Genomic DNA, 288,358 nt, shown 5'->3' with positions numbered 1-288,358 from the left:
TCTCAGCCTCCTGGGAGCTTATGACAAGATTTTGGGCAGAGTCTGGAATGGGATGGAGAATGTTCCTCTTGGATGAGAGCCTCCCTCCCATACAACCTCAGACAGAAGCAGCTAGGCAAACTGACACCTGGATCATCAGGAGTCCCAGTAGATGCCTCTCAGTCAAGGCAGCAAGCTAAGTTGACACAGAAAGCATACCCCCACCTCACAGCCATTTCAAACACATAGGAATGCTGGATAAAACCAAATAACATGTTTTTTTTTTTTAATCTTTAGCCAAAATAGAGCATGGAAATTAAGAAAGAACTCACAAGTGCTAGAAATGAACAAAGAACTCAAAGCCAACTCCCAAAATGGGTGAGAGTTGATGCTACATGACTCAAAGGGGATTTTCACTAGATATGCATCATGTTGTTTGTATTTTAACCTCCTGTGGGAAGCATCAGATGCCATACCTATAGATATTTGAACTGAGCTCACTACATAAAAGAAATAGAAATACTGCCTTTGCTAGCCCACAAACACCAAACAGAATGTGCCACTGATTGTGCACCAAGGATGGAAAAGAAATCACCTTTCTAAGTTATACTAGAAGCTGAGCTCCCCTAGAATAGCTTTGGTAATAAGTTCTGTACCATGCAATACCCCCAAGCCAGGAAAAACTGGGAGAAGCACAGATCATACATGGGTCTACAATCACCTTCTAGTATGACTTAGAAAGTTCCCGCCAGCCTAACCCTCCTATACATAACAAATATAAGCTCTGTTTAAAAAACTAAATGCAAAAAACAACCACCCAAAGCCACCAAAGAGCAAACAAAGACAGGCATATTCAGGAGGAGAGATGACAATTGGAAGAAAGAAAAGGCATAAGACAAGTTTCCCATTTTGGTGGCTTCTGGCCCAAATGAAGGCCAAAGTCAGGCAGCATGGAGCATCTAAAGCTCTGTTAGAAAACCTGCATTCTTTATAGCCTGAGGAATCAAAGAACAGGGTTCATAAAAATCAGAGCCATCATAAAATGAGAAGAGACTCTTGTAATAGACCCAGAGAGGTAATGTACAAATTTTGTATGTAAACTTTCCCCTAAATCTCTGATTAAATCCTGAACTATACAAGTACAGGGCTAACTTACAAATAGCCACTTTAGTATAAAAAACTACATGGAGATTTGGGATGCTCCCAAGACACAGAGTTTGTAGTAGGAGTATAAGCAAGTCAACTGTTTACACAAACAAATTCAACACTCTTTGGAAGAACATAATGGAATCCAGAGTCTCTAAAATATAACATTCACAACATATGGAATAGAATAAAAATTATTTGACTTGCACATGACATGACCCATTTTTCATAAAAAATGCAATCAGGGAGATGGACTTCAAAATAACTCCAGTGTTGGAATTAGCAGATAAGGATTTTAAAGCAACTATTGTAACTATGCTCAAACACACAAAAGAAAATGTGCTCATAATGAATTTTCATTATGATAGGAAATCTCAGCAGAGAAGTAGAAATTATTTTTTAAACAGGAACTCTAGAACTGAAAATACAAAATCTGAAACTTTCTAAAAATATAATATGCAAACTTAAAATGGAGATGACGGGAAATCATCAGTTAACTTGAAGACAGATAAATAGAAATTATCCAAGAACAAATATAAAGAAGTTTAAACAAAAACAAAACCTTGGGGACTTATAGGATAATATCAAAAAGAAACAAGGAAGACGAGAAGACAGTGCCATGATACTATTAAGGTACTGAAAGAAAAACTGTTAACCTAAAACTCCATACCCAGCTCAAATATCTTTCAAGGCTGAAAGCAAACTATAGTTTTCTGATAAAAGGAAACCATGACAATTTATTACCAGCAGATCCACACTACAAAATAATTGCTAAAGAAAGTTCTTCAAACTGAAGGGAAATGATGCCAGATGGAAACTAGGATCTTCAGGAAGAAATGAAGAGCAACAGAAACAGACCTTATTAAGTAAGACTTTGTATATTACTAATTATAAAGCAAGGTTCAAAGCCTGAAAATTTGAGCAGTCAGTGCACTGCTTCTAGGCTTCCACTGTAGCCACCACAGCAGTTCTGGGCAGCTGTCAGTGTTCCACATTCCCCCACATAACTGAGAGTATCAGTCCATCCACATTAAAGAAGTAAATATCTGCTTATGTATAATAGTAATGGGCAAATCTTGGCAGTCTCTAAACCCAATACTAAACCAGGAAATTCTTTTTGTTTATTTAAAGAGTTATTTACTTATTTGAAAAAGAGAGAGAGCATGAGTGCAGGGAGGGGGAAGAGGGAGAGGAAGAGAGAATCCTCAAGCAGACAGCTAAGCACAGAGCCCAACACAGGACTTGATCCCAGAACCCTGAGATCATGACCTGAAGTGAAATCAAGAGTCCAATACTTAAATGACTGAGCCACCCAGATGTCCCTAAACCAGGAAATTCTTAACTTTGGAAATCAATTGAAAGAACAATTGTGAAAATGTTATTCTGCAGACATTTGATATAGAAGTAGAAGCTTCCAGGATGCAAATGTCCTCATGATCCCCTTATCTCAACAGCACCTCCTAATAAGTCCCTAGATGATCAGCAAAATCAATACAAAAGACAAAGGAACAATCAATGGCCATTCTCTGCATGTCTTGTCCCATATTAGGAGGTAATGTCAGCTTTAAAAAAAAATCCTTTTTCATTTCGTATTTCCCACCAAGCTATCAGCTTGTTAGATATCTCTTCTTACATGTTAACCTCCCCTTTATTGTGTGTTAACATTAACTATTTTGTGTGACACATGTCTTTCTTTGTTCTATGTTTATGGTTGAAGTAGGTATTAGGGAAAAGGTCAATTCCATAGTTTTTGGTTCTGAACCAGAATGTGCTAGGGAATGAGAGACTTCTCAACTTCTGGAAGAATAACAGAAGAAAATGAAAGAAAGAAAAAAACAGAAGAAAAAATGAAAGAAAGAAAGAAAGAAAGAAAGAAAGAAAGAAAGAAAGAAAGAAAGAAAGAAAGGAAAGAAAGAAGAAAAGAAAAGAAAAGAAAAGAAAATGTAATTTTATGCCTAGCACATTGAATTGACTGAAAACACCTGCTAAAATAACTTCTCCACACTAGGGTAATAGGGAGAATCATGTGTATATATGAAAGCTGCAGGGAGATAAGATTTTAAAAGAAATGAAACTAATTTCACTCTGCTTTTAATCACCTAGAAACTATTTCACAAAAGGATTACAGAGTATCAATTAGTCATCATCATTAATGGCAAATGGTTCAACTCTCCCCTCCCTTTAAGTATATTTCCCTCCTGGATGTGGAAGAAAAGCCTTTCTGAAGCAACAGTCCCCAGTCCCTTCAAGGAAATTGCTGGGCTCCTATAATGGAAAGTTTAGCTTCAGAGAGCTGCTGAGGAGTGTGGCTTGCAGAAGAGGGCAGGACAGACAAGGAGTAAAGATACTACCGTGAGCCCTACAGCTGACGGTATCCAGTCCCCTGCTCTGATTCATGTTGCCATGGAATGGAAACTAAAAAGAAACTGAACATGAGACTCCTCCACAGAGGAACAAACCTTTAACATCCTCTTTCCAAATAGGAAGGTAGCTCCCCTTTATCTGAACCTAAGGATTGGCATTGAATTTATTGTCTTCCAAAGTGAGTTTTGTGCACATAATATATTTTCAAGGTTCACTTGAATCTCACTCACTGAATAAATATGTATTTAATGTCTATTTTACACCAACATAAAGAAAATATACTGTTAAAATACATTTATGAATCATGTAGCAAAATATTGTTTTAATTGTCAAAGAGAAAAAGAAAAAAATTGTCTGAAATAAGTGAAACTGTAGAGCTTCACAGTAAGTACTCCATACATATGCACCCACATTCCAGGACATATGCGAGCTTCCCACACAAAAATTTCTGTCACTAAACATAAGCTCACTAACAATGGTTGAATAAAGCCTATTAGATCTTCAGATTTACACAGTTGAATGTCTGTTCTTCAACAGTGCTAACTTATGTTCCTCACCTGCAGACATCTCATCCCTAAACTCTTTGTAATGTCTGATAATTACCTTCTTTATTGCTTAACCTAACTAATTTCAGTTGGGATTTACTATTACTTAAAGCCAATGCATCCTAATCAAAACAAACATGGACACCCAAGCCAAGCTTTCATCAGAGACCATGGGTGGATACAGCTTCTGCAGAAATATCCACTGTGCCCCATGGGTTTGGTGAACATGAGGAGAGTGAAAACCGAAGCATGTCCTAGCACATCCCATCTCGAGGGAAGAAAAGTGGGAAAGAACAAGTTTACTTCAAGGGTGAGTAGGGTTGATTCTGGGTGCAATATGATGGCTCCATTCTAATTGTCTTCTAACCTACTGTGCACAGAGTTGTATCTGAATTCTAGGGTAAGTGCACTACAAAAAGAAGCAAAATATTGACAACTACTTCACTAAAATCTCCGTGACATACTTTGAGAGGTACTAGTAGCTTTAGTACCATGACCTGGCTGTATCAGGAGATGGAACTAAAGTTTGCCCAGAAGGAAGAGCGGTCTTTAAAACTTGGGAGCTAAGCTGGCATTGAATCTTCTTGTTTAGAGCCAGGGACAACAAATGGTTGGATCTTAAGCCAACTCAGACTGATTCCAATTAACTGTGGTTAGAAGGACTCAGGCATGAGAGAATGCCATGATCAATGGGCAATGTCTGTCATAGAACTGGCTGGGGAATGGCAGCACATATGCCACACACTTACTCTCCTGAATCCCTCTGAGATGGAACTCAGACAACCATTCCCTGCATCACAGTGAGGATATGCTTCTTTCAACACCCTGTGTTATACATTCAAAAATCTTGTATTTATTTTTTTATCTCCTCTTAAGCAAGGATATACTTGTAAAAGTGCACTGTCTTCAGCCAATCCAGTCCTTGTTGAACAATTCACCAAACCCAAGAGCCATTCTCATCACATTTATTGTCCCTTATGCTTCAGAGCACTTAACAATCCTCAACTATTGCTATTTCTTGAAAAGCAACAGCACTCCACCTAGTGAATTTCACTTCAGAATCTTAGTACTATTGTTGTTTTTAGGATTATTCTTGTCTTCTTGCTTCGTGCTAAAGATTTTAACCATGCGTAGATTTGACATGCTTCAAAACTTCTTTTGTTCTTTCAGGGAGCTTTTGGAGAGGGTCCAACTTCATAAAGTCCCTGTGAAGCAAGGCCATGCAGAATCCTTTGAATTTACTTCCACAAATATTTCTTGAGTACCTACTTTGTACCAGGGGCCATGGCAGGTACAGAGATGAATAAAAAAGAAAGTATCATTTGTTGAGATCCTGCTGTGCTATGTAATGTGCCAATACCATGTTGCGGACATTGAAGTGTTTCAGCTCATTTCATTTCCATAACAACCTCCCAAAGCATCATTATCACAAACACAGCAGAGGAAACTGAGGCTCAGGGAGGTTACGTGACTTGCAGATTCATTCATCTAGTGCTTATCAAAGCTGGAATTCGAATCCTATCCGTCTGATTCAAGGCCAGTGATGTTTCAATGGACCATGACATAAGGCCAAATTAGAAGCATGGTTCATAGGAAAGTGGGAGGAGGGGTCTTGGGAAATTTGGAATCAGAGCACTTCCTAGCAAGGTATGTGAAAGTGGGCCAGTTATTAACCATTCTTAGCCTCAGCAGCCCAGTCAACACAGGCTAATATCTACCTCGCAGGGTTGTTGCAAGGATTAAGGTGATATGTGTAAAGCACCTAGCACATGGCAACCTATAAAAGAATAGCTATTCACATCCATGTTAATTACCTTTTCTCAAAGAAGTGGGAGTCATTTTCCTATACACTGAATTTTCAGAGCTTGCATTGGGTACAAATTATGAAATCTGGAATCAAAATTAACAAGCTTTTGTTATATGGCTTTGAGAAAGCATATGGTTGTCTCAAGAATCTCAGGAGGGTCTGCAAGAAGAGAAAATCCCAAATCAGAGGCAAGTTTGAAGGCTTGTTTTCCTACTTCCGAGTCCTCCTTCAGCAGAACTGCTGACCAGGAATGACAAAAGGACTCCCATTGTTGAGCATGCTCGTGATTTTGCATGAAAAGTGATAAGCAACAGAACCACCAGGTCTGGCCCCCTGGAATAGCCACGGCATCTGCAGTGAGAGGAAGGCCATTATCTAAACTGCCCGGAATCCCACGGCAGATCTTTACAGAAAGGCACAAATGCACACCGGATCAGGCTTTTGATGGTCTCCGCGGGGCGAGGAGGGAGGGGGGAGCTGACTTTGTTTGTTAATGCCACAACAAATGTGTCCTTGAATGAGGGACTTGACAGGACACCTGTCTCTACATTGAAACTTGATCGAAAGCAAGTCCAACCCCTTCTATTCTCTCAGGAGTCCCCACAGTTTCTAAGCTGCTTAGTCCTTTGTGATTCAGTAATTTCTATGGCAGGAAGACTCCATCCTTGTTTCTTCTAGAGATAATCCTCCCGTGGTGCAGCATGAACCCTCAAGGAACGGGCTGCCTCCCAAATAGAGAAGGATCGTTGCCTGAGTGGAAGGACTTGAGAGAAACAGTAGACGCATCCCCTCATGACACCCAAGTACCCCTCACCACCACCAAATAAAATTGTTTTCCTATCTCCTGTCACTGATGCTAAAAATTCTACTTTGGAGGCAGTGGCATGGGCAGGCAGTACTTCCTAAACTTTTTCAGCCCAGAACCCCTTGAAAATAGAGTAATGGTGGGGGTAGGCGCACAGCACTGTGGATTTACTATAAATTACTGCATTGTGCATTTTAAAGTGGTGATGTTTGTGTCATATAAATTAAACCTCCATAAAAATTAAAAAAAAAAAAAAACCACATGAAAACAAAACAAAAGTGAGGGAAACAGCCTTGGGAAATTTGTCCTTGTGAGTCCTGAAGGGCCCGGACTCAAGTGCACAGCTCTACGTAGGGACTCTCTCGTGCTTGCTGCATTCCACTCCAGAGAATACCTCCACTTGCCATAGCTTTTGAAGGGTGTTAAAAAAACAAAATTCAACCAAGTAAGTATGTAAATCTAATTGGTTTTGTTAAACAATTCATGAACCGGGCAGCATCCCATCTAGCAAGTAGAGATGCTCCTAGGAGCTGTACAAAACGGAAGGTTTTTATAAGAAGGAGGGTGGGGCAAGAAATTATTAGCAAAAGAAAAGTAAAGCTTGTTCCAGGCCAGAATTTTCTCTTTTTTCGGATTTGGGGCAGAGGGGCTGGGCGGGGGTAGACCTGCTCGGGTTTTTATCATATAGATTATCTCACTAGTGCTGATCAGGACAATTCAGATTGACTTTTAACAGGTCACATTCTTTGGGGCACCTGGGTGGCTCAGTCAGTTAAACATCCGACTCTTGATTTCAACTCAGGTCACGATCTCAAGGTCATGAGATCCAGCCTAGTGTCAGGCTCTGCACTAGGTGTAGAGCCTGCTTAAGATTCTCTCCTTCTCCATCTCCCCCTGTCCCTCCCCCACACCCCCATCTCACTCTCTCATGCGCTCTCTAAATAGCTAGATAGATAGAGGATAGATAGATGATAGATAGATATAAGGGTCACATTCCTAGGATAGGTTAAAACTATAATTAAGTCTTGGTTTGCTGTTGTGGAGGGCAAATGACTTCAATTTTGGCTTGTCTTTCTTTTTAACAAGGGTTAAAGTTATTTACCAATTAAAATGTTTAACTTTTATCCCCTCATTTTTCAAATAAATTGAAACCCTGGGAAGATGTACCTTAGCTTCCTCAGGGTTTCAGAACCTTGTGGCAGCACTACTCATTTGTGGGCTGGAAAAGCAAGTGAAGAGAATCAGGCTTACCAAGATGTGATCTCAATGTGTGGAACCAGGGTGTGATCCTAGGGTATGGATTTTAGAATCCGATCCTTGCTGTGGGACCCTGGTATGTTCAGGTCACTAAGAGCATCCATTTCCTCCTCTATGAAATCAGGAATCTAACAGAAACACACCCAAACAAAAATACACTTTATATCACAGAAATAATTGGCAAAAAACAAAGCAACAGCAATGGCAGCCCCCAAAACACCACATATACACACATTCATACTCACTAGAGGATATCTCCAGATTTGAAAGAGCTTATCCAAGGCAGGAGACCTAGGTAAGCAAAGAACAAACAAACAAACAAACAAGAATAATATTTAATGAAAAGTTTCCAGGTGAAGGAAAGAAAAGTTCCTCCCCCCAGTCACAGAGACCCGTTTAGGCCAAGGTTAGGACAGACTTCTGCAGATGGAAGAAATGTCTTTTCTTCATTATGAGTTCAGACCACATGGTCAAGAACAAAATATCTTCAGGGCAGTACTTACTTTAATAGGTCAACTGGTAAAAGAGGGGATTATATCAAACAGGAGACTGAACTTGGAGGACTCATGTCCATCATCACCCATCAAGCCTGAGCCCATGGCAGCCTCACTTCCTGGGCCTAGTGTGCAGGGGCCTGGGGCTCTCATCAGCCTCTACTAATGGTGGTATGGTCATCTTAACGAGGAGAATGGCAGGAGCAGTACATCACTTTGATACAGGTAGGCAAGGAGCCCAGGCCCTGCTCTTCTACATGCCCTCTTTGGAGCTTCTAGCTCCTTCCAGGGCCTGGACAGGCTGAGGCAGCACTGCCATCTGAGAGGGCTCCTCAAGCCCAGATGAGGATGCAGAGAACTTAGTCCCTGTTTCTCCCCTCCTCAGGGTTCTCTGACCCTCTGCCCTGAATGAGGGGTCAATCGGATGCCCAAAGGGGCATCACAGTCTAGAAATGCAGTGATTAAGGTCTAACAATTTCAAGAGAAGACATAGTGGGGAGTATTATTCTACATTTGTGCTAATATAATTCTAAATGGTAAATTTAACAAGACCAGAAAACCACCATTCTCATTTTCCTGTACACACTGGGCAAGATTTATATTTGCACTCATCAACGAAGCACTGCAAGGACATTTGAGAGAGTCACCGGAAGGCAGTATTCACAGGTGGCATGATGCAAATGTGGCATTGCAAGTAATGATGGATCCAGCATTAAGTAACAGGTATCAGGGAATCGCAGAGACCAATGGGTCTATATTGTTTCAATACACACCGCTACAGCTCTGGGAGTCATAACAGTGCTGCTACCTTTCCCTCATGATGAGGGATAAGAGAATAGCCTAGAATAGTGCATTTGACAAGAAAGAACAGAAAGAGATGGAGCCAGGACACTCCCAAGCATCCTCACACACACTGACTGGACAAGAAACAAATCTGTAGGACCACTTCTCCGCCGATTCATCTATGTTGCCCTCGCTAAATCACCATCTCATACATGAGCCCATGAGTTTTGTCATTCTTTGTTTTGATCAAATTGTTTATACAGATAGCCCCATGAAAAATATTTGCCCAAGGCCCTGCACACCCTGGAGATTCCTTGGGCATGGGGGAGTCATTCTTAGGCAGAGGAATGGGGTTTGTGGGGAAGAGCTGGGCAGAAGCCTGTTTAGGAAAGTGTGTTCAGGGATCCCTGGGTGGCGTAGTGGTTTAGCGCCTGCCTTTGGCCCAGGGCGCGATCCTGGAGACCCAGGATCGAATCCCACGTCGGGCTCCTGGTGCATGGATCCTGCTTCTCCCTCTGCCTGTGTCTCTGCCTCTCTCTCTCTCACTGTGTGCCTATCATAAGTAAATAAAAATTAAAAAATAAAAATAAAAAAATAAAAAAAAAAAGGAAAGTGTGTTCAAAACTGAGGACAGGAGAACCTGGTTATGAGTGGAGGCTTTTGTTCCCTTCAAATAATTGTCAAAGCCTCTCCAAGTATGATAAAAATAAATCATAAAAAAAGAAAACTGAACAAAATTAAAGGTTTGAACACTTTAGGTTAATGTCAAAGAGGAAATATAGCAGAGTAGTTAAGAAGAGTAGCTTCCAAAGCCAGTTACCCTGAGCTCAAAGCCCACCTCTGTCATTTATAGTCGTGTGACCTTGAACCTATCTGAGCCTCAGTATACTCTGCTCTGTAAAAATGGGGCAATAACAGGACCTCTCATTGACATGCTATCTGTATAATAAGCAACTCTCATTGACGGACTATCTGTATAATAAATGCTTGCTCAATCAGTGTAAACAACTATTATTTGTCTGTAGAGGGAATAGGCCAACCATATTCAGAAAAAAAAAAAAATCCCAGACCTGCTTCTATAAAATTCAGTTAATTATCCCATTTATCTTTAAATTTAGCATACTTCAATTCTTTTAAAGTGTTTGTAAAAGGATATGAATCTTCCAATATAAAATCACACTGTATCCTAGTAAGGATAGACAAAAACAAATCAATTCATACCTACAAACACTGTGATCTTTATAGAATTGCAGAGATTAAAAGAATAACTTAAATTTAAATCAAGAAAAAAGGTTGGGGATCCCTGGGTGGCTCAGCGGTTTAGCGCCGCCTGCAGCCCGGGGTGTGATCCTGGAGTCCAGGGATTGAGTCCCACATCAGGCTTCCTGCAGGGAGCCTGCTTCTCCCTCTGCCTGTGTCTCTGCCTCTTTCTGTGTGTGTGTGTGTGTCTCTCATGAATAAATAAATAAACCCTTTAAAAAAAAAAGACAGGTTGACTACAAAGTAACAGCATTTGGAGAGATGATGGACGTTTCCAGAACACAGTGGAATCGTGTCTTTAATGTAATGAGGGAAAGCAATTATCACCCTAGTATTCTATACCTAAATGGTCTTTTAAGAATGAGAGTGAGATCTTTATATCTTCTATTTTTACTTACTCTAATACACACAGCATAAAAGCATAGGGCATCCCTAAATCCATGCAAGTTCAAGTCTTCTCATGCCTTCTGTCCCTCCACCAGTAAGACTGTCACCCCTAAACCCCCTCAGTATGAAAACTGGCAGCCACCTATGTGACTAAAGAATGTATTGAGAATGCCTGAATCCACACTCTGGACTGAGAAAAGCATACAAGTTTATGGGGTATTAAACCCAAGTATATTTGCTCCCTATGCTGCAGCAGCTGATAAGCAAAAATTCTATGACCATTTATATAGAACCACATTCCAACTATTGGGGCTCCAAGCCCCTATACCGTTGGCTAATAGGAAGTTCCATCTTTTGTAGCAGTATCCTCCCTAACCTTTAAAGATCTCTCAGAATTTACATGTGAAATGCAAATGTACCTCCATCTGCCCCCCTACTGGTCCTAAGAAGGGTCATGCTCCTTCCTAGAGTGCCCAGGAGGCCCCACATAAAAACAGAACCTCCACCTGCACCCTCCCTCAGCTCTCACCCTCCCAGTGCCCTGCCACCCTGCCTGCCTCACAGATGCTCCTCATCCCCTCCCCTGTGGAGTCCAGATTACCATTTTCTGGCTTCCTCCAGGCCACCCTGATACGACTGCCCCACCAGAGCAGAACTCCCTCTGACCTCGGTGGCCCCTCTCTCCCCAGAATGGGCTGCCTTCCCTTCCTGAGACCCAGTTCCCTCCCAGAGCCGCGTGGGCCCCTACTGATACAGCCCTGAACCCGTAATTCCTAAAGGGCTTTTTCAAAAGTCATTTTGTTTCTGCTATACATTAACCACAAAAGAACTAATTCTAAAGTTAAAAAAAAAAAAAAGACAATTATGTGAAAAACGGCTCAGAACCATGAAATAGATGCTGATTATAAATATAGGCTTGAGGCATTATGAAATGAGGCAGCTCTAAATTTTCAAAGAACAAAGAGAAAGCAAGAGGACTTTTTAAATATCAAAAGGACTTTCAGGTTATAATTAGTAAATTGACTAACCTTTTTAAAGGTAAAAATGAATTTCTAAAGCCTAAGGTATTCATGGGATTCTAGAATACTGTAAGCCTAGGAGATGGCCTCTGTCCACCTCCTCATTTTGCCAATGAGAAGACAAAAGGTTACATGACTTTCCCAAGGCCACCAAACATGTTTGTGGCTGTCAGAGTTTGAATCAGCGCTCCTGACCGGCTTCTTCAGGTCCTTTCCACTCAGTCTACAATAGAAGCTACGTTCCCAAATGCACAAGGATCCCCAGAATTACATGAACAAATGCATGGATGGAAGTGGTTGCTGTCGACGTGGTGGTGGTGGAGGAGCTAGCGGGGCTGGTGGTATATACATGTGCTGAGGGGTGAGGACAGTTCAAGGGCAACTCGAGGGCATGTCAGCCAAAGCTGAGATTCAGTTACAACAGGGTCCATCTAAGAAATTGATGGACTGAGGAACAGGATGCAGCGGGTATAGGCAAATCAATTAAACGTATCGATTAACAAAATGAATACAGCAACCGAGTAAGCAACAGGGTCATAAGGATATCTCAGTGTGGGATTGCCATGCATTTGTGGCTATTCCCAGGACGGGGAACACCTCCTAACAGTGAGACTCCTTGACAGCACACATTGTAGAAACCCAGCGATATCTGGAGATTGCTCTTTCCGTGCAAGGCTCTCAGGTAGGCCTTGCTGACACAGGGGTAAGCAGGAAAGCAAGACAAGTTTCTGCTCTATACCCTATCTTTAAAGGTTTTGCTTTTTGGTTTTTGATTTTTTAATCACAGGGGGCAGGGGGTCGCTTGGCTGAACCAGACGGGTTGCCAAGACCCGCCCATCTGTCCCGGAGAGGCCCTACAGGCTGGAAGAACCCTGGTTGTCTCTTGGAGAGAAGTCACATATCCTTGAAGTCTGCGTGTAGCCATCTGCTTTGTGGCCCACAGTGCCACCGTGTGGTAGGCACCAGTTGGCTGATCCTGCACAAAATCTAACTGAAGCAGTAGCAGGCTTTAAGCCAACAACAGATCATTTTGGGGCACAGGCCCCGAAGCATTTTCTCTGTGTGGCTACCGCGCTGAACCAATGCAAAGAGGCACTGGAGCCTTAGGTTGCAAGAGACCTTATGACCAGCTCTAGGCCCCAGTTCTCACCGATCTCCCCTCGTAAGGTGGGCCCGTGGTCAGAACTGAGGAATCAGTGAGCAGCAGGTGGTTCTCTGCTGCTTGAGACCACCCATTTGACCCAGGCCGCTGATGGGTTCTGTGGAGTAGGAAATGCAGCTTCAGCTTCTACAGGAGCCTAGCAATGACCAGCTGGGGGCAGCAGCAGGACAATTCGGATCCTCATCCTGCCCTGGATCAGGTTCTTCAACTCACCACCCTCTCGCCTTTATTTTAAGTCCCCTCTTACCCCCCTTGGAAATAGTTTTCTCTTTGGTACTTTGCATAGGTTAGTTCCACTGTCTTGTCTTGTCATTAGGTAGAACAATGTATGAAGTGGCCCAGCTCAGCATATCAGATGGCAAGTGTCTGTTCTGTGAACATTGGAGCCATCCAGGGGTCAGACACGCCTCCTCCTCCCTACAGAACTCAGCAAGTGGTAGGGCCAGCAGCTCCATTTTCTGCCCTTTATTCTAAAGATGGAGCCTGCAGCAGCATCTCCAGGAGGAAGACAGGCTTGTGGCCATTTGTAATAGCACAGGCATGAAAACAGACATAGAGCAAGCCATGAAGGATGATTCAGTCCAGTCCTTTCTTCCTAAATCTAGAAAAGACTTGATGGATCTTTGTAACTCCCCTCAGAAACTGGCAGCAGAGGAGGAGGGCAGAGGCAAGCAAAAGAAGTACAAGATTCCACTTGAGGTTCTGTTGACTTTAGAGGTTGCTTGATTTGAATTCCCTATAAACTTAGAGTTTGATTATAGTATGTAAATCAGCTTATCTTTTTTCACGTTAGACTTTCCAAAGCTGAAAATGGTCTTAGTCTTCATCTCAGTTATATACTACTACCAAGTTCCAGCCATGAGACCAAAGCATCTTCTACTCCTAAATTGTGGGTTTATATTTTTAGATGATTTCAGGTTGTAACCTTGAACTTCTTACTAACTTCCAATCAATGTCATCCCTATGTGTCTAGGTTAAACTTTTTTTTTTAAGATTTTATTTATTTATTCATGATAGACATAGAGAGAGAGAGGTAGAGATACAGGCAGAGGGAGAAGCAGGCTCCATGCAAGGAGCCTGACGTGGGACTCGATCCCGGGACTCCAGGATTGCACCCTGGGCCAAAGGCAGGCGCTAAACCACTGAGCCACCCAGGGATCCCCAAACTTTTTCTTTAAGTAAGCTCTATGGACTCAAACTCACAACCCTGAGGTCAAGAGTCACATGCCCTTCCAAGAGAGCCAGCCAAGCACCCCTAAGTTAAACATACTTTTGAAGTTACTTCAGAAGATACAACTAATTATGGGGCACCTGGGTGACTCAGTCAGTTAGATGTCCAATTCTTGATTTGGGCTAAGGTCTTGATCTCAGGGTTGTGAGATCAAGCCCCACATGAAGCCCCACATAGAACCCCACCTTGAGCACCCTCCCACCCTCGAGCCCCACCTCTGGCTATCAAGCTCTGCATAGAACCCCGTACTCAGCAGAGAATCTGCTTCTCTTCCTCCCCCTCTCCAGTGCCCCTTTCCCCTGCACACATTGTGTGCTCTCATGTGCACACTCTCTAAAATAAATAAATCTTTTTTAAAAAAGATATAACTAATTAAACTATTTTTTCTCATATGGAATCATGCAATCATAGAATGTAAGAGCTTGTGGGGTCCACAGATAAAACTCAGTGCAGTGATTCCCAAGTGCCAGGCTATGGACCAGTCTACAATCAGGTGTTGTGCTATGTGAAATGAAGAAAATGAAGGGTTGGTGTAATTGTGAGGGGCCAACGATCTACTCTTGGGAAGTTCTGTCTTTAAGACTAACTCAAATCTTACTCTTCTTGTACTAAAATGTTCTTCATTAAAAAATAAATAAATAAATAAAATAAAATGTTCTTCATAAAATAATAGCTCGGGACACCTGAGTGGCTCAGTCAGTTGAGCATCTGACTTTTGATTTCGGCTCAGGTCATGATCTCAGGGTGGGGAGATCAAGCCCAGAGCCGGGCACTGTGCTCAGCGTGGAGCCTGCTTAGGATTTTTCGTCTTCATCTGCCCCTTCCCTCACTCCCATGCACACTCTCTCTCATTCTCTCTCAAATAAATAAATAAAATCTTTTTTAAAAACAGAAATAAAAATGATAGTACTAGCATGTGGTGACTATTGTATACTTTTTTTTCTTTCACGTTCTTACTTGGCAAAATAAAAGTTGGGAATGTTGGATCACCAGCAAAACGTTCTGTTAAGTGAACTGACCACACACTGCCACCACATACTACCAGGGATTTACGCTCCCTTTTTAAAAAACAAGCCTTATGAGAATTCAGAAAAGGAAGAATTGTGAAGAATGGGACACTGTACTTGGAAGTATTTAAAAGATACCCCTAGGGCAGCCTGGGTGGCTCAGTGGTTTAGCACCGCTTTCAGCCCAGGGCCTGATCCTGGAGACTTGGGATCGAGTCCCACGTCGGGCTCCCTGCATGGAGCCTGCTTCTCCCTCTGCCACTCTTGCTCTCTCTCTCTCTCTCTCTCTCATGAATAAATAAATAAAATCTTAAAAAAATAAAAATAAAAATAAAAAATAAATAAAAGATACCCCTATTAAGGCCCAAATAATTTCTGTGGTATGCAACAAAAAGGAAAAGTTAGTCACATCAACTGAGGGGGAGAAAAGGATATGATCAGGCAATTTGTACAAGGAGAAATAGAAATTCTTGATATGAAAATGAAAAATAACAAAACAGGGGAGCCCGGTGGCTCAGCGGTTTAGCGCTGCCTTTCAGCCCAGGGCATGATCCTGGAGACCAGGGATCAAGTCTCACGTAGGCTCCCTGCATGGAGCCTGCTTCTCCCTCTCCTGTGTCTCTGCCTCTCTCTTCTGTGTCTCTCATGAATAAATAAAATCTTTTAAAAATAGAAAAATAACAAAATACTAAACAACATCACTTTTTTAAAAGTGAACTTTCATTTTTCACTCATCACATTGTCACAACATTTAAAGATGAAGGATACCCCCTGGTGGCAAGGGAATGTGAAAATGTGTAAGCACCGCAAACATTAAGATAAACTAGCTCAGGTTTTCTGGAGAGCATTTGGCCATTGGTAACAAAAATTCCCAAAAGGACATGGTTAGGAAGCAGGGCCCAGAGCCTGGGCTCAGCCCAGGTTGTATCTGGGATGTACTACTTGCTGGGAAGAGGACTTCAAGCGAGTTTTGTTGAGGACTGCTCTACGTGTCAACAGTGACTTGTTGTGTAATGATTGTAATACTTGCACCACTTCCCTGACAGCTGTGAGGTTCAACCACTGAATATTCATGAGCGACTTGGACCAGGGCCTGGCATATAACATGGTTTTCATTATTACGTTGGTCCAGCAGCCTCACTTCTAGGTATTTATCCTAAGGAAATCTTAATGAAGTACACAAAGATGTATATATGCATTTGTTTATCACTTCATGATTTATCAAAGGCCAAAAGTGGAAATAGCTGGTTAGATAAATTTTTGCAATCTTTACCTTGTAATACTATGGGCCCATTAAATATACTTATATTGATACATATCGTATTTATAATCTGTTTCCAAGAAAGGAAATAAAGCTAGAGAAGAATAAATATAGTGGAACCCTGGGAAGGAGACATATCTGTTTTTTTAATCAGTGCATATGTACCTAGATATTAACAGTGGTTGAATTTGGGGGTTGCTCAAATTTATTTCTTTTTTTGATATCTGTGTCTTCCAGTTTTTTTCTGCATCAATCTTCTTGTTTGCATAGTTTTAAAATAATTTAATATGTTACGTATCGTAATGGTTAGTCTCAGTCAATTTGACTAAGCTAAGCAATGCTCCAATAGCTGGTAAAACATTCTTTATGGATATGTCTCTCAGGATGTTTCTGGAAGAGATTAGCACTTAAATCAGTAGACTGAGTGAAGAAGATCCATCCTCCCCAATGTGGGTGGGCATCATCCAATCTTTTGGGGACCAGAATAAAACAAAAAGGCAGAGGAAGGATGAGTTAGCTCTCTCTTCTTGAGCTGGGACATCTATCTTCTCTCGCCCTTGGACATCGTAGCTTCTGGGTTTGGGACCTTTGGACACCAGCAGGTTTCCTTGTTCTCCAACCTATAGATGGCAGATCATGGGACTCCTCCGCCTCTATAACCATATCAGCCAATTCCGACCGCAAATCCCCTCTTTATATCTCTACCTATATCCTCTTGTTTTTGTTTCTCTGGAGAACCCTGATTAATACACTTATGTCCCAAAGTTCTTATAAATCTTGCCAAAAATTCTAAAATATATTTGAAAGTGGGGAGGGATGAGCAGCATAGAAATACAAAACTAGGGATGGCTGGGTGGCTCAGCAGTTGAGCGTCTGCCTTTGGCTCAGGGTGTGATCCTGGAGTCCTGGGATCAAGTCCCACGTTGGGCTCCCTGCATGGAGCCTGCTTCTCTCTCTATGTCTCTACCTTTCTGTGTGTGTCTCTCATGAATAAAAAATAAAATCTTAAAAAAAAAAATACAAAACTAATATGTTAGTCTCCAAGTAGATAGAAAAACACATTTGGAAACATATAACTTCATAGCAAATACTCAGGAAGAGAGTCCTTCTCATTGATAATTATCACAAGCGTGTGTACACACATGTAAGCACATGTGTGCACACACACATCTCTTTCACTTAGGTTCCACACCCCCCCCCCCGAAAAGCAGAGCCTGAGGCAAGGACTTGGGAACAGGTTCATTTATTTCAGAGGTGCTCCCAAAAAGTGGACGTGAGAGTGAAAAAAAAAATGGAACCCTGGGGAGAAAGGCCAATCAAAGGCATAGTTAATAGGGAGTACCTGCCACAAGCAACTGGGATTCACTCCCACTTGGGACTCTCTGAGAAACTGTGGGATAGACCCTGGCATTGTCATGCAAACGCACTGGCAGGCTGGGACAATTACTCCACAGCTGCCCTGACTCCTGGGTGGCAGGCTGCCCTGGTAGGGTCAGCTCTCCCAAGCTTTGGGGTCACACCTGCAAATACACTGCACAGCCTCTCCCAGCGTCAGAGATAAGCCTGGGGCCAAAAAGCAGAGTGCCCAGGGAGCAGGTGTGATGGGAGGGGCTGGCATCCCATGCTGCTCTGTGTGCTCAGGCCTGCAGGGGTCAGGATGCAGAGAGCGGGGACCCCAGGATGTGGCACCACAGTCTTTTATAGCTCCCTTGCCCAAACCCAGCGAATAGGAAATCGTGACTTTGTCGGGAGACTCCTGGGAGGGGGATGAACCCACCACGCTTCCCACTCACTGCCCCTTCCCCTCCTCACACACTCACCGGGATCACCGGGCACAGGTCCTCAGCTATTGAAAAGTGTGAGATATACAAAGGGAATTTACCCCACACATACCCCCGGCCAGGGCTGCACTCACCCCCAGTCCCACATCGGGTGCTTCATAAGCTGGGCTCTGGCCTCACCCAGCAGCCTGGTGCCACGGCATCCCCCAAGCCTACCCACGGCCTGCCCTCCTGCCCTCTGCAATGCCCTTCCCTGCTGCCTTCCCCTCGTTCCTTCCACCGAAACGTCTGGGCCTGGCCAGTGTCAGGAGGTCAAAAGAAGCCAGGATGGAGGGCTGGGGAGGGCAAGAGACCCCAGGTCGGGGTAGAGACAGAGGAGAGAGAGACAGAGCGAGCAAGACGGGTGGCCAGCTGGGTTCCTAACGGCTGAGGCTGGGTGTCAGGATGAGCACCTGTCGGGGACAAGCACTTGTCACAGTATTTCTGAAATCTGTAACCAAAGGGGACCCATCAAGTGGCAGACGAGTAAGTTCAGCTGCACCTCTGTACCCAGCCCTCTTTTACTTTGCCTTTACATTTCTCCGGCCCCCCTGAGCCGAGAGGTCTGAGGCTCGCCCTCCCGTCCCTTCAGCGGCCTCACTAAACCTTTCCTTGCGGCCTATTCCAAGTCTCAGTCATTGTCTCTGCTGCACAACGAACATGCAGACAGACTGAGGCTCCTCTCTGTGAGGCTTGGAGTCACTAGGCTGGGTCTCCCTTTAGGCAAAAAAAAACTTCTGAGGGATGAAGTGGGCTGACAGGTGGGGGCACTGGGGCCTGGCCCTTTCTGCCCAGTGGGGACTCCCCGCTCTGCAGCTCCCACCAGGTTGGCAGAGATGTCAGCCCTGCAAGGCAATCTGGGGGCTCCTTCTCCTCTCACGGGGTAGGACCTGCACTGCTCTCTGAGGGCTCCCCCTGCCCATCCTGCTTCCTCCGCCTTCAGCCCAACAAACCCCTGGCCCACCTAACTCCATCTTGGCAACTGCATCCCACGGACCTCACCTGATACCACAGAGGTGCAGCTTGCTTCGCCTCATTGTGCCCCCGCTGGAGCCCCCAAAATAATGAATACACACAAGTTAAAACCTTTGTGCTATATTTCAATGATCACATATAATAAATAAGTGCTTTTCACATTAAAAAAATACATATGGTTGCATATATAATCTAATTTTGGAAATAATATCAAACATTAAATGTGTGGTCCCTTAAGCAGGAGGCCCCAGCTAGGTGGCTCTCCTTCCCTCCTGCCCATGCGGAAGCATAGCCAGACATCAGGTCTTAGAGTCTGTGTAAGATCATCCCTGGCTGCACTGGGTAGTCCATGCTACGCTCCCATAACACCCTAATCTCTGTGACTAGACGATTACCAAGTACTTCCATTCCAGTCAGAGTCACCTCTGACAGCCCCCCAATTTGGCAGGGAGAGGCTGAAGGTCCTGGCACAGAGCAAGCATTCAGTAAATGACTGAGGCATGTGTCCCCAAAAGGACACCATATACTGTAAGACTCATCTATACAGTGTTCCCACAGATTTACAAAATGCCAGGGACTAAAGATCAAGTGGGTCCTTCAGTCTGGAGTGCACATGGAGGTCGGGAAAGGAAACTGCTCATTATAAACTTTCCTCAAGCCAAGGGACCCAGGGGCACCCAGCCAGGCACCCCTGGGGCTCTGGAACAGGATCCCTCATAGGCAGGAGGGAAGAAATTCTATCTACCTTCTGCTGTGCTTCTCTGCAAAGGAGAAGACTTCTTGGTTACTGGTGAAGACAAGAGGCCCAGCAGCCTCTTCTCTTGGGGGAGCCCTAAGCTAGCCTCAGCGAGGCTCTGAGGCAGGATCACCAGCCAGGGACCCTGGGTCACATAGGGCTCCAAGGGCTGGTGCTAAACATCTCCAGTGGCTTCATTTCTTCTTTCTGGCCCCGGGTCTTGAAGAATTCTATCAAGGAAGACAAGTCACTCTCATCATCAGAAAGCTGCGGAGAGATAAGGAAAAAAAGAAAATGCATTTTGACAAGAGGATGAAAATGCTCGATAGACATGACGGCAAGATACAGGTCTAGAAGAAGCAGAAGGGAGATACATCTTCTCCTGCTTTCTCACCTCTCCCTGTCTTTGAAGACCTGATTCAGAGGCCTGGAGTCAGAGTGATTTCAAACCCTCCTGAAATGTCACTGGCCAAACCAAAGCAGGCTCTTTGGAAAGGCTTAGGGCAAATCAGGTTGTTCTTATAATGTAAACGTTGTACAGATTTTTAAATTCTCCACATTGATGGAGCTAAAATCCCAGAGCCCTGACTTTTCTGAATTACTGAGCTGAGTGCAGCAGGGGCTACAGTGCCCCCCAACCCAACCTCCTCTCAGACAGCTTCTCCGGGGCCAGTAAACACCCTGACTAGAGGATGAGCAAGGCAGCTCCAGAGCACCAACAAGCCTCGTCTGGAAAGGGTATGGCCTGCAGCCAACAGGAGAGCCCAGAGTGGGCCAAGGGCCCAGGCTACCCCGGACTACAGTTCCCTGGGCACTGAAGCCACCTGGGCTTTGATGGGAACATCCTATGCTTTTTCTCCCGAATGTAAGAGACAGTGAGGTCACCTGCAATGGCTCATTAGGGCCAAGGCTGACACTCACTAGACCCCAGCCCCAGGACCCCTAAACTTGGAGTTGGCTCTGTTGGAAATGGCATGGCAACCTCCGAGAGCCCTACACCGTACCTGAAGCTTCGTTTCTGGCACAGCAGCGCTCTGGGGCCCACGTTTGGACTTCAAGAACAGCTTGATCCCTCCATCAGGCTTCTTCACTGGAACCTCTAGCTCTTGCTCAAAGTTTTTGGCTATTGACTGCACGAGTGTTTCTGGAAAGCACCGGAGGGGGGGATCCCTGGGTGGGGCAGCGGTTTGGCGCCTGCCTTTGGCCCAGGGCGCGATCCTGAAGACTCGGGATCGAATCCCACGTCGGGCTCCCGGTACATGGAGCCTGCTTCTCCCTCTGCCTATGTCTCTGCCCCCCCCCTCTCTCTCTATGACTATCATAAATAAATAAAAAATTAAAAAAAAAAAAGAAAAGAAAAGAAAGCAACCGGAGGGACTATATCAGAGAATGAATGCCTCATCTTCATACATCATGACTAGGCTCTGGTGTGGATAGAGGGAGTGTGGAGAAAGGTCAAAGGAAGAAGGAAAGGCAGCCACAAAGAATGAAAAGAAGAGCAAGGACAGAGAGATTTTTTTTTTCTTTTTCTTTTTTTTTTTTTTTTTTGCACTCAGCCAGCTTGTTTATTTGAATTTGTTGAGTGGAAGTAGGAGTGAGATCAAGGCTGTAGCTTTAACCAAGTCACAGAAGTGGTACTGAGCCTATCGGGCTTCTGCCGAGGCCTACATGCCACCACACAGGTGTTCTCACAACCATGGCCACGTGTTCACCTTCCCCAGCCCCGAGAGCCAGCCCCCCACGAGGGCTCTCTCCACCTGACCACCCTAAAGTTCTTGCCTTGTCCTGCTCCTCACCCAGACCTGGCACCAGCAGGTCGGGGCTCTGCCTTCTTGCTGCCCAGCCCTGGGCAGAGAACAAGGCCACCAGGGAGGAGGTGGGTGACAGGAACTGCCTAGGAAGTGGCTGCACCCTTCTAACAGGCCTCCCCTCCCAGCACCCGCCCCAGGCCAGACGTGGATCCAAGCAGCAGCCACCGCTGCCCTGGTCCTCTGGTCAGACGTGTGGGGAAGGAGGCCAGCTCTGCAGTCCCCACTTCCCATCAACATGGGCGACAGTGGGCACAGGGCTACTTCAGGCACCAGGTTCCCTGGCCCTAGTGAAAAACAGAGCCGTGTACAACGTGTACCAATGAAAAGAGGCTGCGACCATCCTACACATATAGCTGCACCTAACAACGTGGCTCGCACAGAGGCTTAGGAAGCCGTGCTTCCCTCTCGCTGGGTGGCGGAGGCAGGACCTCCACTCAGCTGGTATGTGAAAAGCAAGACTAACGAGCAAATACAGCCTCCTTCAACATCTTCACTGAGAAGAAGAGAAATGTTGTAAATAGAAATCATCACAGAGGGACCGAGGGCCAGAGGGGTTTCTGCAAACTCTATGCGGGAAAGGGGGCGGGCAGCCGGGGTGGCTCAGCCGTTTAGCGCCGCCTTCAGCCCAGGGCCTGATCCTGGACACCCGTGATCGAGTCCCGAGTCGGGCTCCCTGCATGGAGCCTGCTCCTCTCTCTGCCTGTGTCTCTGCCTCTCTCTCTCTCTCTCTCTCACTCTCTCTGTGTGTCTCTCATGAATAAATAAATCAATCTTACAAAAAAAGAAAAAAGGAAGGGGGGGCTAAGCAGGGACATAGATTATCAATAGACTCCTGGCAACCTGCTAAACCACGGTGATAGCCAGACCTCAGGAACGCCCAGGAAGCAGGGCGCCAACCACCACCTCATAAGATTCAAATGTCAGAGGGTCTGAGCAGACGTCTGGTGCTACAACAGCCCTAGGTTCATTGATTCGTTCAAGAATTGCTTGTTAAAGGACACCTGGGAGGCTCGGTTAGTTCAGCATCCGACTCTTGATTTTGGCTCAGGTCATGAACTCAGGATTGTGAGATCGAGTCCCGAGTCGGACTCTGGGCTCAGCAAGGAGTCTGCTTGAGATTCTCTCTTCCTCTTCCCCTGCCCCTTTCTCTGCTCACTCATTCACACACCCATGCCCCCTCTCTCAAATAAATAAGTAAAATCTTTTCAAGAAAGAAAGAATTGTTCATTAAGGGCTACTTTGTGTCAGGCGCTGTGTTCCTCACCCCTGATTAATTGTCTTGTCCTGACACCTCATTTTACAGCAAAGGAACCAAAACCCCTCACTCAAGCACAAGCAGGTAGCAAACGACAGAGCTCAGACTGTATCAGAGGACTCCTGACTCCTGCTTCCAACACCCGGCCACCCTATCGTCCCACCTGGTTGCTATCACTACTTCTCCAAAGCTCTGGTTCTGGTGGATTCCATGTGACAAAACAAGGGGCAAAATAAACCTCACTCAGATTCTTTCTCCTGATATCTCCGCAATCCCAGGAAAATGTCTACTGGGACAAAAGGTCATTCTCTCCAAGTCACAATGGTTCCCAAATCAGAAAACCCAATAAAGATTATAGGGTATTTCCAGAACTAGAGAAATCTGAGCTGGAGAGCTCAGCTCACTCACCTGAGGAAGCCAGCCCACCTGAGCTCTTGTCAGGGGGTTGGGGACTCTCCTTCAAACTCTCAATGTCAGAGCATTCCCAGCCAGCCCGTGACTGGGGCCTCTTCCTGTAAGTATCTTGTAGGGGCTGGAGAAATGTCCGCTCCTCAGAATTTCCTTCTGAGTCCTCTTCCAAACTGAATGGGGACGTACTGTCACAGAGGGGAAGAAATGAAGGCTATATGGACCAGAAAAACTTTAAAAGCCATACCTTGCCACTTGCAAGTGGGTTTGCTTTGCCCCTTCAGCCAGCCCTGCTCCTTCTTTGGGCACAGGTGACAGCCAAGAGTCACCCTGGAGTACAGCAGCCACACCAGCAACGCTGCTAGAAGATGAGGACCGAACCCTTCCCGACCAGTAACTAAGGCTCAAGGAAGAGATGGGGAAGGAAAGGGTAGGTTTGTCCTGGCTGAGAGCCAAGGACTCGGTCTTCATGAGAGCTTGGGATGGACCCCACCTGAGCCCCTCATGTTCACTTCTGTCTCGGTCCCTCACCTGTCTCTGGAGCAGGGCTGCCTGAGGCTGCGAGTGCACAGTGTGGGACTCACCTTAGCCCAGGCCTCTGGGACGCAGGGGAGCCGAAGTGTCCGTGTGCTCTCTGATGTAGAATTGGGGCAGGTACCTGAGCCAGGCCAGGGCTCTGAAGAGTTTCCATGGGTACCTCTGTTACCATGGATGGCAATTCCACAGGACGGGTCTTGGGCTTTGGCTTTGGCTGGGCCTCTTTGATGACCTTGGGGCCCCGCTGCCTTTTTACTAGAAACACAGACAGGAATGAGTTCCAGGGCATGACCATGTGGGCCCTCGAGCCTGAAGGGAGGTTCCAGAATGCTAGAAATGGACAAGTCACTCTACCACTCTGTACCGTAATAACCACAGCCAATATAATCATTGCCCCCACCCCCAGGCATCCTGCCGCCTGCCAGACTCGGGCCTTGGGACCCACCCGCGGTCCTCCAAGAGAGACCAGGAGAGAAGCTGGTGTTCCAGGGTCATGTCATCACTCCAGGAGTCCCACAGGAGTCGGCAGGTCTGAAGAGGGGCCCAGCTGGTCCGCAGCTGAGCCCTCCCAGAGCCGACGACCAAGGGGCTGGCCTCACCAACAGCACCTACCCTCTCTACCCACTGGGCCTGCAGCCAGCAGTGCAGGCCACCTGCAGGAAGGCCATGCTGCCACCAGAGGGCGACACACGACCACATGGGCATCCAGAGCCACCAAGTCCCCCCAAACTTGTGGGTGGCAGGAGTGCTAAAGGCAGGCCCGCAGACCCTCCTTTTTCTGAATGGCATCAAGTCCCATTAGGGCAGGATGGGAGGCAGGGGGATCCGGGATAAGCTTTTTCTTTTTTCTTTATTCTTTTTTTTTTTTTTATGGAAAGGGACCTGCGTTGCAGGGGTCAGGGTAAGTAAGTACTGTTCCACTGTCCCCGTGAAACGCACGTGCTGGGCTGTCACTGGGTAAAACCTGTTTCTGACTGTGGTTCAAGATAGAAAGCATCTGGAATACACTGCTCTCAGATAATGCACTGACACAGAAGTGGATCTCCTAGGACGGGCAGGCCGGAGGGAAGGGGAAAGCAGACCAACTGGCTGAGCAAAGTAAGGACAGCTAACTACTGCACACGGACGACAGCACCCACCGAGCCCAGAGCCCTTAGGAGAGTGTCCTTCTCCTTCCTCTCCCGAGGCTGCGAGAGATCCAGGCACTCAATCGACACCCACAGTTCCACGGAAGGAAGGGGTAGGTGCAAACCCAGGTCATGGGCCTCCCCAAACCTAGGACTCTTGCCACTCATGGGCCGGTCTCATTCCACAGCTTTGGCCCAGAACAAAAGCAACACTATCTAAGCAAGATCAGAGGTGCCCGTTCACACAACACTTACGGGACCTAGGAAAGGAGCATGTGGGCATAGGCTGGAAAGAGAGATCTAGAAAATGTTCTTGCCTTGTCCTGCTGCCGAGGCCACCCATGCCACCACACACAGGTGTTCTCTCACAACCATGGCCACGTGTTCACCTTCCCCAGCCCCGAGAGCCAGCCCCCCGCGAGGGCTCTCTCCACCTGACCACCCTAAAGTTCTTGCCTTGTCCTGCTCCTCACCCAGACCTGGCACCAGCAGGTCGGGGCTCTGCCTTCTTGCTGCCCAGCCCTGGGCAGAGAACAAGGCCACCAGGGAGGAGGTGGGTGACAGGAACTGCCTAGGAAGTGGCTGCACCCTTCTAACAGGCCTCCCCTCCCAGCACCCGCCCCAGGCCAGACGTGGATCCAAGCAGCAGCCACCGCTGCCCTGGTCCTCTGGTCAGACGTGTGGGGAAGGAGGCCAGCTCTGCAGTCCCCACTTCCCATCAACATGGGCGACAGTGGGCACAGGGCTACTTCAGGCACCAGGTTCCCTGGCCCTAGTGAAACACAGAGCCGTGTACAACGTGTACCAATGAAAAGAGGCTGCGACCATCCTACACATATAGCTGCACCTAACAACGTGGCTCGCACAGAGGCTTAGGAAGCCGTGCTTCCCTCTCGCTGGGTGGCGGAGGCAGGACCTCACCTCAGCTGGTATGTGAAAAGCAAGACTAACGAGCAAATACAGCCTCCTTCAACATCTTCACTGAGAAGAAGAGAAATGTTGTAAATAGAAATCATCACAGAGGGACCGAGGGCCAGAGGGGTTTCTGCAAACTCTATGCGGGAAAGGGGCGGGCAGCCGGGGTGGCTCAGCCGTTTAGCGCCGCCTTCAGCCCAGGGCCTGATCCTGGACACCCGTGATCGAGTCCCGAGTCGGGCTCCCTGCATGGAGCCTGCTCCTCTCTCTGCCTGTGTCTCTGCCTCTCTCTCTCTCTCTCTCTCACTCTCTGTGTGTGTCTCTCATGAATAAATAAATCAATCTTAAAAAAAAAGAAAAAAGGAAGGGGGGGCTAAGCAGGGACATAGATTATCAATAGACTCCTGGCAACCTGCTAAACCACGGTGATAGCCAGACCTCAGGAACGCCCAGGAAGCAGGGCGCCAACCACCACCTCATAAGATTCAAATGTCAGAGGGTCTGAGCAGACGTCTGGTGCTACAACAGCCCTAGGTTCATTGATTCGTTCAAGAATTGCTTGTTAAAGGACACCTGGGAGGCTCAGTTAGTTCAGCATCCGACTCTTGATTTTGGCTCAGGTCATGAACTCAGGATTGTGAGATCGAGTCCCGAGTCGGACTCTGGGCTCAGCAAGGAGTCTGCTTGAGATTCTCTCTTCCTCTTCCCCTGCCCCTTTCTCTGCTCACTCATTCACACACCCATGCCCCCTCTCTCAAATAAATAAGTAAAATCTTTTCAAGAAAGAAAGAATGGTTCGTTAAGGGCTACTTTGTGTCAGGCGCTGTGTTCCTCACCCCTGATTAATTGTCTTGTCCTGACACCTCATTTTACAGCAAAGGAACCAAAACCCCTCACTCAAGCACAAGCAGGTAGCAAACGACAGAGCTCAGACTGTATCAGAGGACTCCTGACTCCTGCTTCCAACACCCTGCCACCCTATCGTCCCACCTGGTTGCTATCACTACTTCTCCAAAGCTCTGGTTCTGGTGGATTCCATGTGACAAAACAAGGGGCAAAATAAACCTCACTCAGATTCTTTCTCCTGATATCTCCGCAATCCCAGGAAAATGTCTACTGGGACAAAAGGTCATTCTCTCCAAGTCCCAATGGTTGCCAATCAGAAAACCCAAAGAAGATTATAGGGTATTTCCAGAACTAGAGAAATCAGTGGAGAGCTCAGCTCACTCACCTGAGGAAGCCAGCCCACCTGAGCTCTTGTCAGGGGGTTGGGGACTCTCCTTCAAACTCTCAATGTCAGAGCATTCCCAGCCAGCCCGTGACTGGGGCCTCTTCCTGTAAGTATCTTGTTGGGGCTGGAGAAATGTCCGCTCCTCAGAATTTCCTTCTGAGTCCTCTTCCAAACTGAATGGGGACGTACTGTCACAGAGGGGAAGAAATGAAGGCTATATGGACCAGAAAAACTTTAGAAGCCATACCTTGCCACTTGCAAGTGGGTTTGCTTTGCCCCTTCAGCCAGCCCTGCTCCTTCTTTGGGCACAGGTGACAGCCAAGAGTCACCCTGGAGTACAGCAGCCACACCAGCAACGCTGCTAGAAGATGAAGACCGAACCCTTCCCGACCAGTAACTAAGGCTCAAGGAAGAGATGGGGAAGGAAAGGGTAGGTTTGTCCTGGCTGAGAGCCAAGGACTCGGTCTTCATGAGAGCTTGGGATGGACCCCACCTGAGCCCCTCATGTTCACTTCTGTCTCGGTCCCTCACCTGTCTCTGGAGCAGGGCTGCCTGAGGCTGCGAGTGCACAGTGTGGGACTCACCTTAGCCCAGGCCTCTGGGACGCAGGGGAGCCGAAGTGTCCGTGTGCTCTCTGATGTAGAATTGGGGCAGGTACCTGAGCCAGGCCAGGGCTCTGAAGAGTTTCCATGGGTACCTCTGTTACCATGGATGGCAATTCCACAGGACGGGTCTTGGGCTTTGGCTTTGGCTGGGCCTCTTTGATGACCTTGGGGCCCCGCTGCCTTTTTACTAGAAACAGAGATAGGAATAAGTTCCAGGGCATGACCATGTGGGCCCTCGAGCCTGAAGGGAGGTTCCAGAATGCTAGAAATGGACAAGTCACTCTATCACTCTGTACCATAATAACCACAGCCAATATAATCATTGCCCCTACCCCCAGGCATCCTGCCGCCTGCCAGACTCGGGCCTTGGGACCCACCCGCGGTCCTCCAAGAGAGACCAGGAGAGAAGCTGGTGTTCCAGGGTCATGTCATCACTCCAGGAGTCCCACAGGAGTCGGCAGGTCTGAAGAGGGGCCCAGCTGGTCCGCAGCTGAGCCCTCCCAGAGCCGACGACCAAGGGGCTGGCCTCACCAACAGCACCTACCCTCTCTACCCACTGGGCCTGCAGCCAGCAGTGCAGGCCACCTGCAGGAAGGCCATGCTGCCACCAGAGGGCGACACACGACCACATGGGCATCCAGAGCCACCAAGTCCCTCCAAACTTGTGGGTGGCAGGAGTGCTAAAGGCAGGCCCGCAGACCCTCCTTTTTCTGAATGGCATCAAGTCCCATTAGGGCAGGATGGGAGTCAGGGGGATCCGGGATCAGCTTTTTTCTTTTTTCTTTTTTTTTTTTTATGGAAAGAGACCTGCGTTGCAGGGGTCAGGGTAAGTAAGTACTGTTCCACTGTCCCCGTGAAACGCACATGCTGGGCTGTCACTCGGTAAAACCTGTTTCTGACTGTGGTTCAAGATAGAAAGCATCTGGAATACACTGCTCTCAGATAATGCACTGCCACAGAAGTGGATCTCCTAGGACGGGCAGGCCGGAGGGAAGGGGAAAGCAGACCAACTGGCTGAGCAAAGTAAGGACAGCTAACTACTGCACACGGACGACAGCACCCACCGAGCCCAGAGCCCTTAGGAGAGTGTCCTTCTCCTTCCTCTCCCGAGGCTACAAGAGATCCAGGCACTCAATCGACACCCACAGTTCCACGGAAGGAAGGGGTAGGTGCAAACCCAGGTCATGGGCCTCCCCAAACCTAGGACTCTTGCCACTCATGGGCCGGTCTCATTCCACAGCTTTGGCCCAGAACAAAAGCAACACTATCTAAGCAAGATCAGAGGTGCCCGTTCACACAACACTTACGGGACCTAGGAAAGGAGCATGTGGGCATAGGCTGGAAAGAGAGATCTAGAAAATGTTCTTGCCTTGTCCTGCTGCCGAGGCCACCCATGCCACCACACACAGGTGTTCTCTCACAACCATGGCCACGTGTTCACCTTCCCCAGCCCCGAGAGCCAGCCCCCCGCGAGGGCTCTCTCCACCTGACCACCCTAAAATTCTTGCCTTGTCCTGCTCCTCACCCAGACCTGGCACCAGCAGGTCGGGGCTCTGCCTTCTTGCTGCCCAGCCCTGGGCAGAGAACAAGGCCACCAGGGAGGAGGTGGGTGACAGGAACTGCCTAGGAAGTGGCTGCACCCTTCTAACAGGCCTCCCCTCCCAGCACCCGCCCCAGGCCAGACGTGGATCCAAGCAGCAGCCACCGCTGCCCTGGTCCTCTGGTCAGACGTGTGGGGAAGGAGGCCAGCTCTGCAGTCCCCACTTCCCATCAACATGGGCGACAGTGGGCACAGGGCTACTTCAGGCACCAGGTTCCCTGGCCCTAGTGAAACACAGAGCCGTGTACAACGTGTACCAATGAAAAGAGGCTGCGACCATCCTACACATATAGCTGCACCTAACAACGTGGCTCGCACAGAGGCTTAGGAAGCCGTGCTTCCCTCTCGCTGGGTGGCGGAGGCAGGACCTCCACTCAGCTGGTATGTGAAAAGCAAGACTAACGAGCAAATACAGCCTCCTTCAACATCTTCACTGAGAAGAAGAGAAATGTTGTAAATAGAAATCATCACAGAGGGACCGAGGGCCAGAGGGGTTTCTGCAAACTCTATGCGGGAAAGGGGCGGGCAGCCGGGGTGGCTCAGCCGTTTAGCGCCGCCTTCAGCCCAGGGCCTGATCCTGGACACCCGTGATCGAGTCCCAAGTCGGGCTCCCTGCATGGAGCCTGCTCCTCTCTCTGCCTGTGTCTCTGCCTCTCTCTCTCTCTCTCTCTCACTCTCTCTGTGTGTCTCTCATGAATAAATAAATCAATCTTAAAAAAAAAGAAAAAAGGAAGGGGGGGCTAAGCAGGGACATAGATTATCAATAGACTCCTGGCAACCTGCTAAACCACGGTGATAGCCAGACCTCAGGAACGCCCAGGAAGCGGGGCGCCAACCACCACCTCATAAGATTCAAATGTCAGAGGGTCTGAGCAGACGTCTGGTGCTACAACAGCCCTAGGTTCATTGATTCGTTCAAGAATTGCTTGTTAAAGGACACCTGGGAGGCTCAGTTAGTTCAGCATCCGACTCTTGATTTTGGCTCAGGTCATGAACTCAGGATTGTGAGATCGAGTCCCGAGTCGGACTCTGGGCTCAGCAAGGAGTCTGCTTGAGATTCTCTCTTCCTCTTCCCCTGCCCCTTTCTCTGCTCACTCATTCACACACCCATGCCCCCTCTCTCAAATAAATAAGTAAAATCTTTTCAAGAAAGAAAGAATGGCTCGTTAAGGGCTACTTTGTGTCAGGCGCTGTGTTCCTCACCCCTGATTAATTGTCTTGTCCTGACACCTCATTTTACAGCAAAGGAACCAAAACCCCTCACTCAAGCACAAGCAGGTAGCAAACGACAGAGCTCAGACTGTATCAGAGGACTCCTGACTCCTGCTTCCAACACCCTGCCACCCTATCGTCCCACCTGGTTGCTATCACTACTTCTCCAAAGCTCTGGTTCTGGTGGATTCCATGTGACAAAACAAGGGGCAAAATAAACCTCACTCAGATTCTTTCTTCTGATATCTCCGCAATCCCAGGAAAATGTCTACTGGGACAAAAGGTCATTCTCTCCAAGTCACAATGAGTTGCCAAATCAGAAAACCCAAAGAAGATTATCGGGTATTTTGAGAACTAGAGAAATCTGAGCTGGAGAGCTCAGCTCACTCACCTGAGGAAGCCAGCCCACCTGAGCTCTTGTCAGGGGGTTGGGGACTCTCCTTCAAACTCTCAATGTCAGAGCATTCCCAGCCAGCCCGTGACTGGGGCCTCTTCCTGTAAGTATCTTGTAGGGGCTGGAGAAATGTCCGCTCCTCAGAATTTCCTTCTGAGTCCTCTTCCAAACTGAATGGGGACGTACTGTCACAGAGGGGAAGAAATGAAGGCTATATGGACCAGAAAAACTTTAAAAGCCATACCTTGCCACTTGCAAGTGGGTTTGCTTTGCCCCTTCAGCCAGCCCTGCTCCTTCTTTGGGCACAGGTGACAGCCAAGAGTCACCCTGGAGTACAGCAGCCACACCAGCAACGCTGCTAGAAGATGAGGACCGAACCCTTCCCGACCAGTAACTAAGGCTCAAGGAAGAGATGGGGAAGGAAAGGGTAGGTTTGTCCTGGCTGAGAGCCAAGGACTCGGTCTTCATGAGAGCTTCGGATGGACCCCACCTGAGCCCCTCATGTTCACTTCTGTCTCGGTCCCTCACCTGTCTCTGGAGCAGGGCTGCCTGAGGCTGCGAGTGCACAGTGTGGGACTCACCTTAGCCCAGGCCTCTGGGACGCAGGGGAGCCGAAGTGTCCGTGTGCTCTCTGATGTAGAATTGGGGCAGGTACCTGAGCCAGGCCAGGGCTCTGAAGAGTTTCCATGGGTACCTCTGTTACCATGGATGGCAATTCCAAAGGACGGGTCTTGGGCTTTGGCTTTGGCTGGGCCTCTTTGATGACCTTGGGGCCCCGCTGCCTTTTTACTAGAAACACAGATAGGAATAAGTTCCAGGGCATGACCATGTGGGCCCTCGAGCCTGAAGGGAGGTTCCAGAATGCTAGAAATGGACAAGTCACTCTATCACTCTGTACCATAATAACCACAGCCAATATAATCATTGCCCCCACCCCCAGGCATCCTGCCGCCTGCCAGACTCGGGCCTTGGGACCCACCCGCGGTCCTCCAAGAGAGACCAGGAGAGAAGCTGGTGTTCCAGGGTCATGTCATCACTCCAGGAGTCCCACAGGAGTCGGCAGGTCTGAAGAGGGGCCCAGCTGGTCCGCAGCTGAGCCCTCCCAGAGCCGACGACCAAGGGGCTGGCCTCACCAACAGCACCTACCCTCTCTACCCACTGGGCCTGCAGCCAGCAGTGCAGGCCACCTGCAGGAAGGCCATGCTGCCACCAGAGGGCGACACACGACCACATGGGCATCCAGAGCCACCAAGTCCCCCCAAACTTGTGGGTGGCAGGAGTGCTAAAGGCAGGCCCGCAGACCCTCCTTTTTCTGAATGGCATCAAGTCCCCTTAGGGCAGGATGGGAGGCAGGGGGATCCGGGATCAGCTTTTTTCTTTTTTCTTTTTTTTTTTTTATGGAAAGAGACCTGCGTTGCAGGGGTCAGGGTAAGTAAGTACTGTTCCACTGTCCCCGTGAAACGCACGTGCTGGGCTGGGTAAAACCTGTTTCTGACTGTGGTTCAAGATAGAAAGCATCTGGAATACACTGCTCTCAGATAATGCACTGACACAGAAGTGGATCTCCTAGGACGGGCAGGCCGGAGGGAAGGGGAAAGCAGACCAACTGGCTGAGCAAAGTAAGGACAGCTAACTACTGCACACGGACGACAGCACCCACCGAGCCCAGAGCCCTTAGGAGAGTGTCCTTCTCCTTCCTCTCCCGAGGCTGCGAGAGATCCAGGCACTCAATCGACACCCACAGTTCCACGGAAGGAAGGGGTAGGTGCAAACCCAGGTCATGGGCCACCCCAAATCTAGGACTCATGCCACTCATGGGCCGGTCTCATTCCACAGCTTTGGCCCAGAACAAAAGCAACACTATCTAAGCAAGATCAGAGGTGCCCGTTCACACAACACTTACGGGACCTAGGAAAGGAGCATGTGGGCATAGGCTGGAAAGAGAGATCTAGAAAATGTTCTTGCCTTGTCCTGCTGCCGAGGACACCCATGCCACCACACACAGGTGTTCTCTCACAACCATGGCCACGTGTTCACCTTCCCCAGCCCCGAGAGCCAGCCCCCCGCGAGGGCTCTCTCCACCTGACCACCCTAAAGTTCTTGCCTTGTCCTGCTCCTCACCCAGACCTGGCACCAGCAGGTCGGGGCTCTGCCTTCTTGCTGCCCAGCCCTGGGCAGAGAACAAGGCCACCAGGGAGGAGGTGGGTGACAGGAACTGCCTAGGAAGTGGCTGCACCCTTCTAACAGGCCTCCCCTCCCAGCACCCGCCCCAGGCCAGACGTGGATCCAAGCAGCAGCCACCGCTGCCCTGGTCCTCTGGTCAGACGTGTGGGGAAGGAGGCCAGCTCTGCAGTCCCCACTTCCCATCAACATGGGCGACAGTGGGCACAGGGCTACTTCAGGCACCAGGTTCCCTGGCCCTAGTGAAAAACAGAGCCGTGTACAACGTGTACCAATGAAAAGAGGCTGCGACCATCCTACACATATAGCTGCACCTAACAACGTGGCTCGCACAGAGGCTTAGGAAGCCGTGCTTCCCTCTCGCTGGGTGGCGGAGGCAGGACCTCCACTCAGCTGGTATGTGAAAAGCAAGACTAACGAGCAAATACAGCCTCCTTCAACATCTTCACTGAGAAGAAGAGAAATGTTGTAAATAGAAATCATCACAGAGGGACCGAGGGCCAGAGGGGTTTCTGCAAACTCTATGCGGGAAAGGGGCGGGCAGCCGGGGTGGCTCAGCCGTTTAGCGCCGCCTTCAGCCCAGGGCCTGATCCTGGACACCCGTGATCGAGTCCCGAGTCGGGCTCCCTGCATGGAGCCTGCTCCTCTCTCTGCCTGTGTCTCTGCCTCTCTCTCTCTCTCTCTCTCTCACTCTCTCTGTGTGTCTCTCATGAATAAATAAATCAATCTTAAAAAAAAAAGAAAAAAGGAAGGGGGGGCTAAGCAGGGACATAGATTATCAATAGACTCCTGGCAACCTGCTAAACCACGGTGATAGCCAGACCTCAGGAACGCCCAGGAAGCGGGGCGCCAACCACCACCTCATAAGATTCAAATGTCAGAGGGTCTGAGCAGACGTCTGGTGCTACAACAGCCCTAGGTTCATTGATTCGTTCAAGAATTGCTTGTTAAAGGACACCTGGGAGGCTCAGTTAGTTCAGCATCCGACTCTTGATTTTGGCTCAGGTCATGAACTCAGGATTGTGAGATCGAGTCCCGAGTCGGACTCTGGGCTCAGCAAGGAGTCTGCTTGAGATTCTCTCTTCCTCTTCCCCTGCCCCTTTCTCTGCTCACTCATTCACACACCCATGCCCCCTCTCTCAAATAAATAAGTAAAATCTTTTCAAGAAAGAAAGAATGGTTCGTTAAGGGCTACTTTGTGTCAGGCGCTGTGTTCCTCACCCCTGATTAATTGTCTTGTCCTGACACCTCATTTTACAGCAAAGGAACCAAAACCCCTCACTCAAGCACAAGCAGGTAGCAAACGACAGAGCTCAGACTGTATCAGAGGACTCCTGACTCCTGCTTCCAACACCCTGCCACCCTATCGTCCCACCTGGTTGCTATCAGTACTTCTCCAAAGCTCTGGTTCTGGTGGATTCCATGTGACAAAACAAGGGGCAAAATAAACCTCACTCAGATTCTTTCTCCTGATATCTCCACAATCCCAGGAAAATGTCTACTGGGACAAAAGGTCATTCTCTCCAAGTCCCAATGGTTGCCAATCAGAAAACCCAAAGAAGATTATAGGGTATTTCCAGAACTAGAGAAATCAGTGGAGAGCTCAGCTCACTCACCTGAGGAAGCCAGCCCACCTGAGCTCTTGTCAGGGGGTTGGGGACTCTCCTTCAAACTCTCAATGTCAGAGCATTCCCAGCCAGCCCGTGACTGGGGCCTCTTCCTGTAAGTATCTTGTTGGGGCTGGAGAAATGTCCGCTCCTCAGAATTTCCTTCTGAGTCCTCTTCCAAACTGAATGGGGACGTACTGTCACAGAGGGGAAGAAATGAAGGCTATATGGACCAGAAAAACTTTAGAAGCCATACCTTGCCACTTGCAAGTGGGTTTGCTTTGCCCCTTCAGCCAGCCCTGCTCCTTCTTTGGGCACAGGTGACAGCCAAGAGTCACCCTGGAGTACAGCAGCCACACCAGCAACGCTGCTAGAAGATGAGGACCGAACCCTACCCGACTAGTAGCTAAGACTCAAGGAAGAGATGGGGAAGGAAAGGGTAGGTTTGTCCTGGCTGAGAGCCAAGGACTCGGTCTCTTCATGAGAGCTTGGGATGGACCCCACCTGAGCCCCTCATGTTCACTTCTGTCTCGGTCCCTCACCTGTCTCTGGAGCAGGGCTGCCTGAGGCTGCGAGTGCACAGTGTGGGACTCACCTTAGCCCAGGCCTCTGGGACGCAGGGGAGCCGAAGTGTCCATGTGCTCTCTGATGTAGAATTGGGGCAGGTACCTGAGCCAAGCCGGGGCCATGGCCTTTGAGGCTCTGACGAGTTTTCACGGGTACCTCTGCCCGCCTGGATGCCAATGCCACAGGACGGGTCTTGGGCTTTGGCTTTGGCTGGGCCTCTTTGATGACCTTTGGGCTCTGCTGCCTTTTTACTAGAAACAGAGATAGGAATAAGTTCCAGGGCATGACCATGTGGGCCCTCGAGCCTGAAGGGAGGTTCCAGAATGCTAGAAATGGACAAGTCACTCTACCACTCTGTACCGTAATAACCACAGCCAATATAATCATTGCCCCCACCCCCAGGCATCCTGCCGCCTGCCAGACTCGGGCCTTGGGACCCACCCGCGGTCCTCCAAGAGAGACCAGGAGAGAAGCTGGTGTTCCAGGGTCATGTCATCACTCCAGGAGTCCCACAGGAGTCGGCAGGTCTGAAGAGGGGCCCAGCTGGTCCGCAGCTGAGCCCTCCCAGAGCCGACGACCAAGGGGCTGGCCTCACCAACAGCACCTACCCTCTCTACCCACTGGGCCTGCAGCCAGCAGTGCAGGCCACCTGCAGGAAGGCCATGCTGCCACCAGAGGGCGACACACGACCACATGGGCATCCAGAGCCACCAAGTCCCCCCAAACTTGTGGGTGGCAGGAGTGCTAAAGGCAGGCCCGCAGACCCTCCTTTTTCTGAATGGCATCAAGTCCCATTAGGGCAGGATGGGAGGCAGGGGGATCCGGGATCAGCTTTTTCTTTTTTCTTTATTCTTTTTTTTTTTTTTTATGGAAAGGGACCTGCGTTGCAGGGGTCAGGGTAAGTAAGTACTGTTCCACTGTCCCCGTGAAACGCACGTGCTGGGCTGTCACTGGGTAAAACCTGTTTCTGACTGTGGTTCAAGATAGAAAGCATCTGGAATACACTGCTCTCAGATAATGCACTGACACAGAAGTGGATCTCCTAGGACGGGCAGGCCGGAGGGAAGGGGAAAGCAGACCAACTGGCTGAGCAAAGTAAGGACAGCTAACTACTGCACACGGACGACAGCACCCACCGAGCCCAGAGCCCTTAGGAGAGTGTCCTTCTCCTTCCTCTCCCGAGGCTGCGAGAGATCCAGGCACTCAATCGACACCCACAGTTCCACGGAAGGAAGGGGTAGGTGCAAACCCAGGTCATGGGCCTCCCCAAACCTAGGACTCTTGCCACTCATGGGCCGGTCTCATTCCACAGCTTTGGCCCAGAACAAAAGCAACACTATCTAAGCAAGATCAGAGGTGCCCGTTCACACAACACTTACGGGACCTAGGAAAGGAGCATGTGGGCATAGGCTGGAAAGAGAGATCTAGAAAATGTTCTTGCCTTGTCCTGCTGCCGAGGCCACCCATGCCACCACACACAGGTGTTCTCTCACAACCATGGCCACGTGTTCACCTTCCCCAGCCCCGAGAGCCAGCCCCCCGCGAGGGCTCTCTCCACCTGACCACCCTAAAGTTCTTGCCTTGTCCTGCTCCTCACCCAGACCTGGCACCAGCAGGTCGGGGCTCTGCCTTCTTGCTGCCCAGCCCTGGGCAGAGAACAAGGCCACCAGGGAGGAGGTGGGTGACAGGAACTGCCTAGGAAGTGGCTGCACCCTTCTAACAGGCCTCCCCTCCCAGCACCCGCCCCAGGCCAGACGTGGATCCAAGCAGCAGCCACCGCTGCCCTGGTCCTCTGGTCAGACGTGTGGGGAAGGAGGCCAGCTCTGCAGTCCCCACTTCCCATCAACATGGGCGACAGTGGGCACAGGGCTACTTCAGGCACCAGGTTCCCTGGCCCTAGTGAAACACAGAGCCGTGTACAACGTGTACCAATGAAAAGAGGCTGCGACCATCCTACACATATAGCTGCACCTAACAACGTGGCTCGCACAGAGGCTTAGGAAGCCGTGCTTCCCTCTCGCTGGGTGGCGGAGGCAGGACCTCCACTCAGCTGGTATGTGAAAAGCAAGACTAACGAGCAAATACAGCCTCCTTCAACATCTTCACTGAGAAGAAGAGAAATGTTGTAAATAGAAATCATCACAGAGGGACCGAGGGCCAGAGGGGTTTCTGCAAACTCTATGCGGGAAAGGGGCGGGCAGCCGGGGTGGCTCAGCCGTTTAGCGCCGCCTTCAGCCCAGGGCCTGATCCTGGACACCCGTGATCGAGTCCCGAGTCGGGCTCCCTGCATGGAGCCTGCTCCTCTCTCTGCCTGTGTCTCTGCCTCTCTCTCTCTCTCTCTCTCACTCTCTCTGTGTGTCTCTCATGAATAAATAAATCAATCTTAAAAAAAAAAGAAAAAAGGAAGGGGGGGCTAAGCAGGGACATAGATTATCAATAGACTCCTGGCAACCTGCTAAACCACGGTGATAGCCAGACCTCAGGAACGCCCAGGAAGCAGGGCGCCAACCACCACCTCATAAGATTCAAATGTCAGAGGGTCTGAGCAGACGTCTGGTGCTACAACAGCCCTAGGTTCATTGATTCGTTCAAGAATTGCTTGTTAAAGGACACCTGGGAGGCTCAGTTAGTTCAGCATCCGACTCTTGATTTTGGCTCAGGTCATGAACTCAGGATTGTGAGATCGAGTCCCGAGTCGGACTCTGGGCTCAGCAAGGAGTCTGCTTGAGATTCTCTCTTCCTCTTCCCCTGCCCCTTTCTCTGCTCACTCATTCACACACCCATGCCCCCTCTCTCAAATAAATAAGTAAAATCTTTTCAAGAAAGAAAGAATGGCTCGTTAAGGGCTACTTTGTGTCAGGCGCTGTGTTCCTCACCCCTGATTAATTGTCTTGTCCTGACACCTCATTTTACAGCAAAGGAACCAAAACCCCTCACTCAAGCACAAGCAGGTAGCAAACGACAGAGCTCAGACTGTATCAGAGGACTCCTGACTCCTGCTTCCAACACCCTGCCACCCTATCGTCCCACCTGGTTGCTATCACTACTTCTCCAAAGCTCTGGTTCTGGTGGATTCCATGTGACAAAACAAGGGGCAAAATAAACCTCACTCAGATTCTTTCTTCTGATAACTCCGCAATCCCAGGAAAATGTCTACTGGGACAAAAGGTCATTCTCTCCAAGTCACAATGAGTTGCCAAATCAGAAAACCCAAAGAAGATTATCGGGTATTTCCAGAACTAGAGAAATCTGAGCTGGAGAGCTCAGCTCACTCACCTGAGGAAGCCAGCCCACCTGAGCTCTTGTCAGGGGGTTGGGGACTCTCCTTCAAACTCTCAATGTCAGAGTAGCCCCAGCTAGCCCGTGACTGGGGCCTCTTCCTGTAAGTATCTTGTTGGGGCTGGAGAAATGTCCGCTCCTCAGAATTTCCTTCTGAGTCCTCTTCCAAACTGAATGGGGACGTACTGTCACAGAGGGGAAGAAATGAAGGCTATATGGACCAGAAAAACTTTAGAAGCCATACCTTGCCACTTGCAAGTGGGTTTGCTTTGCCCCTTCAGCCAGCCCTGCTCCTTCTTTGGGCACAGGTGACAGCCAAGAGTCACCCTGGAGTACAGCAGCCACACCAGCAACGCTGCTAGAAGATGAGGACCGAACCCTACCCGACTAGTAGCTAAGACTCAAGGAAGAGATGGGGAAGGAAAGGGTAGGTTTGTCCTGGCTGAGAGCCAAGGACTCGGTCTCTTCATGAGAGCTTGGGATGGACCCCACCTGAGCCCCTCATGTTCACTTCTGTCTCGGTCCCTCACCTGTCTCTGGAGCAGGGCTGCCTGAGGCTGCGAGTGCACAGTGTGGGACTCACCTTAGCCCAGGCCTCTGGGACGCAGGGGAGCCGAAGTGTCCGTGTGCTCTCTGATGTAGAATTGGGGCAGGTACCTGAGCCAAGCCGGGGCCATGGCCTTTGAGGCTCTGACGAGTTTTCACGGGTACCTCTGCCCGCCTGGATGCCAATGCCACAGGACGGGTCTTGGGCTTTGGCTTTGGCTGGGCCTCTTTGATGACCTTTGGGCTCTGCTGCCTTTTTACTAGAAACAGAGATAGGAATAAGTTCCAGGGCATGACCATGTGGGCCCTCGAGCCTGAAGGGAGGTTCCAGAATGCTAGAAATGGACAAGTCACTCTACCACTCTGTACCGTAATAACCACAGCCAATATAATCATTGCCCCCACCCCCAGGCATCCTGCCGCCTGCCAGACTCGGGCCTTGGGACCCACCCGCGGTCCTCCAAGAGAGACCAGGAGAGAAGCTGGTGTTCCAGGGTCATGTCATCACTCCAGGAGTCCCACAGGAGTCGGCAGGTCTGAAGAGGGGCCCAGCTGGTCCGCAGCTGAGCCCTCCCAGAGCCGACGACCAAGGGGCTGGCCTCACCAACAGCACCTACCCTTCTCTACCCACTGGGCCTGCAGCCAGCAGTGCAGGCCACCTGCAGGAAGGCCATGCTGCCACCAGAGGGCGACACACGACCACATGGGCATCCAGAGCCACCAAGTCCCCCCAAACTTGTGGGTGGCAGGAGTGCTAAAGGCAGGCCCGCAGACCCTCCTTTTTCTGAATGGCATCAAGTCCCATTAGGGCAGGATGGGAGGCAGGGGGATCCGGGATCAGCTTTTTTCTTCTTTCTTTTTTCTTTTTTTTTTTTTATGGAAAGGGATGTGCGTTGCAGGGGTCAGGGTGAGTAAGTACTGTTCCACTGTCCCCGTGAAACGCACGTGCTGGGCTGTCACTGGGTAAAACCTGTTTCTGACTGTGGTTCAAGATAGAAAGCATCTGGAATACACTGCTCTCAGATAATGCACTGACACAGAAGTGGATCTCCTAGGACGGGCAGGCCGGAGGGAAGGGGAAAGCAGACCAACTGGCTGAGCAAAGTAAGGACAGCTAACTACTGCACACGGACGACAGCACCCACCGAGCCCAGAGCCCTTAGGAGAGTGTCCTTCTCCTTCCTCTCCCGAGGCTGCGAGAGATCCAGGCACTCAATCGACACCCACAGTTCCACGGAAGGAAGGGGTAGGTGCAAACCCAGGTCATGGGCCACCCCAAATCTAGGACTCATGCCACTCATGGGCCGGTCTCATTCCACAGCTTTTGCCCAGAACAAAAGCAACACTATCTAAGCAAGATCAGAGGTGCCCGTTCACACAACACTTACGGGACCTAGGAAAGGAGCATGTGGGCATAGGCTGGAAAGAGAAATCTAGAAAATGCTGTGAACACACGGCACTCATCTCACACTTCCAGGACCCACCCTGTAGAAGGTAGGGCTCCAGGACCCGGGAAGTGGAGACAGCCCAGTGGGTGGCTCTCACTCCAGGCTTTCTGACCACAGGAGCAAGGGCTGCATGGGAGGGGCCCCTGGTGGAACAAGGTACCCTTCCTCTTTGGGAAGCCTATCCTCAGAGGATGCCTTTGTTCCTCCTCCTTGTCTCCCACCTCCTCTCTCCCCTAAGCCTACACCCCGCCCCACCCTGCCCCTGTGCTTGGCCTCATCACGCCTCCTTGTCCCCTCTGGTTTCCCAGCTGAGGTGACAAGGCTTGGCACAGATCAGCCTCAGTAGATTTTAAAATGAGTGGTCTCTGTACCAACTAAAATCATCTCTCATATCCCCAGAGAACGTGGTCTACACTCTCGAAAATTCCTTAGCATGGAGAGTTCAGTTTGGGTCTCCCTGGATATGAGGAGATCAGAGAATCAGTGTGTCCCTCTGGCCACATAGGAGGGGAAGGAGCTAGAGCATCGTCCTGCATGAAGAGCTTCAGACCCCCTGAAGCCCTCCCTAAAGCCCCCAATTTCAGCAGCCTGGTAGATCTGGGAATCCGCTAGAAATGGGGGGAGGACTCTCGTCCTAGGAACACAAGCTCCCTTGCTTTCTCAGTTCCTTGAGGAAAGAGACTAGAGGATCCTCAGCCACACCCTGAATCCTCCCCAAGAACCAACTGGGCCTTTCCTTGTCACAATGCCCAGGGACAAAGCAGTTGCTGTGATCTGGCCTAGGAAACCAGGCCCAAGCTCTGAGGATGTTTCGGTGGGCAGAACTCACCCAGCCTCTCACACCTAGCACACTTTTCATCTGATCCGCATCTGCCTCTACCTGCAGCCCCAGCTCTCTCAGGCCTTGGGGCTCCTCCCAGCACTGCCAATGCCCCGCTTCAGAGCCACAAACTAAGTGGGCTATTCTCTGTTGGAGGGAAATTTAACTTGTGGTCAAAGCAAGAAAGCAGCACAGAGCTAAGCTGCTAAATGGGGCAGCAAGCTCAGGACTGACCACAGGCTCTACCTCTGGCTCTCCTCCACCTTCCCCGGGTGACCCTTACAGCAATGCCCTGCTGGGGCAGGGAGTCCACCCTCCTTGTGTGCAAACAAGCCTGGGTCCTCCTGGTCACAGCCCCCAAGCAAGCCCTTTCACCAGCTCACCTGGAGCCTTGGTGTCCAGCTGGAATCTCAGGGTCCTTTCTTTTTTCTGTTTCTTCTTCGCTTTGCTTGTGACTTCTTTGTCAAACTGTACCCTCAGACTCAGAAATTCAGAATATTTCTGTGTGTTCTGCACCTGCTGGAATCTCAGGAAGGGCTTGAGTTGCTGGAGAGTTTTAGTGGAGATTCTCTTTTTATTCTAAAAAAGACAGAAGTTCCCTTTTGGAGACAGAAGCCCCTGTTTTCTAAGGGGGAGCCTAAGCCTCTCATATCTGCTGTTGGCCTAGGAGGCACTGTGATCAGCACCGGGGGCTTTCTGGGAGAGGACAGGGTGAGCATCAGAGCAGGGTGGACTGTAGTAAGTGTGGTGCTTTAGGGTCTGGGAGCCTCATCAAAACATGCATGGCAGGATGATGCAAAGGGACTACATGCAACTCCAGTGACATCATGGCTCACAGAGCTTAGATGGGGCCGCCTTTCCACCACCCGACTGCATATGAGCAAGGAGACCACAGCTTGCTCCTTTTTGTACCTCAGACACTATCGCTGTGCTATGCATGTTATTCTCCATGGCTGAGAACATTTGAAAAATCAACTGCAAGAAACAAAAGCCGAGTAACTTTCTGAGACCTAGTGGAAGTTGTCTGGCTTTTGGCATCCACCCAGAGCCCAAGAGGATTCATTCAAGGTTAGAAAGAAATGTTTTAATCCAATCTGATCACAGGGATCACAGGGCCAAAGTTGGATGGAATGGTAGTTGAAAGCAGTCAAATATTGACGTTTCCATTTAATAATATATTTCATCAGTGTGTTTAATGATAAAATGCACGCTCTGGTTAAACCCTAGCATGGGGAAACAATGGCATCCAAATACCAATTTGTACCAGATGTAACTTTCAGTGTCTGCCTCACCCACAGGCACTTGCTGAGTGGCCACGTGTGCCACTGATGACGGACACCTCATCCAGGGGACCCTTCCAGGGGGTAGACTGAGCCAATTAAATCCCCTCTGTCAGAAACAGGCACAGAAGAAAGCAGCCAATGAGTGGAGAGCACAGAGAGGTCAGGGCGCAGGGTGACAACCCAAGAAACCACCGGAAACAGAGAAGAGAGGCCACAGCACTGCCATGAGATGAGGAAAAGCTGTGTGGCTTATATTCCCGGACAAGAAAGGTGCCCCAAATGAAACAAATATGATGAATGAGCCTACACTGTTAAGAGCAATCAAGCATTTGTCAGGTTAAGAACACTGTATCTAAACGGTAGGTAGCAGCCCTTACAAACAGTGCCCCGGGGGCTTACTTTCGCTATCCCCATGATTTCCAGCTTCTTTTCCAGGGTTTTCTCCAGGATTGACCTGACCTTCAGCAGGGTGGGGTCTGGCCTCAGAGATGCCAGCATCTTCTGCTGGTCACCTCGGGAGTTCTTCAGATCTGCAGCACACAACAATCACCAAGGTCAGCCTGGATGCCCAAAATCTCCATTCCCAAAGCCCCGCTGCACCTGCCTGTCCCTCACTAGCCCATGACCCCGGTCTCTGGCCAGCGAGCCCAGGGCCACTGACCCCACCTGAGTGTCCATCTCAGAAGCTGGGGTGTTTCTGCGGCTGGATACCACTACTTCTGACTGCCTACACACCTGCAGGATTCCCAGCCCCTGCCAGTCTGGACCTCCAAGATCTGGGCTCAGTTCTGCCCCAGTTAACTCAGAACTTTTGGGCTTCTGACTTGATCTTGAGTCCTGGCAGCAGGTCATTCTCAAGCTCCATCCCTCCCACTGCCCAGTTTTATTGAGACATAATTGACATACAGCAGTGTGTAGGTTTCAGGTGTACAACGTAATGACTTAAATATATTCTGAGATTATTATCACAGTAAGTTTAGTTAGCATCCACCCTCTCACATAGATACAAAAGAAAAAAGGAAAAACAATTTTCCCCTTGTGACGGAAACTCTTGGGGTCTACTCTCTTGACAGCTTTCCTGTACACCTCACAGTGGCCTGTCAGCACCGTCATCACGTCCCTGGTATCCCTAGTACTCATTTCACCTCCCACTGGAAGTTTATACCTTTTGACCACCTTCCTCCAATCCTTTCCCTCTACTCCCCACCTCTAGTAACCACAAATTATGATTCTTTTTTTCTATGAGTTTGGTTTTTGGTTTGTTTGTTTAGGTTCTCATATAAGGAAGATTAAACAGCATTTGCCTTTCTCTTTCTGACTTATTTCATTTAACATAATGACCTCCAGGTCCATCCATGTTGTCATAAATGGCAGGATTTCCCTCCTTTTATGGCAAATATTCCACTGTATATATATCTACCTCAACCTCATTATCCATTCATCCATCAATGAATGCTTAGGCTATCTCCATATCTTGGCTAAATAGATTCCTAGCCCTGGTTGCTTCCCGCTCCAGTGTAATCCTGACCCCAGCCAATGCCCTCATCCTACTGCTATACCAGGTTCTGTTCCCATCCAGGGGATAAAATGCTGGACGGGATAGACACCATAAACTCCCTTCAAGTTTACTGCCTATAGAGATCAGAGATTCACCCTCCAACTGTAGTATATCAGAACCACATGAGTAAAAAAATGCACATTCCCTGGCCCCACCCTCCAGAATGTCTGATTCCATAGGTCTAGGGAAGGGCTCTGGAATCTGCCTTTTAGCTTGCCTAAATGATTATAGTTGAAGGTGAACCACAGGCCATTCTGCAAGAAATACTGACCCAGAGGATAACAACATAAGCAATTACAATAAAATACGGTAACTGCTACAAAGGGGCCTTCCAAGGTGAGTCACAGAAGTCCTCCCAGAAGTGCTTTTCAGGGCCAGTGTGAGGCAGGGGGTGGGAGGGAAGATGAGCACACTGCCCTTAGAGCTGAACCAGCCCTTTGATTCACTCAATAGACATTTTCTGACAAGTAATATGGAGTATGAACAGGCCAGTACTGGGTAATGGGGACATAGAAGAAAACCCTCAAGGAGCTCACATTCCAGGGTGGTACCCTGGCAGCATATTCGAATCTCTAGGCTCCAACCCAAACTAATTATACCAGAATCTGAAAGTGGGCCCTAGGCTTCAATATTTATTTTTAAAACTCTCCAGATCTTCTAACAAACAGCCAAGCCTGAGAACCAATTGTATTAGAGCAATGGTTCTCAAAGTGTGAGCTTCAGCATCACCACATATTAGAGATGAGGATTTTCAAGGGCACCTAAGTGGCTCAGTTGGTTAAGTATCTGCCTTCGACTCAAGTCATGATCTCAACGTCCTGGGATCAAGCCCCATGGCGGGCTCCCTGCTCAGTAGAGAGCCTGCTTCTTCCCCTCCCTTTGCCCCTCCCCCCACTCGTGTTCTCTCTCTCTCAAATAAATAATTAAAGTCTCTAAGAAATGCAGATATTCAGCTCCCACTCCAACCCAACTGAAACAACATGGATGTGGAGCCCAGAAATCTGTGTTTTCACAAGCCTCCCTCTACCAGGTTGATTCTCCTCCATCAAGTCTACACTGGGGCATGAGCCCCAACCTTGACTACACATTGGAATCACCAGGAGCTTTAAAAAGAAAACAAAAAAAAAAAACATATATATATATATATATATATATATATATATATATATATTTTATATATTTTTACTTATTTTAGAAAGAGAAAGTACAAGCGGGGAGAGGGGCAGAGGGAGACAGAGAACCTCTAGTAGGCTCTCCACAAAGCCCAAAGGGGGGCTCCATCTCATGGAGAGAATGAGATCATGACCTGAGCAGAAATCAAGAGTCGGCACTTAACCAACTGAGCCACCCAGGCACCCCACCAGGAGTTTTAAATACTACTGAACCTGGAACCTACCCCCTATATGTTCTGATTCGGGCGGGGGGGGGGGGGGGCGCTGGTGTGGTTCTCGAAGAGTAACAAGTGACCTTCATGATTCTTAATGTGCAGCCAGATGCAGAGAGCCACTAATCTGATGGTGGTTCTCCAACTTGAGCATAAATCAGAATGCCCTGGAGGGTGGGCAAATCAGAATGCCCTGAAGGCTGCTGGATCCCACCCCAGAACTTCTGATTCTGTTTATGTGGGATAGGGCTGAGAATTCAAAATTTTTCATTTCTAACAAGTTCCCAAGTGACACGGCTTCTGCTGATCTGGGACTAGAAGAGGCAGGCAGGCACATAAAGAGGCCAAGCACAGTGTGACCAGTATGGGAGACCTCCACTGTGTGTGACAAGATGGGACAGGGAGGGGTCAGCCGAAGCATCCTCCTCAGCCTCCCTTTCTCTAGAACTCGGCACTCCCTGTTGGAGGATTTGGCTCATCCCCTCTATGGACCACAACAGGTTCAGTAACAGGTTGTGTTACTCAATGGATACCTTCCCCAAAAGTTATGTGCGACTCTAATTTTTACTAATTAATTTCAAGGTTGATGCACAGGGTGGGGGTAAGGGTAGTAGCGGACAGGTAAATAAATTTTGGTTCATCCACCCAATACTGTAAAGCCCTGAAAAAAATAATGAAGCAACTCTGTATAAAGGAATATGAAATGATTTCCAAATAAGTTGTTTCGAAAATAAATAACCAAATACAGATCAGTATATATAGTTTGATCCCATTTTGGGAAAAAAGGAGGAAAAAAGCATACATATATGTGCTTATATTTGCACCAAATATCTCTGGAAAGATATGCTATGCTATGCTATGAGAAGCCATAGCAGTACAATCTCAGGGTGGAAACTGGATAGCCCAGTAGGAGGGAGACCAAATGCTTACCACATACACCCTTTTGCTTGCTTCCTTGCTTTTTTGCTTTTTTCCTAAGAGCAGAGGTTACTATCTCTAAGTAAAGAAAAAATATTACATAAAAAAAAAATGCCCTATGGTGAATGAACTCTTTGGTGACACAAGTAAAACCCCTTCCTGGGTGAATCTGTTGGGTCACTTTGGAAGTGTATACCATAGGCTGGCTCAAGAGGGCAGGCCCTGGTCAGTGGGTCAGCTGTGAGTACTCCCTCATCTTTCTTGGGAGCTCCTTCTCCCCATCTATCCCAGGAACTCCCTGCAGTCTTTTTTTTTTTTTTTTCCAGTTCTCCTTTGCATCCCCTTGAAACATCTGGTTGAAATCTCTCTGCATATCAGATCATCATGGAATGGAATGACTAGAAACAGCAGGTGCCCAGTGCCGTGAAGAGGGAGCCGAGGCAGATTCCTGTGTGAGCAAATCCCTGCATGGTAGCTCGGCCCTGCGTGCTCTGTTCAACATGCAGAATAAAACCCCGCAGGCCGTGTTAAGCCAGCACAGAGAGCCCTCATCCTCTGTCCTGACAGTACAAAGGGGATAGGCGGTGGGACTGGCACAGGGGACAGGCTATGCATCCGACACCTTCCAAATCCTGCCTCCTCCCACCTGCTGGCTCTGTGACTCTGGGCAAGTCATGGACCCCTCTGGTTTGCACATGGCATGTTAGTGCCTGCATGTAACACGCCCCACTCACACAAGCTGCTTGAGAAATATTTATCTCATGTCCCTACTTCCCTTCCCTGAAGCTTCAGGTCACCACAGACACAGTGAAGTAGACACAAGGTAAACAATGAGGACAAATCTGCGTCCTGCATTAGACACCGGGAAGAGTCAGGCCTCACCCTCACTGGAAGAGTCTTCTGGTTCCACAGCCTTTGGGCCCTTACAGGTCCCTGAGGAGAGCAACAACAGTTAGTGGTCCCCATGCCCTGGACCCCATCACTGACTTAGAGGAAAGGATGGGACATCATGTGAGTCCCAACCACAAAGAGTAAGCCCTCCTGTGCTTTCTTCACTAGGGAGAGGCAGGCTGGAACGGTGGTCACAAGCTCAGACACCGGGAGCCAGAGAGACCAGAGTCCATGGTCCAGCTCTGCCCATCACTAGCCGCGCACAACATGGGGAGTCCTGGAACCTCACCAAGCCCCAGCCTCCTCATCTAGAAAGTGAGGATGATAATGCCCATCCCCACATTAAATTTTAGGGATGATGTAATTAGACAATGAATCTAAAGTGCTTGGCAAAGCGCATGGCACACATCCTAGCCCCAGCCCTCAGGATGTTCGGGGCCACAGGGATAGTGCCTCTCTGAACTGGTTGCAAAGCTGGGAAAGACACGTCTGACCTAGAGGCAGGAAATGGTGAGAGACGTGTGGGTTTGCAAGAAAAGGCAGGAGAGTGGCTAAAAAGAAGACAGAAGAAGTGGGATGGAGTAGGAAGGGCCAGGTTTCATAAGCGGCTGGCCAAGGTCTTCCAAGCAGGGACAGTCCCCTGTAGGTTACCGGCTCCCTTTAGACACCAGCACTACATCCGTTAGACACACACACACACACACCACAGTAACACACCAGGGTGCCCCAGAGGAAGACAGCACATACTCTAAATAGGTCACAATCACATCGATTTGGGGTCAACTTGTTACACACTGGGACCAAGGTGAAAGTGAGTATCTCGAACCACAGGCACGAGGAATTAGAGAAAACCTCTTCATGAACCCCACTCCATCAATCACTTCCTCCAGGGTCCTCACCCTTCCCGATGTCTCCACCACCCCACAGAGAAGAGCAGCCACCACCCCCACCCTCATTCTATAGCCTGACTGGTGGGGAAAAGAGAGAGAAGAGGCCAAGACAACAGCCAAGACTGTGACAAAATACCCCATGTGGACTTACCCTCCTTCTTCCTGAGAGACATGGTCCAAATCTACAAAGATGCAAACAGAGCAGGTTACAGCCAGCAGGAAACTCTGCTCTGAGCAGTGGGGCTGCCTGGCACCATAAAGAAGGGACACCCACTGTTTCTGTGCCACCCACTGGGAACTAGAAGGAGCTCTGAGTACACTGCCCCAACCCCCCAGCACATCCCCCCACCATCCATACGTGAGAGGGGATGGCACCAAGGCTGAATGGCAGCAAGCAGGATGCCATCAGGCTTCATTTCCCCACAGTGGGGAAGCAAGAATGCCCCCTCTTCAGAAAGGGAGTGTGACTTGAAGGTCAGGAGTCCCACGCAAGCAGAGTGAGACAGGCACATAGCAATACTAACGGTACAACCAGAGTGAGGGGCTCCCTCCCCTGAGGTGGGCATCTGAGCTGAGTGCCCCCTGGGAGGACAGAGGCATGATATGGACAGTCACTAAATTGTCTGCCCAGCCCCCCTTTCCCAGAAGGTGCCTCCTTTCACACAACTGCACACGGGACAGCCACTTGTGATATGACCCCATGCCACAGCCACAGCTGACTGTCTAGGTTGGGCCAGAGAACTGAACTGGTGAAGTCGAGAGCCAGTGGCAGCCAACTGGTTTTGGTTTTCTTTGTTTACATGTTTGCTTTTTTGTTTTGCCACATGGGACAAATATGATGTGAAAGCCGATCTTTAAAATAAAAGAAAAAGTTGAAACAGATCTAGAGAAAAGAACAGAGACACACAGCAAAAGAAAACTTCTGATGACATTCATGTCTCTGGTTCCAGTTAATCCCAGATTCAGCTGCTCTCCTGCCTTGAACTCTCTAAGACATCCTGTCTATCTTTATGACAAACCCCCTCTTCTGCTTAAGCTTGAGTTGTTTTTTTATTATCTGCTGATGAATGACACATCCAATGTCGGTTTCCAACTATTTCCTCCTTTGCCTGCCTCTATTCTAGAGACTCTAAACTATTTGCTTTCCAACCTTCCTTGCAGCTATGGTTATCCATGTAATATGGCTTTGACCAATAAAATATAAGCAAAAGTGTTAGGAAGGGGCCTTTTCCTCAAATTTTTCTATTGAAATATTGTTGTGATGGTTGGGGCTATGGCAACCATCTTGCAATTATGAGAGTCAAGCTTAAGAACAGAGTCACCATGCTGAAGATGGTAAAAAGAAAAACTGAGTCTGGATTTCCAATGGCATAATTTTACTGTCAAACCAAGGCCGCCAACTGTCACCTCTTTTGCTGTTACGATAAAAATAAACTATTAACCTATTCTAAGTACATGGTTAACCAATGGGTTCCTTAGTGAAATATTTGCAAACAAGAATCCTGGGTAACAGAAGAAGAAATCTCCAGACTGGACCCGAGGTGGCCAAAGCAATGAAGAGCCAAGTGAGGGGACAACAGTAAAAAGAAAAGCAGCAGGGGAGGAAGTTAGATATGTTACCTGGGTGAAGTAAGGCTGAGAGAACAGAAAAGCAAAAATAGCTGGGATGCAGGATTAAGAAAACTGAACTAGTGACAGCAGGTGCTCTGCTCAGAGAATCTGTGTGAATGGTGGCATCAGAACCATGGCAAGGACCCCAGGCCACAGAGGGGCCCCTCTGATGGCAGCTACCCCTCTCTGCTGACCTGCACCTCAGAAAGGGGAGCTGAGCCTGGAGTAGGCAGAGAGGTGGAGAGTCCTAGGGGCCAGTCCTAGGAGAGAGGTGCTTCGTGATAGGTGTCTTATAGATCATATTAGTTTATCCGACAGTCTCATCAGAGGCAGTTAATTTAGGGAAAGGGTACTAATACCCTCAGGAAAGTATGCGTGAGAACACAGTGAAAAGAGCACAAGCTTTGCATTCCACTGCCTGGCCAGGGCTGGATCCTCCCTGGCTCTTACAGGGTGTGCTATGTGAACCCAAGGGAGGCACCTGACTTCACCAGCCTGCCCCGTCATCTGTCAGGTGAAGATGGGGGAAAGCCAACATCTGCCTTAAAGGGCAGTCGTGAGGTTTAAATGAGGAAATAAGCAAGTATCAACCAACTGCTGGACCTTACATAGTCTCTGGTGTTAGCGTAAACCTAGTAACACCGCCCTTAAGGACAAGGTGCATCTTCAGCTTCGAAAGAGAGAGGCTGCATCCTCATAATCCTGTATCCCCTGAAGCCTAAGGACTATTCTCTCTCCTTAAAGAGCCTCACTGGGCACCTGGGTGGCTCAACGGTTGAGCATCTACCTTTGGCTCAGGGCATGATCCCAGTGTCCTGGGATCGAGTCCCACATCAGGCTCCCCACAGGGAGCCTGCTTCTCCCTCTCTCTCGGTGTCTCTAATGAATTAATTTAATTTAATTTAATTTAATTTAATTTAAAAAGCCTCACACTAATGAGACCACTACTGAGTTCTAGAAATTGAAGGAGATCCTCACAGAAACAAGATCTAAGGGCCTGGGGGCCTTGCTGGGAGAAGGGACAGACTTACCGTCTGCTTCTGGGAGGCAATGCAACTAGCATATTTCTGGAGCTGGTCGTGGAGAGCACTGATTTGCTGCTGGGACTGGGCAGCTGCTTTCTGCTGATCCTCAAACATGTAGGCCTGGAGCCTTTCCTTTTGCTCCTGCAGCTGGGGGGCACAGGACACTCAGTCATTATCACAGGGATCCCTGAGTGCCCAGTATCTGCAGACCTGCATCTTTAGGCAAATGCTGGCTGCGGTTTCACCTGAAGCAGTGGTAGAGGGTCTCCAGACCTGGGCAGGTGACTTTCTAACAAGACAGACTACTTTCTAGTTTGGGGACATTTTCAAGCTATGCTCGAGGTTAGCAAGAATTGGATACAAGCCTCTAAGACCAAGGCAGAAAGGCTCTCTGTCCAGTGTGGCAACCCACAAAAGGACAGTCCAATAACTTGAGGCCATTCAGAAGTCATCAAATGATGTTTTTAGGTAAAAAGAAAAGGTGAAGAAAATATGGTCACATGCTGTTGCACGAGGAGAGAGAAAATGAGAACTGTTTCTAATTGCAAAAAGAAACTCTAGAAAAATACACAAGAGAGCAGTGAAAGTGATCAGCTGTGGGGTGGGTGCTGGGCAGGTATGGATGATGGAGATGGGCTGGAAATGAACCTTAATATATTTCAGTGCATTGTACTGAGTGTATCTTAATATATCTCTTCCACTTTGGAAATAAATTGAAATGTATTTCCCATTTTAAGACGTTTCAAATAAAATCAAACCATCAGATGGGAATTACTGGAAATGGAGGTGTCTATCTCGCTCTAGCCTCTGATCTGAGGACTTTTCATCTTCTGAGCTTCCCGCAGGCAGCTCCTGGGGCTCTGGTTAATCGGCTGCCTCCTCAACTTGCTTTCTCCTTGGGGGCATTTTCATAGAAGCTGTTTTCTCATCCTGAGGCCTGCTGCTCTCTGTTCCCTGGTCTCCATATCTGAGCCCTTCCATTTGACTCCCCCTGAATATAGCTGAAGTCCACAGCCACCCAGTTCTCTCCTGGTGGGGTCAAAGGGCCCAAACATGAAATGACCAGGCAATTCTTCTGAAGTTTCCAGGACAGCTCTCCTTGGAGGGCCTGAAGGGGTCCTTGCATAGGGGACCACAGAGAAGAGCAGATGTGGGGTTCAGAAGAGAAGCCTCGGCAGCCCCAATTCCTGGTCAGATAGGCTGCTGTCCAGGCAGCTGACTCCTTCCGAGTATTGACGGGGGCCAGCTGCCAGGAAAGCTATCAGCAACAAAACACCAACCAACCAGCTTGAGGAGGGTACTGCTGGAGAATGGGGGTGCCATAGGATGAGACAAGGTCTCAGGAAACCAAGCTCCCCCCAGACCACCCAAGCCAAGCTACCTCTCGCTTCTGAGCTGCATGCTCTTTCTGTAGTTCCTTCATTTTTCTCTTCCATTCTGTTTTCTGAAAAAGATAACTGTTTGACAACTGGGCCTCTAGATATTAAAATATACTCTAAAGCTAAAGGAATTAAAAAGTATTGGCTCGTGATTCAGCAGAGCAGTGAAAAGAATAGAAAGCCCAAAGATGGGGGGTGGGGGGAATGAAATCTTAGTCTGAAGGAAGATAGATTATTGACAAATGGAGTTCAAACAGGTGATTAACTGCCTGGGGAAAAAAAATATATGATCTTGAATCTTATTTCGTATCTTAAGCCAAATAAGTTGTAGGGGTGTCAAAGATTTAAACTTAAAAAACCGAAGTGACATCAGCAAGGTGGGGCAATGGAAGGTTCCAGCTCTCAAACCGCCCACAGGTGAGGATTCCTTTATGGGAGCCCAGGAATCCAGCAGAGAGTTTCTAGCACCTCAATGGAGCAAAAATAACCTGAGAATAGATTCATTCCAGAGAAGTTTCACTGGCCTACATTTGCTCTGCTCTCCCCAAGGTGGCACAGCTCAGTGCCAAGAGAGAACCTCTCAGCCCGCAATTTTCCCCACAGGGGTAAGTGAGAGTGAGGGAGCACCACTGCCCCAGCCTCCCAGGATGCTGCCCAGGAGGCCCAATTCTGTCCCTCTCAGAACTGAGGGAAAAAGGGCAGAGCTGAATCAGCCTGTGGTGCTGGCATAGCAGATCCAACTGGCTTGTCTGTGGACACGGGGAGGTGTAAGATGAGAAGTTCTTATATGCAACTGATATTAAGTTGTTATCAGCTTAAAATAGACCACTGTACTAGAAGATATTTTATGTAAGCCTCATACTAATCACAAAAAAAAAACCTATAGCAGATATGCAGAAGATAAAGGAATCAAAGCATACCACTCTAAAATAAAATCATCCAATCAAAAAGGAAGGCAGCAAGAGAGGAGGAAAGGACAAAGCAACCACAAAACAATCTGAAAACAATTAAAAAAATGGCAATAGGAAGTCCTTACCTACCAATAATTACTTTAAATTTAAATGGATTAAGTTCCCTAAGCCAAAGACAGAGTGAGTGAATGAATTAAAAAAAAAAAAAAAAAAAACACAAGATCTGGCTATGTGCTGCCTGTTAAGAGACTCACTTTAAGAACACGCATAGTCTGAAACCAAAGGGATGGAAAAAGATATTCCATGCAAACAGTAACCAAGAGAACAGGGGTAGCTATACTTCCATTAGGTGCTTTAAGTAAAAAACTGTTACAAGAGACAAAGAAGGTCACTATATAATGATAAAGGGGTCAATTCATCAACGGAATACAATTATTAATACATATGCATCCAACATCAGAGCACCTATATACATAAAGCAAATATTAATACAACTAAAGGGAGAAGTTGCAATACAGTAAGAGCATGGGGCTTCCATGGCCCCCTTTCAACAATATAGATCATCCAGACAGAAAACCAATAAGGGAACACTAGACTTGAATAGCACTATAGACCAAATGGACCAGACAGACATATATAGAACACTCTATCCAAAAGGAAAACCATCTATGGAATGGAGAAAATATTCTGCAAACCACATATCTGACAGGGGGTTCATATGCAAAATATAAGGAACTTATACAACTCCGTTAGAAAAAAAAAAAATTAAGGACCCAAATAGGCATTTCCCCAAAGTTGGCCTACAACATCATTAATCAGCACAGAAATATAAATCAAACCACAATGAGAGATCACCTCACACCTGTCAAGACGGCTATTATTTTTTAAAAAACAAAATATAACAAGTGTTGGTCAGGATGTGAAGAAAAGGGAACCTTCATACCATGTTAGTGGCAATGTAAATTGGTATAGTTACTATAGAAAATAGCTATAGAGTGGAAGTGCCTCAAAAAATTCAGAACTGACTTACTCATTTTCCCCAAGTATCTCCCACATATAAATGAGTTATACTTGCTAATAAACCTGTTTACCTGCTGTTAAAAAAAAAGTAAGGGGTACCTGGTGGCTTAGTCAGTTAAGCATCTGACTCTTGATTTTGGCTCAGGTCACGATCTTGGAGTCATGGGATTAGCCCCATATTGGGCTCCATGCTCAGCAGGAAGCCTGCTTCTCCTTCTCCCTCTGCTCCAACCCCTGCTCACATACTCTCTCTCTCTCTCTCTCTCTCTCTCTCTGTCTATCTCAAATAAATAAGATCTTTTAAAAGAATTAAAAATGAAACTACCATAAATTTTGACAATCCCACTTCTTAATATTGATCCAAAAAAACTGAAATCAGGATCTCAAAGAGATACTCACCCCCCCCATGTTCCCTGCAGCATTATTCACAATAGCCAAAATATGGAAACCTAATAATCCATTGACAGATGAATGGATAAAGCAAACATGGTACATACATACACTGGAATGCTATTCAGCCTTAAAAAAGAAGGAAATCCTACATCAACATGAATGAACCACAAGGACATTACACTAAGTGAATTAAGTCAGACAAGAAAAACACTGCATGATCTCACTTATGTGTGGAATCTAAAATAATCAAACTCATAGAAACAGAGAATGGTGGTTGCCAGGGGTTAAGACGGGGAGAAAATGAAGAGGTTATGGTCAAAGGGAACAAGGTCTGTTATGCAAGATATATTGCTTACTTAAAACTTGCTAAGAAGATAGATCTTATGTTGTGTTATTACCACATACACAATGAAAATAATAATAATAATAATAATAATAATAATAATAATAATAATAATAAGGATGGGAGGAAACTTTAGGAGGTGATGGCTATATATGACTGTGACTCTGATGGTGGTGATGGTTTCAAGGGTAAATACTTACCTCAAACTCAGAGTTGTGTAAATCAAGTATGTACAACTTTTTACATGCCAATCATACCTCAGTAAAGAGGTATATATGAATGAAGGAATAAATAAGTAAATAAATAAGGCCATAAAGGCAGTAAAAGAAAACACAAAAACATTTTCTTCTTAAACCTCAGGGTGGCCATAAACAAAAGATTGATAATTTGATCATTTGGACCACACAAACATGATTAATTTCATATGGCCTAACCACCATAAACAAAATTAAAGGAACAATGTGGGGAAATAACCCCGAGAATGAGAAAGGGTTGGGTTTAAGTTCCATATATTATACAAACTCTCTCTTTGGTAAGGAAATCAATAGAAAATGAGGCAAAGGATGTAAACAGAGATCACAGGGGAAAAAAATTAGCTTTTCTTACTGGGAAACTTGTAAAGTAATTAGACCTTAAGCTCTTTCTTAGCAAATCTTAGCAGAAACAGAAGCACCGATGTAGTGACGGTGCCCATGGCCAGCCCTTCCTTGCCATGGAGTGATCAGCGTTGCAGACCATGTCTAGCTGGACTGTTGTAAGATTCATCCAGCAGTGACCAGAGCAGAAGAGCAGACTGTGCACAGCCTCTCCAACTCCATATCCAGCCTCAGAATGGGGCAGCATGAAATCGGCCAGGAGAAAAGTTACACCATGGAAAATGGCAATGGCTACAAATTAAATCTTTTTAGGTCCCAAGAGTGGTTTTTAAATATTTACCATCACCCACTTAGACCCACCCCAAAGTCCTTCAAACCCAGGAGACTGTCACACTTCCTAACAGTTGTTTTCAACTGGGTTGGACTCAAAATGAGGGTAAAGGTACCCAATAAGGGGCATAACCGTATGTATTTTGAGAAGATCCCCGGTAAACCTGCTATTGCACCCCTGTATATCACCAGCCTCACCTGAGAACCCTAGGAATCCTACCCAGTGCTTTCACGTACTGGCAGAGGTCTGTAAATATAAAACCTGATACCTCTCAACTTCTGTAAAACCATAGAGCGAAACCGAGAAACTTTGTTAAGAACAACATGATTCGGATCCCTGGGTGGCTCAGCAGTTTAGCGCCGGCCTTTGGCCCAGGGCGCGATCTTAGAGTCCCAGGATCGAGTCCCTTGTCGGGCTCCTGGCACAGAGCCTGCTTCTCCCTCCTCCTGTGTCTCTGCCTCTCCCTCTCTCTCTCTCTATGTCTATCATAAATAAACAAACAAGCAAACAAATAAATAAATAATAAAATGAATGAATGAATGAATGAATCTTTAAAAAAAAAGAACAACATGATTGGCTATGAGAGAAAAGGCAAAAGTTACCAGCTCACCTGAATGATCATCTTCTCCTTTAGGGCCTGGAGCTCCTGACTCTGCTTGACTTGCACCTGAGACTCATCCAGAAGCAACCTGAGATTAGCCTCCACCATACTGTGGGACTGGGACTGCAGCATCTGCAGTTTCTGAAAAGCCAGGACACAGTTTTATTTAGATGAAGATCTAATCCTGATGTTGCCTTTTATACCTTGAGCAACGTCAGAAGGGCACACCTTAGCCCACCACAAACTCCAGCTTGTCCTCACTAGACATCTACGTGGCTGCGCATACCCACACAAGTCTCATTCTCCCCCACGAGGCTTCCCCTGAGAGCTCGCGCTTACACGGGAGAAGCAGGTTCCCGTGGACCAACAGAATTCAAGAGCAGAATTTCAACTATACTGAAATTCAGCTGTACCTGAAACCTGGAGCTCAGCAGACAGCTGCCCCATTTCCTCCTCAGTCTCAAATAGGCTGAAGAGAATCAGACTCTTAGAGCCTCTGGGAGGGTCTCAGGCACTCTGGACCATTCCCTGAGGACTCCTGTCCGTCCTCCCACCAGAAAATGCTGGCTGTCACCAAGAAGGCCTGGCTTTGCATGGCTTGGAGTGGTGTCACCAATACCTAATGATTCCCGAGCTACTAGTATGTAATCTGAAAGAAAAGGCACAGAAAAGTGGATCCAAGAGAAGAGGCCTTTCCACCTATGGTTTTTTTTTTTTTTTTTTTTTTTTTTTTTAGGATAGTCACACAGAGAGAGAGAGAGAGGCAGAGACACAGGCAGAGGGAGAAGCAGGCTCCATGCACCGGGAACCTGACGTGGGATTCGATCCCAGGTCTCCAGGATCGCGCCCTGGGCCAAAGGCAGGTGCCAAACCGCTGTGCCACCCAGGGATCCCACCTATGGTTATTTTTTTAAACATATCACTGCTGTAGTCACAAAAGGAAATTAGCTCCATCTCTATCATCAAACAAAACTCATAAGCCCTGTTAAAGCTTTAAAGAACTGCAAGTCCCTGAGTTTAACTTGTTCTCATTCTGGCTAATCGTTAACTCCTCTCTACTGCTAGAGCAATATCAGGTACAAATGTTAACCATTTCTAATGGAGTGTTTTTGTAGCGTCAAATGCTTTATCAAGTGTATGCACAACCCTCAGCTTCTGATGTGCCATTTCTGTCTTCACACCGATGCTCACAACAACCAGAGAGCTGGCTCTCTCGGCATAACAAACCTTCATGGCAATTTCCACTCAGCTAGGGACTCCTTTGGCAGCTGGATTTAGTGTACGTCTTATCTAAAGTTCTCTCTGCAGTCAGGTAAAGTAGTGAAAGTAAGCTCACGGGCTTTTGCATCAAGAGGAAATTTTTGAGGAGAAACATCTTCGAAAAGTATTTCCCTCTCCTTGGCCCTCCTGACAGCAAGGGGAATCTTTTTTGTGTAATGAGACGGATGGTCTTACAGTGTTATTCACACTCATTGTCAATGAAATCTTATCTTTTTCTCCCCCAAATTAGGGGGAAAATAACAAAATAATTATCCAAGTACACTGAGAATTGTGTATCCAGTTTGGTTCCTATAATAAAAGTAAAATAATAAAATGTCACATGAGAGGAGATGGGGGAGACATACAAACACAAAAACAATATAAGCAATCCTATAGAGGAAAGACCAAAAAAAAAAAATTGATGTTCTAATTGAGGAAAATGGGATCTAAGTTAAAAAGAAACCATGGATGGTAAGAATTAGGTCCTCATTCACCAAAAGTTAGAATTTCTGAACCAAAGTAACCTTCTGACCTTTGATGAGGTAGTTTTCCAACAACAACTCCAAATGCACATCAAAACCTACCTCTCAAATGTCTAGTCAGCTACCACCACGTCAGGGGAGGAGTGGTAGTTGGCAGGGGTGTAGGCAAGCTCAAGAATGATGAGCATGGAGCTGGGGCGGTAGGAGCATGAGCTCCATATGGTGGAGCAGCATCTTGTATCCACCATATCATCCCTGACCACACTGCAGGAACATTTAACCCCCACAGATGGGAGGGCTTGGGTCACTATAGATACATAGACACACACACACACACACACACACACACACATACACACACACACTCATACTCCTCATCTCAACTCCGCAGCCTTCCCCGTCCTTGGCTTCTCATCTCAGATTGAGATGACAAGTCACCCAAGATTCCTAGCATATCCGATGATGATCTCCTCCTGCCAAATAGTCCAAGTATTTCTATAACAAAATGCAGAATGATTGTGAGAAATGCTATTAGATGGTTCATTTACAAAAACAAGAAAAGATTCTCTTTGATGTTAGAAGGACCAATAAGAGCAACAAACATACACCTGTAGGCAAATTATGGCTGGGGTTTCACCTGAAGCAGAGGTAGAGGGTCTCCAGACCTGGGCAAGTGACTTTCTAACAAGACAGACTACTTTCCAGTTTGGGGACATTTTCAAGCTATGCTCGAGGTTAGCAAGAATTGGATACAAGCCTCTAAGACCAAGGCAGAAAGGCTCTCTGTCCAGTGTGGCAACCCACAAAAGGACAGTCCAATAACTTGAGGCCATTCAGAAGTCATCAAATGATGTTTTTAGGTAAAAAGAAAAGGTGAAGAAAATATGGTCACATGCTGTTGCACGAGGAGAGAGAAAATGAAAACTGTTTCTAATTGCAAAAAGAAACTCTAGAAAAATACACAAGAGAGCAGTGAAAGTGATCAGCTGTGGGGTGGGTGCTGGGCAGGTATGGATGATGGAGATGGGCTGGAAATGAACCTTAATATATTTCAGTGCATTGTACTGAGTGTATCTTAATATATCTCTACCACTTTGGGAATAAATTGAAATGTATTTCCCATTTTAAGACGTTTCAAATAAAATCAAACCATCAGATGGGAATTACTGGAAATGGAGGTGTCTATCTCGCTCTAGCCTCTGATCTGAGGACTTTTCATCTTCTGAGCTTCCCGCAGGCAGCTCCTGGGGCTCTGGTTAATCGGCTTCCTCCTCAACTTGCTTTCTCCTTGGGGGCATTTTCATAGAAGCTGTTTTCTCATCCTGAGGCCTGCTGCTCTCTGTTCCCTGGTCTCCATATCTGAGCCCTTCCATTTGACTCCCCCTGAATATAGCTGAAGTCCACAGCCACCCGGTTCTCTCCTGGTGGGGTCAAAGGGCCCAAACATGAAATGACCAGGCAATTCTTCTGAAGTTTCCAGGACAGCTCTCCTTGGAGGGCCTGAAGGGGTCCTTGCATAGGGGACCACAGAGAAGAGCAGATGTGGGGTTCAGAAGAGAAGCCTCGGCAGCCCCAATTCCTGGTCAGATAGGCTGCTGTCCAGGCAGCTGACTCCTTCCGAGTATTGACGGGGGCCAGCTGCCAGGAAAGCTATCAGCAACAAAACACCAACCAACCAGCTTGAGGAGGGTACTGCTGGAGAATGGGGGTGCCATAGGATGAGACAAGGTCTCAGGAAACCAAGCTCCCCCCAGACCACCCAAGCCAAGCTACCTCTCGCTTCTGAGCTGCATGCTCTTTCTGTAGTTCCTTCATTTTTCTCTTCCATTCTGTTTTCTGAAAAAGATAACTGTTTGACAACTGGGCCTCTAGATATTAAAATATACTCTAAAGCTAAAGGAATTAAAAAGTATTGGCTCGTGATTCAGCAGAGCAGTGAAAAGAATAGAAAGCCCAAAGATGGGGGGGTGGGGGGAATGAAATCTTAGTCTGAAGGAAGATAGATTATTGACAAATGGAGTTCAAACAGGTGATTAACTGCCTGGGGAAAAAAAATATATGATCTTGAATCTTATTTCGTATCTTAAGCCAAATAAGTTGTAGGGGTGTCAAAGATTTAAACTTAAAAAACCGAAGTGACATCAGCAAGGTGGGGCAATGGAAGGTTCCAGCTCTCAAACCGCCCACAGGTGAGGATTCCTTTATGGGAGCCCAGGAATCCAGCAGAGAGTTTCTAGCACCTCAATGGAGCAAAAATAACCTGAGAATAGATTCATTCCAGAGAAGTTTCACTGGCCTACATCTGCTCTGCTCTCCCCAAGGTGGCACAGCTCAGTGCCAAGAGAGACTCTCTCAGCCCGCAATTTTCCCCACAGGGGTAAGTGAGAGTGAGGGAGCACCACTGCCCCAGCCTCCCAGGATGCTGCCCAGGAGGCCCAATTCTGTCCCTCTCAGAACTGAGGGAAAAAGGGCAGAGCTGAATCAGCCTGTGGTGCTGGCATAGCAGATCCAACTGGCTTGTCTGTGGACACGGGGAGGTGTAAGATGAGAAGTTCTTATATGCAACTGATATTAAGTTGTTATCAGCTTAAAATAGACCACTGTACTAGAAGATATTTTATGTAAGCCTCATACTAATCACAAAAAAAAAACCTATAGCAGATATGCAGAAGATAAAGGAATCAAAGCATACCACTCTAAAATAAAATCATCCAATCAAAAAGGAAGGCAGCAAGAGAGGAGGAAAGGACAAAGCAACCACAAAACAATCTGAAAACAATTAAAAAAATGGCAATAGGAAGTCCTTACCTACCAATAATTACTTTAAATTTAAGTGGATTAAGTTCCCTAAGCCAAAGACAGAGTGAGTGAATGAATTAAAAAAAAAAAAAAAAAAAAAAAAACACAAGATCTGGCTATGTGCTGCCTGTTAAGAGACTCACTTTAAGAACACGCATAGTCTGAAACCAAAGGGATGGAAAAAGATATTCCATGCAAACAGTAACCAAGAGAACAGGGGTAGCTATACTTCCATTAGGTGCTTTAAGTAAAAAACTGTTACAAGAGACAAAGAAGGTCACTATATAATGATAAAGGGGTCAATTCATCAACGGAATACAATTATTAATACATATGCATCCAACATCAGAGCACCTATATACATAAAGCAAATATTAATACAACTAAAGGGAGAAGTTGCAATACAGTAAGAGCATGGGGCTTCCATGGCCCCCTTTCAACAATATAGATCATCCAGACAGAAAACCAATAAGGGAACACTAGACTTGAATAGCACTATAGACCAAATGGACCAGACAGACATATATAGAACACTCTATCCAAAAGGAAAACCATCTATGGAATGGAGAAAATATTCTGCAAACCACATATCTGACAGGGGGTTCATATGCAAAATATAAGGAACTTATACAACTCCGTTAGAAAAAAAAAAAATTAAGGACCCAAATAGGCATTTCCCCAAAGTTGGCCTACAACATCATTAATCAGCACAGAAATATAAATCAAACCACAATGAGAGATCACCTCACACCTGTCAAGACGGCTATTATTTTTTAAAAAACAAAATATAACAAGTGTTGGTCAGGATGTGAAGAAAAGGGAACCTTCATACCATGTTAGTGGCAATGTAAATTGGTATAGTTACTATAGAAAATAGCTATAGAGTGGAAGTGCCTCAAAAAATTCAGAACTGACTTACTCATTTTCCCCAAGTATCTCCCACATATAAATGAGTTATACTTGCTAATAAACCTGTTTACCTGCTGTTAAAAAAAAAGTAAGGGGTACCTGGTGGCTTAGTCAGTTAAGCATCTGACTCTTGATTTTGGCTCAGGTCACGATCTTGGAGTCATGGGATTAGCCCCATATTGGGCTCCATGCTCAGCAGGAAGCCTGCTTCTCCTTCTCCCTCTGCTCCAACCCCTGCTCACATACTCTCTCTCTCTCTCTCTCTCTCTCTCTCTCTCTGTCTATCTCAAATAAATAAGATCTTTTAAAAGAATTAAAAATGAAACTACCATAAATTTTGACAATCCCACTTCTTAATATTGATCCAAAAAAACTGAAATCAGGATCTCAAAGAGATACTCACCCCCCCCATGTTCCCTGCAGCATTATTCACAATAGCCAAAATATGGAAACCTAATAATCCATTGACAGATGAATGGATAAAGCAAACATGGTACATACATACACTGGAATGCTATTCAGCCTTAAAAAAGAAGGAAATCCTACATCAACATGAATGAACCACAAGGACATTACACTAAGTGAATTAAGTCAGACAAGAAAAACACTGCATGATCTCACTTATGTGTGGAATCTAAAATAATCAAACTCATAGAAACAGAGAATGGTGGTTGCCAGGGGTTAAGACGGGGAGAAAATGAAGAGGTTATGGTCAAAGGGAACAAGGTCTGTTATGCAAGATATATTGCTTACTTAAAACTTGCTAAGAAGATAGATCTTATGTTGTGTTATTACCACATACACAATGAAAATAATAATAATAATAATAAGGATGGGAGGAAACTTTAGGAGGTGATGGCTATATATGACTGTGACTCTGATGGTGGTGATGGTTTCAAGGGTAAATACTTACCTCAAACTCAGAGTTGTGTAAATCAAGTATGTACAACTTTTTACATGCCAATCATACCTCAGTAAAGAGGTATATATGAATGAAGGAATAAATAAGTAAATAAATAAATAAGGCCATAAAGGCAGTAAAAGAAAACACAAAAACATTTTCTTCTTAAACCTCAGGGTGGCCATAAACAAAAGATTGATAATTTGATCATTTGGACCACACAAACATGATTAATTTCATATGGCCTAACCACCATAAACAAAATTAAAGGAACAATGTGGGGAAATAACCCCAAGAATGAGAAAGGGTTGGGTTTAAGTTCCATATATTATACAAACTCTCTCTTTGGTAAGGAAATCAATAGAAAATGAGGCAAAGGATGTAAACAGAGATCACAGGGGAAAAAAAATTAGCTTTTCTTACTGGGAAACTTGTAGAGTAATTAGACCTTAAGCTCTTTCTTAGCAAATCTTAGCAGAAACAGAAGCACCGATGTAGTGACGGTGCCCATGGCCAGCCCTTCCTTGCCATGGAGTGATCAGCGTTGCAGACCATGTCTAGCTGGACTGTTGTAAGATTCATCCAGCAGTGACCAGAGCAGAAGAGCAGACTGTGCACAGCCTCTCCAACTCCATATCCAGCCTCAGAATGGGGCAGCATGAAATCGGCCAGGAGAAAAGTTACACCATGGAAAATGGCAATGGCTACAAATTAAATCTTTTTAGGTCCCAAGAGTGGTTTTTAAATATTTACCATCACCCACTTAGACCCACCCCAAAGTCCTTCAAACCCAGGAGACTGTCACACTTCCTAACAGTTGTTTTCAACTGGGTTGGACTCAAAATGAGGGTAAAGGTACCCAATAAGGGGCATAACCGTATGTATTTTGAGAAGATCCCCGGTAAACCTGCTATTGCACCCCTGTATATCACCAGCCTCACGTGAGAACCCTAGGAATCCTACCCAGTGCTTTCACGTACTGGCAGAGGTCTGTAAATATAAAACCTGATACCTCTCAACTTCTGTAAAACCATAGAGCAAAACCGAGAAACTTTGTTAAGAACAACATGATTCGGATCCCTGGGTGGCTCAGCAGTTTAGCGCCTGCCTTTGGCCCAGGGCGCGATCTTAGAGTCCCAGGATCGAGTCCCTTGTCGGGCTCCTGGCACAGAGCCTGCTTCTCCCTCCTCCTGTGTCTCTGCCTCTCCCTCTCTCTCTCTCTATGTCTATCATAAATAAACAAACAAGCAAACAAATAAATAAATAATAAAATAAATGAATGAATGAATGAATCTTTAAAAAAAAGAACAACACAATTGGCTATGAGAGAAAAGGCAAGAGTTATCAGCTCACCTCAATGTCCGTCTTCTCCCTCAGGACCTCGACCTCCTGAGTCTGCATGAGTTTCTCCTGAATGTCCACTTTTTCCTTCAGGGCCTGGATCTCCTGACTCTGCTTGAAATGCTCCCCAGACTTATCCAGCCGATACTTGATATTAGCCTCCACCATACTGTGGGACTGGGACTGCAGCATCTGCAGTTTCTGAAAAGCCAGGACACAGTTTTATTTAGATGAAGATCTAATCCTGATGTTGCCTTTTATACCTTGAGCAACGTCAGAAGGGCACACCTTAGCCCACCACAAACTCCAGCTTGTCCTCACTAGACATCTACGTGGCTGCGCATACCCACACAAGTCTCATTCTCCCCCACGAGGCTTCCCCTGAGAGCTCGCGCTTACACGGGAGAAGCAGGTTCCCGTGGACCAACAGAATTCAAGAGCAGAATTTCAACTATACTGAAATTCAGCTGTACCTGAAACCTGGAGCTCAGCAGACAGCTGCCCCATTTCCTCCTCAGTCTCAAATAGGCTGAAGAGAATCAGACTCTTAGAGCCTCTGGGAGGGTCTCAGGCACTCTGGACCATTCCCTGAGGACTCCTGTCCGTCCTCCCACCAGAAAATGCTGGCTGTCACCAAGAAGGCCTGGCTTTGCATGGCTTGGAGTGGTGTCACCAATACCTAATGATTCCCGAGCTACTAGTATGTAATCTGAAAGAAAAGGCACAGAAAAGTGGATCCAAGAGAAGAGGCCTTTCCACCTATGGTTTTTTTTTTTTTTTTTTTTTTTTTTTTTTTTAGGATAGTCACACAGAGAGAGAGAGAGAGGCAGAGACACAGGCAGAGGGAGAAGCAGGCTCCATGCACCGGGAACCTGACGTGGGATTCGATCCCAGGTCTCCAGGATCGCACCCTGGGCCAAAGGCAGGTGCCAAACCGCTGTGCCACCCAGGGATCCCACCTATGGTTATTTTTTTAAACATATCACTGCTGTAGTCACAAAAGGAAATTAGCTCCATCTCTATCATCAAACAAAACTCATAAGCCCTGTTAAAGCTTTAAAGAACTGCAAGTCCCTGAGTTTAACTTGTTCTCATTCTGGCTAATCGTTAACTCCTCTCTACTGCTAGAGCAATATCAGGTACAAATGTTAACCATTTCTAATGGAGTGTTTTTGTAGCGTCAAATGCTTTATCAAGTGTATGCACAACCCTCAGCTTCTGATGTGCCATTTCTGCCTTCACACCGATGCTCACAACAACCAGAGAGCTGGCTCTCTCGGCATAACAAACCTTCATGGCAATTTCCACTCAGCTAGGGACTCCTTTGGCAGCTGGATTTAGTGTACGTCTTATCTAAAGTTCTCTCTGCAGTCAGGTAAAGTAGTGAAAGTAAGCTCACGGGCTTTTGCATCAAGAGGAAATTTTTGAGGAGAAACATCTTCGAAAAGTATTTCCCTCTCCTTGGCCCTCCTGACAGCAAGGGGAATCTTTTTTGTGTAATGAGACGGATGGTCTTACAGTGTTATTCACACTCATTGTCAATGAAATCTTATCTTTTTCTCCCCCAAATTAGGGGGAAAATAACAAAATAATTATCCAAGTACACTGAGAATTGTGTATCCAGTTTGGTTCCTATAATAAAAGTAAAATAATAAAATGTCACATGAGAGGAGATGGGGGAGACATACAAACACAAAAACAATATAAGCAATCCTATAGAGGAAAGACCAAAAAAAAAAAAAATTGATGTTCTAATTGAGGAAAATGGGATCTAAGTTAAAAAGAAACCATGGATGGTAAGAATTAGGTCCTCATTCACCAAAAGTTAGACTTCTGAACCAAAGTAACCTTCTGACCTTTGATGAGGTAGTTTTCCAACAACAACTCCAAATGCACATCAAAACCTACCTCTCAAATGTCTAGTCAGCTACCACCACGTCAGGGGAGGAGTGGTAGTTGGCAGGGGTGTAGGCAAGCTCAAGAATGATGAGCATGGAGCTGGGGCGGTAGGAGCATGAGCTCCATATGGTGGAGCAGCATCTTGTATCCACCATATCATCCCTGACCACACTGCAGGAACATTTAGCCCCCACAGATGGGAGGGCTTGGGTCACTATAGATACATAGAGACACACACACACACACACACACACACACACATACACACACACACTCATACTCCTCATCTCAACTCCGCAGCCTTCCCCGTCCTTGGCTTCTCATCTCAGATTGAGATGACAGGTCACCCAAGATTGCAAGCATATCCTATGATGACCTCCTCCTGGCAAAGTGGTCCAAGTGTTTCTTTAACAAATTGCAGAATGATTGTGAGAAATGCTATTAGATGGTTCATTTTCAAAAACAAGATTGTCTTTGATGTTAGAAGGACCAGTAAGAGCTAAATATATTCTGAAAATATTTCTCCTCAGATCGTTTTCCCTGACGTGATTTTAGTCAAACAGGTTTATTTGGGAAGAGAGGGTCCAGAGATAATGACCTTTAATAAGGTTTTCTTGGGGGCATCTGGGTGGCTCAGCAGTTGAGCATCTGCCTTTGGCTCAGGGCATGATCCCGAGGTTCTGGGATCGAATCCTGCATCGGGCTCCCCACAGGGAGCCTGCTTCTCCCTCTGCCTATGTCTCCACCTCTCTCTGTCTCTCATGAATAAATAAAATATTTTTTAAAAAAATAAGGTTTTCCTAAACAAACTTGACAGTATGCCCAGTAGAAGAGCAGGAGCTCTTCATTTAAAAAGCTAAGCTCAAATCCCAGGTCTAGCTCTTAGTAGCCATGTGACCTTGAGCATGTTATGGGGCCTCAATGTCCTCTGCTGTAAAGGAGGCATGAGAATAGTTTTGTTTAAAGAACTTTAAAAAAGAAGTAAGTAAATGAAAAATGTACCTACTTTGAGGATGTTATGGTTGTTTTGTTGTTGTGAGAATTAAAAGTTAGTGTATATAAAGCACTCTGTACAGGGGAAAACAGTAAATACCTTTAGTAAATCTTACTATTACATGTGATCTCCACAGACCCCAACAGAGTGGCTGGCATGTAGGCAGTGTCAGCATATATTTGTTGAGAGAGAAGTGCTGCATCTATTTAAATTTTGCCTCATATCTTATCCAGTGATGAAAGAAACTCCTTTGCAAAAATAAAGTCTAGGGAGTTTTTACTATATACCAAACAATGTGAAGTGCTCTCTACGTGCTAATTTAACCCTTTCAGCAATCTATCTTACAGAAAAGAAACTGAGGCACAGGAGGGTTAAGTAACTCGCCTATGGTCACACAGCCAAAATGTGCTAGAGCAGGGATTCAGCCCCTGGCATCAGCCTCTGGTATCCAGCCTAACAGTATATCAGCCCCCAATGGCAGATGGAATAAAACTAGAACAAACTAAGAAATAAATTTTAAGAATAAACAGATTTTTCAGCAAAAGAACTTTGAACGCCTTTTGTGTAAGTTACCTCTTCTAGCATAGAGTTATGTTTGGCAACACTTTTAAATTCATCCCATAATGATCTTTTAAACTTGTCTATTTCTTCATATAGGCTGGCCCACTCCTTTTCTTTCCATTCATCAAATTTTTTCTTAGTTTCTATTTCCTTCTGATGGCTGACCTCTGCTTCCTGGAAAGAAAAGCAAGAACAATAGAATCATTAATTCCACATTACCGCAAATATTTACTGAGAAACTGCTAGGGCCTCTTGTATGGGCAAGTCATTATGGAGACCCAAAGCACAATCATCTCAGAGCTCCCACTGTTTGGGCATGGAGTGGGACAAGTCTTATCCAAACTGTAAAGTCCCTTGAGGGTAGGGACCATGTCTTTTCTCTCTCTTTGTATTCTTGGCATAGTTGGTGCTCAATAAATGGGTGCTGAGGAAATGATTACATGAAGGAAGGGGTGAGACAAATTTACATATCTTCATTCTACAACTATCTACTAAGTACATCCTTGAGAGTGGACTTTGGAGTTTATCCAGTCTTTGTTCTTCAAAGCGCAAACTAGCAGGGTAGTGTAAGAAGTTAACATTCTGGCTTAAATGCCCTCACAGAGTGCTGAATAATGTAGGAAAATGCAATTCTCTGCTCTACTTGTGGCCAGACAGATCTGGAAAAATAACTGAATCTTCCTTCTCAGACAACCCAAGATCATTTGCCATATCCAGAAAGATGCTATCCTGGTGCTGGCTGACTCCCTGCTGCAGGCTAGTTTCCTGCTGCAGAAAACCAGCCTGACTTCTGGTCCTGTGGAATACAGGTGCCTCTTGGGTCTCCTGGGTAGTCCACGAGCGGGTCTCCCCGGCGCTTCCTCTCCATGCCCACCTGCAGCTGTCGGCGCTTCTCTGCCTCCCTCTGGGCTTCCAGCTCCTCTTGAGTCCATTTTAGCTTGGCCCGCAGCTCTTCCAACACGTCCTCCTCCAACAGCCGCTCTGGCTTCTGCTTCGCTGTGGGGTCCATGCAAAGACAGAATAACCAGTTTAAGTTAAAAAGTGAGTGGAACAAGGTTCCTCATCTATGCGATGTGTCACACCTCTGGCTGAGACCAGCCATGCCACTTCCATTGGACATTGACTACAGGCAAGTGACATAACATCCCTGACCTTTAGTTTCCCCACATCAGAAAATGGAGATAACAACAGCACCTAACTCAGAGGGTTGTCGCGAGGGTGAAAGGTGATAGTGCAAAATGCTTAGCACAGTGCCTGGCATGACAACTCAATAAATGTGAACTATTATTATCACTTAAAATAACTATTTTGATGGTACCAACACACACAAATGTAAATGCGAGATTGGTAGGTAACAGAAGCATAATACCAAATAGCACGTACACAGTGATTATTAATACAAAGAACACATCTATGTACCTGGCAGCCATCAGAGAGGAGTTTAAAGGAGTGAAAATAATTGTAGTTTTAAGTTCACTTTGTTCAGAAACACAGTATAGTATTAAATTTCAAATGGAAAAAAAAAAGCAGCATGCATTACGAAGAAAATTTTAGCCAAGGTTGCTTTAAAAGTATATTTTAACATTTCTAAGATTTAAAAAAAAAAAGAATGAAGTATAAAAGAACATTCTAACTAAACCACATACTGATAAACCAAGAGTTACAGGTTAATTGAAAAGACGCCAATTGTACTTGAACATTTGTTACTTTTTAAAGTACCTGTAGTGCCTATTAGATAGATGGTACTGTTATTAAACCTCTAAACCTGTCTTTGAAAAAAAAGAAATGGTTTTCCTCAAACTGGATTTTTTGGAAACAGCAATTTTTAAATGCAGTAGAAATTAATTTGGGTTAACAAAGTGATTTGAGATGATATGAAATCGGACAGCAGAGGGATCTGAAAAGCCAGCTGCCTGAGAATAAAAAGGTCATTAATTTAGCAAAAATTGCCTTAAGAACATATTTTCCCTCTCCTTCAACACTTAACCTTAAGAAAATAATAAGAAATATGCACAAAGATTTACATGCAAGAATGTTGATCATTATGTGATTTATAATAGGAAAATTGACAAGTAACCCATATAAAGTATAAAGTAATTTAATTGTGAAATAAATTAGGATAGCCACAGGATGGGATACTATTCAGCCATTAAAAGCCATGTTTCCCAAGATGACTGGATGACAATAGAAATGTGATATATTCCTAACTGAAGATAAGCAACAGTCAAAACTGCATACTATATGATTATATACATACACAGAAAAATAAAACAGAGAAAAACATCAAAATATTAACTGTGATTTTGACCGTGGTTCTTACCTTTTCTACCTTTCTGTATTTAAATATTCCAGGTCAAAAGTATTTTTTTCCAATTTTTTTATTGTGGTAAAATACACATAACATAAAATTTAGCATCTTAACCATTTTTAAATGTATAGTTCGGTGGTATTAAATACATTAATAATTCATAATGTGCAATTGTCACCACCATCCTCTTCCATAACTCTTTTCTTCTTGTAAAACAAAAACTCTGTATGCTTTAAATAACTCCCCATGCACCCCCTCCCCTGGCCCTGACAACCATCATTCATCCTACTTTGTTTCTATGAATTTGACTTTTCTAGGTGCCGCATATTATGTGGAATTATACAGTATTTGTCTTCTTGTGACTGACTTACTTCACTTAGCATAATATCTTCAAAGTTCATTCATATTGTAACATATTACAGAATTTCCCTTCTTTTTAAGGCCAAATCATATTCCCTTGAATGTATATACCACAATTTGCTTATCTATTCATCTGTCTACAGACGTTCGGGTGCTTCCCAATCTTAGCTACTGTGAATAATGCTGTTATGAATATCAGTATACAAACACCTCTTCAAAGATATATCTTCTTAATCAGAAAAAAACATTTAAGAAGCAGAAAATGTTTTTGTTTAGCAGCCTCCAATACAGAACCAAGAAAAATCAGATATATAATAAATGCATAATAAGTAAGTAAACGGTCCTGTTTTAAAACTCTAAGTCTGCTCTTTGAAAAGGAAATTAAAATGAAAAAATAAGAAAAAAGTTTTATTTAATGGGATTTTTATATTTATAAGATTTATATTTTCATATCTATATTTATTTCACGTGTTAACACCTATTTCTTATGGAACCACAAAAATGGATATAAAGTTCGTAAATCTCTTTATGGGGAAATATACAGCCTCGCTACTTGTTTTGGAACTTGAAATAGTAAAATTAAAGTGATTAAGTCATAATTAGCTACACACAAAAAGTCAAAAGACTGGCCTAATTGCTCATTAACCCCATTTAAAAACACATTCATAGCTAGCATCAGAAAATAGCAGACTCATAGAAGGCTGGAAGGTAAGGACCCTTCAAAACCACTGCATCTGACGGTCCCATTCACAGCAAAGGCCACTGTGACTCAGAGGGGTGCACTGACAGTGGTCACATAATAAAAAGGGATAAAGCTAACACCAGAACTTATCTCTCTTTTTCTCTACACACATGGTCAGAAACCCTCCCATCTTCACATGGGACAGATTCCCCCATGGTAGATGGTGGGATCATCCCCTCCTCTACTGGATGATGAGGCCTGAGGGCAGCTGTGATGGTATGTGTGTCCCACACTCACTGAAGACCAGCCCAGACTATTCCCCACTATCCATGGTCCCACGAGGACCACCTGGACTCACCACCTTCTGCCATGTTCAAATGCTTGCGCTGCATGTGGCCCTGGAGAAAGGTGACATTCATGAATGCCTTGTCACACAGGTCGCACTGCACAGAAGGGAAACAGTGGTAAGTGCAGGATTAGATAACCTGGGTCAACCTGGGGTCCTCCCAATATAAAAATTCCTATTTCTGTGGGCCCCCTGGGCTGCTTCAGAAATGAAGAATTATATTTGAACACAACCAGTGCCCAAGGGAGCTGTAAGCTGACTACGAATTTGATGACACTAAGGAATTTTTGTTGGTTTTTCAAGGCATGATGATAATCTTGTGTTTATGTTTAAAAGTGGGAGTTCTAGGCAGCCCAGGTGGCTCAGTGGTTTAGCACTGCCTTCGGCCCAGGGTGTGATCCTGGAGACCCGGGATCGAGTCCCATATCAGGGTCCCTGCATGGAGCCTGCTTCTCCCTCTGCCTGTGTCTCTGTTTCTCTTTCTCTCTGTGTCTCTCATGAATAAATAAATATTTTTTAAAAAATAAAAAATAAAAAAATAATAAAAGTGGGAGTTCTTGCCTTTTAGGAATATGTACTGGAATAGTTGTAGATAACACCACATGCCTAATGCACTTCAAAGTGGTGCAGGGTTGAGGGTAAGTAGGGGAACATATGCAAGTGTGTAGGGGAACATATGCAAAAACACCGTCCATGAGTTGATAATGGGCTGAGTAGTGTATATATGAAGGTTCATTATACTACTCCCTCATACATATTTAGAATTTTTCACAATAAAAAGTAAATTTAAAAAAAAATAGCCAATGCCCAGGTCCCAACCCAGAGTTGAGAACCACCAAGTAGAGGATGACAAATAATAGTATCTCTAATTCCACTTCACTTTCCTCAAGCATCTTCAACACTGCCAATCTAACATATCATCTTTTCATGATAAAACTTCAAAATTTTTCCAACACTGCAGGCTGCCAATTCTACTCCATCAGACTAGGAGGGCAGATTATTTGCTATCTTTACACAAGTGTGACAGAAATTGCTAAATGTCCCCCAATTTCCTCAGTAATAAAAACCCTGATTTTAGGTGGTCATGAGGTTAATGAGAATAAACACTTTATGTTCCAGCCTCCCTTGCCAGGTGTGGCCATGTGGTTAAATTCTGGCCAATGACATTTAAGCAGAAGTAATAAGTGTACCTTCTGGAAAGTGTCATTAAAGCCATGACAGTCCAGTAGCCACTCCTTCTTCCTCCAACAACAGAACCCATTTTCTTCTGGAGAATCATCCTGTCCCTTACTCTCCATCCATGGGCTACGGTCCCTCCTCAGCTCCATGGTGGGAAATGTGATCTAGACCAAAGCCAGTCACAACCTCGAATTTCCAGGGACCTATGAGGGGTTCCCAGATGGGAAGGAGACCCAAACCGAGCCAAATACAGGAAATGGTGAAAAACTGGCCAGGTTTCTGGTACCAAAGTAGGCCCTCTATCATGCCAGCCTTGAACCTGGGAAAATCAGATACTTTGGGCACTGTGGCCCAACTGGTGGCCCAACCTGCTCCCACACAGAGCATTCTTTCTGAGAATGGAACCAACACTAAAGAAGCATTACTAAAAGCTACAGAGAGAGAAACTAAATTCTAGTGCCCATAATCTGATTCCAAGGACAAGCCACACCTGAGTCCCACCATAGCTCTGGATTTTTCAGTTAAAGTAACCAATAAAATCCTTAAGTCAAGTTAAACTGCTCTTCTGTTATTTACTACTGAAAGGGCTCTGGCCCTTTTTATCATAATTAACATTATATCAATTAATACAATTAACATTGTATCATATCATTCCTTCTGTCCCACCCACCCCCAAACTATGAATTTCTTGATAACCTGAGCCACCATGACTTGTGCCTGCATCCTCAGAGCCGGGCACAGGGCCTGACCACCATGACAATTCATTAATTGCAACAATCCCCAGGCCACACTTGCTATGCAGATGCAGATGTTCAAACGCCCCTCTGAGTAATGAACTGTCACTTGTTTAAATGATAGAGTTACTTTCCCAGAATGGGCCTGGCAGTACGAATCTGTGGCTACACACTAATTCTGCATACACACGCACCCTTACACATGCCTTTTTACATCACACTGCTACATGCACACACAAACCCTTCAAACATATACACTTAGGCCCTCCATAAACACACACACCCTTACACACATATATATCCTTCCTTCATTCACACACACACACGCATCATAAATATACCTTTATATGCACACTTCCACACAAGCACATTACACACCACACACTCTTGCATGCATACATAGGCATAGACCATACACAAATGTATGCTCCAAACAGCCACATGTTAGGCACACATCTTCACACTGTCTTTAAGCATGCACATCCTCCACACATTCATACATGCACACCCTAGACATACACCTCTCCATAAACACACACACACATACATCCTTCAGATATATACTTGCTACACACACACACACACACACACATACACACACTCTGTAGAACTTGATGGGACATCTCTAACATGCGTTCCTAACCCCAGCCAGCATGGCCCACAGCAACCCTGAGGCCCAGTGTGCTGGTGCTGCCCAGGGGGCCCAGTGATGAGGCCCCCAGCCCCCCTCCTCTCCCGCCCTGCAGAGGTTCCTCACCGGGTGATAGCTGTAGACCCCAGTCTGTAGGAGCAGCTGCTGCAGGGTGCTGATCAACTTGCGGCGCTGGCGGCTCTCCTCTTTCACGCTCTTGAACTCCTGGGCCTGGCGCTCCAGCTCCTGCCGGCCCTTCTCTTGCTGGCTAAGGCTAGCCTGCAGCCGGGACTCCAGCTGGGTGATGCTGGTACTCAAGCAATTCTGGCAGTGCAGCAGGTACTCAATGATGAGCTGGGCCAAGCGCACCAACTTGAGCAATGCCGGGTCCAAAGGCTGCCCGCAGCGGTGGCACACCTCCTGGTCCAAACTGCAGAAGGTGACATGAATGATGTTCTCCTGCAGGGTGGCCACATCCAGCTCTCGCACCACACGGTCCATATCCAGTGCACTGATGCGCCTCCAGTCCACATTCTCAGAGCGCAGCTGGAACTTGAAGGGAGGGAAAGGGTAGGCCCCAAAGAGGGGGCCATTGAGGCCCTTAGCTGTGGTGGCCGAGTACTGCATGGGCTGAGGAAGCCCTGAGCTGACCACCTAGAAAGGGTGGCACAAAGGCTACGGTAGCAGGAAAAGAAACTGAGAGAGGACCTAGAAAATGAGAAGAAAAACCAAGTTCAGCAAGACACATCTGGAGGCATGTACTATACACCTGGCCAGCAGAAGTATAAGTGGGCAGAGGTGAGGGACCCATGCAATGGCTGCAGTACACCTGGGATGCACTGATGTGGTGACAGCTATGGAAGGCAAGGGGGTGTGGATTCAGATTGTAGCCCTGGGCAAGTTCCCTCACATCCTGAAGCCTTCTGTGTATACTGGGGATCATGGAGCCTACTTTTCAGGCTTGTGATTAGGAATGAGACAAGTGAAGCACCCAGCCAAGTACCTGGCACAAAGCAGGTCCTCCTCCTAGGAATGAGGCGAGTGACTCCTCCCTCCACTGTGCCCCATGCCCAAGTCTGCTGCAAGAGTGCCTGCCAGAGGTCTTTGTCAAAAGGAGGGGTCAAATGTCTAAGTGCATCCTTCTGCAACCCTATATTGAGATCAGGAGAAAGTCCAATAACTTGCCATTGGAGGCAGAGCCTCCTAACAACCACCATACCCCATCTTCTCCTCCTGTCATTACAAGGTTATAGTGGAACAGGAGTGAGCTACCTTCCTCAGTTGCCCCAGCTGTAATGCATGATCACATGACTATGCTTCCCTCTGGTGGGATGTGAGTAACATAATGTCCACCACTGCCAGGGGATGCTTAATAGAGCAACTATGTCTCTGCACACAGACTGTGCTTAATCCATAATGGTCTTTTTTTCAAACCTATTGGTTTAGAGAAGAGATTCAAATTGTTCTCAACAGACTCAGAAGACTCAGATTCTCCTCTCCACGCACTTGGTAGACACAGAAATTGTTCTCTCTCTTTAAAGAGTATTTTGACAATAGCAATAGGATTTTAAGATAAGCATTCGACTACTAAAAAATTATAATTTTCCTGCAGATAAACTTATACAAGTGTGCAAAGGTGCTTGTGCAAAAACTGTCATGTAATATTGTTTATAACAGCAAAGTACAATAAAAAATACAAGAAAGTGAAGTACAAAGTACAACAGGAGATACAAATGGTATCTCTATACAATGAAATACTATGCAGCTATTGATAAGAATAAGGCAACTATTCATGCACTGATACAGAATAATGAGTGTGTTTGTGTGTGTATATACATATACATATATACAAATATATACACATAACACAAATATACATACATATACACACAGATATTTCCACAACTGTTTAAACATATAAAACTATTTAAACATATAATGATAATTTGCAAACATAAAAACATGTATATCTGACATATATATTTATAGATCACATATATATCACATAGATATAGATCTATAAATATATTTCACAATAGTATAGTTACCTACGAGGAAGGAGGGAAATGGGATGTGAAATGGGGATAAATAAATGAGGAATAGATGGTGCATGAGTAGGAGATGGATGGATAGCCATCCTTACACAGACCAATGATGATAATGATACATATGTATAATGTATATACATATATACACATATACGAATGATGCATATTTGTTACTCATATATAATAATATTAAAATAAAATACACTAATTTGTGATCCCTATATATTATTCATTGTCTATCATTTTATAAGCATTGACTATGGTATTTCTAGAAAAATAAATAAGCTGTTATAACGGATGCCTCTGGGAGTGGGAATGGACACTGGAAGTCTTTGATTTTCCACTTTCCACCTTTCTATACTACCCAAAGTTCTTTACATCATCATCTATTACTTTTCTTTTTTTTTAAGCTTTATCTATTTATTTATTTATGATAGACATAGAGAGAGAGAGAGAGAGAGAGAGAGAGAGAGAGAGGCAGAGACACAGGAGGAGGGAGAAGCAGGCTCCATGCCGGGACCTGACGTGGGACTCGAATCTGGGGCTCCAGGATCACGCCCTGGGCCAAAGGCAGTCGCTAAACCACTGAGCCACCCAGGGATCCCCTACTTTTCTAATTTTTACAGAAAAAATACAATTTCTACCCTTGAGGAACTTCGAGTCTGACCAGGGCAACAACAAGGGGACTCTATCTAATCAAGTTATTTCTAGATCATAGGATTCAAACTTTTAAGTACAAGAGAAAGTCAGAGGAGAGTGAGGTCCCTGATCTCATGAAGAGGAAACACCCTTGAAGAAATTCTGGGGCTGGGTTTGCAAAGAAGGGATGGGCCTCCAGGGGAGGTCCCTGATCTCTGTGAGCCTTCACCTGAGCAAGGTAGTGATAGGCCTGCCCTACTTGCCCATAGGGTTCTAGGATGCTTAAGGATTGCCAGGGCACAAGGCAAAGTCACTCGGTAATAATATCGGCTGCAGTGTGGCGAGTGCCAGCCTCTGTGTCAGACACAAACTCCACATGCAAACCTACAAGTAGTATCACTAGTCCCATTTTACAAACAAGGAAACCGATGTCTGGAGAAGAGTCTTGCCTCACTTGGGGAGGCCAGAGTCAAAGTACAGTTGGAAGTACATCTGGCTCTAAGGCTTGTGGCCTCTGATCATTGATTCTTGAGGCTATTTGTCCTAAAACTTTGCTTTGATCAGATCATGACCCCTTATCCCTCCAACTCATTCATTCATTCATCCATTGCCCCCTCATTTACAGCATGCCTACTTGGACCAGGGCTCATGCCAGGCATGGGGGCTACTGAAGCATGTTAACTACACACCTGCCCTCCACTCAGGAGCTCAGCGTGGCCTCTGGCTGCCACAGGGGCCAAACTGCTTAGCTTGGCCTTGAAGACTGCCCACGGGCTGCCACTGACCCACCTTTTCCATTTCGGCTCTCACACCTCCCTTTCTCAGATACTCTTCCCCCAAAGAGACTCCAAAACCAAAACCATCCAGCCACGTTCACCTCCATCATGGCCATAAGATCAGCCCATTTCTACTTAATGTGTTGTGTTATTTAAGCAAATTTTCAAAAGAGACAGGAGACATGATGTCATGCTCAGCTCCAAGCTGCAACTGTATCACTAGAGCCTCAGAGACAATTGCCACAACAAGCTATGCCTTGGAGCAACAGCAGGTTACTAGGCATGCTGTGGGCAAGGGTAACAGGACACCTGCTTCCTGTCCTCCTCCAGACGGAGAGCTCACCTACAACTCACTGTTTAACTATTTAAGCTTTGGCCTCAGATGTTGGCCTACAATCCTCTCTCTAATATTAAGGCTAAGAATGTTCCATCAGCAATTCTCTCAGCTTCTCCTACCTTGTTGAATGCTCCTTCCGGCCTCTTCCTTGAACTATCCTTTTATCCTTCTTTTAACATGAGGGGGATGATGAGGGTGGGCCGTGCCTCCATGATATTCTGTTCTTCATTCATGACTCATCACTCCCTGCACACTCTCCTTGAAGACAAGCTCACACATACCCACAGCTTCAGCAACCAAAGACCTGCTTTTGGCTGAGCCTCAGCCACTCCCAGAGCTCTTTCTCACTGGCCCATCTCTCCCTTGGGATCTTTAGGTCCAGCCTTCCAATACTGATTATACCAGAAATTGCAAATCCAAATTCCCTCAGGGACAAAAAGGTAGCATTAAATGCAGAAAATGTGCCAAGTATAAGAAAAACCAAAGTACAAGCTTGATGATAAATGGTAATTGATTCCCTGCCTTAGAAGCCATGATACAATTAGGCAGCAATTCTCAAAGTGTGGTCCCTGACCAGCAGCATCAGAGTATCAGCATCAGCTGGGAACTTGTTAGAAATGTAAGTCTCCAGATTTATTGTATTGATTCAGAACCACTGTAGTAGGGAGTCCTAGGGATTGTGCCAGAATGGGGAGTGCATGCCCTGTTTAAAAGGAGCAGTCTGGGGCAGCGCAGGTAGCTCAGCAGTTTAGCGCCGCCTTCAGCCCAGGGTGTGATCCTGGAGACCGGGGATCAAGTCCCATGTCGGGCTCCCTGCATGTAGCCTGCTTCTCCCTCTCTGCCTGTGTGTGTGTGTCCCTCACGAATAAATAAATAAAATCTTAAAAAAAATAAATAAAAGAAGCAGCCACCTAAGGGCGGGGGGCGTGCAGTTGGTTGAGCAACCTTCTCTTGGTTTTGGCTCAGGTCATGATCTCATGGGTCCTGGAATGGAACCCTGGTCATCTCCTCATTTAGTGGGGAGCCTGCTTGAGAGCCTCTCCCTCTGCCCTTCACCCAACTTGTGTGCAGGCACCCGCTCTTTCCCTGCCAAAATAAATAAATAAATATTTAAAAACAAAACAAAACAAAGGAAGGGCAGCCACCACTGAGCTTCAGCCATACAGGAATGGATTTTATGTGTTCCTCTTGGCTAAATCCAAATTCACTAAAAAGATATTCAAACACCTTTATGAACTGTTTTTCAAACTACCTTTCTAGTTGCATTTCCCACTACAATATCACTTGCTGCCCACACGTTCATAGCCCTGGGCTATTTATTTATGGGCACCCATTTTTAAGTGCTTCATAAAGAATAGCTCATGTAATCCTCAGAACAATCCCTTGAGGAGGCACTAATATTACTCAAACCACAAAGAAGTAAAGAAGTTTGCCCCAGATGCAGGAGGCAAGATCCCAACCCACACAGCCTAGTTACAGATCTGAGCTCTTAGCCACTATGCCGTGCTGCCTGTTGGTATAGATGGACCTCCACCACTTCCTCCTCCTTCTACTGCAGGTGAATGAATGCCTGCTTCAAGGCCTTGCTCACACTTGACAGCCACCACAAATCCTTCCCACAGTCAAAATGCCCTGCCCCTCCCTTGGGCCCCCAGAGCACAGAGTATACACTCGTTTCAGTGCCTCACCACACTCTGGTCTGTATCTGTGTGGCTTTCCAACATTCATCTATTCATCCCGTGAACAAATGACTCCTGAGCCCCTGCTAAGTGCCAGGCACCATGACTGACACTCAGAATTGATGGTGACCCAGGCAACAGTCCCTGCCATCATTAATAAAACTAATTAACAGTTCTGGAATTGTGTGCTTTGCATACAATTATAAGGCTTTCCATGCACTATTCCACTTTGTTCTCATTACAACCCAGTGTACAGATGAAGAAACTTACAAGTTACCTAAGAGGGCAGATGACTTTCCCACAATCATACAACTAGTAAATGATGGTGTCTAGCTCCACATGTCTCCAGAAAGACAGAAAAATAGACAGAAATTACCCTACAGATTGGTAAATGCCAGAGTAGGAACTAGGACAGGGTGCAGTGGGTGTGCCAAGGACAGGCCATACCAGGACACTCCTATCTCCATCCTCCTCCAGCACCCCCAGTTGTAAGTTCTGCAAGGGCTGACACCATGGCTTATTCATCTCCACTGTACTCTAGCCCCTAGCATATTACTGGGAACCCAGATTGCTATTAACCTGAGCAGAATTATCAAAATCTTAGAGTATCTGCCTCAAAAGTCTATATTCTTGGAGTCTTGGAGAAATGAGCCTATGAACCAGCAAGAATTAGGATAAAGAGTGAGAATGGAGTTTGGAATCCTTAATTTGGACCCACTGGAGAGAAATGCCACTCACACTTACTAAAATGTTGGATTTGTTACCATGTGTGTCCACAGCCCGATACCACTGGCCATTCCTGAAAGCCCTTGTGGATGGGGGCTCAGGCTCATCAGTGAGAAACCTCAGAGCCACACTGACTATCAAGATATAGCTGCAGCCCTGAAACACTTGCATTTACACTCTGGGCACACACCAAGGATGGCAGCCCCATTCCCAGTTATACAGAATCCTGAATTAAGGATCTGAGTTCATGTGGTCTTACTGAACCCCAAAAGTGTCACACCTGTCTTCCACTAGAATCCCCAGGTTTTCATAAGTTTTAGGGCTCTGACACCCAAAGGTGAGCAGAAGTGGGGAAATCCAAAGACTATGATAGCAGCCAGCACTGATTAAGTTTCTGTGTACCAGGCACTGTGCCAGCCTTTAAAAGTACTATGTCTAACCATCACACAATCCTGTACGTAGCTATCATTTGCCTCTTCTGACAAATGTAGAAACTGAGACTCAGAAAAGCTAAGGGACCTGCCCCAAGTTACTCAGCTACTAGGTAATGAAGTCAAGATCCAAATCAGGTTCTGTCTGACTCTAAAGCTTTTGAATTATGCCCAACTACCTCCCATTGATCACAATGATGGCACATAAATTACTTCCCACCATGGAAATGAGAGTACCTGAGATCACTTGACCAAACTGCAAGAACTGAAACGTTACAGCAAATCACAACAGGATCAGTGCCAGGGACCTGAAATTCTCTCCGTATCTCTGCAGAGCTTAGGTGAACAGGACCCAGCTCCACAGTTTGCATCCAAGTTAGGATGGCAGGTGACAAAGCCAAACGAGAGTGCTGCAGATCACCTGGAAACCACACACACCGATGGGCAGTCACGCTGTGCTTTCTCCAGACTGCAGCATCAGGAGACTGCTTTCCTCTCACATCTGGGAATAGAAACACAAGGCAGACATGACTCACTATCATTAGGAAATCCAAAGCTGTGTTAACCATCTCTACATGTTTTGATGGGGTCCCAGGAAACTTCCCAGTCCTAGACCAGTCTCATGAGTTAGTGGGACCCAAAAAAAATGTTATTTATGCTAGCATTCCAAACTCCATTCACTGTTATTTATGGGCACCAAGATGATGGTTTCTACCTGGGGCAATCCCACAGCCAAGAAAGAAAGCCCATCTATCACCATTGCTTTGCACACCCTTGCTTTGCACACCCTTGGGTTTACCACCTCACAAGGCAGCTATCCCATGGCAAAACAACTCCTGGAGAATTTGTGGTTCTTCCGAAAGCTGCCCACCTGTCATCTGTTGAAGATAACGTGCACAGAAGTCAACCAAACAACTGATCTTTTTAAATTCTGATTTTTAAATATAAATGGACAGCTAGAGTATACCACCGCTGCTCCCACCTTACCGTACCTTCTGCTTCCTCAAAAATGCAGCCAAGAGGAGCTGTTAGGGGAGCCAAGCTACCAAGGCAGCTGCCAGGCAATCACTGACAAGCCTGCCCTGGCTCCCAGAGCCAACCCAGTAGTACCTGCCCTGGGGAGCCCAGGCTTGTCATTAATGTTAATTGTTGTGGTTGCCAAGGAAACTCCCACACAGTTTGCAAATAGGTTATGTACAAGCCTTAGGCAAGGGAGCCCTACAAATCCCAAAGGAGAGTGACTCGGAAGTTCTCCTGGAACACTATCGTTACAGATTTTAGGCTTTATTCCCTAATTCTGTTGTTTTCTAAAAAAAAAAAAAAAAAAAAAAAGTGTGCCATTTCCACTCCTTGCCCTCCACAGGGGCTGCACCTGCTCCCAGAACTATCAAGGTTCTGGCTTCCATTCCCAGTAACTTTAAGGAGGTATTTTTATTTCTTTTTTTTTTTTTTTTTTTTTTTAGTATAGCTGACACACAATGTTACACATTAGTTTCAGGTGTGATTCGACAAGTTTAGACTTTAGGCTATGTTCACCGGGAGTGTAGCCACCATCTGTCCCGCTACATCACTACCACAATATCGCTAACCATATTCTTTACGCTCTGCTTTTTATCCCCGTGACATCCACTCCGTAACGGAAGACCTGTATCTCCTTCTAAGAAGATCTTTTTAAAAGACAACACCAACGGTTTTGTCAAAAACCTCTCTTAACTTTTTGCCACAAGAGAATCTTCTTTAAAAGAAAAATCAGGGCTAGGGCTTTGGCTGGCATCGCTCAGGAATATTATAGAGGGGAAGACTACAAACTGACATGACCTGTCTTCTCAGGTGCAGAATTGTCAAAAATCAGCCCTGCTTTTCACATCTAAAGGAACGGAGTTTAGAATATACTGGTGCTTTCTTTCCCTTGGAACAGTCATTGTTTCTTGGTAGACTTTCTCCAGCTTCAGCCATCAGACCCCCACAAGATCCTCCCTGGAGGTGCGCAGCCTAGCAACAGCTGGCACTGCAGGTAATTAACCCACCTAACCAGGACCCGCCCTCTCTGAAAAGGGCGCACAAGGTGGTTCAGAAGAGCCCACCATGTTGCCCCCATCCCTGCTCCTGTCAGAACAAGAGCCACAAGCCTTTGACCAAACTCCAGCTTTGTGGCAGAACCCAGTTATATTCCACAAAGGAATTCAGGTTTCTGTTCCCAACCTGAAGCATATGACTCCATGGGACCATTTTATCAAGTCGGATGGTATCCAAAACTATTTCCACATGAGGAAGATGTCTCTTGGTGCTGACAGAGCCAGAAAAAAGATGGCTTTTCAACCACTTGACTGGAGGGCCAGCTTTCTCTAAGAGGGATTGTTCTCACTGGTCAATCCTCAGCTCCAGGAGGCCAGGAGAAAGTGATGAGGGACCTCCCTGACACAGGAGGTGGACCACCCACCCTGGCTGCAGATGAAAGAGAGGCCATAGAGCACCTCACACTCACCAGGCCTCTCTTCGAAGTTCTTTTACAAATCAAATTCCCAGAGACAATGCCCCCCCCCCAGGTGCAGGGGAGGGAGGGGACGTCCTGGGCCCTAAGGAGTGCTGGGTGAAGGGGAGCCCCGGCCCAAGCCCTCCAGACCCCCTTCTAGACCCTCCTCCCGTACAAAGCAAGTCTCCCTGGACTTTTACCTGCGGCCACCTCAAAAGGAAAATACCGTCGCTGCCTCCTCCTAAACCCTAGCCCCAGAATGCAAGAGGAACAAACCAGAGATGCCAATTTTTGGTTTTTAAATCATCTCATTATCAAAAGATCCCCCTTTACCTGCAGAACTCAAAGCATCAAGCCCTCCAAATCATTTCACTTTTTTCAAAAAGTAAGCATCCGAGTCTGTCCACCCAGGGAAACAGTCCGGGGGGGTGGGGGGGGGGTGGGTGGGTGGCGAGGTGCAGTCACTCCTGCTTCTCTCCGGGGGTACCTCGGTCTGGAGTGAGCTGTGCGAGTGGAGGTGGGGGCGGAGCCGGCTAAGGGGCGTGGCCAGGGGCGGGACAATGGGCGGGACAATGGGCGGCCAGTGCGTGGCAGGGGCGTGGCCAGGGGCGTGGCCAGGGGCGTGGCCAGGGAGGCCCGGGGCGGGGCAAGGGGCGGAGCCGGGCGCCTCTAGCCGCGGTAAGCAGTCCGCGCAGGAGTGCAGCTCCCGCGGCTCCCGGGTTGGACCCCTACCCCGCGCCCCAGCCGCTAATGTTTAACCGCCCTCGGCCTGCTGCACCCACCGCACGGTGGCACCGCGAGGGCGCTCCCCACCCACCCGCGCCCCTCCCGGGGCCAAATTCCTGCCATAGCTTTCCCACGCGGTCCTGCTCACCTGGGGGCCTCCGGAGCCGGCAGAGGTCCAGAGGTGCGGGCTCCCCAGCTTGGCCCCGGCCCCGCCTCCCGGCTAGACCTCCTGGAGGCGGCTCCCCGAACCCCGGCGCAGGCCGGGGGTGCACCCCAGAGCGGGGAGCCGGGACGCCCTCCCCGTTGCCGCCCACCCCGCGGACCCGAGGGCAGCAGCGCCTTCCGCGCCGGCAGCTCGAGGCCCAGGGTCTCCGACGCCGCGGGCTCCCGGGACGGCGCCCCACGCCACCCAGACGGGGGTGGAGCCTCTCCCCAGCGCCCCCGGGACAAGCTATTTTTAAGTCTGCTACCGAGGGGGGCGGGGGAATGCCTTGTTGAGTCCGGGATCCTCGAGAGTGGCTCGCTGGCCTCGCTGAGGGCGCGGGCGCGGGAAGCCCGGGGATGGAGGTGCTGCAGTCCCCACACACGCAACAAAGGGCGGCCCGCGGGTGAGCCGGGCCCTCGCCGAGCTCGTCCCGAGGGGCAGCGCCGCGACCCGGCCTTCCAGCCCGCCCCGTGCGCCCGCGCCGCGACTCGGGAGCGGAGAACTCCTCCTCCCCGGATGCTGGTCCCCGATTCCCAGCTACTCACAGCTTTACCGAGCCCCAGACTGCTGGGATTTTTTTTCTTTTTTTTTTTTTAAGGCCTTCCTCCCACTCCAGTCTCAGTCTGCCAAACTCTGTGTCTTGGGGCAGCCCAAGCAAGAGTGTATGGAAACAAGTGTTGGCAAGCATGTGGAGGAACGCCTGGGTGGCTCCGCGGTTTGCGCCTGCCTTCGACCCAGGGCGTGCTCCTGGAGACCGGGGATCGAGTCCCGCGTCGGGCTCCCTGTGTGGAGCCTGCTTCTCCCTCCCTCTCCCTCTCTCTCCCTCTCTCTGCCTGTGTCTCTGTATCTCTCATGAATGAATAAATAAATAAATAAATAAATAAATAAATAAATAAATAAATAAATAAATAGGGGATCCCTGGGTGGCGCAGCGGTTTAGCGCCTGCCTTTGGCCCAGGGCGCGATCCTGGAGACCTGGGATCGAATCCCACATCAGGCTCCCGGGGCATGGAGCCTGCTTCTCCCTCTGCCTATGTCTCTGCCTCTCTCTCTCTCTCTGTGTGTGACTATCATAAATAAATAAAAATTTAAAAAAATAATCTAAAAAAATAAAATAAAAATAAAAATAAATAAATAAAACCTTAAAAAAAAGAAAAGAGAGAAAATGGAACGCCAGGTGGGAATATAAATTGTACAGCTGCTGTGACAGAAATAAAATTGCCGTAGGATCCAGCAATTCCATTTCTGGGTATTTACTCAAAAGAATGGAAACGGGGACTAAAACGTATTTGTAGACGCATGCTCCTAACAGTATTGTTCACAATTGCCAAAAGGTGTAAACGACCCTAGTGGCCATCAAGGTATAAATGGATAAACAAAGTGTGCTACATACATACAATGAACTATTACTCAGTCTTAAAGCATAACGAAATACTGATACATGCCACAATATGAACCTTAGAAATATTATGCCAGGTGAGAGAAGTCAGATACAAAAAGGAGAAATGTTATGATTCCACTTATATAAGGTAACTGGAATAGTTAAATTCATAGAGATATTCCAGGTGGAATAGTGGTTACCAAGGGCTGGGGTGAGGTGGAGGGAGTGTAGGGAATAGGAAATTATTGTTTAATGGGTACAAAGTTTTAGTCTGGGACAATGGCAAAGTTCTAGAGATGAATAGTGGTGTTGGCTGTGCAACAATGTGAATGTACTTAATGCGACTGAATTGTACATTTGAAAATTGTTAAACTGATAAATTTTATGATCTATATTTTTTATCGCAATTTTTTAGATGGGGGAAAAAAAAGGATTGGATGGCCGGGACCAAGATCAAGAAGGGATGTCTGAAAGCCATCTACTCTGATGGGGAATCTTGTTCCTCCCCGTCCCCCTCTGGCCAGGGCACTCTTCACTCCAGGAGTTCCTGCTGCCCACTAGAGGGGAGAAAAGAGTCAAAACTTTATTTTTTTTTTTTTTTAAATATTTTATTTATTTATCATGATAGAGAGAGAAGCAGAGACACAGGCAGAGGGAGAAGCAGGCTCCATGCAGGGAGCCTGACATGGGACTCGATCCGGGAACCCTAGGATCACACCCTGGGCCAAAGGCAGGTGCTTAAACCGCTGAGCCACCCAGGCTGCCCCGAGTCAAAACTTTAGAGTTTAAGATCTCTTAACGTCCTGGAAGAGAGGGCAGACAACAATTTCTCTGACATCAGATGTGGCAACATTTTTCTAGATGTGCCTCCTGTGGCAAGGGAAATAAAAACAAAAATAAATTATTGGGATTACATGAGAATAAAAAGCTTCTTCACAGTGAAAGAAACAATCAGCAAAACTGAAAGTCAACCTACTGAGTTGGAGAAGATACTTCCAAATGACATATCCAATAAAGGGCTAGTATCCAAAATATATAAAGAACTGATACAACTCAACCACACACAAACAAATAATCCAACTTAAAAATGGGCAGAAAACATCAACAGACATTTCTCCAAAGAAGACATACAGATGGCGAACAGACACATGAAAAGATGCTCAACATCATTCATCATCAGGGAAATGTAAATCAAAACAATGAGATATCACCTCACACCAGTCAGAATGGTTAAAATCAACAACACAAGGAAAAACAAGTGTTGGCTAGAGTGTGGAGAAAAGGGAACCTTCTTGCAGTTTTGGTGGTAATGCAAATTGGTGCAGTCACTCTGGAAAACAGTATGGATGTTTTTCAAAAAGTTAAAAATAGAACTACCTATAATCCAGTAATCACACTACTGGGTATTCACTCAAAAAAATACAAAAACACTAATTCAAAGGGATATATACACCTCTCTGTGTTTATTGCAGCATTATTCACTATAGCCAATTATGGAAGCAACCTAATCTTGTCCATCAATAGATGAATGGATAAAGAAGAGGTTATATATATATATATATATATATATATATATATATATATACATAATTCAGCCATAAAAAAGAATGAAACCCCTACACAACCTACACTCTAACCCATTCCCTGAAAAAAATCACCTTGAAGGACATTGATGCACTACAGGAGAGATCTCCTTTCTCAGGAAAAAGATTTTCTCTTCTGCAAAATGAAAAATGCAGGGTCAGCCTAACCAGGACCCACTCTCTGAGTCTAGAAACAAACCCAAGGCATGGCAAACTGGAATGAACTGAAAAAAACTGCAACTAAAATAATAAAAATGTTTATAACCTTGACATACAAAGCGTGGTTCCACATCAAGAAATAGAAAAACAGGGATCCCTGGGTGGCGCAGCGGTTTGGCACCTGCTTTTGGCTCAGGGCGCGATCCTGGAGACTCGGGATCGAGTCCCACGTCGGGCTCCCGGTGCATGGAGCCTGCTTCTCCCTCTGCCTGTGTCTCTGCCTCTCTCTCTCTCTCTCTCTCTGACTATCATAAATAAATAAATAAATAAAATTTTTTTAAAAGAAATATAAAAAAAATAAAATTAAAAAAAAAAGAAATAGAAAAACAACCCAATAGAAAAGTGATTTAAAAATATTAGGCAATTCACAGAAAAAGAGAATATATATTATTAAGCATGTGAAACACTAAGCCTCACCAAAATTAATGTGACAATTAAATACATTTTTTAAACTATCATACTGGTTAAAATTAAATAGACTTTTGGCATCGGTGAAGGATGGGGAAATGGGTAATTTCAAACAGCTTTTTTGAAAACAAATTGGCACCACATATCAAAATGTAAAGTCGACAATCCAAGAATCAGAGCTTTTGCTACAGCATTACCTACACTATTAAAATTAGAACCAACTAAAATGTCCACCAGATGGGTATTCATTAAATAGATTATAATGTATACCCTACAATAAAACACTCTGCAACCATCATGAAGAATAAATTATGCTAATGAAAAAGGGTATCCAAGATACATAATGTTAAAGTGAAAAACAACTGACATAATAATATGTGTTCAAAAAGCTATCGTATCAGGGGCACCTGGGTGGCTCAGGGGTTGAGTGTCTGCCTTTGGCTCAGGTCATGATCCCAGGGTCCCGCAGGGAGCCTGCTTCTCCCTCTGCCTATGTCTCTGCCTCTCTCTGTGTCTCTCATGAATCAAATATTTACCTACTAGACTTGCACAAGCACTAGGCTAAGGCAGGAAACTAGATAACCTTCCAGAGTCAGTCTTAACCCTTTACTTGCTACTGTAGGGGTTCCGGGGGGCGGGGGGAAAGAACTAGGGCAGACAAGGTGCTAGTTGGAAATTCTTGGAAGGCTTATGGCCAAAGTTTCTTATCAACAGCATGCTATATATGCAGAGAAAAGGTGAGAGATACATACCAAATTTGACAGTGGTGCAAGAGGCACTTTCACCCTTTGCTCCATACAATCTTGTTGTTTGAAATTCTAAGAATGAGTGTGGAACTTGGAGAAAAAAAAAATTTAGTATAGAGAAGCCACCAGCATAGCCTATTTTCAAAGTCTATCATGACATAAACATGTGGCACAGACTCCAAAGAAAAGGCCAAAAGAAATCCAGGGCCATCTGGAGTCCCAGAAATCCCACAATTCTTACCACTCTCTACTTTTAGCACTTTGCCCAATCCCCACCTCACTACCATGTCTTGAAATTTCCTTTTCTACTAGACAAACTGTACTTACTAAGCCATACAGTATAAATTTATTTCCTACATTTTATTAATCAAAAGCATTTTACTGTCAGGTAAATCTCCCTATAAACATTAAATTATCAACATTAACACAGTGAATTCATATAATCACAGCCCCACATAAAGAAATTTGACATTGAGATTGGCCTATTTGGTCCCATCATGAAATAATTCATAAATTTTTGAAATATTAAAACTATTCCTGAAAAAAATAAAATAAAATAAAAATACATAAATAAAACTATTCCTGGGGTACCCGGGTGACTCAGTAGGGTAAGCCTTAGACTCTTGATTTCAGAAGATATCATGATCTTAGGGTCATGAATTCCAGCCCCACCTCAGGCTTGCACTGGGCATGGAGCCTGCTTAAGATTCTTTCTGTCTCTCTCCCTTTACTCCCCCCACAATTCCCTCACCCTGCTCTCATGGTGCATGAGCTCTCACTTTCTCCCCCCCACCAAAAAAAAAAAGAAAGAAAGAAAGAAAGAAAGAAAGAAAGAAAGAAAGAAAGAAAGAAAGAAAAAGAAATATTAAAACTATTCCTAATCAAACCATTTAAAACCTTTGGGAATCTTAGTTGGAAAGACATTTTCATATATTCTCCAGATGTAGAAAGGAGATCCAATGCGTGTGACTGTCCTTCCTGAAAATGCTGGCCCTGAAAATCCTCACCTGTGGAGGCAATCAGGAGAGCTGAAAACCAGCAGGGGTTCTGACGACACACTCAGAAAGTAGCTGTGAGGAGGAACAGCAGGCCCCAAAATCTGACCATGGTGTCAGATGTCTAAGAATCCAGAGCAAGTAGCCAAGAATAAATACAGCTGGGCAGGTGACATGATTTGTGAATATTTTTTAATAAGACTGTCATTAGCAGTGATTCTCAAAGAGGGAAATATCAGAATGAAAGGGGATAGGGGGGATATAGTTTTAAAAAACAACATCATATTTTTGTGATCATAAAGCCAATTACCAAAAGGAAAGTCCTAGAAAATCTTGGTTGATGAATATTTGTAGAAGAAATATTGATTCTCATGCATCCTAAAAAGAGGAGATAAATTTTTATGTGATTATTAAAGGGAAGTGGTTTATAAAAACTGGAATTTGTAATTTGCTTTCATGAGCCAATTGAGATAGGGTAGGGAATAGCAGACACCCTGGGAAGGCAAGAGGCTATCAGAGGGCAATGTGGCCAGTCATAAGGATGTAAGTACAAGGGACCTACAATGGACTGAATGTTCATGTCCCTCCCAAATTCATATGCTGAAATCCCATGCCTCAATGTGATGCTATTAGAAGGTGGAGCCTTTGGGAGGTAATTAGGTCATGAAAGTGAAGCCCTCATGAGTAGGATCAGTTCCTCTATGAAACAGACCCCAGAGGGGCGCCTGGGTGGCTCAGGTGGTTAAGCATCTGCCTTCCGCTCAGGTCATGATCCCAGGATCCTGGGATCAAGCCCCACATCAGCACCCTGCTCAGACGGGAGTCTGCTTCTCCTTCTCCCTCTGTCCATCCCCCCCACCACCTTGTTCATGCTTGCTCTGTCACTCTCTCAAATAAATAAATAAAATCTTTTTAAAAGGAGGGAGAAGCCCCAGAGAGCTCCCTTGACCCTTTCCACTACATGAAGCTTCAACAGGAAAAGTGCCCCCCGCCACGGGACAAGGATCTTCACTAGAAGCCAACCATGCTAGCACCCTAATCTTAGACGACCAGCCTCCAGAACCGTGAGAAGTACATTTCTGTTTTTTATATGCCACCCCGTCTATGGTACTTTGCTACTACAGCCCAGAATCTTGTATGTTTGACCCAACCGTATCTTCAGCAACTAAATCAGCGCTTAGCACACAGAAGAGACTCAATTAATGCTCACTGAATGAATACATTCATGAATATCAAAATTAAGACCAGAAATCAAGTCCCTTTTTCCCCAGTCAATTCTTTAACAGATCTTAAAACTAATCTTACAGAAGTAAATTTAACATGTTAGCAAAACCATTAGCTGCCTCTCCTAACACTCATTTTCTCTTTCTTCCTCCTTAAAATTTTCAGCCTCCCTTGCTGCTACACTCTGACCAGTGAGATGGAAGGGGAAGTGTTAGAAGGTCCTTGTGGGAAGTCTTCATAAAATAAAGGAGGTGCACCTTCTCCTTCCTTCTTGCTGCTGCCTGAAATGCAGATATAATGGGCTGGAGATCAAGCAGCAGTATGGACCATGGGCTATGGACACTAAGGATGACAAATGTCAAACAAAACGATGCAAGAAACCCAGGTCCCTGATGGCCATACTCCTCCACCGTACCTTCCCCACCAATCACCTTGCCTTCAGACTTCTTTTACATGAGAGAGAAATAAGCTTCTGTATTTTACACACTAGTGGTTTTGGGGATTTTTTCTACTACAGACAGAGAAAGCTGATTGTAATCCTGGGCAACATGGGCATGAACACAAAGCTACCGCTCTAGGAAGTGTCCAGATCTACAACTTAGCAGCAATGACCCAGCGTCAGCCCTAAGTGTTACCTAGACCCAGCTTCCCAGGTGCCCCCCCTTCTGGGCCTCGAATCAGGTCCCTGTAAGTCCTGGGACAGTGCTTGCGGCACAAATTGTCCACCAGCGTGTTGCTTCCTCTGACCACAGTCCTTCCTTCCTTGTTCATGTAGTTCCACAGATGCAGAGCATAGGAGTCGTTGAAGCTAAGATCCATGTCCCAGACTTCATAGTAGCGCCTCCACTCTGGGTAGGAGATGGGGTAAAATCTTTGGGGGTGCAGGAAGGACAAGTTCAAACACCTGAGGTCACTCACCTCCTGGAAGTCTCTGAGTTTGCACCACAGTCTCAACATCCGGGTCATCAAATTGGGACCCTGGTTGCCCCAGATTTCTGAATTGTAGTGTTCAACAAAGTTTTCCATGCACTCCCACAGGAAGGGGTGGTGGGGGAGGAACCCGAACACCCCGTTACTAGAGTACCGAGAAGACTGTGCAGCCAGAAAGTTCTCCTCAGGGATGGGCCTGATGGAGATGACATCCGTGTCCATGTAGATGCCACCGTACTTCCAGATGATGGCCAGGCGGGACGCATCCGAGCTGACGTGAAGCCAGTTGCTCTCCGCACTGGTGTTGATCTGCGGGAACATGAACAAATCAGCCACAGCAGCAGGGGAAAGGGAGGGTGTCACAATGAGAAGCCAGCCCAGGGTAGCTGAGAAGGAAGCAAGCCAGCTTCTCAAAGATCAACTGGACAAAAGACCAATTTTGCAAATTTACCAAACTTACCTCCACCTCCAAATTTGCCTTTAAGTGGAAAGTTTACAGCAATCAGTAACAACGGGAAGATTTTAGCAGCTCTTAAATTTTGTGCATTTGTTTTTTTAAAAAACTGAAGCAGTAGAATGATAAAGAAGAAATCCAGCAAGGATTTCACAATAAACCCTTTGAGGCATTTTCAGCAGGGGGTACATTAACCACAAATATGAAACTGTGAAGGAAGAATGTTTTAAACCCTAAAAATGCTGAAAACTAATAAAGAAAAAAATAAGCTAGGAAACTATCTAACAGACCAATATGTGTGCTCTTTAAGAAATTGGTAGAAGAGGGTCGCCTAGGTGGCTCAGCCATTGAGCGTCTGCCTTTGGCTCAGGTTGTGATCCCCGGGTCCTGGGATCGAGTCCCACATCAGGCTCTCTGCATGGAGCCTGCTTCACCCTCTGCCTGTGTGCCTGTGTCTCTGTCTCTCTGTGTGTCTCTCATGAGTAAATAAATAAAATCTTTTAAAAAAAGAAAGAAGAAGAAGAAGAATCTTAAAAGGGCATGCATGTATTCCTTCATTAATTCATTCTTTTAGTAATATTCATTGAGGGACAACTTGCTATGTGCCAAGCTTTGTTACAGTTGCTAAGGAGATAGAAGTAAACAGACAGACAAAAATCCCTACTGGGTGGAGATAGACAATAAACAAATCAATACATAATATGTTGGGTGTTCACAAGGACTGTGAAGGATAAAAACCTGGATAAGGAGGCAGGGTGGAGCCCTATCTTATCTTGGCTTCCAGTAGAAACCTGAATAAAGTTAGTGAGTGAACCATACCAATATCTCAGAGAAGAGGGTTCTAGGTAGAAGACAGCAAGTGCAAGGGCCCCGGGGTAGGAGCACACTCATTGTGTACAGAAACGGAAAAGAGGCAGTGTGGCCAAAGCAGAGTAGTGAAGGAGAGGGATAGGAGATGAGAGCAGAGAGGGATGGGTGGGGAGGAAGGGCGGGTCACACAGGCTGCGGTAAAGGCGGAAATTACTTGGAAGGTTTGGAAGAAGGGAGTGACCTGACTTAGTCTTAAAAAGTTCATACTGGCTGCTATGTGGACAACAGGGGTGGGGCTTGGGAGGTGGCAAGGGCTGAAGAACAAAGGCAAGTTAGGAAGGCTGTGGAAGTGGTCAGCTTCTGAGCACACAGTAAAGATGAAGCTGGTCAGATGGATTGGTTTGGAGTTGGAGATAGAAGTCAAGGATGACTGCAAATGCTAAAACATGAGCAAAACAGAAAATGGCTCTAAAAGCAATAAAAATTAATCATTATAAATGGCAACATTCCAAATGGAATGCCAAAATTTTGAATTGAGAAAACAAAATGGATTTTTTTTTTTTTAAGTAGGCTCCATGCCCAGTGTGGAAGCCCAGCACGGGACTTGAACTCATGACCCTGAGATCAAGACCTGAGCTGAGATCAAGAGTTAGACACTTAACTAAATGAGCCATCCAGATGCACCCAAAATAGATTTTTCTGAATTGAAATATGTTGATTAAAAGATGAAACATAAACAAGGACCCTGGGTGGCACAGTGAGTTAAGTGTCTGACTCTTGGTTTCAGCTCAGGTCATGATCTCAGGGTCATGGGATTGAGACCCATGTCAGGCTCTGTGCTTAACAAAGAGTCTACTAAAACTCTTTCCTTTTGCCTCTCTCTCTCTCTCTCTCCAAAATAAATAAATAAATCATTTTTTAAAAAAAGGATTGTATTTAAACATTTGCCCTTGACAAAATAAACATTCTTTAAAACTCTACTATTAAAAAAAAACTGCTATAAAGTCAAATGCAGGCAGGTCAACTAATACTTTGCAGAAATCTTTACACAAGTCATTAACATCACCAGAATTATATACAATGGCTGAAAACCTCATAAATAATAAGAGCAAAAATGCATCAAAAACTATTCCAAGCTCTTCATAATCTACACAAATACTCAACACTGGCATTATGGTTATTCCAATTTTTCAAGTGAAAAGCTGAAAGAAATAAGATGTTCAGTAATTTGTCCAAGGTGAGAGAGGCAGGGACTGGATTTGAACCCAAGCAGTCTAGCTCCAGAGATCCATTTGTTCAAAAGAAACAAGGTTTAGTAGAAATAAGTAAAGTTGATTATTTTGTAAATTGGCGATTGTTAGTGAACAGCCCCAGAGACATAGGATATCAAAAGCCACACAGAACAAGAGGAAGAAAAAATCTGCCTTTTAGTGAGCATGGGACTAACATCAACCTAAAACACAAGAGCTCCGTTGGGGGTGAGCACTAGAAGAGGATTAGGGTCATGCTACTCAGCCCCTCCCCACCCCACAGTACTCAACCCCTGGCATCTCCTAGAGCTACAGTTGTCAAATCAGTGCAGCAAACCCAGTGGGCACCAGCAAGTGATGGCACATTGGGCCATCCCCAAGAGCTGGCCCCCAGCTATCCTGAGGTGGCCTAACTGGGGCAGAACATGCCATGGGCCAGCACCCCTAAGGTATCATGGTGTGATCTCTGCAGACACACGGCCTGGTGTAGTACCCTGCAGGCTCAGATGGGGCAGGGCCTTAGGGCTCTGTGTCCCAGGGCCTACTTGTTCCCAAAACTCAACACTTGTAAAATTGAAGTGCAACTCAGAGGACCTAAACTGTGCTCTATGGAACATTAGCTCCAAGAAAACATTAATGTCCAACTGAGAAAGATATCCAGGCTCAAATAAGTTTGGAAAATGTTAGGTTGAATCAAATGAATGTTTCTTTAGTTTAGAACTACAGAGGATTTAATTTCTTCATGTCTATGAGTGGTCTGTGAGGCGGGGAAAAAAAGGCAGCAGGTAACATGCAGCATCTTCCAAAACAATTTGAGCAGAGATTTATTTGTCCCAGGAGCAAAGCACAGTTTAGGTAATGTTCACCTAGCCCAGGTGTGAGGAAAGTAGGCCAAAGCACTGCCTGTGCTGGTGTAGTCCTCCTGGAACATTCTCTAGCAGGCTAGCCCTGAGAGCCACAGGGCCTGCCTCCCTGACCTACGCCCTGCTCCCCAGCTCCCAGGGGCCCATGCTGATCACCACCTTTTGTTGGGAACCCCTTGCTGGCAGCTGCAGATGAAATCTGTCTTTCGAGCTGTTCCATGGCCTCCTGATGAGCCTCGATTTAAGACTCCCAGGCTCCTCCAGAGAAGAGATGGGCACACTGGGATCTAGAAGTCACATGGGCCCAAGAGTAAAACTGGTCACTGCCCCCACAGGCCTGGAGCTTAGTCCAGAAAATGCCTCTAGTTGACAGTAAGTAGATGCAAGGGCATCTTCCCCCTAGGATGGTAGACTGAATAATGGCCACTCAAAGACCTTAGGTCCTAGATCCTGGGACCTGTGAATGTCACCTCATATGCAAAAAGGGTCTTTGCAGATGTGATTACATTAAGGATCTTGAGATGGAGAGATTATCCTGGGTTACCCTGATGTACCTGAATGCTATTGGAAGTATCCTTTAGGGACACCTGGGTGGCTCACTGGTGGAGCGTCTGCCTTTAGCTCAGGGCGTGATCTCAGGGTCTGGGGATCGAGTCCCTCATCGGGCTCCCTGCAGGGAGCTTGCTTGTCCCTCTGCCTATGTATCTGCTTCTCTCTGTGTCTCTCATTAATAAATAAATAAAATCTTAAAAAAAAAAAAAAAAAGGAAGTATCCTTTAAAGAAAGACATAGAGGGAAAGTTCAGAGAGAGAAACAGAGAGAGGAAAGGGAAATGCGCAGATCTCCACAAGAAAGATTTTTCCCTAGAGCCTCCCTGGGAACTGGGGCTGGCCAGCACCTTGACATCCACCCAGTGATGTGGACTTGGGACTTCTGGCCTCCATAATGGTAAGAGAACAAATGTCTGCTGTTTTAGGTCACTCCATTTATGGTCATCTGTTACAGCAGCCACAGGAAAGTAACACGAGTACCTGCATAATAGCCTCACTATTGCCTCTGGGCCTGCAAAGCCTAAAGTATTTACAATCTGGCACTTTACTGTGAAAATGTTTGCTGCCATTTGGTCTAGCCTACGATTAGAACTCAAAAAGGACTTTATATGACAAGCAAATGGTATTATTTTGATATCAATTTTTAAATTACTTTTTAGTTTTATTAAGTAATTTTATTTTATTTATTTATTTATGATAGTCACCGTGAGAGAGAGAGAGAGAGGCAGAGACACAGGCAGAGGGAGAAGCAGGCTCCATGCACCTCGGGAGCCCGACGTGGGATTCGATCCCGGGTCTCCAGGATCGCGCCCTGGGCCAAAGGCAGGCGCCAAACCGCTGCGCCACCCAGGGATCCCAAGTAATTTTATTTTTAAAATTAACATGTTCTCATCACTAAATGTACTCTTAATCCAATCACACAACCTGATATTGTGTTATTTTCCTTAGGTCTTTTTCTTCCACGTGGACGGGGCCGGGGTAGGGGGGTGGGGAGTGAGGTGATATGTAGCTAAAATAATTACAATCACATTATAATGTAAGTGTATTTATTCCAGATTGTATTATAGTCTTCATAAGATTCCCAGCTAAAGCCTGCATTGTGGAGTTATTGAGTGGTTCTACTGTAATTTCCTTAAGCATTATCTGACCGTGGGTCCTCTATGAGAGAAATATTTAATTTGAAATATTATTTCCATATTATGCTATGTTACTGAGGGGAAGATTACAAAATTCTCAAGAGCTCCAGGAGTTTCTTGGTCATATCTTAATATAACTCAATCTCATATAGCAGCACTCCACCTGATTCTTCACGAATTTTCCAGTCACATCATTTTCAAATTAAATATTGCCTAGTTTCCCATTCAGATGCAAAAAAAAAAAAAAAGTTTTACATAGATGGGTTTAAGTAAATGAAAAATAAGTGGTTATACCCCCAGAAAAGACACAGAAACTCATTCAGTTAAGGATAGTCTCAAAAGAAACCTCATTCCTAAGAAATAAGGCTGGAGGCATAAGACACAAAGCTACAGAGAAACCTAACTTAAGTCTCTCCTGTTTATTTGAATCAGGACTCAGTGCTATAGAATCAAGGCCAGGATCTGGGTTCTAGTCCCATTTCTGACACTGAGCCCTTGCACTCAGTTTACCAATCCATAAAATAAGGGAGACTGGACTCATTGTCTGCAGTCGCTCCCAACGCGGACATTCTAAGATTCTCTGAACACTTACGCGAGTGTACCATGAAAGCAATGGTGTGTCTTCAAACAGCCTTTTCATATCCAAAGGGAAGAGGAAAACATTGTCTATTGCTGAGAGGAGGGAAAAGCCTGGGTAAGTGGAGTTGGAGGGCAGCCGTGTGGTATTGCAGAGACCCTTCATGAAGAATGCCACAGGCTGCCTGGGGTAAATCTTGGCAGCAGACTCCACAGCACAAGAGACCAGTGGAGTTGGTTCCATTCTCTCCGAGGTCTCTATGAACACAATGCCGTGCCCATTGCCCAGGAGGGCTCCTGGGTCCTGCTCTAACTGTTGGGGAGGAAGGCAGAAGAAGCAGCTGGACTTCAGGCTTAGCTGGTAGAAGAAGGCACAGACAAGCAGCAGGACGACCAACAGGAAGAGATGGAGCTCCTTCAGCATATCTGCTTCTCTTTCCAGGCCTGCTCCTTTAAAGCAACACAACTCATTACAAAAATGCATTCACAAAACCCGATAAAGACAACACATGAGAAAACGAGACATGAATACCACTTTTAAGATTAGAGTTTGTAAATCCTAAGTAAAATATCATCAGATCAAGCATGGTGATGTTCAAAAGAAAAATGCATTCACTACAGTTGATCTAAGGAATTTGAGAATGATTCAAAAAAAGGAAAATAATCATTGCATCTATATGTTGAGCTGTTGTAGAAATTTTTCCGAAGTTTACTTCAGGTTGTCTCGCCTCAGGCTGCAGGTCTTTAGGGAAAAAGACGGTTTTAGGTCTCAGTGCTTCCAAGTCAATAGAATGGGAGAAAATTGGAAACTTTTATTCAGAGGGTCATAGCCAGGTATTTGAGGAAACCAGAAGAATTCAGAATCCAGCCCAGTTTTACAGGCACACAGTAAACATTCAAAGACAATTAATCAGAACTAGAATCGAACATCTACAAAGATGTGTTGTTGAAACTTAATTTTTCTCCCTAAAGGCACCCTCATTTCTGTAAAGATAGCCAAATTAAAACAAATTCATTTTTGTAAAAAAAGAAAAAAGTCCATTTTTAACAAATTTAGCTGAATTATTTACAGCAAGAATAGTGATATTGACCAAATGGGTTTTTAAAAATCTGCTTTGCTGGAACTTTTTAGAAGGAATTTCACATTGAATTTTTAATAGCCTCTCGAGGCCAAAAGCTATACCAAATACTTACCATCAGATTCACCTGCAATACCTGCAGCTTTGGGTGAATTCCTCTCTTCCTGAGGTCCCCAAAATATCCTGAGGTTCCTGCATCTGCCAGGAACCTTTACTCACCTGGTAAGGCTTCTGGGAATTCTATGAGCAAGGTATCAGGCCAACATTTTCAAGGGGCTTTATTGACTCCATAAAGTCAACCTTAGTTCCTTAAAGCTCTCCAATCATATCTGAGTCGACTCATGTGTCTCTCAAATACGATATTCCAGTTAAAGCCTTGGTAATACAGCCAATGTTTTCAATGGTGTCCTGTTACAAGGTGAACAGATTCTCATTGGATTTATGTAAATGACTATAATTGCCTTGAGAGAAAGAATACTCAGAGTTTCTGAATTCAGGAGGGTTTTGATAGGGAGAAAAGATAAATGTTTCTATTTGCTTACAAAGGAATATTTTATCAAATTTCTATTAACTCGGATTAGGAGAAAAGGTTTCCTTGAATCTGGAAGAGCAAACACTAGAGAAAGAGCAATGTTTAAACAAAACTCATAAAAACTATAATCATCTTTTTCAGTTCACTCAGCCTCATGTTATTAATTTCCATTCTGTTTGAATGTAATTTTTCCATTAGTTCTGGAAATTCCTTCCCAGTTTAGTTTTATGATCTTAAAGATATAGAAACCTGAGTTCATCAACAGTCCTTTTTGTGAATCTCCTTGAAGCTGAAACAGATTTGCAAAAGCATCAGGACAATAACTATAAATGACAAAAGACTCAAAAATGTCCATGGTTAAAGTCTGATGGGAGTGCATTGTAATAGAGTTGACAAGGAAATTTGGTTATTTCCAAATTTCAACATTCAACACCACATTTCAATAAGTAGAATTTCAAGTGATGATATTATACCAGGACATATTAAAACTTTAGGAATTTTAAAGAATTTTTGCAAAAGTTATAGCATTTACCCACACAATATAGCCTAAGAAGGTTTATCATTATTTGTTTGACAATGCTTCTTATGTAACTTAATATACCAAACAAACAAGCCTAATTAATCAAAAATATTTCATTTAGAATTTGAATTGGAGGGTAGTTTATTAAAAACCTCAGAAGTTTCTAGAGTACATGCCTAAAAATAGGATTACAGATCATTACAGAACTTAAAACTTAATTAGTCCAAAAAAAGAAAACCTTAATCTTTTTAACAAAGGTGGCCATAAGAGAGTCTAAAAGCAAATACAGAATACATAGTTGTTAACAATATTCAGCTCTTTAAATATTGAGAAGTTTTAGTTTTCTTAAGTAATCAAAAAACTGATGAAGACAAAACATAGAACTTTGCTTTTTCTGAGCAGAAATAAAAAACTTTGATTAGAATTTCTTATCAAGACCAGACCAACAAGCCAGGAAAACTTAGTCTTAAAAAGACTAAGAGAGAAAAACCAAATTCCAATCTTATAGTAGTGTACTTTTAAAATTCACTAATTGCAATATTAGTCCTGACAGTGTATAAAATTATTTTCCAAAGATTCTCCTTCTCGAACCTTTTATAACTTTCTTTTTCCACTTAGAGTTTGTCCTAAGTTTTCCCTCTCTAAACAACAAATTCTCATTTCAAGACAATTTTTTTTCCTCAACAAAAATATATCCTCATTCCTTATACCTTTCTTCTGTATCTTCCAAATTCCTACATGCAGAGTTGCTTTCAGTATTATTTCCAACAATCTCAATCACATTTATCAGAATTTTAACTCTTAAAAACTTCAGTTTCCAGTGAAAACTAAGTAGTAACCAATTGTGAGCTGTCTGTTACATCAGAATTCTTTAAATTGGCCAATTTATGGACATTTCATAATTTCTAAAAATGCATTTTTTCAAAGCACAATTGTCAATAAAACATACAACGTGTTTATTGGCAGACCCAAATTTATCTTTAGTTTCTTTGTGATAAGAAGCCAAAAGCAAAGAAACCTATGTTTAGTAATTAACATTTCAGTATTATACTTTATTAAAACACTTTTTATTTATTCAACCCACTTGCTCTTAACAATTACCCATGAATACTTCATGAGACAGACAAAATCAACCATCATTTTAAGTAATCTTCGCTGACAAATTGCAACAGAGATAACGACTTTATTTGACCTTCAGTGAACCTTGGTAAAATAAAAGTTTTAAATTTAATGTTGACAACTCTAAAGACTTGTGTATTTTACCAAAACCCTTGAATTTTAATTTATCAAAGATTGTCCCGGATCACATGAACTTGAAAAACGTGTGGATTAGTTCTTATTCTTCTGAGTTTTAGAGTGCCCAATTTTTACAAGTGTTTGCCGTTAAGCCAATTAAATAGAACTCTTTTACAAATGAATTATTAGCAATACCATCCGGAGGTACAGAAAATATCTCACATCTATAACACATGTGGACACATATACACAAACAAGATGCAACTGAAGTCTAGCCTTCATTTCACTCATGTTTGTGGAGAGGACATTACAGACCCCAATTTCCCAATATCTCTCTTTTGTCAAACAAATCTAATCACAAGGTAACATTATAATTTATGGATCCTTGAATGAGTCATTTTCCATTTTTCAATTAGAACATGACCAGTTTTGTCCAAAGATACCAAAAGAGTACCTCTATTGGTCATTGGTTCCGCCCCAAAGTTGGGGGCTTCACTGATTGGACCAAATGACTTCCTCGCTTCTGCTTGTTTAGTCTTATAATTGGCTTTCTCTAAGTTTGTGCACAAGAAAACTAATTCAAAGATGTCAAAAGAGTCCCATCTAGGCCATCTGAGACTCAGGTTATCCTTACTGAAAATTTCCCACTTAAGTAAGCACCTGCAAGGAGAGGATCCCCATGTGCTAGCTGTCAAGCCTGCGGAAGTTTCCAGAGACACTTCCCCAAGGCTTCCAGTCACCTGAAAGCACCATCTTCCCTGAAGGAGCAAGTAAGTGTCCCTTGTATTTGGAGCCAGGTGATTCAATCTGTCATATTTCTCACCAGAAAATTTAGTCAAGCCTTATATTAATAATGTCCATTAGCAAAATGCCAAATTAAAACAACCAGCCCATCAGCTCCAACCCCTCTGGGATATCTCCGCCTAGAGGATATTACTGGTAGCCCTCGACAGCTCAAATAAAAGTCAGGACCATCAACTCCAGTTGAGGAGGTTCAGATAGCAGGAGAACGCACCTGATACACCTGTGAGCTGCTGGGAAGTTGGAAGGGCACAAGGGGCTCGTGCTGGTACCAAGCCTGAGTTCCAGAAGAACCCCCGGCGATCTCATGAACATGGCTCTGACATCCTGCTGACAATACCAAGAAATGTCGATGCAAATTGAACAAATCTTTTAGAATTTTTAAAAGAAAGAGTTTTATTTGAACCCAGGCTAGGAGAGCTGCCCAAGATACACAATCTTCACAAAGAAGAGAGTGCTCTGGTGAGGGAACATTTGGCATACATTAAAAAGTTACAAATCATTAGACAAAGGACATTTCAGAAAGATGCAGGCCTTGTCTTAAGCTTCTAGTATACGCAAGGCTGTATGGTTTTAAAAATTATGGGAACCAGGGAGATTTTTTTTCTTTTTCTTATCTTTGTGTTTGGAATGCTCCTTTTTTGTTATTTTTTAAACGAATCAGATGTATGATGTATGTTCATGGAAGAAATAAGTCCCATACTCTGAGATTTTGCCAAGTCACGTTGACCTTGATAGATATTAAAGTATAGCTTCCCTGGGAGCCCAGGAGCAGGACGTACAGACATTAAAAATTGAAAATGAAAAAGAAAATTGAAAATGCCCTTTATTTTATCACCATTAAGCCAGGAACTGCGGTTACCTAGTTTCTGAGATCTTAGCAATGACGACAAGTTTTTCCTGCCATACCTTCTGATAAATCGCCACTTAATCATCCAATTCAACAACAGGGCGGGGTGGGGGAGGGCATTAAATCATTGGCAGAAGCTCAACACCAAACACAAGAAGTTGCCAGGAAGCTTCTCCCTTTACTAAGTGCCCCCAGACACAGAGACTTGGGGAATCTAATGAGCTTGCACAATCTATCAGGTGACCTGTACACTAATCCTGCGTGTCTGTGGACTATCAGGAGGGTTACACATATCCCAGCAGAACCCAGGAACCAGCAGATCATGCACCTGGGCAGTTTGCTTCTATCAAAATCATGGGCAGAGAGATGGGCAAGTTTCCTCACTAGACAACCCTATAGATTGATTCTAACTTTGCAAACACAAGGTTGATTAAGAGAAAAGAAAAACCATCACCACAAATAAGCAATGGACAAACTCCAGTCATCCAAGGGCCTGGTGATGTGGAATGAGAATTGATTCCCTGATTTCAGTTCCATAGGTGCAGGAAGGGTGCTTTTGCCCTGAGGTCCCCCATATGGTATGTGAACTTCCTGTCAGTCTCAGGAGGTCAGCTTCATCACCTCCATTGATGGCAGTCCCCACATCTCCCAAGACAGCATTACTCTCTGCAGTCTGCTCTCCAACACCCCTGACATGAACACTTAGTAATGCTCCTTGGAGTCATCCTCTGCTCAGGGAGTCACCTATCTTCAGTCCAGAGCCTTCTCCCAGCCATGATCAGCCATCCACAGTTCCCCCTGGATGCTCGGGTATGATCAGGGAGGACCCCTCCTGAGCAGACTCTGGATCCTGACACAGCAGGTCCTACATCAAGGTAAAGCTGTCCCACTGATCTATGGCTTCTTGTTCCTAGGCACCCAAGGCTCCCCAGGCCAGCTCTTTGGGTCTACACAGACACCTCTTTCTTTGCAACTGAATTTATTCTCTGAACCTCATCAATTCTAGGCTCAGTGTTATTTGGCATCTTTCCAGAGCTCCCTAGCATTGGATAGATTGGTTTTCTTTCCTTACAGAGAGGAGAGAACAGAGCTCCTGCTCCCAACTCTGGGGTAACTAGAGGGTTCCATTTGGGGGGAGTTATATGATATATTCCTAGTGCCTATATCTTGGGTACTCACATAACCTAGTGCCTTCCAACTGCTTACAGTGGCCAAAATCACTGAACAAGTGGCCCAGTCAGAGAACAGTGAAGTAGTTGATGGCTTTTGTCACAAGATGGAAGCAAGCATTGGTGATGCAGTGAAATCCTAAGCACATAAAGTAGAACCAGTCTACCCAAGAACTACCCAGTCTAAGTAGAAGGTATGATGGAAAGAGCACTGAGCTTAGAGTCATGCCTCTACCCACCCCACACTGAGGGCACTAGGACAAGACTCCAGTCTGCCCAGGCTCACGTGGGCATGCACGAGCTCTCTGTAAGGCAAAGAAGCAACACTCACTGTCCACCACAGTGAAGAAGGGGCAGAAAGAATACAATGACTGTAGGTGCATTTGGACACCCTGATGACAAACATTAAGTTATTGTTTTCAGATCAGTGGAATCTATTTCCCAGTAAACTCTGAAGAAAGAAATCCTCAGCCCTGTGGGAGAGGTGATGAGACATGTGCAGAAGCCAGCAGTTGGTCAGTGGCATCGGGGGTGGGGGGGGTGGCTTTCAGGGCCACAGCGTAAGGTCCTTTCTAAGTCTCTCTGAGGAGGCCTCCTGTCACATGAGCCACTCTATCAGAAATTTCCCAGAGCCCCCAGATCCATCCCTTTAGTCTTCCCTCATCCCTTATGAGCAGGACTGCCTCTCCTTCCTTCTGCTCACCCTTCTGCTCTATCTGGTCCATTCCAGATACTAACCTTCTGTGTTTGTGGTCAGGTGCTCCAGAAGCAGCTCCCAACCAGACTCCACAGATCCCTAGAGGCTCTAAGGATGGACTCCAGGAAACCCTGAACCCTGGGGCCATAGCCTGCATCAGTGCCTTTACCCTGGATGCCACTTATCCATAGCTTCTCCTACACACCACCAAAGGAATGTCCCTGCTCTCTGACCCTCTGTGACATTCACTCTGTTTAAAATTCATCAAAATGTCTTCACCACACAATAGCAGGCCCTTTGTATTTTATAATGCTGTTCTTTGGGTGTTTGGAACTAGTGCCCCCCAAAAAAGAAGAAGAAACAGTACAAGGAAGAAAACCACAGAACTACAGCAGAAATTTCCCCAACGTTCTAGCCCTATGGATAACTTCAGATAAGTTCAACTGTAAATAGTTCCGTGTTTGGGCCTCAATTCCCTGTGCCATAAAGGACCCACTGTATTGAGAAGGAAAAGGTAAAGGCATTTTTAACAATAAATGTTTGTTGAATTGAATTACACGTGAAAAGCACACTTCTCAATTCTGTAGTTTCTTTGAACCCTGATGTACTGTAAGAAGGAAATATTTAAGCCAACAATACGTGTCCTGTTTATTTTGGAACTTTGGGACCACAGTTCCGGTTTTTAACTTATTTGCTGAGCAAGTGGGACTGATAAATTTTGCTAAAAAGCATTCAGTTATCAATAGGACAAAACCCATATGGTGATATCTTATCAACACTGCTAATTCCTTTCCCCATTGTTCTGAAGCTGGAACAAAGCCTGGGGTGTTGCATTTATACAAATAGTGAGGGGATGGCTGGACAGAACTGCAGTGCACTGCCTAACACTAGGGAACCCACGGGAGAATAATTGAAGCACGTTAAGGAGTGACTTTATCAACATTAAATCTTGAAGAAAAAAAAAAAAAACATTGGGACCATAGTTCCAGTTTTTAACTTATTTGTTGAGAAAGTGGGACTGATAAATTTTGCTAAAAAGCGTTCAGTTATCAATAGGACAAAACCCTTATGGTGATATCTTATCAACACTGCTAATTCCTTTCCCCATTGTTCTGACACCAAAACAAAGCCTGGGGTGTTGCGCTTATATGAATAGTGAGGGGATGGCTGGACAGAGGCAGCGCACTTCAGGGTTCACAGCCCAACACTTGGGAACGAATCTCTGGGAGAATAATTGAAGCATGTTAAGGAGTGACATTATCAACATTAAATCTTGAAAAAAAGTTTTTACTAAAAATCAGGCAGTCTGGGCCAGAGAAAGATCCCCTGGTCCTGGGGCAATATTTTAAACTATTCTGCATGTTTAGGAGAATTGTTCTAGGGACACCAGGGTGGCTCAGTGGTTGAGCGTCTGCTCTCAGCTCCGGTCACCATCCCAGGGTCCTGGGATCGAGTCCCTCATCGGGCTCCCTGTGAGGAGCCTGCTTCTTCCTCTGCCTATGTTTGTGCTTCTCTCTGTGTGTCTCTCATGAATAAGTAAATAAAATCATAAAAAAAGAAAAGAAAATTGTTCTAGCTCTGTGTTTCTGGAGACAGCGCTTTTTGTTCTCCACTCAGCCATGCCAGTTAAATATGATCCTGTTTCCCAAACCTTACATAGCCATCAAGAATGTGTGTCCGGGTTTGTTCTGGAAATTACTGTATCTGCACATGTAACTTCCTCCTTTTTAGGTGTACTTGCAAGTAAAAGAAGGGATGGGGATAACGGCAGGAGATGCGAGGGGAAAATAATTGTTCTTGGTGAAATGGTTGTCTCCCAGACACCAGAATATCAAGCTAAAGAACAGAATCTGCAAGAAGCCAAGAGCAAATGGTGGACCAGCTCGAGGCTGGAGACTGAAGGCACTCTGCTGTTACACTCTTGAAGTCAGTATTTCATTTCTTCTTTCTGTAGGGACTTGGGAACATCTTTGGAGCCACTTATGCCAAGTGTTCACATGGCACAGGCACTTTATAACAATCAAATGGCCGTGAGAATCAGCATTTCTCAATGTGGCTGAAAGAAACTGCTATGGACTGAATGTTTGTTGCCCACCCACTGACCCACCACCAGCAGCACCAAAATTCCTATGTTAAAGTCCTCAGCCCCCTGTGATGGTATTTGGAGGTGGGGCCTTTCAGAGGGAATTAGGTTTAAATGAGGTTATGAAGTTGGCATCCTTTAAGAAGAGGAAGATGAGAGATCTCTCTCTCTCTCCATGAGCATGTGCCAAAGACAAGCCACGTTGAAGATGTAGCCAGAAGGCAGGATATGTATAAACCCGGAAAATGATCCTCGCCAGGAACTCAGCCTCCACCTTGATCCTGGATGTTCCAGCCTCTAGAACTGTGAATAGCAAATGTCTGCTGATTAAGCCCACCAGTCTACAGTATTTTGTTATAGCAGCCCAACTGACTGAGCAAGAAACCCCATAACAAGCTTTCCTCTGATTTCCTTCCATTTGTTTTTATAAGAATCTATTTTTAAGTCATTGATGAGGTTGGAACTTGTCTTAAGATTTGAAGAATTGAGTGACGCCTGTGTGGCTCAGTGGTTGAGCATCTGCCTTGGGCTCAGGTTGTGATCCCGGGGTCCTGGGATCGAGTCCCGCATCAGGCTCCCCATGGGGGGCCTGCTTCTCCCTCTGCCTATGTCTCTGCCTCTCTCTGTGTCTCTCATGAATAAATAAAAATTTTTAAAAATGATTTGAGAAATTGAAACCAGGCCTCCAGTGGGGGAAAGGACAACTTCATTTGCAATAGAGACCCATAATGGGTGAAATTGTCCTTACCTGAGACGTCTCTGTCTTCCCTTCCTTCTGTCCTTCCACACACCTCTCATTTGTCCTCTTGTTATGCCTTCTCTCTTCATTTTTTTAAAATGATTTTATTTATTTATTCATGAGAAACACAGAGAGAGAGGCAGAGAGAGAAGCAGGCTCCATGCAGGGAGCCCGATGTGGGACTCGATCCCAGATCCTGGGGTCATGCCCTGAGCCAAAGGCAGACGCTCAATCGCTGAGCCACCCAGGCGTCCCTGCGTTCTCTCTTTAAATGGAGACCTCTGGTCCGCCTTATCTCGGTGCCCAACACTATCACCATGCACCCAGGACCCAAATCAGGAAATCAAGGGGTCATTCTTAACTCTTCCCTTCCTTACCCCTCCTGTACAGGCCACCTCAGTTCAGGTCCTCCAAGAAGCAGACATCAGGATGAGATTAATTATACAAGGATTTTAATTGACAGAAGTGCCTGTATGAGAGAAAATAGAGAGCTGTATGAGGCTGGAAAGCTGAAAAATCGCACTGGGAGTCTGAGAAGCTTGGGTGGAAGTATCCTGGGCTGCCTTGCTGATGGCTGTCCTTGTCTATGGCAGGTTCAGTGGTGTCATCAAAGAGTCCTCAAACTGGTCAGCCATAAGAGGAGGGCTATGTCTCCCAGGAACAGGTCTCCTTCAGGATTCTTGCTCCATTGGTCACTAGAAGCCCATAGGAAGAGTCGCCCAGGCACAATTCGGTGATGCATTTCACAGAGCAGGAGCTGGGTCTTTGGTCAGTTATACTTCCTCTGATTGGAGGTCCTTGAGGCACATGCTCACAGCTGCCAGAGTCCACCCCTTGAGCTGCACAGATCTACTTCACGTAGTTTCAGGGAGCAGTGCTTCCACAGTTCCCATGGGCCTTTCTTCCCAAGGGGAAACTGATAAGAAAGAGGTTAGAGGATGAACCACAGCCCCTGTCACTGTAGTTGACCTCAGGGCTGCAACACATCTGCTCCCTCCTCCAACATCCATTCTAAATTCCTTCACTCCCAAAGGTTGCCTTATCACATGTTGGTAGCTTAGCTAGTTATGCAACTCATGACCTTACAGGGTCTCAATCCTTGACAGTCAAATCCTTTCTCAGCTTAGGGTTGCAGCTTGTGCAGCTTGTGTCTGTTCACAGTTAAAAGGGGGTGAAAGAGGACCAGGAGGCCCAACAATGGATCTCCTACGTTCCATACATACCAGATTCCTTCCTGCTGCTAGGGTGTAAAAGCACCTGGACCTCCTCCTGATGATCAGGGTCAATTATCTCCACCAGCATAACTGCTCCTTTTACTTGCTGGCCCCTGGCCATGGGAAGTCCCGTGTGTTGCAGCAGTTGGTAATCCAACAACACCCTTGTGGTATCACCTGGCAAGAATCTGTCCTGTTTGGGATCAGAACCTCCAAAAATGAAGAGCTCAGAGTTGCCCTGATGGCACAAAATCCTCTGATAGGTCATGAGGAGTGGTAGTCAGTGGGGGCATTCCTGTAGTTATCTCTTGATTCCTGGATCCATGGACTCTTCCTCTTGAGAGCAGAGCAGCATATACTGGTCTCTGAACTGTTGTAATTACAGTGTTTTGGAAAGTGTCACCCCATTCTTTCAGTATTTTCCCAAGCTAGCACTTCAGCTGCACCTTTAGAAGACTATTCCAGAAAGCTCTCTCTGGGTAGTGCAATATTTGATACAATTAGTAGATTCCATGGTCATGGACCTACTCCAGCACCTCCCTCACTGTTGAGTCCCCTGGTCAAAACCTGTGCTGGATGAGATTCCATAGTTGTGGATCAAGCATTCCATAATTCCATAAATCTTCAGCCCAGATAGTGCTGTGGCTGAAGATTTGCAGGCAAGAAAGGTGAACTCATATCTGGAATAGTCATTCCTGTGGAGATGAAGCATTGGCCCTTCCAATGGGAGGCGCCTGATGTAACTAAATAACTGGGCACCAAACCATCAGTTGGTCTCCTCAAAAGTGTGATATCAAGGACTCAGTGTTGATCTCTTTTGCTGGCAAGTTGGACATTCAGAGGCAGCACGAGCTACATCAATCTTGAGAAGTGAGGATTGATGCTGTTGGACCAATGCGTGGTCTCTACCTTTGACACCATAGCCATCCCCTACATGTGCCCATCGTGACAGTTCTGGGCTGGTGACCAATTACTAGACTGTCAGCTGTTCACCAAATTTCCTGTGGGGTATCTCACTGTTGCTTTAACTTGCACTTCTCTGATAACTAATGAGTTAAGCATCTCTTTAAATATGTTTACTATTTGTTTTCCTCTTCTGTAAATTGTTTCTTCATGTGCTTTGCTCATTTCTCTGTTGGGTTCTCTGCCTTTTTCTTATAAATCTACACATTCCTAAGAAAATCTAGATATTAGTCTCGGTTTGGTTTTAAATACTGCAACTGTCTTTTCCCAACATATCGTTTGGATTATTTTGTCTTTTATGTCCTCTATCTAACAAATGTTCTTATTTTAATGAGATAAAGACAATAGTTATTCTGTTGAATGATTTGTATTTGGGAGATTCTATTGAAGAAGACTTCCTTATTCCTAAGTTATAAAGACATTCTCTGACATTTTTTTCTTTATAATTTCATAGCTCACATTGAGTTTATTCATCCATATTTATTCATGGTGAGATATGAAGATTGATTTTTCTTTTTCCCCCTATAGTGAGTAAGCCAGTTTCCCCACTATCATCTATAAAACAGTTCATGCTTCCTCCATTGGGTTATGATGTCAACACTGTCATATAGCAAGTTCCCATATGTATGGCCCCATATATCTGTCTCTGAGTTTTCTCTTTTATTCCATTGGCCAGTTGTTCTGTTCCTATACCTGTACTTCTTAAATTCCTTTGGCTTTTTAAATTGGCCTTAATCTGTGATAGATATTGAAGAACTGATCCCTTTTCTAATTTCCCCACATGCCTATGGAGAAGCTGCACTTGGCAAGACAAAATGACCAGAGAAACAATGATGAAATTATTATCACCAGAATAAACTGATAGAAATGGAGAGATTAAAAAAAAAAAAAAGAACAGGTCATGGGGCACCTGAGTGGCTCAGTCAGTTGAGCATCCAACTCTTGGTTTCAGCTCAGGTCATGATCTCATTGGTGATGGAGATCATGCTCCTCATAGGGCTCTGTGCTCAGCAGGGAGTCTGCTTGAGAATCTCTCCATTTGCCCTTCCCCCCACTCATTCTCACCTCTCTCTCTCTCCCTTCTCTCTCTCTCTCTCAAATAAATCTTTAAAAAAAAAAACAGGTCAAAAGTTGTGGCTGGATTGAACATACTCTTGGAAAAAAATTATTTTTTTTCAGAAAAAATTTAAAAGGAAAAGGAAGAAAAGGAAGAGGAGACAGAGAAAAAAGAAAGACATAGCCACAGCTTTCCAGGGGAAAAAATAGAAGAATTTAAATTATTTAGGAGGAAAAACTCAAACTATTAGAGAAAATGATAGTCCAAAAGAAATGCATAATGTGGTAGGACCATAAATGTCTCCCAAGAAATTTCAGCAGGATTCTGGAAAAATGACAAGAGCAGCATAATTTTTGAATCTCCCCAAGTCCCCATGAATGAGCAAGAAGAACAACTAAATTATAAAACAAAATCCCATGGTTAACATTTGCCACAAACTAGGTGACAGGGTATTCCCCTAATTCTCAAAATACAAGTAGATGCCAATGATCCACCAAAAGTGCCAAGAACTCTATGGTATCAGATTCTGTGCTGGAGAAAGCAGACAGAAGCAACCAGACTCAAGAGCAGGAGAAACTCAAAATATCCAACAAATATTGCTGGAAAGTATGGCAGCACTGAGATGAGAGAGCTTTGTCCAGTGTAGTAGTGGCTGAGGGCAAGGGGCCCATAGTAAATTCTGAAGGGGCTGGAATAGCCTGAGCCTCCATGAGCTCTGGAAACTGAACAACAAGGCCTCCTCTCCAACACAGAGCCTCACACTGAGGAGATACCAAGAAGCACAGAAACAAAACTGTACAGGATAAAGAGTTCCACTTCCAGGAAGGCAGACTACAAGAATATTTGTTGCTTACCTGAAACAAAACCACATAAAATACACAAACAAAAAATAGTAGTCAAAAATATGCAAAATGCACAAAATACGTCAACAAAGATAGACAACATATATGAAACAATGGTTCTCAAGGCACCATGCATCAGGCAATGAAGGACAGTAAATCCTTTTTTAAAAAAGATTTTATTTGACAGAGAGAGAGAGTGAGCATGAGCAGGGAAGGGGCAGAGGGAGAGGGAGAAACAGACTCCTCTCTAAGCAGGAAGTCCAATGCGTGGCTCCATCCCAGGACCCTGGGATCGTGACCTGAGCCAAAGGCAGACCCTTAACTGACTAAGCCACTCAGATGCCCCAGAAGGACAGTAGCTCCTGAAAGATGGGATACAAACAAGTTGAGCTCTCTGATTGCCCCACCTTCCTGCCACGGGGGATTTTGGGCCTCAGTATAGGGAATGGAGAGCCCACCCAGAAGCCACAGATTTCTTTCATTGAAAAGACAAGCTGAGATTCTAGGAAGATTGAGGTAAGCAGAGTGCTGGAGAGGAGAGAGCTTCACAGAGCAAAAACTCTGGAGACCTATAGAGTCATCCCTGAGAATTAATCAGGGAAATAACGAGAGCAAGGCATGTGAGGAGTGTGAGGGGGACTGATGAGGGTGTGAGAACAACCTGAGGTTAGAAAAAGAGCCATCAGTATACTAGAGGAAGGGTACGTGGGGTCACACAAGGTCAGAAATAGTGCCTGTTCCTACCAGTCAGGCTGAAAAACTTCATAATTCCTAGGATATTGAGTAGGAAACTCAGAAGGCTCTTTGTCTTGAGATAAAGACAAAATTAGCCTTACACTAACACATCTCTGATACTGCCTAAAAAACCTTAAAAGCAAGACCTAAAAGCATCAAGTAACTTAGCTGAGTCCCAGAACAAAGCTCAAGAATATATCTAGGAAAACTAAAATATCCAGTACCCAAAAAAGTAAAATCCACAATGTCTCACATCTGATCAAAAATTACCCAACATGCATAAATAAAATCTTAAAAAAAAAAAAAAAAAAAAAGGCATCCCCCGTGGCTCAGCGGTTTAGTGCCGCCTTCAGCCCAGGGCATGATCCTGGAGATCCAGGATTGAGTCCCATGTAGGGCTCCCTGCATGGAGCCTGCTTCTCCCTCTGCCTGTGTCTCTGCCTCTCTCTTTCTCTCTCTGTGTGTCTCTATGAATGAATAAATAAAATCTTTAAAAAAAATATTACCCAGCATGCAAAGGAGCAGGAAAAGACAACCAATTATGAAAAGGAAAAGAAAACTCAATCAATTGAAACCAAATCAGAACTGACATGTGTTAGGGTTATCCAACAAAGATGTTAAAATAATTATTATAAAAATACTATATATGTTCAAGAAAGCTAAGAAGAGATGTGGAAGGATAAAAGAGACCCAAATGAAACTTCTAGAGATGAAACTACAATGTCAGAGATGAAAAAAAGATTGATAGGAATAATGGCAGATTTGGCATTGCACAAGAAAAGAATGTTCTTGACATAGCAATAGAAATGTGGAAGACATAATAACAGAAACTATCTGAAATGAAAACACACAGAGAAAAAAAGAATCCTTAAAAATGAACAGAGGATCAGTGAACTATACAATAACTTGAAGTGTCTGATATATGTATAAATGGAGTCCCTCCAAAAAGAAAGCAGACAATGGAGACAGAAAAAATAGTCGAAAAATTGTAATAGCCATAATGTTTCCAAATTTGAGGGAAATTATACAGCCACAGATTCAAAAGCTCAGCTAACTCCAAGCACGGAGACATGAAGAAAACTACAGCAAGGCACGTTATAACCAAATTCCTCAGATCTAGGATAAGGAGAAAATACTAAAGGCGGTCAAAGAAAGAAAAATTCATGTTAAATAGAAGAACATAGAATGATTCCAGATTTCCTCTCAGTAACCATCTAAGAAAGAAAATAACATTTTAAAGTACTCAACCACAAAACAAAAACAAGCACCTTTGTGCCTAGAATTCTATCCGCAGTGAAAATATCTTTCAAAAATGAAAGCAAAATAAAGTCATTGTTTTGTTTTGTCTTGTTTTTGAGCTATACAAAAGTTGAAATAATTAATCACCAGAGGATCTGCACTTCAAGAAATACGAAGCCAGGTCCTTGAGGCAGAAGAAAAGCTACGCCAAGAAATACGAATCTCTACAAGGGAATGAAGAACATCAAAAATGGTAACAACATGGGGCCCACTTGGCTGGCTCAGTTAGAAGAGCATGGGACCCATAATCTAAGGGTCATGAGTTCAAGCCCCATGATGGGCATAGAGATTACTGAAAGAATAAGTAAACTTTAAAAGATAAATTTGTTTATTTTTTTTTAAGTTTCCTTTTATTAACCATCTAGAACACTTCCATCCAGATCACTACAGCTTAAAATAGATCACTACCCTTTTGCAGCTATTTAGTAGCCAAGAGCAATGGATAAGATCCATACAACAGTTCTGAAAAGTTCACACTGTCAGTTCAGAACATCTGCTTCACCGAGCCTGATTATTTAAAAAGAATGATAAGAAATTAAACATCACAAATATGTTTTTATTTGTCACCATTAAATGTCTGAATTTTGAACAGATTCTTGGACTGGTGGTTCACATCCATCAGCTCGTTCAACTTTAGCACTGGTCTCATCCCCCGTAGCTTTTCCAGAACTACTACCTTCACCATGAAGCTCCATGAGTTTTCCCAATTCAAACTTGGGCTTCTTCAGCATTTTTACTTTTCTAACAAAAACATCATGTAGTGGATAAATAGACTGACAAGCTTTTTCTATATCTTTTCCGATGCTGTCTGGAATCAATTTATTGACCACTTCTTTCAAGTCATTTGTTTGCACCTCTAGGGTCATGATTTCCATCATCTTTTTCCGGATTTGGCGGACCTGTTGGTGCTGAGCGTAAGAGGTCTTCCGAATCTGATTATTGCGTTTTTTAGTAAAACCAACATAAAATAGACGAAGCAAATAACCATCGGTAGTCTTTACATCAACATGAGCTTCAATCATGGTCTGCCATTTTTTGACCGTGGAGCACCTTTTGTCACGGGTAAGATCCACGCCATGGAAATTAGTCAGGCAGTTTTTGCCCTGCACATCCTCAGTGATTAGCTTGAATTTCCTAAATGCAACTTCATCATTCTGCAGATCAGCAAGGCTAACTTCAAAAACGCGACCCTTGAGACCATCAGATGCAATTTTGGTTCCTTGAGTTCTTGTGACTAGTGTTTTTCCAATATTTCTTATATTGAACATAGCTGGTGCTTTCACATCATACCAATCTTTCTTAGAAAATGGATCAACCACTTTCTTCTTGGCTCCCTTTTTGCCGCCTTTGATAAGGCACTTGTTCTTGCCGGCCGACCGCCATGGCGCTGCTCTGGGAGCCAAAAGGCGATAAATTTGTTTATTTAAAAAAATGGTAATGCCCTGCATGGAGCTCTCTGCTCAGTGGGGAGCCTGCTTCTCCCTCTCCCTCTGCCACTACCCCTGTTGTGCTCTCTCCATCTCTTTCTGTCAAATAAATAAATAAAATCTTTTTTTTTTTTTTTTTTAATGGTAACAATGGGACATCTGGGTGGCTCAGCGGTTGAGCATCTGCCTTCGGCTCAGGGCATGATCCTGGAGTCCTGGGATCGAGTCCCACATCAGGCTCCCCACAGGGAGTCTGCTTTTCCTCTGCCTGTGTCTGTCTCTCTTTTTCTGGGTCTCTCATGAATAAATAAATAAAATCTTTTAAAAATAATGATAACAATGCGGATAAAATACAAGTATTTTGTTATTTCCATCCCTTTAAAATATAAGTAACTATTTAAATAAAAATCAAAATAATATTGTTTGGAGCTTGTAGCATATATAAAAATAAACTAAAAAAATAAATAAATAAAAATAAAAAAAATAAAAATAAACTGTACGGTGAAATAGCATAGAGACAGAATGGGAAGTAATGGGAAGTAATGGGGGAAGTAAGTTCCTACACTGTATGTGAAGTGATAAGGTAAGCTGTCATAATTTAAAAGATTGTTGGTTCATAACCCTTTGGGGAGCATTCCAGGCATAATCTGAAATTGGCCTGCAAGTGCAGAGGACGGGGAGAGACCAAAGGAAGAAGCAGGCCGCTCCAGGTTGATAGGTAGCAGTATTGATAGGCAAAGGGAACTTACATGCAAGGCTCATCTTGGGCTGCAGCGAGATGAGCGGATCCCAGGATCTGCGTACCACATCTTAAAAATGTATGTGGAGAGAACTCTTAACTGGGTACAGTCACATATGCTGTGCAGGTGTTCTCAACACCACATCATTGTCTGAAGGCTATGTTCTTGGACCAGCCACTGAGAGTGGGAAAGGCAAGCAGAACCCAGATTCCAAGGACAGGGGAGGAGGTAAAGATCTTCTGATTGCCTGGGTCCACCTCACAGGTTGACTGGCAATCAGGTCTTTTTGATGACCTCCTCCAACAAAAATGTACACTATATGCCCTGCAGCATCCACTTAAATAACACAACAAAGTTTATAGCTAATAAGCCAAAAGGGGAGATAAAATCAAATCCTAAAAAAATATTCAATTCATCTAATAGAAGCCAGAAAAGGAGGAAAGGAAGGACAAAATACAAATGGGAGAAATAGAGAAAAATAGTAAGGTGAGAGACTTAAAATTAACCACATCAATAGTCAAAAACCCAAAATGGGGAGAAAATCGCACATATGCAAAAAATGACTATTCTCAGTGATTGTATTACTGAGAATTTGTGTGTGTGTGCGTTTTAGAGGTTAAAGTAAATGAGTGATTATAGGAGATTCTAATTTTATTTAGTACTCTAGGTTCTTGAAATCAAGATTTCCAGGGTAAAAGATAGGAGGTATGGATGTATTATAGAAGAGGTTAAGTAAAACATCCTGTAGTCCTGAATTTTAGTTGGAAATATCAGTATGAACTCGTGAAGTGTTTTGGGATGTGTGTGTGTGTGTGTGTGTGTGTGTGTGTGTGTATAAACTTTTCCTACCTTTGTCCATTGAAGAAGCCTAGAAACAGTGATCAATCCTTGGTAGCAATTAGCAATCCTTGTACCCAGATTGAGATTTTGAAATATCATTTTTCACTAAGAAAAACAAGGGTTTTATGGGGAAGTGATCCATTTCATGCTTTGGGCAGAAAACAAATATGAGATAAGTCAAGATTATGTCTTCACATCAGATAAAGGAAGCTACTAGGCTCATGTGAAAATGATTCAGAAACCAACTCAAGGGATTTCTACTGAACAAAAATAGAACACTCTTAAATAAATAAATAAATTAATTAATTAATTATTTTTAAAAAATTTTTTAAAAATAAAAAATAGAACACTCTTAGCTTTAAAAGGCCTAAGTGCAACTGATTGAAACTCTTCAAGTATGTTTAAATCCATAATGATTCATAATGATTAAATGGTTCATAATGATTAAAAAAAACAAATTGGCCAGTTTTGGATTGTGATAGAGATTCAATTCACTATCTAAAAACTTGGAAGAGAAAGAATCAAGTATTTATACTATATTTCCCCACATAAAATTGCACTATTGGTTATTGATTATAAAAATAGAATTCTTTTTTTTCAATTTTTATTTATTTATGATAGTCACAGAGAGAGAGAGAGAGAGGCAGAGACACAGGCAGAGGGAGAAGCAGGCTCCATGCACCTGGAGCCCGACGTGGGATTCGATCCCGGGTCTCCAGGATCGTGCCCTGGGCGGAAGGCAGGCGCCAAACCGCTGCGCCACCCAGGGATCCCAAAAATAGAATTCTTATAAAAATAACTCCACCTTACAAATGTATATAAAGTATTTCAATGAATAAATGAAAAATAAGTTAATGAATTAGAATATCATTATTTTGCAACTCCCAATAAAGTAATTGTTCTAGACATTGGCCATCAAAAGCTGTTAATATCACAAAAAGAAAGAAAACCAGACATTGTGTGCCTCCTGATGAAGGACCACAGCACCACCTATGGTCTTTTCAAAGGGATTTTATCTACGTTTGATAAAGCATCTGGCTCCAGCTGTCAGTTTGCAGGAAATACAGAGAACAGAGAAATGTGCTGAACTGCACCAAGAACAAAATCTAGACTATATAAAACTACACAGAAGTCCTGAGATCATCATCTGAAACGGACTAAAGAAAAGGAAAGATGGAGGGGAGTACTAAAGATTAGAAGAATCTTTAAAGACACTGCCATTTTTTGAATGATCAGGACTAAGCTATAGAGTCTAGGATTGCCTACAAGTGAAAAGCTATAAAGAAACAAAGAAAGTGATTACTATAAAAGACAGGAAAATGGATAATTTTGGAGGAAGGGAGTGTGTTGAGATCAGAATGGGACATATGGATGGATTTCTGGGGTAAATGGCAACTTTCTAGCTACCTGGGTGACCTGGATGGTAGTTTACAGTGGTGTTCACCTTATTGAATCATTATTCAATAACTATACATTTGTCTCAAGGGTGTTCTGATGCCATGTTTGAACTGTTTTACAATTTTATTTTATAAAAACACATAAAGATGAAGGATTTATGGAATCCTTAGTAGTCAGAGACAATTGAATAGCAAAATTATATTGCCTATTACATAACAACTCCTAAAAATCAGTAAGAAATTAAACTTTTTTCCTGTAGAAAGTCAGGCAAAAGCTACAACCAGGCAGTTCTCAGCAAAAGAAATACAAATGGGTTTAAATATATGAAGACACTCAACCCTACATATAAGATGATGAAAGCTGCCCTGGGATATATTTACATCTCAGATGAGCAAATGCCCATAAGTTTAATAACACAAGGCATTGGGGAAAGTGTGGACAAACCATCACTCTAACATGCTGCTGGGAGCATAAATTTGTACAACCACGGCAGAGGACAGTTAAGCTATACTCATTGAAATATAAACCAATGTACTCTGTGTCCATCAACTTCATTAACAGGAATTTATCCTAGAAATCTAGTTGCACACCAGCAAAAGAATGTATATTTTCATGTTCATTGTTTTGATTTTCAAAAGATTAGAAACAACCTAATGTCCATCAGAAGGGACTAGTTTAATAAATGAAGATACATCTGTAAATGGAATAATATGCATCCATAAAAAAGGAAGACTTTTTTATATAGACATACATTTACTTACTATATATTTTTTTAAGTGTGAAAAAAAAAAACACAGTAAAAGAAAAAAAGAATGTGTGGATTACCACTATCTTTCTCAGAAGAGAAAAGGAAATTCAACTGATAATGTTGGTTGATCCCAGGGAAAAGAACTGAGCGACTGGCAGAAATGAGACAGATCTGTCATGGGATGTACCTTGTACTATTGGGTTTCTGTACCACGTGAATATGTAAGCAATTTCAAAAAAATTAAATTAAGGAAGAACAATTGCATATCCCACCAATGACTGATGAACGCAGATTTATGAAGGCGGTTCAAAGTTTAATATAATTATTAATGAAACATTCATGAAATCACTAGGAACTTCCTGCTTTGGCTTCAATAAGTCAATCCACAGAGAAGTCCAAAAATGAACAAAGGAGATCAACTGAAATGTTTTGGAGTTCTTTGAGATATTAAGATATTAAAAATAAAATTACAGGTCACATCAATATTTCACAATTCTCTTTCTTATTACCAGGCTTTTATATACTTTTAGAAACTGATTTTGAATCTTCATAATATCACTACTATAATTTATATTAAAATGTAACCTTCCAGGGGCCCTGGGTGGCTCAGTGGTTGAGCATCTGCCTTAGGCTCAGGTCATGATCTCAGAGTCCCAGGGTTGAGTCCCACATCAGGCTGCCTGCAGGAAATCTGCTTCTCCCTCTGCCTATGTCTCTGCCTCTCTCTCTCTGTGTCTCTCATCAATCAATAAATAAAGTTTTTCAAAAAAATTTAACTTTCCAGATTTGTTAAATTACCGGGACCAGAGTCCTAGGTGGTTTGTGATCATTGGTATTTGTTGATTTGGCAGCAATTGACAACTTTACAATATTAAGCTATCACATCCAGAATCCTGGACTATTTTTTCATTTATTTAAATATTAAATTATTTCCTTGATACAGTTTTATTTTTCTTCATTGAAGTCTTGTAAGTTTTTTGATAATTTCCAGAAATGTTTTTGTTTTTGTGGTTGTTGTGTTGTCTCTATCACTTTTGTCTTACTGGTTATTGCTATTTGAGAAAAATGCTACTGATCTTTGAGGTTCTCTTTGTACCTGGAAAACTTTTGTTAGCCTTGTTTATTTCTATGCATCTTTTCATTTTGCTTTTTTTTCCTTTCTATATGAGTGATCTACATACACATGGCCTGCAAATATCCAACCTCTATATCTCTTACTTTCTTATTTTTATAGCTCTAACCAAGACTTCTGATATTATATTAAGCAATACCTGTGAATCAAATGTCCCCTTGATTTGCTCCTGTAGCACCATATTCCTCTCATTTGTCACACTGCTATAGTTGGAATTTCATAATTATTGAGGTGATTATTTTATTAATATTAATTTCCCTCATTGTCCTATAAGCTCCATGAAGGCTGGAATTATACCTGATTTTTCTCACCATTGTATCCCTGGCACAGTGCCTGGGATGTATGTATCTCAATAAATATTTCTTGAATAAATAAATAAATGGCCTAAGCTGATAAATAAGAATTAAAGAAAATCATAATAGATGAGGACCATAATTTTCTTATCTTGCCTTTTCCTCCCCTGTTCCAATTACAAGCTCATTAACACTCAGGAGCATATGTGTCAGTCAGGGTATTTTGGCTGCAAGCACCAAAACTCTGGCTGGCTAAATTAAACAATAGGGGAATTTACTGGACGGAGATAAGGAGATGGGGATTAGAAGATGAAAGGAAGACTGAAATCCTATGCTTAGAAAAGAGAAATTCTGAGAATGTAAGAGAAACTACTCGACAGGTTTGTCAGTGTGCTGCCGCTCCAACTAAGAAGCACCAATGACTCTCATCATTTTATCTCTGATCAAGATCCATATGCTAAGGAAAGAGCATCTGATTGGCATAAGGAAGCCCCATGGCTGCCCTCAGACAGGTGAGGGCAGTCCACTATTGCGGGAGAGGTGATTCCCAAAGAAATAATATTTTTACTACCAGAAAGAGGAGTTGATGCGTGCAGGTCAAAAGTCAATGTCCTCTACAAGCTTTGAGCTCCTACCACTTTAAAGGTTCCCCTGCAACATCACCATCTCAGACACTGGAATAAACTAGAAACTGATGAAAAGAGTCGAGAATGGAGGAACTGGGTGAAGGGGTTCAGAATGGGAGCAAAATATCTGAGTATAACTTTTTACACAGTTTTGACTTTTGAAACACGTAAATGTTTTACAAAATCAAAATTAAAAGGAAAAAAGGAAGACTAGGAAGCAAACTTTTATTTCTTAATGACTGGCCCCTGCCTTGTTTTTAACTTAATATAACCTGAAACTCAGTCTGTATCAGTTCACGGGCCTCTCCCTTCTTTTTTTTTTTTTTTTTTTTTTTTTTTAAGATTTTACTTATTTATTCATGAAAGACACAGAAAGACCGGCAGAGACATAGGTAGGGGAAGAAGCAGGCTCCCCACAGAGAGCCCGGTGCAGGATTCTATCTCAGGATCCATGAGATCACAACCTGAGCCAAAGGTAGACATTCAACCACTGAGCCACCCAGGTGCCTCTCTCTCTCTCTCTCTCTCTCTTTTTTTTAATGTATTGCTCAATGTTTTTTTTAATATCCACAATATATTCACAGAGTTGTGTAACCATCACTCTAAAGATAGAGCAGCTTCATCAACCCAAAAAGAAACCCTATATTTATTAGCAGTCACTCCTCATTATCTCTCACTCCTTTCCCTCAGCTATAGGCAACCACTGATCTACTTTCTGTATCAATGGATGTGTCTATTGTGGACATTTCATCTAAATGGAAATCTTACAATATGTGGCTTTTGTATGTCTGGTTTCTTTCACCATAATATTTTCAACATTCATCCATGTGGTAGCATGTATCAGTACTTCCTTCCTTTTTATTGCTAAATAATATTCCATTGTACAGAATTTATGATTCATTAGTTGATCTATGTATTCATTAGTTGATGGACATTTGGGCTATGTCTACTTTTTAGGTATTAGAAATAATGCTGCCATAAACCTTCAACAAAATCTCTCCAGTGAGATTTAGATTATTCCAAATCCTTTGTGATTCCAAATAATAGCACAACAAATACTCTTGTGTTTATGCTTTCTTTTATTTGTGTATCTTTAGGATTTATTTGTAGAAGTGGATTTATTGAGTCTATGTAAAGAGCTTTTTATATTTTGCAAACGTAAGCCCTTTGTTTAATGAGTTGCAAATACATTCTTCCAGTTTGACATTTATCTTTTAACATTGTTTTTGGTGTTTTGTTTTGTTTGCCATGCAAAAATTATCTATTTTTGTATGTATTCAAAATGTATCAATCTTTCCCTTTACTGCTCTGGATTTTGAGATACAGTTCCAAAGCCTTTCCTCAGTTCCAGGTTATAAGGAAATTTACCCAGGTTTTCTTTTTTTAATATTTATTTATTTATTTGAGAGAGACAGAGCAAGCACACACACATGCATGAGTAAAGGGAGGGGCAGGGAGAGTTTTTTTTTTTTTTTTTTTTTCAGGGAGAGATTCTTTAAGCAGATTCCTTACTGAGTGCAGAGCCCAACATGGGGCTCAATCTCACAACCCATGAGATCACAACCTGAACCCAAACCAAGAGTCAGAAGCTTAACCGACTGAGCCACCCAGACACCCCTACCCAGACTTTCATATGCTATTTATATGGTTTCATTCTTCACATTTGTAAGTTTGATCTATTTGGAGTTTACAGATAAAATATATATTATTATATATATAAACATTTCAAAACATATATATATAATAAGCTTTTTTTACTTGTGAATGGCTATCCAGAGATCCAACCCTATTTATTTAAAATATCATTTTTTTCCTCAGTGATTAGAGATGCCACTTAAATCATTTGCTAAAATTTTCTATATATTTGGATCTATTCCTGGTCTGTCCCATTGGTCTGTCCATCCACGAACCAATATTACATTGTTTTAATTATAGAGGTTTTGTAGTATGTTTTAATAGCTGATACGGCCAGCATAATCTACTGCACTTTGGGGGTGAGGGTGGGATATTCCTATCTGTTGTAAATTGTTTATCCACATGAATAAATGTGGATTTTTTTAAGTATGTATGTATGTATGTTGTATGTATATATGTATGTATTTGACAGAGAGAGCATGAGTAGGACAGAGGGAGAAGAAGCGGACTTCCTGCTGAGCAGGGAGCCCAATGTGGGGCTCCATCCCAGGACCTGGGATCATGACCTGAGCCAATGGCAAAGCTTAACTGACTGAGCCACCCAGACGTCCCCCCATATGAACTTTAAAAGTAAATTGTCTAGCTCCAGGAAAACAAAAACCAAAAACATGTACTGATATTTTGATTGGGGTCATGTTAAATTTATATACTAACTTGGGAAGAATGGGCATCTTTAAAATGTTTATCTGTCCAAGAATAAGAGATGTTTCCATTAGTTCAAGTCTACTTTTGCATTTTGAGGTGTATTTTAAGGTTTTCCTCATTATAGGTTTTGTACATTTCTTGTTAAGTATTTCTTTTTGATATTGTTTGTATCACACCAGTCACTGGTAATTGCGCACATAAAAGCTATTGCTTTGTATGTTAATTTTTTTTTTTTTAATTTTTATTTACTTGATGATAGTCACAGAGAGAGAGAGAGAGGCAGAGACATAGGCAGAGGGAGAAGCAGGCTCCATGCAGGGAGCCCGATGTGGGATTCGATCCCGTGACTCCAGGATCACGCCCTGGGCCAAAGGCAGGCGCCAAACCACTGCGCCACCCAGGGATCCCTGTATGTTAATTTTTATCTTACTACCTTGCTGTATTACTCATTACTATGCTGTATTAGTTTTAATTTTGATTTTCTTGTGTTTTCCATCTAAACATTCAGGTCATTTGTGTGTACTTGCCTTTCTTTGCAATCTTGATTTCTCTCATTGTTTTCTTTTGAAAAATTGTTTTGCTCTTCACATCAATACAATGTTAAAATGTAATGGAGGTAGCGGATATCCTGTCTTGCTCCTTGACTTTCTGATTACTTCCCTTTGATGAGAATGCCAATAGTGTTTCCCCATTAAACAAGATTCTAGATTTTATTTTTCTTTCCAAAGATTTTTGTTGTTGTTAAAGAGGAGAGAATGGGTGGGCAGAGGGAGAGAATCTTCAAGCAGACTCCCTGCTGAGCACGGAGCTCAATAAGAAAGGGCTCTATCAAGCAGCCTGGGTGGCTCAGTGGCTTAGTGCTGCCTTCAGCCCAGGGCCTGATCCTGGAGACTGGGGACTGAGTCCCACGTTGGGCTCCCTGCATGGAGCCTGCTTCTGCCTCTGCCTGTGTCTCTGCCTCTGTGTGTGTGTGTCTCATGAATAAATAAAATCTTAGAAAAAAAAAGGGGGGCTCAATCTCAAGACCCATGAGATCATGACCTGAGTGGACCAAGAGTTGGACACCTAACCAACTGAGCCCACCCAAGCGCCCCTAGATTTTACTTTTTAAAAAATCAGAATGGGCGTTGATTTTTGCCAAAAGCTTTTTTATCATCCATGGAAATAACCACATTTGCTTTTAGACCTACTATGTGAGTTATATGAATACATTTCCTAATACTGAACCATCTTTGTAACAGTCATGCTAAATTACCTTAAAATATGCTATAGATTGTTTGCTAATATTTAGGATTTTTAAAAAATTTTTTAATTTTTATTTATTTATGATAGTCACAGAGAGAGAGAGAGGCAGAGACACAGGCAGAGGGAGAAGCAGGCTCCATGCACCGGGAGCCCGACGTGGGATTCGATCCCGGGTCTCCAGGATCGCGCCCTGGGCCAAAGGCAGGCGCCAAACCGCTGCGCCACCCAGGGATCCCATAATATTTAGGATTTTTGCAGCAATATTCCTATGTGAGATTGGTCTGTGGTTTTTTTTGTGCAATCTTTATCAGACTTAGGTATCAACATTATACTTGCTTCATAAAAACTAAACTTTCCTTCATTTTTCCACATTTTGTAAGTTTACCTTATATTAGGGATTATCTGGCCTTTAAAAGATTTGGTACTTCCCATCTCCAGTAGGATGAATTTCAGCTAATTCTATTTTCCTAGGAAAGTAATCATTATCAAATTTATTTGTACTAAGTTATGAGAGTAATCCTGTTTATTTGAATATCCTGTTATACTGGCTATTTCTCCCTTTTATTTATATGTCATTTGGCATTTGTGCTTTCTTTCTTGATTGGGCAAGCTAGAGGATTGTTTTGTTTTATGAACTGTTATTTATTTTATATGTAATTACTTTCTGCTTTTATTTATCTTTATTAAAGAATTTTGGGGAGGAGGGACCTAAATGTTAGTACTGGATTCCATTATATCAGTGATGGGGAAAATCCATACCTTTTAAATACCTTATGCAAATAATGAAATCAAAATAAGTGAACTAAATATTCAACTCATAAAAGAAAGTAAAAATAGATAGCAGTAAAGTGCTTGACTTTCAAGTCAGATGCTGACAAGATGGAAGCCAACTGCTAAATCTTTCTCCTAGACTGGAGAAAATTTGGATTGGATTTGGATTGAGTTTGGATTACTGTGGGATGACGATATTCTACAACAGTCTGAATTCATGACTGCTGATCCAAAGTACATGGCAACCATCTCCTCAATCAACCCAGACATTTTAACCAGAGACAGGACGGAGGTATAGTTCTTCCATGTGGATCTTTAAAAATATTCTACTACTACCTATCCGTAACAGCACAAGGGGCAGCATTTGTACAACTCAATCCCTGCTAGTAATTAATACTAGGCTGAACCATGCCCAAAATGACCTGCACAGTTACTACAGTTACCTCAAAATTAAAACTAAAGCTAAAATATGGGATCCCTGGGTGGCGCAGCGGTTTGGCGCGGGCCTTTGGCCCGGGGCGCGATCCTGGAGACCCGGGATCGAATCCCACGTCGGGCTCCCGGTGCATGGAGCCTGCTTCCCCCTCTGCCTATGTCTCTGCCTCTCTCTCTCAATCTGTGACTATCATAAATAAATAAAAATAAATTTAAAAAAAGCTAAAATATGCCAAAGTCTACAAGGTTATATGAATCTCAGCAGTTATGTGTGAAATTTTATGTTTACCAATGTTTAGTATTCAAAGGAATTTATTTCCTGAAACTGTATCTATCATCTTCAATTTCAATCATATTTGACAGACATTAGGAGCACACGAGGGAAAATATTTATAACAAATAAGAAAGCATACAAAACTGTACATGCAGTAATGACTTTGCAAGACAAAATATAAATATGCCATATTTTATACACCAAAATATTCACAGTGGCAGTAACTCCTTGAAGGTAAAATCCCTGTCTTACTCATCTTTATAGTGCCATCTTACAGAAGAATGCCTAGTACAAAATATGTATTCAGTAAGTGCTTGCTGAAAAAAATGAAAATGAGTAATACACATCTTCAAAAAAGGTACTCGATCAAGTAAATATATGAAATTTTAATATTTTTTTCTGAAATATACAAAGGACTAAAGACAAAGTCAATACCTAACTAAAACTTTATGTATCTTCATTATTATAAAATTAATCTTGAGTCAAAAATCCAACTCTAAAAATATGGTCTCAAAAATCACATATCTACATATAATACTAAGACAAGTAAATTGTCTTATGCTGCATCATCATCATCCACTGCAGCATAGATGGCTTGATTCCTCCTCTTAATTTTCTTTCTTTGTTCAGGTTCATGTTCATCACTCAGCCTCTTTGATGGCAACTCGGTTAAGTCCTTTCCATCCCCTGACTCCAGAGCCTCACCAGGGTTCCTCTCTCTGCCATCTGGAGAACCCAATGTATCATCAGAAGATACAATCATGGAACCTGGCAAGATCCTGACATCAGAGAAGCTTGCAGAGAAGTCAGAAGCTTGATCAGAAGAAGGTTCTGCAGATGGTGTATTCATGTCACTACGCGTACTTATAATACTATCTTCATCTTCCTCTTCTTCATCTAACATTATTTCATCTGGATTAATAGAGGACAGGGCAGATGTATCTGTGTTATATTCACTACGGTCTTCTCCAGAGTCATTACTCTCTACATCATCCTGCTCTTCATATTCACCACACAAATTATGTTCTTCCTTGGCCTTCTGAAGCCTGACATTCATGTCAGTGATGCCAAGTTGGGCACAAAATTCAGTAGTTTGAGGATTGATCCTATGAACCAACTGCATTTGTGTCTGTGGTCTGCTAGGGTCATAACAAGCAGCTGTTATGCTAAAGTTACATGGAACTTTGAGGTCATGATTCAGTATTTCCAACACTTTGTTCATAGCTTCTTCTGTTGCACTATAATCCCATCTACAAAAGTCCAAAACAATAGCTTTTTACATTTTATTAGCCTCAGACAATAAAAGATGAAATCTAACAATGGATTTTGTGTGCAAGGATAAAATATAAACCATATATAAAAATTCCATTTAATAAAATTATAGTTAATTTGCCAAAGGACTATTTTGGAATAAAAATAATTCTTAGAAAAAACTGTTCTTAACTGTTCTTAACTCACGCTCTAAAACAATCATAAATTATTTTAACATGTGAACCAAATCTCCATATTATCATTTTACGCATTTATTCATTCATAAACTTATTTGGGTTGGTACTCAATTATCGATTTTTCTATCCCTTAGATGGAAAATTTATACCAATCTTCACTATTTTGACACTCACTTAATAATAATTCCCTTCATTTCAAAAAGAAAAGAAAAGAAAAGAGGAAAAAGGAAAGGAAAGGAAAGGAAAGGAAAGGAAAGGAAAGGAAAGGAAAGGAAAGGAAAGGAAAGGAAAGGAAAGGAAAGGAAAGGAAAGGAAAGGAAAGGAAGGGAAAGGAAGGGAAAGGAAGGGAAAGGAAGGGAAAGGAAGGGAAAGGGAAAGGGAAAGGGAAAGGGAAAGGGAAAGGAAAGGGTGGAGGGAACAAAAATTGGGCATGCAACAGAGAGCAAACCCTAAATAAGGTCAGACTCACCTTGTATGCAGGCCATTATTTTCAGGCATATTCCATAGCCTCTCAGTCACATTAATAAGATCATTGGTAGCCCTAAGAACAGTAAGCCATTCGATATCATATTCTAAGTACTCAGGAGCATTGGGGTCATGGTCTATTTCTATTACCTAGAGGAAGAAATTGATACTTTTATTTTTAATATTCTAAGAATTTCAATATAACAATGCAATTTAGGGGCGCCTAAATTTTAGGGTGGCTCAGGCGATCAAGCATCTGCCTTCAGCTCAGGTTATGATCCCAAGGTCCTGGGATAGAGCACCGCATCGGGCTTCCTGCTCAGCAGGAGTCTGCTTCTCCCTCTCTCTCAAGTAAATAAATAAAATCTTAAAAATAAAATAAAATAAAATTTAAAAGGAATGATGGCTTAAAAACACTAATGTAACTTAAATATTCCCAAGGAATTCTAAAAATACCTAAATTATAGATAGCATAAATAAATTCTAAAGGGAAAATTAATACTTTTCTAATCATTGGAAGAGCAAAACTATGCAGTTATTTCATTTTCTTTTTACCTGAAGAAAATCTCTATGTGGTAAGCATTTGTCCAAGGCTAAAAATTTGGTTGCTTTAGCTGTCTGTCCTTTATCCCCGGCCTAGAAATATGAACCATGATTTAAGAAAAAAATGTTAAGACATCACAGGTAATTCATACACAGAATAGGACGGAAACAATCTTTATTAAAAATACCCCTAAGACGTATGTCAAAGAAATAACTGTCACTATTCCAAAATAAGTTAGTTCTATAACCACTAGTGAAATGGGCAAGGCACTTAAACTCTCTGGCTGCAACTTCCTTACAAAAGTCAAAGCAGACACAAATGCTGATGATAATGATACTGTTAAAGCACATAACACAAAGATTAATAACAGAATAGCTTAAAAGTAATCTGCCAGAGCTAAAACTAAGCAACTTTTGGAAGAAATTATAAGGAAAAAATCTTTATAACCTTGGGTTAGGCAAAGATCTCTTAGATATAACCCCAAAAGTAGATGTGATACATTCACAGAATGAAATACTGCTCAACAATAAAAATGAAATAAATACTAAACTTGCTGCACGAATAAACCTCAAAAACAAGCAAAGGAAAGAAACCACAAGACAAAGACTATGGATTTTAATCCCACTTATATAAATGTTCAGAAAAGGCAAATCCATAGAAACACAAAGCAAGTTAGTGGGTGCCTGGGGCTAAGGGTGGGAACATGGACTCACAACAAAAAGATACAAAAGATCTTTTGGGGGGAACACCTGGGTGGCTCAGCGGTTGAGCACCTGCCTTTGGCTCAGGGCATGATCCCCGGGTCTGAGATTGAGTCCTGCATCGGCCTCCTTGTAAGGGGGGCTTGCTTTTCCCTCTGCCTGTGTCTCTGCCTCTCTCTCTCTGTCTCTCATGAATAAATAAAATCTTAAAAAAAAAAAAAAAGATCTTTTGGGGTGCTGGAAATGTCCTAAAACTGGGCTATGTGACGTTTGCTCTGGAAACACCCAGGAGTCTGGAAATATACTAAAACTCACTGAATTGTACATTTAAATAGATGGATTTTATGTTATGTAAATTATACTCCAATGAAACTTTTTTTTTTTTTTGAAACTATTTTTTAAAAAATGAACTGGTAGAAAGAAACATGGGCAGATGTCAGTAGGTCACAAACATGAAGGCCATATTGGATGCAGTACAAAGTGACTCCCAGAAAACAGTAAGGCACATGGAAGAAAACAGACAAGGAGCAGGCTATGGGAAGTCCTGCTGTGGGCCAGGTTTTAGTTCATTGGTGGAGGGGGGAGCTGAATGGGGTGGAAGGCACACAGATTATAGGCAGATTGTGGCAGCAGGGCTGCCCTGAAGAAAAGGGGTCTTTGGTGTTGGAAAAGGGCTGAAAGAGAACACTAGCAAAGTCAGAGGAGGTTGAGGAGCTAAGAAAAAGGGATCAAACACGTTAATTCAGAGACTTAAGTCCCTGCAGTTAACAACAGAAGATGGATGGAGAGGAGAGTACCAAATCTGATGCTTCAATAAAAATCCAGGAGTGTCATGAGCCCTACAAGACAAAAGACAGTAACACAGATGTAGAAAAAGTGATTGATATGAACAGATGACTTGGACCTTACAAGAGGATAATTACTTTGGCAGTGGCCCAAAGGGAAATAAAAGGAGTAACCTTGCCTCCTCTTCCCAGTAAAACTGGGGAGTGAGGATCAACCCACAACAGCCAGGGCCTACAGGAATGTTTTCAAACAGAACTTTCCACACTATACTTGAAGAACATCATTAAAGTGTACCCCCACAAAAACGTGTGGGGTCAAGTTCAGGAAGCACTGCACACCACATTTCACTCTTGGAGAAAGCGGCAGTGCCCGTAACACATTAAAGATTCTCAGAAATTACAGCCAAGGTGGCTCAGCGGTTTAGCACCACCTTCAGCCCAGGATGTGGTTTTGGAGACCCGGGATTGAGTCCCACATCAGGCTCCCTGCATGGAGCCTGCTTCTCCCTCTGCCTCTGCCTGTGTCTGTGCCTCACTGTGTGTGTGTCTCTCATTAATAAATAAATAAAATCTTAAAAAAAAAAAAAAAAAAAAAGAAAGAAATTCTATAAGAGCCTTTGAGACAAACTCTCTAATCTTGTTAACCCAGGACATTTCTAAATGTTTTCCCCCTGTGGAATACTTTATGGGGAAAGTCAGAGTTTGGTGAGAATGGGAGGGGAAAAGGAGAACCACACATTTCTGTAAAGGCCTAATTATAAGCATGTATTTATTCTCTATCTTCCATTGAGCACCATCAGCACCATCATCCCCCGTTTCCCAAGGAAACTCTGGAACCTGAGTTCTGTTTTTCCCTCTTTGCCGTAGGTTAGAATCTCATCTTTTGCTTATACAGTCTCCTCTGCCTCCCATTTTACTTACTATAATCCATACACAAAACTGCTACCAAACTGATCTTTCTGAAATGAAGTCCGGTTTCATCACTCCCCCAATTACCTTCTGGTTAAAACCCCAAACTCCAGGGTATGGCCCGGAAGGCAGTTCTGATCTTGTTCTGGCCTCATCTCTCCCTCTGCCTCAGCCACAGGCACTGCTGCAGTCCCATCAGCATGCCGGGCATTAGGCCCCTAGTCTTTGCACAAACAGGTCTCTCTACCTAGATGGTGTCACCTATATTCTACTGCTTCCGGGCATAACCAATTCCTCTGGGAAACATTCTCAATCTCTTCATCTCTCCATCTACCTCCCCTTCTCTCACCACAGTATAGCACAGGTGGCTCCCACAGTATCCTGGCACTTTTAGTCACAAATTTATTGCACTATTTTATAATCACTGCTGGTCTCTTCTCCCCGAGGATAATGGAGTTACTTGCAAAAGCAAAGTTATCTCTGATCTCTTTCTCTAAATTTACAACTGGGCCAATAGTGCCTTAGCCTGCAGATACTTGATGAGTGTTTGTTAAATCAAAGAATAAATACTTTTGGTTTCTACCTGATGCTGCATCAAGGCTGCAAACTTCACGTGAAGGTGTGCAGAAAACCAGTAAGTAGGTTTTAAGTGCTCTAAAAGCTCAGAGGCAGCAGGACTTCCCAATGTGTTATTTTCCACTTCTTGTCGGAAAAAAGATTTAGTCTTAAGAAGTTGCTTCTTATTTCCATAATGATATATCCCTCTTGGCCAATCGTGAGATAAGAATATGTCCATAGGCTGCTTTAGCTTTAACAGAAAAAGAAAACTTTTAAAAACAGATTAACCAAAAGCAATCCCTACTTTCTCTCCACCACCGCACAACCACTTGCCACTTAGATCCTTAGATCTGTAATTCATTCTAAGGAAACTTTATTAAGATGGTCACAGAAGTCACTAAGAACTCACTCATCTAAGCAAAAAGAAATCGCTTTCTCTCTCCTCACAAATCACCCGTATCTTCCATGGCAAGGCAAAGCAATACAGACACACTTTGATCAGACTGCCAACCAGCTATATAGGGTCTCTAAAATATATACTAACCATTATTCTTTTCCCTTTTAGTGAAGAAACTATTTTAAGACACAGAGACATCAGACTTCATGAGATCTCTAATGTAAATAATACAGTAAAACACAAAGGTACATTCTTTTTTTTTTTTTTTTTTTCTAATGGACTCACATAGCATACACCTAAAAAATCCTGTTTACTACTATGTAAGTTATGTTAGCAGTATTTGAGGTGGCTGGTGTATTCATGGGGAGGTCACAAAATACACCTCATACTTTACTGATCCCTAGCACCTTCAAGTAATCTGCAATAAATACTTGGAAAACTAAATTAAGTTTTCAAGACAATATAAGACAGGTATGGGGATCCCTGGGTGGCGCAGCGGTTTGGCGCCTGCCTTTGGCCCAGGGCGCGATCCTGGAGACCCAGGATGGAATCCCACATCGGGCTCCCGGTGCATGGAGCCTGCTTCTCCCTCTGCCTGTGTCTGCCTCTCTCTCTCTCTCTCTGTGACTATCATAAATAAAATTAAAAAAAAAAAAAAATGACAGGTATGATGAATCACCAAATAACTGATGCAAGCAGTAAGTGCAATGAAAATTCAGAGAAGGGAGATGGCTTTAAACTAGAACACTGGTGGGGCACCTGGGCAGCTCAGTCAGTTAAGCATCTGACTCTTAATCTCAGCTCAGGTATTGATCTCAGGATCCTGAGTTCAAGCCTCACATTGGGCTCCACGCTGGGCATGGAACCTACCTAAAAAACGAAACCAAACAAAAAACTCTAACACTGGCATCTAAGCTAGTTCTTCAAAGACTGGTAGAGGACTGAAATGGGCAAAAGGGAAAAGCACTCAAGGTAGGGAACTGTTATGAGTAGGATATTAAAGAAATGCCCACAAGTGTCCTTATGCTCCTACAGAGACTGTAGGGTATGGTGGGAAGGGCCTGAGAGCATTAGGCAGGCTCCATCACTTAACTATTTGAGAAATCCTGCGCAGGCTACTTACCTATCTGAGCCTTGGCCTCGCATCCTTAATGTGACAAGTTAGAGTAACACTTACTTCATTGAACTGTGTGGCAATTATATGAAATATCTTCTGTGAAAACCGCTTAAGCCCACTGTCAGCCATTTAATGCATCCTCAAACAAAAACCTAGTTTCACTTACTCTCCAGTCAAGCCAGTGTTCCAATGCCACCCTCACAATACTACCATATTCTCTATTATTTTTTACCACTATTTATTACCTATTTAGTACCATTGTTTACAATATTTTAGTATTTTCTTTAAAGTATCACTTTATGCCAGCATATATTTTCTAACCTTAACCTAAGTAGTAATATCTAAAGTCATGGATTAAATGTTCTATTTTATTACTACTCCCTAAAATAAATTCATAACATTAGAATTAAAAAATGTTAATCTGTGAACCTCCTAAAAGCAACTCAAGATCCAAATTTTAGAAATACTGAATTAGGCTCTTCTTGGGAGTCATACACCAAAATGATCAAAATACACTTTGGTAGAATTACTTTAACATTTTTTCAAGTCTGCTATAATGTACTTTTTACATACCTGTTTTAATTTATAGACTTCAATATTTCTCACATGATATATACTCCTTATCGTAGCTGGATTATAAGGGGGGCACTCAAAATGACCTTAAATTAAAGAAGAGAAATAAGCTATATTCAACTCCCTTAAATACCACAAGTACAAATATATATATATATGTACACACACTTCTCCAAAACTGATGTCTATCATTAATGTTTTTGGTTCTTAAAAATTTAATGAAGACACTGTCCTTAAAATGCTGGTATTTTCTACTAATAAGTAATCACTAATTATAAATCTCTAAATAATTGAGGGGTTTATGATTTTTTAAATTATATTTAATATGGAATACGTTGGTCATTCACATAGTTTAAAATTTAAAAGATACCATCAGAACAGAATAAGGAGTTTTCCTCCAGAGAGTAGACCAGTGATGTGTAGGGCTGGGGTGGAAGCAGGAATTAACTACAAAACTTCTGGGAATGATAGAAATGTTCTAAATCTGGATGGTTGCATAATCCTATAAATTTACTGACAATTACTGAATTATATACTTCCAAAAATATGTAAGTTTTACCTCTACAAAGCTGCTAAAACAATGGGAGGCAGGGATCCTCCTATTCCTGTCCCCCAGCCACCAGTAACACTACCTAGAGGCAACCAGTGTTAATCAGGTTTTAGTATTTTATTCCAGGGATATCAACTATGCATATAATAATACACAAACTTCTTTACCCTTCATTTTTTTTTTTTTTTTTTACACAAACGGCAGTAGTTTCTACATATTTTGTGCCATGTTTTTCTCTTCACTTATTTTGGAATTCTTTGTGTATGTTACGGATAGAGCTGCTTATTTTCTTTTTAAAAAAAAATCGCTTCATGGCACTATATTGTATAGTTTTATCATGATATAGTTAATTAGCTCCTACGTTTTGCCATTACAAACAAGGCTGAAATTTTAAAATGTATACACATCATTTTGCACTTGTGGAATATATCTATACATTACATTCCTGGAAATAGAACTCCCGGGTCAGAGTGCTTTTATAATTTTCATAGATTACCAGCTATCCTCCAAAGAATGGAGGATAGTTTGCACCCACACTTGCCATAAAGGAGAAAGCCTATTTCTGTATTCCCATGCCAATAGTTTAAGACCATGGGCAGCAGGGAACAGACTTATGATTTAACAGTGGCACTGAGGATATAAGTTTTAGCTGCCAATTCATAAAATTTCAAAATCAATGTGAACCCAAGCTATTTCTTTAACTTTAAAAGCAAGGTATAATTTTTTCAGATATAGTAGAATGAGTAAGTACAGTGTGGTATATTTCTACAATGGAATACTACTTATAAGTTAAAATGAATAGAGTGATATGTATCAACATGGATTTCAAAAACATATTAAACAATGAAGCAAGTTGCAGGAAGATATGTGCAAAATGATACATTCCCATGAAGTTTAAAACATGCCAAACTATATGCTGTTTAAAGCTGTTACATATCTGATAATGACATAATCAAGTGAATGACAAACACCAAATTCAGGAGAATGACTGCCTGGTGAGGAAAGGGAAGAATAAAAGGAGAATGGGACTGAGGACAGATTAAACATGAGCTCTGACTGTATCTGTAGTTTTATTTCTTTGAAATCCTAACTAAAAATCACAAGATACAAAGACTTGATAAAGCTAGACAATGGATACATAAATAATATGTTCCAAAGTTCTCAACATTTTTACATGTATAAAATATTTCATTACAAAAATAATAATAGTTCAGAGAAAAAATCCAATGAAAACGTCAAACTATAAATTATGCGTAAGTTACCCTGAGACATGCAAGTTCTAAAGTTTAAACACAATTCTCAGAATAATATATACCTTTTCGATAGTCATGAGATTTAAAGATACCAGAGATGCCACCAATCCTTACGCCTCGGTATTTTACTACACCAGCCAAACCTGAAAAAGTACACAGTTAAATAAAATAAAAATAGGCAGAAGCAATCTCTTTACTAACTAAACGAAGAGTTTAAAGGCCTAAAACTCCATGTGGCCCTAAAATTATTTGAAAATTAAATGTCATGATGAACTCTTACATAGTGATATGCCAACAATACATAAAGGAGACTTGGAAGGAGAGGCCTAGAAGCAGACAGGCAAGAGACTAAGCAGAAAGGAAGGAATAAATGAAGTTAGGTGCGTTAAGGGAAAAATAGACATAATTTGGTACTTAATCAAATACTATAGTGGGTTGGAGAGGAAAAAAGGAAAAATGTCCTATGATAAATTTGTATGTTATACACCTGAAAGTCAACAGGTTTAAAGTAATAAGAACCTGCAGTTTTGTTTTGTTTTGTTTTTAAGATTTTATTTATTTATTTGAAAGAGAGGGAGAAAGAGAGAGAGAACACAAGCAGGGGGAAAGCCAGAGGGAGTGGGAGAAGCAGGCTCCCCGCTGAGTAGGGAGCCTGATGCAGGGACTGGATCCCAGGACCCTGGGATAGTGACCTGAGCTGAAGGCAGATGCATAACCGACTGAGCCACCCAGGTACCTCAAGAACCTGCAGTTTCGATATTTCATTTCTGACTGACCATCTTCAAATATTTTTTCACAATACTGCAATTGTCAAATAATCAACCAGCAATGAAGTAGAGATATACATTCCTGAAGTTATGATGTCATCATTACAGCTATAAACATTTATTTTTTGTTTAATATTTTATTTATTTATTTGAAAGAGAGAAAGCATGAGCTGGGGGAAGAGCAGAAGGGGAGGGAGAGAGAAAATCTCTCAAGCAGACTTCACCGTAAGCAAAAAACTCGACTCAGGGCTCAATCTCACAACCCTGAGATCATGACCTGAGCCAAAATCAAGAGTTGGATGCTCAACCGACTGAGTTACCTGGGCGCCCCACTATAAACATTTCAATAAAAAGAAAGGACTGTATAATCTAACAGGGCTAAAATTGAACCTGAATCTAATCAGGCTGTAAATCTAAATATAGTATTATATAGATTATAAGTAATGCAGAGGATGAAAGGAAAATGTTAAACAACATATAAGAAATTCCAATCAGTTAAATCCAGAAAGCAGGAAATTCTGTAAGACAAATTTCCATTTTCCTCAACAAATAAAGGACATGGGGTAAGGGAGGAAAGGGACCATTACAGCCTAAAAGGCATTAGAATCATGACAATCAAATGAAATGTGTGGACCTTGCTTGGATTCTACTTGAACAAGTCCATTTTAAAGCCAACCTCTTGGTATTAATCACAGAAATCTGAAGATTAACTAGGCAACAGATAATGAGGAATTATTGCTACTTTAGTTAATATAATAACGCTATAGTATAATAATGGTACTATATAATAATGTATATAATCATAGTGCTGTAGCTGTGATATTTTTTTTTTTTAATTTTTTTATTTATTTATGATAGTCACAGAGAGAGAGAGGCAGAGACACAGGCAGAGGGAGAAGCAGGCTCCATGCACCGGGAGCCCGATGTGGGATTCGATCCCGGGTCTCCAGGATCGCGCCCTGGGCCAAAGGCAGGCGCCAAACCGCTGCGCCACCCAGGGATCCCTATAGCTGTGATATTTTTTTAAAAATCCTTTATCTCTTAAAAATATGTACCAAAATATTCATAGGTGAGATAATCCGATGGCTGGGATTGGTTTTAAAATACTCTAGTCACTTCTTCCCACAAAAAAAGTTTAGAGGGGAAAAAAAAAAGTGTAGAGGGGAGTGGGGTTAAAATAAGGATGACAGAATGATAATAGTTGTTGAAGCTGGTTAGTAGGTACAAAGATTCATTTTACTATTCTCTATTTTTGAGTATGTTTAACGATTGTCATTATAATAAGTTTAAGTTTTCTTAATTTAATAGAAAGAGTAAGAAAAAATAAAAGGACTGCAAATAGTGTAAAAGGTCTCTGCAGTTATATTTATTATTACTATGTCATATTATCTATATTGCTTAAAACACCACATGAAGCATGGACACATTTTCATGATTACCTGTTTAAATTTACTGTTTTAACTAAACTTTCAGAATTACTTAAATTAAGAGGCTTTCCCAAAACACTATACATCTCAAGATGCTGCCCAGCTAATATACAAATCCTGACAGGCTCTTCCATTCCAAACAAACCAAAAAGTTACCCACAAACACATACCTAAATAATAAATGTTTGGTGCCACCCAGCCACCATAGGGTAACTCTTGCAAATGATTTGAGGCTTCATGGTTTCCCCCAATGAAGATTGTGAGAACTGGGGCCTTTTTCTCTCCAGAGTAATACCTGGAACAGAAGGGTAAAGTTGTCAGTTGGCATAGCGGAAATCAGGCATCGAGAAAAGCCATTACGCATCCCTATGAAAGTGGGCGTAGCAGAAAAGCAAAATAAGGTCCAAAGGAAAATCTGAGCTCACGATAAAAAAACTAAAAAGCTCTCCCTAAACAAATTTGCCTATGCTTGTCCCTAAGAATGATGGGGCTGCCTGCCACCTTGGGTTCAAAACCAGCGTGCGTTCAATGAGGTCAAGAACTTTGTGTCGTTGCTTAACCCTAGCTTCTAGGATGCGGACGAGGACAAAGCAGGTGTCCACCAAAAACCCCCGGGTCAATAAATGAAGCAGCCCCAGAGACCTACCCAGTACGAGGGAGATTAACCTGTCAGCTTCTTCCTCCAGGTTGATCCCCCCAGGCTTCGATCAGACAAGACAGACAGGTGGAAGGAAATGAGAAAAGTGACACTAAGCACCCGTTCCTAGACACCGCGTTAACAAAAGGTAACTAAGCGAGACAGCTGGTCCGTGGCGGGGCCGTGGCGGGGGGGGGGGGGGGGGAGCAGCAGGGGTCGCGGGGGGGAGGAGGAGGGATTCGAATCCAGTCCGGGTCCTCCCCCACCCACTGCTCCGAGTCACGGCCCGCGCCGCCGGGTCCCAGGCCGGGCCGAGCCGCTCACCTGTAGAAGGTCTGCATGTGGCGGTACTTGGGCGGGACGGCCATGCAACGCAGGTCGGCCTCGTTGCGCACCGCCTGGAAGTCGCCGCAGCACAGCAGAAGATCTATCGGCCCGGGGCCGCGCCTCTCCGCCAGCGCCAGCGTCTCATAGATCTTGTCTAGCTCGCCGTGGCAGCAGCCGGCCACAGCCACCCGCATCCCGCCGGCCCGAGGCGGGGAGCGCTGCCCGCAAGCCCCTGCCCCAGAGCCAGCCCAGGCCGGACGGCGAAAAGGACGCGCCCCGCTCGGCTCCCGCCAACACCGAGCCCACGCCTCGCGCGGACGCCTGGAATACAATTCACTTCCGGTTTCCAAGTCTCGCGAGAGAGTGATCTGGAAGGGCGAGAACCGCGGGACGCGAGAGAGCTTTCCAAAGGATTCGGGCTTTTCCTGGCTCCGTGGGTCCTTGAGTGGTAGCTGCCTGACAGATGGTAAAAATCAAGACGAGAATAGCCGAGTTGTGTTTTGTTTTTTTGTTTTTACCCAGAAACAGCAGTTTAGTTTGATAAAATTAAGCCAGATTAAGCAAGTGAGCCCGTGCGATTGGCTCATTTCCTAGGACGAACCCTCTCACGGCAAAGATAAATTTCCTGAAAGAGAATTAGAGAGTAAAAGATGTTTTTTAAAAAGACACATCAAACTGAAAATCATTTTTTAAATAAAACTTTAAAAGCTCGCTGAGGGTCTCTGAATTATACCACGGAAGAGTTTCTAAAATTACCGGGTGGCTCAGTGGTTTAGCGCCTGCCTTCGGCCCACGGCGCGATCCTGGAGACCCGGGATCGAGTCCCACGTCGGGCTCCCTGCATGGAGCCTGCTTCTCCCTCTGCCTGTGTCTCTGCCTCTCTCTCTCTATGTCTATCATAAATAAATGAATAAATCTTAAAAAAAAAAAAAGTAAAATAAAATTACCGTTTGTTTTTTTTTTTAAAGGAGCCGAGGACTCTTATTTTTCCTACCAAATCGGTGTTTGCATAACTAGACTGCAAGCTCAATGAAAGCGGAAGAATGTCTAGAAAACGTCCAGGAAGGAAAAGAACCAAAATGGCAATTTAAAAAAATGAGTGGCCCAGGGGCACCTGGGTGGCTCAGTGGTTGAACATTGCCTTTGGCTCAGGTCGTGATCCCCGGAGGTCCAGGGATCGAGTCCCACGTCGGGCTCCCTGCAGGGAGCCTGCTTCTCCCTCTGCCTAGGTCTCTGCCTCCCTCTCTGCATCTCATGAATAAATTTAAAAAAAAAAAAAAAAAGGAGTGGCCAAGTTAGAAACAAGCAGAACAGTAAAACACCTCTGCCAAATTTAATCAAGAAAGTAATCTAATCAGGATTATACAGGAAGTAAAAAAAAACAATCCATCTTTCATTTAAAAAAAAATCTGTGTAAAATAACATTGTAGGAACAATGACACCAGAGTTAATTCAAAAGTAAGCAGAAGAAAGAAAATAAAAATATATTTTAAAAAGAAGTAAGCAGAAGATGTGAGCAGAACCATGACAATAAGAAAATACTGGAAAAGTCAAATCTATTGAAAAACATTGTACCCAGAGTGATTTACAGGCAATTTCTTTCAGATTTACAAGATATAACTTTAATGATGTGTAAATTAATCAAGAGAGAATAAAAGGATGGAGACCTAATATTTCCAATCTTTTTAAAATATTTTGTTTTCCTTCTGTGTTGGATTTTTTGATTATACAAGAAATGCTTTTTTTATTTTATAAATTTATTTTTTATTGATGTTCAATTTGCCAACATATAGAATAATACCCAGTGCTCATCCCATCAAGTGCCCCCCTCAGTGCCGGTTACCCAGTCACCCCCACCCCGCGCCCACCTCCCCTTCCACCACCCCTAGTTCATTTCCCAGAGTTAGGAGTCTCTCATGTTCTGTCTCCCTTTCTGATACAAGAAATGCTTTTTACAGCATTGCTAAGTTTAACTTTTCTATTTGATTTTTTAAATTTTATTTAAATTCAATTAATTAACATATATTGTATTATTATTTTTGAAGTAGAATTCAGTGATTCATCAGTTGCATATAATACTCAGTGCTCATTACATCAGGTACCCTCATTAATACCCATCACCCAGGTACCCCATCCCTCTACCCCTCCCCTCCAGCAACCTTCAGTTTGTTTCCTATGATTAAGTGTCTCTTATGATTTGTCTCCCTCTCTGATTTCATCTTATTTTACTTTTCCCTCCCTTCCCCTATAATCCTCTGTTTTGTTTCTTAAATTCCACATAGGACTGAAACCATGTAACTGCTTAGTTTTATTTTGCTTAGCATATACCCTCTAGTTCCATTCACATCATTGCTAATAGTAAGATTTTATTTTTTGATGACCAAGTAATGTTCCATTGTCTCTATATACACCACATCTTTTTTATACATTCATCTGCTGATGGACATCTGAGCTCTTTCCATAGTTTGGCTATTGTGGACATTGCTGCTATAAACATTGGGGTGTAAGTGCCCCTTCCGATCACTATGTTTGTATTCTTTGGGTGAATGCCTAGTAGTGCAATTGCTGGATAATAGGGTAGTTCTATTTTTAACTTTTTGAGGAACCTCCATACTATTTTCCAGAGTGGCTGCACCAGTTTGCATTCCCACCAGCAATGCAAAAGGGCTCCCCTTTCTCTGCATCTTCACCAATATCTGTCGTTTCCTGACTTCCTAATTTTAGCCATTCCAACTGGTGTGAGGTGATATCTCACTGTGGTATTGATTTGTATTTGCCTGATGCCGAAGGAAATGTGGAGCATTTTTTCGTGTGTCTGTTGGCCATTTGTATGTCTCTTTTGGAGAAATGTCTGTTCATGTCCTCTGCTCATTTCTTGACTGGATTACTTGCTTTTTTGGGTATTGCGTTTGATAAGTTGTTTACAGATCTTGGATATTAGCTCCTTATCTGATAAGACATTTGCAAATTTCTTCTCCCATTCTGTATGTTGTCTTTTGATTTTGTTGACCGTTTCCTTCACTGTGTAAAAGCTTTTTACCTTGAGAAGTTTCCCTTGTCTTTGGAGATGTGTCTAGGAAGAAGTTGCTGCAACTGAGGTTGAAGAGGTTGCTGTCTGTGTTCTCTAGGATTTTGATAGATTCCTATCTTACATTTAGGTCTTTCATCCATTTTGAATTTATTTTTGTGTATGGTGTAAGAAAGCGGTCCAATTTCTTTCTTCTATGTGTGGTTGTCCAGTTTTTCCAACAGCATTTGTTGAAGAGACTTTTTTTCTGTTGGATATTCTTTCCTACTTTGTTGAAGATTAGTTGACCATAGGTCCGTTTGATTTCTAATCTACAGGAATTATCTTTTCTGAATCCTTTTCTCTTCCACATAAAATATTTTAATTGGTTCTAACTTAAAGTAACATGAACAAATTAAAACTTACAAGCACAGTTTGATGCATTTTTATATGTATAATCACCCATATAACCACCCCATATGAAGATATAAAATATTTCCAGCATTCAGAAAGGCTCCCTTGTGCTTCCTCACAAGCCCCTACACCCTAAAGAAAAGCATTGCTCTAACCTCTATCAACATAGGCCAGCTTGGCTTGTTGTTGTTGTTGTTTTTCTAATTCCAGTATAGTTGACATATAGTGTTATATTACTTTCAGGTGTGCAATATAGTGATTCAACAATTCTATACATTACTCAATGCTCATTGCAAGCAGACTCTAAATCCCTTTCATCTATGTCACCTTTGCTTGTTTTCAAACTTCATGTAAATGTCAATATGTATTATTCACTTAATTTAATGTCTATGAGATTCATCTGTAAATCTGTAATATAAATAGATATAACCATAGAATGCTGTTTCATATTACTGTGTACTATTCCATTGTGTGAACATACCACATTGTGCTTGTCTATTGTCCTGCAGAAGGACAAATGGATTGTTTCTAATTTGGGGCTATTGTGAATAAAACCACCATACACATTCTTGTAAAAATCTTTTAGTGGACATAGAATTTATTTCCCTTGGATTATTTCCAGAAATATAATCTCTGGGTATAGAGCAAATTATATGTTTAGCTTTGATAGGTAGATAAGTTTCCATAGTGTACTAATTACACTTTCTTAAGGAATATAAAACCATTCCAATTATTCCATGTGCTCAATTGCCTTGGTATTGTTTAAATAATTTTTTAAGATTTATTTATTTATTCAGAGAGAGAGAGAGAAAGGCAGAGACACAGGCAGAGGGAGAAGCAGGCTCCATGCGAAGCCCGACGTGGGACTCAATCCCAGGTCTCCAGGATCACACCCCAGGCTGCTGTGCCACCGGGGCTGCCCAATAGCCTTGGTATTATCTTTTTGTTATACTTTAGCCATTTCCTTACATTTTGTGCAATGGTATCTCCTTATGATTTCCAAACAGAGTTTACAAGAAAAATTTAAAATATCAGCCAAATTGAATTTTCTTCTTTTGTGACCAAAAGGAAACAATAACTTAATATTATAACATTAAAAAAATAGTGGTCAAAGAAGGAAATAAAAGATTATGAATAAGAATGAAAAGTGCATGGTGGCTCAGCTCCTGCTTCCAACCCACACCCCATTTCTAGAGGCCATATCAGTGAGTGAACAAACGGGAATTCTCACTGACTTTCTTAAATCCAGAGAGAATCAAAAATTTTTTTAATTTTTATTTATTTATGATAGTCACAGAGAGAGAGAGAGAGAGTGAGAGAGGGAGGGAGAGAGAGAGGCAGAGACACAGGCAGAAGGAGAAGCAAGCTCCATGCACCGGGAGCCCAATGTGGGATTCGATCCCGGGTCTCCAGGATCGCGCCCTGGGCCAACGGCAGGCGCCAAACTGCTGCGCCACCCAGGGATCCCAAGAGAATCAAATTTAATAGAAAGCCTCACCCCCTTCCCCTGCTGAGTGAGGATAAACAGAAAAATTGTTGGAGAAAAGTGGATTGAATGAACAATGAAGATAATTATTTTTTAAGTGTGAAAAGCCACATTCACTGAACAGACAGGTACACTCAGTGTGTGTGTGTGTGTGTGTGTGTGTGTGTGTGTGTGTGTGTGTGGTCCCATGGGACTACAAGTCTCAGATCTGCAGGGAAATTCCTTGATTCTATCAGAGCAAAGGCAGTATTAGATAGGAGCACCCCCAGTAATGAGCAAGATGAAAAGTGAAACCACATATCAACAATGGAAATGTGCTAAAAAGAGTATAATCTGGAGTTAGACTGAGCAGGTGTCCATTAAAACTTCTTAGGGACAACCAGACCTTAGTTTCTTTTTTTTTTTTTAAGATTTTATTTATTTATTCATGAGATACAGAGCGAGAGAGAGAGGCAGAGACACAGGCAGAGGGAGAAACAGGCTCCACACAGGGAGCCCGACATGGGACTCCATCCCGGGCCTCCAGGATCACGCCCTGGGCTGAAGGCAGTGCTAAACCACTGAGCCACCAGGGCTGCCCAGACCTTAGTTTCTAAATACCATTCCCCTCTAAAAGAAATGAAGTCCACTTTTTGAAGTGGTTCTAGGTCAGAGAAAGTACAAAATGTGCCTGGATCATCTTGTGCAAGAAAGCAAGGAAGTGTTCAAAGAATCTCAAACATCAAAAGACATTGGCCAAATCTGAAACAATTTCAGTATCAAAATGCATAATCATAGTAACAAGCTATTGGCCAACGAATAAAGAAGGAATCTACTACAGTGGAGCCTTGAACAATGCAGGGGTTAGGGGCATTAGGGGCACAGATTCCCACACAGTCAAAAATCCGTAGCCTACTGTTGACTGGAAGACTGAATGATAAACAGCTAATTAACACATATTTTGTGTTTTATATGTTTTATGTAGTGTGTTCTTACAATAAAGTAAGCTGGATCAAAAAAATGTTATTAAGAAAATCATAAGGAAGAGAAAATACATTTACAATACTGTACTGTGAAAAAAAATCCATGTATGAGTGGACTGCATAGTTGAAACCCATGTTGTTCAAGGGTTAATTGTATTCTATATTGATATAAATAAGTAATAGAGGAAAGAAAGGGATCTTATTTACATAAGAATGCTGATTGGTAAATATGGAAGGAAAGTTGGATTAGAGATCACTATTTTATCATCATCATCATTACCATTGTTTCAAGCAAGAATCAACTAAGACCACTGAGTAAAACTTTAGAGAGAAATAGGATACTTATATAGTTTCAATGTATCTATTATTTGAGATTATTTATAGTCTCAAAATATCTTTCCAGAAGATGGTCATTATAATACAAAGAAAAATAAGAATTTTACACTAGAGAAACCTGGCACACACCACTTTAACAGAAGAATGATCAAAGTTCATCTTTTTTTTTCAAAGTTAATCTTATTAGGAATGAACTAATCTACATCATGTGCCTCTTGATATGTCATACATTATTTCTGTGGTATTCTTGCCAAAAATGCATAACTTGAATCTAATCTTAAAAAATAGGAGACAAATTGGAATTGAAACAGTTGAAAAATAACTGGTTTGTCTTTCCTAAAAAAATGCATGCAAAAAGGGACAAACTGAGAAAGATTAAAAATTAAAGGAGAGAGAAGATTCACAAATACGGTACTATAAAAGACATTAGTAGGGCAATTGGCCAATACAGAATAAGTTCTGTAAATTCAATAGTATTGCATCAGGGTTAATTTCCTGATTTTGTTAATTGTACTGTGGTTATATTACTTGTTTTTAGGAAATTTACATATTGTATGTATATATGTATTATACATTTAGGGATAAAGGAGTATCATTTCTGCAACTTTCATATAATACCTATTACATATGATATGTAATTTATATATATATAATGTTTCATAGATAGGTAGATAGATAGATAAAATACTCCCTCCCTCTGTGTGTGTGTGTGTGTATTTTTAGTTTTTGCTCATCTATGCATTGCAGGTGCTAGAACTAAGAAACCATCATTTCTTAAACTTCCTTGCCAGTTGAGGTCCAGATTCTGTTTTGCAAATGAGAAACACTTGAATGAAACAAGAAGAGAGAAGATAGGTAAAAGCTGTTTCTGCTCTCTTCTGGCTCTAGCTATAATAGTGGTAGCTCAACATCTCAAGCTCCTTCAGTAATGGTGAACTTGCTACTGTTCCTGATCTCAAGTAAAATATATCCCCCCCACCTTGTTTGCATCTTTAGCCCTTCCAAAAATGTTGTGATCTTTTTGCTTAAAATACCTAGAATGGGTTCTATTTTCCTACATGTTATACCAGCCAAGTTGTCATTCAAGTATAAGGCAACGAGCAGATGTGTTTAGCCATAAAAGAATTCCAAGGAAACAGTACCCCAGGGGCCCTTTTTGATGAAAAAAATGACTTGACAGTGAAATCCAGCCAAATAAGAGTTGAATAAAAATGAAGAACACAGGAAGAAAGAACCATATTTAAAAGATGGATGATTAAAAATAGAGCAGAATGACGGGATAGGAAATGCGGAGATGGGGAGTAGGGTATTTCATGCATATAGGGTGATTCTAGAAGACCATGTTGATGGGTGACATTAAGCAGAAACCTTCATGAAGTAAAGGAGTGAGCTATGGAGATATCTAAGCAATGAATTTTTTCTTTCTTTCTCTCTTTCTTTTTTTAAGATTTTAATTATTTATTTATGAGAGACACAGAGAGGCAGAGACATAGGCAGAGGGAGAAACAGGCTCCCTGCAGGCAGCCTGATGCGGGACTCAATTCCAGAACCCCAGGGATCACGACCTGAGCCAAAGGCAGACGCTCAACCACTGAGCCACCCAGGCATCGCTGAGCAATGAATTTTCAAGTCTGTTTATAAATAAAATGTGACAGACATCAAGAAAAACATCTATCCTTGCTATCCGTATTTCAGAATTGAATGAGGTGATTTTGACACCTACCACCACCTGATGGCAGCACACCCTACAGGAAAACTAAGAAGAGAGCAAGTGTGTGGTGGTAAAAAACTTAAGAGAGGCAAACATCACAAAAGAATAAAAGTTCTGTGGTTCTAGCCTCTGAATCTTAAACTTGTCAGACATATCACCGAACTTTCTGATTTCATTTTAAAAAACACCTTCACTATCTCTCGTTTACAAGTTTGGTAACTTCCAGATTCCATTCCTGTATTGTAAATGGTAAAAAAAAAAAAAAAAAAAAAAAAAAAAAAATTGGATTTACTTACCTAAACTGTCATCTTCAAGTCTTTATTTTCAAACACATCTGCCTAAAATGGTCGTCATTGTTCAGGGTGGAGGTGTCTTTTTATTACCCAGGCAATCCAGAAGAGGGTATAGCCAACTGAAGACCTGCTGATTTTATAGAAAGTAGAGCTCTTGTCTTTGCATTGGTTTTAGAGGATCTACCAGTGTTTCTACACCTAAATACAGAGAAGTGGTGTCTTAATTTTTCAAGTGGATGAAGGTTTATGGACAAGCCAAGCTCTGTGTGGAGTAACACTCAGGGATTTGCCTGGTCTGTTCTTCTTGACACTTCAGGTCAGAGCTTGGGGTGCCACCTCCACCAAAAGGACTTCAGGTCTCATGAAGTTTCCTTCCTAGATGCTGCCTTAGCCCCATACCCTTTTACTTATTATTCTACATTCTAATGACTTATTTTCTTGTCTCTCTTTATCTTTTGCCTGAAAGCTTTTGAGAACAAGGAATGTTATCTATCTTGTTCATAATTATATTACCACTCCTGGGCACTGTGCCTGGCACATAGTGGGTACCTAATATATATATATTTTGTTGCATGAATACATTTCTAGGATCCTTGGTCCTCTTTTAAAAAATAACTCTCTAAATGATTTCTTTTTTCATTATTAAAGAAAAAACAATTGCTTAATTCACAACTACCTTATTTTTTACACTTAAATTCTTCACTGGGTATTTCCTGAGATCAGGGCTTTCTCTTTATAACAACAATATAATTATCAAAGTCAAGATATTAGCAATGATTAGCAATCATCTAAAGATTTTGTTCAAATTTCACCAACCTTCCTGTTGATGTCCTTTGTGGCAAGAGGGGAAAAAATGTTTTTTTTTTCATTGTCCAGGATTCAATCCTAAATCACAAATTGCATTTGGTTGTCATGTCACTTTAGTTTCCTTTAACCTAGAACAATTCTTCAGCTTTTCATGACAATTTTAAAGGATATGAGTGTGTTATTTTGTAGAATATCCCTCAATTAGGATTTGTCTGATGTTTCCTCATCATTACATTCATGCATTTTTGGCAGGAATACTGTGGAAGTGATGCTATAACCTTATCAGTATATCCTATCATGGTGTCTATTTAACTCATTAGTGGTGATTTTAATCAAAATTGCTTGAATAAACTGGTGTCTACCAAATTTCTCTACTATCATTAGTAATTTGTGGGAAGATACTTTGAGACTGGATAAAATATCCTGTTCTTCACTATATTTTCATCAGTTTAAGCATCCCTTGGTGATTTTTGCTTCAAACAATTATAACTCACATGGTTGTCGTGTGGTGGCTTTCAAATTCCATCATCTTTATCTGTAAGTTGGAATTCTACCAAATTTGCTTGTAAAAAGAACATTTTCTTTTTCTACTGTAATTTCTAATAAAAGACTGTTTTAATACCTTACTACTCCTGCTTTATGCATATGCATATTTTGTACCTTCCAAACATTTGATGAATTACTAATGCATTATTTCCCATGCAAAGGCGTTGTAGATTTTGCTTAATTAGCTGGTTGCTTAGGCGAGTGCTTAGTTGTCCCATGTAGGATAGGCCTGTGGAGTCCTAGGAGACTGTGAGGGCTCTGGTAGGAATTTTGAAAGAGAAACCTGTGCTCAAATTGATTGAGCCTCTTATTCAACCCCGGAGCAAACTTAAACAAATTATTGAACCTCTCTCAGAGTCTCACTTTTATTTCTGCCTGCTTGAAGTTGGGAATCATGTCTTTATACTACTTTGAATCCCTAGTAAATATGTGTACAAGTAACCCCACAGTTAGTGACTGTTAAACTGAACTATATCACATCAGCACCACCATTGATACATTTTCTCTTTTTGATCTAGCTAAAGACTCTCCTCTATTGTCAAATCCTTTTAAAGCTGCTTCTAAATTCCTTTGGAGGCCATTCAGTTTTTGGTTTACAACTATTCTTCTACACTTTATGCTTTCCTCCTTTTGCATAGGTATGTTTCTACTTTCAAGAATTTGACTTTATCTAACCTGGCAGTTGCATTTAGATATTTATAAGTACTTTTCAGATTTCTTTCTGGCTACTTTTCATTTTGTATTACTATTTTTCCTTATTAAATTCACACTTCGTTGCCGTTTTTTTCAGAAATTAATACTGCTCTGAGATAAGAGCCATGGAAGGATGGGAAGAAATTTCATTCCTGTTTGTAGGGAAGTCAGTGTAGATATTTCCCTCTTCCCACTCACCACAGTGCCAGTTACCTGTTTTCTTGTTGTTACATGGAAGTTTTATCAAAATTTCTTATTACCCCTCAATTTCCACTCATCAATTGGCTTTGAAGAGTAAACCTACAGTTATTTAGCAGCAAAATTTGAACTACAAATGAGATCCTGATCCTCAAGCTTAAAGGTTTACTAATCAATGCTTCTTTCCTGTAAAATGGCTATGTCAGTTTTCTGGAAATAAAACAGAAATGCCTGAATAGCAGAGGTGTTGGATTTTTTGAGTCACATTCCGTATCTCCTGTCCACTCTGATTTCAGCCACAGTTGTAATGATGGTTCTGCTGCAAGCTCAGATTCATATTGTCAGTATTGCACTCCAAAAGCAAGCCAACAGATTCTGCTTTTCTATACCAGATTAAGGAAGCCTTCTCTTTTCTGAGCACAAGTACAATCCAGGACAGTTACCAGCCCTGGGGAAATCCTCAACCAATGCAGGATGGGAGAGTGGATAAATGCTCCAACTTCAAGAGGGACATCCGGGGAAGCATTCTGTACATTTTTCAGAGGCCCTCAAGGAGTAAGCAATGATTTCAATAATGGATCCTTATATTGACTTTTCCTTCTTTCTTTTCTTACACTCCCTGACCCATCAATTCTGTTCTCTGGAAACACTTCTCAAATAAACTACCTGCACTGAAATCACTATCCCATGATCTGCCTTTGGTGGTGCCCAAACTAAGTAAAAAATTCATTCAATAAGCATTTACTAAGGGACTATTTTACGCTAGGCAGTGAGATAAAAGACTTAGCAGATAAAAATCCTAGTACTTACCCTGAAGTGTATAATGAGGAGACAAGTAAACAATTACCAAAAAATTAAAATATATTGTTGGAGATACTGTGTTAGTGGCAAGAACATGATGCAGGGATGCCTGGGTGGCTCAGCAGTTGAGCGTCTGTCTGCCTTGGACTCAAGGCGTGATCCTGGAGTTCCAGGATTGAACCCCACATAGGGCTCCCTGCAAGGAGCCTGCTCCTCTGCCTATGTCTCTGCCTCTCTCTGTGTCTCTCATGACTAAATAAATAAAATCTTAAAAAAAAAAAAAGAACATGATGTATAAAAACATGGGGAAGGGGTCACCTAACTTATACTTGGGAAAAGGGCTTCCTGGAGGATGTATTGCTTGAGGTAATGGGTGAACATGGATAAATACAGCTATCACAACTCTATAAATATAAATGTCATATAAATGTCAGCTGAAATTTCATTCGATACTTTTATATCCTCTGTTCAAGGTTTATGCTCTGCTATGTTATAGTATGCAGAATATGACATGATTTTAGGTGATAGGTGGACATGTAAACTTTTTTGTAGTTATCATGTTAATATGTAATAGAATAAAAATAAGCACAAAAACTTGATTTTACAGACTCTTATGGTTTAGGATGAAGCTAAACTATTTAATGAATTGAAATTGACTTTAAAGAAAAATACTGAGTGAATAACAACACCCAGGTTCAGATGACAAAGTTTGCATGGGTGGTATGCAGATTACTGAAGTTTGGAGAATACTGCAGAAGGAAAAATCTGAAGTGAAATTCCTGCTTTCTAGAAACTCAACAGTTTGGGAAGACAGAGCCATGAGGAAGGATGATTAGGGCTACAATAAATTTGAAAACCAAGTACAGGTTTCCCCCACAAAGCAAAATTAGAGTGTTCTTTTTTTTTAACATCTAAGAATTTATTTAAAGACACAAAACAGCTATATTAACAGATACATATACATTTGTTTTTTCTTTATGCTGTTTAATGCTAGGGTGTTCTTATTAAAACTTTCTAAACTAAAATGGCATAAAGTGAAGAAGGAATACCATAACTTTATATGGAAACATTTTTGAGCCTTCCCAGAGCTGAAAAATAACCTCTTTTAGGCATTTCTGATACCTTAGGCCATATCTTACTAACAGATGTACAAAATAAATGGAGATAAAGCACAGATGCTCACAGATACAGTTCAAAGCTATGGGTGGCTTGATGCTGAGATGCTGAATGTAGTTCCCAGAGGAAGAGCTTGGGGATGCCACTCTCCCCTGCTGCCTGTGGTTGACAGGTGCCTTATAAAGGCTCACTGCAAAACACACACTGCTATTTTCATTCACTACCTTTTTTCATAAAAGCAAAAATTCTCTTTGGGTTTCTTTGGTTAGCAAAAACAGATTCTAACGTAGGGCTTTGCTAAAAGCAAAGTGGCTTAAGGGGAACTTTCTAGAATAGAAAGCAGTGAGGAGCAAAGTGAAAAGGTTAGAGGCTACAAGATCAGTTGGAAGGCTATTGCTCTAGGGCAGGGGAGAGGTAGAGGTAGTAACAGCCTGATTAAGGAGTGGCCATAAAAATAGAAAAAAACAAGTAATGAAACAGGCTTATTGCAACCACTCTATGAAAACTGACTGGTTATAGACAGCAGGAAGGTGAAACCTGTCCAGCCAAGTCCAGGGCTGTTTTATACACACACATACACACCACACCCATAGACACACACATGGAGTGGGAAAGCTGAATTAATGAGAAAATATCATTAGAAGCATGTTTTTATTTGGCTTCAGTTATCAGAGTGCTTTAGTGTTAATTCTCAGATATTTGTCCCCCTTTTTTTCTATTTGACTCAGAGACTGAGGAAATAGTAACATATATAACGCTTTCTACATTCCAGTCATGTTCTAAAGACCTTTAGTTTCCCGTTCTCATAACCCCTATTTTATAGAAGAGAAAGCTGAAGCATAGGGAGGTTAAGTAACTTGGCTGGACGTAATGCAACTGATAAGTGAAGTAGCAAAGACTAACCCAGGCGTTCTGGCTCCAGAGTATCTATCTACTACACCAGAATTAATGGGTCGAGCAGATTACGCCGAAGACCTGGTTCGGAGACCACAGTCCCTTCATCTGTAAAATGGCGATAACCACGCTAGGAACCTGCTGCAAAGGAGCGAGATAATGTATAGGAACGTGAACTTCAAATTACATATGTGACTCCACACACTAGTCTCTATCATGTGAATAGGTGAGCTGCATTGTAACGACTCAGCCCGTCAAGTTTGCAGCTCCAAGAGCGAGACCCCGCCCCTGTGGCTCCGCCCCCCGCGAGCGGCAGGTGGGGCCGGCAGATCTTCTTTGCGCATGCGGAAACTGCTGCCCGCTCCCACCTCTAACCCAGGCTGAGAGTAGCTGCCGTTTCTGAGAAGACGATTCGTCAGGAGACGCTTGGCGCGGTTTTCCTTTTCTCTCCCCTCTGCGGGCCCTGGTCGTACTTCAGCTGTGCCTAGAGTGTGGTGTGTTCTCGTCTGTCTGCCTGTCTCTCCGCAGAAGGTGCCTGTCGTTGGCCCAGTAGTTCCCTGTCGAAAGTGCCGGCCCCCGCGCCGGCACCGGCCGTAGCCGGGTGGGAAGGCTCAAGATGGCGTGCCTGTTGGAGACCCCAATCCGCATGAGCGTCCTCTCGGTGAGTGACCGCCGCAGCCGCCCGCCAGCTCGAGAGCTCGGGCCGGCCCGCAACACTCACCCCAAACATGGAGTGCCTCCTGGAACACCACCCCTTGGGGTGGCTTCCGGCTCAGCTGTGGGCCGTGGGGAGAGAGAGGGTGGGCGGGAGGAATAGACGGGACCCCGACCGAGCCAGAAACGTCCAACTCCGGGAGCGCCCACCGGTGCCGTTGCTCAGGTGGCCTCTGGCGGACGGGGTGGTTGGGCATACGGGCGGCTGGTCCGGCGGCTCGGCTTGGGTCTTGCCAGGTGCTTCGCTGAACCTTCCTGTTAGCGTTGCCGCTTCTCCGGGCCGAGCGCGGTACCCTGTGGGGCGCGGGGCTTGCTCCTGGCCTGGGAGGGAGCGCCCGTCCAGCCCCCCCGCGGCGTTGGCAACGAGGGTGCAGGCACTTCGGCCCCCACAGCCTGCGAGCGGCCAGGCACGGGCTAGAACCGCTTGCTTCTTGGCAACGGGGATTTCACGTCAGCTGCAGCGTGTGTAGTTATTTGAGCCCCTCTGCTCTGGAGGTCGCAGCTCCGAGTCTAAAGGAACCCGTGCCTGGCATTACTTTTTTTTTTTTTTTTCTTTTTCTTTTAAGGGGAGTCAAACGCTGAGAAAAAGAAAAAATTAAAATTTTCCTACTACTATTGAAAGAAGGGAATGTATTGACTCGCCAGGAAGTAATACCTAGTTGTTTGTTCTGTTTTGTTTTTTTCTTCAAATTAAATCCGAAATACAACTTTCACTTTTCACTCTATGGCTCTTGAGAACCAGGACCCGGAGTGAAAGTTACTGAGGAATAACTCCAGAGGATTTTTACTACGATTTAGAGCTGTCCAGCTCAGACAAGAGTCACTTTACCTACCAATGGTCCATCTGCTGTTGTTGTAAATAGGCAAAGACTGGTTGGCCATCTTTTAGACTTGGGGAAAGCTGTCTGATTCTGAGAGGGTGGTTGGATTACAGATGCTTCGATTTGTCAGGTTCCTAGAATCTGTGACTCCAGCGCATTTCTTTTCTCTCCCCTGACTTCCCCCATTGATTCACCTATCTGGAAGCCCTTAGGGCATTAGCTGTGATTCAGGGTTAGAACGCTGTGGCATACCAGAACCTAGATCATTTAATTTGGGGGGATGGGGGCTGTCACCAGATTTGCCTCCTGATGGGTTTTAGCAGTCCTTTTCCTTATTTTATACAGCAATGGGGGAAACACTGTTCATCTAGGTATTGAATCAGGTTCGCCTTTTTTTTTTTTAAGGTTTGTCTTTTATTCTACCTCTGTAATATTTTGTGGGAGAGCAGGTGAATGACTTTTCCCTCATGTTTCTTTTTTTTTTTTAAAGTATGCCTCTCAACTGTCCTCAATTCCCTTTAATTATCTTGTTTATCCTTTTTTTTTTTTAACGTTTTATTTATTTATTCATGAGAGACAGAGAGAGAGGTAGAGACACAGGCAGAGGGAGAAGCGGCTCCACGCAGGGAGCCCGATGTGGGACTCGATCCTAGGTCCCCAGGATCACGCCCTGGGCTGAAGGTGGCACTAAACCGCTGAGCCACCGGGCTGCCCATGTATATCCTTTATTTCACCTGAAGCTTTACTTTTTGTACACTGTTAACTTGTGTCGTGTCTACAGTTGAAAATTTTCATTTGTTTCACTCCCTGAGTAAAAACATTTCCTGTTTAATTCTTTTTTTTTTTTTTTTTTTTTTTTATGATAGTCACACAGAGAGAGAGAGGCAGAGACACAGGCAGAGGGAGAAGCAGGCTCCATGCACCGGGCGCCCGATGTGGGACTCGATCCCGGGTCTCCAGGATCGCGCCCCGGGCCAAAGGCAGGCGCTAAACCGCTGCACCACCCAGGGATCCCTCCTGTTTAATTCTATGCAGAAACTTCTTGAAGAGTATTCCCTACTTCTTCTGGGGATTTGCTTTAGTTCTAATGTCACCGAAGGCTAATTTATTTTTCACAGTCCCAATGCCTTGTCTGTCAGTTCACCAGTTACAGAGCCTTGGAAAATCAGACACCACTGTGGCACAACCTTTTGAAATACAGAGTGCAGGTGGAACAGGAAATATTAATCAGAAATTACCTTGAAATAATTGATTCCTTTAATATAGGCTGCTTACTGTGCACCAGTTATGTACAAAACTGTAATGGATACTTTTAGGGAATGCAAGGATGAGATCAGATATGCCCTCAGGGATCGTACAGTCTGAAGGAGCCCACAGTCCGATAAACATAGTTCAAGCAAGGGGCAAATCAAATGCCTTTAAAGGTTTCATTCAAGGCCCTTTGTACCTTCTCCCCATGAGAGATCTCTTCACTCTTACAACCTTAACTGTGATCAACTCATAGATTACCTTGCCAACCTTGACTTTTTCCCACCTAGTCTCACATCTTCAATTGCGTGGATGTTACCTAAGACTTTTTTTCCCTCTAGTATCTATTTTTTTCCCATTAGTATCTATATTATCATTCAATGAATTATCATTGAATTTAAATAAATTATTGAATTGTATTATTGGTTTCAGAGGTAGCGGTTAGAGATTCATCAGTCTTATATAATACCCAGCGCTCATTACATGCCCTCATTAATATTCATCTCCCAGTTACCCCATCACCCTGTCCCTCTCCCCTCCAGCAACTCACAGTTTGTTTCTTATTAAGAATCTCTTTATGGTTTGTCTGTCTCTCTGATTTCATCTTGTTTTATTTTTTCCTCTTTCCTCCTTATGATCCTGTTTTGTTTCTTAAATTCTAGGTATGAGTGAGATCATATAATTGTCTTTCTCTGATTGACTTACTGCACTTAGCTTAATATCCTTTAGTTCCACCCACATCGTTGAAAATGGCCAGGCTTTTTTCTTTCTTTCTTTCTTTTCTTTCTTTTTTTCTTTTCTTTCTTTTCTTTCATGACTGAGTAGTAGTCTATTGTGTGTATATATGCCATTCTTTATCCATTCATCTGTAGATGGACATCTGGGCTCTTTCCACAGTTTGGCTATTGTAGACGTTGCTGCTATAAATATTGGGGTGCAGGTGCCCCTTCACATCACTACATTTGTATCTTTGGGGTAAATAAATACCCAGCAGTGCAATTGCTGGGTCATAGGGTAGCTCTATTTTCAAATTTTTGAGGAGCCTTCCTACTGTTTTCCAGAGTGGCTGTACCAGTTTGCATTACTACCAACAGTGTAAGAGGGTTCCCCCTTTTCTGCATCCTCGCCAACATCTGTCATTTCCTGACTTTATTTATTTTAGCCATTCTGACTGGTGTGAGGTGGTATCTCATTGTGGTTTCGATTTGTATTTGCCTGATGCCGAGTGATCATGTGTCTGTTGTCTATTTATATGTCTTCTTTGGAGAAATGTCTGTTCATGTCTTACCTGAGACTACTAACAAAGCACATTCCCTTCTCCCAAGAGTACTTAATTGAGACTTTCCATTTCTATTAATGGTACTGTCTTTCATTGATCAGTCACCGTTAAACCTCTTGAATTATCTTTGGCTCTTCCCCCCCTTTCATGGTCCTGTATCTAATCAGTCCTTAAGTTCTTTTGGCTCTTAGTGTTTCAGACATCTGGCTGTTCCCATGGCCACCCTCGCATATCATTTTTGTGCCTGCACTACCACAGTGTCCTCAGAATTACTTTTACCGCTCCTTATGTCTTAACCTTTCAGTACAAGTCCATTCTCTACAGTAATTTTCCTATAGAAGACATTGGACATACTGCTTTCCTGTTTCAGTTCTTTGGTAGGTTCCTATTGATGAAAGGCTGATAATCCTGTTCACTTTGGATGTAAGATTCTTTATTTTCTGCATGAACCATCTATCCCATATAAACTGTCTTTCCCAGATTGAAGTAATCTTGGATTCTTCCAAACCCAGTAACTTCTTGTCTGCCTACTCATTTGAATTATATGAATTATATGAATTATAGCTTTGTACGGATTCATTCATGTAATATATTTTGAACTTCTGTCATTTGCCAGGCATGGCGCTGGGTTTGGGAATACAGTGGTGAGCTGCACAGACCTATCTCTGCCCTTTGGAAATTTTAGCCTAATGAGTATAGATATCAAATCATTACACAGTTCTTTAATTGTGAATGATGATTAGTGTTATGAATGAAAAATATAGGGTGGTGTATGACCATGTAGTAGAGGAACCTGATATTGAGGGCCACGAGGAGAGCTAGGGAGGATTTCCCTGAAGAAGTGATAATGAACCGAGAGTTTAGGGATGGTTAAGAATTAACTAGAAAAACAGTAGAGTGTTCTGGGCAAAGGAAACTGCTTTTGCAGAAGCCCTGAGGCCTTTAATAATTGTTCTTAGTAAATTAATTCAGAGGTAAGTGCTTGACCTTTTTCTTAACCCCACTGGTATTTATAGCACCATGTCTTGCATATACTAGGTATTCAGTAAATGTTTGGTTGAACTATCTATTTTGGGGATTTGAACAAACTCTCTGGCTATCTTTTTTTTTTTTTTTAAGATTTTTTTTATTTATTAATGAGACAGAGACAGAGAGAGAGAGAGAAGCAGAGACACAGGCAGAGGAGAAGCAGGCTCCATGATCCGAGGTCTCCAGGGTCACGCCCTGCACTGAAGGCGGCGCTAAACCGCTGAACCACCCGGGTTGCCCTCCTGCTATCTTTCTAGGCCACACGGTGATCATCCCTAGCCATCTTTGGTTTGCACTTTGGTTTGCCTTACCCTTTTCAACAAATTTATAAATTCTCCCATATTTCCCAACTCTTGGATGATTTCACATTGATTGTTTAAAACTTTTTATTCTGAAGTAATTATAGATTCATGGGAAGTTGCAAAGATAGTACAGAGAGATCCTGTGCATGCTTTGCCCAGTTTCCCTTGTTAGTTTCATTTATGTATAACTATAGTACAATATCAAAAACAGGAAGTTGATATTGGTAAAAGTACGTATATAGTTCTTTATCATTTTATTATGTGTACAGTGTAGCCAACACCACAATCAAGATAAAGAATTATTCTATCATCACAAAAATCTCCCTTATGCTACCTCAAACCTACCTACACCCTCTGCCCACTATCTCTAACCCCTGGTAACACCTAATTTCCACCTCTGTAATTTTGTCATGTTCTGTAATGTTACATAAATACAGTATGTGACTATTTGAGATTGACTTTTGTCACTCAACATAATGCTCTTGAGATCCATCCAAGTTGTGTGTATCAGTAGTTTGTTCCTTTTACTGCTAAGTAGTATTCCGTGGTATGGATGTCATATTTTAGCTATAAACCTGTTACACATTTTGGTTATTCCCAGTTTTTGCCTGTTATAACCTGCAGTGAACAATCATATACAGGTTATTGTGTGATCATAACTTTTCATATTTCTAAGATTAGTGCCCAGGAGTATAATTACTAGGTTATATGGTAAATGTATGTTTAGTTCTTAAAGAAACTAGCACTTTTCTAGAGTGGATATACTATTTTACATTCCCATCAGTAATGTATGAGAGATCCAGTTTCTCTGTACCCTCAACTAGCATTTGGAAGTCATTTTTTGCTTTATCTATTCTAAGTAGATATGTAGTGATAACTTACCATGGTCTTAATTTGTATTTCTCTAATGACAAGTAGTGTCAAAAATATTTCCATTACTTATATGCCATTCATATCATTGAATATGAGAAATACTTTAGTGACGTATTTCTTCATATCCTTTTGCCCCCTTTCTAATTGTACTGTTTGTTTTTTAACTGTTGAGTTTTGAAAGCTCTTTATAGATTCTAGGTATGAGTCCTTTGTCAGACAGGTGCTTAGCAAATATTTTCTACCAAGTCTGTGGATTATCTTTTCAATCCTCTATATAACTATAGATTAAAAAATAAACTTTTTTTATTTTCTCCCAAGTCTGTAGAATATCTTTTCATCCTCTATAACTATAGATTAAAAAATAAACTTTGATCTCAACTTCACACAGCATACAAAAATTAATTCAAAAGGGATCATAGATTCAATTGTAAGACATTAAGTGAAACTTGTAGAATAAACAAGAGAAAATCTGCAGAACCTTGGGCTTAGTGAAGAAGTCTTAGACATAATAACAAAAACATGACCTATTTAAAAAATTTTTTTTAAATTAAAAATTAGTAAGTGGACTTAACCAAAATGAAAATTTATCTTTGTGAAAGACTCTGTTAAGAGGATGATCGCATTTTACTGTGGTCACTTTGTAATGATTTGAGAGAGGCAAAGTAATAAAATTTTATTGCATAGCATTGTAGGCTGCTGTAGACAGCTAAGGCATCTATTAATTTTAGTTGTCTTCTTTAACAATGTATTCTTAGTGCTATTATGCCTTTTTGACAAGCAGCTAGTAGAACTATACAGGGTATTCCAAGTCTGATTCAGGGTATTCGTTGATTTTGTTCTGTCCTTGGTAATTATAAGCATTTGTTGGACTTAGGCTGCATATTGATTTGTTCTCTTAACATGGACAACTGACAATAGGAAGAATTTTTATGTGAAGTTAAGGCCAGCTATACAATAAGCATGAATTTAGCCTCTTGGTTTTTAGTAATAAATGCAAAGCAAAATCTGGTCAATGCATTTTAAATTTTGTCATTAATTCACTCCACAAAGCATGAGGAAGCTCAGGATATGTTAGGAGGTGTTCCTAAAAGGAATTTAGCGGTATGAACTTCCAAGTCTTTACTGGCAATGTGTGAGGAATGGGAGATGATCATTGTTTGTTTCCAGGCATAAGGTTGTCTCTTTAAGGGAAGATTGCCACCTGAATTTAGACATTGAGTGCTCAAGGAGTCTTTTAAGCTTTACAAAGAGTTAGAAACACTTTCATGTAGGGTCTTTCTATTTCAATGGAGATCTAGCTCCTGTGTCCTCCCATTCTCATTAAGAATTTCAAAATAGTGCTGGGAGCCAGGAATTTCAATGGTTTTGACTTGTATCTTTTTTATTTCTGATTTGGCAATTGCTTTGCAGTGCCATCTGTCATATTGGTTTCTGGGTAAAGATATGGAGTTACTGACAAAGAAATATTCCTCTTACTTTCTGGAAACTGGAGAACAGCTGCCTTTGCTGAGCAGTGGTCCTATGATCCCTGGGACTATTTAGATAGGATTGAAAGCTATTCCAAATAAGAGCTGTTTTGCAGAAACATCCCCAACTTGTCACTTTGATAAAGGAAAACTGATCCTCTTTCTATAAAATCAGAAGAATAATGAGTTAGCTATATTCTCCAGTATATTCATAATATAGTTAATTGGAGGAGGGGGGAATGATAAGGGAATATCATGCTGCCTCATGAACATGAAAAGTTGTGGTCCATTGGGAAAAGTTTCCGGCTCATACAATCTATTAATATTTGGTGGTCTTTACCATCTGCAAAATTATTATAGTACATGAGATTCTTTCACTACAGGAGTTTTAAGAATTTATTAGGCTTTCAAAAAGTTATATGTGGTCACTAATTGTATAAGGGGAATGAAGAAAAGAGTTATGATCATAATCAAACATGATTGACAGGATTTTTACCTTTACAACTATGTAGTATTGTGTACTGAGGATTGGGAGAGGAGCATGTTAGGAAGTAAGGAGGAAAAATAAATTTCATTTTAGACATGCTGAGTTTGCAGTGTTTTCTGGATATTCCTGTTTTAGAGCTGTCCAATAGGCAGTTGGATATTCTGGAGTGTTTTCTATACCACCAAGTAATTCTCTAGTTCTTCAAGGACCCCAGCCAGGTGTCTTACAATTTAACTCAATTCTGACACTGTCTGCCTGACCTGATAGTCAGATCCCACAGGTAAAGGGTTCAGTCCTACAAGACACCCGTTCTAAGTCCAGTTTGTTCTGGATCAGATCCTAGTTGTAAGTCCAGGTTGTTCTTCTGTGCCTCTGGCTGATCAGCTATAAATCAGAGGTTCTCACAATGCCCTCCTTGGTTTCGGTAATTTGTTAGAATGGTTCACAAAGCTCAGGAAAACCTTCACTTATGTTTCCCAGTTTATTACAAATGATACAGATGAGCAGCCAGATGATGAGATACATGAAGATCCAGACATGTCCCAAATGCAAGAACTTCTGTCCCCATGGAATTGGGGTATGATACCCTCCCAGGACATGGATACATTCACCAGCCCAGAAACTTGTCAGATTTTATTGAGCTTTAATCACCAGCACTCCCTTTCCTCCCCTCACACACCATTTTTCCCCTTCCCAGAAATTGCTGGGTTGGAATGGAAGTTCCAACCCTCTAATCACATGGTCTTTCTGGTTACCAGTCTAATCCTGAGGCTCTCTTGAGGCCCTAGCCTAATTGTTCATTAGCATAAACTCAGTGTGCTCAAAGGGGAATCTTTATGAATAACCAGAGACACTCCTATCACTTAGGAAGTCCCAAGAGTTTTAATAGCTTTGTGCCAGGAACTGGGACAAAGACCACATGTATTTGTTGTACCACACACATAAAGATCTAGTGCATAAACCTGGGGTGATCATTATTTGGGAGTCATCTCCATACTGATCAGTGGTTCTGACTTATTAAGGCTAAGAGTCTCAACACCCTTGTCCCCAGAAAAACGTGCATCTGTTTAAAGAATCACAGAATTTCAAGTGGTTTATGATTCCTTGAAACCTACACATCAATCTTGAGTTAATAATTCCTTTTTTTTTTTTTTTTTTACTAATTCCAAAGTCAGTCTCAAAAACATATATAGCAAAATTTAGAGGTCATTTGCATTCATTTTTGAATGTAAAAATTGTAACAATAATAAGGTTTTGAAATTCATGTCACGTATCATGTGGAGACTTGGCTCTGAAGAACCGTGATCTTTTGCCCGGAATATGTAGTGATCTATAAGGTGCACTACCTTTACAGAAATGGTTTTGTATAGTAGATGGTGTAGCAGGCCTGGGGGAAAAGGGTAGGTCAGCTGGAAATCCACAAAGTAAGACACTTGGGGGGGCTGGGCACAGGCAAAACAGAATAGACAGAGATTACAAGTGGCTGGTGATAGTGGCATGATTGTCACAGGCACAGTGTGGGTGATAGGTCAGACAGATCCTTAGTGGTACTATAGTAGGAAAGCTAATGTACCAATTGTTGAAGCGGTGGGCTGAGTCTGAGTCAAGCACCATGGATAGCTCCGATGCAATGATATTCACTGTCTCTAAGAATCTGAAGCAAATAAGTCCTTTTTTAAAAAATCAGGAGACAGCTACTCTGGACACTACCAGTTACAAGGTGTACCATGAAAGATGGTACCCAGGATCTCTAAGTCATTATATGATTTCAATCTTGAGTAATAATTTAAACTATTCTTGTGGTCCACCCATGTCTGAATAGCCTCACTCTTGTTCTGTCAAGATTGAGAAGCAAGCATTTGAATACATTCTAGTGGGTTTCCTGAGCTATCTTACCATCTTGGGAGGCATTTAAAAGAACCTCAGCGAACCCAGAGAGCATCTCAATATTTGTAAAACTGATCACAATCCTTGTCATTCCTATGCCCTAGACCTTTGTCTCCTTGGACTTCCATATTCTGCTTTGTACCTTACTTAGTTCTTTACTCCGTCTGGAAGGATCTCTTCTTGGCCCTCAATCTTTAGACATTCCCTGCTATATTGAAGAGTAAGTGAATAGAATTTAATAGTAGGAAGGAACCTTAAAGATCATCCAAACCCAAACAACTCCTTGTGATTTGACCGTGTTTTAAAAGGATAAACATTTCAGTACCTGATTAGAAAGAGGCATGAATGCTAAATTGCTTCCAGTTCTTGCAACCACCAAAGTATGTTTATAGCAATTGTTGATATTACACAGAAGCTATAATAATATTTTATTTTATTTATTATTTTATTTATTATTTTATTTTATATTTTATTTTATTTTATTTTATTTATTTTATTTTATATTTTATTTTATTTTATTTTATTTTATTTTATTTTATTTTATTTTATTTTATTTTACTTTTATTTTATTTTATTTATAGAGACAGAGAGAGAGAGAGAGAGAGGCAGAGACACAGGCAGAGGGAGAAGCAGGCCCCATGCAGGGAGCCCGACGTGGGACTCAATCCCAAGTCTCTGGGATCATGCATGCCCTGGACTGAAGGCGGTGCTAAACCACTGAGCCACCTGGGCTGCCCTAATATTTTATTACATTAAAAATTCACTACAGAAAAAGTAAAGGCTACTCTTCATATCCCTATTAATCTAGCTTGCTCTGGCTTTTAAATTATGAAAATAAAAAACCCTCTTTATATGAGTGTGAATTACGGAGTTTTTGGAAGAAATCTGCAGATGAACTTTAGTTCATTCTTGCCATTTTTTTTTTTTTTTAATTGGGGAAAACTGAGAACTAGAGAGGCAGGCTTACCCACTGTCATATCCTATTATATAAAGTGTCAGAGCCATATATTCAAACACCTAATTAAAAACAAAACAAAACAAAAAAAAATAAAAACAAAACAAAACTGTGTGCACAGCCTTACATTTTAGAATTTTGGAACTCTGAGCCCTGATTTACTGTTTTCAAGTGTTTCCTTAATATGTAAAGTCTGATTTTCAGTGTTATTTATTGAGAGTTCAGGGTTGCCTCTTATCCAGGTAGATTAAATTTAAAAATTATGTATTTAAGTATTTTCATGATTGTGTTTGTGAAATTTAAAGCTGATTGTAGGGATGCCTGGGTGACTCAGTGGTTGAGCATCTGCCTTCAGCTCAGGGCATGATCCCAGAGTCCTGGGATTGAGTCCTGCATCGGACTCCCTGCAGGGAGCCTGCTTGTCCTTCTGCCTGTATCTCTGCCTCTCTCTCTCAGTATGTCTGTCCTGAATAAATAAAATCTTTTAAAAAAATTAAAAATAAATAAAGCTGATTGTATTCTAAGAGTCTCAGTTGTCATAATTATATTATTATATTATTATATTCTATGCATATAGGGTCCAGTCAAGCTGAAGTGCCATTTTAGAAACCTTCCAAAGTAGCTAGAGGCTGCAGAAATTAGGGCTTTGCTTAATATGGAGATAGAGGATGCTATGAACCTCTAGAAACACCAAGGTATGAATCCCATGATAAAACAAGTAAAAGGTAAAAATAGTTGCAAAAAACCAATGTGACAGGTCTGAAAGAATTTGAATGAGAATATGATTGAGTTCTAATGGGGCAGAAGTTTACCAGAATTCAAAAAGTAAAAGAAAAACAACAAAACACCAAATCTTGGGTTTTAAATAGTACTTGGGCATTTTCTTCTCATTTTTCTTTATTTTGGAGGCTGGTGGGAATATTGGAATACATAGGAAGCTCATGGTAGCTACCTGCAAGGAAAAGATCAGACTTTGTTGATGATTTTATTTAATTAACTTATTTTTTAAAGATTTTATTTATTTATTCATGAGAGAGACAGAAAGAGACATAGGCAGAGGGAGAAGCAGGCTCCACGCAGGGAGCCCGATGTGGGACTCGATCCCAGGATTCCAGGATCATGCCCTGAGCCGAAAGCAGACACTGAACCGCTGAGCCACCCAGGTGGCCCTGATGATTTTATTTTTTTGTATTGTCCCAGATGGGCAGATTTATTTTGCCCTCAAAATTAGGAAAGAATTCTCTAGCAGTTAATTTAATAGTGAAATAAACTGTCTGGCAGAGGAATACTGTGTATCACCAAAACTCTTAAAGCAATGGTGAGGCAATATTTAGGATTTTGTGAATTTATCTCTCCAGAACACAACCAGAATAAAGGGAGAGGCATATGATTTGAAATTAGGGTACAGTTTAGTAAAATACTTTAAAAAAGTATTGATTTCGGGGGCACCTGGGTGGTGCAGTCAGTTAAGCGTCCAACTCTTGGTTTCAGCTTAGGTCATGATCTCAGGGTCATGAGATTGAGCCCTGTAACAGCTCTGCACTCAGCACTGAGTCTGCTTTGGACACTTTCTTCCTTTCCCTCTACCCCTCCCCACTGTGCATGCTCATGTGCACGGTCTCTCTCTCAAATTAATCCTCAGAGTATTGATTTCTGATATTCTGGACGTGGCAGCCCTACTCTCTTTAGGGACAAGTACAAACATATCAAATGTCATGAGCTTTAAAATGAATAATTGAGAATTTGTGACTGATCTAAGCAGTATACTTATTTGGCATTTCCAAAAATTGTCAGAATGAGAAAAGAAAGCATTTTTTTGGACTGAGAGTTTTGGAGGGGTCAGAAAATCAAATTTTGGTTTCACATTATTTGGGGAATGGATAAGATTCTGGTGCCTCCAGTTGACTGGAACGTTAAGAGCTAGTTCAGTTGATGGCCCCCAACACTAATTTGTAGTGCCTCCTTGGCTATCCTGAAGTGAAATTCATAGATAAGTTAACTGTTCTCCCATGTTACTTTTAGTTATTTTTAAAGATTTTATTTATGTATTCTCCGTTCATTCATTCATTCATAGCTCGAGTGAGGGGATGGGAGAGGGGAGAGAGAGGTAGAGGGCGAGATAATCCCAAACTGGCTCCAGGCCCAATGCATAGCCTTACAACAGGGCTCGATCTCAGGATCCTGAGTTCATGACCTGATCCAGAATCAGGAGTCAATTGCTTAACTGAGCCACCCAGGTGCCCCTCATATGTTCCTTTTAAAGAGTTGCCATTGTGGGCGCCTGGGTGGCTCAGTCAAACATCTGCCTTTGGTTCCATGGTCATGATTCTGGGGTTCTGGGATGGAACTCCTGGGTTGGGCTCCTGACTCAGCAGGGAATCTGCTTTTCCCTGCCCCTCTCCTGCTTGTGCTCTCTCTTGCTCTCAAATAAAGTCTTTTTTAGAAAATAAAGAGTTGGCATTATGTCCCAGGTCGTATTAAGGGAGAAAAAGAAGGAAATGATATAATTTGAGTAGTACTCAGGTACTACTATAAGAAAGAAGTGATTACCAGTAGTGATATATTTGTAGGTATACAAATTTGGCTGTGAATGTGAATGCTACACTCCAGGCTGATATAGCTAGAATGTAACAGTTACTTAAATACAATAAGTGATGGTGTTTTATGTAACTTTTGAAATGAACAATTTTTGGTTCCTAACAAGACAAAGTATAACTTTTTCCTTATTCATATGCCAGTTGCATTCTTGGGAAAATCATTGTACTGTAAAATACAAAATGTATTTCGTGTTTATATGTGAAATAGATTCTAGGCTCAGAATATTTTTAAAATTTTACTTTGGCCTATACAACTGCATAGTGTAAAGTCTTTTACATGTGGGTCCGTTGTCCCATGCATTGCAGAACATCCAGCCATCTTTCTTAGTCCTTGTCCACCTAGATATCAGTAGTACCTGCTGTCATCACTTATGTGAATTTATAACATGTATCTTAGAGAATAGTGCTGTTCCTGTTTATAACCGCTGAACGCATGGGACTTTCTGAGTAGTGTATCTTAAGTGTACCTCCCTTTTTCTCTCCTGCCCTTTTCCCTCCCCTAGCTTATAAGAGTGTATAGTATAAGGACATGGAAATAAATGTGCTATTAAACATTTTCCCCTGTAGCAGGTATAGTCCTCTAATATCTTATTTGTCTATTACATTTACTGCTTTTTGTCCTTCTCTCCTTGCTGAAATGTAAAGGTCTGCAAAGGTGGCCTGTCAGGGGCAGAGGGGTGTCTTTGTTCATTACCTAGAACAAAAATGTCTGCATAGTTGTTTAAATATTTGTTGACTGGATTAAAGGGTACAACTTCAGCTTTGTTTTGGATTCCCAAGTGCATACTATATCATTACAATACTAAATTGCATTTCTCAAGCAACCACATTGCGCATGTATTCTGCTCCGTACCTACAGTCCTTGTCTTTTTTCCTCCATTTTTCACCTACCAAAATGATACTAGTATTTCAGATTGTAGATAACACCTCCCATTCCACTCCTAATTTTAGTACTTAATTAGATTTTCAATTTTCTTTTTATATTCACTTACTACATTTATCCTGTATTATAAGTTACACTTATAAGTTACATATATCTTTATTTCGTTTCTGTGCTTTGAATGCCTTAAGGTAAGGGATAATTTATCTCTTACCAACATCTAGCTTACTGCCTGATAAATGAGCGAAATTCACATGTTGAATTTCAGCCTGAAATAGGTTTTAAATGCAATCTTCATAGAATTCAAACATTCTTAATTTTTAGTTGTGTTTTCTTTCATCTCTCCCCAAAACCAGGATTTATCCTTATAATGCTGAATGATGAGCATTATGAACAATTTTATCTTGAAGTTCCTAATAATTTGAGGAATAATTGAGATATTAAATTTTGATTGGCAGTTACTAATTTAAACATTCTTTTCTGGGCAGCCCTGGTGGCACAGTGGTTTAGTGCCACCTGCAGCCCAGGGTGTGATCCTGGAGACCCAGGATCGAGTCCACGTTGGGCTCCCTGCAGGGAGCCTGCTTCTCTCTCTGCCTGTGTCTCTGCCTCTCTCTCTGTGTCTCTCATGATAAATAAATAAAATCTTAAAAAAAAATAAACATTCATTTCTTAGGGGTCAGAATTTCCCATTGACAACTGTTCTTTTTAGTTTCTAAACATCATATAGTCAGAAAATAGATTTGAAAATGTTTTATAAACTGTAACAAACTAAACATTTGTCTGGTATTATAAAACTACCTCCCTCTGCTTCTGGGTTGATTATATGGGAGAGAAGACACTATATATCAGTTATTTCTTGTACTATACATTGTTATTCTTAAACTGATTTTATAATTCTGAGCCCTTGATAACACCTATAGTTACATAATTATAAAAAATTCACACATTATTACTTTTGTACATTGTTAGTGGTTTTTTAAAATCTCAAATAATGAAAGTTTAGATTTTAAAGTTTAGCACTCAGGTGCATATTTATTTCTTGCTAAGTACTAAGCTTGCTCTGGGAAAAAGCATATCCAATAAGAAAAGATACCTTTGGAAAAACAAAAAGAAAAGTATCTATCTGAATAATTAGGCTTTAATCATGAATATAAATAACCAAGAGAGTCATTAGTACACTTGTTAAATCAGTTATCTTTTTTGTACAAACATAGAATTTCCTTGAAATCAGTATTTGGATGGTACTCTTACATGGAGTTTTCCTGTATGTTCCCTCATTTGTTTTACACTCTATGTGGTAACATCACCATTTTATAATTGAAGAAACCGTCTCAAATTTTTATTTTTCCCCTAAGTCACAAAGCTAGTAAGTAGTAGAATGAGAACTCAAATCCAAGTCTTCAAATGCCAGATCATGTGTTCTGTCTACCACACAATGCTTGAGTATGTTAGAAATAAAGAACATTATTTTTTTTTAAGATTTTATTTATTTATTCACAAGAGAGAAAGAGAGAGAGGCAGAGACACAGGCAGAGGGAGAAGCAGGCTCCATGCAGGGAGCCTGATGCGGGACTTGATCCCGGGACTCCAGGATCTTGCCCTGGACCGAAGGTAGGTGCCCAACTGCTGAGCCACCCAGGTTGTCCCTAAAGAACATTATATTTTAATGAAATGTACATATGGCAAGACTTCATTGCCAAATGAAATAAATAAAATAGTTTGATATTTTCTTATTAACACTTCATTTTCTAATAAACTCATTTTCTTACTTCAAGGTTTAGAACAGCAGTTGAACACTTTTTTTTTTTTTAAGATTTTATGTACTTACTTGAGAGAGAGTGAGAGAGCTTGGGGGTGGGGAAGGCAGGAGAGGTAGATGGTGGGGCTCAGTTCCAGGACTGAGATCATGACCTGAGCCAAGGGCAGATGCTTAACCAACTGAGCCACTCAGCTGCCCCAGCAGCTGAACATTTGTATATCACTTAATTTTTAAGTTAATCCCATACATGGCAAATCTGGAATTTAGTAATTTGGTATTCAAAACCCTTTCTTAAGAATGTGTATTTTTCGGGGCACCGCTGGTGGCGCAGCGGTTTAGTGCCGCCTGCAGCCTGGGGTCTGATCCTGGAGACCCAGGATCGAGTCCCGCGTCAGGCTCCCTGCATGGAGCCCGCTTCTCCCTCTGCTTGTGTCTCTGCCTCTCAGTCTCTCTCTCTCTCTCTGAATAAATAAATTAAAAAAAAAAAAAAAAGAATGTGTATTTTTCAAATGGCAGGGATTTATTTATTTTCATTTACTGAGGTATAACTGGCATACAGTATTATATTAGTTTTAGGTGTACAACATAATGATTTGACATTTCTATGCATTGTGACATGGTCACCAAAATATGTCTAGTTATCTACCATCTCTCACCTCACAAAGTTAATACAGTGTTAATTGACTCTTCCCCATGCTCCATGCTGTACATTACCTTCCATGATATATATTTTATTACTGGAACTGTGTGTTTATTGATTCCCTTCACCCAATTGGCCTGCTGCCACCCCCACCCCCCATCCCCCAATTAATCTCTCCTTTCTATGAGTATGGATTTTGTCTGTTTTAAGATTCCACATATTAGTGAAAACATGAATTATTTGACTTACCTCATTTAGAGTAATACCATCCATGTAGTTACAAATGCCATGATTTCATTCTCTTTTATGTCTGAGTAATATGTACATATTACATACATAGCATGTACTGTTGACCCTTGAACAACATGAAGATTAGGACACTGATATCCCCCTAGGCAGTTAAAAATCCACATACAACTTTTGATGCCTCACAAACTTAACTACTACTAGCCTTTTTTTTTTTTTTAAGATTTTATTTATTTATTAGAGACAGAGAGAGAGAGAGGCAGAGACACAGGCAGAGGGAGAAGCAGGCTCCATGCAGGGAGCCTGACGTGGGACTCAATTCCGGATCTCCAGGATCACACCTTGGGCTGAAGGCAACGCTAAACCACCAAGCCACCAGGGCTGCCCACTACTAGCCTATTTTTGAACAGAAGACTTACTAATAACATAAACAGCCAAATATCACATATACTGTATATGTTATATACTATATTCTTTTATATATATATACTATATTCTTACAATAAAATAAGCTAGAGACAAAATATTTAAGTCATAAAAATACACATAAGTAAAAAAAAATATCTACACATAAGTGAACGTCTGAAATTCAAACCCTTGTTTAAGGGTCACTTATACATGCTACATCTTCTTTATCCGTTAGTACATTAATGGACAGTTAGGGTTTTTTTTTCATACCTTGCCTATTATAAATAATGCTGTAATGAATATAGGGTTGCATATATCTTTCTGAATTAGTGTTTTGTTTTTTTCAGCTAGATACTCCATCGTGGACTTGCTGGATTATGTGGTAGTTCTATTTGTAGTTTTTTGAGGAACTTTTATACCATTTTCCATAGTGCCTGCACCAGTTTACATTCCCAGCAGTGAACGAGAATTCCCTTTTCTCCACATCCTTGCCAGTATTTGTTATTTCTTGCGGTTTTTTTTTTCTAGCCATTCTATCTGAATAATTAATTATTACAGCTGTAAGGTGATATCTCATTGTAGTTTTGATTTGCATTTTCCTGATAATTAATGATTTTGAGCATCTTTTCATATGCCTGTTGGCCATCTATATGTATTCTTAGAAAAATGTCTATTCAGATCCTCTACCCATGTTTTAATTGGATTGTTACTGAGTTGTATGAGTTCTTTGTATATATTATATATTAACCCCTGATGGGATATATGATTTGCATGTATCTTCTCTCATTTAGTAGTCTGCCTTTTTGTTTTGTTGATGGTTTCTTTCTTTCTTTTTTTTTTTTTTTAAGATTTTATTTATGTATTCATGAGAGACACAAAGAGAGAGGCAGAGGGAGAGGGAGAAGCAGGCTCCATGCAGGGAGTCTTACGCAGGACTCAATCCCGGGTCTCCAGGATCACGCCCTGGGCTGAAGGCGGCACTAAACCGCTGAGCCACCCAGGCTGCCCATTGTTGATGGTTTCTTTTGCTGTGCAGAAGCTTTTTAGTATGATATACTCACATTTGTTTACTTTTGCTTTTGTTTCTGTTGCCTTTGGAGTCCTCTGAAAAACATTGCTAAGACCATTGGCAGGGAGCTTACTGCCTGTGTTTTCTTCTAGGAGTTCTATGGGTTTTTTTTGTTTTTGTTTTTGTTTTTAATTTATGATAGTCACACAGAGAGAGAGAGAGGCAGAGACACAGGCAGAGGGAGAAGCAGGCTCCATGCACCGGGAGCCCGACATGGGATTCGATCCCGGGTCTCCAGAATCACGCCCTGGGCCAAAGGCAGGCGCCAAACCGCTGCACCACCTAGGGATCCCGAGTTCTATGGTTTTAAATTGTATGTTTAAGTTTTTAATCTATTTAAATTTGCTTTTATATACAGTGTAAAATAGTAGTCCAGTTTTATTATTTTGCATTGTAGCTATTCAGCTTTCCCAACATAATTTAGAAACTGTCCTTTTCCACTGTATATTCTTGGTTCCTTTTTTATAAGTTAATTGACCATATGTAATTGGGTTTATTTCTGGGCTCTCTGTTCTGTTTTCTTTATCTATATGTCTATTTTTGTGCCATTACCATGCTGTTTTGATTACTGTCGCTTTGTAGTATAATTTGAAACCAGGGAGCATGATACCTCTGGCTTACTTTTTATTTTTGTTTTTATTTTTCCCTCAAGGTTATTTTGGTTATTTGAGGTCTTTTCTGGTTCCATACAAATTTTAGAATTGTTACCATTCTATGAAAATGAAATGAAATGAAAAATGTCATTAGAATTTTGAGAGATTGAATTGAATCCTTAGATTACTTTGGATAGTACGGATATTTTAATAATACTGATTTTTCCATTTTATGAACAGAATATTTTTCTATTTATTGGTGTCTTCAGTTTGTTTTGCCAATGTCTTACAATTTCCAGTGTATGAGTCTTTGCACTCCTTGGTTAAGTTTATTCCTAGGTATTCTTTTTGTTGTAATTATAAATGGGATTGTTTTCTTGACTTCTCTTTCTGATAGTTTTTCTGATTATTAGTTTTTGTGTATTGATTTTTGTATCCTACAAATTTAATGAATTCTTTTATACTTTTAGTAGTTTTTTGGTGAAGTTTATGGATTTTATATATATAATACCATATCACCTACAAGTAGTGAGCATTTGAATTTGTCCTTTCCAGTATTATGCCTTTTCTTTTTCTTGCCTAATTGCTGTACCTAGGACTTCCAGGACTATGTTGAATAAAGTGAAAAGAGTGGACTTCCTTGTCTTGTTCCTGAGCTCAGTGGAAAAGCTTTCACCTTTTCTTTCTTTCTTTTTTTTTTTAGCTTTCACCTTTTCACCATTGAGTATATTAGCTGTGAGTTTGTCGTGTATGGCCTATGTTATTTATTTTTTTAAAGATTTTATTTATTCATGAGAAACACACACACAGAGAGAGGCAGAGACACAGGCAGAGAGAGAGACAGGCTCCATGCAAGAAGCCTGATGTGGGACTTGATCCCGGGTCTCTAGGATCACGCCCTGGGCTGAAGGCGGCGCTAAACCGCTGAGCCACCCGGGCTGCCCATGGCCTATGTTATTTTGAAGTATGTTTCCTGTATACCCACTTTGTGAGTTTTTAAAAATAAATGGATGCTGAATTTTGTCAAATGCTTTTTCTGCATCTATTGAGATGGCCATGTGATTTTTATCTTTAATTTTGATAATGTGTATAAGATTGGTTATTTTCTTCTTCTGGGATCTCCTATAATGTAGGTGTTATTCCACTTGATGTTGAAACTTCCTTGCATCCTGGGTAAATCCCACTTGATTATGATGTATAATCCTCTTAATATGTTGTAGAGTTTGGTAATATTTTGTTGAGGATTATTGCATCTATGTTCATCAGGGATGTTGGGCTATAATATTCTTTTTTTGTGGTGTCCTTGTCTGGTTTTGGTATCAGGGTAATGCCTGCCTCATAAAATGAGCTTGGAAGCTTTTCCTCCTCTTGAATTTTTGAAGGAGTTTGAGAAGGATCAACTTAAAATTTTGAATTAGATCTTTTAGAATTCACTAATAATAAGCTGTCTGGTCATGGACTTTTGTTTGTTGGAAGAGTTTTGATTACTGATGGAATGTTCTTACTAGTAATCTGCCTATTCTGATTTTCTATTTCTTCATGATTCAGTCTTGGAAGATTTTAAATTTCTAGAAATTTATCCATTTCTTCTGTGTTGCATAATTTGTAGGCACATACTTGTACATGGTAGTTTCATGATTTCATATTTCTGAAGTATCAGTTGTAACTTCCTTTCATTCATTTCTAATTTTATTTGCATCTTCTCTATTTTTTTTTCTTGGTGTATCTAACTAGAATTGTCCATTTTGCTTTTCTTTTCAAACAACTGGCTCTTCATTTCATTGACCTTTTCTATTGTGTTTTAGTCTTTGTTTTATTTATTTCCATTCTGATCTTTATTATTTCCTTCCTTCTGCTAACTTTGGAGTTTGTTCTTTTTCTAGTTCCTTTAGTGTAAAGTCAAATTGTTTGAGATTTCTCTTGTTTCTTGAGGTAGGCTTGTATTGTTATGAACTTCCCTCTTAGTATCACTTTTGCTGTATCTCATAGATTTTGATATGTAGCATTTGTGTTTACATTTGTCTCTCGGTATTTTTTTATTTCTTCTATGTAGTTGTTCAATGACATCGTTAATCCCCGACAAATTTGTAGTTCTTCTAATTTTCCCTTGTAACTGATTTCTAGTTTCATACCATTGTGGTCAGAAAGATGCTTAATGTAATTTCAGTCTTCCTGATATTGAGACTTGTATTATAACCTAATATGTGATTTCTCTTGAAGAATATTCCATGTGCATTTGAGAGGAATGTATATTCTGCTTTTGGATGGAATGTTCTGTATGTGTCTATTAAGTCCATCTTGTCTACTATGTCATTTAAGACCAATGTCTTCTGTCTGGATAATCAATCTATTGATGCATGTGGGGTGTTAAATTCTTCTACTGGTATTATATTGCTGTCAGTTTCTCCTTTTGTGTCTATATTTGATGTATGTATTTTGGAGCTTCTCTGTTGGGTGCAAATATATTTATAAATGGTTTATCTTCTTGTTGGATTGACCGTTTTATTATTAAGTAGTGCCTTTTAATGTCCCTTATTACAGTCTTTGTTTTGTTTGCTTTTTTTTTTTTTCTTAATGGGACGCCTGGGTGGCTCAGCGGTTGAGCATCTGCCTTTGGCTCAGGGCGTGATCCTGGGATCCAGGATCGAGTCCCACATTGGGCTTCATTGGGAGCCTGCTTATCCCTCTGCCTGTGTGTCTCTGCCTCTCTCTGTGTGTCTCTCATGAATGGATGGATGGGATTTAAAAAAAAAAAGATTTTTTTTTCTTTTTTTATTCATTTATTTGAGAAAGAGAGAACGGGGCAAGAGAGAGCATAAGCAGGGTGAGGGGCAGAGGGAGAAGCAGACTCCCTGCTGAGCAGGGAACCTGACGCATGGCTAGATCCCAAGATTCTGGGATCATGATCTGCCAAAAGTAGATGCTTAACTGACTGAGCTACCCAGGCACACCCAGTCTTTGCTTTAAAGTATTTCATCTGATGCAAGAAGCTACACTGGTTTTCGTTTTGTTTCCATTTGCATGGAATATCTTTTTCATTCCTTCACTTTCAGGCTCTGTGTTTGTCCTTCTGAATTGAGTCTCTTGTTGGTCTCTTTAAAAAAAAAATGAAAGGGGCACCTTGGTGGCTCAGTGGTTGAGCATCGCCTTTGGCTCAGGTCATGATCCCAGGGTCCTGGGATCGAGACCCGCATCAGACTCCCACAGAAAGCCTGCTTCTCCCTCTGCCTATGTCTCTACTTCTCTTTCTCTGTCTCTCATGAATAAACAAATAAAATCTTAAAAAAAAAAAAAAAGTCTACATAGCCACTCTGTGTCTTTTGGTTGGAGAATTTAATCCATTTAAATTTAAAGTTAGTATTGATAGGTATGTACTTACTGCTATTTTGTTTCTGGCTTTGTAGTTCTCCATTTGGCTTTGTAGTTCTCCATTCCTTTTTTCATTTTCTCTTTTCCATTGTGGTTTGATGACTTTCTCTACTGTTATGTTTAGATTCCTTTTTTATTTTGTGTATTTACCATAAATGTTTGCTTTGTGGTTTTTATGAGATTCACATCTATCATCTTGTGTATGTAATAGTCTATTTTAAGTTCATAGCAACTTAAATTTGAACACATTCCAAAACTTTATATTTTTACTTTCTCCCACCCTACAATTTATGCTTTTGCCGTCACTTTTTACATCTTCTTAATTTATGTATCTCTTAACTAAGTATTGTGGTTTTAGTTAATTTTATTATATTTGTTTTTTAACATTCTTAGTAGCTTTATAAGTCATTAATACACTACCTTTATTTTATATCACCTTTTCAGTGATAATTTTTGCTTCTGTATGTTTTCTTTTTATTAATGTCATATTTTTTTCAGCTTAAAGAAGTCCCTTTAATATTTCTTGTAAGGCTGGCTTAGTGATGAACTTTTAAAGCTTTTGTTTGGAGAACTTTCTTTCAAGTCTGAGTGATAATCTTTCTGGGTTTTCTTGGTTGGAGATTTTTATCCTTTCATCATTTTGAATATGTCATGCCACAGTCTTCTGGTTTGCAAAGTTTCTGCTGTGAAATCTGTTGATAACCTCTGGGGTTTCCCTTGAAAACAATTTGCTATTCTGTGCTGCTTTTAAGATTCTCTTTATTTTTCATTTTTGACCTTTTAATTAAAATCTGTCTTAGTGTGACTTTCATTGGGTCCATTTTCTTTGGAACTCTCTAAGCTTCCTCGACCTGGACGTGTTTCCTTCTTTAGGGGAATTTTCAGCCATTATTTCTTCAAATAAGTGTTTTGCTCCTTTATTTTCTTCTTCTGGGATTCCCTATAATGCAAGTGTTATTCCATTTGATGTTGTTCCTCAGGTCCCTTATTTTCATTTTTAGAAATTATTTTTTTCTTTTTGCTGCTCTGAGTGAGTTCCATTGATTTATTATCCAGCTCACTCATCTGTACTTCTGTCTTCCAGTGTATTGAATCCTTCCAGTATATTTTTCAGTTCAGTTATTGTATTCTTCAGCTCTGTGATTTCTCTTTGGTATTTTATGTTTGTTGAAGTTCTCACTGTGTTCATCCATTCTTTCAGGTTTGATGAACGTTTTTATGACCATTATTTTGAATTCCTTATCAGGTAGATTACTTGTCTCCATATCATAATGGTCTTTTATTTTATTTATTTATTTTTGAGGTTTTGTCTCATTTTTTGTTTCCTCATTTTGTTTGACTATCTGCATTTGTTTCTATTAAGCAAAACAGCTAGCTATCTTTCTCAGTCTTGAAAGAGTGTTTTGGTTTTTTTTTTTAAGATTGTATTTATTTGGAGAGCAAGAGAACTTGTGTGCAAGCAGGAGAGGGGCAGAGGGAGAGAGATAAAATCTTTTTTTTTTTTGAGAGAGAAAATCTTAAGCAGACTCTGTGCTGAGTGGAGACCAGTGTGGGGCCCGATCCCACAACTCCGAGATCACAACCTGAGCTGAAACCAAGAATCAGTTGCCCAACTGACTGAGCCACCCAGGTGCCCCTTGAAGTAATGGTTTTATGTAGTTTCTGATCCTTCTCCTTCAACATTGCCCTAGCTCTTGGTTGTCTTTTCCACCTTTGTGATTGTCTTAACTGCCTAATTTATTCTTGATATGCCCCCGTTGTTGTGGATGTGCCAAGACTTGTTAGCAATCTAAGAGAAGGAATCTCTTTTAGCATCTCATTTCAGACTAAGTGGAAGCCAGACCTTCAGGCAGCAGCATTTGAAGCATGGAAATATATGCAGTCCTGTGGGGCTTCAATTGTAATTCCTGTGGGCCTCCAGACCAGAAGATCTGGAGGTGTCTCCAGGGCAACAGTTGGAAAAGTCTGAGCTCCAGACAAGTGTATAACTCTTTCCTGGGAAGTCTGGCCAAGCTGTAGCAAGCCCAAGGTGGTGAACAAGTGTGGTGTCTCCCTGAGAGTGCCTTTTTAGCCTCTAGATGTGTGGGAAACTTGATGCCTATCCTTCAGGCTAAAGCACTAGGCTAAGTAAATAGGTTTTTTTCAAAGGAAGACTGGGGTAGTGTGTCAGTTTTCTGTCTCTGCAGTGCTTTGGGGGTGGTGGCCTGCCACAAGAGCTGTCTATCCAGTTGTTACAGTCCCGTGCAACTCTGGAAAGCCAACCCTCTTAGCCACCAGGGCCAAGAGATTAAAAGATGTTACCCGTGTGGATCGTTTGTGACTGCTGGCTTTAGCAAGGCAGCTGGAGAGTGTGGTGGGTGGGGCAAACTCACAGACTTCAGAGAGGGAGCAGAAAAATGTCTGTGATTACTTGTGGGCTTCAACAGTGCTTTGAGTAAGTGCCTTGTCTATGTGTGTGCTCCAGCTTTAGGCTGGAAATGAGAGAATACCACTGGTGTTTACCAGCCCCAGCTAGGGGCAGGGGAATATCACAACCACTTGCACTTGTGGACTTTAAGTAGGGAGCAGGAGAACTCAGAGACCATTTGCACTTGCCTGCCCTTGCCAGAGAGCAGGGGAGTACTCCCAACTACCCATGCTCTCTGGCCTCAGCAAGTGCCAGGACCACTCACCCCTACATCCCAGCAAGGCAGTGGGACGGTGCTATGTCTGACCTTACTCACCTGTGCTAGCATAGCAGTCTATGGAGAATGCAGCAGTGGTGTCTGCCAGCCCCTCTGTCTCTGGGCAGCATCTCAGCTGCCTCTTACCCCTCTAATTGATGCCTCCAGATCTGCAAATGATTCTCCTTTACATATAACCTACACACTTCTCAAACTACTGTTTTTTTGGTGGGTTTTGGGAAAGTGAAACCATATAATGAGCCCTCCAAGAGGGGAACCTCACTTTCCTATAGCACTTTGGGACCCCTGGATATTATTAGCACCGTTGGTATTCTAAGTTCAGACATTCTAGGGGCTCGTCTTTCTGGTACAGATCTCAGAAGCCAGGGCGCCAGATGTGGGTACCAACCCCTCCTTCCTCTGGGAGACACACCTACCTTGTGTGCCATGCCAGAGGTAGAGTTTTTTGCAAGATTGTATCTTCTTGTCTTATCTATCTAGATGTAATCTTTTTATTCTTTGTTGTAAAGAGCATTTCATCTAGTTTTCAGATCTTTTTAGGAGGGAAATGATCCATATTTAGTTGTAGAAATTGGTGTGTCCATGGGAAGAGATGAGTTCAGGATTTTGACATTTGCTGATGCCAGAGAGCATGGGTAGTTGGAGTGTCCCACCACTCCCTGGCTGGTGCAGGTGAGTGCAAATGGTTACAGTTCTTCTTCCTAGCTAAAGTTGGACCTTTCTCCCAAAAGCCAGGGTTTTCATTCACCCCAGTCATGGACAGCTGATTCAGCAGGGTAGAGATTGTTTTAGTTTGCCTTTTCAGGATGTCTGACCAGTTTTCTGAGATCTTTCCACTTTTTCCTCTTTTGTACTACCAAAAAAAGAATTAAAGGTAGTTTGATCATACAGCTTAGTTTTTTTCTAGCACTCTTCATTTATGTGTATTACTCTGTGGTAATGATTAATAATGCCCTCTTTCACTCTTTAAAATTATCCTAGTTTGGATGATAAATTTGAGGGTGTATTACTATTATGTTGTTATGTAACAAGTTACTCTGAAACTTAACTCCTTTTTTTTTTATTTAAAAAAAATTTTTTTTTTTTAATTTATGATAGTCACACAGAGAGAGAGAGAGAGAGGCAGAGACACAGGCAGAGGGAGAAGCAGGCTCCATGCACCGGGAGCCCGATGTGGGATTCGATCCCGGGTCTCCAGGATCGCGCCCTGGGCCAAAGGCAGGTGCCAAACTGCTGCGCCACCCAGGGATCCTGAAACTTAACTCCTTAAAACTATGTTTATTTCAGTTTCTGTAGGTCAGGAATTCAGGTGTAGCTTAGCTGGTGCCTTTGCCCCAGAGTTTCTTTAGAGGTTGCAGCCATGGTGTTAGCAGGAGCCATGTTTTGTTTTTGGTTTTTGTTTCTGGTTTTTGTTGTTGTTGTTATTGTTTTAAGATTTATTTATTTGAGAGAGAGAGAGGATGAGTGGAGGGAAGAGTAGATGGAGAGGAAGAGAGAGAGCCCTCAAATTGATTTAATCCCAGGACACCGAGATCAAGACCTAAGCCAAAATCCAGAGTTGGTCACTTAACCAACTGAGCCACCCCTATGCCCCTAACAGGAGCCTGCAAGCTCAATTGGGGGAGACTATTTCCAAGCTCACCCATGTGGTTATTGGCAGGATTTGGTTCCATGTGGGCAGTTGGACTAAGGGCTTCAATTCCTTGCTGGCTTTGGCTGTGAGCCTGCAGTTCCATTCTATGTGAGCCTCTTCGTAGCACAGCATGGCAGCTGGCTTTTGATACACACAGAACCCTGAAGTGACATCTTATCACTTCCACTGCATTTTGTTTGCTAGAATCAAGTACCAGGAGGTAGGTATCATTGGGGGCCATCTTACAGGCTGCCTAACATAGTTGGTCATTCTAATAAAAGGGAAATTGCTTCCATTAATACTTCTCTATAGTGGAATGCAACTCATTACCTGTTTTTGTTTTCCTGCAAGAAGACATTTACTTCAGACTTCTCTTTTTCTTTATAGTGATCAGTACCTGTTTGTACATACAGTAGATTCAACTCTTCTTAATTCACAAATTTGGTATCTACAAACTTTATGCTAGATGGGCCCATGTACATTTTCATATAATATAATCTCAGGATGCTAATAAATCATAAAATGTAACAGATTTTTAATTTATGCATTTGTGGTGGTTTTATTGCAGCTTTGAATATGTAAAATGAGTTCAGATCCAGTTTTTAAGGTCTTGCTAGGTCATTTGTTTGAAGCCTTGTGCCAAAAGGCAGAGGTCACAGTCTGACCTTAGCTAGCTCTGCTCTCCTTTATGGGCACAGACTGTACTTTGAGCTTTAGCGGGCTGCTTGGCACATTCAGTCAGTTAGAAGGATCACCATGTCTACAGCTACTGGAAGATACAGAAAGCAATTTAAAAGGGCAAGGGTGTTTTGTTGTTGTTGTTGTTACTGTTTTTAGTAGACCCCATGCCCAGTGTGGAGCCCAACGCAGAACTTGAACTCACAATACTGAGATGAAGACCTGGGCTCAGATCAAGAGTCAATTGACTGAGCCACCCAGATGCCCCATAAAAGGGCATAGGTGTTTTGAAGTGAAGCCACATCTGGAAAGGACAGAACATCAGAAACCCTCCTAACTTTCTTGTCTCTCTGAGTAAGGAGGGAAGGAAGAACGCCAGTGCTTCTCATATTTCTGGAGTAAATAAGAAGTACCCAATACTCCTTACTTTGTTGTTGGCGAGAATGAAGAGCCCAAGGTTCTTTCCACTGCTGCCTCCCCCAGTATCATAGACATGGTCCTACTCATTCCCTTGAGGTCACCAGTATTAAGCTCTTTATACCCATTTACATGAACTACCACAAGAAGCTCAGGGCTCTAGGGTCATTCCTCACGTGCATATAACTCTGTCTTTTTACTTTTCTATCCAGATCCCTTACCTTTCTCTGAACATTTCCTTCCATCTTTTTTGTTTAGACCAAAACTGGAATTTTCCTCCGATGATACTTTTTCCCAGCTTTCTTTTGTAAACTTCTTAGCTAGTGGCTCTTTTTCCTTCTCTGTCTCTCATATCCCCCCTATCCCTGGAGATGGAGATTGAGACTTTCTCCTCATTGCTCTTTTCAGACCCTTTTCTTTCCCTTTTCTCTAAACACTCCTGATAAGATATATCTTATCAGACTCTACCTTGTGCATCTGTAGAACCTCTGGCTCATTCTTCTTCATTTCTTTGAGATTTTAGCTCCTAGCTCAGTCACTTTCTCTAGCACTACTTAAATAATAACTTATGGAAATTTCATTTTTCTTAAAACTGTAGGCTTCCCTGATGATCATATCCTTCATCCTGCCTTGAGGTACTTGTTCCCATAGTCATTTCCTAGACCTTGACCTTACCAATAACTAAAGTTCCTCCATAATCTCAATTTCAAATATCCTGGCCACCACCTCTGTCCTTCCAACCCACTCCTTCTATTGCCCCCATGTCAGCAATCCTTCTTCAGTCTATTACCACTTTATCACTGGCCTTTAATAGGTCCATCATCATAATCATAACTTTTCATATACTCTCAACTCAGCTGACCCTTTTCCCTAGCTTTGTCATCCTTGTGTGGTATAATTCTGGCTCTGGTTAAATCCAACTCTTTTTCATGTGTCCTTCGGTACATTTTAACGTTGCTGAGGAAAAACATAGCCATGCTGACTGGTCATACTTTAAATTTATAACCATGAACCTCAAGAGGGCTAGTGCTGCCTGGCAGTCCTGGAACATGTTCTTGCCCATTCAGTGTTGTCATCTTCCTCCTTTCTTCAAACCATCCACATCCACACCCACCCTCACCATTGTTTACTCTCTAAAAATAGGAGTACTCACGGAGTGTCCATGAGTGCACACTACCATATCTATCTACTTAATTCTCTCTGGTCATTGTACCTCCCATAGTTCTACTTGACCAATAAATTCCTTTTTCTCTCAATATTCATGAACATTGTTTCAAAGTTTTCCCCTTGCCCCAATGCAGCATGTTTTTCTCTCTGGTAAAAAAACTTTTCATCAGTGAAGAAGTATGCTCTCATTTATTTACATCTTTTTTAAAAAATGCTTTCCTGACTCCACTTCTCCCTGTAGCTACTTCATTCTTCATTCTCCTTTACAGAATGAAACTCCTTGAAAGAGTTGTCTGTGTATACTTTCTCTGATTCTTCTTTTCCTATTCATTCTGAAGTCCTCTTAAAGCAGGCATTGGCTTCACCACTCTGCCCACACTTTTGTTGACAAGGTTGCTGATGACCACCATATTTCTGTATCATGCCCTAATCATCAATTAATAAAATATTACTATACTATGCTATACTTTATTAATAAAATTTGCATATTTGTTACTTTCTCCTTGAAACATCCTTTCATTTGGCTTCTTGAAATTCTGCTTGATCCAAGCGCTCCAGTGTTCAGTCTTCTGGCCTTGCTTTATCCATGTAAAGTGAACTCCCTTAGTGGACTCATCCCATTCACATGCTGACAATTTCCTGATTGTATCTCGTGCCTACAGCTGTCTCCTAAACTCTAGATTCATTTATCTGGTTGCCAATTAGACATTCTCATTTGGATGGCTAATAAAATTCTTAAACCTAATGTGTTCAAAATGGAATTTTTGGGGCATCTGGGTGGCTCAGTAGGTTAAACATCTGCCTTTGGCTCAGGTTATGATCTTGGGGTCCTGGGATTGAGTCCCATGTCGGGCTCTCTGCTACTGGGGAGTCTCTTTCTCTGTTTCCCTCTGCCCCTCCCCTGCTCATTCTCTCTTTCTCTTAAACAAATAGATAAAATCTTAAAAAAAAAACAACTGAGTTTTTGATCTTCTCAGTCTTCGTCATCTCATTAACTGACAACAAATTAGATGCTCAGGCAAAAACTTTAAGTATTATCCTTGGCTCCTCTCTTGTTTCACACCCCACATCTGTTGTATTGGGACAGCATATCCAATTTGACAGTCATTCAACTTCAACATTTATCTGGAATCTGAGTGCATTTTATTACCTTGAAAACTTGTTCTAGTCCAGGTTACCATCATCTCTCTGAAATGACAGCATTTGTGATATTGAAATAGCCTCCTACCTAGTCTCCCTACATTTTTCCTGGAGCCCCTCCACACATTTGTCTATTCTAAGATTGTATCCAGAATGATATTTTTAAAACAAGTCAGTTCATGTCTCCTTTTTCCTAGAACTCTAATGGCTTCCCAACTCAAACCATAAAAATAAAAATCCTTGCAATGATCAATAGGGCTCTATACTAGCCCTCTTCAGTGGAAAAATAATGCAAGTGAGACGTGTAATTTTAAATTTTCTAGAAGCCATGTTGTAAAAGTAAAAAGAAAATGTAAAATCTTAATATATTTAACTTAAACCAATATATTGAAATGTTATTTCAACAATAATCAATGAAAGGAATTGTTAATTATTTTACTTTTTTACATTAAGGCTTCAAAATCTGGTATGTATTTTATACAATTTGGATGCCAAATTTTGATTGAGAATACTTGATTGGCATGTAGATTTCATAAAATTTACAGTTGAACAAGTAGATTTACATACCCAAGTAGTTCTAAATATTTTTTTCTTTCTTTTTTTCTTTTTAAGTATTTTATTTATTTATTAGAGAGAGAGCACAAGAAGGTGGGAGTGGCAGGCAAAGGGACAGGGAGAAGCAGGTTCTCCGCTGAGCAGGGAGCCTAATGTGGGGCTGGATCCCAGGACTCTGGGATCATGACCTGAGCCAAAGGCAGACTCTTAACTGACTGAGCCAACCAAGCACCCCTCTTAAAGGTTTTATAATAACTGAATCCAGCATTGGTTTTTAAATTTAAAATACTAAAATTCAAAAATTTTAAATTCAGTTTTTAGCTACATTTCAAATGTTCACTAGCTACATGAAGCCAGTGGCTATCATATTGGACAGTGTAGCTCTTTATCATCTGGCCCCTCTTCTCTGACCTTATCTCCTGTGTCTCCTTTACTCATTCTGCACCAACTATAATGTCCTCCTGTTGGATCATAGCAGACACTTCCCATTTCAGAGCCTTTGCATTTGGTTTTCTCTTTGCCTAAAAAGTTTTGCCCCTAGGTGGCTGCATGACTTCCTCCTTCATCTTCTTCAGGTCTTTGCTCAAATGTCACCTTCTTAGAGCAGCTTTCCCTGAGCAGTTTGTTTAATATCTATACTATTTGCCTTCTGTCTCAAATTCTTACATTTCCAGGTTGCCTTTTGAAAGAAGAGAGAAGAGGGCTGAGAAAGGAGAGGTGACCTGATCTACAAAGGGAATCAGTGAAATACAAGAACTATCCCATACAGACAAATCAGTGAATATGTTAGGCAAAAGTGCAGAGTAAAATTGAATACATGACTATATATCCTCAGCCCACTGCTACCTAGGCATCTCAGAGGATTGTTTTTTTGTGTGTGTGTATACATGGCTTGACCCCCTTACTAATTGTAAGCTCCTTAAATGCAAAGTTCTGCTATAATATCCTTTTGTGTCTTCTTTGGCACCTAGCATAGAACTTTGACCAAAAGACAATCTGTACTGCAATTCTGGGCCACCTATTGGTTAGCCTTTTGTGTTTTATATTCTTGGTGGCATCTTCCCTCCCTTCTTTCTTGCGCCGGCAACTGGTATATGTTTGCTAATATTGGTATGTGTGTGTTGGCTCCACATGGTCTATGCATATGGTTGGGATGCTGATTCTTTCCTTGTCCAGTCTTGTGCACTCTTTGTTTTCCAAAACTAACTCCTCTAAGGAGTCTTCATCACTGATTCTCCCTCCTAGTTTATTAACTCCCTCCTCAGTGCTGCCTGTATGTGTGTATACTTTTTTTATTCTAGTAGGGAATATAAACATGTAAACATAATTACAATAGAAAATGAATTCTTGACGGCAGGAATTCAGTGCCTTGCATATAGTAGGTACTCAGTGCTTGTAAAATTGAATGAACCAGGTCCAAGTACAGAGCAGTAAAAGAGAGTTGCTGTTATTGGGCAAAACTTCTGTTGTTTAAGATACAGACCTTAAACCCAAGTACTTTTTCTAAACCACATTGAGAAGCAAGAGATGCAGAGCTGTGAGAGAATATGTGAAAAGGAACAGTAAAATCCAAGATCAGCTAGATAGAAGGGAGGCTAAAGATCTGAGGTACTTAAAGGAACTGGATATGTTGGAAAGCCAGGGGAGTACATGTGTTCAAATGGAGTGACAAAATTCATCCATTTGTATTACAGGAATACTATTTTCAGAGTTTTACTCTGGCTTTTGCTCTTGATATATTATTTCTTGATGTAGTTGTACAGTTGTTTGTGTCCCTACTTAAACTTTGATAGTCTGACATCAGGGTAAAAGATCCATCCCTCATTTGTTAACTAAGGAATTGGGACAAATACTTTTTTTAAAATTATAAACCTTAAAAAAAATGTATTAGAGCAAGCGTGTGTACAAGCAGGCGGGAGGGGCAGAGGGAGAGGGAGAAACAGACTGCTGAGCAGGGAGCCTGACATGGGGTTCTAGACCCTGGGATCATGACCTGAGCCAAAGGCAGATGCTTAACTGACTGAGCCACCCAGGCGCCCTAGGGATTGGGACAAATACTTAAGAATCCTTCTAACTCTGGTTCTGTTATTTTGAGTAAACCAAATCCTGTTATCAGGTACTTTAATGGTATCCTGTTGGGCACAAGTCTTTCTACCAGTTTTGCTTGTTTGCTGACCCTGTTCTTTATAAATAGAGTACATACTAAAAGTAGGTATTCAGATTGCCTACGAGGATATTTTAGTAGGAGGCTCATAAGAGGAAAAATGTTTTGATTTTGAATTAATTCTATTATCAGAAAATCAGAATTTATGCAGTTTTCCCCAGAGATATTTTTGGTGACTCAGAAGTATAAGCTGGCACTGTGTCTTGTCAATTAACTGCTTCTGATCATGGGTTCTGGGTAAACTGGAACAGTATTTTTTCTGCTTGATGCTAATTATTTGCGCATGGGTGTAGTACAGGACATATTTCAGCAGGCATCAAGAAAGAAACAGAAGGGGGAAGCCTGGGTGGCTCAGTGGTTGAGCTTCTGCTTTCAGCTCAGGGCCTGATCCTGGAGTCCCGCATTTCCCTCTGCCTATGTCTGCCTCTCTCTGTGTATTTCTCATGAATAATAAATAAAATCTTTGAAAAAGAAACAGAAGGGACGAAAATTCTTTTTTTCTGGTTCCAAAATATATGTTCTTTGTTTTAAAAAGTGGGGCACCTAGCTGATTCAGTTAGCAGAGCCTGTGACTCTTCATCTCAGAGCTCTGATTTTGAGCCCCACATTGGGTGTAGAGATTACTTAATGAAATCTTTTTTGGGCAGCCTCAGTGGCTCAGCGGTTTAGCACCGCCTTCCACTTGGGGTGTGATCCTGGAGACCTGGGATCAAGTCCCACGTCCGGCTCCCTGCATGGAGCCTCTTCTCCCTCTGCCTGTGTCTCTGACTCTCTCTCTCTCTCTCTCTGCCTGTCATGAATAAATAAATAAAATCTTTAAAAAAATCTTTTAAAAAAAGTAATAAAAAATTAAATATAAAAAATATTACCCAAATAAGTATTACAAGAAATAACATAATAGAGCAAACTCCACAATACAAATAAAGGGAGGTGTCTCCCTTTGCTTTTTGTTCTAACTCTCCCCATTCTATGTAGCTTCAGCCATTTCAGACTCAATAACTCTGTTGGACTTAATCTCTCTCTCTCTCTCTTTTTTAAAAGATTTATTTCTTTATTTGAGGGGAGATGCAGTGCTCCATACCAAGATTCTGAGATCATGACCTGAAGCAAAATCAAGAGTCGGACGCTTAACTGACTGAGCTATCTGGGCGCCCCTAAATCTCTCTTAATTCTTCTTAATCTTTTTTTTTTTTTTTTTTTTAATTCATGAGAGACCTGGGGGGTGGGTGCAAAGAGGCAGAGACATAGGCAGAGGGAGAAGCAGGCTCCATGCAGGGAGCCTGATGTGGACTCCATCCCGGGACTCCAGGATCACACCTTGAGCTGGAGGCAGACCCTTAACTGCTGAGCCACCCAGGCATCCCTCTCTTAATTCTTAATTGCTTTTCCCTCACAGAAACTGCGACAACTTTTTTACTTTAGTTTTTGTTTTTACATATGTCTGCTTCCTATCAGTGTAGCTTCTCTCCATCAGTCTGAAAGCCTTCCTCTTGAATGTAGACTACCACTCTTGAACTTTTTATGAAGTGCTTCCCCTTTCTTCCTTGCTGAGAGCCAGATTTTCTGTCCCATTAGTGGGTACTAAACAGAAGCAATGTTCTTTTCTGTTGTTCAAAGGTGACATCCATCAGTTGATTAAGAAACTTACCTTGCTTCTTAACACTTACGCCTAGTTCTTCTGTTTGCAAAGCTTGCAGGGCTTACCACAAAGTTCCCACTGTCTAGTTGTGGTTTTAGTGAGAACTAGGTATTTTCTTTCTTCCTCATCTTACTATTTATCTTGTCACAGCTTTTCTCAGAATGATTTAATGTAGTAAGTATTTTATTAGATTAAATAGCTATTTGATGTTGTGGGTGATGCTGTGAATTTGTGATTTGCATGGCTTCAGATGTCATAATTTTTCCCCCCACTTTCTAGGAAGTAACAGCTAGCAGTCGCCACTATGTTGACAGGCTATTTGACCCTGATCCCCAGAAAGTTCTACAAGGTGTCATGTAAGTAGTATGTATTTAAGAGTCTATCAAAAAGTCTTTTGTTTTTTATTAGTCTTGTTTGTTTTTGTGTTTGAATTTGCCAAATATTATAATTCTGAAAATGCAGAGTTAAAACTTTTTTCTTCTGTTTTAGAAAGATCCCTTGACATTCATGAGTATTGTACTGTAAAGAGTTGTCTGATAGTTTTCACTGCCATGATTAACTTACTTTTTTGTAGAATACTTGTTTTACCATTTTAAAACATTTTTAAACATATTTTTAATGAATGTTTTTGTGACTTTAATATCCAACAAAGGCAACGGAATAAAATTGATACTTTTTTATAATTGGAATGGGGTGGGAGAATATGTCAGTAGGGGTTTTTTGTTTGCTTTATTTTGTTTTTGATTAACTCAGTGACTGTAAGGGTTGAATCTCCTACTGATATTTTAAATCTTAGAATTTAGAAAGCAGTTGTTAGAAAATTTAAACTCTTGATAACCTGAATGCCCATTTTTTTTTTCTCTCCAAAATCCCCTACTATTTAGTGAGAGGAAACATATTTAAGCAACATACCTGAGGTGATAATACTTTTAAAAATTCAGATAAGTGTGATAAGATTGCAAGTAATTGAAAAATGAATTCTCTATTCTGAGAGTAGATTATCATGTTGTCAACATGTGACTTCTAGGGAAGAAATTCTAGCCTGAGACTTCTCTTAGGGTTGACAAACATGGAGTACCGACAGGCCTGAACTGGTCCAGGGGAAGGAAGAAACCAAAAAGGGTCAGGATGTTTGGTATAGCAGTAAAGGCACATAGAAGTCCCTTTATTCTTCTCTTACCCTGTTAGTGTTATCAGCCAAATAGTACTTTCAGTTTAACTTTTGCTCAGTCATGGCAAGGCTTTATTTATAGAAGTATCTACAGATTCTAATTCTTAATCAAACCACTTCCCCCACCCCAACAAAAAAGGGCTCAGTGTAGAAGGCACATCTTAAGGATGTGGATTTGTAGAGTGGAGGCAAGATTAAAACGAGTCAGGCTGCTTGACTGTTCAAATTGAGGTGGAAAAGAAGGTGAGGACCTGGATGTAGACCCACTTGGCATACTTGACACCTTACTTCACATTTTCTCAGTTCATAGGAACAGGAGATTACAATTTTTGTTTTATTGTGTTGACTTTGCCTTTGTCCCCTTCACTAGGAGGCTTTGTCATGATTTAATCAGCCCTTTTGTAGGCCAGTTTGATTATTACCAGAAAAAGTGATATTAAATCCATCTGTTAAATAAATCAGTTTGAATCAATCAATCAATCAATCAATCAATCAATCAGTTTGGGTTGTACCCATACACGGAAATTAGTTGTGGGGATAGTTTTAATTAACACTCCTCCTTAGAAAGACATTCCCCACACACAGCAAGAATTTTCTGTATTAGTAATTCTAGATATCATTTAGGATTGTTCACTAAGTAGTTTAGTTGAAAATGTCAGACCCATTAGGTGTTCCATGAATGATAGATGATAATGTTGTATCATTATTTTTATTGATGGCTACAGTGGTTGTTTAGGAGAAAAGCTAATTTTGTCAGGATTTCTGCGTGAAAAACTTATCTTGTATCATAAATGAGTAGCTAATTGATGTTACTTGTCATTTGAAATTTGTCATTTCCCAAAGAATGCTGTAGCTTCTTGAGAATTGATAAATAAGGCATAAAAAGCAATGGAAAGAGTATATTACAACAAACCAGCTAAGGTGAAGTTTAATGGCCTTAGTGCCTCTTTAAAAAGTTGTCAAGTCTAGGACACTTAAACTAGCTAAAACAGATTAGCAAGATTTTTGTGGAGAGATGGTGGAGTACAAGGAGTATGGGCTTTGGAATTGGACAACAAGAGGTTGAATTCCTGGTTCTGACGTTTCCTGCTGGAGGCCTTTCCTAGCTGTGTGCTGGGGCAAGTTACTTAATATCCTTGAGCCCCAACTTCATCATCCATAAAGGGAGAGTAATATGCCCATCTTGCCAAGTTATAAGAATTAAGTCAAAAACATAAAATCCAATGCCTAGTATGTTGTAGATAATCCACAGATTGACACTTGAGTGCTAATCATTACCCTAATTTAAAACAACCTCAAAAATAAGAAAATTTTTTTCAAAGAGAAAAAAATAATATCAAACATTAAAAACAATTCAAACTGGTGGAGATAAGGGAGAGGGGCTAGAAGTCTTGATTCAGACAAGAGAATGCAAGTGATAACATATAAACATGATTGCTATTTACAATAATAAAATCTGTGTAAAGTTGGAAAGGCACGGATCACCCCAAATCTTTTTACTTTATGACAGAATAGAGCTACCCTTATATGGATGTGTTGTGTGATTTGATAAAGTGTCCTTTTCTCCAGAGAGAAAAATTTATTCTTTCTGACTTAATATTTTCCTAAACTTTGTCACTGTCTGAAAGTTAATTGTACGTAGTCAAGAGAATGAAAAGTAAACTATATTTTTAACATTTTATTCTTAAATAAATGTCTAATACTGTCTTGTCTAATACTGGAATAATACAGTATTGGTGGAAGAAAGAGGGAACCAAAATGAGGTTTAGAAAAAGAGTTGACCAATTTTTTTCTCTTTTATACACATTACACAGCCACCATTGAGTCATACAGAGACCATTACTAGACCAAAATAGATAGGTAGAACGGAAGTAGCCACAGAGTGTAAACAACCAAAAGTACCGTACCAACTTTAAGGAAGGAGAAGATAGAGGCTGAAGTAATCAGCTATGAGTCCAAAATATCCAATTGGAAAGACATTTAAAAATTGACAACTAGCTTTAGTTTCAGGACAACCAGAGTTCTATCATTTTTCTAGCTATAAGTTTGATTTTCTTGATAAGGATTGTGAGCATATAAAACATATCATCAGGAAAAACACAATTGAATAAATTAAAGGCAAATAAGGACTTTTCATCATGGTCTATAATCTAGAGCCATAGTCCTACCCGTACATCTAGGGAACTTCTTTGTAGCTAACCCATGTCATAATGGACCATTTTACAGAGTTGGTGAATGTGGCCTTGTTGAAAAATACTATTAAGTAACAGAAGTGCTTAATAGTTGCTTAATAGTGCTTAATTGTTGAAGAGTGAGTTCTCTAGAAATAACTATTTTGTTAGTGGTACAATATTTGCTATAAATTTAAATAATCCTATTGAATCAAAAGTTTGAATACAGAATCAGATCATAAAAGAGCAAAGTTTCAAATGCATAACTGAATAGAAGATCATTAGATAGGAATAAGATACAAACAGAAAACAGGGAGGTCAATTGTGTAGGTCATGAATTATAGCCTTTGCAACTACAACAGAGTAGCTATATCAGATAAACTATCCTGCATTGCAAATTCTGAGCCTTCTCTAGTGCAGAGATCGTGTATGACCTTAAAAAACAGTTACAGGATATTTTTTGGTGAAGTTTATTCTAATGTGTTAGCTCAACCACATTAAATCTCATAGTTGAAGAATAACTCTTTTAACTGTTTATGTAGATTAAGTCAAAGCTGCTTAGCACTGTGGGTTTTTTTTTTTAAACATTTATAATAAATTACGGCACCTGATCTGGTTTTTACATGAGTGAATCTCCAGGAAAAGATCAGCAGATATCCCTATGTCGCCCTGTGTTGATGGACAAAAGATCAAATAAGCAAATGTGGCTGGCTTTGTTGAATAGAACTAGGAAACTAGACTGGGTCTTTTGGTAAACTCAGGCAGGCAGTTGAAGGTACTGTAGAATTGGTGGGTGATTTTCACCAAGTATCCACTTCTAAAAATTATTTTCTGGAGTATTTTAATATACTGATGCTGTAAGTTTATTTTGGTAATGATTACTTGATTTTTCTAGTTCCAGGAAATTATGTACCTCTGGTTTTAGTAGAACATAGACAAGTTCTATTTTTCTTGCATTAACTAAAGATAGGAGCTTTTATAAAATGAAGACTTTGAATTTTGAGAAATTTTTAATTAAGGGATAAGTTTTAGGATAATTCAAAAGAAGTAATCCTATCAGTTGCTTTTAAAAGTGTTACAGATAAACAAAGATAACCATATACCAAATGAAATGGAGTGACTGAGTCTTACTTGTTTAAACTAATCTGAGACAATTCAGTCTGTTTAAAAGGGTGGCAAGTTTTTCCAAAAATTGCTAGATCAGATTGACATAGTTTTATGCACAGATGGATATTTGTTTGTAATACCATGTTTGTATACATGGTATTAACTTTGAATATCAAGAATAGCTGTTTATTTGTATGCGTGTGTGTGTATATGTGTATATATTGTTTTGTTGTATTTGTAGAACATTTAAATATATGCTGTCATAATGTAACATTTTTTATGTTCTTTGGAATGATTATATGTATTAAAAATATTTATAAATATGCCCTAAAATATTGTGGCATTTATTTTAATGCAGTTCCTACATTATACGCTTCCTTTTTGGAGAATGTAAGGTGATTTGTAATCACACATTGATAATACAGAGTTAAATACATTTCTGATTTCTAAACTAATATTTATTCAAACTGGAACTGTATCTAACACCACATACATTCCAAGAATCTACACAATAGGGTAGCTTGTATATAAAAATTGAATTCCAGCAATTCCCAGTTCCGTTCAATTTATATGTATAGTAGGTGGCTAATACATGCCTCAGTTGATTTGAAATGGGAAGTTCACTATAAATTCCTCAAGTACCTCCTGGATCAAAGAAAGCCTTATGTTAAAAATAGCTTCGGTTTGGTTAATAGATCACCAGTATCTAATTCTTTACAATTGGCAGTTCACCTGTGTCAGTAATAACTTTAATTAGAATATGAGCATATCTCATTTCCTAACCATGCTGGATAGTAGAAAGCTTATGGTACTTGGATGTTTGGATGTTACATTCTCCAAAAAGGACATCATAATTAATTATATTACAGGGACAGAGCAGTGAGTATGTTTGTAATTTCCCAAGTCCAGATAATTTTATAAATTGTTTACCATGTTGCCCTATTCTGGCTACGTACAAATGTATATTTTCTCCTTATTTTACGGATGTCTTATGACCAGTGAGTTTTCAGAATTCGGTCAAACTTTATACTCAGATTGTAGTTTTCAGTATCCAGTGTATATTTGGGCTACTTCACACCAATTAGACCAAGGATTGAATATACAGTATTCCAAATAGGAGCTTCTTCAGGTAAGTGAAAAGTAATACTGGCTCAAAGTGAAAATAATATGATTGATCTTTAGCTTGTGGCTCCAGCTTTCTGTGATCTTAAAGATAATTTTCTGTTTTTAGTTACTAGGTTTTCATTTAAAATTTATGCTGTTTTGACTGACTGAAACTGTTTCTCCAGCAGGTCTAGATCCCAGTTCTTTAAAAACAAAATTTCCTGTGTCTTAATTGTAAAGTGCAGGGTTTACTTTCTCTCTTGGTTTAAATTTTTTTTCCCCCTTTTGGAGAGGGAGGGAGGGAGGCAGGTGGAAGGGGAGAGGGAGAGGGAGAAAATTTTAAGCAGGCTTCATTCTCAGTGCAGAGCTTGACAGAGTGCTCGATCTCACAATCCTGAGATCATGACCTGAGTTAAAATCAGGAGTTGGACATGTAACTGACTGAGCCACCCAGGCTCCCCAATTTTCTCTTGGTTTTGATCACTATCCTAATTTTATAATTTAGATAAAAGTTCTGGTAGGCACTGTACTTGTTGGTTTAATATTTGAGCCTTTTTCTCTACCACACTGAAAATTAATCTTTCAGAGTAAAGAAAGGAAGTAGAAAGGTTAGCCTCTATATAAAAGTAGATGCCTTTTGAGTCCTTTTATTACCGGAAAAATAAAAGTTTCTAGCTAGATTTTAGCTGAGAATGTTCTCTGGCAAATTCATTTTTATAACATCTTAATATTGGCTTCTTCTCCTGTCCTCCAAGAGTGGGATAGCCTCAAGGCTTACTTTTTAGCTTTTCAACCTGGGTATTTTTATCTCACCTCAAATGTAATTCACTGTGTCCAAAATCAAGATAGATCTTTGTCTTGTTAAGGGATTTATTTTCTAAGCTTTCTAGTGTTCTCTGTATCCAGGAACTCAGACTTAAAGTAGTCAAAGAGATGTCACATACCACATTTCCTAAACCCATCAAATCGCCTTGTTAACTCCTTTCTCAAAATGTTCTCTGTATTAGTGATTCCTGTGGCTGTCAACCTAGTCAGTCTCATATAACCAGACACCTGGATGGATTGCATAATTCCTTCAACAAACATTTGATTGCCTACCAAGTGCTAGGCATGTGATAGGATGAGAGTATGTAAGACTGAATGGATCTGGAAGATCCGTAAGTCTAATGAAAGGGTCAGATAGCTAAACAGATAGTCTACCATAGTTTGGTTAGTGAACAGTTTAATCATAAGCCAAGGGCAGTCTTGGGATCACACAGGAAGGGTATCAGCCATGTAGTTGCCTCTCTTGACTCTAGTATTCTCTGCATTCCTATCCATCCCATATTCATCTTATCGTCCTTCATAACCTTTTTTCTGATGGAAACATGATTGTTCTTTAATCCATTCCACCTTATTTTGTCTGTTCTCTTTATCACTTTTCTTTATGCTCTGCTTAATGTTCCCACCTTAAAGGGACACTTCTTTTCAGTCCAGGCTCCTGGTTCTGCCCTAGAAACATGATATATTCATTTCTAATACGGTGTTCTATAAATGGCTTTTCCATTTGCCCTTCCCATTCACTATCCAAATCCTGGCCATTTTCTAAGATTCATTTAGTTCCTCCTGTTGCTTCAAAACCTGTTAAGTGGGCAGCCTGGGTGGCTCAGCGGTTTAGCACTGCCTTCAGCCCAGGGTGTGATCCTGGAGACCCGGGATCGAGTCCCACGTCAGGCTTCCTGCATGGAGCCTGTTTCTCCCTCTGCCTGCGTCTCTGCCTCTCTCTCTCTCTCTCTCTCTCTCTCTCTGATGAATAAATAAAATATTTAAAAAAAAAAAAAACAAAAAAAACCAAAACAAAACCTGTTAAGCTTGTCTGATCATCTACTTAGCCCTGTAAGCACTCGATTTATAATATAGCACCACTTTACATTGCTAGTGTTATTTTAATCTCTTAAAGGAGATTGTAAACTCTTCAAGCATCACATTATGTGATGCTCTTGTATCCTTCATAGAGCCTAACATTGCTGAGCTCAAAGCTTAATTGTTGAATTTCAGTAGTATATAAGGAGGGCATTTTTTTCCTCTAACATTAAAAGTTGGTAAATACATGATATATATTTCTTTGATCTACTGGGAAGAGGATGTCTTTAATTGAAAGCTAGAAATGCTTTTTCATTTTGTATAAAAATCTAAAATTGAAACACAGGAAGAAAAGGAAATACATTAGCTCACTTTTCAATCAGTTTGTTCTGAATGCCTGATAGTATGCTAGAGGTAATGGAAACAACACTTGGCATAAAAGACATGGGTTGAAACTGTCTCTGTCATTTAATGTAGAGCTCTGAAAAAAGCCCTGAACCTGAGTCTTAGCTTCCTCATCAGTAAAATGGGGTTAATATTAGTTAAGGTTTTGATGAATAGTACATAATATAATGGATATGGAATGCTTTGTAAACTTCAAAGCAATATATAAGGTTTTCATAATTTTGTTGTGCCCCCATCTTGGATAATTTGAGTTTGTATTTTATAAAAATACGGATTTCTATATGGTGCATTTTGTGATCCATTGATAGTAACTCCTCTGATATTTTCAGGTCAGATTGGCTTTCTTGCCTCTGAAGAGGAAACAGACTTCTGTCCTATCAAAGTAGTGATATGAATAGAGGGCAGCTAACAGGCATAAGCTTCCTGGAGAAAGTGAAATTATTATCTAAGGTCAGACCTGAAAGATGAGTAAAGTTAGCCAGGGGGAAGTATGAGAGGGATAAGAAGATGAAAGAGAGAGAATAGTTACACTCTAGCTGGCTCTGAAATTGAATCCTGTACCATATTTAGACCTGCTAAAGATGGATATATGTGATGATTATCTCTTTGGTTGTATTTCATAGACATGATTTTCTAGTATTTCTTTATAGTAAAAATTGAATAGAATGTATTTGCTAGACATAAAAGTCTCTTCTTCCTTATGTAGTATAGATGTATTTTATTTATTAGAGCCAAGAAGAATTATTTTCTTTAGCCATTGGCCCATTTTATTAATTGTTTCTCTTTTGTCTGCATTTACTCTATAACTGCCAATTGCTTTCTTCATGGGTTTTTTGTTTGGTTGGTTTTTGTTTTTGTTTTTTTGTATTTGCAAACTATTAAGAGAACTGGAAAGTTGGTTTTGGAGGGGTTTTTATTTGTTCTTGTCTATAAAAACATTTACTTTTGCATAGCTTCAGATATTTGGAACATGTTTATAAGGTAGTTTGGGGACACTTCATTTCTGCTTAGTTTAGGAAGAACAGAAATCTGGGGAAATGTCCTGTTGGGAATTCCAGAATAGAGAAACCATCCAGAATGGCACCTGGCACAAGATAGACTCTCAATAGATAGCTGCTGGACAAATAGTTATGCTACATTAGTATGGAACACATTCAGAGAAGGAAAGAAGATGAAAACAAATGGCAGACTGTTAATTTAGGGTCTATAAGCTGATGATTGGGAACTAAGTCTCTATAAGGAGACAGAAGCCTAGATGTATAGTCTTACCCACTATACTTTGCTAAGTGAGTCTTTGATATCACATAATTTTATAATTGTCTATCAGAACTTGGTTAAAACCCTATTAAACTTCATTCAGCTTAGTCCCCATAAATGAAAAAATATTCCTACTTATCCCCTGTGAACCATATGGAAGATCTGAGTGATAGTTTACAGAGAGAAATAGATTAGGCCCTGAAAAAAATAGACCTATACTCAGCTCCATTGAGCTACTGGAAGACTAGGCCAATAGTGTTTGGCTCAAAATGTGTGAAAATGCCATTCAAAAACTTGCGGTGAGAATCAGCTTTCAGCAGATCACTGCATCATAGCAGTATTTTTCTGTCATAATTGAGAAAGGTAATCGAGGAGAAAGGGTATTATAATTATTACCAGAGTTTTTAATGCCAGTGAATTTGGTTGGTATTGGAAACACATGCTAATTACAACATTTAGTTGTTGATTTTTTTTAAAGTAACTTTTTCTCCTTCTGTTTTCTACTCTGTTTTTCTACAAAATCATGGTTTGCCAATTCTAGAATTTTTTAGGATTCTAAGTTTCAAAGTTGGCAAAAAATTTCATATATACGTTAGAGTGCTGTCACCTAAAAGAATCAAAGAGATGCTGGGTGAGAATGTAGGGGAACTTATTTTGGGATATGAAAGAAATACAAGAGCTAAGAACTTTGAGGTTCTGTAGCAATGATCTTAACATAGTCAGACCTGACTCCATCCTATAAATATTTCTTAATGACCACAGTACCACCCTGAAATTAAATCCATAACAATACAACTTCTCACATACATAACTCCAAATATAATATAATGCCTTCCCTGCTTATAAGGGAGAACTTTTTTATTTTATTTTATTTTATTATTTTTTTAAAAGATTTTATTTATTTATTCATGAGAATACACAGAGAGGAGAGAGAGAGGCAGAGGCACAGGCAGAGGGAGAAGCAGGCTTCATGCAGGGAGCCTGATGTGGGACTCGATCCCAGATCTCCAGGATCAGGCCCTGGCCTGAAGGCGGCGCTAAACCGCTGAGCCACCCGGGCTGCCCTAAGGGAGAACTTTTTCAAAAGATAATTTGTAATGCAGAGCATTTTCTCATATGCATGTTGGCCATGTCTATGTCTTCCTCTGTGAGATTTCTCTTCATGTCTTTTGCCCATTTCATGATTGGATTGTTTGTTTCTTTGGTGTTGAGTTTAATAAGTTCTTTATAGATCTTGGAAACTAGCCCTTTATCTGATATGTCATTTGCAAATATCTTCTCCCATTCTGTAGGTTGTCTTTGAGTTTTGTTGACTGTATCCTTTGCTGTGCAAAAGCTTCTTATCTTGATGAAGTCCCAATAGTTCATTTTTGCTTTTGTTTCTTTTGCCTTCGTGGATGTATCTTGCAAGAAGTTACTATGGAAAAAAAAAAAAAAAAAAAGAAGTTACTATGGCCGAGTTCAAAAAGGGTGTTGCCTGTGTTCTTCTCTAGGATTTTGATGGAATCTTGTCTCACATTTAGATCTTTCATCCATTTTGAGTTTATCTTTGTGTATGGTGAAAGAGAGTGGTCTAGTTTCATTCTTCTGCATGTGGATGTCCAATTTTCCCAGCACCATTTATTGAAGAGACTGTCTTCAATAAATGGTGCTGGGAAAATTGGACATAGACATGGCCAACATGCATATGAGAAAATGCTCTGCATCACTTGCCATCAGGGAAATACAAATGAAAACTACAATGAGATACCACCTCACACCAGTGAGAATGGGGAAAATTAACAAGGCAGGAAACAACAAATGTTGGAGAGGATGCGGAGAAAAGGGAACCCTCTTACACTGTTGGTGGGACTGTGAACTGGTGCAGCCACTCTGGAAAACTGTGTGGAGGTTCCTCAAAGAGTTAAAAATAGACCTGCCCTACAACCCAGCAATTGCACTGTTGGGGATTTACCCCAAAGATACAAATGCAATGAAACGCCGGGACACCTGCACCCCGATGTTTATAGCAGCAATGGCCACGATAGCCAAACTGTGGAAGGAGCCTCGGTGTCCAACGAAAGATGAATGGATAAAGAAGATGTGGTTTATGTATACAATGGAATATTACTCAGCTATTAGAAATGACAAATACCCACCATTTGCTTCAACGTGGATGGAACTGGAGGGTATTATGCTGAGTGAAGTAAGTCAGTCGGAGAAGGACAAACATTATATGTTCTCATTCATTTGGGGAATATAAATAATAGTGAAAGGGAAAATAAGGGAAGGGAGAAGAAATGTGTGGGAAATATCAGAAAGGGAGACAGAACGTAAAGACTGCTAACTCTGGGAAACGAACTAGGGGTGGTAGAAGGGGAGGAGGGCGGGGGGTGGGAGTGAATGGGTGACGGGCACTGGGTGTTATTCTGTATGTTAGTAAATTGAACACCAATAAAAAAAAAAATTTGTAATGTTTCCATATGTAAATGTTTAGGCATGAATACATTTAAAAAACTTAATGAAATAGTATGGGTGCAAGAGCTGAAAATGTGGACTGACATATGATATTGATATGTGGCCACTGTGCTAGTTATCTGATTTTTCAAAATGAAATAACTTCTAATAAAAAGTATAATCTTCTTTTTATTTACAGGGCCAGATGTAATACTGAAAAATATAGTTTTCTTTAAAACAGTACAAAAACACTTTCTGTTTAATTATAAAACTGTGGCCAGAAATTTCCAGGCACCCTCATAAACTTCTGAAATGCCTCTGTGAGGCTTTATTACTACTTTCTTCCCCACTTTGAGAATCACTGCTGTGTAGAATCACATAATGTTATAGTGTTTTTATTGAGATAGCACTACTGACCAATTAGGATAGGTCTTCTTTATTAATCATTTTATTAGTACTAGATTTATTTTGAGCCATTTATTTTTTTTCTCTACCTGTCCTTTGGGACTAATCAGTGTTTGTGAACCAATTGGTCATTCATAGAGATACTCTTCTTGTAGAATAGTTTTACACCTGATGAAGTAAAGATCTGAGTATAGCTAGAATAAAAAATACTGGTGAGAATGTGAAAAATATGAAAGATTTTTTTTCTTATTTTTAAAATCTCTTTAAAAAGTAATTGGCTGCTTAAGTAAAAAATAGTAACAGTATATTGCTATTTCTAATCAGTTGAAAAATAAAATACATATGACAGTAATAGCACAAAGAATATGGAGAAATGGAAGAAGTATATGGTTGTAAGACTCTTAAAATACAAATGAAATGAGATACTATCCCTTGAAGACTGACTGTGATAAGTTAAAAGATACATATTATAAATTGTAAAACAACCACTAAAAAAACCCAAATCAAAACCCAAAGAAGCACAACTAATAAGGCAATAAAGGAAATAAAATGAAATCATAAGAAGTATTCAGTTCAAAGAAGTCAGAATCAGTCAAAAAGAGGAAAGAAAGGAACAAAGTCATGATCCCTGAAAGAACTCAACATGCTTTGTATTGGAAGTCTTTTAGGCATACTCAGGGTATCTCTCACTTTGCCCTCCCATACTATCCTTTTTTTATAGCCCCCAGGCTCATTCAGCACCTATTTGTTCCTTCTCTTGGGTACTCCAAGTGAATTTGACTTTGTCACTAACTTCTGTATTTGCCAATCCAAGATATTGAATAATAAAGATAAAGTGGAATGAATTGATTACTGATTTTTCAGTGTTGGCTCAACCTTACCCCTCTCTCTTCCCCTGAATTCAGAGACATGAAAAATGCTGTAATTGGGAACAACAAGCAGAAAGCCAATCTCATTGTTTTAGGAGCTGTTCCAAGGTATGTTTGCTATTAATCCCTTTTCTGATGTTCATATGAAGTTTCTAATGTATTTCTCATTCTCATCCATAATACCCATCTTTTTTCTGTTTTGTCTATCCTATTTTTGAAAGCCTTTTAATTTTTAAAATAAATGCTTTGAAATATACGAAGCATCTCTTTAGAAATGTTTAAGTACTAGAGAATGGAATATGAAGCAAATGTGTTAATACTTTTTGGAAATTCAGGAAGATTATTGGCCCTGTAATAAAAGAATGTGTTGGGTAGGTAGATGATATACACCAGCCTGATTCTTTATCTCCTCAGAACCTTGGCAATTTTATATGATTGGATAATAATTTCTTAGGAGTCTCAAAACCTCTCTCGAATTAAAAAAAAAAAAGCCAACTTTTTAAATTCTGCTTTTCTTTTTTCAATTTCTAATTATTAGAATTTGCTGTTTTCTAACTTAGAAAGTTTGATCTTTTTCTGATGAACTAAATACGCTTCTTTATGATAGACAATGATAGTTGTATAACTTTCTCTTTGCCTTTGCTACTCAACTAAATTTATGTACAGTTGCTTTAAGTTTTTTATTCAGAATTTTTAATGTTCTAGTTTTTCTTTTCATTTCTGTCTTTTGATAAAGGATCGATGGTTTTATTGTTTTTATCATAACTGACCTCAAATATATACTTTGATAACCATAAAGCTCTCAGCAGCCTTTCTTAGGGCATTAGTGTTCAGTGTAAATAAATGTACTTTAAGGAACATGGATGTTCTACCTTAGAACATAAAGGAGATGGTCATTAAGTAATGGATGATTAGAGTTTGAGGAGTAGTTGCTTGGCAGGCAGGGCTGGAGTGAAAATGGGAGGATCTCCTGATTCCCCAAATGGGAAAATTGAAGAAAGAAGAGTTTCCCTTGCTTGAAGAGCTCCACAAGGACTCTGAATATTCCTCCTAAGCAAAACCTCTGTGATTTCTGAACCATACCTCTGGATAGTCCAGGTCCCTTTCTAGTCTAAATTTAAGATCTGACAGCACTTGGCATTGAATATTCTGAGTCTTCATATCCTGGAGTGGCAGATAACATGGACTGTGGTACTGCTCTCTCTACTTATGGACAACTTTCAGATTAATAGTTCTGATAAAGTCTAAGATTATACATAATAGTCCTTTTGCTCAGAATGAAGAACATCTCTTCTTGAGTTTTTACCCAAATATTCCTTTATTAAATTAGTAGCAGATATAAACAAATGATCATTTCCTAGCCTTCTGTGAGCTCACCAACCATGTTTTTAGTATGTGGGATATGTAAGTAGCATTTTTCTGTCACATTACTTTTAGCTGATTTAATTTTTTCAGTCTCCTCTGTTTATGAAATTCCTTCTTTTTAGGTTGTTGTACTTGCTTCAGCAAGAAACCTCAAGTACAGAGCTGAAAACTGAATGTGCAGTGGTATTAGGAAGTCTTGCTATGGGTACTGAAAACAATGTCAAGTCTCTTCTAGATTGCCATATTATCCCTGCCTTACTGCAAGGTATGTAAGGAAGTCGGTTTTGTGTAAGAAAAAATTAGAATCAGTTTGCAGTGTTTAAAATATGAATTGAAAGGATGAGTCTCACATCTATTTTCTATTAATAGGACTACTGTCTCCAGACCTAAAGTTCATTGAAGCTTGTCTTCGCTGCCTGCGCACCATCTTCACCAGTCCTGTCACACCAGAGGAGCTACTGTATACAGTGAGTTTTGGAATTTTTCAAATCATCAGTTACATTTCACTAACAGCATACTCTACCTTACTCAGTACCTCAGAACTCATCATAACTATGTTATATTATAGAAAAGTCTCAGGAAGTATTTTAGTTCTTGCTAATTTTCAAATATCAAATGTTCTAGATATTATAAAGAAGTGAAAGATACTGTTAGAGCTTGAGGAGTTTATAAGCTGTTTAAAAAAAGAGAGACCAGGGGATCCCTGGGTGGCTCAGCAGTTTGGCACCTGCCTTTGGCCCGGGGCACGGTCCTGGAGTCCCGGGATCGAGTTCCGTGTTGGGCTCCCAGCATGGAGCTTGCTTCTCCCTCCTCCCGTGTCTCTGCCTCTCTCTCTTTCTCTCTCTCTATGTCTAAAATAAATAAATAAATAATCTTTTTAAAAAAGAGAGAAACCCATTTTGATCTCTTAATATCAAATTAAGGCAGTATATTTAACATATTCCCTCTAGGTTAAATCCAACAGAGTAGGCTTTACAGAGAATTTGACCTGGATCTTGAATAATGGGTAAGATTTAGAGAGGTGGAGAGGAAAGAGGACATTCTAGGCGAGATCTGTGTACAAGAGAATATGCAGGACATTAGGCAGAATTAGTCGAATGTGGGAAGGGCGTCAGTGTTCATTTCAATGGAAGAGATGAACCAGAACTTTCTTGCAGGAGGCTTACTTGCCAGGCTAGAATCAGAGAATATGTGTGAGAGAATCCAGAGATCTTCGGAGTCATTCATTGTTTTTTAAAACTTCAGAAATTATTAGGGAGCCTTTTTATCTATTGACTACAAAGGACTTTCTCAATTGAACATTATCCAGGCCAATGTTTTTCAAACTCTGTGATTTACAATCCACAATAAGAAATACATTTTCCAGAATGCCTGGGTGGCTCAGTGGTTGAGCATCTGCCTTCGGCTCAGGGCATGACCCTGGAACCCCCGGATCGAATTCCATATCAGGCTCCCTTGCATGGAGTCTGCTTCTCCCTCTGCCTATGTCTCTCTTTCTGTGTCTCTCTCATGAATAAGTAAATAAATAAAATCTTTAAAAAAAAAATTTCCATTGCCACACTGTGTGTGTGAGTGTGTATGTGTTTGTGAGAAAGAATATTTCTGAGACAGTCTTCACAGAACGGTTCAATAAATGTGATGCCTTCTGGTTTCTAGTCTGTCCTTTTCTCATTTTTAGAATAATGCTGGTTGTGATTCTCTGAGCCAACACAAAGAATCACAATGTCGGATAGGACAGATAGAAGTCAGAGATCTTATCTAGAATCACATTTTACAAGTATTTCAAGAGTATAAATAATCAGGCATAGGCAAAGGAAGCAGGGAGAGGGGGCATGTCATGAAGCTCCATTGTCCATCCTCCCCACATAAGATACATGCTCCTCTGTCCGATAATGGTACATAAAGTCTGTAAGTGAGGTTTATGGATCACTTTACACAGCAGGGATGCTCTAAATTATGAGACATCTCAATTTTATTTTATTTTATTTTATTTTATTTTTATTATTTTATTTTATTGTTTTATTTTTATTTTATTTTATTTTTTTAAGATTTTATTTATTTATTCATGATAGTCACACAGAGAGAGACAGAGAGGCAGAGGAAGAAGCAGGCTCCATGGAGGGAGCCCGACGCGGGATTCGATCTCAGGTCTCCAGGATCACGCCTCAGGCCAAAGGCAGGCGCCAAACCGCTGCGCCACCCAGGGATCCCAAGACATCTCAATTTTAAACCTCAGGGATTTGTGCAGTATTCTTCAGGGAGCCATTCCTTATAAGTTGGTATTGTTCTCAAAATTGAGCAAGGACCATGATTAGCTGGAGACCTTATTAAATGCAGATTGTTGGAGCCTTCTGCCAGACTTTCTGAGTCAGTGAGTTTGGGATAGGGTCTAAGAATTTGCTTTTCTAACAAGTTTCCAGGTAGCTCAGAGGTTGCTGGACCACTCTTTGAGGACTGCTGGTTTACTGTAAGCAGTCCTAAATTGGGGACATCCTCCTCAAAGCTTTATACAGAGAAAGACTCTCCTCCTAGTAAGTGTCAGTCTGTTTCTGTGAAGGTCCTCTTGTGATACGTACAAAGAGATTAAACCAATCACCTGTCATCTTTACCCTAGACTTTACTCTCCAACTCCTAGCCCAGTAAGTGAGAAATTGGTCCTGGCCAGCAGTTTTACCTCTTTCCTCCTTGCTCTCCAAAATTATTTTATGAACCACTAATGATTCATGGTACATACTTTGGAAAACTGGTCTACACCAACTTCACTTTTTTACATAAGAAAAATTATGACCCAGGGGACATTAAGTGGCTTTCACAGTGACAATGTCTGTTTTATGCCTCAGAGACAATGGTGGATCTGTAAAGAGTTTTGGATGGGATGATGACATACAGTGTTTTAGTGTAATTAACTCCCATCTGTGAGTTGGACTGTATAGCTGGCACAGCAACTCAAGCACTAAACTGAAGACAGGGTTGGCCACTTAAAAGAAGATGGGATGTCTAGTTTGAAATCCTGTTTGTCAGTTGGGTGACTGGGCAAATTATGTAACTGTTCTTTGCTTTGTTTAATCAACTATAAATTGTAGATCTGTAAAACAATTGGCAGAAACAGGGCAGGTGTGAAGAAATGGGATGAGGATGTTATAACAGGAAAACTGAGGGATGAAAGAGCAATGGAGGAAAGAAAGGCGGTGGAAGTAATTAAGGAGTTTAATAGAAGCTTTCATATCATCCTTCAATTGCCTGTTCTTTCTTAGCTGCTACCTGCTTCCTTGTCTTCTGCCAGTGGACCTACTGTTTTCTCTCTCCCCCCTTTATAAAATAGACATGTACTTGACATTCCCATCTCTCTTCTTTCTATACATTTACTACCTGACTTTCTTTGGGTTTTCTAAATTTTTCATTTTGCTTTTAAACTACTTGTGATAGTGTTGTATGAAAGGAGAGAAGAGCACCCCCTTGACAAGGATGGAAGAGGCCCTTGGGCCTGACAACACACATACAGTTAAGGCATTGCCACCTACTTCGTGGCATCCTAACCAACGTTTTTTTTAAAAAATAAAATAAAATAAACTATTTGTGATAACACAGAAGGTTATACTAACAAGCAAAGAGAAAGATTTCACTTAAAGGGAATTAACAGCCTTCTGTTTTCTTACTTAGCAGTTATATATTTTGAGCATTCTTTTCTTTCTAAGGGAAACCCTAAGTCTTGTTCATCTACACAGTGATACTCTTAAGTTTCCTTCCTTGCCCTCTGTTGTCTTTTGTCAAAGTGTGATCTGTGGACCAGCAGCGTTGGCCTCATCTGGAAGCTTAGATCCTACTCCAAACCTATAGAATCAGAATCTGTACATGATGACTATCCCTGGGAATTGCATGCACATTCATATTGAAGAAGTATAGCTCGAGGACTCATGACAGCATTGACTAGGAGACTTGAGCTAAGTCTCCTTTTCCATCTGTGGTTCAGACCAAGTACCCTTTCAACTTAGAATTCCCTTTGCACCCTAAGAAGGAGATTCTTGGAGAGCCATGCAGCAGATTGGGGGATTCTCCTCTCTTCTACTGCACTGACTTGTTTATTGCTAAGTGTCAGCAATAGGCAGAATCGTGCTCTAAGTGAGAAGTTGATATTTTACAAATTGTCTTGTGAAGATTGAAATTAGCTAACTATAGTCATTAGGATTTTTACTAGTCACTGATACTGCAAGATCTCAGAGATCAAAGCTGTTAAGTCTTATTTTTATGCAGTAATTCTTCCTTATAGGCTATTTGTTATTATATATCTTATTAGCTCACATTTTGGTTTCAGAACAGATTTCTGTCAAGTCCTTTGAAATGATTTTGTCTTATTATAAGGATGTAGGCTGTTTATGGGAGAGAAGTTGAGAATTTCCCACTCTTGTATTTTGTTATTGAGGATGAATATTGAAGCCCCTCGTCCTTTCCCTAAACAGTTTTGGTGACTCTTGTTTTTGTTTTGCTGTGTTCCTTAAAAAGACTTGATTTACTGTGATTAAGAAGCTTGCATATGTACCTGGTCATGGAAATAGTTAGATGTATTCACAGTGCCTAAGTTCATTGTTGCTCTCTTTTCCTTTGACTCCAGGATGCCACGGTGATACCGCACCTCATGGCGCTGCTTAGCAGGTCCCGCTACACCCAGGAGTACATCTGTCAGATCTTCTCACACTGCTGTAAAGTAAGAACCAGAATAAATGTTGGTCTGTAATGTAAAATCTTCTATGCCCCCAGGAGATGTGCCTTCTTTGTGTATCCTCCCAGAGATAACCTGTACATATATAACTATGCAGACCTATGTATATTCTCTCCCCTCCCCTGTTTTTGTATATAAACAGACCTTTGTATATATTCTCTTCCCCTTTTTGGACATAAATGGTAGCATTCCATACGTACTCTTCTGTACCCTGCATTTTCCACTTAATATATCTTGAAAGCTATTCCATATCAGTACATAAGGAGCTCCCTTATTTTTTTAATAGCCATATAGTATTTTACTATATAGATATCTAATAATTTGTTTAACCAGTTCTCTCTTGTTAGACATTTGCCTTGTTCCCAGTCTTAGGTTATTATAAAACAATGTTGCAGAAATATCTTGTGTAAGACATTTTATAAGAAACAGAGTTGCTGAGTCAAAGAATGTGTACATTTATAGTCTTACCATATATCATCTTGTATAGAGGTTGTACCATTTTATACTCCTACCCGCAGTGTGTGATCATAACTATTTCTCCACACCCTTGTTGGAAATTGTCTTAAGTGATCTCATATAAGGAGAAATGAGAAATTCTTCTCTGCTCTTCATTGAAATTTCTGTTCCTAAAAGGGTCTCAGCCTAAACTGAAGAGTGCTATAAAGTGCTACTTATTTTGCTTCATAGTTTACATACTGAGTGTAGTCTTTTGATAGCCATGGGTGATTATTTATTTGAGATCTTTCATAATTTCTACACATTTGGTAATCTCTAACCAAATATTTATCTTCTGATGATTCTATAAATTTTTCAGAATAGCATTACTCATCCTCTTATATTTATAATACAAAGGCGAAGTGAGGAATTTGGGCAACTATAGGGAATAAAGGAAAGAGAAATGAACACCTACATAGGAAAGCAGGAAGATCACACATCTATGCTATTTTAGAACAGTTGCTCAAATAAATGAAAATTAAATCACTTTAATTCCAGAAAAAGTATCATTGATTTGTTTAACCCTTCTCGCCCAAATCCTAGGTGGCTTTCACAGCCTATTTAGTTCTGTTTAAGACATTTAAAATTTAAGAATTTTGCCAAAAATCCTTGAAGTTTCCGTTCCCAGATTGCTTTGACGGTGTGTAGGCCAACTCATAGGTCCAAGGATGTCAAACACTTCTTTAATCTTTTGAGACGAGCAAAGAAAGACTTTGAGAAAATGACAGTTTTGTTGCGATTCACTTGCTAAAAATGATCTAAACTTAACAGGTTGTAGAATTTTCCAGTAGTGAAATGAAATCTTGTAGCCAGATAGGTAAAGAAAGATACTCCAGAACTCCTGTGCCTCATTAAAAATCTTTCTACATCTATACCTGAGTGCTTAAGAGCTTGGCATATACTAGTTATAACCACAGTAATCTAAAGGGGCACTGAAAATTGGACCTGGATATGTAATTACTAAATGTTATATTATGAGAAGTTTGAATAATCCCTTCCAGAAGTTACCCAAATAGTTTTTAGAATTGCTCATTAGAAACTGTTAAGTCCCTTTAGGCTTGCTCACCTGAAACTTCTCAGTACTTTTTAGCTGAAAATCATAGATAAAAGAATACCATTAAATCACTAGTTCTTTTACTGGAGAGAATCTTATGCTGAGTAAGAATTTATAGGCACTCTCCTGCCACTAACAGAACTGAAAATGTTACCAGAGAAAATCACCTTAAGTCAGCTTTCTTTTAGCCTGGTAATTAGTATTTGCCACTGTAATTAAATGACCAAATTCAAGTGTTTTGAGATATAACTAAACCTTAGGAAATATTATAGCATTTATAAACCCATTGACCATAGTCTAATATAAATATTAATTTTTCTACTGATTTACTAGCATGAATCTTTGAAAACAACTGATCCGATGATCTCTGTATAGTTATTAACCATAAAAACCTTTTACTTTCAGGTTGTTCAATTTACATATAGGCTTAAGATTCATAGTCCATTTTCAGACTCATTCATAACTTTGCAAATGCAGTTGACCCTTGGACAATGTGAGGGTCAGGGGTGGCCAAACCCTGAAATCATTCATTTCATTCAGTCAAAAATAGGCATATACCTTTTGACTCTCCTAAAATTTAACTGCTAATATCATTCTAATTATATCTTTGAAATTCTCTCCTTGATTGAATAAGGAGCAAAAAAAAAGGGCTAGTAATACTAACTGGGACTAAATTGTTGTCACTACTTAAACAGGTTACTCAAACTTCTGAGACGTGTCTTTTGGAGTTTAAAATCTTGAGGACTTATTTGCTTCCCACTTCCACCCTATGGATGTTGTCTCATTAGCCCAGGTCCATGCGGGTTAATTTGGAGAGACCTAAGAGAGACTTGACAAGAATCAAATGATAGCTCCTTCTTTAGTTGGTTGAGCCATCAACAATTCAATTCTTTATTACTGTTTTTACACTATCCTATGTACAACCCCAGAGAGGAAGAAGGGCGTCCTTTGTAGAAATTATTTCCTACAGTCTCTGGAGCACAGAAATTGAGAGATTAAAAACTACAGTATCTTGTAAGCAGAGGGAACAGTTACATTAAATGAATTGCATTGTGCTTGATCTTTTTTATAATATAACTTGATCAACACAGATATTCCATAAGTGACCTACTTCTTTAAAATATGCATGCACCTGGATATTAATTGATGTTTTTAAGAGTAAAAGACTGTAAACAATCTAAATGTCTAACAGTAGGGTACTAAAGTATGGTTTACCTGCACAGTGGAATAAAGCCAAAAAAAAAATAAAAATAAGAAAGCTCTTTATGTACTAATATGAATGATTTCTGGGAAGTAGTATAAAGGAAGTAAAAGCTTTAGAACAATATGTATAGTACATGTATAGTACATATAGCACATACATAGGTAGTATTCTACCTTTAGTGTTAAAATAGGGGAAAGGATATACTTACGTATTTGTATGTAATGGCTTGAAGAATGTAAAAACAATCTGTTAGTATTAGGCCACCTCAAAGCAGAGGAACAGGTTGGCTAAATACAGAGAATGGAATGAGCTGTGAGGTGCAAGGGTGAAGGCAGCACCCTGTCTACTTAGCTATTCTGCTAAACACCGCCAGTATTTAAATTAGGATGTTAAAATTCATATGGAAGGCAAAAAACCTTAGTATGCTAATAATATTGTCAGCCTAGGGTAATTTAGGTTTATCTTCACAATTTATTCTAGTTACCTACTTGTTACTAGGTAAGAAAAAAATGGGTCAGATTCTTAGGAGAGCCTTTTCCTAGATTCCCCATTATAGACTACACCACTGTCTTTATATTAAATAAGCTGGAGACTCATGCTTTAAATGAGATTGTTGAAGTAAAGCATTTAGAACAGTGCCCAAGCACATAGCTAGCAAGTACCCAATAAGTAGTACCTATAATTATAATTGCAGATGCATGGATGAAGATGAGGTAGGAAGATAAAGAGCATACTTGCAGCCTGTACCCTGAGAATGTCAGTATCTTTAGTTGTTCTAAAAGCAACCCTGCATTATTCTGGACAGATACATATGGATAAATACATCAAGCAATACACACAGGGAATTTATCCTCATACTGTTCAGCAAAACATTGTTTTTAATAGTAAGACATTAGAAACTACCTAATATATGTAATGGGAGTTTGCCTGAGTACAGTGTGGCATATTATGTATCAATTAAAAATCAGAAATTAGAAGTTAGTAATAGAAGTTGCTGAAGTGTTTTGTTTTTTAAAGGAGCCTTTTTATAGAATATAAAGTGTTTAGGGAATTACTACCTATTAAATAGAATATGGCTGTTTTGTGATTCAGGACTAGGAATACTAATCTCCCCACTTCAAATGATGAATATTTTTGTCCAGGAAAGAATGACTATCTGCAAGATCATTATTACTTGGCTAAATAGTGGGTTGGAAAAATTGATTTGAGAGATTTTTTCCTAGACTAGCAACTGGTTTTCTCTGTTGAGCCCAGATAGGTAGCCAGCTTTCAGTGCTGTATTTTTCTCTTCTGAATAGCGATAAGCATGAAAGTAGCATTTTTAACCTTGCTTTGATTTCATTATTTGAATGGTTATATGGTACATAAAATCAGTGCGTAAGAGGGGCACTTGGCTGGCTCAGTTGGTACAGCATGTGACTCTTGATCTCAGAATAGTAAGTTTGAGCCCCACATTGGGTTATAGTTATTATGTAAAAATTTTTTTAAAAAATTAAAAACCAAATCAATGCATTAGAACTGTGGCAGTTTTGAAGCCTTGCTTTTAACCTTAACCTTCTGTCACTTTGAAGATCTTCAGTAAATTGCTTAGTAGAAAACAGTTGATGAGAAGTAACATCCTGAATTTTCCCATTTCTTTACCTTTCTACTCTAAGAAATGATAATTGAAAAAAGAGAAATGACATAGAAACAGAAACCAAAACACATTCACTTCTCTGTATAGAGTGTTGTGTTTTTCACCATCATTAACCGAAACTTCCCTGATGTATTGAAGTAGTTTAAGCTCTGATCTACTTCTTGCACTTGAGTAATTTTAGTGTTTCTCTGACCAGTTCGTCAGTCTGAAGTTGTAAGAATGACTACCACTGTCTCCAGTGGGCATAGTTTAAGCTTGTGCACATGAAATGCAGAATTCACAGTGGTTCTCTTCTTGTGACGGTGTCTTTTTTTAAGAACTTCAGAGGGCCTGTGCCAGGATAGCTTCTGTACCCTCTTCATTATTTGGGGGTAAGGTAAGGAAGCAGCAGTTCTACAGAACTGGGATGACGTAAGACATTGGCAGCCCTTTGTCTACCCTGCTTTATTGGGATGGATTTATGCAAGAGAAGGGTAGGTGAGAATTCTACATTGTAGTGAATGAACTTTTCTACATTTAAGTAAATATTTTGTTGGAATGAATCATTCATTACTCTTTTTAATGTTTTATTCTCTTTTCTTACAGGGTCCAGATCATCAAACTATTTTATTTAACCATGGTGCAGTTCAGAATATTGCTCACCTACTAACCTCAGTATCTTACAAAGTAAGATATTAAAAATTATGGCCAGATTTTTATATTTTATTTTTGGTTTCTAGAGTTCTGATCTAGAAGGAGGCCCACATGTTATGTTGGTTTGATAGATATTGTGATCAAGAATAACATTTTATCCACAAAATGCTGTGAGGTATTGTTTTATCTATAGAATCCTCTTTAAAACAATTTTAAAAGCTACCCTTGCCTTTCCACTTTTTTTTCAAAATATGGTTGTGGCTTGATTTGCTATTGGTTTTGAGTCTCTTCTGCTCTGATATCAGTGCCAAAGCTGTACATAGGGTGATGCTTTGAAATATCAGGAAATACTTTGATTTCATATTCGAAACCTGAACAGCCATAGTGACTCAGGGCATATACTCACATACACATTTAAAATGTGTTCTGCTTTGTATTTTGAATTAAAAAGTCAAAGGTTTTCAGATTTGCTAATTTCCTTCACTGTCTTTTATATATAGATAAATAGCATCGTGATATATGATCAAGCATTATGTTAAAATTTAGTCATTTTAGTGTTGTCCAGCTAGCAAGTTATAACAGATAATGGGGCATTGTCCTTATTGTGTCAGATTATGGCTGGTATGCCAGGACTTTGACACAGAGCAGAGAGAGCAGTAGTCATTTTTGTCTTCTGTCTTCATGCACTGATTCTAATCTGCTCTGTGTTGCAGCCTGCTAATACCTATGTTTTCTTACTTCAGATATCCAAAGTTTGATCTTAGTGAAGCACTCACAAGGATGGGAATGGGGAATGGAGCCAGCTTGAAATTAGTCAGAGGGAGAGGAAAGAAATATATACTGAGAGCTGCTTCCTCCACCCTGTACCACATGGAGGCTGAAACCAGTCAGCACTGGCACATCAAGAAACAATTGCTGGGGTGGCTATTTACTGTCCCTCCTCTTCTCCGTCCTCTAGCTTCATAAATTCTCTGTCTGCTCTCTCCTTTATCTTCTCCTCTCTCCCCCCTCCACTTATCTTCTGCACCAAGCTCCCCTATCTACTATAACTGATTATAGGTTGTGGAAGGAAAAAGGTTTTGGTAACATTATTCTTTTGTCAAGGTTTGCTTCATTGTCAGAGTATCATTGGCATATTTTAGGTTCCATATTTTAGGTGTGCACATGCTGGTGCTGCAGATCTTTGCTGAAATGCAGGACAGGGCTTCTTCACACTTCAGTTACCTATCCTGCCAGTCTTGAGTTCCACATAAGAGCATCATATGTAGACTCAGAGGATTAGATTGTCCAGTGAGAACTGAAGAGAAAGAATGAAAAATAACAGTTCTTATAGGAGCTCCTGCAAATTGTGAAATATATTGTATGTGGTTAAGAGTTTGGCCCTGTGGTGTGGTCCTAGACCAGTAATCTAGTTTTGAGGAATAGTAGCACAATTCATAAGTGTTTTAAAAGTTAAATTAGGGAGTGCCTGGGTGGCCCAGTCAGTTAAAGCATCTGACTCTTGGTTTTAGCTCGGGTTGTGGTTTTTGGGTCCTGGGATCAAGCCCTGTATCAGGCTCTATGGTCAGCACGGAGTCTGCTTGGGACTCCTCTCCCTCTGCCCCTCCCTCCTCTCTCTCTCTCTCTCTCTCAAATATTTTTTTGTTTTGTTTTGTTTTGTTTTAAGATTTATTTATTTGCTTATGAGAAAGAGAGAGAGAGAGAGGCAGAGACATAAGGCAGAGGGAGAAGCAGGCTCGCCACAGGGAGCCTGATGCAGGACTCAATCCTTGACCCCGGGATCACACCCTGAGCCAAAGGCAGACACTCAACCGCTGAGCCACCCTGGTGTCCCAAATAAATAAATCTTTAAAAAATAAAATAAAATTGGTTTAATAATAAAAATAAATTAGCTTAGTCCTTTTCAGATTTTAACTTTGTTTCCTTCTGTTCCCTTTGCCACAACCCCATCTCACACAACTTTAAGAGTACACCTTCTTTTTTTCTTGTTTTCCTTTTTTTGTCTTCAGTTCTCTTGTTTGTAGTTTGGGGAGAAGAAATGTCCCACTTGAAAGGTACTTGGTAATTAAGTGTTATTAAGCTCACTTTGACTTACCAACATTGTATTTTGTACATTGTTCTTTTAAATTTGATTAGGAATTTATATAATTAAATTTTAGTTGCTGCTTCTTCCTGTTTTTTCTTTTCTTTTACTTCAAAATTAATTTTAACATTTTATAATTAAGTTTAACTTACTGTACTCCAGATATTCAGGTGTTCCCTTGAGGCCTTTCTTTCTATTTTAAGCAGATTTAAACAATTGTTTCTTCAGAAGAGTTTAGATTCTGAGACCTTAAAATTCATATTTGCAAAATCAAGATAAATGCATTTTTTGTTTATTTATTGTTACAGGTTCGAATGCAAGCACTGAAATGCTTCTCAGTTTTAGCTTTTGAAAACCCCCAGGTATCGATGACCCTGGTAAATGGTAGGCTGGAACTTTCAGTGGCACCTACATGATTTAATTTATGAACTTTGTAGATTTAAAGAATTCTTTAATTCTTGTTTCTTTTATTTTTAGTTTTGGTTGATGGAGAATTGTTACCACAAATTTTTGTGAAGATGTTACAGAGGGATAAGCCTATTGAGATGCAGCTGACATCAGCAAAATGGTAAAAGTCAAGACAATGTGGGAAGAACAACTGTGCTTTATCAATATGTTAGAGTATTTTTGGACAGCCTAATCAGCTCACTGCCAATCCTCATCTTTGGGATTTTGGAATTTGCAAGTCATGGGTTGTCTCACATTTTCTTAAATGGGCATGAGTTTTTTACTCAGTGTACTATTAGTAGCATTCAGAGCATCAGCACTCATATAACAGCTAAGGCTATCCACAGAAAATTACCTTATTACATTCTCAATGTACTCTCTTTGTGTTTCAGTTGAAATAATATAGAATTAGATTTAACTAACAAATTTATGCAAAGAATTGAGAAAATATAAAGATACAAAAATATGGAGTGAGAATTAGTTGAAGCTGATAACCAACGCATAATTTCAGAGAATATGGCTTCCTCGTGTTTAGAAAAAACAAAACATAAAATTCTCATAGAGATATGACCATTTATAAGATAAATTCTTATTAATACAAGTCCTAGCTCATATGAACATTCAGCTCATATGAATACATTGATAGGTTGAGCACCTGTTGTGTAAGGTTCTTTGCTAAATTTATGGTTCCAATATTTAAGAATTTGTGCCTCTCTAGTATTTTGGCAAGAATGGGGAATTTTCAGTGAATTACTCATGCACAATGAATTTTTTTATATGAGTATATTGTATACTAGTTGGCTTTTTGTCTTCAAAACCTTTGTTAAAAAAAAAAAAAAACTTTGTTAAGTAAGATAAATGCTCTTGTGGAATCAGTTTTTTAAAAATGTGGTAACAAGTCTTAAGGTGATAACAGCTATAAACAATTCAGTCCTCTATAATCTAAGTAAAAAATTTATTGATTTTTTTAAAATAGCTTTCTGTAGAAGCCAGAATATGGAGTGTTTTAGATGTACTACCACCCTGCTCCCCTCCCCCTGCCCGCCCAGCTTACTAAAGAAATCTAATCCAAAAAGGAAATTCGTTAAGTTTCTAAAGTGCTCAGTGTTCAGTAGCTACTTAGTTCAAAGCCAGATATAATTGTGAAGGCAAATTGTTATTCAGTTCAGTACAACCAAATCATTGACCGGTTGTCAAAGCCACTGCTGGCAAACTCTGAAGAATCATTAATTTCTTATGGCTATCTCTAAGTGTTAAATGTTAGATGCTTCTTCTGTGATACTTATATTACTCTTATTGGAGTTAGAATATCCCAGTTTAGCTTGATATAATCTTAGATACTTTGTGAACTTTATATTTTTATATTTTATATTTTAACTTTATATTTTTAACTTTTTCTCCCTTTTTATTATGGAAACTTTCTAACACAGAAACGTGTAGAAAAAAGTGTAAGGGCCTCCAATGTGCCTGGCACATTGGCTTCAGTTTATCCACTCATTAAGCCTTTATTTTTAAAAAACAATTTTGTATGCATTTCTTAAAAATATCTGACTTTATTGTCTGTATATATCCATTAGTTGCTTTTGAGTAGTAAATTGGCAGAACCTCATATAAGGTAATGTGAAAAACCTCCCACAAAATGAAGAGTAGCTGTCTTTTTTTTGCCCCATAAAATCCTAAAGGCAAGGAATATTTCTTTTAAAGCTTTAAAACACAAGCAAAAACTTACTTTTTGCCATCTTATTCCAGTTTAACTTACATGTGTAGAGCTGGAGCAATTCGGACAGATGACAACTGTATTGTATTAAAGGTGAGCTAATTCTCTCTGAACACACGTAAAAGTCACTAAGTCGTAAGTGTTGAATATAAATCTTGGTATTCCCATTTCTTTTTTTTCTATTTCTTTTTATACATTTACAACTATGGTATGTGTGCATAGCATAAAATGATATTTTATTAACACATTAATTGGTTTTAGATGTGTTTTAAGAGTGAAAGTGAAATAGTTTTTTCCTTGTCACACCTTTTTCATTTTTATGGAAATTAGGAAGATATAGACGTTGTAAAAATATGTAAAATTCAAGTGAAATATAAAATATATTTTAATCCTTGAGTTTCATTAAGTTTGCAACATAGTTTTATAGGAAAGCAGTTCACTAGCTCTGTAGACAAAGACTTTATATCACCCTCATGGCAGATAATCAAAAGACATAATGAGAAAGAAAAAGATAATAACACATGAAAGCCATCAATATTTATTGTGACATGTCAGAAGCAACTAGAACATAGAGAAACTCAGGTAAGAGACTGGCCTAAAAATTATAAGACCTGAATTTCACCACTGACTGGCTTGGTAACTTTGGGCACATCCCTTACTCTTCTAAAACAAAATAAATGTAAATACATTGACTATATATCATTTTATGAACCTGAGATCTCTCATTATCAGTGTACAAAATGAACCCAAGGATAAAAGAACATTTAAGACGAATACTTGCTAATAGTCTTTGGTGAAGCAAGTCAATTAATTTAATGAGATCTGAGGACCCTTCCCCCCTTAGTAAGCAACATTGTGTAGAGTTCTAAGGATTCCATGCAAGTAACCTTGGTTTATTTACTCAACTGCTGTACCCCTCCTCTTCTCCCTAATTGGTAAACTAGGTTAATGGCATCTTCTTCACGTACTAGTTGTGAGCATTACACTCAACAATCCATGGATTTGTGGTATTAGTAAATGTTAGTAACTGTTCAAAAAAAATAAGAATAATAGGTTTTTCCTCTTGGAAGCCTAGGGGGTTGTATTATAAAGCCTGCACTAGCCTGATAGAAAATCAGTAGTGAACAATAAAGTGCTAAACTTTATGATAAAGATATAATAGGAACTTAGAAAAGAGCAAAGCACAGTTGACTACGGTGTTGAGAAAGACTTCCTATAATTATAACATTTCAGTTTCCATCTTTGTGTTATCCTTTTAATGTGGGTTCATCAGCCTTTGAAATAGTAAATACATGGGATTTTTTTTTTTTTATATTGAGTACCTAATGTAGATAAATTACCAAGACCAGCACCAGGATTTTTGAAGGACCTCAGAAGTAAAATTGGGCTAGTAGATATAGTCCTTACAGGGAGTAATTTGGAAAACCTAGGAATTACAATTGATGCATTTCACTCGCATTATAGGGAAACTCATGGAATCTGAGTAATGATAAGATCACTAAATTTTTTGTGGTATTTTGATTTTGCAACTGTAGGTATTGATCACCCACCAAAAATAAAATTCATCTCAGTCATATTATTCACTAAGGAAAAGATAGCATACTTTTTCTATGGCACAGTTGTTCCTGATTAAACTGCTGGATGTCTTTTAAGTAAATAAATACATAGATGGGGCAGAAGCGTCAGACATGATTTATTAGGGAATTCTTAAATGTCTTTAATAAGGTTATACAATAAAGTTTCAATTTTATCCGTGATAAAAGCCTGACTAATGATTTGTATTAATGTGCTTTGATTGTATGATTTAGGGTTTAGTGTGCCAGCACAAATGATTAATATACAGTGAACTTTGTTTTTACATTCCAAAAAACCTTTCATTCTCTGAAAGTCTTTATTCAAACATTTGATCTCTAACATGCCTGCCAGTAAAAACCATTGAGTTGATTGAGTCACTATATGCTCTCCATCAACCTTTTGCCTTTACCACAAAGCAAATAATAAATTTCACTACCTTCCAGACACTGCCTTGTTTGGTTCGAATGTGCAGTAAGGAGAGATTACTAGAGGAGAGAGTTGAAGGAGCTGAGACACTCGCCTATCTGATTGAACCAGATGTTGAGCTACAGAGAATCGCTAGCATAACTGATCACCTCATTGCCATGCTTGCTGATTATTTCAAGTATCCCAGCTCAGTGAGTGCCATCACTGATATTAAAAGGGTATGTTCTGTTTTCCTTTTCAGCAGCTCAAGCAAGGAATTTTTTAAGATTTTTTTTTCTTACTGCTCACAACTTTGAACCAATAAAATTAGAGTTCCGAGCCCTTTTAAATGAAGGAATCTTTTCTGTTTGATAACATAGATGATGTTTTATAGGTTTTTGAATCCAGTTTGTTTCACGTAATTATCAGAGATTTTTCACTAAGCAGGTAATCAGGAAGGAAGAAAATTATATCCCTAATTCCCAACTAAGATCCAAAAATAGTGGGGTCTCTAAGCTGGGTATTGACATTATAGCAATATCATCTAATCCTGTTGAAGTTCCCAGAATCCTCTCTTGCTATATTCTCATTCTTTAGGTTAAGGGTAATCTTCTCGTGAGTGGCCTTATTTGACTTTCCACCACTGTCTTTTTCTTTCGCTATATTTTCTAACTTTTGTCTTCTTCTCTTTCCTTGCTTCAGTTTTATACTGTGCTTTGGGCCTGCTAGTGTCCACTAAAGTACTATATAACCTCTAGTTTGAGAGCATCAAGAACCAAACTGCTTTTCTCAAACTTTTTCTCAAACTGTAAGTTCCTTAGACTAGTTAGATATTTCTTTTGATTTTATTCTTCTCTGCCTGTTAGTCATATCCAGTTCTCTAAGCGTAAGAGAACAATATTCAATTAGAGAAAGTTTATTTAAGGAGGTCATGGTAGAGAGAGCATTGCCTTCTAATTAGTAAGTGGTACTGTTTCATGAATGTGACTATATTTTTAATGCCAGTGGTCCCAATGGTAATTTTTTTTTTTTAACTTTCCTTTTGACCTCTCCCATGTCCCTGAGTTCCCAAAAACTTCATTTGGCAGGCAACTGTTCATTTGGCTTTTAACACTGAAAATAAAAGGAACTCTTAATGATTTACCTTTTTTCTTAGAAAGGGCCCAAAGTAACCTTCACTGTTACTGGTGTTAGTAATGTATACTATATATTAAAATTAATGCCTGTTCTTCCTTCAGTAGTATTGTTCTTCCAGTATAGGTAATAGATTACTTTGAACCAGCTACCTAGTCTGTTTTCCCTCTGGCCACTTGCACACATTGACACAGTATGTCACTGGTGTAAAGATACATGAGCAAGTCCTAACTGGCCTCATATACACCCTCAGTTGACCATTCTGGCAAGGCAAATAGGACACTTTGATGGACAGGAGAGTGAGAAAACATAAGAACTGTAGCTTATACCTGTGTAAATCATTCATTCATTCATTCATTCATTCATTTTTAAAGATTTATTTATTCATGAGAGAGAGAATGGAACAGACACAGGCAGAGTGAGAAGCAGGCTCCATGCAGGGAGCCTGACGTGGGACTCAATCCCAGGTCTCCAGGATCACACCCTGGGCTGAAGGCGGCGCTAAACCGCTGAGCCACCTGGGCTGCCCTGTGTAAATCATTTAACTAGTGTATAGAAAATTATCCCTATGTTGGGGTTTTTCCCAATTTTATTTTCATCACAGTAAAACTAGAATAATAATAATTTTTTAAATGATCTTTTATACCATACCTGAATATTTGTTTTATCATCTTTATTTTTGATGCTTGATTATATAATGGTTTCTGACCATAAAAATACTGATACTAGACCCATTGTGAGAAATTCTTACATAGTCATAAATGTGTGACTTTCATTATATATTTAATCCAAATCTGTATTCTAATGTATGTTATGACTATGACTAGAAAGTATGTAAGACTTTAAGGATATAGATATTTTAGAACTTATACATCAAAATGAATGTTGGATATTGGAGTTCCTCCCATAATCTGGCAGTGCCTGCTGTGATCAAAATATTTTTGAAACTACTGTTGTTTTTTGAGTTTTTTTGTTTGTTTGTTTGAATACTTTGAGAGAGAGAGAAGGAAAGGGAGCATGAGAGGGGAGAGGCAGAAGGAGAGGGAGAAGCAGACTCCCCATTGAACAGGGAGCCAGATGTGGGCCTCAATCCCAGAGCCCCAGATCATGACCTGAGCCAAAGGCAGATACTTAACTGACTGAGCCACCCAGGCACCCCTGTTGTTGTTATTTGTTACCATAAATGATGTTACCTAGCTGAATTTATTTCCCCATTTTCACACACTACAGTGACAATTAATAAAACTCTTAGTTGATGAATTTAGGGCCTTCTAGCTAATATGCCATTTAGCTCTTTAGGAAGTTTCAAAAGAGTCTCAGAATGTTGTAAACAATATTTAACATCATTGCATAAAAGGGAACCTTTCCAAGGCACCTCATTTGGAGTGGTAGTCATTCCAATGAATTACTTACAGAATTATTTACATTATTAATATATGCCTTATACATTTACTGATTTGTATTTAGTCATTGAAAATGTCATGAGAATATGCTTCTATTTCATTTTTGAGGTAGTTTAGTGATAATTAGATATACAGAAGAACTGATAACCTAGCCAATTATGCATATGGAAAGATAGCATTAATTGTTTCATACCAGTAAGTAACCTCTGAACATAAGCCTCAGATAATTGTAATAGATAACATAGTAATGATTACCATGGTCTATTGTTTATTAAGAATTTTCACAAAGGTTTTCCTCTTTCTAAAATCTCGTTAAATGCTGAAATTGGCCTAACACTGCTCTTAGTGTTAAGAAAACCTCCTAGGGACCCTGTTACAGCGGTATTCATGTTATCAGCTGTAGCCTGTGGCTAGACAGACCTGCTGTTTGAGGACAGCATTTCAAAGAGCTGGTGGAAGCAAGCAGGGCCGCTAAAGCTACCATCTAAGAACATTGAATTTTTAAGGGTCAAATACTCACAAATACTTTTCATGCACCAGTGTCAAATGTTGTGGCGTTCACTTTTAGAAGCAGACCGCATGCATTCCAGATCATGCTGATGCAAACACAGCAAGGTCTTAGTCATATGTGAACAGAACCCAAAAATAAGCAGCGATTCAGTGAGAGCACTAATATCTTAATAGTTAATTTTTTTAAAAAATTTTAACTCAATTTTATTGGAAATTAGATCTGTGGACTGAGTTGCAGTATACCTTTTTTTCCCTCCCATAGCTTGATCATGACTTAAAACATGCTCATGAACTCCGCCAGGCTGCATTCAAGCTCTATGCCTCTCTAGGAGCAAATGATGAAGACATCCGGAAGAAGGTGAGTCTGGGAGAGGGGCGTCCCCCAGTCCTGACAGCCAGCAGGCAGGGAGTGACGTCAACCTGAAAGTCGTGGTGAAGAGCACTAACAGTGACTGTTTGAATATAATAAAACAGAGTGACTAAAGGCATAATTGAAGAATGAATGGGACCCGGATTTGGGGGGTTGTTTGTTTTTAGAATATAGAGTGGCATGGCCGTGCTGGAATGAAAAATAACTGGCGTGCTTTTTTCTGTCATTAATATGAATTATGTTGCACATTTTTGCATGTGTTCTGATAAAAATCAATTCTAGCACTGTGAAGCTTCAGACACCTTGAAAGATCTAACACTAGAATTGTAAATGTTATTTATGAAAATACTTTCCAATGCCATTGAGAAATTCAAACCTTTATTGTATATTGTTCTTTGATATGTGGCTTAGTTATGTTTTGATTTTTTTTTTTGCTCTGTGCAAGTTTGATGTGAATAAAATCTTTGTGGAATAATGATTTTATGTTTAGTGAGTGGTCATCTGAATTTTCCAGTTCCCAAAAAATGTATCACTTGTCTAGCACCTTATGTTACTACAGCCTAGTCTAACACTGAACTCATGTTCTTTATAGAATAGTTCTAAGCAGGGACTAAAATAGAGTGGTAAGTTCTGATGTGGCTGCCTCCACAAACCCCAAATGGCTGGTGTTTACCACTCAAAAAAATATATCATCTAATAAATTTTACACATGGCTTTTAGGAACCTCAGTAAATTAATCCACATGTTCGGTCTTGATGAATTGTAGAAGAAAGAGCAAATTGGGCATTATTTACTGAAACATGGCAATTTATATCTTCCATCTATAGCCCTGTGAGGAAAATCCAGAAGTATTGGTAATTTACCATGATTCAGAGAAGTACTTCGGGCTTATAGAGAGAGAAGTATGAAAAAACTGTAGGTTTATTGAAATAAATTGAAAAGGAGCCATTATTGAAGAAAACTGAGATAATAGATTAGATGTGTGAGTAGCTTTGATTTAAAAATCAGTGCAAAAAACTCAGCTAAACTGAATGTTTTCCATGTACCTCAATTTAATTCAGTTAACAAGATGTTTTTGACTTGAAGTGTTAAGTAAATATCTATGAAAATCCTTTTTGACACTTCTGAGCTTTCATTTGTAATCTGTTACTTCAAGGCAAACATACTAATGATCTGACATTCCCTGTGTATAAGCATGATTTCTGGATGTTGATGCTGATATGTTTCACTCAGTTTAGGTACATGGTCTATTGCAAGGGAAGAGGCTTTTATGGCGACTCATATAGATAAAACATTTTTTAAAAATTTGACATGGACTGTATAACTTAAATACATAATGATTTGGTTTTGGATGGTTATCAGGCCCATTGGAAAGAGAAGTATTTTACCTATTCTTTTAGCTCCAAAAGGCTGTGCCATGGACTGAAAGGGAGATAGATAGATGGACCATAATGGGGGGAAATAGGATGTCCATTTGTACTTCTTTGTACTTTTTTTGTTAATAAACTATTGTTTTTGAATTAATGACTTAATTTGTGATATCATGTTCTAGAAATACTTGCAACATAATAGTCTGATCAGTAGTCTATTAAAACTTGTATTCATAATGTGTATAATTTCCTGGTAAGGCTAAATCCTGATAATTTCTGTAGAAAGATGACAAATAAAGAATAAGTTATAATTATTATAGTTTTTTTGTGTGGTAAAGATAAGATACTGTGACGTTCTTATGTAATGGGGATTATATAGAGTTTTTAGGAAGATATTTAATCCTGGGAAATTAAGTGTTTGAGTAATTTACAGTTTATAGCAATTACTGAAGAGAGAAATTGTAAAATGGAAAATATAAAATAATATTGTGATAAAATCTGCATGAAAATGGTTCTTAGGAGTGGAGAATCCTTATTTTTGGTGTATAAAAATGATAAAATGATTACTCTTCCTTTGAATGCATTTATTTCTATTCTATTTTTTTGTTGAAATTATATCTGGATAGTTTTTTATTTACTTTCTCCATGAAACATTTATTTACCTTTTACACTTAATGCCTTATAAACTTTGATTGTATTCCTTTTTTGTGTAGATTCTTGAAGTACAATGTTTATTATTGTTTTATTTTTTAATACAATATTTATGCCTGCTGAGATGAAATTTCAGTTCACTGAGCTAATGAGTAGAGACGGTGAAAGGAATTTCAAGGACTGTAGAGTTTTTTTTCCCACCCCTCCAAATAAAAGCAGCAAAAAGACTTTGTTTTAGGATAAAAATATGAAGTGTTAATTTGGTCTCCCTTTTAAATTGAAAATGGGAATGTTATTCAGTAAATACAGGAGATAACCTGTATATCCCATTGCCCTATAATGGCCAGTTAAAGAAATGAGACAGAATGAAGAGAAAAACTAGAGCAAAGAGGTAGAGACAGGTATACACACCAATAAAGGAGAAAGATACAGGCCTTCTCTCTTCATTGACGTAGTCTATCGTATTGCTTCTAAAGATTTTTAAAGGCCTGCTGTGATTCCATTTCTTGATCCTTCTCTCTGGGGTAGGAGAAATTGAACTAATGACTGAACATGACCTATAGATCAGAAATTTACCACTCTTACATTGGAGCAGTGTTGGTGGATTCCCACTAAAAGAAACCAATGGTATAACCGTCCTTAGGACCTAATAAGCACTCGTAACATTTGTTGAATAAATATAAAAATGGAAATACAGAAACCATACACAGAGTGGCATTTCCGTAATACATTTAGATCTTTCTGTATTCTGTGCAGAGCAAAGTTGGTATCCTGATTCCTGGCTTTGCATCCTTTATCACTTTGTGGCATACTTACAAATTTCACAGTTTCTCACAGTTTCCTGTTAGAAAGTGAAGGAGGGTGGAAAAGTTCTGCAGGTGAGAATGGAAAACATTACTCTTGGCTATGACATTAAGAGGGAGAAGCCCAAGAAAAGATGAAGGACCCCTGAGCTTGACAACAGATGTTGCCTGGCCATATTGAATTCAGAATAATTCAAGGATTTTGGTCAGAGAAAGCAATGACAGAGGCAGCAATTGAGAGCTCAGTGGAAGAAAGGTCCAGAGCACATTAGCAGTAAGTACACTGTAAGTACAGCCAGGTAAAGATTAGCTGTAATCTCTGCCATGGGCAAAGTCTAGTTTCTAATGATGGCCTTTACCACATATTAATGCTGACTAAGAACCATATTTTCAGTTAATGGGACAGTAAAAAAGAAAGAAATTAAGATACCTAACAAATTATTTCAAATACTGGCATACCCAGTCAAAACTCCAGTCAGTGGTTAAGTCTTTCAGAGGCAGCAGTGGCAAACAGTTCTGTAATTGTGAAGTCAATTCCTTTATAACAAAAAATTGCTCTTCTGAAGACCATCACTTGATTGATACCTATTGATCATCAGGTTGGAAAATTAAAAGGATTGTTTCACGTTTATTCTCTTCAGGGAACAGTAGAATTTATCAGTAACAAAGTGTGAGAAAATTAGAAGTAGTAAATATAAATTAAAATTCAAGGAAATTAATAAACCTAACATGTGATTTTTATTTTTGATAAAAATAAGACACATTACAAATGTTAAATGTAGTACTATTGTAGCCTTTGCTTCTTTGAAGTATCTAATAGACCCTTTCAAAAAGTTTTCCTCTTGGATTTTGAATACTTAATATTTTAGCCACAGATCCCTTTTGAGGAACTAGAATGTAAGCTCCATGAGGGCAGGGATTTTTTTGTTTGTTCATCACTGTATTCCCAGCATTTATAACTCTATTGGGTGCATAGTTGGCATGTAATACATATTTGAAGAATGAATGGGTGAAGAAAATGAATGGACAAATGGATGAGTGAACCATATTGCAAAATTGCATTATTAAGCACCCATAATCTAATTATATATGGGCCTTTCTGCATTAAGAACGTTCATAACTTTACTAGCAGTTACACAGGTATGTGAAGAGATGAGCTATAAAATACAGGAAATCTATATCTGATCATATAGGCAAGGGGTTTCACTATATTTAGCATTTAACATAGAGAAAACACAAGAAACTCCCATTTTTCAAAAGGCAGACAATCCTTCTGAGTGTGTCTTCTCACTTTGATATAGATCAAAGAGAACATGTTTTATGGTATGGTAGTTGTTTAATTTTGAAGTAATTTTTACCATTATTTCTTAGGGTTTTTTTTTTTTCCTGTCTAAATGTATATGAATTTTAAAAATATATAGCATTCACAAGTGTGAATCTGGACCAATTTTTTTTTCCTGTAGGTATGATTTGGTTTATAGGAATTAGCTTGACTCTTAGGAATCAACCTATTCTTAAAGTAATATACATCTGTATAAAATATCCCATATTAATAAATGTCAGATTTTTAAGATCAGTAATTTGTTTCTACATAGATTGAATTTCCTACATTGTATAAACATTGTCCAATGGGTGGAGGAAAGGGGAAAACAGAGATTAGATAAACAGCAGTAAAACACAGCCTTAAGATTCAGCATTTATACTAAAACCTCAATAAGTCAGAGAAAACTAAGAAATGGCCAGAAGAATTCGCTTAGGGGCTCAAGGAATTACTGTGAACCAGTGAAAGTGGATGAGGTGATATCAATATATAGCTATCCTTGAATCAATTTAGAAACTAATAATTTAATATTTTTGTTATTTTTAAGGTTTCCTAAATGCTTTTTATATTTTCAAGAATTGAAAACATAAAATCTTAAGTTTTTGTTCCTTTTAGGGGCAAAAAAAAAAATCCTCATCCAGCCACAGAAGTTTTATGATAAATGTGAAGATAGTAGCAAGATGTTTTTTGCTTTTCCCAACTGAACAGTGGGTTGTTTTTTTAAAAGATAGAGAAAAATAAGAAAAGGAAAACAGAAAAGGAGAATTTGTCTTCTACCCTCTTTTTCCTAGCAAAGGAAGTTATGTCTGCAGGGTCATTGTGAGGACAAGATCTAATGTATTTTAAATATTTAGCGTGATGCCTGTAGGTGCTTCATAAATGGAAGCATTTGTTAGAATATCTTAAATGACTTCATTGGAAGATTAAAAATAAATACATATTTTTAAGTGTATTAGAAGAGCTGAACAGCATTGGGTCATAATTTTTTTTTTAAAGTTTGCAACAAAGATAATGATGTTTATGCTGTAAATTTCCAAAACTGTATTCATTCTAGTAAAAATATTTATGGTTCAGAACCATAGGACCATTCTTTAGTTTCTCTCTCATTAAAGATAAGATGTCTTTTTATTCTTATATTTTAAAATATATTTAAAATACTGGTTTTCAAAACTCCTTGATGCTATAGCTATAGCTTGTTCTCCAAAGCACCAAATACAATTTTATTTTTCTTGGAGTTAAGTAGAATATTACAATATAAATCAATAATTGGTTAAAATCCTAGGTAATAGATGTCTTCAGAAAAGTGAAGAGGCCAAGTTTTACCTGACTTTGGTTATCTAAGTACTACTGTCCATAGTTGCCTTAGATGTCATTTTTCCAAAGGATCATCATTGGTATAAAATCATATCTCAAATATATATATCTTCAAATTTTGAACAAATATAAATTCTTTGATATTTTTAAAGTTGCAAGATTTTAAAATATATTTATAAATATAGGTTAGTTTTTTCTAATATCTTTCTGCTGTGAAAAACTTATTGAAGCATTTCACTTTTGAACATTTTTATCATTGGTTATAGCTTGATTTTATTACTAGTTGGTTTTCTGGGTAACAATATAATTATATCACGAATTTATATTTTTGCAAAGCTCAGTAATTTTAATGGTCATTTAAAAGGCACAGTGTCAAAATTCTGTATTTGTCTCTGCCATGAAACCAGGCAGATGGAAGGAATTATTTCTGAGCCTTAGTCTGCATTTTGAAACAAATGCCTTGAACATTTTGAAGGTTTTCGACAGTACCACAGAAGTAGCATCCTTCAAGACTTGGCTTTGCTACTGAATAATAACAAATTCATGCAGAATTCTGAATTCCCTGACTTAATCTATGGTTAAATTGTTAGTTATCTTCTTAAGGGTAATCTACCAAAGAATTTTAAGTGAACTCTGCAACATTCTTTCACAATGGTAAGTATTTTTAAAGAGTTAACCATGACCATACCAGGTTTTGCCACTTGCCCACAGTATTGAAACCGTTGGCCTTCAACATACTGCAAGAAGCAAACCTGGGCGTGCTAATGCTATATACTTAATAGAGGTATTTATAAAATCAAGTAATGAATTTTTATTTCAGAGTTGCATCAAATGGAGACAACATTGAATATTATTTGTGTTGTGGTTGCATAAACCATTGAATTATAATTCTTATTCTTAAAATGTGAAGTAAATGTTGATTATTTTGTTTATAATCTAAGATATAAACCAAGAGATGGGTTAAAAATATGATCTTTATTAGATCTGTAGAACTAAAATTAGTGACTGAGTTGGGTTTTTAGAATGTTCTGTCTGGAAATGAATGAAATGTTTTGGATGATATAATATTTGTGGAGTAGTAGATTTTGAGAAAATTGAGTTTGTGGTGAGGAACCAGGACCGTTGCTGCTGCAATTTTCCCCATGGTTATAAATGCTAGCACAGGGCTTGACAAACTATACCCTGTAGGTACTAAATACCTATGTAGTAATTCTATAACCTGCTAGCTTAGAATGGTTTTTGCATTTTTATATCGTTGGTGGGGAAAAAAATCAAAGGAATATTTCCTGACATTTGAAAAGTAAATTCAAATTTGTGTCCATAAAGGTTTCTCTACTTTTTGTCAACTTTATTAAAATATAATTGATAAAGTTTTATTGGAATATAGCCGTGTTGATTTGTCTATGTGTTACCTATGGCTGTTTTGCACTATAATGGGAGATTGAATAGTTGGCGACACAATCATATGCCACAAAGTCTAAAATACAGGTTTGCCCACCCTGTGCTAGTAATGTATAGCTAAATATAAGTGACTATGATACCAGTTTTGATGAAAACTATGCTTCCTGTTTGCCTTTTTATAATGAACTATAGAAAGAAATGGGGACATGCCAAAGCTGAGGTTAGGGGGGAGAGCAATTGTCTAACTTCTTGAAAGAGAGGCATTATCAAGTGTTGATGATCTGAAATTGTCACTGGATACTTTTCTACATGCTGATTCCCTTGTTTGACTGATTTTGTCATATAATGGGCCCCAGACAAATTGGATAATAGCTATACATTGGGTTATGGTAGGAAACATTAGGTTCTAAGTATTGGTTAGCAAAGTTGCCTGAATAAGATTTTTCATCATGCCAAAGAGAAAAATAAAGATCCAGTTTGTGTATTAAGCAAACATCTATTCAGCCTTTGTGATATACGAAGCATTGGGTTATGTGGTAAGGAGTCATAGAAAAATTATATAACTCAGATACTTACATCAAGAGATAATTTGTTTAGGAAACCTAATTTTAATATAACTGCTGACATTTATTGAGCACTTCCTATGTGCCAGACTCTGTGCTAGGCATTAGCACATTATCTCCCCTAACCTCATATAACCCTGTGCGATAGCTATTGCAGATCAAGAAATAAGCAGTTTGACCAAGACCACCCAGATAATAAGAGACAGAAACTACATCATATCCCAGTGTCTGACTCCAAAGTCTGTGCTGTTAACTGTTGCTTTACTCATATAAAGTTAAATACCATAACCAGAGCCAAATTATGATATGAAATGACAAGAAAATTCAAAGGACAATGTGTGATAGAGTAGTTGAAAAAGAAAATGCTATGAATTTTTGAGAACCTAATGACTGTTATTAGCTGGTTGCAAAGCATCAGATTTCAGAAGATGTGTCTATTTTCTCACATAGTTTTTGATACAAAGTAAGTAGTGAGGTGCTTTAATATTCACATTTATACATCTGGCAGTTATGATACATACCTCCTCCTATATGCCCAAGAATGAAGACTGGTTGTGTACCTTGTAGGAGCTCACAATTTAAAGTAGTTAAGGGGATGAAACACTAAAATGCTATGTAGTAATTCCAGGGCCTTGTGTGCAATAAAAGGTGATGTCTACATTGAGAGCTAGTTTTTCCATAATCTGATTAAGGTATAGCTATAATTAAAATAGCCTATTATGAGTGAATCTGGAAGAATCCATCTCTTATATAATAGTCTCATCTCAAGAGTTTACTTGAAAGCATTCTCACCTTTTCCTTCCAAAATATTAAAATCAGTTCCACGAGTTTTGACCCACAAAATGAAGGATCTTTGTATCTCTGTTCTCCTACATCAATTGGAAATGTTTTTCTAAGGGCACAGTATAGATGTGGTCACATTATAAACTAATGTACTAGAAGCATCCAGAATCAATGACAAAATAGAGGTGCTGTGTCAGCATTTTATTTTGTAGATAGCTTCCTTATGGAATAGATTTTAAATTAAGGCAAGATTTTTAAATCCTTGTATGTTCTTTTAATAGTTCTCTCTTGTCAGACTATGTTGTTTGTAAGTAGAATGTAAACTCCATAGAAGCATTATCTGGCAAATAGTAGCTGCTATGCTTGTATTAACTGAGTAAACTGTGTACGTCTGGACATGAAAATTCAGCCTGCCAACCTGTAGGATCATTAAGAATATTGGATGCAAGGATGTGTGTATAGATGAGTAGAGGCTGAGCAGGGCCATTGTATTGCACAGCTCCTGGAGCAGTGCATCATTCAGATCCCTGGAAAACAGTACAAGGTGAAGAGGAGGTTTCTAGTTCTGTTATTTGAAGTAATTTTTAATGGTTTTACTTATGTGCTAAAATGAAAGAAGAGAATTAACTATTTATGTTCCGTTCTGCCATTAAGCTGATGTTTGAGCTTTAAAAATTGAACACATATATATATATATATATAAACATATATATTTATATATATATATGTAGAGAAATATTTTTTGATAAAGTGTTGATCTATGTTTACACTTTATAAGTATTTCTGACATGATGTGTTTGGTTTTAGGAGAAAGAGATGTTGGGCCAAGAGAACGCTCCCACTTCTTTCCGAAGTGTAGAAAAGTTTAGAACTTTGAGTATTTCTCCTAACACTTAAAGAGACTTAATGAAATCTAGAAGCCTAAGAATAGGTCCACCATAAGAATTCTCCCTTCTTTGTCCTCCACTCCTAAATGTGATGCCATTCCTATTAGGCCTGCAAGAGGGATTAGATGTTGATTTAGTTAAGTGCCTTCAAGAGAAAGGACTAAAAGGAGGTCCTGTAGATCATGTCTTACTAGAATGTTTTGTTCACTTCTCTAGCTGAGATAAGATAACTATTTCCTCCCCACCTATGTGTCCCATGATCATGGAATTTGAGAAATTTGGTACGAATGTGGGAGTGGATAGCAATAGAAGATTGAGAGAAGGGAAGACATACTTTGTGAGATGTTTACTTGAGACTCAGGAATATAATGTGTTGATCAGTGATTTGTCTTAAGAGAAGTTGTGTATCATTTAGAAAAAAGAGCCTTTGGTAAAAACTACCCTTTATTTTAAAGCTACTTGCTTGAGGAAAATGTCAGAAAATCTTACATTGGAACAGTGACAAAGGTATTGTATGGAATACACTGTGGGTAGGAAAGCCTACAGTTCTCATTCAGAACAGATGGGGCTAATGACTGAAAACAGTAGAATATTAGTTCCATTTAGTTAGTATCTGCGGAAGCTGGATGCTGATTCTAGAATGGAGATCAAATCATTAGGGAATTGAATGAAACGTCAGTGGAACTCTTGTGGGTTTTCTTCACAATATTTCCTTAGGTTACTTTTTCTTCATTGGCTTCCATCTTTTCCAACCTTTGGCATTTTTACTCCCACCCTAAGCTGAATCATTGATTTGTTATTTTCTCTCTTGGGGGCCTTATAGTATGCTAATTTTTATTGGCCTAGGATGTCAGTATATATATATATAGGCTGTAGTTTCCACAGCACTAATAACTTTTTTTTTTTTTTTTTTGGTTCTGATAACTTTTAAATTGCTTTTTCCCCAGTTTTCCAAGTTAGATCTCAGTTTAGTTACTAAGGCTAAGCAAAAATCTCATCCTTTTCACAGCAAGTGAAATGGACCTTACACTAGAAGTAAGAAAACCTAGTGGAGGGACGCCTGGGTGGCTCAGCGATTTAGTGCCTGCCTTCAGCCCAGGGTGTGATCCTGGAGTATTGGGATCGAGTCCCACGTCAGGCTCCCCGTGCGGCGCCTGCTTCTCCCTCTGCGTGTGTCTCTGCCTCTCTCTCTGTCTCTGTCTCTCTCTCTCTTTCTCTCATGAATAAATAAATAAAATCTTTAAAAAAGAAAACCCAGTGGAGCCCTAGCACTGTCCTAATTTGCATAGACAACCTTGACCAGTGACTTAATCTTTCTGAATTTCAGAGACCTCATTGATGAACTAAAGAAGTTGAATAAATTTATTTCTAAAACTCCTTCAAAATTTAACATTATTCAATTAAAAACTTAACCATACATGTATTTAATTCCTCCAGATAGTTGTCTGCTGCCATCAGTGGCACTGAGAAGAATGCAGTAGGAGAATCGGGTTCCCAAATGAATAGGAGCAAGCATTGCAGCTGCCCCTTGCTTGATTCGTGGAAGGCCATGTGCTATTGGGGTGTGTGTGTTCTGCTTTTCTATTTTAGTAAAAGATTGGTATAAGGATGTACTTAGGAATTATAAATACTAAGTGCGTTTCCATGATATGCATGGCATCATGTCTTTCAGTTAAGTATTTTGTGGCAAAATCAGAATGGTCACTTCCTAAAACCTAAGGAAAGTTTGGTTTTCCATTTTTAGGAGTGGATCCCTCCCCACACCCCTAATGATTCTACTCAGGCTACCAAATAAGCTGGTTGTGCATGCTTATCTTACTCTGGTATCTACCTTGTTACCTCATAACCCCTTTCCTTCCTCCCCAGCCTCTACCCTGTTTCTAAAACCAGTCTCTCCACTCTACTGACATCAGACCTTGTGTTCATAGGGCTCATCTGCTTAGAAAAAAAAAAAAAAAAAAAAAGATAAGTTGTATGAGGGGCTGGACCTTAAATAGGTGGCCCCTGGTCAGAAAGTCTCGTGTGTATCGTGGGACTTGTCTGCATTGACACTTATGAGTCGAAAGGGTCGCCATCCATACCAACAGGTTCAATGTCCATTATAGATCTTTTTCCTTGCCAGACCTATTCTTTGTTCCTGACCTCCTTGTTCTGCATCCTGCTTGGCTGCTTAGCCCCTGCTATATTAACTAGACTTTCTGGATTTGCTGCCTTATCCACTTAGATCTTAAATCTGCCTCTTCTGACTTACGAAGTTCGATTCCAAGTTTTCACTCTTTCTAGCCAGTTCTCTCTTGTTAAGACTTTCTGGGAACTTTTCACAAAACCTACCTGGAATTAAATTATATTTGCTTGGCCATTGTGCACATTAGTATAAATCGTGGATGTTAAGAAAATGCCCACTTTACCCTCCAACTCCCTTGACTCCAAGCCCACTCACTTTGAATCATCTGAGAAGTTTCTTGACACCGCTAAGAATCTGCCTGGTTTTTACATCCTCTGCTTGACCTGTTTTGATCACAGTTCAAGGTCCAATCTAAAGTTGCTAGTACCTGGAAAATGCTTCATCCTGGGTCATGCTGGAAGGAGTAGTTGGGTTTTGTTTTTAACTCTGACTCTTCCAGTTCTTCATATTCTCTGAGGAACAGATGGTATATGACTTGGCCACAACTAAAGTATGAGTCCACTAGAACTCATGGAGGGCTAGGGAATTCCCTTGTAAGCCAAGGCCATTTTCATCTTATTAACATTCCCATTTGTGCCATGAACTTTAGGATTATCTGGGTTCTGCATTTTCCCCCATGACCCTCTAGGCTGATTGCCCTTTTCTCTCACAGGCTATAGAGTTCATCTGAATTGCAGGGGCTTCAGATCCTTATCTACCCCTGTAGGAACTATAATACCAGAGAAAAAAGCTTAGTAGTCATGAGGACTAAAACACCAGCAGAGAGGTAGCATGGAATCTGGTCCATTGACCTAAAACTTGGTCAGTTTATGATGTAGCATTTTTATGTGATTTAATTCTGTAGTAAATTTACAGCCTAGGCCCCCTAGAAGAGCAGAGAAAAAGAAATGGCACCTACACTCTGAAGATTCAGTCTACCACTTACATTCCTGGCCAGGCAGTGTCTATGTAACAGAGGGCCCTTCCTCCCTCCTTCTCTCCTTCCCTCCTCCTTTAAAGCAAATTCAACAAGCTATGCTACAGGGCATATTTGCTGAACTGTGGCTGAGGAATCTACAACTAGAACCATTAGGCAGAACAACCTCAAGCTTCACTTGGCATTGCTCTTATATTCTAGAAAGACCTAAGATCCTTTGCAGGATCTTGGACTTGGCTCTCTATCATTATCAAGGCTTTGTAGCACAGTACTGGGGTTGTTGAAAGGCACTATGAAGAACGTGTGTTACTGTGCTTGGCCTTCCAACCCAGGTCTGAAAAGTTTCTGTTAGACCTTATGGCAGCAGCCACCGCCAACTCCTTCCCAGCTGACCTGAACAGTTTTTCTCTGAATGTGATCACAAACCTTTCTCTGCCTTGTAATCACATTTTTATCTTTATTTTGTCAGTATATTCACTATACCGCTTTTATCCCTGCACCGATGGTGTGAATACCCTCAAGATTATAAAGCCACAGTTAGATCGTGTTGCTCATTCACATAGCCTCTCGTGATACCTTTTTGGATTGGAATCCTAGGTTCTCATTCTGATTTTTGCATTATTTTCACCCTCTTGCTCCCAGACTGGTATCTTGGAGAAGGTGGGCCAGGCATTCAAGTAGTGGGCCTACCAGAACCCTAGCAGAGTTACTAATGTCCCTCCACAACAAGTTTGGTTACAAATCAGGCTTCCTACTTGCAGACATTTTGATAGACTGTAACCTAAGAAGATCACCTTGTGCCTGAAAGAGAAAATACCTCCAAATAGTCCTCCTGTTTTATATCCTAACTCAGGGGAAAGGCTTACCAGTCATTTTATAGCTATTCTCCAGCTCCAAAATACCAGCCTCCACACCCTAGGAAACTTAAAGCATGAAGCTCTGCTCTGATGTTATGATGATTAGCTGCTAACATAGTTCCCCCTTGTCTGTTGGCCTAAGCCTCAGTATTCTCTGGTATGGTCATTAATGACCATTTCCCAGCCATTCTGAGATTGGAGGTTTTTCCCACTTACCTTTTGTAGACACTTAATTCACTCTGTCTACCTGAAGCCCTGTAGCCCTTGTCATTCCTAAAGTACTTTTGCTGATGTAGATTCAAGTGCCATAGCACTCATTCAGTAGTTCGTTGCACTTGCCAATCCTTCATTGTAAGTTTGGTAGGAACAAGGGCTTTCTCTCCCTTGCCATTGTATCTTCAAGTTTTAAAACCATGTTGAGCATTCAGTGGGCACTCAGATAGTTGCTGACTAAGTAAATGTGGGCACGTAAATAGGAGCTGTGCCCTATTTGCCCTTAGACTCGTCTGCCTGCTCCCTGGTTTGACCCCTTGTCTAACTAGACCTGTACTATCTTGTCTCTTCTACCCTACCTTCTCATGTCACTTCTGAACAACCTGATAAACTAACGTGTTTATTTACATGCTGATTGCAAATGACTGGATGTAAAATAATCATTGCTTTATCCCCTCATTGTACTGAAAGCCTAGGGAGATCAAGTGATTGGTCAGGATTATAGAGCAAATCTGTATGCCTGCTGAGTGCTACACTTGTCCTATCCCTTGGCAGTTTTACATCTTTGGTTGGATGTGGCAGGTAAACATTATCCAGAAGCCTCTTTAAATTATTGCCCATGCCCATGTTTCTTAAGCACCCAGAGTCAGTCTAATAGCATTTCTCAGCTCCATTCCCCACCCCCCGCCCCCACCACCACTTTATTCTTGGAATAAAGAATTTTAGATTAGGGAGTATCAAGCTGATTTTGAACTCCCAGCATTGTCATTTGTGTAGAGTGAGAGATGAGCAGAGCCTTGGGACATGCATCCATTTAAGGAAGGGAGGGGTGAGAGGACTATAGCTTAAAAAGGTTAAATTTGGGCATTCTTTTAAGTTGAGGTGGAAGTGGGCATTGGGGCAGGCAGAGAAGGACCCAGGGGGTTGGGCAGAATAAAGATGCAAGAAAGAGGTACGGAAAATAGTTTCTCAATAAAAGCAGAAGGGCTTTGAGCTTGAAGTATGAAACTTCAACAAGGAGTAAAGAAGAGAAATATGGAGACATATTAGTAAGGAGAAGAAGAAAGTTGAGACAACTTGTGTCCCAGGAAGAAAGCAAGGCCCCTGCAAAAATGAGGCGGCACAGAGAGACTTCAGGCATGAGGAGGTGGGAAGAATTTGAAGAACGAAGTAACCATCCTAGGAGATAACGGGACTCTCCTGAGGATGAGTGCAGGGTTGGTGGAGCAGCAGTGATGGTCCCACCAAGTGGGATAGCATAAGCTGAGACCAGGCTGCCAAGTTTGGTGACTTCCATGGTAGTATCAGTGGTTTGAGATCTGAAGCAGTGATGTGTGGTGGGAGGACAGTGAAATGGGGAATCTGTCTACTAAGTAGAGTGTCTGCGCAAAAGCATACGGTAGAGTAGGTAACCAGGAGCTGAGAAACTAGAAGACCATGAAAACAAGGTGAAAAATATAAAGTTAAGGGTGAGATTTAGGTTTGGTCTGGGGAGAGGAGTCAATATGGAAGTTTTCTTATGTCAATTTGGAACCTGCAAATCACTAAATAAAAATGACCATTCCTACCCTTTAGCTAAAGCATGGCTCCACGTTCTTAATAGTTGATATTTTTCTCCCCATCAACACTGTGTTTTCTCTTCCCATTTGGCTTGAACATCTGAAGATTTCCCACCCTCTTCTGTTCTGAAGTCAGCCTTCTAACTCCTGTCATTTTAGTCTAGGTCCAGGGATCCTCAGCCATGATTGCATACTGGATTCTACCTGAGGAGCTTTAAAAAAAAAAAAAAAAATACGGGTGCTGGAGCCCCATTCCACAGTCTGATTTAATTGACCTGAGATTTTTTTTTTTTTTAAGCTCCCCAGGTGATCTTCCCATGTGTTCTCCCAGCCACGTGCTTTCCAGGTGTGAGTAATGACTCCCATTAACATGTCACTCATGTTGGCACCTACCTTGTGAACACAGGCATACTTCTCTAACCAGGGCCATATTACAGGCATGACTAAGCATCAGGACCCTGGAGTGAGATTGTGCCTGGGTTCCTCTCTGCTTTGTGATCCCAGGCAAGCTCTGTATCATGTAGAACCTTCACTGATGAGAGTAATAATAATACCTGCAAAAGGGTTAAATCAGATAATGTAATATGCTTATTAGCACAATGCCCAGCACGTAGATGTACTTAACCAATGTTAGTTGTTTTTGTTAATATTTTGGTTGTGATTGTATCAGTATTTTTTTCTAATATGTGGTTTTTCCATAGGACCGCACAAGTTAAGTTTAATTTCTTCCACACAGTTTTTATTTTGTATCTGTACATTGCTTAATGAAGGAAAATTGTAGGCTACCTTGTTTTTAAATTAAACTTTTTGATTGTAGTGATTATATCTAACAGGACTTAGTGTTACAGTAAAAAGATGGCAGGGGTTACTTTTCTAAATATTTAGCTTAGTTTCCATTTGCTTAGTAAGAAAGTAGCCACAGGGTGGCTCTGTCAGAAACCCACAGATTTCATAAGGAGCTGAGTGTGGACTATGATTTTCCTAGAATCTCACTCTGGCAGGAACCTGCCAATGATGATTCAATTGTATCTTTTGCTTTGTCTCAATACTGTTTATGCAATACCTCTGCAATATTTGTGCCATATAGTTGTTTCAAGTATTTTTAAAAATAAAGAAACATAATCTGCCCTTCATGCCCGTCATTCAGTCTGGCAGGTCCTTAGTGGGTAGGCCTTCCTTTCTGATGAGCTGCCTGCCCCCACCACAAAATGATGGTTCCGGAGGTAAAAACTCTTGTTAAAAACATTAACTTCTAATGGATATTAACATACTTGCATTTACAAGCAGTGAAATTTGTCCTCTTCGTGTTGTTATTTATGCAGCATTAACCTTTTTCTCCAGATCATTGAGACTGAAAATATGATGGACCGAATTGTGACTGGCTTGTCTGAGTCTAGTGTCAAGGTGCGGTTAGCTGCCGTCAGGTATGAGCTTTAAATGGTCTGAATAAAAACCCTTTGCCGTGTGTTTAACCTGTTTCCTTTCCGGACCTTCAGCAAGTAAGCGCAGAATCCAAATGTTACTCGAAAGTATTCTCAGGTGAATTCTTACATCACTTACCAGGGAAGCTAGCCTGAAAAGCCCATGAAGCCCTGAAGTAGTTGAATTAACAATGTCTATAGATATACTTGAAGTGCTTATTAGTATTTATTGAAATGCCAAGCAGTGTCTTTGAAAAGTAAAAGTTTTGGCTTCTTTTGAAGCTAATTTTGATTATTCTTTGTAGATGTTTGCACAGTTTATCTAGATCTGTGCAGCAGCTTCGAACCAGTTTCCAGGATCATGCTGTGTGGAAACCTTTAATGAAGGTAAGAAGAAAAGCAGCAAGTAGCACCAATTCCCACAAAGCCTTTATAGTGAGCCAAGGTAGCTAACAGCACTCCCAGGTCCAGCAGTATGGCTGGGTTTTGTGTGAAGGATTTTGAATATTGTCTCCTCAGATCTGACGTTCTAAAGCATCTTTAGATCTACAGAACGTGTTTCCAAGGTCAAGCATCTCAAGTGTGACAGGGAAGCAGTTGCCCAGTTTTCTTTTAGTCAGTAAAACTTGAGTTAACTTATCTGATCTCCCTGTGTGTTTGGTATTAAACTTTAGATTTCATCCACAGTCTTTGTAGTTTTTAGTTATAAAAAAGGAAAAGAATCAGTCATTTAGAGGTATAACCTCTTCTTAACCTTTTGGCAATCCCTAGATTTTTTTTTTTTTTTTACCACAGTGTCATCTCGTATGTCTTTACACCGAAATAACTTCTTTGGTCTTATGTCTTTCCTTCAGGGCCAAAAAAAAAAAAAAGTGGTGTGGGTCAAATAAATCTGAATCAAAACTTAGATGAGGCTGTAGGTTGCTGCTAATGATATCACCCTTTTTGTGCAGAGCCTTTCAGTTGATAAGGGCCAGGATAAATTAGACCATAGATAAAGTAGTCCTTTAAGAAGCTTAAATTTGTTGCTAGAAAAGGAGATTGGTATAGCTGCACAAAGAACTTGAATAGTGGACAGCAATAAGGCTCCTAGGAGAGGTCACAAACAAAGACTGTGGATATTCAAAGGAGGATAGAGTGACTTCTGCCTGGAAGGGCTTCAAGGAGGCTTCTGGAATGAGGATGGCTTTAAAAAATGGGTAGGGTATGTACCTGAGGGGTAAAGGAAAGGTGTGGCAAGGGAAGGATTATTGATCTCACTGGGAGTTGTGGCAGACACAGAGATCAGGATGCAAAGCATATAGATTTGATCTTCATCAACTAGCTAACAGTTCACAGGAGAGTTAAAATGCAATATCTTAAGACAACTATTTTTATTTTGTAATTCTTGCTTATTCTAGGGAATTTCAGACTTGATTTAGATGAAGAAAGCATTATAAATAATATATTTAACTCTGAAGGTTTTTGTGATGATCCACTTCCAGTTTGTATAACAAGAGCTTCTAAGATTCCTTTAGGGATCATCAATCTGATCTGATCCCAAACGCAAAAGGATTCAGTTGAAGTGGATATTGCATATAAGCGAGGTGGTTTTTATCAAGTCTTCACTCTTAGAATCTAGAAACACCAGGTTCTGATAATAGCTAATGGTGACTAACATTTGTCATTATGCTATGTTGCGTGAGTCCATGGCAATTAGTTTGCTATGTACCTACTATGTCCTTGATGATAACGACAATTATGACAATAAATTAGCTTTTTAAAAACTTGTATAGCTATTACTGTGTGCCAGTTACTGTTCTAAAATCTTTTCATATATTAATTCTCACAACAATACCATCATCCCTGTTTTATAGCCAGGGAATTCATATACTTATTTAGTGTTTGAGCTGAAATTTGCATTCAGGCAGCCTGTGTTCTTTACTCCCATTTTGTGTTGCTTCCCTTAACATTGACCATATCACATTTAATCTTAAAAAGGCCTATCAAGGAAGTATTGTTTTTCTCAATTCAAAGACTCAGAGAGGTTAAGAAATAGGTCAAGTTCCATATCTAATAAGTGGAGAGAAGGGGGTTTGGAACCAGGGCTATGATTCCAGTCTTGAAAACCAGTCCCCACGTTGCCCTACCTGTGTAGTAGCTTGATTCATCCATGTTTTTGGTAAAAAAAAACAAAAAAAATCCTTCTAGAGACAAACACATCAGAACATTTCAGGCTCTGGGGCAATTTTGTGGTTTCAGAAATGGGGTGATACAATGGAGTAAATTGAACTAACTCGTTCCAAAGCAGTCCCATGATGTTCACACTTTTCATATAGTGCGCCCCCTCCCTGACTTATGTGTTTATCTCTTTCTGTGCAGCACTTCCCATCCTGGCAGTGGGGCTGGAGCTTCTCCAGCAAGATAGGTGTGAGGGCCTTAGTCATAATTAGAGCACCAGGTAAAGTTTGACACAGTATCAAATGGATCTTTCCTAACCTAATCAATATGAAAAGTCAAGGTGAAAGATAAATTGTTTTTGGTTCTCATTTGTTCTCATGATCTCACCTCCCTTGTTCCAAACCATTAATAGCATCCCTTTTTTAAATTCCGTAGGTTTTACAAAATGCACCAGATGAAATCCTAGTAGTAGCATCTTCCATGCTATGTAACCTTCTTCTTGAATTTTCTCCAAGCAAAGAGGTTCGTATTGATTTTCTCTTCCTAGACTTTGCTCAGTCTACCTAGAGCTTAGTTAAATAATTTGTACAGTAGTTGACTTTGAAATTTCAGGATTGAGGTTTAAAAACTACTGGGAACACCTCAATGGCTCAGTCAGTTAAGTGTCTGACTCTTGATTTCAGCTCATGTCATGATCCAGCCTCGTCATGGAATCCAGCCTGGTGTCGGGCTCCACACTTATCAGGGGTCTGCTTGAGATTCTCCTTCACCTCCTGCCCCTGTTCATTCTCTTAATGAATGAATGAATGAATGAATGAATGAATGAATGAATCTTTTTTAAAAAACCTACTTATAAATTGGGGACATATGTGTAAATAAGATCATTTTAAAATGCAGTTTAATTTCTTAGTCTCCCTTTTCTGCCTGGCATGTGCAGCTTATTTGGAAGGTACAGTAGCTTATAGGTCATCTAAACTGCCTGCAACTACAAATGTAATTACAAAAGTAATAGACTATTTTTAAACTATATATACTAAAGAATAAATTAAGGCTCAATTTTGTAAACCAGAATCGTAAATCATTTGAGGGCTAATGCTGGCATTGGAAAATAATTGTTTTACTTTTTTTGAAAGAGAGAGAGAGAGAGAGAGATTGAGAATTTTAAGTAAGCTCCATGCTGATCGCAGACACCAACATGGGGCTCAGTCTTAACAACCCCGAGATCATGACCTGAGGTGAAATTGAGAGTCGAATGCTTAACTGACTGAGCCACCCAGGCACCCCAGGAAAATCTTTTTAATGTTTAATGTTAATGGTAGTTGTTTGGGGAGGGATTGCATATGGGAATACTTTTTCCCTTTTATACATTTTATAAATTATTTGAACATGTATTGTTTTTATACTAGGGAAAACTACAATAAGCTTTAATAAAGCTTAAATAAAATCTTATAGAGTTAGTTTCATCATGTTAAAATATCTCTGGTCTGCCCAATTCTGAGCTGAGGTTTAGACACTATCCTTTATTTAGTAGTTCCATTTTTGGTAAATTTCCTTCCAGCATTGTAACACCTATAGACTTCTTTTTTTCTTTTTTTTTTTTTAATTTATTTATGATAGTCACACAGAGAGAGAGAGAGAGAGGCAGAGACGCAGGCAGAGGGAGAAGCAGGCTCCATGCACCGGGAGCCTGACGTGGGATTCGATCCCGGGCCTCCAGGATCGCGCCCTGGGCCAAAGGCAGGCGCCAAACCGCTGCGCCACCCAGGGATCCCCCACCTATAGACTTCTAACTAGCATTTAGTAACAAGGTGGAGGTTCAGAGATAGTTACTCAATAAGCAGAAATCCTGGAACAAAAGGAGAGAGACTGGTAGTTACTCTGAAGGAAGAAAAAGTTAAACAGGATGCCAGAGTTTCCTCTGTTTTCCTCTGCTTTTATCTGTTTTCCTCTGCTTTTATGGTGGGAGTCTTGGCATGATGATGATCTGGTTGCAGTTAGTACAATACAATCATCCTGAACAGCTCTTATGTTGCCTCAGATCTACCTTTAGCATACATAGATAGAGTCTGGTTAGAAGTAAGGTAAATGAGCTAAGGCATAGGATCATTAATACGATTGATTTTTTTTTAAAGATTTATTTTTATTTATTTATGATAGACATAGAGAGAGAGGCAGAGACACAGGCAGAGGGAGAAGCAGGCTCCATGCCGGGAGCCCAACGCGGGACTCGATCCCGGGACTCCAGGATCGCGCCCTGGGCCAAACTGCTGAGCCACCCAGGGATCCCCGATTGATTTTTTTTTATATTGAAAATAAATTGGATCCTGAACTGGAATGGAAAGAAATGCTATAAAAACATTTATTAGGCCAGTTGACAAAACTGGCATATGTGCTATAGATATGATAAAAGTATTGGGGTTTTTTGTTTTGTTTTTTAAAGATTTTATTTACTCAAGAGAGACAGGGAGAGAGGGAGAAGCAGAAACACAGGGAGCCTGATGTGGGACTAGATCCCAGGACTCAAGGATCACACCCCAGGCGAAAGGCAGGCACCAAACTGCTGAGCCACCCGCGGATCCCCTAAAAGTATTGTTTTAATGTTAACCTTTCTGAAGTTGGTAACTGTTCTGTGATTCTAAGAGAATGTCCTTGTTCTTAGGAAATACATTGAAGTCTGAAGTATGAAGGGTAAAGGGACATGATGTATATGCTCTACTTTTAAATGATTCAGAAAAAGATGAATAATGTGGATATGGGCATACAGAAGGAGAGAGATAATGATAAAGCAAATATGGCAAAAATGTTTAAAATTGTTGAATCTAGGAGAATATGTAGAAGTACCTTATATTATTCTTGCTACTTCGTAAGTTTGGACTTAACTTCAAAACAAAAAACAAACAGGGCTCCTGACTGCCTCAGTCGGTTAAGCTTCTGCCTTCAGCTCAGGTCATGATCCCAGGGTCCTGAGATCAAGACTGCATCAGGTTCCCTGCTCAGTGGAGAGCCTGCTTCTCCCTCTCACTCTGTAGTTCCCCCTTCTTGTGTGCTTTCACACATATGCTCTCTCTCTCTCTGTGTAAATAGATAAATAAAATCTTTTTTAAAAAATAAATGCAAATTAAAAAAAAAAAAAAACAGGAGATAGGGAGGTGGGTGAAACAGACAAAAAGGAAGAAGGCAATACAGACTTCCAGTTATAGAATGAGTAAGTCTTGGGAATAGCAGGGATTGTAATAGCATTGTATGGTGATATGATACTATACTTCTGGTAAGCATAACGTAATGTGTAAACTTATGAAATCATATCGTACATCTGAAAATAATGTAACCTTGTGTGTCAACTTACTAAAAAAATTTTTAAAAAGAAATAAAACCAATTTGTACACATAGAGGAACGTGTATCTTTCTTCAGAGTGTCATCTTGAAAGTCACTGTCCTTTTTCTTCCTATATAAATCTGAATTGCTTAAGACAATTGTAGAATCCACTTGAAAGGAGATCTTTTAAGCACTCATTGGTGACAGTAGATCAGTCCTCAAAGGTGTGGATTTTTTAGAAATTATCAAAGTCTGTTTTCAGCCAAGGATCATAAATAAAGTGAGTGGTCAGGCTAACCACTGTTCATCTACTCATCTAGCATGCATCTAACGCATGCTATTTTAGGTGTAGCGTGTGATGTGACTCTTAAAGTATACAACTGTTTTGCTTATATGATAGGTAGTCCTGAAAGTAGTTTTAAAAGATGTGTTCTGCAGCATGTTTGGAATAACATTGACAATTTGGAAAGAAGCTAGTTTGGTTAATGTAAGTTCCATGTAAACCAACCATGTTGTCATAGTCCCAGCTTATAAAGAAAACACATGGAATACACACGTGCACTACCCAGGGAGTGAATGTCTCAAAGGTGAGAATGAGAGTGTGGAATTAGATACTTTAATCATAAGGGCATGTGCAGAGATTAGGACAGCTCCTGAGTCTTTCAGAGCTACAAAGAAAAGAGAAATGACTGGAACTATTTTGGTTTTTGAATTTGTGAGAGACTAATTGTTCTTGCCCTTCTCATAGTAGTTTTTGTGTCTGCCTCACTCACTGCTTTGTGAAAGTTAGTTGGAGTTGGGTAAAAGTAGGAAGGAAATAATAGATTGTCAGGATATATGCACATTAGTCACAAACCTGACTTTAAAACTGTGCTTTTTTTTCCTTTCCAATCACAGCCAATTTTAGAGTCTGGAGCTGTAGAACTACTTTGTGGATTAACCCAAAGTGAAAATCCCGCTTTGCGAGTAAATGGAATTTGGGCGTTAATGGTATGTTTCACTCTTTTATATATGGTCATTTGTAAAGAGAATGGAGGTGTTCTCAAAGGTAAAACTAAAGAATGTGTTATTTGAAATGTCTGAAATTTGCTTTTTGAAAAATCTTTCTATTTTGGCCCAGTTTTCTAATGATCTCAGACCTTGAAGACTTAGTATTCAGCTTCTGGATTTGAATATAATCAAGTTGCACAGCCACAGTTCTCCTGTTTATTATTAGGAAAAGCGGACAGATATTAAAGTTGGACATCTAATTTGGAAAAAATACTTTTTCCTCATCATGAATATATTGATAACCTGCCTAGAACTACTTGCTTGACAGAGCCTTTTCATGTCTCCTGTGCTCTTTATAATTCTGAAATAAGCTAGGGGGGGTATTCATATTTTACAGATGAGTATACTGAGCACAGAGTGATTAAATAACTTGCCCAAGGCAACAGAATTGATGCATAATTGCTTAATAACTTCTTGATAATTTCAAGTAAATAATTTATAATCTAAATTAAAAAATGATGTAACTATGAAGTCAAAACTACATAACTTAAGATTTATTAAAATATATTGAAATTAAAATTTACATGGATTTCTTCAAATATAATTATAGTAGTTATAATTTAATTACTGTGTACAAGACACTGAGCAATGTTTTTATCTCTGGTTATCACTAATTCTTATTTTAAGTTATATTGGTTTATATCCACCTCACAATTAGGAACCTGGGTCTTGGAGGGTAAATGAATCATCCAAGGTGTCACACCTAATGAGTGGTGACAATGGGTTCTGAACCTGTTTTAAACATATATTCTTTTCTCTGTTCTGTGTGTATCTGCTGTCTTTTCACACAAAGTTTGGGATAGAAATACTCTTCTTCTAAGAAAGCACTGAATCCAGTAGTTTGTTATCTTTCTCCTAAACTTTGAATCAGCTTTTAGTACTTCTCTTTCTTGAAGGTCTTCCCAGGACTTTTTTTTTTTTTTTTTTTTTTTTTTAACCTTACTTTCTACCTAACCCCCTTTGCAACCTCCTTCTCAGGAAACCCAGTTTCAGTTCCCAGTTTCCAATTCCCTTTACACTTCAGTTTCAGGGACTTCATCTACTCACATGGTTTCAGCTCCCCTTAATAGAAGTTACTTTGAGAAATATACATACCCACACATAATTGTCCCCTGTTCCCCAGGTCTATCACTTAAATGGCCTATGAGACTTCATTTGAAGCCTCCCTGACATGTACAATTTTATTATTAAAAATTGAATTTATTATCCTCAAACCCATATTGACTATTTTATTCTCATCAGTCACTATATAACCAGCTGCTTTCTTCTCTGTCCACCAAGTGTAAAATCCTGGCATCATTTGTGGTTTAGATCTCTTGACACCAGCCCAGTGCTCTTTTTCTCTCTGCCAAACTGCCTCACATCATTAGGTAACTTGATCTTTTGCATGTTTTAGCTCCTAAATTAAAAATAAGCCTGAGGGCACCTGGGTGACCCATCTTTTAAGCGTCCAGCTCTTGATTTGGCTTAGGTCATGATCTCAGGGTTGTGAGATCAAGCCCCACCTCAAGGCTCCGCGTTCAATGAGGAATCCGCTTGAGATGCTCTCCCTCTCAAATAAATAAATAAGATCTTAAAAAAAAAAAAAAAAAAAAGTTCTTGTAAGGCAATATTGATAAATTTCTAGTTTACAAGAGATTTTTGTATCAAAAGTTGGTTTATGACTTATTTGGAATTTGCCATGTTTTTCTTTTCTTCAGATGTGTTATTATTAGATTAAGCTGGGGTTTTAGATTAAACTGGGGTAATCTATAATGTATCTAGAAAGGAGAAAAAGGAGCAAAATAGATACCAGCCATCTGAAGTTGCTAGTAGCTTAGATATACTTCCTACCCCTTTGGAGAGCTTCCTGTATATAAACTTGCCATAGCAACACCTAGTATAGTAGGTGTTTTGGTGCCAGTAAAGTTGACAAAACCCACTACTTATTTTCACCCATAAGGGAGTATTTTTAGTCATTCTCAAAATGGGTGGCACAGTATAGTTATTAGTAATAACTTTGTTATTAAAATACACAGAAGAAGGGGTGCTTGGGTGGCTTAGTGGGTTAAGCATCTGCTCTCTCTCTCAGCTCGAAGTCTTGATCTCAGGGTTGTGAGTGCAAGCCTCACATTGGGTTCTATGCTGGGTGTAGAGCCTACTTTCAAAAAAAAAAAAAGGGTGCAGGGAGGTAACCTGATAACCAGAAACATTTATGAAAAGTAACCAAGCTGGGCAGTCCCGGTGGTGCAGCGGTTTAGCGCTGCCTGCAGCCCAGGGCGTGATCCTGGAGTCCCAGGATCGAGTCCCACGTCGGGCTCTCTGCATGAAGCCTGCTTCTCCCTCTGCCTGTGTCTCTGCCTCTCTCTCTCTCTCTCTCTCTCTGTGTGTGTGTGTGTCTCTATGAATAAATAAATAAAATCTTCAATAAAAAAAAAAAGAAAAAGAAAAGTAACCAAGCTCATAGATATAGATAGCAGATCAGTGGTTGCCAGAAGAAGCAGGAGATGGGCGGGTGGGAGAAATGGGTGAACCGTTTTATTGTTTGGGCTTTGGGTTTTGTTTTTGTTTTCAGTTTAAATAAATTGAATATTTTTTTTAAAGAATTGAGTTGTATATTTTCTAATTTTTTGTCAAATCTTAAGATTCTCAAATACCATGTCAAAAAGTGGTCATATTCCTTATACAGGAGTATATATAGGAATGATAGTTATCTTTCTCTTCACAGACAGAATTATAGGTAATTAACAGACATCAGAAAAATAATGTGACTTAAATTTAAAGATTATTTGCAGCTTCTGTTTGTACTTTGAAAATTCTCAGAGTTACTATTAAAATATTTAATAAAGAAAATTAAACATGATTTTTGAAGCTTCTTTAATCCTTTCAGAATATGGCATTTCAAGCTGAACAAAAAATAAAAGCAGATATTTTACGAAGCTTGAGTACTGAACAGCTATTCCGGTTATTATCAGATTCAGATTTGAATGTGCTGATGAAGACATTGGGACTTCTTAGAAATCTCCTCTCTACTCGGCCTGTAAGTACAATCATCCAGGTTTCCACATTAGCTGCCCCTGCATATGCAATATAAAACTTTGCCTTCCCTCACTTCTCCCATCAACATCTGCCAAGAAGTGTGATTCAAATGTTGCCCCTTCCCAGAGAAGTGAGAAGTCGATATCTAGACCTGTCACTACCATAAGTGAACTTCACCATATAGCTACCTGACCCTCCACTCCCACACTGCTTATTCTGTCTCCCTCTCCTTACTCCATGCTGAATATAAGCTTCCCTTGATTTGTTACTTTATTTTTACTTAGTTTGCTGGCCAGAATGGGTTTTCTTGTCTGCCTCAGTTACTTACCCCTGGGGTCTCTGCTTCTTTTCCTTTAAAGAATGCTTCTCAGTGTTACTCCATAGACCAGTTCCCACCCTGCCAACATTTACTGGGTTGACCTCTGAAGATGGCAGTGTGGATATATGTCAAAGCAGGAGGGACTGAGCCTTTTTCTGGGGTCCCTCTTGTTGTTCCCTAAGCAACAGTGTCAGTGGCCTTCAGGTAGATGAAGAAACATGGATAGTCCCTTTGTGCCTCACTTGTTTTCTGAGCCTTCTTTGTACATTTGTGCCCCAGGGTATTAGTAAATCTGTGCCATATTTTCCATGTCTTTGGCTTCTTCCCTTTCCCCATCCATTTTTAAAGTTCCTTTTTCTTTAATGTCTTTGGGCTTGAGGATCCCCAGTGACTGTATTCTTAATCAGGTCAAGTCTATGTCCTTCTTAACATATATGTATAATATACATACACATACACACACACGTATACACCCATACACATAGAAGGCAAAATGCAGTTTTCTGCTATAATAAACGCTATTCTGTGGCATCTACTTCTATATGCTATGATGTTCTCTTTCAAGCAGTTATTTAACTTTTAGAAGCTTTTTGTTCCTTTCTATGGTCTTTTTCTCTGTTCCCCAGATAATTGTGGATTTCCCATTGTTTTTGCAGCATATAGATAAAATAATGAGTACTCATGGAAAGCAAATTATGCAAGCTGTCACCCTTATTCTGGAAGGGGAACATAACATTGAGGTCAAAGAACAGGTATGTGCCCCCCACCACCACCTCCCTTTTTTTTTTTTTGCTGAGGAGTATCTTCTGAATGTCAGTAACAAGAAGGATTTTCATTAGGAGTGTCCTGAAATATTCAAATCTGTGAAAGAGTGTTGAGATGGAAGGTACTATAGAGACAAGAAATATTGGAGAAGAAAGATCCTCTACCACCCCTGAAACTGTCTTCAAGAATTCATCCTCCCAGAATAGAAGAAAATATTACCAGAGTCTATAATTTCACCCTCTTGTGTCATGCACTATACACTGTCCTTGTCAATAGGGATACTGCCTTTGATCATTCCTAGGCTGAATCTACTCTCTAGGATTCATCATCTCCTGTTCTCTATATCCACCATATTCTGAACTAAAATTCCTGCAACACCCTGATAAAATAATCGTCTTATGATGGAATCGTTTTTCATTTTTTAACTCTAATGTATCCCTGTTCTTTATTCCTATCTCATACTTCTAGTCTCTGTTGTCTTTTAGTAGGGCAGGTTTAGGGTAGGCATAAAAATACAGAGGCTATGCATTCATCAGGTAACAGTTTGAGAATCACTTTTTTATATTTTCTGGGATTTATTATAGGATTTTTAACATAGGGGCATCCCGGGTGGCTCAGCAATTTAGTGCCGCCTTCAACCCAGGGCCTGATCCTGGAGACCAGGGATTGAGTCCCACGTCAGGCTCCCTGCATGGAGCCTGCTTCTCCCTCTGCCTGTGTCTCTGCCTCTCTCTCTCTCTCTCTCTCTCATGAATAAATCAATAAAATCATAAAAAAAAAAAAAAAGGATTTTTAACATAGTATATGTTTTGTCGTAAAAAAAGTCACCTACAAACTTAAGTTTCTAATACAAGATCTGAGGCAATGGTAATGTTCAACTTTCTGACATGGATGTTGGCTACATGATGTGTTCACTTTCAAAATTCATTGAGCTATATACTTCTATGTGTGGAGGAAACTTGCCCAAGGTCATCAGTGGAGAGTTGAATCTAGAGTCTGACTTTAGGGCCCATGCTCTGCATTCTCTGTTCCTGAGTTAGAGTAATTCTACAGGTTTCAGAAGAACAACCCAGGAAATAAGAGTGGTAGGATATAGGAGCTGTGATTGAATTTGTGAGCAAAAAAGGCAAGAGATTTGACAAGGTGGTTTCAAGATGAACATTTTAGGTGATTTCTCCTAAATTTCAATAATAATCATCTTTTCTGATGAACAAAAATTTAACACAGAAAAATGATAATTCATAGGCATTACTAAAACTAGGTTGAACTTGATCCATTACTGAAACACAACAAAGATGAATAACTCAAATTATTCTGCCTGGGGGTTCCTGGGTGGCCCAGATTTGGTCTTGGCTCAGGTTTCAATGTCAGGGTGGTGATTTCAAGCCCCACGGCAGGCTCCATGTCCAGCTATTTTACTTAAACTATTTTACCTAAAGAGCATAGAAAGGAATTTTGTCTATAAAGACAGCGCACCTAGATAGAATTCCACTAACTTGAGAAGTAAAGCAAGCCGAAAAGGTGAGGCAAGATTTGGAAGAGGGCAAAAAGGACCAACAACAGTAATGTGTTCTGGCAGGACTCAAATTATACTCTTTCATACAGATTTTGGGATGGTCTGGAAGTAGGTGGTGATGGGGAGGCTTGAAGTGTCTAGTTGTTAGCTGGAAAAAGAAATAAAAGACATATAGATTGGACAGGAAGAAATAAAACTATTCCCAGACAACATGAATGCCTATGTAGAAAATGCCATGGACTCATCAGAAAAAGCTAGAACTCGTCAATGAATTAGCCAAGGCCACAAGATAGAAAAATCAATTGTATTTTTAATATACCAGCATGAACAAGAATTTGAAATTTTAAAAACACTACCATTTATAGTAGCTCAAAAAAATGAAATACCATATAAAAATGTCATACATTATCCTTTACATATGTTGTTAGATTTGATTTACTGAAATGTATTAAGGGAAGTATCACATCTATATTCATGAGAGATCCTAATTTATAGTTTTCTTGTGATGTCCTTGTGTGGTTTTGGTACTGATATTTGATTATTGGGATAATGCTTGCCTCAGGAAATAAGGTAAAGGTATTCCCTCCTCAGTTTTCTGTACCTATTTGTGATGCATTGGTATTCATTCTTTCGTAAATTTTGGTAGAATGTACCAGTGAAGCAATCTGGAACCTTATGTTTCTTTTGTGAAAAGGTGTTTAAGCTAAAAACCATTTATTTTATGGAAATAGTACTCAGGTTATCAATTTCTTTTTGAGTCAACTTTGGTATTTTGTGTCCTTCAGGAATTTGTCCGTTTCATCTTTTCAAATTTATTAACATGAAATTGTTCATAATACTCTCATCTTTTTAAAGTCTGTAGTGTTCTTTGCAGTATCCTCTCTTTTGATCTTTATATTGGTAATTTCTTTTTTCTTCATCAGTCTGGCTACAGGTTTATCAGCTTTGTTTTGTTGTTGTTGTTGTTGTTGTTGTTTTTAATCTTTTCAGAGAAGCAGCTTTTGGTTTCATTGATTTTTTTTCCCCCACCCTGTTTTGCTTTTCTATTTCTTGATTTCAGGGATTGGCAAACTGTTTCCACAAAGGACAAGATAAATATTTTAAGTTGTGTAGGCCATTCAGTCTCTGTGGCAACTACTCAGCTGTGCTGTGCTAGCCTGAAAGTAGCTATAGACAATAAACAAATAGACAAGGCTATCTTCCAGTAACATTCTACTTACCAAATAGGGAGTGGATTGGGTTTGGTCCATAGGCCATAATTTGCCAATCCCTGCTCCATCAAAAATTTCCAGTTCACATGAGTGTTTGTGTGAGGGTGGATATGAGTGTGTGTAGCTTTTCTCTCTGTTCCCTGCTTATATGTTAAATTGGCTTGGGCCAAGGTTTGTGAGGCTTCAAAACAGAACTGTAGCTCACTGTGCCGTGCTGTTCAGGCCTGAGGATGCAAGGATATTCTAAAACTCCAAGAAGGGGAATCACTTGCCTACCTTGATGAACAAGTTTTACTGAGAAGTATTTCATGAAGTCCCCCTCATAGTCTGTCTTAGTGGGTAAGAGAGTACAGGTGACTCTTCCCAAGACAAGGCTAAAGAGGTTTGTCACTCCTTCCTCTTCCCAGAAATGCCTACGTCATGAAGCTAGAGTCCAAACCTGTTTATCCCCCTGGCTGTCCCCTCAGTCCTAAGAAATTCAGGGTGTTAAATCCTAACAGGCTCACATGTACCAGCTCACTTGGAAATCTGGCATCTTCCTCAGGGTGTCTCTCTCCTACATCTGGGGCATATCAAGGTCCCCTGTCATGACTTAGTGCCCTAGAATGGTCTCCCAGTGCCTACTCAAGCCTTGAATCGTACATTGCATTTTCTATGTCTCCTATATCCCAAAGGCAGCCTGTTGTTGTTGTTGTTGTTGTTGTTGTTGTTGTTCAAACCTCAGGACTCACCTCCTAATCAATGTATTAATCTAGGAAGAATAAGACCACACACTCTTTACATCTGAGGCTTTAGGCCATAGTAAGAAAATACTATCAATTAGCTATAATCCACAAGCTTAATTAGCTTAAGTCTATTAAAAGAAAGGTTAAATTTGGAGAAAATTACTTGAATTTAGACCCCATTCCCACTCCTCATCACTTTCTTTGAGTGGTTCCTTACTGTGCTCCAGGTCTCAGTCTCGCTTCCTCCAAGAAGCCTTCCCTGACCTTCGCAGCATTAAGCAAGTGCACTTCGTGCTTTCTCGGTTCTGTTTTTCCTCTGTCCCACTACAGTGAAATGTAATTGTGCGACCGCTTCAAAGCTAGGTAGTGTGTCTTATTCCTGTCTCACCCTGATGCCCTGCAGAGTGCATGCACATTGTAGGTGCTCAGTAAATGTTTGTTGAATTGCAAAGACTGACGCTGGCTCGGTATCCTTTCCACTGTCATTTTACCTTTAAACATTGCCCTCCTGTTGGTCTGGCTGTGAAACTCCCAACAACTGACAAAAGAGTCCCTTCCTCCAGTACCAGTGTGGTGATTATCTTCATATTATCTTCATATTCAGTTGGACAGGCTCCCTCCAGTTTCATTAGGTCAAGCTGGACTAAGCTCCTTCACACATTTACCTTACCTTTCTGTTCCTCTGATCAGGTTTTAAAAAGTCAAGAAGTCCTAAATGCATATGGCTATTGAACCAGGGTCCAGGCCTTCACCCAGAAGGTCATGAGCTTGGGAGCAAGTAGCATTTGGAGAGGGAGAGAGGGAAGTTGCAGCACCTATGATGCTTCTACCAGAGACTGTGTTTTTGAAGAAATCTTGTTGAGTTAGGAGCAAGAGCTTCTCTTAGAAATGAAAATTTCAAGAAAATAACACTCCTCATTTTCCCTTTGATTGATGTGATAGCATGAGCTATAAGACATGGCTGCCTTTACCCAATGATGGATTATGCCCTTATCCCCCCAAAAAACTACTGGTGTTTGGGTTCTCTTTTGCCTAAGGTAGACTTTTGCGAGATGTGGTTACTTTTGTTGGCAGTGATGTCAGGAGATAAGAAATCAGAGCATTCAGAGTGGAACCTATGAGAATCCATGTACTTCAGACAGAAATTGCCCAAGTTCTTGAGAGAGCTTGCATCTGGGGACTTCAGAGCGTTCCTGATCACCGGCCCTTTGTTTTTTTCCAGACACTGTGCATCCTAGCCAACATAGCAGATGGGACAACAGCAAAAGAACTTATTATGACCAATGACGACATCCTGCAGAAAATCAAGTATTACATGGTAGGCCTTTGTCCCTTTCACTGCTCTCTATTAGCTGCATTAGAAGGCTCAAAACAAATTGTGCAGAGATTAAAAAAGGAATAGACTACTCTGTAACAGATCCAAGGAACTCTCTTTCATCCTCAAGAAAAACAACAAGAAGGCCTTGAAGCTTGTGCCATTTTGGCAGTATTACCACCCATTCATCACCCCACACCCAACCTTCGTTGTCTCCTGATTGCCTCCTCCTTGGTTGGCAAGTGAAGACTTGGCCTCTTGGTTTTCTTTCAGTGCCTCCAAATCCCTGCCTTCCTTCTCAAGGCTTCTATCCAATGTAAATGAGCTCCTTTGGCACCTCTGGCACTTATTCTTTGATTTGACCTGTTTGCTTGCAAACACAATCTGCTACCTATTTGCAGACACCTCAGCCAACCTACTGCCATGGCCATCCAATGAATATTGTTATCACCAGAAATTGCCCTTTGGCAAATCTGGCAATCATTTCATTCTGTCAGTGTCTCCAAGCAGAATCTTAGTTGTGGGTGAACTTGTCTTCTTTTTGCCTATCAATAACTGCATAGAAAGGCACAGAACAAGGCTGATGGATTTTGTGTTAATTTCTTGTTTACAAAACCCCTGTGGGTTTTGTGATTCTCCATTATGCTGACACCTCCATTCTCCACGAGAATGGGTTCTTCTCCTTCTTTAAACCTCACCTTTTCTCTCCCTCATCTCTCTTAGTGGTGACGTCACCTTTTGTTTTATTAAGAGAATAGAAGCCATAATCCTTCAGTGGCTCCCTGTTGCACCTTGAATAATATCCATATCCCTCTGTGATGGCCTGTGAAGTCCTGTATGATATGGGTTACCATATCTCCAACTCCTCTCATTCCCCTCTTACCTTTGTTCATTACACTGACCTCCTGTTCCTTGAAAATGTCATGCATGTTCTTTCCTGGCTTAGGACCTTTGCACATGCAGGCTCATTTGCGTGGAACACTTTTCTCCCTGCTCTTTCATGGCTTGCCTTCTCCCCTCTCAGATCTCAGCTCAACTGACACTTCTTTGTGGACTTTTAATATATATAGATTATTCTTTGTTACTGCATTCTGTTCCCTTCAGAGCAGTAACTCCGTTATAGTGATACATATATGTATATTTGTGTGCCTGAGTGTAAGTTCCATGATGGCAAAGCTCTATGGGTTTTGTGCACATTTTTGTATCTGTCATCTTGGACAATGCATGGCCTTTAGTATGTGCTCAGTAAATAATTGTTGAATAAAACCTTACTGCTTCAGCCAGGAACTCCCTTCTTTCCAATATCAGATCCACATAGCATCTCTAATCTTTTCAAAGTTACTCTTAATTTCTCATATCCACGGAGATACACCTATTTTGTGCTGCTTTTCATAGCCAGACTTCTTAAAAGCATCTTCTGCACATGCTGTCTCCTTCCTTACCTCTAAATTCATTTTAACCCCTTTCATCTGGCCTCCATTCTGATCATTCAACTGAAACTTCTCTGCTTAAGGGAACCATTGACCTCCATGATGCCAAATCCAAAGGACAGTTTTCTCTCCTAATCTCACCTCACTTAGAGCAGCCTTCAACACAGCTGACCATTTCCTCCTCCTGGAAACATTCTTTTCTCTCCTATATGCTCTCCTGAGCTCTGTGATTTTTGTTGCACAATGGCATTTTCTAGGGAAAGAGATGGTTTCAAAGATGGTTGTCTTGTCCCTTTCAAGATTCTGATTTAATAGGTCTGGGTTATAGCCTGGGCATCAGGGTTTTTTAAAGCTCCCCAGGCAGTTTTTATGTACAGCTCAAGTTGAGAACCACTGGTTTAGGAGCATCTCATCAACTCCTATGGCTCTTACTAGCATCTCTGCTTTTTTGGTTTCTGGGTTCTGGTCTAGTAGTCAGTTTTGGTAAATAAAATAGGCATTACAGTTTTTACGCTTTCCATAGTATGAAACCTACAAAACACAACCACAGTAATGATTACTGACTTCCAAAAGCCATGACAATAAGCTTTCATAATGGTACTTTCAGCTCTAAGAATGCTGGTTCTTTTCGTAATGGAGGTAGAGGGTAGAGAAGCAAGGTAAGAGAGTCACATGAAGTGTATACCTTCCAGTATACCTTCCAGTCCTGTTTTCTGAACCCTGGTCTCCTGTCCTCCTGCCTACTTTACATCTCCTGTCTGATGCTTCCTAAAGTTGATGTTCAAAAATACCTCCTCTAAACCTAAATTTCTTCTCTCCTGTTCTTTCCCATCTCAGTACAGTGGCTCTGCCATCTATCCTGTTGCTCAAATCTGGGAGTCCATCTTGATTTCTCTAGCTCTTTCACCTCATTAGTCTGATTTAGCAGCAGGTCCTGTCAGCCCTTCCTCCAAACCTAATCTGGATTCTGTTTGTTTCTTTATATTACCACTGCCCTCACCCTGGACCAAGGCATAGCATATCATGCCTGATTGACCCTAATATCCTTCTAGACCCCTCTGCAGTGTCACACAGAATGTAAATCAGATCTTCACCTTCCACTGCTTAAATCCTTCAGGAGCTTCCTGTCAACTCCGAGCAAAATCTAAAGTCCTATTTCTGGCCTACAAGGGCCCACAATTTTCCCTGAACTAATATTGCTCTACTTTGCCTTCTCCATATGTGTGACCTCTACAGATACTTCTTACCTCAGACCTTTTCAGGAACCTTCCCTTCCTCTCACCAGGCCCTTGCTCTTTGCACACCTTCTTATCCTTTAAGTCTCTGCTTAAATGTTGCCTCCTTCAGAAAACTTTTCTGTGCTTTCTACCTAAATTATGTTCCCACCCCTCCAACTCTCCAGTTTTCTCCCCAGCAATTTGTTCCCAAAAAAGATGTATTGAATGAACTTATACATTGCAAAGACTTATTTTTGTACTGTATAATAAGTTCATTTATTCAACAAATACCTATTCATGACCTGAGTCTGAGATATTGATAAGTTTTGTTCTGTTTTGTCTTTGTAGAGGCCAAACTGGGCATCTCTTTCAAAGTCTTGACAGGTGAAAAGAAAAAAGAATCACCAGCCATAGACTTCTAGTGAAGGAAGCCACATCTACTTCTTGTCTCTGCATAGTTGAGATAATCCTATATGGCAAAAGAAGTCTATCTCATCCTTTAAGAAACTGTTGAGCACATTATGCCACTGATATTTTCCCAGATATGCATTGTATTTAAAAGTACTGGGGAGTTCTTTTAAATTGACCAATAGGAAAATCATCTGTAGATATTGTTTTACTATTGAGTCATCTGTTATGTAGGAGAAAGTACTCTGTATGGCTTAAACAAAAGTGTTTGTATTTTCAGTTCGTAAAGAAAAATAAGAATTGTGTTTCAGGAGAATAGGAGGCTCCTTAATAATAGTAGCAACATTGGATGAATCAAACACTCAGGTTTGGGGGGACATCCCCCCCATAAGAATCTTTTACTTACTCTTAAGAATAATACTCTTAGAAGAGTAATTTGAATCAGATAATCAATAGCTGAATACCAAAGGCACATTTATCCAATTTGTTGGCCACTGGTGATCTGAAAGTTTCCTGGTATGGATCAAGCATAGCCTAAGTCTAAAGCACAGACCTATGCTATGCCAGTATTTCTGTGTGCATGGATAGAGTGATAATTTGCAAACTACACTTATAGCCTTTAGGTACTTTGTTAGGCCTATCAGAGGGTTTCTAACCTAAACCCCAGTTTACCAGATTTCGCACCATCCTCTTGTCTTTAGCACAACCTGTTCACCCATTATTGCTAACTTTGTGGCCCCTGAGGACAAGTGAGTTTGAGGACCCTGCTTCACACTTTTAGCCTATTGGAATTGCCTATGGTATGTTATAAAATAATTCTTCAAATCAGATTACCTCCATATTTTTTTCTTTTTCTGCATCAAATAGGGTCATTCACATGTGAAACTGCAGCTTGCCGCTATGTTTTGTATATCAAACCTCATATGGAATGAAGAGGAAGGTAAGAGATTGGTGAGATTTGTTCTGAGGAAAATTATGGGAGGGAAAGCAGCAGATGCCCCTGAGATCCAAGATGTAGGCATTACTTAGCAGGTCCTGAGCATCCAACCAAGTCACCTTGGTATAAGAGTCCCTGGGACTAGCCTGAGTTGGCTGGACAGTTAACAGTGAGCCCCACCTTGCAGTTAACAGTGCAGCAGATTATAGAGGATGGGGGTAAAAGAGACCCTAGAGAAATAAATGGCAGTCCATGCTCTTGGGAGAGCTAAGGAGGAGTTTCAGGGAGGGGGGGCGGTGAATGTACTTGAAGAAGATAACAGGTGAGTATGGATGGCCAGGTTGGTCTTCAATTGTGTGCAGAGGAGGCACATGGATGGACTACAGGCACATAAGCTTAATGGAGAAGAGGGTGCATTGGTGAGAAATGAGAAATACACTGTGACTACCGAAGCAGCCAGTCTATGAGGTGACCTCTATGGATCAGAGATTCTCCACCTTGACTGCATATTAGAGTCACCTGAGGATTTTTGCACCAGACCAATTTAATCAGAATTTTGGGGATGGGAGGTTGTAGGCATTTTTTTTTTTTTTAACTCCCCAGGTGATTCCAATGTATAGCCAAGGTAGCAAACAGATGTAAAAGAGCAGTGGTTCTCAGTACTGGGTTGACTGCTTAAGAATCATCTGGAGAACTTTTTAAAATGCAGATTTCTGGTTTTCACACCTACAGATTTTGGTTCATTGGGTCTTGGGAAGATCAATGCATGGGTGAATCACTGCAGGTTCTTCTCAGGGAGGAAAGACTCCAAGAGTCTTTATCATTTATTATTATTATTATTCTACCCAACAGCTGTGTCTAGAACAAAGTAGAAGGAGGAGAAATTGTATTCAACATAGAAGCCTAGAGACCAAGTACTATCCAGGTGCCAGGGAAACAAAGCCACCCTCAAGGAGGTCCTAGTCTAGTTGGAAGATAGGAAGAGTGGTATGAAATTGGAACTGCCACATTCTAAGAGGCAGCAGGAAGTACTGGGAGGTTAAAGGAGGTTGGAAAAGAATAGAAGGGGGGAAATAAGACCTGTCTGGAGTAGGAAGAGCCTGGCTTGTTATGTCCAGACAGAAGAGATGAAGATGGGGCCAATGGCAGAGGGCCTTGTGCCCTACTGAGGAATCTGACCTTGACCCTATAGTCCATGGAGAAATTAATCTATTAGCAGAACCCAGGATGTACTGCAGGAAGGAGGGTCAAGGAGCAGAGAGACCAGTTAGAACATTGTTGGAGGTTCTGAGCATGAGAGGATCCAACTTCACTGGGGACAGGGGAATAGAAGGGTGGCAGAGTAAAGGACTCTGGTAAAGCTCTAGATTGTTGATTGTATATCAAGCAGAGCAACTGCCTGGGTCATGTTCCCAGTAACCTGATAGCTTTAATCTCCTAGGTTCACAAGAACGCCAGGATAAATTACGGGACATGGGCATCGTAGATATTCTACACAAACTGAGTCAGTCACCGGATTCAAACCTTTGTGACAAGTGAGTATCAAAGTAAAAGGGCCTTGCTTTGGGGTATGTTGGATTCTTTTATGAAAGGGTTTTGCTTGCTTAGTTATTTACATTGCCAAACTTAAAATCTTTTAGATTGTTGAATTCCCTTCTTAACTTCTGTAAGCCAGCTGTGTGACTTGAGTTAGAGATAAGCTAATTAGCAAATTATTAAAAATTCTCATCTTGCTGTGAGTTAACATGAACCTAAGCCATCTTAGTGTATATCTGAAGAGGATCCAGGGATCATTTTCTTGACATTTAAGTAAAAAGGAAGGCCAACAGGGCAGCCCCAGTGGCACAGCGGTTTAGCGCCGCCTGTAGCCCGGGGTGTGATCCTGGAGACCCGGGATCGAGTCCCGTGTTGGGCTTCCTGCATGGAGCCTGCTTCCCCCTCTGCCCTGTGTCTCTGCCTCTGTCTTGCTCTCTCTGAATAAATAAATAAATCTTAAAAAAAAAAAAAAAAAAAAAAAAAAGGAAAGCCAACAATAAAAACATCCGTTATCTCAAAATTTCACTGAGCACTTGCCTTGTGCCACCTGGCCTGGCTGCTGAGAATACGGCAGTGACCACTGAGGGGTTCTTGTCCTTACCATTTACTGGGAGAGGCAAGAATCATGATCAGAGATTCCTCTACCCTCTGAATGGCTAAAACTGTTCTTCCTAGCTGTGTACACGCCCTCCTACCATAGCCTTCACTCTATAGCTCAGTCTCAAGGTCCCCTCCCCCTCTACCCTGCTTCCTGCTCCAGGCACACCTGCCTCTTGCAGTATCACATCTTCATGCATTTATACATTCTGTTCCTTCTGATTTGCCATCCCAGTCCCCTCTCTGAATTCCCTCATTCACTCAGCAGGATATATATTTTTTTAATAATAACCTTTATCAGGCACTGTTCTAGGCATTGGAGATAAAATGATGAATAATATTGATGAAGTCCTTGCCTTTGTGAATGTTAAGTTCTAGTACAGGAGACAGTGATAAACAAATGAATATGTAATATGATAGCAGATAATGAGAGGTACTATGAAGAAAAAGAACAAGGTGAAGAAATGAAGAATAAGAAAGTTTCTTCTCATACGACTGACAAGTAAAGGCCTTGACCAGTAAAGGCCTCTGCGGAAGTGACATTTGATCAAAGACCTGGATGAAATGAGATAGTTCACCAGGCAGATGTTCAGAAGAAGAGTATTCCAGGCAGATAGGACAGTGAGTGCAAGGCTCTGAGACAGGAATGAGCTTGGCATGTTCAGGGAAACAGCAGGAAGACCAGTAGAGCTGCAAAAAAGTAAATGAGGGGGAGGGTGGTAATAAGTGGACTCCAGGGGGCAATGGAGAGCAAGTGAAATGTCTTGTAGGCCATAGTAAGGACTTCGGATTTTATTCAGAGTTTAATAAGTCATTGGAGAGTTTTGAGCAGAGACCCTGTCTGACTTGGATTTGTGCCAAATCACTCTGGTGGCTGTGTAGAGAATCACCTGCGCAAGAACGGAAGCAGGAAGAGCAGGTCAAGGCTATTACAGTCATACAGGTAAGAGATGAGGGTCTTAGTGGTAGAGGTATTGAGGTCAGATTCATGATTTAATCTAAAGATAGAGACAATAGGATTTGCTCGGGGATTTAATGTGTAGGATGTTAAAGACAAGGAAGGAAAATGCCTAGAGTTTTAGCCTGAGCAACTTGATTGGGTGTTGCTATTTACCAAGATAATGAGGAATACAGGAAAAGTGGGTTGGGGTAGGGAGAATCAAGGGTTCTTCTTTGGACATGCCAAATTTCGGATACTATTAAATATTCAAGGGACTTCTCAGGATAGTGGGGCTGAGGGTATAAACTAGGATGGTATATAAAGCTATGGAACTGGATGAAGTCACCTAAGGAAAGTAAGAGAGAAGAAAGAAGACAGGAGGGCTAAGGACTATGCTCTGGCGCCCTCCAACATTTAGGGGAAAATGAAAAAGATCTAGCAAAGGAAATGAAGAAACAACCGGTAAGGCAGGGAGAGACCGAGGCACAGGAGATGTCCTGAAAGCAAGGGAAGAGAATGCCTGAACATTAGCCATTTATCCTTCAAAACTCAGATCAGGGGGATCCCTGGGTGGCTCAGCAGTTTGGCGCCTGCCTTCAGCCCAGGGCGTGATCCTGAAGTCCCGGGATCAAGTCCCACATCAAACTCCCTGCATGGAGCCTGCTTCTCCCTCTGCCTATGTCTCTGCCTCTCTCTCTCTCTCTCTTTCTGTCTCTCATGAATAAATAAATAAAATCTTAAAAAAAAAAAATCAGATCAGGTTGTCACCTTCTCCAAAAGGTCTTGCCTGATTCATTCATTCTCCACCCTAGGCTTTGTCAGGAGACCCCTTCTGCCAGGGACTTCTGTGGCACCCATAGGACATACCACACTGTGTCATGGCTGTCAGCTCACTTGTCTGCCCAACTGAAGGGAAAAGGCACTAGGTAATTGCTCCTCAAGTAAATGGCTGTGCCAGATTCTGGAGCACATAGAGCGGGCTGGGCCTCTCCCACAGTGAAGCTGGCCATCCAGTGGGTTAAAAAAGACAAATCCCCCAAATAATTGCAGCCCAGGGCTGCTGCTCAGGTGAGTGTCCCATCAAAGGCAAGTGAAAGCCAGGGACCTGCAGAAGGCTGGATTTGAGCTGTACTTTGAGGACTGGCACCTGTGCCTTCACCTGCACAGCAATAGTAGCTGTTTTTGACTTAAATGGTAGCCTCTGTCAGCCCATCTCTCCTGGTTGAGGGCCAGATCATTCCCTGGGTTTCTTTTCTCACATTTGTCCAGAAATGAAAGTAGTTCTACACAAAATCATTTTTGGGATGACCTAGAACACTAGAAGAGGCCTCACTAGCAGGATGTACAGTAGTTTTGAGCCCTGGCTTACATGGCTTAGATCAGTCTGATGCTATTGCCCCATATTTGTATGGCAAATAAGTTTTCAGCAATTCTTAAACTGCATTAAAAGAATCAAGGGCTGAGCTACCCTACCTAGTCCATCTAAGGAAAAACAGTCTTCCCTCTAGAACCATCCATCTGAAAGACTCCTTAGATATTCAGAGATAGCAGGGACATGATAAAGTCGTGGTCTCTGAGGTCCAATATAACAAATAGAGATAGTCCCTGAGAAAGATTCAGAAGGAGTCTGAATTGGTAGTTCTCATTTTATTCAAAACCCTCATGTGGATCTTCCCACCATGGCACAGTGGAGTCCATTACCTACAGAAGACCTCTCTCAGGTTCCTTCTGTCTTTAAGGCTTTGTGATCCTTTGACTTTCAAACACTTACAGATGAGGAGCTATTGCCAACCAGCCTTTCCACCTCAGCCTCAGAGGGCTTTGGGATTGTGAGGTGAGGTAGATGGTCATTAAAGGATACCCTGTGGTATCATTCATCAGCTTATTTCTGTAGGAAAATGACTTTGTAAAACCCACTCACTCATAACTCAGAGATCATCTGTATGGGGCTTTCCATTTTGATGGATTAGACTATTTGCAGTTACTATAGTTATAGAATCTTAGATAATTGCAAGAACATCCCTTAATATGCACTTTAAAGAGTGTAGGTCATACCCATTACTTCACTATAGAGACTGCACGTGGGTTCAGCTTATTGCATGCCCAGTCTACCTTGGCTTACTTTCATCTGCTAGTAGTAACTGAACATTTTAGCCATTTCTTTCCATAACTTAACAGGGGAGACCATTGCTAACACCTGACTTCCTGATTCCCACAATTGTAGCCTCTTGAGAAACTGCCAAGTTCATGATTGGAGTAGTAAAGGAGGCCTCCTCAGTCCGAGGAAGACACTTTTACAAGGATCAGAATGAGTGAGGCCACTGCTCACATCACAAGTGTTATTCTCCAACTAGCTACCTTCCTCCCCAACCACCCTAACAACCCACATCCTGTGCTGGTCTGTGTGAGCAGGCATGATGAGAAGAAAGAAATGAAACTACAGCTTCCTTCCTCAATTTGAAGACGTTTGAATCATGAGACAGCCATGGGTCCTGAGCTGTAGGCCCCCTTTGCACCTTCTAATCAGCACCTGAATGCCTCTCCATTGGTCAGTTTTCCTCTTAGCTTCCCAGTACCCTGAGTGTCCTCCTCCACGTCCTGCAGCACCAGCTAAAAACCTGCATGGCAATAGAAGAATTCCAGATCTATTGTGGCAATAGGTCAAGGATAAAGGGAAACTACAGAATGTCACTGCAGCAGGTATAAGGACAAGAGCAACCCTTCTGAAAAGAACCTCGGGAAGAGGAAAGTAGCCAGCATGGGTTTGAAGTTATCTACTGACCACAGATCTCTGTCCCTTATGGTAGTCACCCAGCTGGGCTCACCCCATTTGGGGATCTTTTTAGATTCCAAATTACCATCTTTGAGACACAGGGGTTTTGCCTGAATTACACTTCTGAGATGATGGCTAACGGGAACTTTGTGATTTCAGGGCAAAGATGGCACTGCAGCAGTACCTGGCGTGATGGGAGCGCCCTGGGCACCTGCAAGCATCCCACATCCTTGTTAAAGGAAGTACAGGAACTAGCCTCATTTGATTCCTTCTATTTGCACAAGTCACCTTGGACTGCAGGGAGCTGTTTTGCAAAAGCAATTTGGTAGGCTTAGATCTCAAATTCATCTTGAGAACATTTTTTTGAGGTAGTAATTTCCTCAGAGGACTATTGTGTTTGTTTTGTTTTTTTCTGAGCTACCTGGACTCTTTATTAGAACAATCAATCATTTTCCTTTGGACCTACAATTTTTTGCCTATGCTGCAGCCACTTTGTGAGTGAGAATGAATGTGTCTCTGCACACAGAGGTGTGTGTGTGTGTGTGTGTGTGTGTGTGTGCACGTGGGTCAAAATGAATGGGTGTGTGTGTGAGGGATACCTCAAATTTTTCTTTTCTTATTTTGTGTGAAAATCTCTTTTCTACAGATTTTCCAGGGTTTAAGCATTGCTTGCTGTATAAAAAACTTTACTGAATTATATACAGTTTGAATGAAATGTTATTTTAAAAACAAAACAATTGTTAAGTGTTCCATAAAGGTTATGTTGAATTTTGGTCAGATGAATATTTGTAAGTAAAAAAATATATGCATTTCTGAACCTCAACTTACATAGATTTTCTTTATAAAAAAAAAAATAAAAAAAACCACAAAAAAAAAAGAAAGAAAGAAAGAAAGAAAAAGAAAAAAGGTTGGCTGTAGTTGGCCTGAATAACAGGCATGATATATGGTGCTGTGCAAAATAGTAAGCTAGCATCTTACTGCCGTCAATATCAGCAGGTACAGAGCCTCTTTTCAGCCTAATTCAATAAGCTCTCAGGCTTCCAAGTCAGATGGACAGGGTGGAGTGGAGTGAGGCAACAAATTCACCATAGGATTTTTGAACTATCAAGGGGAAATAGAACTACTGATAGTGAAAGCCCAGCCCTGACTCTGGCAGGCTACACTTGACCAGAACCGGGCACCAAGAGCCTCCCAACTGCCCTAAATCTTGTCATTGGTGTAGCAATATCTGGCAGGATTTAGAGCCAGTCATGGAACCTTCTGCTCAAACTAAAGTAGGTCATCACTTCTGGAAACAAAGTCCGATCACCTTGTGCTTCCTGAAACAGCATATATCACTGTGAAACTAAAGAATGCTCTACAGACTCATCTGTAGAAAGAAGCAAAGAACAGGATAGTTTAGAAAGCTGTTTTTCTCTTAGCTATACTCAGCTAATTCTACTAGTCACTCAGGACCGCTATTCAGTGTGCTTTTGTAAAGTGAGATCAAAATTTGAGTGAGACATGTGGCTGAGATCTTTTCCTGCATGAAGCCCAAAGCACTGAAGTTTGAGCGAGGGAAAGGGACTCTCCCCCGAGGATGGAAGATGATGGCTTCTTTTCCAGTGAGTGCTACTTCACCCTTCTGCAGCCCTTAGCTTGGCACCTGGCTCCAGCTTCTGGGTCAGCTTCAAGGTGAACTCAACAGAGGTTGCTCTTGACTGTTGGAGGAACAACCAGCCTTCCTTTCCTTTGCTAAAAGAAGTTCAGAGGCGTTGTGGCCCGGAAGCTTGCCATGAGTGTGTGCTACTGGCAGAGCCCCAAGCCTACCAGCCACTCCTGATGGGATTGCTCACAGCGCAGCCACCCCATCACCAACCTGCACCTTCCTTGGAGGATTTAAATATGTTTGATTGCAAATGAATGTTTTTAAGTGTATTTAATGCAATTTTTCCTGTTCTCAACATGACCACCCAAGATTCAAACACAGAGATTTCCAAGTTGTTTTTTTTTCCCCCCCCGAACATCACCAATTTAAAAATCTGTCATGAGAGAGACTTGGGTTTTATGCAGCCATCAGAGTGCTAGTGTGAGAACACCAGTTTAAAGAAAATGGAGTTTATTGGGAATAAAGCATTATTTAGGCCCACTCATTGATACTTCTAGTACTGAGAAAAATATTGTTGGTTGGCATTTGTAACACAGAACACTATAGAGTTGGTATTTAAAGGTACCAGGTAAATATTAAAAGAAACCAATAATGAATTGCTGAGACAATCTTGAACCCAGATAGCATTAGAAAGCTGAAAGCCCAATGAAATAACACTTTCACACTTAAACTCTGTGATAAATCTTGCCTGTGGCTATAAAACAGATAGTCAAAGAAAAAGTGCTTTACTATAATTAACTTTTCTGATTTGAATGAAGGAAAAATGTATTTATTAAAACAGGTGTTTGCTGCTTTAGACAGGTGCAGTGTTCAGTCAGCAAGGAGGTGGGAGGAATGGGGCGTGGCCTGTGTCTCCACCCGAGTCCTTCACTAAGCTTCTCGCTCTCTCTAATACTGCATTCTGTTTCTCCTTTTGTGCCCTGATTGTAACCCAAAATTTATGAACTAGAAAAGAATGTCCAATTTAATAAGTTGCATTTTTTTTTCCTTAAGCACTTTATGCAGAACAATACATGTTCTTCTGGTAGTGTTTGGATAATATGATTTTAACACATGCTAATAAAAGCCAAGAAAACAAATCATGGCAACTTCTTAAAAGGAGTCTGTGTTCCGAATGTCTAGAACATTAGGAAACATTAGAAGATAATGTGTACTGGCTTTTGGAACCTATGATTCTTGGTGAACAGGAGGCCGGGAAGTGACTTTGCATTTCAAAGTGGGGGCTGGTGCCGTGTGGTAATTACAGCTCCCCTACAGGGGCATATGCAACTGTCTGGGAACCTCTCTTCTTGGCCTGAAGGCTAGGAGACATTTTACAGGTGGCCACACCCAGCCACCAGGACCTCCCCAGGGTTGTGTCTACTCCCTCCATTCTCTCCTCAGCCCCTTCTGTGTGTCCCACTTCCACTACCACCACTCCCTAGACTCAGGCCCAGAATTTGGCAGGTGACCAGCTTCCCTGTGTATAAGCAGCTGCTCCCCCTCTGCAAGGATGTGCACGTGCTCTTCACATACTGCACACTGCCTTCTTTTCCCCATCTCTAAAATGTAGAGCAGCATCTCCTATCTCTCAGCCTCCCTAGAAACCGAAAGCCAAGGACATCACAGCTACCCCAGAGCATGGAGAAGGGCGGGGGCGGAGGAAACGTGGCGAGTGGTGAGGTGGTTGGCAAGCGAGGGAATTCTCTTGCCACAGGGCAAACATGAAATGAGACGAGAAATGAGGAACTGACCCCAGATTCTGATGAAGAGCCAACAGGAAGAGGTCCAACACTTTCCCACCTGGGATCGGGCCTGTTGTCGCCATAGTCCTGCTCCTTTGTGGATTTATCCTGATTGCTGGGCAGAGAGGCATGCGTATGTTTCCAGCATGACTCCAGTTTTGGTCTATGACCTGGCTTCTGGGGAAACAAAACTCCTGCCCCAAGGGCCACATTATGGCCTGTGTTAGCCACCTTTCCTCACTCTATGCAGCCCCTGACTCCTGGCTTTGGCTTTGCTTGACAGCTGACCCTCTTGCTGAGTGGAGAGCCAGAGCCAGCCCTTAGAAAGGAACCACCCTCTTTATTTCATGGAGTGGCGCCTGCCACCTACTCTGTCAGGCATTCGCACCCAGAAGCTGAGACGCCTTAATGCCTAAAACAACATCCATCCTGCAGCCCCTGGTTTGCTTCCATTGTAGGAAGCCAGGCCCAGGGTCTCTACCACGGAGTCCCATCCTTAGAGTGGGCTGACATTTTAGATCCTCAGGAGCCTTCTCTCCTCCAATCCCCATCCCCCGCCCCATTCCTTCTGCTTTGAACCTTTCAGACTCTGAGAGAAGAAATGCTCTACCAAGTTATAGATGGAAAGGATATGTCACCACTTCTCCCACTCTAGTGCCCTCTGCCTTCCCCTCTCCCAGACCTACCCCTACAGCATCAGTTCCCCCACCTATTCCTCTCCCCTGCCCTGCTTTCAGAGGCTTTGGTCATACCATTTCTCATCTCTCCAGTGATGGGAGATCTTGGCTTCTCAGCTTCTGGGGAGATCAGATAGCAGTCAGCTGAGTGCACCTCCAAGTAGCTCATTCAGAGCCATGCAATACCTGTGGGGGTAGAAGACCAGGCACAGGGGTCTAATGCTCTGCATTGAAGGCACTCACAAAGGGAATAGCACAGCTCCGTGGTGACCTAAGTATTTGGAGATCTGGAATAGTGGATTCAATTTTCCTGACATCCTATCAGGGTCCCTCCGAGTACATTGTTTCTCATGGAAGTCAGTACAGATGCTGATGAACACAACAGGAATGCATGTTAGCATCTAGAGGTGACAAAAAGTCATGGGGAATGCAGCCACCCACCCAGTGTTACAGGCCTTGCTCCCCACTTCACGCAGCCTGACTCATGCTTCCATCCCCAGTGCCAGCATAGTGTTGACAGAAAGACTAATGCAGTCATGAAGCACAGTCTTGGGGGAGCTAACTGCGCATTTAAAGAACTTCAAGTCTTAAGCAGAGTCTTCTAGAGAAAACGAACAAATGAAAGGAAATCGCTAACAATGCCTTGGGGAGTGAAAGAACACAACCTTTTCCTCAGAGAGGAAAAAGCAGATGCCAGGGCTTAGTGGATTCAAATAGGCCAAAGAACAAACTAGCAGGAGGGACTGGCTACCCTTGTTAATATTCACAGGGGTAGGGCATCTGGGTGACTCAGTCGGTTAAGCCTCTGCCTTCCACTGGAGTTGTGATCCTGGGGTCCAGAGATGAAGTCCTGTGTTGGGCTCCCTGCTGAGCAAGGAGCTGCTTCTCTCTCTTCCCCTGCTCCTCCCTTCCCCTCTGCTCCTCCCCCTGCTCATACTTTCTCTCTCTGTGTCAAATAAAATTAAAAAAAAAAAAAAAAAGCCATATTCACAGGGGTAGTAATAGTTAACTTTTTACTGAAAACCTCCTGTGACCCTCAAGGGCACAACCATGGAAGGGTGGCTAACCTAGGTGATTTAGCAGAAGCTGCAGGCAACTTGGCTCCACTGGGAGCTCAGATTTTAAAATTAGGCAGTGGCCAGAATCAGAAACCAAAGAGACAGGGGAAAGAAACGTCAAAATCAGATGAATCCTTGTTCCAAATGTAACTCCCAAGCATTATTTTATAAAGATGGCCTGATTCATGGAGAACCTCAGATGGCCAGTTGGGCAGCGTTGCAGGACTGCCCCTGTGACTTGGGTAGGCAACAGGAAGATTAAAGCCAGTTTCTATCTGCCTCCACATCCATATGGCTGGAAGTGTTCTATCTAATCTATTTGCACTGTTTTCAAGTTCATAATTATCAACTTGAACTCTAAACTTGTTTAATCCATAATGTCAATTTATTATATAGATAACACTGTCCTATGCAGCTCAGTATCCTCTGAGATGACACCATATCACACGAGGGTACAATAACAGATGTCCACTTATTTTTTAAAATCCAAGAGGTAGCAAAAAACAAAAACAAGCTATATGTTTTATACTGTTTAATAAGGCAGGAAAGAATATACTATTTTTTGTTTTTATCGTTCTTGAGAATTAGCCAAACCAAAAAAGTATTGATGCTGAAAAGAGTTAAGTTCCAATTCTGGAGCTTTCCTACATGTAGCGGATTCAAGCGTACTGACATTTCATCTCGTGGCCTTGTCCCTGGTCACATGCTCCAGAATTGCAGCCCAGCCTCTCAATCCATGTCCTCAGGGAAGTGACATGCCTCAGTGGGGCCCGCCGCTCCTTGCCCCAGGGCCTGTGGGACAAGAGATGTTTTGCAGGAATTCTGAAACATAGCCCTGTGCCTGTCCTCTGTCCCACTCACCATCCACAAAGAAGCAGGAAAAGGGGATCTCACTACATCACAGACTATGGAGTGAGGGGCCGGGGTGGAAAGGACAGCAGAGAAAGGTCCTACTGTATGTGTGTTCAGGACCAGGAATTAAAAATTAGGAGAATGAGGGGCACCTGGCTGGCTTGATTGATGGAGCATGCGACTTGATCTTGGGGTTGTGAGTTCAAGCCCTGTGTTGGGTGTGGAGATTACTTAAAAATAAAACCTTTTTTAAAAAATCAGGAGAGTAATTTGTTGAGGACTCAATATGTGCCAGGCCCCAGGCTAAGAACTTTAATATCCTTTGTCAGCTTCCATCTTCACAGCAGCCCTTGTGAGGAAGATCACTATTGTGGAGATATTATTATGGAGCTAATAATGGGTCTGTCATTATCTCCATTTCACAGATATGGGGCCCAGAAAGGTAAGTAACTTTCCGAGGCTATTCAGCTGGTGAATAGTGAAGCCAGGATTCAAACCCAGAATGGTCTTGTCTGCAGTGCCCTTGACCAGTGACCCTTAGCAGAGAAAGTGATGGTAAGTTGGAAGCACACTGTGCTCCTGACAAAACTGAGGAGGCATGACACATCAAACAAATGAGGGGAACATAGCGCCCCAGCAAGTCTGCTGCAGAATCATGCTCTCAAGAGGCTGGCATTTATTCCTGGGATGTGTCTGGGCTCAGACCCCCCGCCCCCCAGGAATTGTCCCCTTTGCTCATTATCACCTGGGGCCCAAAAGCTAGGCTTGTGATCTCCCAACACTCTCTGCAATAGCTCCAATGAGTATTTCCCAGCCAGGCCACTATCCTCCCTCCCCAGACTTGGCCCTCAGTTATACTACTTTTCCAATCCTCCCCTAAAAGGATGAAGATGTGCCATGACCCTGGACACAATGAAATGCATGATGGGCTGTCTCTGAGGGTGGGTCCGTAGAGGAAAGCTGGCCCTAGTGGTGCCACTGTCACCAGAGTGAGATTTCCTCCCAGCAGGTGATCAGCTTTAAAGAACCACAGCTTGCATTTGCATGTGTCAACCTGGGTCTCTGTGATCCATATAAAGCTACACTTCCCATGATCTCTCCACTCTATATCTCACCCCACCCGGCTTGTCCCTCAGCTGGCAGGAGGCAGCCACAAAAATTCAATGAGGGCCAGCAGGGTCCAGCTCCCGTCCCATCTTCTGTTGCCCTCAGACCACCTACTCTTACTTGGCTGGATTCAGATCTTGAGACTGTGAACATATGAAACATTTACATAAATATGTTGGCTAAAACCCAAACATTTGTGCACGAGTATGTTATTACCATTTCAGATCTGTGTGGAGCGTTCTCCCAGGAATTCCACCCTCACATGCTTTGCTTTTTCCAGGATCCTCACCCCCTGGCCCCTTCCTCCTCACCTCAGGCTCAAACTGCAGATAGCCAATTCAGTTGCAGGAACATCATGGGCCAGTCCTAGTTCTACGTGTGGAGTAGGGTAAGTCACGTGCACTCTGAACCCCTTGGATTTCTTTCTCACCCAGATTTGGAGATAGAGATGACCTGGCAAACTTTTCCCAAAATGTGGGGGCTGAGGGATAGAAGAGTCACAGCAGGCTCCGGGGCCTTTTGTATAAAACTCCAGGGCCAGCAACCCCACTAAGGGCCTAGTGTGGGGTGTGTGGAAGCACAGAGGAAGTGAGGTAGTGACATCTAGCGTCTAGCTGACTTTGAAGCAAGATTCTAGAAAGCTAGTTACATTTTCCCAGTGGTTTCCACAAGAAAACGCAAAGTAACTTTGCAATGGAAATATGACTCCAAAGTAAGAATGCAGGAAATAAAAAAATATATATTAAAAAGCAAGATCATTACTCTGGGAAAGCACAGAACAGATCGGATTGCTACCAGTTATGTAATGGCCCCTCTTTTTCAAATAAGACCTTCCTTACTAGATTGAAGACTTAGTTACCACATAGTTATTATCAGCGCCCCCCCCCAAAAAAAAACCCCTGCAGATTTAATAAAGGCCAAAACTGCCTTGATGACTTACCCAGAGAAGCTTCTGGAACTTCGTCTGAAAACTTAAAAGTGGGAAAGAGCAATGCCAGTTCTCTGCTGGCGTCACCTCTGTCCTGGCTTCCGTGGACTGCGTTAAAGGGCATTTCTGTGCCGAACTGAGCGCGGAGACTGGGAACATTGGCAAAATGCACAACAAACAATTGTTTCATTTGAAAAGAAACGTTTTGCTCTCTGGCAACCTCTGGCAACATGGTCACCAGCAACCAGCTAGCACTGGCGTTTCTGTGAAACGGCTTTCTCTCCATCGGAAATGCCGAGAACAACAACAGGATAGTAGCTGACATCTATTCCATCATGATGGTATTCTGGGCAGGTTGCCGGGTACTTCACATACACGATTCTCCATTTAAACATGTTTGAGTCATGGTGTAAGCTTGGGAGCTGCCATTTTGTTGATGTCACTACCAGGGACTAGCACCCTGCCAAGAGCTCGATATAGGTGTGCATACTTAATTCTTCAATAACCCTATAAGATAATACTAATACTGCTAGGGCTTCCTTTGTGTCAAGCACTGTTCCAAGTGCTTCACATACATGTATCCTCACACATATATATACACACATACATACATATGCTCATTTAATCATCACATCAATGTCTGAAGCATTGTAGTACCTATTCTTCAAATGAAGAAATTGAAGCCCAGAGGGATTCATGGATGGCCCATGGAAGTGCTCTTAACATTCTGTGGCCTCCCATGATAGATGTCATAACCCCATTTTACAGATGAGAGAATTGAGGCTCAGAGAAAGGACTTGCCAGAGTATGTGGTAGCCTAGGATCTGAACCCTGGGCTGTCTTAGTAGTCCTCACATATGAATGTTCTGGCCCCCTAAACTGCAAGGTACAACTGCAGTTACTTAGTCCCCAGCTCATTTCTTTTCTATTGGCTGGGGCGCTCTCAGCTTCAAAGGCAAGACACAATGGATTTGGCATTGGCGATGCCAGGCTAAATACAGGACCAAGGCAGCCTAGTCCAGAGTGTAGAACTGGGTGCTCAGACTCTAGGTGGTGTCAGGACACCCTGAGTGGGAAGAGGGTGGAGAGGGTTGAGTCTACAATGCAGATCTCTAGGCCCTGCCCAGAGTCTCTGACTTGGCAGGCTTTAGTGGGGCCCGGCAATCTGTATTTCCTGGATGAATATTGCATGAGTTTCTGGGACCACACTGCAGAACCCTCTAGCTGTAGGACTGGATCAGAGGGTGAAGATATCAGGGTCTCCTCAAATAGATAACAAAGAGGCCAGGGTCTGTCCCAATATACATAAAGGGGGGATTCAGGGCTGAATATAGAGCAGGGCTCTCGGCTTCCTTGGATGCAAGTTTTATGATAAATGAAAAGACCACAGCTGGTGACATCACCTGTCAGGCTGCTCCCTCCTTGCCACATCAGGGTCACAGGGCCCCATGAGCATTCTCCAGGCAGTGATCACGTCCTCAGTGCCCTCAGACCTGGTGAGGATCAGGAGGTGGCTCGGTCCACTGCACATGTGATGTACCAGCTTCTCAAATGCCTCCTAGTACAGGGAGAGGTAACTGACCCAGGGTAGGGGTCCTGGGGCCTATAGTGAATCAGTGGGCCTATCCCACCCACAGGAAGGGAGAGGGTCAGTGAGCAGCCTTGCCACCAGCCAGCATACCCATGAAGGGCCCAGGGAGGGGTGGTGGTGATGACCAGCCACACCCAGAGAACCCAGATAAAGGCTAAGGCAGGAAAATGAAACTTTGGGTTGAATGAGAGATTATAACAAGTTAAATAGGGATGTGTATGGAAATCATATGGATGCTGGATAACCATGGGGTGGGATTAGCTAAGACTTATTTTTTGCAATGCCTCACAACCTTTCCTGCTGCTTCAAGTAGCAATACTCTGGTTTTCCTTTGGGGAGCAACCCTTCCCATTTCACTTGGCCTAGTCTGGCTGACAACCAGATGCCTCTCCACCCCCTCCACCTCCACCAAACACACACACCTCACCTGAGAGGTGGGGCTACGACCAAGCTAGGTCAACTAGGCCTCCATCCCAAGGAGGAGAGTCAGAAGCAAGTGGAAAGTAGTTGAATCTGAGTTGTCCAACAGCAGTACCTAAAGCGACTGTCCATGGGATTCTGCTCCTAAGATTCCTACAACTGCCCTGGTTCTTCTTCTCCCCAACACCTTCTTGTTCAACTGCTTCAACTCTCTTCTTCAGTTCTAGGAATTATGGGGTATCCTTCCAATGAATCCCTTATGTCATTGCTTAACTTAGAATCAAAATCTCTTCCTTGCAGCCAAAGAACTTTTACCTGATACAGACTATAATCACCATTCTGAGAGCAAATTCATGGCCTTATTGCTGTTCATATTCTCGTTTTTCCTAGTAATCTATTTTCTCCCAAATTAACATCAATCTATAAACATAATGTTGGAGAAAGAGAAAGAAATGAGAGTGTGTTGGATGTGTGGAAGCAGATGAGCTGACCTCTCCAGCTCTGTGCTGATAGAAAAGTCGCATTTCTGCCTCTGTCATGGTTCTCTCTTCATTTGTTAAAATGTCAAAACCGGCTTCGTGGATCTGTAAAATATGCATATATTGTGAAAGGGTAAATCAAGCCCAAATTCACATTTAAATGTGCTGAACAGTAAAAGATAATGGGAAGGGTAACATTAAAAGCAGCCAAGACCCTCATCCTCATTATATCTGTCCCAAATGGATTGAAAATGTTTAATTTACTTCAGTGGAATTTTGGTTGAAGCTCCTCAGAAGCCTCCTTTTCCCACTAGCACACTGTTGTTCGATGCCCCGCCCCTGCTTTTCCACCGGAGGAGACGGGGGCAGTCTGTCAGGGAAGCGTCATCCCTCTTACCTTCATAATAATCTCATCCGTCTTTCCATGGGCCACTGCATCTGGCTTAATGATGGCCAAGGTGCAGGTCTTCCCTGATGAAGCTGCAATAAGCAGAGGGTGGTGCTGTCAGACGCTGGGCTCACGACACCCATCTCTGAGGCTCTCAGGGGGCCAACCACAGGGGCCATGCAGCCTCTGCACACAGCTCCTGGGGCTCCCCCCGCTGCGCACTTGGACTCTAGTGGAGGCACAGGTCAGGCTGCAGACCTCAACCTCAACCTGGCTACAAGGGACAGAGACATGCCAGGGACTTGAGCCTGGGAGAAAAGGGGTGGGGTTGGGCGTGGGCAGGGAGGAGATCAGAGACTACTGAGGAGCAGAACCCCAGCAACAAATAAAAGAGTTGGCTTGGAGTGGGGGAGAGCTGGAGCAGAGGCAACATGGGCCTGGCCTCTCTTGTGCCTTCTGGTCACCTCTCATGATTCTGAGCCTCTCACTGCTGTCCACTGTCTTCTCTCACTCTGCTGGCTCCTTCACTAAGGCTTCTTTTGAACTTTTCTGGCCTATGGGGAGTTATGATGGCCCCAGGCCCTGAGTCTGTCTGACTTTTCAGCACCAGAACATTCTAACAAACTGCAGCTACCATCTTCTCTATCTCCACAAATTCTCCTGAAAGAAGACCAGACTGGCCAGCTCATTGTTTGGAACCAACATAGCAGTCATAGCTCCCTGACCAGTGTCCTGATCAGTGTTCATAAGTCCAGTCAGCTGTGGCCATGAGAGAAGTGGCACATGATTATAGTCTCTGTTCAGGCCTGCAGAAGCTGTGGGGGCCTGGTGTTCAGTCCATAAGCCCCTCCCTACTATACTCCTGCTTGTATGAACTTGGCCTTGGTGAGCTACCTATATTCTCCACAGACTCTGTATCCCGCATAGCCTCTTTTCTGTTCTCAACCTTTGTATCAGTTGTGTGGTAAAGAAACATGATAAAATCTGCATTTGAGGACAGCTTCTTACTCTGGAAATCTCCAAAACATGTACTGCAAAAATGTGAATCATTTTAAGCAATAAATCTATTCATTTTTCTGTATTATTTCTAACGTCCCATGAACACATAGTCTTTAAGGGACTCTTACAATGTATAAGGGACTCCTTATACATTGACCCATTAATGAGATCCCCTAGAGGTGCAGGGTAGGAGAGAAGAGGCCAGATCAGGGCCCAGAGAATTCCAGCTTGAAAAGGGAGCAAACAAGTAAAGGCCAATGAAGGGGAGGCTGCAGAGAGGCCAGAGAGGTAGAAGGAAAATGAGAAAGGTCATGATATCTCAGAAACGAAAAGAGATGAGGCTTTGGAGAAAGAAGACACCATCGACATCATCCAAGTCCTCAGAGGCTATAGGATATGACCAGACACCGTTTGTTGGCTTGGCACCATGATGGTCAGTGGTGCCCCCATGAGCACCAGGGAGGAGCAGACACAGAGGCCAGACTGAAGCAGGTCAGGCGGGAGCCGAAGGTGAGGGGTTGGCCCAAGGACTGTGGACGCTCAGGAAGCTCAGGCATGGAGGGGAGGAAGGCTAAGGGCAAGAATAGGCTATTGCGTTATTTTCTAGGTGAAGAGACTTGATTTGAGAGGAGATAATGAAGGAGGGAAGAGGAGATCATCCAAAAAAGGAGCTAACAAATGTTTCCTGCAGAAGCCAAAACACTGATATTTTTTCACTCTTGAAAAAAAATATTTTTTTGCTCTCCTGAACTGCACCTCTTGCCTTGTTAGAATCCAACTCAAACAGTCCTCATTATCCACACACGAATAAATAGCTTTTTTGCTTCACACAATAATAAACATCATCCTCCTCTTTCCAACTGGCATCCTGAACTGAATGCTGGTGTTCCCTGGAGTCTCCGTTACTGTCATGAGCCACCTTCCCAGCAATGGCCCTTTGAACTTCTGGCTTTCCCTACTGTCAGGTCAAGGTGTTCTTCCATTAGTAAAGGTTCAGGAAGAACTGAGATGCCCAGGAGTATAAAATCGGTGACTTGATACTTGGTGCAGGGCCGTGGGGTAGGAAGGTGTTCAGCAGCACAGCTGACTTTTGGGCCCTTCAGAAACAAGGCGCAAAAAAGAAATGAGCTCTTTAGCTCAAATGAAGACTAAGGAAGCACCAGCATCATTACTTGAAATTCCGCCTTCCTTTTTATTAAGTGGGGCTTTTCCCGATGTGGGGTAATTGCCTTGAAAGTCCTATTTGTCATACTTGAGCATGATCAGAAAGCTGTGAAAGGTATCTACGATGCCAAGAAAGGGCAGAAGGGAGACTTGACACAAAATGTGTGAAGTCAAGTGATTGGAATTGAAATGTTTCATGGTTCATCTTCCCACGGTTCAGATTGCCCAAAACACTGCTTACTCACATGCTTTGCCTTTTCGTCTTGCTTAGTGGTTCTCTACTCACCCATGTCTTCATCTTCACCATTGTCTTCATCATGGGAGAGGCATCCATCTTCATCAGACAGAGCCTCGTCTCTAATCTAGTACAAATTAGTCATGAACAAAAAGTAGTTAGCTAATTAAATTTACCACAAAGACCTTCCAAAACTGACAGAAGCCAAGAAAAAAAAAAAAAAAAAAAGCATAGACCCAACATGCAGAGCCAAAAAGAAGGCAGTCAAGATCATCAGCCTTGGAAACTTTACAAGACCCTTTTTAGTAGCTGGATGACGGTGGGGGTGAGGGTGTTTGAAGACCAGGAAATCCATGCTGACTTTAAGGTTTAGGTGCTGTTCGATTTCCACAAGCATCAAGTAGACAAGGTGAAATAGGGAGTTGGCCAGAAGACAAAGGAAGAACTGACATACAAGGAGATACTAGCACCTGGCTCCCCACCCCCACCTCCCATACAGGGAAGTGGTGAAGACAGACAGCATCTCCCCCTGCAGGGGGCACAAGCATATGTGATCTTTGGGGAAAAAAAAATAGGATTGATTCTAATCCATTCTATAAACACAGGGCTTTGCTATTTGGAATTGAATATGAAAACTTAAACAACGAACACTAAACAACGTTAAGGCTCACTGGACGGAAGCTCAAAGCACCAGGAAATGCCTCTCTCTTTATCTGAGGTGGTGTCAGTTTCAATGGCAGCCAAGTTTTTGTGAAAAATTTATAGTCTGTGTTGTCATGGAAGTAATTTATCAAAATCACAAGCTATGTTGATCTTATTTCTCGTACAGAACTTAATTTCTAAATTAAATGAACCCTCAGGGATCACAAAACTTTCAGGAATGGGAGGTGAGGGCAGGTCACCAGGAGAGAGCTCACCCTGAGGCTGACTTCTCCTACCAACTACTTGACTCCATAACTTTATTTTCATTTTTGAACTCATATTATCAGGATTCCAGAAACCCCTGTTAAGAATCGAAGTGGGGGCAGGGTGCCTGGGCGGCTCAGTGCCCTAAGCATCTGCCTTCAGCTCAGGTCATGATCCCAAGGTCTGGGGATCGAGCCCCACGCCAGGTTCCCTGTTGAGCAGGGAGCCTGCTTCTCCCCTCCCTCTCCCTCGCCCTTCCCCCTGCTTGTGCTCTGTCACTCTTTCTCTAATAAATAAATAAAATCTTAAGAAAAAAGAAGTGGGGGATGAACGGGAAATGGATAAAAGAAGTTTTTTTTATATATTTATTTACTTATTCATGAGAGACACAGAGAGAGAGGCAGAGACACAGGCAGAGGGAGAAGCAGACTCCCTGGAGGGAGCCCGATGTGGGACTCGATCCCAGGACCCCAGAATCACACCCTGAGCCAAAGGCAGCCACTCAACCACCGAGCCACTCAGGCATCCCTGGGTAAAAGAAGTTCAAGTGCTCTGGAGGAAGGGGGTGACTTCTTCAAAGAAGGCTTTAAAATGAACCTATGTCCTGGTAGGCACTGCCTCCCCCTGAGCCCTCAGGGACTCCCGAGTGGGCATTTAATGACACTTTCCACTGAGCACTCCGGGAAAAATTAGTGGGGTAGGGAGACACTGAGTTCGCCTCTTGCGGAAGTGCTTCTTACCACTTTCCGTTCGCAGCCTTCAGCCAGCACCTTCTTTTCAGCCTCTAGCTGCTCTCGGATGGTTTTCTGCAGCAGCGGGGCATTGGCTCCTCTAACCACTGCCACCAGCTCTCCACCCTAGAGCACGGAACACATGCCCCACTCAAACCACTTGAACTCATCTCCACAGATCTCCATCTTTCAGGAGACAGAGCTCTGCTTAGGAGTGTGCCCAAGGGCGAGGGCTCATCCACTTCTCTGCCTTCTACCCCATGCCTCGCCTTCCAAAACTTCCTTCAGGGAAACAGGGAGTTAGTTAAGGGAGGAGCCGGGCACGTGAGGTTGAGTGACCAAGCGTGGCCTATATGTGGCTCATCCATGCAACAAATATCTATGGGACGCTTACTCTGCCAAGCACCAAGACCTCAGCAAAGAGTATCAACAGTCAACGTGAAAAGCCATGGTTGTCTGCTTCTGTGAATGGGAAGTCAAGTGGGGAGAGACTTCTGTGGTTGTATCAAAGACACAATTACAATAGAATAAGATCATCACTTTAAGAGGATGCTTAGCATTCAAGGCAAGAATGGCTTCCCAGCTCCAGTGGGGTGGTCAGAGGAGACTTCACAGTGGAGGTGGTGTGTGTGGGGGTGACTGAGTCTCCTGCTTTAACCTTTTCCGCAGTCTCTGCCTATGACTCACAGAAGCTCATGGAGGGGCACCTGGGTGGCTCAGTTGGTTAAGCGTCTGCCTTCAGCTTAGGTCATGATCCTAGAGTTCCAGGATCCAGCCCCACGTCGGGCTCCATGCTCAGCAGGGAGCCTGTCTCTCCCTCTGCCCCTTACCCAGCTCATGCTCTCTCACTCACTCACTCCCTCACTCTCAAATAAATAAATAAAATCTTTAAAAAAGAAGAAGAAGAAGAAGTTCATGGAGAGTGGGCCATCCCGCATTTCCACCCACCCAGCAGAGGGTGAGAGGTGGTGAGGGAGCCTGCTGCCTCGGCACCTGTGATTCACGCCTCAATCACTAAAGGCTCAAGCGGGTGAACCCATGTGACAGCGATGGCATTTCTTCACCTCTGCTCCACCGTCACTTTGACTCCTTCCTACTTCTCCCTCCGTCCTCACCCACACTTCAGCATCTAACTTCGGTCGTCTGTCAAGAATCAACACTCAAATAATGTGTACCATCAGCTTCCAATTTGTAAGACTTGCAGTGCCAAGGGCAGGAGCTCGAAGGTTTCCAAACTGCACAACCCGGACCTGGCTGTCAGGAGACGTGGGCGGGTAGGCCTTGTTTGCCCCTGACCGTGTGAGGAGGGGGCTGCAGTCAGGGGTAGCATATCCATCAGTTGTCTTCAGAGCCTGGCAGGTGACCTAAGCTAGGAAGCCAGGTGTGAGGCGGTGGGCCCGGAGCGGCATGGGGCCAGAGCATGGATGTCACACCCAAAGACATCTAAGTGATCTTTCAAAACACTGAGCCGCTTGGCTTCCTCAATAGTCCCTTTCATTTCTGAATTCTGTAAACCTATCTTCACATCTTATGATTAAATGAAAGTGAACGCAGAGCTCGTCTACCCCATTAGAGTATGTGTGCTGAGAGCTTCCCTCTACGGAGCAGGGGATAGAAATCTCAAAACCTTGTGCTCAGATTGTGAAACGTCAGGAGTGTCCATGAGCCAGAAGGAGCATATGCATTTGAGTGACTCCTGTTCTTTCCCATGTACAGCCAGTCAGGAAGGCCGCCGAGCCCAGAGTGGCCATCAGGAGCCGTGTCACCCCGCCCTCCCCACCAGCGAGCAGTGCCACCATCCTAGGCAGGGACCCGCACGACCAGGACTTAAGTATGCCTAGCCTCATCCGAAACAACAAATGCAGTCGGGGAGAAAACAATCACGTGTTTGGAGCAGTCAACAGCCAGTCGCCCCTGGGTGACTCTCAGGGAGACGCCTCTGTCGGAACCCTGATGATCTGCAATCGTTCTGGTCCTGAAAATGTACTTACTGCATAAAACAGAAAGGTCGGCTCACACTTCCCTCGGTATTTTTCAAGGACCTCAAGATGATCTGCTTCTGCCTAAAGAAAACAAGCTGTTAGGAGAGCCCTGGGGTGCTGGGGACGCAGGGGCATGGCGCTGGGAGAACCACATGGGACAACACACACAGAGACACACACCCTCTACACACACACGTCCCCCCACATATACACATGGCACACGCATACATACCCCCCCACATACCCTCTCTCCACACACCCCATGTGTATATACTCACACATACCCCCCACACACATATCCCTCTTATATACACACTACACACACCGCCCCATACACACTCATTGACACACACTCCTCCCAGCACTCACATCCACACTGTGACTGTCCTTGCCAGATGATGCCCTGGCTGGCTCTCATGCTTTTTCGTCTAATGTCTTCTCAGCAGAATACCTCTCCTGTCAACATATTGGTGAAAACTGTTGACAGTGTGCTTTTTTGAAGGATCAAATAGGACACGAGGGCTTCTCCCCAGCCAGCCACTGCTCCGGAGCCAGGGGCCTCCACTGTCTGACACCCTCCTGCTGCCACAACCACAGAAGTGGCAGGCCCTCGGACTTCGCCTTCCGTGTCTGGTAAACCCTGGACGGGGGCAGGCATTTGCGCCACACACTCTCTCCAGAAGTGTCAGAGCTGATTCCCGGTGAAGAAAGTGCCAAGTCCTTGAGAGGTCACTGCAGGTGTATTTCCTCCTGTGTTCCGCCTGTGGCCTCTAATCCGAGCAGCCCACTGAGTGTCCCTCACAGGCTTCTCTGGGATTTGTTCTCGTTTCCATGCACCCATCCAAGTAAATATTTGCTACAAGTTCCCCACGACAGAGCAGAGCATAAAAATCTTGAAGCGCTGTGCTCTGAGAGTAAGACTTCAAAGCCTCGGTGTTCATGAGCCACAAGGAGCACACGTGTTGAGTGACATGCACCCCTTCCCTGTGCACGGGGGCAAGAGATGCCTGAGCTCAGAGGGACTGTCGGGGTGGGCGTGGGGGTAGGAATCTCTATCTCCAGAGAGACTATAAAGCATCATGTCTGATGGCCCAAAATTTCACAACCAATGCCTCTTCAATGACCTGGAAAAGGCAGCCCATGCTTCCTGTTCCTGCTTTTTTTTTTTTTTTTTCCTGTTCCTGCTTTTAAGTGTTCAATTCTTTTTGCAACGTTGTGTGACACTCTGCAGAGAAAGAGGGTCTTACCAATGCAAAATGCAGAAGGTCCAGGCCAACCTCGATCCTCATCTTCTGGAATAGGCTCACCATGGGTTTGCAGGGGCCGCACCAGCCTTGATAGACGTCGACCACTATGTGAAAGCAAGAAGCAGGACGCTCAGCGGGCACTAACACTCACCACATCAGGCAAAATTCACACCTGCCAACTCGAACACCCCTCTGGCGGACAGCTGCTTGCGGCGTTATTTATGGGTCAAGGGATTTATCATCCCGTTGGAGTAGGAGCCAGCAGGGAGACACAGCTGCCCCTCATTCTTACAAACTCAGTTGTTAGAATTCTGAACATAATGAAGTAAGTGTGATAGAAAAGTTTTCTTTTTTTTTAAAGATTGTATTTATTTATTCATGAGAGATACACAGAGAGAGGCAGAGACATAGGCAGAAGGAGAAGCAGGCTCCCTGCAGGGAGCTTGATGCGGGACTCGATCCCAGGACCCTGGGATTACACCTGAGCCCAAGGCAGACGCTCAACTGTTGAGCCACCCAGCCATCCCAGCAAAAGAATTTTCTTAACACAGATGCTTTACCTGAAGTAAATTTTTAGGCTACATTCATGGCCAGGCTGGTACAGATGGCCCTCAATACATATTTGAATTGTACTAGAACCATCTGTTCTAAAAGAAAGAGGTCACCGTAGGTGGCCTGTCAGCATAAAATCAACTCTCGGCTGCTTTGATAATAAACACAGTTTTGACATTTTCCCCTGATGGATTAAAAGCCACTTGCCTTGGGTAAAGGAGACTTTTATTTACTCTATAAAATCAACATTGTTCTGACAAGTGTACCTGATACAGACCTTGGTGGAAACTTGGCTACTTTTTTCTTTGTGGGTCCCCATCTATGGAGTGTGCCAGGACTGAGTCTAAGGGAACCCTCTCGTCTGATTGCATGAGGCCACAGGGCCTGGGAGGAAACTAAGCAAGCTAAGCCAACACTCATGTACCAGATACATACAGGATGTGCCCAGCCCAACACAGCTAGCGCGAGATTGTGGGAAGTTCAAAGAGGTGAAGTAACTAACCCAAGATACAAGAAAAAAGAAGAAAGAAAGAAACGAAAGAAAGAAAGAAAGAAAGAAAGAAAGAAAGAAAGAAAGAAAGAAAGAGAAAGAAAGAAAGAAAGAAATTAAATTCTCAAGTTTTGAATCCAGGTTTGTCTGAGTGCATGCTCTTTCAACTATTCCAGGAAAGAAGCAAGATGCATGAATTCAGGAGCACTGGTTAGTCTCAGCCAAGCAGCATAGTTTTTGGAGAGAAAGTAGGAACCAAGTTGGGTATGGGAGGGATGAGGAAGCAAGGCACAGGGGGGCAGTGGGGGTGGGAGGGAAGGAAGGGAGGAAACCACAAGATTTTGAAAAGGAAGGGAAAGACAGGCAGTGAAAGTCACGTGGGTGTGGAAAGGACTCCACCTTGGAGCCTGGCAGAGGAAAAGAACTGGTGGTGACAAGGAGAGATCATCTGATGGAAGAAGAGTCAACTAGATTCTAGACATGCTGGGTTTCCAGTTCGAACAAGAGAATCTAAGGCCAGTGGTCTCAGAGGCAACCAGACACCAGCAGGGACAGGAGACAGATTTGAGCCTCCTGTGCAGCCACATGGAGGATAAAGCTCTGAGTTTCTCTGAGGACAACAACACTAGAGGAGGCTGGGGATTTCAGTACATCATAGTAATGGGGGAGGATGGCATTTGGGTCAAGCCAGGAAAAAGTCATTGAAGACTTAGAGGTCCTATGTTTGGGCCCACCAAGGAAAGCGGGTTCACGTCCCACTGCGGAAAAAACAGGGCCTAATTAGCTACCAACCTCTCCGCAGGATTTGCACCCATAGTTCAGCTTCCCATCTCCCCTTGTTGCCCCTGGCTCTCTGAGCAGTGGGGGGGACAAAGGCATACTTCACAAGGTTATGGGGGAGAGAACAGGGCTGGAGAGGAAGTGTATCAAGCGTTTGAAAGATGCAAGACAGAGAAGACATCTGGAAGGAAAGAAATGGCAGAGAAAATGAAAAGGTGTGTGTCCACATGCCTTTGCATGTATAAATATAAGTGTAAATACACACAAGTGCATGTGTGAATCTGGATAGACTTGCACGTTTGAAGGCAGATGAAAATGAGCCAGCAGAAGGCAAGACTTCCAAGATGGTGGTTGACTTTGGAAGCAAATTTCCACTGGTTCTAGAAAGAATGAAGAGCCTGTCTTCCCGGAGACTGCTCAATAAAGGGAGGATGAGCCCCTGCTGCCTCCAGCCAACACAATTCCCTGGCACTGCTTAGAGCAGGGCTGACAGTGTCCATACCCAGCAGATGTCAGCTGTGATCTCATAGGGTGCCTGGGACATGGCAAATTCTCAAAAAAATTGATGAGGTGGTAGTTTTCTTACTACTGTTAAAGAAATAGAAGTAATAGTTGTTTCACCCTAGAGACATGTTCTAGTTGAACGGACAAGACATGCAGACAAAATAGTTGAGACCTGGCACCATCAAAAAAGCTGTGTAATCCCTCAAGTAGTAGAATGTGGCAAGACTCACACCCACACTGCTGGATCAATACAACCAGCATTTATTTAGCACCCACTCTGCCCCAGGCCTGGGCAAGTCTGCTAGAGATAGAGACGAAAAAGACAATACCCCTGTGTTTAGAGGGAAAACCATGAGCGCTCCTCCAGACCGGGGCCACACCAAGCTGGTGTGGGTTAGGGGAGAGGCGTGAGGGAATAAAGACCCCCCTCCCCTCGCAAATGGCCAGGTGACTCCACGGGGAAGTGACCATGCAGAGATTCTGGGAAGATTGGGAAGATGTCATACAAGGAGACTGCTCCTCTGGAGCTGGGCCTGGGAATGAAGGAGATATCTCCAGCTTATGATGGGGTCATGATATTTCAGGGAGCAGGGACAACATGGATAAAAGTGAGCAAATGTGGAAACCTGTGGCATGTTCAGGAAACAGATTGGAGCTCAGGACATATCTCAGGGAATAGTGGGTGACAGGGCTAGAAAGACAAACTGAGTCATGAGAGACGAAAGGGGTAGGGGCCTTGAAAGCTGCAGTCACTGGGTGCAGGTGATGCTGGGGAAAGAGGAGCAGATACAAGCTGGCTCGGCAGGTGTGTTTATAGGGAGAAGAACTGAGCGGATGCAGAGGGAGAAGGGGAGCCCAGAGACAATGCACAGTGAGTGAAGGAGAGAGAGAACAGTAGGGGCAGGTGTGGTAGGCAGCCTCTAAGATGCCGGGGACTCCTGCCTCCTGGGCTGTGTGCCTTTGTGTGACCCCTGGCCCTTGAATGCAGCCTGGACCTAGTGACTGGCTTCTAACAAATCGAGTAGGCCAAAGCGATCGGATGTCACTTTTGAGACTCAGTTACATCAAGACTTTGACTTGCATGTCTCTCCCTCCCCCTCTGCCGCTTCCTCTGGGGGAAGAAAGTTACTGTGTTGTAAGCAGCCTTGCGGAGACGCTGATAGCAAGGACTTGATGTCTCTGGCCAGTAGCCAGCAGGACCCTGGGTCCTGCCAACGGCCACATGAATGAAGTTGGAAATGACCTAAGATCTGTCAGAGCCGCATGAGCAAGTTTAGAAGCAAACTGGACTTCAGTTGAGCTTTGACGTTCCCTGTCTTACTCCTTAACTGCAGCCTGGTGAGAGACCCCAAACCAGAGACACCCCAAACCAGAGGCTAAGCAACACCTGGATTCCAGACCCACAGAAACAGTGGGATGATAAATGTTCAGTTTTTTTAAACTACTACGATTTGGGGTAAATTGTTGCAATAGGTAACAGATAACATACAAGAGAAGAGGGACGAGGAGGCCCACAAGGGACAGGGGCTCTGCTGTATCCGAATGACCACGCAGTCTCCGGTTCCAGCCCCTTGGCACGCCTGGCTCTCCTTCCAGCCTCGGAGTTCCACAAGATCCCCATATCCCTTCCAACATATTCCCCTTTGTGCCTCAGGTAGTCAGAGGTTTTCACTCCTTCCCACTAAAACAACCCTTGGGTCCGACAGTCGGCTCCGTAACAAGGGAACCCTGTTACCTACCAGTACTGACTGCTTTCCTGAACTGAACTTACTACAGACGTGCACGTCAGATATATATACACACACACAAAGAAATTACCTGGTTCTTCATTTAATGAAATTCAAGATTATAGGAAAATGGTGCTCATTGCAGCTTTTCTCTTCATGGTTCAAGATGCCATTTAGCAATTTTGAAAAGGATGGATCTAAAAAATTATCTTAAATTACCAGTTAGTCCTTTGGAACTGAGCATTTCCTCCCAAAGCTCCTGGGTGCTGATGTTAACCTAACATCAAAGAACAAAGGGCAAGGATGGGGAAATGATGTAATGCATTTGCTCCAGATACCTACCTACCTCTTGCTACCCCTGTTCCCTCCTTCCCTCCCCCCTCCCTCCCTCCCTCCCTCCCTTGCTCCCTCTCTCCCTCTCTTCCCCCTCCTCCCTCTCTCCCTCCCTTCCTCCCTCTCTGAAATAGGTACAAATACAGCTCAAGCTGTCTTTTCTTCCCAGTCTGCCTTTCTCTTCCTGTCTCTTCTGCCTCCATCCCCAGGAATAACCACTAACCTAAGAAAATCTCAGTCATTTTTTAAAAATAATTTTATCTTGTTGCTTGTCCAAAAAACAATATATAAAGTTGTTTTGTATCCATAAAATGTACATAAATGATATCATACTATAGAGATCTTTTTGCAATTTTTGTTCTCACTCAAATCGAGTTTTGACATTTATCTAGATTCATATACAGAGAGGCATTCATTCATTTTTTTTCTTTTGGTCTTTTTACATATTCTGGAGATATAATTTATGTATAGTGAAAAACACAAAACTAAAGCATTACAGTTCGCCAAGTTCTGGCAAATGCATATACCCAGGTCATCACAGTCCTATCACAACACAGAACTTTCCCATCATCCCTGAAAGTTCCTCTGTCTTCTCCTAGTCACACCTGCTCCTCACCCCAGGTGAACACTGATCCACCTATTGTCACACAATAAATGTGTCTATTCTTAATCTGTCTATAAATGGAATAGCGCAGCATATATAACTTTTTTGAGAAGTGCCCATTAATCTTTCCATTTTCTTTATTGGATTGTTGGCCTTTTTATTATTAGATTGTAGAGTTTATATATATCACAAAGATGCTCTCCTATTTTCTTCCAGAATCTTTCTTTATAACTTAAGCTTTTACTTTTAAGTCTGTGAGCCATCTAAAATTAATTTTTGTCTATATTATGAAGGAGGGATTGAGGTTAGTATTATTTCCATGTAGAGGTACAGATGTTTCTGCAAAACTTCTTGAAAAGATTTTTTTCCTCATTAAATTGTTTGGGCACCTTTGTTGAAAACCAGTTGCGTAAATAAGCATGGGTTTATTTTGGACCCTATTCTGTTTCATTGACCTATCTACTATTCTTTCGCTGACACCACATTCTTTTGGTTACTGTAATTTTATATTAAGTCTTGGAGTCAGGCAGGATAGGCTTCCATATTTGTTCTTCTTTTTCAGAATTGTTTGGCTATTCGTGATCCTTTAAATCTCCATATGTAGTTTAAAACCAGCTTGCCAATTTCTACAAAAACTCCTGCAGAGATTTTAATTGGGATTGCATTGAATCTATGGATCAATTTGGAAAAAAATGGAATCTTCACAACATTGAGTCTTCCAGTCCATGAACACCATGTTTCTTATCACTTATTCAATCTTCCTTAATTTTTAAAGCAATGTTTTATGCTTTTTGGTGTATAAGTTTTCCACATCTTTTGTTACTTATATCCAAACATCTACACCAGAAATAATAGTTGAATTTATTGCTATTTCTTCACATTTTTCTCTTACCTCTGAAGTATTCTGGTTTCCATCATAAATGAAATTTAAGGAGAAATACATGTAATACATAGTACATTACTAATAGTGTACATTTTTGCATAGTGTTTTTATTTTGAAACAATTTCAAACTTATAGAATATTTGCAAGTACAGTATAAAGAACTTCTTGAATTATTTGAAATCATTTAAATTATTAAATAACCTGAATTATTTTGAAGTTGTTTGAATTTAAATTACCAACCTGATATTCCATTATCTCTGAATATATTATCCTACATAACCATAATGCAACCATCAAAGTCAGGAAAAACACTAATGCATTATTACTAGGCCACCTTCAGATCCTGTTCAGCTTTTACCATCATCCCAATAATGTCCTGGATAGCAAAGGATCTTGCCAGAATCAGTACTGGATTAGTCTCTTTCAGTCTGGAATAGTTCTTCAGTCTTTCCTTGATTTTCATGACCTTGGGGTCACTTTTGAAGACTATGGGAGGGTTATTTTGTGGAATGTCCCTCAGTTTGGGTATGTTTGATGTTTCCTGATTAGATTCAGGCTGTGCATCATTGGGTTGGTTGGAACTGGGTTGGCTGGAATATCAGAGAAGCAGAAGAGTGTTCTCTCATTGCAGCCTATCAGGTGACATGCAATTTTGATCTGCTCCTTATTGTTGATGTTCACTTTGATCACTTGATTAAGGTGGTCTGCATTATGAAATTATTCTCTTTCCTTTTGTAATTAGTAAGTTTTGGTGAAGCTAGCTTAAAACTATAAAAAATCAGGGGCTCCTGGGTGGCTCAGTGGTTGAGCATCTGCCTTCGGCTCAGGGTGTGATCCTGGGGTCCTAGAATCGAGTCCCACATTGGGCTCCCTCTATGGAGCCTGCTTCTCCCTCTGCCTGTGTCTCTGCCTTTCTCTTTCTGTGTCTCTCGTGAATAAATAAATAAAATCTTTTTAAAAAATCTATAAAAATCAAAAGACCATGGCAATTATCACTCACTCTTAATATGGATATCCTAAGGTCTTTATCCCTTTATTTTTTTTTAAGATTTTATTTATTTATTCATGAGAGACACACAGAGAGAGAGAGAGAGAGAGAGAGAGGCAGAGGCACAGGCAGAGGGAGAAGCAGACTCCACTCAGGGAGCCTGACATGAGATTCGATCCCAAGTCTACAGGATCAGGCCCTGGGCTAAAGGTAGCGCTAAACCGCTGAGCACCCGGGCTGCCCTTTATTCCTTTAAAGGGGCTGGAAACATATAACATCTGCAAATCTTCTACTAAAGATTCATCTTTCTAAAGAAATCATATCTCCATACATTTTTTCCCTACGGAAAAAAAAAAAAAGTCTTCTGGGTGCTTTGAGTGCTCTAAGAAATTTGGACTAAAGTCAGTTTGGGCTCACAACCATAGTCCTGAAGAAGGTGACGGAGGCTTCAGAAGAGTCCCTGCCCCCACCCTCTCTCATGAGTCGCTTCCAGTGGCTCAGCTGCAGCAACTCTGTGGTACCCCGCTGTCATAGAAGAAGCCACACCAGCAGCAGGACCAGGACTCTGAACATTTGAAGAACGGAGCAGGAGCAGAAGAGTATGGGAAGTGTCTTGATGTCACTAAGCCCTACATTTGGTAGGGAATGAGTGGACAATGTGTGGCACATTCTGGCCAGACTGTCTCTTGACATCCTGTGATTTCTGTCTCGGTCATAGAAGGAGCCCTAAATAGTCTTACTCAAAGACAGGACAGGGATCCTGGGCTGGAAAACCCTAGAGCACTTCTTTCAAGGAGCTGACCCGGTAGACTTGTGTAAGGCAATGCTTACACAGATGTCTCCAAGCGCACCCACTCACTCTCCTCCTCAAGAAGTGGGAATACTTACTTGGAGTATCACATTGAATTCAGAGCTCTGGGGAATAACATTTTTTTTTTGAAATCACCAAAAAATATTATACCCAAAGGGGATACAGGGCATAGATGGATGAAAAGATAATTGTATGGGACAAAAATCTTAGAGCCACCACAGAGAGCAATCAGTCCAGCCTTGAAATGCCTAAAGGGGTCTTGTCACAACAACTGCAGGCTATGTATCATCCTTCCTGTTTACAGAAAGGATATGGAGTCTTAGAGAGGCTGAGGAAATCATTCACAAAGCAGTAAATGGTAGGCCCAGGTGCTCAGAACTTATTTACAGACAGCATGTAGACATGTGAAAAGTTTCGTAACTCTGGATCACTAAAGCATCAGTGCTGGAAGGCCCCGAGGAACGGCTCACTCATTCAGGGAGGCTATGTGATTTATTTCAACTCTCAGAGTGACTAGAAGAGTCAGAACTATGTCAGATCTTCAGACTTTCAATGCAAAGCTCTTCCCACCCTCTCCTAGTACATGCTATCCTTACCGTGACATTGCTTTCTCCCTTTTTAAATCATTAGGCTTCAGAAATTCACATGGAAAGTGCTCATGCCCCAGAGGACAGAGTCATTTGTTCCAGGTACAGATGAGGTACTCTATACGATGAATGGGTGGCACATAAAACATCAAAACATAAACACTATAAGCCTAAAGGAGCTTACACCCAATTTTATGTTTGCTTATATTTAAGGGCACAAAAAAAAAGTTGTCACTAGGGAGTCGAGATAAGTTTGTTGGAGTTTTTTGCCCCCTCTCTAAGATGGAAGGGTACAATATTCAAGTTTGAGAACACGGTCACTGTACTGCTGGCAACTAATATCACTTTTATAGATTTCTTTCCACTCCTCAACCCCTACCCCCAACCAAGGGCTGGAAGCAAGCGCCCCGGAAGGCTTACCTGCAGGGCTATTTCCTTCTTCTTGCTGCCCATGGCTCTGCAAAAGAAGACAGAAGCTCTGTTACTTCGGGCTCTGGCTAGCAGCAGCCTGGGGACAACCGCTGCGAAGACCAGCAAACCCAGAGCCTCCTGCAGACAAAGCCTCCGTCCCTTTAAGGTAACTGTAAGTGACAGCAAAGCAATGCCCTGGTGCGAAATGAACACCCCCCCCGGGGGGGGGGAGCGGAGCCTGCAGCCCTCAGGGTCGTGGCTCGCCAGCTAGTTTTCTGCAAAGCCCCTTCCCAGGATGGGGGGGCGGGGGCGGCGAGGCAGCCCTTCAGGCATCGGAGCGCTTGCCGAGGAATTCGGGAGGAAGAGGCCCCCGAACCCTGTTATCCCTACTGTTGCAATATAGTCCTGGGAAACTGAGCCACCGCGAAGGACCTCTCGACGGGTACGCGGTCCTCGAAGTGCAGAGTTCCCAGCTGGTCTGCAGCGACCCGGCCACAGTCGCGGGGGCAGCTCAGCGCGGCCCGAGTCGCCCGGGTAACAAGCCACGCCCCCCGGGCCCCACAGAAAGGCGGAGGGAGGCCGGCCCCCTCGGGATCCGAAGTGGCCCCAGGGACGCTCTCATTGGCTGATGCGGTGTCAGCGTCGGGGGGTTTGGCCTCACCCAGCAGAGACCCTGTGCGCTCAGGGGCTGCACAGTCGCGTCCCCGGAGGCCTGCATACCTGCTGCCCAGCAGAGCAGCTGTGCAGCCTCTCTATTGTTACTTACTGCCACGCAGGGGCGGCT

At 41.7% G+C, this 288,358-nt stretch overlaps 5 protein-coding genes, 1 non-coding gene and 1 pseudogene across 23 annotated transcripts; 2 read left to right on the top strand and 5 right to left on the bottom strand.

Annotated features, from left to right (window-relative positions):
* Nucleotides 1–19,406: 19,406 nt before the first annotated feature.
* DZIP1L (DAZ interacting zinc finger protein 1 like) lies at nt 19,407–84,496 on the bottom strand. Of its 10 annotated transcripts, none has more exons than XM_077865003.1 (26): nt 84,407–84,496; nt 80,975–81,239; nt 74,228–74,809; nt 71,570–71,654; nt 68,736–68,857; nt 67,874–68,035; nt 64,420–64,608; nt 56,725–56,856; nt 52,523–52,585; nt 51,148–51,288; nt 48,657–48,687; nt 47,607–47,657; nt 43,264–43,394; nt 41,965–42,160; nt 39,351–39,648; nt 38,765–38,952; nt 35,517–35,814; nt 34,931–35,118; nt 31,715–31,997; nt 31,131–31,318; nt 27,907–28,114; nt 27,323–27,510; nt 24,097–24,304; nt 23,513–23,700; nt 21,043–21,182; nt 19,407–20,305 (listed from the first exon to the last, which is right to left on the bottom strand). In XM_077865003.1, the coding sequence occupies exons 3-26, from the start codon at nt 74,726–74,728 to the stop codon at nt 20,189–20,191; spliced, it is 4,296 nt and encodes a 1,431-aa protein (XP_077721129.1). In that variant the 5' UTR covers nt 74,729–74,809; nt 80,975–81,239; nt 84,407–84,496; the 3' UTR covers nt 19,407–20,188. The 10 variants fall into 10 exon arrangements, with proteins under 10 accessions (XP_077721129.1, XP_077721130.1, XP_077721127.1 ...); XM_077865004.1 differs by lacking the exon at nt 84,407–84,496 and adding an exon at nt 84,085–84,104; XM_077865001.1 differs by lacking the exon at nt 84,407–84,496 and adding an exon at nt 83,544–83,645.
* A 5,152-nt stretch (nt 84,497–89,648) lies between these two features.
* A4GNT (alpha-1,4-N-acetylglucosaminyltransferase) lies at nt 89,649–101,890 on the bottom strand. Of its 3 annotated transcripts, none has more exons than XM_077865000.1 (3): nt 101,650–101,890; nt 97,284–97,711; nt 89,649–91,936 (listed from the first exon to the last, which is right to left on the bottom strand). In XM_077865000.1, the coding sequence occupies exons 2-3, from the start codon at nt 97,689–97,691 to the stop codon at nt 91,322–91,324; spliced, it is 1,023 nt and encodes a 340-aa protein (XP_077721126.1). In that variant the 5' UTR covers nt 97,692–97,711; nt 101,650–101,890; the 3' UTR covers nt 89,649–91,321. The 3 variants fall into 3 exon arrangements, with proteins under 3 accessions (XP_077721126.1, XP_077721124.1, XP_077721125.1); XM_077864998.1 differs by having other exon boundaries at nt 97,284–97,717; nt 101,650–101,889; XM_077864999.1 differs by lacking the exon at nt 101,650–101,890 and adding an exon at nt 98,566–99,497 and having other exon boundaries at nt 97,284–97,717.
* An 11,541-nt stretch (nt 101,891–113,431) lies between these two features.
* LOC144294238 (small ribosomal subunit protein eS1 pseudogene) lies at nt 113,432–114,531 on the bottom strand (annotated as a pseudogene).
* A 10,841-nt stretch (nt 114,532–125,372) lies between these two features.
* On the bottom strand, nt 125,373–138,141 carry DBR1 (debranching RNA lariats 1). Of its 2 annotated transcripts, XM_077864996.1 has the most exons (8): nt 137,808–138,140; nt 137,017–137,141; nt 134,715–134,795; nt 132,850–132,935; nt 130,788–131,012; nt 127,821–127,901; nt 127,270–127,415; nt 125,373–126,602 (listed from the first exon to the last, which is right to left on the bottom strand). In XM_077864996.1, the coding sequence occupies exons 1-8, from the start codon at nt 138,002–138,004 to the stop codon at nt 125,909–125,911; spliced, it is 1,635 nt and encodes a 544-aa protein (XP_077721122.1). In that variant the 5' UTR covers nt 138,005–138,140; the 3' UTR covers nt 125,373–125,908. The 2 variants fall into 2 exon arrangements, with proteins under 2 accessions (XP_077721122.1, XP_077721123.1); XM_077864997.1 differs by lacking the exon at nt 127,821–127,901 and having other exon boundaries at nt 137,808–138,141.
* Nucleotides 138,142–151,443: 13,302 nt separating this feature from the next.
* Nucleotides 151,444–263,514, top strand: ARMC8 (armadillo repeat containing 8). 3 transcript variants are annotated; one of them, XM_077864993.1, is made up of 22 exons: nt 151,447–151,735; nt 186,056–186,132; nt 198,580–198,651; nt 200,031–200,173; nt 200,278–200,375; nt 204,518–204,610; nt 209,600–209,680; nt 212,039–212,114; nt 212,208–212,298; nt 213,927–213,987; nt 215,913–216,113; nt 219,184–219,279; nt 235,456–235,538; nt 235,841–235,922; nt 238,131–238,217; nt 241,909–242,001; nt 244,931–245,080; nt 246,055–246,150; nt 250,838–250,933; nt 254,853–254,925; nt 256,364–256,457; nt 260,928–263,514. In XM_077864993.1, the coding sequence occupies exons 1-22, from the start codon at nt 151,691–151,693 to the stop codon at nt 260,959–260,961; spliced, it is 2,022 nt and encodes a 673-aa protein (XP_077721119.1). In that variant the 5' UTR covers nt 151,447–151,690; the 3' UTR covers nt 260,962–263,514. The 3 variants fall into 3 exon arrangements, with proteins under 3 accessions (XP_077721121.1, XP_077721120.1, XP_077721119.1); XM_077864995.1 differs by lacking the exon at nt 215,913–216,113 and having other exon boundaries at nt 151,444–151,735; XM_077864994.1 differs by lacking the exon at nt 186,056–186,132 and having other exon boundaries at nt 151,445–151,735.
* LOC144294413 (U6atac minor spliceosomal RNA) lies at nt 203,334–203,456 on the top strand. Its single transcript, XR_013361803.1, has one exon. It is a non-coding gene; the product is annotated as a U6atac minor spliceosomal RNA (small nuclear RNA).
* A 2,878-nt stretch (nt 263,515–266,392) lies between the features above and the next one.
* NME9 (NME/NM23 family member 9) lies at nt 266,393–288,114 on the bottom strand. 4 transcript variants are annotated; one of them, XM_077864989.1, is made up of 12 exons: nt 287,965–288,114; nt 287,584–287,620; nt 283,177–283,234; nt 278,905–279,008; nt 277,667–277,738; nt 275,685–275,801; nt 274,090–274,165; nt 271,650–271,732; nt 271,265–271,357; nt 270,166–270,320; nt 268,775–268,911; nt 266,393–266,667 (listed from the first exon to the last, which is right to left on the bottom strand). In XM_077864989.1, the coding sequence occupies exons 2-12, from the start codon at nt 287,614–287,616 to the stop codon at nt 266,636–266,638; spliced, it is 960 nt and encodes a 319-aa protein (XP_077721115.1). In that variant the 5' UTR covers nt 287,617–287,620; nt 287,965–288,114; the 3' UTR covers nt 266,393–266,635. The 4 variants fall into 4 exon arrangements, with proteins under 4 accessions (XP_077721115.1, XP_077721116.1, XP_077721117.1 ...); XM_077864990.1 differs by having other exon boundaries at nt 288,007–288,114; XM_077864991.1 differs by lacking the exon at nt 275,685–275,801.
* Between the last annotated feature and the right edge of the window lie 244 nt (nt 288,115–288,358).

Source organism: Canis aureus, chromosome 22, assembly GCF_053574225.1.
Source record: "Canis aureus isolate CA01 chromosome 22, VMU_Caureus_v.1.0, whole genome shotgun sequence".
Taxonomy (NCBI): domain Eukaryota; kingdom Metazoa; phylum Chordata; class Mammalia; order Carnivora; family Canidae; genus Canis; species Canis aureus.
The sequence above is the reverse complement of the archived record's forward strand: the minus strand, read 5'-3'. Positions and strand labels throughout refer to the sequence as shown.

What these genes read in the sequence shown, in the direction of transcription:
- DZIP1L (XM_077865003.1), bottom strand. Translation starts at nt 74,728, where the DNA reads ATGCAGTACTCGGCCACCACAGCTAAGGGCCTCAATGGCCCCCTCTTT. An exon ending in AGGTGGGCTGGCTTCCTCAG is followed by an intron (nt 35,815 to 38,764) that starts GTGAGTGAGCTG and finishes GTCCATTTCTAG; the next exon opens with CATTCTGGAACCTCCCTTCA. An exon ending in TCCCAGAGGCCTGGGCTAAG is followed by an intron (nt 35,119 to 35,516) that starts GTGAGTCCCACA and finishes CCTCTGTGACAG; the next exon opens with TACGTCCCCATTCAGTTTGG.
- A4GNT (XM_077865000.1), bottom strand. Translation starts at nt 97,691, where the DNA reads ATGCTGAAGGAGCTCCATCTCTTCCTGTTGGTCGTCCTGCTGCTTGTC. An exon ending in TGCTTTCATGGTACACTCGC is followed by an intron (nt 91,937 to 97,283) that starts GTAAGTGTTCAG and finishes ATGTTCCCGCAG; the next exon opens with ATCAACACCAGTGCGGAGAG.
- DBR1 (XM_077864996.1), bottom strand. Translation starts at nt 138,004, where the DNA reads ATGCGGGTGGCTGTGGCCGGCTGCTGCCACGGCGAGCTAGACAAGATC. An exon ending in CAGCCTTGATGCAGCATCAG is followed by an intron (nt 127,902 to 130,787) that starts GTAGAAACCAAA and finishes TCATATTTCTAG; the next exon opens with GCCGGGGATAAAGGACAGAC. An exon ending in CACATAGAGATTTTCTTCAG is followed by an intron (nt 127,416 to 127,820) that starts GTAAAAAGAAAA and finishes TTCTTCCTCTAG; the next exon opens with GTAATAGAAATAGACCATGA.
- ARMC8 (XM_077864993.1), top strand. Translation starts at nt 151,691, where the DNA reads ATGGCGTGCCTGTTGGAGACCCCAATCCGCATGAGCGTCCTCTCG. An exon ending in CAGAGGAGCTACTGTATACA is followed by an intron (nt 200,376 to 204,517) that starts GTGAGTTTTGGA and finishes CTTTGACTCCAG; the next exon opens with GATGCCACGGTGATACCGCA. An exon ending in CAGCTGACATCAGCAAAATG is followed by an intron (nt 212,299 to 213,926) that starts GTAAAAGTCAAG and finishes ATCTTATTCCAG; the next exon opens with TTTAACTTACATGTGTAGAG.
- NME9 (XM_077864989.1), bottom strand. Translation starts at nt 287,616, where the DNA reads ATGGGCAGCAAGAAGAAGGAAATAGCCCTGCAG. An exon ending in CAGTTCCAAAGGACTAACTG is followed by an intron (nt 279,009 to 283,176) that starts GTAATTTAAGAT and finishes GCTTTCACATAG; the next exon opens with TGGTCGACGTCTATCAAGGC. An exon ending in AGGAGGGAGCAGCCTGACAG is followed by an intron (nt 268,912 to 270,165) that starts GTGATGTCACCA and finishes CAATGTTCCCAG; the next exon opens with TCTCCGCGCTCAGTTCGGCA.